General features: G+C 37.1%; 2 protein-coding genes and 1 non-coding gene across 13 annotated transcripts; 2 read left to right on the top strand and 1 right to left on the bottom strand.

The window, feature by feature from the left end:
- Nucleotides 1-976: 976 nt before the first annotated feature.
- On the top strand, nt 977-114,000 carry CFAP54 (cilia and flagella associated protein 54). The gene is given in 69 exon segments (XM_035551906.2): nt 977-1,160; nt 6,099-6,204; nt 11,100-11,246; nt 13,350-13,521; nt 15,459-15,517; nt 16,827-16,970; nt 17,416-17,529; nt 17,621-17,722; nt 21,916-22,114; nt 22,924-23,019; nt 23,946-24,058; nt 24,172-24,346; nt 24,991-25,076; nt 27,871-28,005; nt 29,090-29,240; nt 31,029-31,087; nt 31,910-32,038; nt 32,703-32,850; nt 33,679-33,756; nt 33,840-33,961; nt 38,809-38,982; nt 42,098-42,190; nt 43,074-43,259; nt 43,789-43,931; nt 46,508-46,655; nt 47,493-47,648; nt 48,592-48,714; nt 51,250-51,387; nt 52,829-52,925; nt 55,806-55,895; nt 57,267-57,393; nt 57,881-57,992; nt 58,780-58,928; nt 61,089-61,319; nt 61,887-62,029; nt 63,721-63,902; nt 64,507-64,734; nt 64,934-65,157; nt 65,268-65,403; nt 68,366-68,480; nt 69,497-69,649; nt 70,275-70,469; nt 71,173-71,260; nt 71,685-71,891; nt 73,476-73,542; nt 75,972-76,154; nt 78,138-78,224; nt 79,271-79,393; nt 80,810-80,863; nt 82,212-82,416; nt 82,776-82,870; nt 84,139-84,308; nt 88,725-88,827; nt 89,566-89,704; nt 90,640-90,794; nt 90,993-91,178; nt 92,431-92,557; nt 93,040-93,195; nt 95,414-95,522; nt 97,499-97,604; nt 98,352-98,447; nt 98,987-99,119; nt 102,034-102,231; nt 103,463-103,671; nt 107,248-107,433; nt 108,789-108,895; nt 109,579-109,768; nt 111,105-111,179; nt 113,697-114,000. Coding segments are annotated over 69 exon segments (9,522 nt in total). The 5' UTR covers nt 977-999; the 3' UTR covers nt 113,826-114,000.
- On the bottom strand, nt 106,724-106,797 carry TRNAN-GUU (transfer RNA asparagine (anticodon GUU)). The gene has a single exon. It is a non-coding gene; the product is annotated as a tRNA-Asn (tRNA).
- Nucleotides 114,001-119,133: 5,133 nt separating the features above from the next.
- NEDD1 (NEDD1 gamma-tubulin ring complex targeting factor) lies at nt 119,134-144,972 on the top strand. Of its 11 annotated transcripts, none has more exons than XM_035551633.1 (15): nt 119,134-119,336; nt 120,614-120,757; nt 122,349-122,443; nt 123,929-124,045; nt 125,083-125,223; nt 130,633-130,862; nt 131,834-132,035; nt 132,980-133,166; nt 136,015-136,146; nt 136,328-136,375; nt 136,845-137,068; nt 139,195-139,351; nt 139,644-139,800; nt 141,868-141,934; nt 142,655-144,972. In XM_035551633.1, the coding sequence occupies exons 2-15, from the start codon at nt 120,622-120,624 to the stop codon at nt 142,757-142,759; spliced, it is 1,998 nt and encodes a 665-aa protein (XP_035407526.1). In that variant the 5' UTR covers nt 119,134-119,336; nt 120,614-120,621; the 3' UTR covers nt 142,760-144,972. The 11 variants fall into 11 exon arrangements, with proteins under 11 accessions (XP_035407526.1, XP_050567396.1, XP_035407524.1 ...); XM_050711439.1 differs by having other exon boundaries at nt 119,241-119,336; nt 122,353-122,443; XM_035551631.1 differs by lacking the exon at nt 119,134-119,336 and adding an exon at nt 119,678-119,817.
- The last annotated feature ends 98,821 nt before the right edge of the window (nt 144,973-243,793 follow it).

Raw genomic sequence — 243,793 nt, 5'->3', positions numbered from 1 at the left:
GAGGCAAACTAGCTCAGCTCTTAGGGTCCTGAAACGGACAAAACCAGCAGCGCTTCCAGTGGCCCAGGCAACCTTTCACAAGAAGCCAGGGTACATTAGTCATCTGGAATCCATCACAGGAAGTTCTTTGGTTAGTGTGGCAAAGCTCAGACAAAATCTTTACATGTAGCAGTAATTGCTCTCCAAGCCAACTTCTCCTATTTCAGTTGTCTTGTAAAATTTGTCCCTGTACCCACTGATTTCTAAATCTCAGCATCAGCACCTTTGTGTCCGGTCTTTTCACGGCAGGCTTTGTTTTCTACTTCTTCCACAGAAATATGAGGAACCCTCTCCCTCTTGCATAGCCATTGCCTTATGAATTACTTCACACACACGAACAGCCTCTAGTCCCTGCTGGAAACACCTTCCCCTACTCACACGGTACCTGTTAGATGACGGATGCACACAACTCCCAGCCAGTAACAATACAAAATCAGCCTGTAGGATGAGTCAGGTGCATTAGTCACAGAGTAATTTAAAATTGTGCACATCCCCCATCGTACCTAAATGGTTCCCGCATCATTTCGCTGGCCTGGCAAGTGCAGCGTTTTCTAGTTCCTACCGCTCGGCATCTCTCTGGTCGTTCCCTTACCATCAGCCATGAATTACCGGGATGCCAGTAACTCATGGCTGATGCGCAGGTGGCAAGGCACTGCACAGGTAGCAACCGAGCCGTTTTGCTTAGCATCCCTCCCAAGCCCCTTTCCTGTGATGCCCACAGAGAACTTCGAAACACCTCGGTGCCACGGCCTCCTCCTACAGCCCTGAAGGAGGGGGTCTGCTCCTTTCTGCTGGAAGCGGGGGGGACACCCAGGGGGGCTCCTTGGGCTGCCAGAGCCCGGCCTCAGGCTATGGGGGCTCCCTCCCGCCGGGCCCCGCCGCGGCCGCCATGTCCCCGGGCAGAGCCGCTGCCCGTGCCCGTTGCTTGGCGACGCCGCCGCGCCGCGGCCGGGCCGGAGCATGGCGGAGCCCCCGCCGGCTGCTTTCTACGGGGCCGTGGCGCCGGGCAACCCGGTGGTGGACAGCTTGGAGGCCGAGCTGCGGGACGTCCTGGGCTTCCTGCGGCGGCTGAGGGGCGCGGGGGATGCCGAGCCGCAGCGCCACGACCTGCACCGCCGCGGGTAGGGGCCGCCCCTGCCGCAAGCTCCCCTTCCTCGCCCGCTCCCCGCTGCTGCCCTCCAGCCTCTTCCTCTCGGCTGCCCCTTCTTCTCCCAGGCCTTTCCTTGCCCCTTCCCTGCCCGCACCCCAGGGCCGAGACCCCCTTCCCGCTGCCCCGGGGGGGAGCCAGCTGGCTTTGCTCCCGCCTAGGTTTCTCCAGGGCACCCAACCCCTTTTATTTCTCCTTTGCTCTCCCCCTCATGTGTCAGGCAAGGTTGGACGTGGTGCTTAGGGACATGGGTTAGTGGGTGACATTGGTGATGGTTGGACCAGATGGTCTTGGAGGTCTTTCCCAACCTTAATGACTCCATGATTCTAAATGAGCGAGCCTCCCAAGCATGAACGCCTCCTTTTTCTGCACCTCCTCCAAGTGAATACCGTAGGAAGAAAGCGCAGGGTATTGCAGCTGCTGGCATTGCCGCTGTACCAGAGCTGCCTGAGCTTATCAGTCGGAAAACCCTACTGAAGGAGCAGCTGGCAGCCCACCAGGCTGTGCTGCTGGGTGTGAGGGTGGGCGCGGGTGGGCTGTGCCTGCCCCGAAAGATGTGCTCACAGTAGGGCCACGCGAGGATAGCGACACACGGCTCTTCTCGTGCATATGGCCGTGTCTACGTAGGTATATTTTTATACACATCGATGCAGGCAGAACATATGGCAAGTATAATTGTGCATATTTGTTTGCTCACATACATGCCTATCTGTGGGTATGCAGAGCTCTACATTTTCTGATGCAGTTAATATAGAGCAACTAAAATCGGTGGATGATTCACAGTTCATGCATATGTCTTATACAGACTGTGCATTTCTCATGTAGCTCTCCCTGCTGTATTTAGGTACATTATAACGTAAATGTTCAACTGCTTCTTTGAAGCTAAATTGTTGGTTTTCTCCTGTTGTTATCTGAGCAGTGTTCTAGTCTAAATCCATAGATCTTTAAAATGAAAATGAAAGTTTCCCAAGTTATTGTAATTTCATTCAAAAAGAGCACAGCAGTTAGGCTACAGGGTGCTTAGCTTATCACTTCTGTGCAGCTTCAATCCTTATGTATTTCACTTGGTACTTTCCTGGATGCAGTCTACAAATAGCCCTTCTGTAAAGGAGCTGGACATAATTTAGGTTGTACTCAGATTCTGCAGTCTATCATTTGTCTGCACTGGAGATCTCTCCTTTTCTAACTATTCTGGATTTCTAATTTATGTGCCATGTTCATCATTAGGTCTGGGCCTCGATCTATCACTCAGGTATGGGTCTCCAGGCCTTTGCCTCTAGCATTTTAAATCTTGGTGTATTGGCTTTTGGTATTGCTTCGGCAGCTGATTTCAGTGCTTTGGTATTTTTAAGCTTTTCATTTATAGCTTCAGACTGTTTTTTGCTTTAGCTGATCTGTATTCTTACTTCAAAAGTATCCCCTGTAGGCCCCTCAGAGGAAGGAATGCCACTCAGCTGCTTCACACAACACCAATTCAGCAGAAAACTGCTGATAATGAACACATTCATTGTATCTTCTGGTTGAGAGCTAGGCATGCTGAAACCGATCCGTTCGCAAATGTCACGCCAAGTAATCAGTTTCTGTGAACAGTGTCTCCAAGCATTTCTTTACCTTCCCCTCTGGAATATTTTGACCTGATGAGGCTCTATCTTTTTAGAACTGGTATTTTGTAGATGTTACACCTGTCCATGCTGGTTCAGTTGGCAAAAAAAAATTTCCCATCTAAAGAATTCTGCAGCACTCACGAAGATGAGAGCTAACACTACCTGGGTCTTGATCCCAGCAGTTGGTGACAGTAGTGAGTGACCCATGCCAGAGCTCCAGGGCATGGAGAATGTTGCATAACACTAAGCTCCCCATGGCTCTGTATCCTCTGACATTTTTTGTATGTGTAGGGACAATATGGAGGTAGAAGACTAGAATTCTGCTTATTAGCACACACACTGAGGTAGCTAGCAAAGTCACGGGTATTTGTTTGTGACTGAAATTTCCATGCTGTTTTTCCCTTGCTTCTCATTGTTTGATAACTCAAAATTTCTGGTTGCAGAACTAGCCTTAGTCTAGTTGTTTTTAAGAATTTCTGAAGGTAATGGCTATTGCAGATGGTTTCCTAAATGCTCTAGAGAATTCTTGCCTTGTCATTTGTCAAGCTACTTTTTCTGGCATGATTTTGGTTGATGATTAAAGTGCTCTTGTTATTACAGAAGCAAGAAAATGAGCTTCCACATGGTACATATGTACACTTTAGAAGACTGTCGGCTTCATTCTTCCAATGCTGTCAGCCTTTGATGTCGATAAGTCAATAGTAAGGCCGTAATTTAGGCACTTATAATGTTCTAATGTAAGTAACAAAAAATACCGATTACATGCCCTGTGCTGGAGTTATGAATCTTTTCCAGCAGTAGAAGTAGCAATCAAAAATGTTTTTCCCTCAACTAAATGATAAGTTGTTTTAACCCATTTCTCTGGGCAATGGGAACATCAAGAAATTACCACGAACTATTGATTTTATTTCATGTTGTGCGGTTTAGCCACCCTCATTCAATAAGACATCTTCTGATCAGTATCAGAAAATCCTGTATGACTTGTAGTAAAGACTTGTGACCCAGAAATATAACTCTGTAGGCCTTACCCTATGCAAAATATTAAGGATTGACCTTTCAGGAAAAGATTTTTTTTTATCCATAGAGTGGTTGGAAATGAAGAAGGTTCACCTCTGAGGTCCAGAAGCCCAGTATTTTTCTGAGAATTCACTTGCTTAGCTTGTTATTCTGGTGGCCTACAGCCTATATAAAGGAAAGACATATTAGCTGTTTGGGAAGTGTCTCACTCGCCTTTGTCTGTGTCAAAGAAACGTTCCTGTGTCATGCACTCATTTGTACTTAGTCATGGCATTGTAGCAGATATATTTCACCTGAATGTCCCCATTGAAGTTGGCAGTCTAGTCAGATTTGTCACTAGTTTATTGCTCACTTCTTAATAGAGTATTCAAAACAAAAAGTGAGGATGATCTTTGCTGGGGGTTTTCCAGCTGATCAGTCCTAAAGAAATTCGCTAGTCTTACCTCCCAGACCTCTTTCCACAGTCATTCTTACTATCAGTTACCTTACAGCCTGATAATTAGCTTTTTTCTTCTCCCTCAAGTAGTATCTATCAAACCTTTAGGGCTTGGGAAGTCTTTTCCTAAGTTTCTTCCCACGATAGTCCAAAGGGACTCCACTTGGATGCCCAACTGATTCCTTCCTTTGGAGCCTCTTTGCAGATTTACCCTTACTGGCCAGACTGGTAGTCTTCTGTCAGTGTAATAGGTCAGTTGCAACCCAGCCTATTAATTGCTTACCAATGGACCAGGAGGAACGCATTCTCCACCTAGAAGGTGCTCTTTATTAGACCGGGCCATGATTTCCTTCAAAGATGTAATGTGGGAGAAGATTGTATTCAGGTTGTTGCTTTTGGCCAGGTTTGTGCTGTTACTGCATTTTTCTTTTAAGATACACCTCTAGAATGTCCCATTTCTTTCTTTGCTCTCTACTTTCAAGAACCGAAAATTGTGCCGAGGTGATACTTTTAGGGGAAAAATAAAAAGATTATGAGTGTTGTAATTCTTTGGTGTAGAGATCATTTTGACAAGTTGCTCATACAGCCATCTGTTTCACCTTGAAATGTGAAGGTGGCTTGTAGCTTTCTGTGTGGGAAAATTGATGATTCTTATTGTGCTTTTTTACTGGAAGTCTTCTTATAAGCTACAATGAAGAACTGTCTGGGAGACTGTAAAAAAGGATTCAAAATTCCTCAATGTCAGAAAACAGCTGAAGAAAGTGTCTTGCATTCTAGTCTACCATCTTAGGAGATCTGCCATCTTTTCACTGTCTTAGGAGGTCCTGATACACCAGAAAGCACACCGTTAGTTTAGACGTGAGAAGCCAGCTAGAAGGTTATTTTCCAACATGAATTCCTTTCTCTTCAGTTATTACCCTTCCTTATAAATTGCTACCTATGAATAATGTAGATGCTGTGGTTTCACAAGGCACTCTTTGCTGAGGTTTCTGTAGAAGTGATTTGTTAAGAGAATAAATCTAAGAGATGCCTGGCACTGTTAACACTGTAAATACTGTTAGTTCTGTAAGAGGATTCTTTTCAGAAAAATCCCTGTGCATATTAGCAGTCTGCCTGATCAATTATTGTTTTCCAGCTTGAATATAGATTTTTTAAAGAAGTCTAAGGTGGCAGCTATTGCCATAAAATCCTTTATTTTATTTTTTTTTTTTCTTTTTACAAACATGCCATTTGCTTGCTCTCTCTGAGTCCCACCCTTTACAATTTAAAGTTCCCAAACATTTCATGCTAGAGGCTTTCTAATGACTTTCTTCTTTTTGTAATTCATGGTACAATTCTACAGTTTATTTCATGGCTACTAGGTCCTAAGTTTGCTGCTACCAGACAAGCATTATTATTTGGGGATCTTTTTTTCCCTACTCTTAGTGCTTGTAGTTTCAGGTCCAACAATTGGTCTGAGTTGTAATCCATTGAATTTCCTTAAAATACCAAATAGTTTCTACAGAGCCTCTCACATACAATCTGAAAAGTGGGACAGATTTGACACTTATGACCATGTTTGAACAATGCAAAGACACTTGTATTAAGACATTTTATTAAGTATTTACATACAAAACAATTCATCCTTTTTAAAAAATCTGTGTGATAAAAACTGTTGACAGAAAGGAAACACAGAAATGTCCTTGGCTGCTTGTTAAATCCAGTTTTAATGATCACTTGTTTTGAAGTATGTAGAGGTTCAAATACATTTGGAAGAAGGGGGTTTTCACAATTTGAAGTTTTCTTGATTTGTTTACTTGTTATGACGGGTCTTCTGCGAGTCTAATCTGGAACCTTTTTCTCCTGTATTTTTTAGTGCAAATACTTTGTTTAATATTTGGAACAAATATAAGCCTCGACTGCCAGACTGGTATTACAATGACAGACTTCTGAAAGTTGGTGATTCCCTTGTTCAGATCCAAGTAAGTCATATCAAAACAGAAAAATCTCAATCACAGTCTTTTTTTTTTTTCATTATGTTTCTATGCTGCTTTAATTTTTAATGATATTTTATAAGAAGCTGTTTAGAAAGTAGCAAAAACTGTTACAAAATAGTTCCACTGAGAGTTGGTGGTTTTTGTATCTTTTGTTTATTATTGTAAAATTGCCATTTGTTGGATATATTTGCTGTATCTAGATTTTCTATGCATCTGTTGCCTCTTTAAAGTTGAACACCCCAAAATCTTTATTCAGCATTTGTTTGTAATGGTGGTTTGCTCCACAGTGATGTCAACTCAGTGCTCAGTAAACTAGAAGTGAAAGTAAAGAATTGTTAGGAGGGGAACAGAGAACAAAAAAACAGACGTCAGTTATAACAGCTGCATGTATTGATGGTGCTCTTGCATCTTGAATTGTCTGTGCGCTTCTGGTCTCCTCAGAAAGGATAAATTGCAACAAGGCATGATGCTGGAGAGAGTAATGAGGGCAACAAAAAGCATGAAACAGCTTCCACACAACGAACAAAAGTAGGCTAAGACTATACGATTAGGAACAGAGATCACTGAGCAGAGTGTAATGCAGGTCTGTGAAATCATGAGCGAAAGAAGAGGCTGAATAGGGACTGATCGTGTACACTTCCACTTCTGATACAACAGCATCAAATGAAGTTGGTAGGTGGCAAGCTTGGACAAGAGCAGACTTCACAGAATGTGTACTAAAGCTGTGGAATTTCTTGCCACAGGATGGTATGAATGCTAAAAGTTTAGGTAAATTCAAAACGAAACATGACAAGTTTACACTGGGAGTTGTAGATTGTTGAAGACATTGAGAGTATTTGGGGAATGTTTTATGACATGATAACTCTTATCTAGCCATCTGTTACTGGCTGCAGTTGGAGCTGGGGTAGCTATTGCTCTGACTCAGTAGGGCTATTATTATGTTATGTTCTTACATCATGTTTGTCATTTGTGTCTGCTGAGAAAAAAACCTTCAAAGGCGTGCAGGTCATTACCTCAGTGATACTTGTGTTGAAGATCATGCCATAAAGTCTGGGGCTTCCAAGGGTAGTTACAAAGCAAGGCTGAGAAGCAGCTCAAAGTACAGTTGAAAGTTAATTGCAAGTCATTCTTTTGGGTCTGAGGAATGGTGTGTGGTTCTGAGTGATACAGTTGTGGAGCAGAAATGCTAAGGGACTACACAATCATGGGTTGATTTGTTATAATGGTTCAGTTCTTGAAAAGCTGCTTGAGAGAATATGCTTAAAAGTTTGATGAGAATTAGCATAATTTAGAGAAAGGTGCAGCTCCTAAATACATGGCATCTATTTAGTGTGATTTTGTGTTTGTAATGATCCATCACTGGATTTTCCTACTTTTTCCCAGGAACATACTGGAAGACTCTTATTTGATCAATAATACATTTCTAGGTTATAACTCCAGATATTTAGTGTGTCTGTGTTAAGAGACAATCAAGTAAATATTTTAATTATGTGCTTTCCACCTACTTCAGATACAGAATTTGGTAGTATTATTCTTTTTAAAATTTGATTGTAATAGAAAAATTGTATTTATAGCTCAAAAGTTAGTGAAAGTCTATAATTTATCTGTAAAACTCTTCCAACAAGAGCTTTGGAAAGTGTCTGTAACTTCTTCATTTTTGAATATAATGGGAATAAAAAACTAGATTAAACCAAATTGTTGTTGTTGCTATTATTATTATTTAGAATGGGATATCCAATTTTACTGAAGTGAAAGCATGATTTCATTTGCTTTGTTTTTGGTGTTAAGCTTACTATTACCGTATATCATCTTGATATATTCAAGTCTTTATATTGTTTCATTCTATAGAGATAAGCATCTGAGATTGTGTCTTGCTACAAACCTGACCTCATTGTTTAAATAAGTATGCTTTTGGGGTTCCTAAATAGTTCTATTAAACTCTTATATGTTATTTGGAACTATTATGACAATATCGAGGAAAAAATGTATTTGGATTTATATTCTGTTGAAGAAATTTCATATTCTTGTTCTGTCCCCACCAGCAAAAGAAAAACATATAACTGGCATTGTGTTTAAACTGAAAACAGTTTTTAAGAACACTCTATTGACTTTTCCATTAGGAAAGCAGTTAAATGCCTATTGTCACTTTTTTTTTTTAAATTATTATTATTATTCTCTGCAGCATATGACACTGTTAGATTCCTCCTTTTCACCTAGAAAAGTAGCAAGCATAATTGGAAATGTAGCAAGATAGTTTGAGGACCTGTCTTTTGGAGGAATACACCCAGTGAAACTGTTCTTACACTATTATACCCTTTGCTTATGGAGCCTAGCAATAATAAATGCTGTTTATGCTATTTGTGGAAAGTGTTTATATGTGGCTAGTAGTTGAGCTTTTCCACAGACCTGGAGAAAGGTATGAGGATCATGCAAATGTTGCAAAGTCTTATATATCCTTCACTGCATCTGCCCTAAAGAATTCCACAAAAGTGGCCTGCCTCCCGCATAAAGAACAGCAAGCGGAAGCTGAACTTCAGCAACACTCAACACTCACTGGTAGGCTGAAGGCATATAGAAGAGTTTGCAACTGTGATGCTATTATAACTGAAGGTACAGGTTCATGGTATAGGTTTAGGAATATTCACAGAAATTCTTAAGAAAGCTCTTGAAGAACTGACTGCATTTGTTAATAGCTCCTTCATTGCCTAGGCAATTCCATTTGGGTTTTGTTCGTATTCATATTTTCGTTAAGTTTTCACAGCTGCTGGGCCTAGCAATTGCTCTGAATATTACACGAAGCTTTTAGTGCTTGGAAATGCTGCTCTCATAGTTTACTCAGTAGGAAGTTATTTTAAATAAATCAAACCCTGCCCTCTATACATTGGCTTCCCATGGCATGACTCAAGTGTAGTAATTTGGTCCTTATATTCAAGGAGCTTCCTGACCTGGCCATATGTTGCCTAAAAATAATCTAGAAGTCTGAGAATTTACAGCTTCCACCCTCTGGTGTAATATGGTTTTCTACAGTAAAGGTAAAGTTATCGATGTTGTAGAAAAAGTTTTCTTGCTGGCTAGCCTAAAATTTTGAAGTGAGCTGTCCTTGGAACTCCCATTTTTAAGTGCATTTCTTTGACTTTACAGATTTAGTTTTCATTGTATCCATATTTTTCTCTGGAGAAAAGAGGAAAAAAATGTGATGAATGTTAGTTACAAATTTAAATGCATTACGGGAAAGATGAATGTGGTGTAACAGCAAGTTCTGTGATAGGCAGGGTGGAGCCCCTTGCATAAGTGCAACATTCTTTTGGTCCCTTTTGAATCTTAATTGGAAACTGTTGGTGATTATTTTAAATTGCAATCCCCCTTTATGTTACGTAATACTTAACGATGCGTAGTCTTTTAAAATGCATTACCAGTGACTAAGCACCAACTTAACTTTCTGTCCCCCTGCTATTTATTTTCATGCAATCTCACTTTAAATTTCTTTCTATTATACATCTGCTATATATCTTTTAGGACACGCCTCAATACATTATGTTATGTGTCTTGAAATTGGTTAACCCGTTAGTCATCATACTAATCAGTACTGACTCATTTCTTTTTCCTCCCTCTTTGCCTCTATCTGTCTCTTATCTCTGATCTTATATACCGTAAACTGTTTGGGAGAGGAATCACCTTTTGTTTATGTATTAGTAACTAGCTTAGTGGCATTCTGAATCGTGGTTTAGGATTCTAAGAGTTATCACAGGCTGACTGTATGCATTAGCTTACACAGGTGACCAACTACCCATACCTGTCCACAGAAAGTAAAAGTTTCTGGTTATGTCAGCTCCTTTCACACAGCAAAAAAGATAATAGGGTCATGTCAGTAAGATTCCTCAGATGATTAAAAGTTCGATTAAAAGTGTTACTGTGGTGGTAGGAATTTAAACTGAAAATAGTGGGTCCAAGGAAATGCTTTTGGATTTTCTGTTATTAAACATTAAAGGATCATTTTTTACAAGTAGAAATTCTTTCTTTCTTTCTTTATTTTCGCCCCAGAATTTATCATGGCTGGAGTGTGTGTGGTCTAGTGTTAGTGAAGTTGGTAGAGAAAGCTCTAAATAATCTTTGCTGCAGGAAGTGGTGGAGGTGATTCAGTAAGTAAGTGGCACTTGGGCAGCTGAGTCAGAGCTGAGCCATAGTCTCAGTCTGATGTTAGAATGGACCAACGTGCTGCTGGGGAGGTGCGTGCTGAATGACACATAAAGCTCAGCATCCTGTTTGCTAACAGTTTTAAAGACCCAGTGGCGATTTCTAGTCTAGTAACACCAACTTCTTGGCCTTATTTAATTCCAGTTGTCGCTGGTTTCATTCTTTTTTTTTTTTCTTCATCTTAGTCAAAGTGTTTGAGTTCTGATGTTAAGACACTCTTCCTTTCTGCATAAAAGAAGGGAGGGCTTTGACATCAGGGAAATGGGGAAGTGATGATGTCTGTATATTGTTTATAAAGTTCTGCTTTATAAAATACCTTTCTCAGAAGTGTAGTACCATTATCATTACTGTTGAAACCCTGCAGGACATTCCAGGAGCCCTTTGATTTTATTCCATTACCCCAGGATCGGACTTTACACTTGTTCTCTGAAATGTCATACTTGTGATTTAAGAGTTTGTTTACTTTAACCATAAGTTTTTCTTTTAAGCACTTTAACCTTCATTTGCTGAGAGATTTGACATTTGAAATAATATTGCTCAATGTTTATATGAAACTTCAGTGTTTTACTTCCAGCTGCTCTCTTACATTGATACTTTTTACATGAATACAATAACACATAACACGTCTTATAGAAATAGAAATGTAATATACAAACTGTAAAAATAACTTATTCTTCATTCTTCAGGAATATAAGCTGGCACTTCGACAGTGCTATGGAAGATACCTTCAGCAGTTCAGTTCTGTAAATCCTGATGACATCACAGATGATGTGCATAAATTCAAATCCACCTTTTTTCCAAATGGCTTCAGAGACAAAAATGTGGCATTTACGGTAGGCTTATTTTTTTTTGTTGAATACATTTGCAGTTTCAAAATAAATAGTCTTCTTTATCATCCACAAATGTGATTAAAATTGCTATATTAATTAAATATTAATATTAACTAAACTTTGATAGCTTATCTATACAGATTACATGGAGATATAACAGTCATATATATGGTATGAACATCCAGAGGGGTGTAGATTTCTAAGAGGGTTTAAGTGCTTATGCTTTTGTGGCCTAAGCCAACCCCTGTCAATGTTAAAAAGGTAGTTTTCTCAAATTGGTTATTCCATAACTGTCTGCAGCAGTTTTTACTTTGAAATAGTTGCTATTAACCTTTGTCAGCATCATGGTATGGACCAAAGTTGATAACTTTCCTGCAGTTGTGGAAATTTCTATATGGTGTGATTTAAGAACTGGATGATGTACAAGGGAATTAAAACATTGTCCTGTAGCGTTTATCATAAATGTGCAAAAATACTACATGCAAAAAAAGCTCATGACATAGTAATGAAACACATTGCATTGCTAGCATTAGGTTATTTATTCAGTATGGAAAAAAAAAGAGGGGTGAATAGTTTTAAGTGCTCTAAGCTCTGTGGGAGCTAAGTAACCTTAAAAGTATGTTGACATCCTTTTGTGTTAATTCGTTATAGAGATAGGTGTTCACAGTTTATCATTTGTTATCTAAGGAGGAAAGTGTATCAGTAGGTATAAGGGGAATGGTAAAAATACACTAGATTTTATCTTAAGCAGTGCTTTGCTGAGAAGCTCTGTTTTCAGTATGTGGTGGATATTTTGAAATAAAGTAATGCAAGTAATGGAACAGGTTGCCCAGAGAAGCTGTGGATGCCCCATCCCTGGAGGTGTTCAAGGCCAGGCTGGATGGGGCTTTGGGCAGCCTGCTCTGGTGGGAGGTGTCCCTGCTCATGGCGGGAGGGATGGAACCAGGTGATCCCTATGGTCCCTTCCAACCCAAACCATTTTGTGATTCTAAGTTATTCTGTTATCAAGAACAACAAAAGGAAACCAAAGGCATTCCTATGTATTGAGCTAATTAAATTCATATTCTTTTAGTCAGAGTTAGCTTGTACATAGGTGTAAGGAAAAAGAAGCAGTGAGCTTGCTTGAAAGCTGGAAGCAGATGTTATTAAAATTGCTACTAGAAGAGCTACTCTTTATATTATTTCTTCTGTTTTTCAAACATATTTCAGCTTCTTAGAGAGAATATGACCGAAGCTATGATAATCCATTTTATTTAGTTTTTAAAAAAACACTTTGTAATTAAATTCAAAATTCCAGAGATGGTTTCTCCTGTTTTCTGTGTCTGCCTAGACCCTGAACTGATGATAGTGCCATATCTTATTATCAGTATATACTGAAAAGCCTGTTCTATAATTTGGCTGTTGGACACTGAGATAATTTGTAAATTTTCAAATATGGAATGTAGTTTGACAGTGATCTTTAAAACTGGAACTGGTAGCGATAATGCATCTTCTAGAAATCTGAGAGATTGATAAATTCTGAATGGCCTTTTTGTACTTACCTTATTTCATCCCTTTTGTTTAGGTTTGCTTTTCCAATGATGTACTCCAGACAAGACTGAGATCACTTTAGGTTAGGTATTGCCAGGAAGAGAAGGGACTATATGTCTGCAATCCAATAGCAGAGAAAGGTGATGGGTGGGAGCAGGAAATATAGTATGGGTGATACAGATGAAGTAAAGTTAAAAGTTGCCTTAGTTTATAGAGGGGCCAAGAATTACATGCAGATCCTTTAAATATCGGTTTAATGTCTTAACCTTTCTCTCTACAACTGTTTCAACACAACTAGTGCGCTAGGTGAATTTTCGTGCTGTGATACAGTGGAAAATGACCCAGGTTAATGGTAAAACAACTGGTAAATCAAGAAGGTTAATGGTAGAGCTGTTCACTTTCTCCATATTTTAATCTCATTTAAATGTCATGCTGATTTTTTTTTTCCTGGTATGGTTGCTCTTTTCTTGTTCAATGTTTTGTTGTACTTTACTGATGGAAAAAATGGTAGGTCCATCTATTTTATATGTGTGTATATATATATAATTATTTTACATATGTTTCCATGTATTTCAGTTCCATGCTTTGCAAGAGAGGAATGTTTGTATATATCAGATGGTTTGTAGCAATGACAGAAATCTCCAGAACCAAGAATCCCTGCAGACTTGTTTCAATGTCCTGTCCTCCTTACGGCTCACCATGCAAGTGGCTCTACCTCAGGAGAATTTGTGTTGGCTTATCTACAATGGTACCTCAGGCTCTCCATTTGCATTTCTTTGCTAAGCAGACCAGTGGAGGGAAATTTTATATGTATTCTTTGAGGTCAATGTAGGGGTCATGAATAAATCTCTAGTTAGCTTTGAATCGCAGTAGTATTTTAAAAAAATGTTTCTTATTCTAAAATAACAAATTTTTAATTATAAGTTTCTACAGCATGCTTTTTTTTCAAATGGACAGTTATAAAAGTAATAGCTTTTTTCGTCATAGCTGTGGTTTGAGTGTGCTAATAAAATGAAATCTGACAGAGTAAGGGCATTTTTTATGTGAACCCAAATTAAAAAAAAAAGCTGATATGACTTTTTATCAATAAAATGTTTGTGTTAGTGAGTATTTTTCTTTTTCTTTCTTTTTTTTTTTTATTTTGAAAAGGGGATTACAGGTTTTAAAGTAGAAAATGATCATCTGTCCATGACATTAAATCTTTTTTTTTTTTTTTTTTAAATGTTCTCCTAGGCTGGAGTTAATAACCAAACTCATCTAAAAACTACCACATTACTTTTAAATAATTTGAATCTCTGTGTATGATTTTAGTGTGAATAAGTACTTGGACTGGGAAAAATTTGAGGTAAAAATGGAGCTTCTGTGAACTAAGTACAGTGAATAGTGTATCAAGGTTTTTACTTCAAGAAGAAAACCAATATATATATATATATAAAGAGAGAGAGAGAAAGACAATGCTGTTTAGTCAAATGTTTGGACTATTATTTCATTCCACTATGGTCAATTGTTGCAATAGAATAGGAAGTAGCTTGTTTTTAATTTAATTTTAAAAAATACTGGTATTTACTTTCTCTGAGCTATATTTAATTTAATTTTAAAAAATACTGGTATTTACTTTCTCTGAGCTATAAACAGTTGAAATTCTTATCCTTGCTTTCCTGGGACTGCCATTACTCTCATTCCTTTTGAGGTGTGTTTTTTGTTTGTTTGCTTTTGTAGGAAAAGAGTTGTAATTAAAATATAATCACCTACCATTCTTATGTCCAACTACCTGTGTGACAGGTCTCTGTACCAAGCCTAGTCAATAATGAAATTTTTTATCGAATTAGAAGAAGACGTTAAGTAATAAGTCATATTTTTTTCCAGTTCCCAAGCATTTTTCTTCAATTTCAGGCAACAGATTTTGTGTCTCATTACATTTAACTGATTAAAAAAAATCTTACTAATGCTTGCTAATATCTTGCGTATTGGGATAATAATACCCTTCAAACTATGACAGTTGACATTGTGATGCCTCCTGCTGCCGCAGGTGTCCCTTTCTGAACAGTCATACAGAAAGAAGAATAGATTTTATTATTATTATTATTATTTTTCCATGAGAACTGCAGTGTCTTTTATACTTCTAGGGCTGATTTTTTGAAAAGCAGTTTTGTGACATAGCCTACATTAAATAATTTTTTTGACAGGACTTTATTTGTAAGTCACTTTGATGCTTTTGAAAATTCTATTCACAATCAATTTTCTTTATTCACTTATCATACTGAATATCAAATGATAGTGTTGTCTGCCAGGACAGTGCCATGACAGACTAAAAAAATCCTGCAAGGTAAGGTCTGTGAAGAGAGGTAATATTTTTTCTTGAAAGAGGCTGGCATCTGGGGATTAAAAAAAATTCTCTATCAGTTCATTTAATAAAAATTCAATATAGTGTATTTTGATATTTAATTATTTTATGATGCTACTTTGTTTTGTAGTTACTTTTGAAGTTAATATCGCTCAAGAATTTGGTGGGTTCATCTTCTCTGATTTAAAAACAGTTACAGAAAGATTATTAGTTTATTTTTCACCCTCTGGAAATAACAGCACAGATATTGAGAAGAATTTTCAGTTGGTTAACATGACAAATTTACGTAGGAACATAAAAGTTACATTATTTTTTACTTATATTAATTTTATTTTTTACAGGTACAATTCATATTTACACCATATGCAGACATTTGATGATGATAGGTCAGTCTGCTAAGGTATGGAAAATAAAGAGAAATATTTGCAAAATGCACAGAAGATCAGAAAATGCACCTATATTTTTCATAACACTGTAGCCTGACATCTATTTCATTGTCATTGCCAGTAATAGCACCTGTCACAAATTAATAAAATTGTCTGGAGGGCAGTGGCCAATTTAAAGGCTTCATGTCTTGGTGCCTCTGCTCCTTCCTCAGCCGTGGGATGGAGCCCAGCACAATGCCTCACTAGTCTTTGAGATGAAATGTCAGACAATTTCAGAGGGCCCTGGACACTTTTTTTCTGGGCAATAGATCGGTTGCAAGTGGCCTTTTGTTTCTTGAAATCTGGAGATATACTGACACCTGGTGGCTGTTTTTAGATGCAAATACTTAAAAATGACATGGCATTCCTCCCCGCACCCCTTTTTCTTTTTAATTATCTTTGTAATTTTTGTCTTAGTTTATTTTTTTCCCTATTAAAACTTGAACAGAATCTGAATCAGCCTAGATCTAGTTTATTTTCTTATTAGTCGCTTATATCAGTTGTTCATTGAACAAGAGAGATTTTTCTACTTGAATATCTTTTACTGAAAACAGAAGTGATTTAGCACCTTGTTTAACATTCAGGCTTTTCTTATGTACTGTACAGAGGAACTAATCATAGGTATTTCAGATTCTATTAATTTACATTAAAAATCTGTAAATTGATTTAGGACTGAAGTTGTGCAATTTTAGTGCACCTTAAGAAACAAAGCAAATAGAAGGGGAAGATACTGTTCCATCAATATAATAGGGCTAATTCTATAGAGCAACTGCTGAAATGACTATCTTGGGAGAGATATAAATGCCCTAAAATTAAGAGCCAATTGTGTAGTTCCTTGGTTATAAATTGATCTAAGTGCAGGCCGTCACCAAAGGAGGCAGACTCTACTGCATCCCAAATCAGCTTGTGGATCTAGTTGAAAACTAAGAAAAAAATCACTATAGCTGACACAAAGGAGACGGAGAACTCTCATAATAACAGTAGATGAGAGGGAAGGGCAGGACTGCTTTCTGGTGACAAGTCTACAATGGGCTGGAATGGTTAAGGTATCTCAGAGGCTAAAATATAATGCTTGCCCACAGTTTCAGATGGAAAAACAATAATAAGCAGGGACAGTGCTTTGTAGTCAACAAAATATTTTAAAAATTAATATAGATTCTTCCTATTATTTTTTTATCTTGTCTTACCAGGAAAATAAGTCTTTGTATGTGTCCTTAAGTGATAGGAAGTGTATTTATGTAGTATAAAAAACATTCAGTTTGAAACTGGATTTCTTTATTACAGGTGCTGGAATACTTACTTTGGGCCAGTATATGTATGGAATTATCCATTCCGCTCTTATCTGTACATTATTTGACATGGAGAGCCACTCTATATGCTGCAGTTTCTCAGTGTTATTTTGATTGTCAAGCTGGCATTCATGGAGAGGTATCCTGATTTACCATATATAACCATAATTTCAGATGCAAATAAGTGGGAAATAAATATTTATTTAAATATTCCTGATTGTTTTCAGATCATATGCATTTAGATTTCTGCCTGTATTCCAAAATTTAACTGCAGTGTCGGGTTGTTTCAATGTGTATGTGAATAATCAATTCAAAGTTAAATACATTATTACTTTGTATTGTAATAATAGTCACAGATTTCTAGCATTAAGTAGTGGTCAATCCCCATGCAGATATACAAAAGACATTTTGCAAAGGTTTTCTTTTTCTTTTCAACTATTGTTCATGACCTGGCTTTCATTGCAGTCCTTTGCAGTTGCCTGAATTCAAGAATGATGTGACTCTGCAATTACACCCCAACAATCAGAATAGAAAAACATAGTATCAGTTTCAGTTTTGTTTTTGTTTTTTAATACTTTGGACAGGTATTTTCTCGCCGTGGTCTGATTAAAATTGATGAACTGAAGCGATTAGAAAATATCAGTTCTTCTCAGGAAAATTCAGAAACGAAAAAGATTTTTAGAGAGGCCACTCTAAAGGTATCATTTTGAAATTAATTATTAACAGTTACAGTAGCTACAATGTTTATGAGCAGAGCACATAACACAGTTATTTTTTCCTTTGTGCCAGATGTCAGTAATGATTTTTAAAAGAGCAGTATATGAATCCAGAAGAAAACCAAAAAGCTACTTTCGACCTAAGTTAAGAGTTAGCCTGAAAGAAGCACAAAATGTAAGTTTAACATTTTGTATAAACCTTCTCTTTGTTTACTATTTGCAGGTGATGATTATATGATATAATTCTGCTTAATACACATAGTGCTGCTCACAAAGAGATGGCTCTCATCTTTCAGTTCCATAATTAACATAATCTGTCATTAAAATGCAGAATAAACTTCAAAGGAGAAAAAAATGTATCAATTAATTCTATGGGGAAAACTTCATTTTTATTGCATTTTTTTTTTCCTTTAACAGTTACGTTAGCAGTAACAATAAGAGAAATTTTGTTCAAATTCATACCAAGTGTATGTGGGTTTGCTTTGCTGTGTTCAATTACTGTGAAGATAAAGGGGGTGCTTTGAAAAAAAGCAACAGTGTTTGTTTGCTTATGAAGACCACTTCTTTTTCTGCAAGATACCATGAGTTAGAGAAAGGTATCCAGAATAAAAAGTAGACCTTTAAAGAGGTAATGAATTCCCCTAAATATCACTATTCCATTGTGTTCATTTCAGCCATTGTTAAAGATGAGTGATCCACTGGTGTAAGAATTATTAAAAAAAAGAAAAAAAAAAGACTCTTGTGTGTGACTGTATTGGCCCTCTTTCTTTCTTTCTTTCTTTCTTTCTTTCTTTCTTTCTTTCTTTCTTTCTTTCTTTCTCTTTCTTTCTTTCTTTCTTTCTTTTTTTAATTTAAAGAAAATTGGCTGTATTATCAGAAGTAACTGAGATCGCTCATTTGATAATTTAATAATAAAATTATAATGAAGTTATACCAATATGTTACAGATGCAATCTGATTGCATTGAATGCTGCTTTTACATAATTTACACATCAGAGCTTTATAGAAGATTATCTGATACCTTGGTTTCAAATCATTGACTTGAGTCATAATTGATAGTGAATGGCACAAGGATTTTGTTCCAAACCTCACTTAATGGAAATTACCTGTTATCTAAATTAGGGCCCAAACCTAAACATGTTCAAGCATGTCTGGTTTGCACATAAAAAGCTGCTGGTCAGCTTTCTCAAGGTTGGTTGATTGTGGAAGACTTAAGTACTACCGGATAGTTATCATTTAAAAGGTTTGCTGAACAATTGGGATATTAGGAACTCAGCATACTTTCTAACAAATTGTTTGCTCATCAGACATCCACCGTGTTACTAGGAACCTAGGTCCATCACATAGCAGGAATCTCATGTATCCAATCTCCAGAAGCTGGAAAATTATCTTCAGTAATTGATTTTGTTCCTAACTTCCCCCATCAAAATTCCCACCAATGTAAAATGTAAATCCCCTACAATGTAAAATGTGCTATGACTGTTTTCACTACCTTATTTAAAAAGCAATAGTATTGAATTTTTGTATTTGTTTCTGCATGCCCTTTGTAGTTTTACAGGATTTTTTGAATGTTTTAAAATCTGAAAGCACTGTTTTATACTTGAGAATATTTTGTAGATTTATTGTGTCAAGTTAATGTGAAAATATAGGGCATTTATTTTTGCTTAATGTTCTGACTTTAAAAACAATTTTCTTTTTTATTATAGAATATGTATTGGGTCATATAACAGGTAGAACGATTACATTTAGAGTTCAGTCCAGCATGTTATAAAACATATTATGCTTGAACTAGCAAATCATTAAAACTCTTCCTCTTCTTCTATTATGCATGTAATTAATTTATTTTTGCTCTTAAACCACCTTGAAAATGGAAACAGAATAATCTAATCTAGTTTGCTAGCTTTCACTTTTGAGGTTCTCCTGCACCAATGCAATGTTTGTTTTCTGAATATGAAAGGACAATGCTTATGAAAAAATACTACCAGGAGTAAATTACTTCGATTCTGCTCTCTATTTTAAAAAAGGTATTTAAATGGGACCTGCAGTTTGAGATTAGTCTGTCCTGGAATATATGTGAAGTATGCTGTTTTCTGTTCGCATAGATGGGGTTGATAAATTCACAGTGTGGGGGGAAAAATATGTTGAATACAATGACACAGTGTATTAAAATAGCTTTGTATTAGCTTGCCCAGGTGGCTTTTGAAGATCTCCAAGGAAGGAGACTCCACAACCTGTGCCAGTGCTCAGTCACCTGCACAGTAAAGCATTTCCTGATGCTCAGATGAAACCTTCTGTGTTTCAGTTTGTGCCCATGGCCTCTTTTCCTGTCACTGGGCACCACTGAAAAGAGCCTGGTTCTGTTTCCTTTGCACGCTCCCTTCAGATATTTACATTGGTAAGATCCCCTCTGAAGCTGAACAGTCCCAGCTCTCTCAGTCTTTCCTCATACCATAGATACTCCAGTCCTCTAATCTTGTTTGTTGGGCTCTCCAGTGTGCCAATGTCTCTTGTGTACAGGGTAGCCCAGAACTGGACACAGTACTCCAGGTGTAGCTTCACCAGTGCTGAACAGAGGGAAAGGATCACCTCTGTTGACCTGCTGTCAGTACTTTGCCTAATACAGCCCAGGATACCATTAGCCTTCTTTGTGTCAAGGGCACATTGCTAACTTACGTTCAACTTGGTGTCTGTCAGGCCACCTAGGTCATTTACTGCCAAGCTGCTTTCCAACTGGGTGGCCTCCAACATATATTTCTGCTTCCGTGTGGGGGTGTTCCTCACGAAGTTCCTGTCAGCCCATTTCTCCAACTTGTCAAGGTCTGCCAGGATGGCAGCACAACCCTGTTACGTATCAGTCACTCCTCTCCATTTTGTGTCATCAGCAAACTTGCTGAGGGTTGCACTCTGTCCAGTCATCAAGATCATTAATTAAGATGTTAAGCAGGACTGGACCCCTGGAGTACACTGCTAGTTACTGGTCTCCAACCAGACTTTGTGCCATTGATCAACACCCTCTGGCCTGGCTGTTCAGCCACTTTTCAGTCCACCTCACTGTCTGCTCACCCAGCCCACACATCAACAGTTTGCCAATGAGGATCTTCTGGGGGACAGTATAAAAGGCTTTATTGAAGTCCAGCTAGACAATATCCACTGCTCTCCCCTTGTCTACCAGGTATCATTTTATCATGGAAGTTTATCAAGTTGGTCAAGCATGACTTCCCCTTGGTGAATCCATGCTAACTACTACTAATGATTTTCTTGTCCTTAATATGCCTGGAAATGGTTTCCAGGTTTAGCTCCATCAATAGCCAATATTAACTGTCTTTTTGTGTTTGTTTTGCTTTTTTTAAACCATCAGAAATAGTTCATTTTGTTTGGAAAAGACAGTGATAGTACTGATGAGGCTCACTTGTTTTATAATTTTATTTGGAAACAAAAACAGCCTGCCAGCTTTCATGCTATGAATAGTGTCAGATCTTGAAGAGATTAGTCTTTTTTTCCATCACGTACACATCTGAGCTTGTCTTTTGCTATTAATTTGGAAGCTAAAATAGAAGATATGAATGCAGCAAAGTGAGAAGGAAATTCCCAAAATTTTGTCTTGTTAAATGTACCTAGAAACCATTCTGAAGTGTTTTTATTTGGGAAAGTGCTAAATAAATAGAACCGAAATGTTGATGGAGTAATAAGCAATGCTTGCAAGTGCTGTGTCTCTGATTTACTTTGTGTGGTAGCAGTTTGGTTAGTGAAGTAACAATCAGGTAAACAGGACACAGAAATATAATGCTGAAATATTTTCTTATGTAGATCTCTGATTTCCTAGCTGTCAATAGTGGAAATATATAGACTAACTTTTTTTTTTTTTGGTGTGTGTGTGCATGTGTGTTGTGCATTGCATTTTATGTTATGCTATTTGAAAACGTGCAAGTCAGTAAAGGTAATGACATTTTGCTCTCACTGCAGTGCTGAGCATCCCAATCTTTCTCTGATTTTCTGCTAAGTGTGTAGTACTTAGCTCCTAATGATAAAGTTTGTATCGTTATAAGGAAAGATCTGTGTGACTTTAAACTGTGTGGCCTTACTACTCTTTTACTCATAATTTCTACTGTAATATTTCCTAAGTGAAAAGCCATACAGCAGGTGTGTGCTTGCTAAGAAATTACAAAACTTCTTAAGTACTGTACCCACTTAGCATGAGGCTTTGCTTGCCTTTGAAGCATGAAATTCATAACAATTTATGTTACGGTATATTATTTTCTGTTTTAAACATGTACTTTCTTTGTGAAGGAGAACTGTTTTGAAAGAAATCTTGCTTTGTTGTAACTGGGTTTAGATATTACAAGGCTTACATTACTTTTTCCTGCTCAGCTGTCATGGCCTCGCACTACTACTGAACGTCTGCTGACAGAAATGTTTGACTGTACTGCAGCTCAGTTCCTTGCCATCCTGGAAGCTCTGTCTGATAGCAGTAGGCATGTGCTGCGCCCAGCTCCTCCTGTTCCTGATGAAATTGAAATTCGTGATGTCATTTCAGAGCTTTTTTTTGCAGGCCTGGAAATCCTCTCAGGTAACAGCATAAAGAACCAAAAAGAATGTTGGAGAGGAGCCCAGACCTCCGTTTTTGGTATTTTTTTCTTTGCTATAAGAGAAAGAACTTGCCTGAAGGCATATATTTCATTTATAACAATAGCACCTGTCAAGGCAGACATTCTTTTTTTACCTTTATAAACTTTAAGATAAAGGGCCAAATTCTGTTGTCTGTTATATCAGCAATAATCTACTGTATTTCATACCATAAAACCAGCAATAAGAAGTCAAGGGAAAGGAAGTGGATAGGGAGACATTAGTGCTTACAGTGTTTGCTTTCCCAAGGAACTGCTACGTATACTGAAGCCCCTTTCCAAGAAGTAGCTGGACATCTGCCTACCAATGGGAAGTAGCGAAAAAAATTCCCTTTTTCACATTGCTTGCACACACAGATTGTGCTTTTTGTATTAAACTGTCTTGATCTCAGTCCACAAGCTTTTCCATCTTACTTTCTCCTGTCTTGTTGAAGAGAGGAAGTGCAAGAGTGGCTGGGTGGCCATCTGGCAGGCAGCCAAGGTCAATCCACTACAATGTTTTTTTTTTTTTTTTTTTTAATACACTAAAAGATAGATTTAAAACTCGAGAAAAACACTGGACTTGAGGTTTCCTTCCAAAACATTTTTGCTAGACTATGGGCTAAATATAGCTATAGGTAGAAAGATATTCTGTTAGTAAAAGAATCTATAGAGACTAAATACACTTCAGAATCATATTTGCATGATATGATTACTGGCTAATTGTACTATAACAGGTCAAATACACTGATGTAATGAATTGTCTGTTTTAAAGGTGGAATGAGCACTACTGGTATTCAAGGAAGCCATTGCACTGATAATTTTGGTACAATTAATGCATCATCAACCCTTCTGCAGTTGATACTAACAGGTAAACTAGCTCTCAGTTTTCAAAGGACCCAGCAGTGCAAATGCTTGGTGAGCAGAATTCATTTACATGTTAGTAGCAGTTGTATTCATAAAGAGATTGCAAAATGCTGTTCTCTTCAGGTGAGATATACGTTCAAAAATAAAAATAAATAAAAATAAAAATAAATAAAAATAAAAATAAAAATAAATAAAAGTAAGATGTAGTAACAGAATGATTGCCATAAGCTTCTTGGAGATCCTTGGACCAATCATTGTGCTGCTTCAGAAAATAAGTTATTACTAAGTCAATATATCTTTTAGCTGAGTGACCATGTGCCCAGCTGATACGACAACTGTGGAACATTCTTAGGACTGTAGAACACTGCTGAATATATTAGCTAAGACACTTGCTTAGAGATCCAAGGATCAAGAAATCCCTTTTCTTCCTTACTGTGGTTTGAATAAACTTGAAGCATGAGAAAATAGACTCCCTAGGTGTACATTACATGTTTTCTAATACAGTAATGAGAAATGCTCAGCCATCTTGCAAGAAGATGTTTATGTTTCTATTAATTATTTTTTAGGAAATTGCTGGGAAGAAGTATTGCTGTGGGAGGATACCCAGATTTAAGCTCTTTCTGCAGCAGGGAGGACTATGTCCTTGATATCCTCTACACAGGAACATTACCAAGTAGTACAGCCTCTTTAGAATGTAACAGGACACTGCAGATACATCATTACAGCAGTGCATAAGTGTAGGCATTACAACAAAATAATGAAGCTATTGTATTGTAGAGTTGTTAAGAAATCCGTCAAGATTATACTGACTACAAAACCATGGAGTTTTATTTTTGCGTTTATAATACCCAAATTATCACTTAAATTAAACTTCTGAATACACATATATGTAAAATATTAAAGACTAAATATTTTTTGTCATCATTGCAGGAGAAAAGGGGGTGCCTGGAGATGCTGCTGTGAAATTTATAAAATTAGCTTTCAGCTATGAGGAGTGGGATGTGTTTGATTCTGCTGTTGAATTTGTTACTAATTTTCTTCAGGTAATCCTGATGCTATTTAGACATTCTTTATGTAGCCTTTTCCTATGTGGGTAAGGAGTACTCAATTTATAGATTTTTAAGACAGATTTCCATTGGTTGTTTCTATCAATTAGGCTCAAGATGACCCAAGATGGAAGAAGGCAGAAATAGAACTCAAACTTCTGACACTGATGCAACCTTTACTATTTCCAAGAAAATTTAGATGTGGCTTTTCTGTTAGTGAAGCTAATACCAGAGAAGCTAGGATGCCTCGTGGTTCTGATAAGAAGCAAACATTAAGAAGTGAGTGTTGTTCAGTTATAGCTGTGTTTGCATTTCAAATATTTTTGCAGCAATAAAATTTTTGCAGTTTATTGTTTGAAAACTATACTATATGGTGCATACAGTATTCTGTGAAAAAAAGAACAGCAATTGACAAATTGCAACCTACTGATTTTTGTCCAATTTTCATTTCCCAAATCTGACTTCATACTGTTTTTCTCAAATGTGAAATAGCCTGATTAGACATGTATCTTGACACATACAAAGATGTAAAATGAATGAATGTATTCAAACAGGTTTTCAGGAGAAAAAAGTGAAACAGGTATGTTTGACTTTCTTTTGTCCATTCTTATACTTCATTTATTTAAATTTTCTTGCCATCAAAGCAAGAAAGACCTGTTGAAGTAACTGATTTAATTCTATGACATTCCAAACAAAATTCAAATATCTGGAAAAATTTCTATTTAAAAAAATAGCAATGTTCACTTTTCACAAAAAGTGAGAAAACATGGGAATATCTGTCCCCTTTGTATTTACTATTTCTTAGACCATATTATCTGCTGGCATAAATTTGTAAGTGAATTCACTGAAATGTGTTCAAACTTAGGTTTGTAACTAGAAATAATGTCTTGCTATTTCTTTTTTCCCTTTTTGATAAGCATTGAATGTAGAGGGTTCCTTAAAGTATGGAGAGCCTTCTCATGAACTGACCATTTTGGCAACAACAGTATTTTCCTGTGTCTCCACATCTAAACAGGTATAACAAAAGTAGAGACATTTCTGAATTAATTACTTAATCTGTAATGAATGTGCATAATTTAAGACCAAAGGAATCAGTTGCATTAACAAACTACAACAACTAAAAAATAAAATAGCAAAAAAGAAAAAAATATACCTCTAATATGTGATCAATTTTTGATTATATTTTTTTATTTATCTTTATAATTTATATTATTTCATTTATAATTTTATTGGAGATTTTATAATTTTATTGGAGATATGTAATCAGGCTACAAGCATTTAACAGATATTAAATCAATTTGGAAAACCATAGACTTAATTGCATGTTTCTACCAATCAGAGATTGTACTTCTTTCAGTATATTTGATTTAGGTGGGCAAAAATGCTCAGCTATATAAAACATTTCTGCAATATTTATACAAATGAGAGCCTAAGGAATGAAAATGCCTTTATAGCAGCTGTATGCCTGCAGTTAACGGTAAATTCTCACAGAAAGCAAACAAAGAAGCAGCATCAACAACAAAACCAAGAAGAGTGGGACTTTCCTGTACTGAAGTCTCTACTACAAAATAATGCTTTTCTATATCTAATGGTTTATTCCCAGAATAACCACCTGTAGTTTACTTGCTCAGTCAGATTTTCCTTAATTTGCTACCATAAGAAAAAAAAATACAGTCAGTTATAATTTGTTTTCCAAAAGACTAAAGAAAAAACATCCTTAGGAAAAAAAAAAAAAAAAACAGAAACAAAAACAAAACTGTTCTGCTAACATGTTGCTGGTCTTCTCTGCAAAATTAATTCTAGATATGGTTTGAAAATTGCCTCGGTTTGAGTATAATTAGGGCATACACGTTTTTTATTTTTAGTGTCATATTTTCAGTCAAAATATCCTGCCTGTGAGGTGGTTATACCTTCAGATAGTGTAATTTGTCAGCATTTTTTACATGACCACTGTATTATGGAGTCAGGTTTCCTGTATTTCATGGAATCATAGAATGGCTTGGGTTGGAAGGAACCTCAAAGACCATCTAGTTCCAATCCCCCTGCCATAGGCAGGGATGCCACCCACTAGATAGGTTGCTCAGGGCCTCATCTAAGCTGGCCTTGAACACCTCCAGAGATGGGGCATCCACAGCTTCTCTGGGCAACCTGTGCCAGTGCCTCACCACCCTCTGAAGAATTTCCTCCTAACCTCTAATCTAAATTTCCCCTCTTTTAGTTTAAAACCATTCCCTTTCATCCTATCATTATCTGATTGAGCAAAAAGTTGCTCCCCATCCTTTTTATAAGTCCCCTTTAAGTACTGAAATGTTGCAATGAGATCTCCTTGGAGACTTCTCTTCTGTAGGCTGAACAGCCTCAGCTCTCTCAGCCTTTATTTGTAGGAGAGGTGCTCCAGCCCTTTGATCATCTTTGTGGCCCTCCTCTGGACCCGCTCTAACAGCCCCACATCCTTCTTGTGCTGGGGGCCCCAGCCCTGGACGCAGCACTCCAAGTGGGGCCTCACAAGGGCAGAGCAGAGGGGGACAATCACCTCCCTCCACCTGCTGGCCACCCCTCTGTTGATGCGGCCCAGGCTGCAGTTGGCCTTCTGGGCTGCAAGCACACACTGCTGGTTCATCCACCAGAACCCCCAAGTCCTTCTCTGCAGGGCTGCTCTCAATGAGTTCTTCTTCCAGTCTGTACTCACGTCCGGGATTGCCCCGACCCAGGTGTAGCATCTTTAATCTCTTAGCAGATTTAATGTCTTCTGGTTCATCTACACTTTTCCGCAAATCTCCTCTGTACCTCATCTGCCCACATAAAGAAGGCAAATTATCCACTTAGTAATGGAGAATTCACTGGTGGCGAAGTTATGTGATGTAGCTGAGTCAATCTAAGAGCTTGCTGCCACCAAGCAAGTGCCAAAAGTGTCTTGATTTACTTCTTTTACAGTCTTTTTCTTCAGCACTTCCCAATATACATGAAATCTTATACTCATGTACATACAGATGCACGATAGTACAGATATAGTGGTCTTGAGTTTCATTGTACTTGGGATACTAGTCCAGCTCTGGTATAAATGACAGCAAACATGCGTACTGATCCTTAATCACTGCTTAGAAGGTGTTAGCACAGTGTAGACAGGCTCTCTTGCCTTTTAAGGTGTGTTAATTAGGAGGTTAACTGAATGGAGTTTTCAATTTGTTAATTATTCTTGTCATAAGGTGTAGATATGTTTTAAAACTTCTTTCAGTTGTTAGATATTCCACTGCAACCCTTTTTTTTTTTTAGTTAAGTTGTTCTTCACTGCTCCCTCATCTGAGATGCACCAACAACCTGTGGAAGTGCTCGATGTCAATGCAAAATAAAGCCTTCTATTTTAGATCTACTGCAAATATTTAAATAGTCAAATAAAACAATTCCCAAGGTTAATATACCTGTTAAAATACATTCTAGTTTTCCCAGAATGTGTTGACTATTATAGCATTTCACAGATAGTTAATTTCCTCGTCTCTCCCACGTAATTTTCATTTCACTGCTTTCTTTGTCTGTATGACTTTTAAAAGCTTGACAATAAAAAAGGAAACATTAATAATAATAAAAAGCTTCTAAATGCATATTGTCAGGAAAAGAAAAGCTTGGGTGGTCTACCAGAAACTACTTTAAAAAAACATGTATTTCGTAAGCTTTCAAAATGTTGTCACCCTTATAATGAAGATAAATATGATACTGATTTATTTACTTACTTTGAAAACTTTTCAGTGTTTATGTACTGTATATACTTACCTGTTTCTACAATTATTTTTTTATTTTTTTATTTTTTTCAGAATATGCAACCTGACAAAGAAATACTTTTTGATGTAATAATGTTTTTGTGGCAGAAATGTAAAACGGGACTTCAGCAAATCCAAACAAGTGGAAGTGGATACTTTAAATATATCCACAAATACAAAGCTTGCAAAGTACTCCTTTATTATAATGTGTTTCTCTTAATATGAGTTTTGTCTGTTGTAGTAAAGCCAAGATAAAATACTGGTGGTCTCCAGTCTAAGTACATTTTCATATGGTAAAATGCAGATAAATTGAATTCACTGAAAATGTGGATTGTACATGCACTCTGAACAGAATGTGCTCCCATATGCCATATCAGAGTATCTCTTACCTTTTTCCAGTAAAATAATCCACTGTCTGGCAGTGGGACATCATAGAAAGAAGCTAAAATAGTGAAAACATTTGGGCACACTGTGAGAAGCAGCGTTTTGTGTGTTGTGGTGGAAAGCATGCATATAGTTCAAGAAAATTCCCTAGATCAATTGAAAACAGTAGCAGAAACCTTACAGCTTAATAGAAGGGAGGTGGATGTCAGCAGGCTTTGGCCCACTCGATAGAGCCACAGCCTTATCTTGAACTTTTCCTGAGACTGCAAAGCTATTGGCGAAATGCTGTCATGTGAAGGATAAGTTAGTAGTTTCACAGGGCTACCAGTAAATAGTTGATGTAGACCAAACAGTTTCTGGAGGAGTGCATTTTGTGACCCTGATCTCTATAAAAAAAATGAGATTCACCAGAGTATAGCTTACAGTTAATTTCCTCTGTGTGAACAATAGGAGCATTCAGGTCTCTCTTACACTGTTTAAGTGGGAGGAGATGGGCAAAGGAGAGAGGCACATGATCATATCTACTGTAACGCTTACCACACTATGACAAGATATAAAGGTTGTGCCAGTAGGATGTTCTTAAACCTTTCTAGAATAATAAAAAAATAATTGATTTCTGAAAGTAAAGAAACAAAACAAAACAAAAATTGTGTTCTGTCTAAAGAAATAGAGTATCTTGTCCTGGTGGCATTCAAAAAAAAAAAAAAAAAAAAAGCAAAAGCGAAAAAAAAAAGCCAAGTACAAGAAAGGAGTTGTGGTAAGGTTTATAAATGTTTTTTAACAATTTTGAGTGCAAAACCATTTCTGCCTCTGTAATATACAAATATCTTCAAAAAATGTTTTAACTCTGTTTTGTTTCTTTTCATTTCTTCCCCTCCTTTTTTTTTAGTGGGTTTATGTACTCTGGATAATAAATGAAGTAATTCAGAAGAGTAACATAGCAGACATTGATGTTGTAATGGTAATAGAGGTAACCTTAAATCTAACTGCAATATTGGAAAATATAGCTGATTCTACAAGTGAATCTAAGAAAAAAGCAGGTAAAGCTTTCAACAAAAAAGTAGCATTCTTTCAAGAATAGCTTAACTTTTAAAGATTGGAATTTTTCAGAATTAAAAGCTTTGACAAATATACATATTCAAAAATGATTGTAAAGAGATTGTGTAGAGTAGTATGATAAATTTTTGTCAACACAATTTCATTCATAATCAGATGTAGCGAAACCTGATTTTCAAAGGATTTATGCCTTATTTCCTTCCATTTCCAGTTCTACTGAACTAGTCCAATTTTGAATCACATCTTTTATGACTCATCTTCCGCACAGTTTTTTTTTATATGTCTCTTAGCCCCTTCTTAGTAGCCTCAGATCATCCATAAGTTCTCTGAATATTGGCTAGGCAGAAGGCAGTATGTGCTGTGGCTCATTTGGAGTGCTCAGATGCTGGTTGACTAGGGACAGTGAAAGCAAAAGAGGCAAATACTGAGTGCATACTGAAGCTTTTGCTTTTATTAGGTCATTAATTTGCATCTCTTGTCTACACAAGTATTGATTTTTGTATAGGGATTTAATGGTCTTTGAAAATGAACTTGGCTGATGTCATTGGGATATAAAGCAGTAACATAAACATTTCCTTAAAAAACCTCACTAACGCTGTAAAATATGAATATTTAGACATAATTTTGAAAATTCTCTTTTGCAGATGTAGGATCTTGTAATATTAATGTTATTTTTCATAATTGGTTTACAATAGCTAGAGAGTAGATGTTAAAGACCCTTTTAAAGCATATCTAGGAACAGAAGAGAATGACAATATGTTTTGCTTTTTTGAAAGTAAGAAAATCTTGGTACACTACTATTCCATTATAAGGTAGGGTAGGAGTTGTTTTCTGCTAGTTATGAAAATCATACCATTTTGATGGAGATTGGGTGAATCCTCATTGCAGCATAACAATTATTCTTTTTCACTAAGTGTAAATGCTTTTTTTTGGAGGTAAAAAGCTGAACAGTTAGGAGCCATTGCTCAAAACAGGCCGTTGAAAAGCCAGTCAAACACATGCTTAGTGTGAGTTTTTTAACTGAATGAATGCTGAGTGAATACAGATTTTCTTATATATGAGAAAAATCTAGTGAACAAGCAGAAATAAATAGGCAGACAAGGTGCAGAGCTCAGGAGTGACTAAAAGGTTGTCCCTCTGAAAGGGCAAACATTTATTTTGGCAAAAAGTTGAGAGCTGTAATTGAGAGCAAAGAAGGTGCTTCCTCTTGTTTTGGAAAGAAAGACATAAGTCTGGGTAAATTCTTTATGAAAGAAAATAATTTAAACAATTGAAATGAATGTTAAAAGGGTGATAATACCCCTTCAAGGAATATTAAACTGAAATGTTATGAAACAAAAAATGTGACCTTACATATTTACAAACCACCCTATAGGTTAAATTAACATTAAAACACTAGTGAATTACAGAAAAATTGATTTTTCATTTTTAAATCAATCAAAATATATGTGAATGCTATAACAGTGTAAGGAACTATGAAATGAGTCCAATTTTTATTGGCTTCAATCTAATGTTACTATGAAATATAGGGTACATTTAAAAATACAACTTCATTGGATAATCTTATACTAAATTATTAAAATTGTACATGGGTAACTATAGTGTTTAAACCCTGAAAATCTTTTCAAGAAACAATATAATTACCTCCTGTAGTCTAGTACCAAAGAAATAAATTATTGCCAGAGTCTAAAGTTAGTGGTAGCTCTAGTCAAACAGTAATAAAATTGAACACATTTCATTTTCATTTTCTGATTTTTTTTCAGATAAAAAAGGAAAAAGAAGTGTACCTCTCTCAGAAGATGAAACCTGTGATACTCCTGAAATATTGATGGTAATGTCTAATTTGTTTTCATTAATACGGCTTTTTTGGATAGCGTAAGAACACTTATTCCTGCTTGAAGCATTTTCATACTATCTTGTATTTAGTTTTATAAAGTTGAAATGATTAATGTAGTCATTCTAGTGCAGAGGAAAAAAAAGATATTTTTTCAAATTAAATAAAATCTGAAAATCTTTGTGTAGTCTTTTATAGTCATCTGTGATATGGAAGAAATTTTATTTGAAATTGTTTTTACAGCATGATCATACTGATTTCTAGTCTTTCATGCCAATGCATAGTACAAGCTTTAAAAGGTTTAATAACACATCTTTTTAAGATAACACAAACTTTATCTTTGCTTTATTTAGGGAGATATTTTGGATTGTGCTTTTGATTGTTTGTTTTTGTAAGGGTGATGTGGAATCGATGGAACATCCTGGGAGTCCTTGCTTTGTTTGATGTGTTCATTACTCAGCACTGTGCAGTAATGTCAAATCAAATAGTTCAAAATTACTTAATAAAACACAAGAAGAAAAGACATGCATCTGTTTGAGGATTCAGGAATTTTGTCAGTAATGTCTTAATGCCTTAACACATGGCGAAGCTTCAATTCAGTGACAGTCTACTTTCAGGTGTTGGTTTCTGAGATGCCAGTGTTTTCGTAACACCTAATGGAACGTTATAAAATTACTTGTGAATAATACTGTTTGTAAACTTAATTCTCCAAGTTCATTTTAATTCTGCTATGAACTAGACTCTTTGACTTCGTAAATTGTTTTTTAAGAACTTAGGGAAAATTCATCCTAAATTATTAAAATTTCATTTTCATCTTAGAAAAGTCCTACGGAACAATTACAATTTGCTTATGAAAGTCTTGAAAAAGCAATTAATGAAATCAACAAATTTCGCTTAATAACCCTTCTACCAGATGGAACGTCGATATTTGACAACTGCTGTACAAAGGTAAATTCTACAAAAAGCTACATGGCAACAAAGTCTATAAGTAATATATTGGATTTTGACAACATGAAACTCATATTTTCTTCTTTCTTATAAATCTTTGGATTATCAAATGAACTTCATTTTTTGGTCACATGTAAGAAGAGAATAGAAAAAATAAATCTGTGTAGCAGACAACATTTTCTCATTCAGTAAGAAACTATAAACTCTTTTAGGTTTTCTTTTTGTTTAGAAGTAAATATAATTTGTAGTTTTCTTCTATATTGCAGAAACAGAAATCCTGTTCATTTGTTTGCAACTATTCATAATATATTCATAACTATTCATATAAGTAATTTTGGCAGTTGGATGGAACCCAGTTTTTCTAATGTTACCATTCTACACCAACATGATCTTTGTTTTGTGGACTGATAACAAATAAACCAAAATTTTCTACAGTTTCATATTTATTATTAATCCTGTTTCCTATTGATTGCCAGTTTTTGTCTATTCTTTGTTCATTTTCCATGCTTCTCTGTGTCTAGATGTTGTTCTTCTGTGCTTTCTTTAATGACTGCATACCGCAGCCATTAAGTTTAAATACCGCAGTTATGATAAAATTTCAGAGTGTTTATCAATTTACTGAAATAAGTTTGTGCTTGCTTAACTACCACTTTCTATTTATTAGGTGGACTCAAATGGCCAGAATTTGAATTCTGTTTTGGGTTTGGGTAACGATAAGACAGGAACAGGTAATAATTTTTTAATGGATTTACATCTGGAGCTCATTCAGGCCCAACATCGAATAGCTGTGAAACTTCTTAAACTGACACAAGGTAAGTTGCAGTAATGCTAAATGATCTTCATAGGTTGCTTACAGTCCTCTGTTAATGTATTTTGTGATACTAAGAAATAAAGGAGCATTTATTTTCTGATGAGGAGCAATTGTAGGGCACTTGGTGCTTGGTGCATATAGACAGAAATAATAACTGAATTTGTAGAATTTTGATTTACCACATGATACTTATCTCTAATCTATGCTAGATCAATAGGAGTTAAACTTTGCTAACAGCCACTGGTTTTGATTCCTAGACAATTTTTTTATGATGTTTCATTTATAATATATTTTCAGTTAAGAAGTTTCAGTCAATAAGAGAGAATTAGGGAATGCACTGTAGATTTTTTTTTTTTGTCTGTAATGCAGGAAATTTTCTCTGAAGAACGAGGCTTGAATATTATAATCAGTGTTTTTTGTAATCTCAGTTTCTACTCCTATAAAGTTGTTCTAACCTCTTCCAAGTCAGCAGAATTCCCACTCTTGCCAAATATATCCTGAAAAAGTGCTACTGTTCTTCCATTCCTTTTTTTTTTTTTTAATTAAAAGCTAGTGTTAGCTTGACATTATAGGGTTCCCATGTGAACTGCTCCCTGTGATTAAACATGTTCCTTCTTTTCCTGTGATGTTAGTGTAGCTACTAGAGATGCTAGAGCATGAGGGTGGAACATTTTTACTGGCTTTATCTATCCAAGAAATTTTCCTTTAACTAAGGAAAAGAGCATAAGGTGGAGCAGAGCTTTACTACAGAACTCTGTATCTGCCTCTCACTGAAATCTTTCCAACGACACTATCAGAATGAATGACTCAGGATTTCCTTCCCATATAGGTGTTCAAAAGGATGGCAGAAGTCTTAATTCTAGCAATTACCATGTGAAGATTATTGAAGATTCCCATTATTTAACAGGTAAGGCTTATTAATTAAGATTTTATAAGTATAATAAGTGATTCTTGCTGTTTTATAAATGTCTTGAAATATCTATTTTACAGAGGCAGATATAATAGGAAAAATAAAAAAGAATAAGCTATCCAGAGCAATCTTTTTGATGCAAAAGGCTGCACAGATATTCCCTGAAGAGTTAACTACTTCTTCCCAAAAGCAGCTACTGGAGGTAATAATAAAATCATATGATAGGAAAAATTTAACGTTATCATAGTTTTTCATGTTCTGTAAAATTAATACTTGGATTACTCCTTCTTACAAATAGAATTAAAATGGAAGGAGCTTAAAGGACAATGGGTGTTTTTAACTTCTGTTGCGAGTTTTTCCTTGAGAAGTTCCTTTATGGTGGAAAAAAATAAAGGGACTTAAAACTAGGAAAGAGGATATCCTCTAATTTTGTGTACATGTGCATATTACAGGAAACCTGAAAGGAATTAACTTTGTTTCTACACTTAATCACCTAGACTTTGCCGTTTTCTAACACATAATCACCTGTACCTCGCCAAAGTATCTTGCAGGTTTTCTTTTTTCCTATTCCAACCGTCATCATCGTACTTTTCCCCAAATCTCTAAGTTGTCGTAGATTACTTTGACTGGCGATGATGACAGAGGCTTTATTTGGTTATTATTAAATAAACATTTCAGAAGTTGGAGGTTTTGGAATTTATTCAGGTTAAAAATATATTCTTCGTGGGCTCATTTCAAAGTCATAGGAAATCAGTGGGAGTCTTTCCATTAAGTGAGATTAGAAACTTTTGTAACCAACATCTGTCCATTCAAATTGACTTATCATCAGTGGAACACAAAATTTCTTTATAGTCTATACAAGAGATATCTGAAATTCACACTATATAATATATGAAATACATATTTTAAACAAGAAATTACTAGCAAGTGTTTTTCTCTGAAGTGCTCCAAGTTTGGAAGCATGATAATTAAGACTTTTATTATTATTATTATTATTTCAGAAGAATGCAAAAACTGAACCAGAAAGGACATGCTAAAAAATCTACTATATTTGTAAAATATACAGCACATATGAATATGAGATATAACGATATCATATGAAAGTTGTAACTGTAGTCACCAATGAAGACTTACAAGCAATTCCCAAGAAATGTGTGGCTATCCCAAACAAGTGTTTGTGAAGGCCTTATGTTGACCTTCATTATATTTTCATTCTGTGCACTTTTCACAGGGAAAGAAGTAGGTAAAAGAATATATTTGCAGCCAGTTGGCAGAAGATGTCAGAATTAACTTTGCTTGGACAAACTTAGCATGGCGATTTTATATATTTGTACTATGATAAAATGTTTAATTATATGCTCAATTAGTTTTCCTCCTTGAGGTGGACAGTATTCACTTCATGAACAGAAAATTCATATTTTTATTTTCATTCTTCTGTGTAGGGGATTTTGCCTTTTTTATCATAAAACATCCAAGAGCTCTAGATAGAGTTCATAGAATCATAGAATCATAAAATATTTTGGGTTGAAAGGGACCTTAAAGATCCTCTAATTGCAACCCCCCTGCCATGGGTAGGGACACCTCCCACCAGACCAGGTTGTTTAAAGCCCCATCCAGCCTGGCCTTGAGCACTTCCAGGGATGGGGCATCCACAGCTTCTTTGGGCAGCCTGTGCCAGGGCCTCACCACCCTCTGAGGGAAGAATTTCTTCCTGATATCTAATTTAAATCTACCTTCTCTTAGATGAAAACCATTACTCCTTGTCCTATCACTACGCTCCCTGACAAAGAATCCCTCTCCTGCTTTCTTTTAGGCCCCCTTTAGGTATTGGAAGGCTGCTATAAGGTCTCCCTGGAGCCTTTTCTTATCTACGCTGAACACCCCCAGCTCTCTCAGCCTGTCTTCATAGCAGAGGTGCTCCAGCCCCTTGATCATCCTTGTGGCCCTCCTCTGGACTTGTTCTAACAGCTCCATGTCCTTCTTGTGCTGGGAGCCCCAGAGCTGAATGCAGCTCTCCAGGCAGGTTCTCACAGGAGCAGAGTAGAGGGGGACAATCACTTCCCACAACTTGCAGGTCATGCTTCTTTTGTTGCAGCCCAGGATACGGTTGGCTTTCTGGGCTGCAAGCGTACATTGACGGCTCGTGTTGAGCTTCTCATCAAGCTAGCTCCCCAAGTCCTTCTCCTCAGAGCTGCTCTCAGTCCATTCTCCACTCAGCCTATATTTGTGCTTGGGATTCCCCCTGCCCAGACACAGGACCTTGCACTTGGCCTTGTTGAACCTCATGATGTTTTCACAGGCCCACCTCTCAAGCCTGTCCAGGTCCCTCTGTCCCTCTGGATGGTTTCTGTTCCCTCCAGAGTGTCGACTGCACCACACAGCTTGGTGTCATTGGCAAATTTGCTGAGGGTGCACTTGGTCACACTGTCCGACTTGCTGACAAAGTTGTTAAGCAGTCCTGGTCCCAATACTGACCCCTGAGGAACACCACTCGTTACTGATCTCTACTTGGACATTGAGCCATTGACCACAACTCTGAGTGTGACCATCCAGCCAATTCCTTACCCATCAAGTGGTCCATCCTTTAAAGCCATGTGTCTCCATTAGAGACAAGGATATCATGGGGAACAGTATCAAATGCTTTGCACAAATCCAGGTAGAAGACGCCAGTTGCTCTTCCCCTATCCATCAATGCTGTATCCCCATCACAGAAGGCCACCAGATTTTTCAGGCGTGATCTGGTCTTAGTGAATCCATGTTGGCTGCCACCAATCACCTCCTTATTTTCCATGAGCTTTAGCATAGTTTCCAGGAGGATCTGCTCCATGATCTTGCTGGGCACAGAGGTAAAACTGACTGTCCTATACTTCCTATACTTCCCCAGGTCTTCATTTTTTTCCCCTTTTAAGGGGAATCTATTGATTTTTTTCAACTCTACTCAGCACAATATAGTATAAAACTGTTCTTATTACAATGCAAAATAGGAAAGTACTCTTTTTGTAGTTTTTATTTTTTTGGGTAAACATGCAAATAACTTTTCTCATATAGTAAACCACTGAACAGGTACAGAAGCTTCTGAGTCATATATTTATAGTCATGCTGCACATTACACTGCTTAACTATTTAAGCTATTATGTACCCTTCATTTTGTTTAATTTCTCTGTTATTTCATTCTTCCTTTCTGTCCTATATGTCTAGTTAGACATCCAAGTCTTTACAGAATTGGGTACACTGGTAGTTCTTGTTAGCCAGCTGTAAAACTCAATTAACATGATTAAGCTACTACCACAGGACAAGTCTGTGGCAGAGGCATGGATAAAATGTTGTTTATCATAGTGACATTTGGCTTCCTTAACCATAAGATTATTCTTTCTCCTCTTGCAACTCTGCCACATTTATTATCTTCCAAGTTCTACAATTAATGATGTATAGGTCATGCAGTACCACTTGCAGTCACAACACTATCTTTATCCACCCTGGGAGCAGATCCATCCTTGCACTAATAAGAAGTATGTCCTCAGGGAAGAATGAGTCTATGATTCTTTTAATTAAAAAATTTATCATAGTACATCTTGCCATTAAGTATCGTTTTTAAAGGAAGCAAGGAAGTTCCTCATTAGTGATTGCAGAAGTTGAATGGTTGTGTGAGGGAAAGAGTCACTTTATATCTTATTCTTCATCTTACATTCTTCCTTTGACATTTCCCACTAGGGTGCATACAGCCCTAATCTGAAAGAAAAGGGAATTTTTTTTTGGGGGGAGGGGGGGTGTCAGGGGCTGTGCATATGCTCATGTGATCTGATTAAGGATCTGATGGCTATGTGATTTGATTAAGACTGTATTAAAATTAGCTCCTCTTTTCACTATAAATCTTTGGCTAGTCATTTTGGTCATTTTTGGACAAAGCGAAGTTTGTCTGTGGCAGTGTGGCTGTTTTTACAGGTTTATAAATGTTTGAGGACAGAAACAAGGAAGTGTCGAGGTGCAAGATTATAGGACTATCCCTGAATAACCAATAACATGGGATTTTCTTTTTCAGTTTATCTTTCAGTCAGTTTAGCCTAAACCTTTTGTCCAGTGTATGGTGCTAAAAAGGCATAAATAAAACTCTAATTGCAGGAAGATGTTGTGTCTCTTGCAGTAGAATTGAATTGGTTCAAGGTATCCCCGATCTCCTCATCTCTGGTAGCTGACCTTTTTGACTTTGGTTTGCAGTGGACAGCTACTACAAGGAAACACATAAATGTACTAAATTCTTAATATTAAATTTCCAAGTTAAGTTTCTTTTACTCTGATGATACAAGCAAGGTGAAGAAATCTATCAATTTGCCATTCAGTCCAGTTAGAAAAGATTGTACCTCGATTTCCAAGAAAATGGCCACATAATCACTATGTGCAGGAGGCCCACAAATTTTCAGAAGAGGCTAATATTAACAGATAAAGATGGCAGTTAGGGCCATCAACCATCTTTCAGCTATCTCTGTCTAAACAAGGGAACTAGCATAATCCTACTTTTTTCATGTCTGCATTCTCCTCCCTTTTTTTATTTCTGGACTTTATTTCTTTTCTCTCTTCCTGGAGTATAGAAAAACAGTCTTAATACTTCCATAGCTTCTTCAGAAATTCCACATGTTAGGTCTTCAGCTCTCTCCTCAAGAAGAGTCAGTATCTCTTTTGTATCTTCTTGGAGGAAGATCTCACTGCTCACCTCACTGCTCACCACTGCTAATCAGCATTAGTCATAACCACTCTCTTTTTTTTCCTGTAGGTTCTCTCAAAATTGAAGATACCTCAGCCCTGCCTCTTTGATATGCAACCCTGCATTCCCTTTATTGTACAATACAAAATTAATCTGCATATATAAGGCTTACAAATAGTACCCTTTATACTAGTTTAGGTTGTATGAGGATATGAAACTCTATAACGATGTCTCTACATAGCAGTAATTTTTTTCTTATAAGATCATTTTGAAAATGATTTATTAAGACTTATATCTGTCTGATTGCTATGTTTTAATATTTTTCCCTTTTGTTTTAACTTAAATCATAGGAGGCACTAACTTTAATTGAGCAAGTTGAAGCTGAACAAAGTGCATTGTATCACAGTCTCAAAGAATTTATGAATGTCAAGAAAAAAAGCAGAACTCCTCCTCCACCTATATTACTTTGTAGATCACATTGCTCCATGACATTTAAACCAGCTCCATTCTCTTCAGATGTTCAGGTAATATTTGTCATAATTATTGTGGAAGAAATATATTAAACAATACACAAGAGAGAAAAGGTTGTTTCAGCCATGCTATACCATCACAGTTTTCTCTGTTGGTCTTGAGAAGATTATGTTAGCCTGACTTAATTAAGTATGCATTTTTTAAATCCTTTGAGTCAGTTGTGACTCACTGTTTTGATTTTCACATTTGCATGAAACTTTCTTCATCTCGTGTATCATCTTTGGTGCTTCAGCTCTATAACCTTCATTTATTCTACTTGTCAAAAGCTCATTCTCTTTCTTAGGGTGTCGACAGATGCCTAATCACTCTGAAGACATGCAAGGCTGTTGGATCTTGTGATGCAAGAAAGTACCACACTCAAAACTCTGTTAATGAAGTGCTAAAGTGCCATAGTTCAGGTAGAAAATCTACCTTTTGTTGAACATTTAGAATCACAGAATAACTTAGTTCAGAAGGGATCTTAGGAGAGGTGTCTAGGCCAATCTTCTTCTTAAAGCAGGGTCAACTGTGAAATTATATCAGGTTGCTGAGGGCTTTATCCAGTCAGTTCTGAAAACCTCCAAGGATGGAGACTGCACAAATTCTCTGGACAGTCTCCTCCAACAGGTTAACCTGTTCGTGGGGAAAACTTCTTTCCTTGTATACAGCTGAAATCTCTTGTTTCAATTTAGGTTGTTGTTGTTTTTCATCCTCTAACCGTGCACTACTGTGAAAAGCCTGTATACATCTTCTTCATAGAATCACTAAGGGTGGACAAGACCTTCAAGATCATCTGGTCCAACCATCACCCTTCATAACCTTCTTGCCAGCACTCAAAGGCTCCTGGCAGTTCCACTGAAGCCATCTCTTCTCTGGGCTGAATAAGCCCAGCTCTCCCAGCCTCTTCTTGCAGGGCTAGTTCTCCAGCTCCTGAACATCTTGCTGGCCCTCTGCTGTAATCAGCCACTCTAGTTAGTTTTTCAACATCTTTCTTGTTAGAATGATGGGGAACAGTAGGAAAACTGGCCATGGTCTCTAGATGTAGTCTAAAGAGTCATGAGTAGAAACTGATCCTTCAGTCTCCTAACTGTACTTCTGTTAATACAGGTCAACATGCCTTTAGGCTGCTTTGCTGCCATGGCACACCACTAGCTCATGTTCATCTTGGTGTCTAGCATGACCCCCAGATCCTTTTCAGGAAAGCTGCTCTTCAGCTCATCAGTCCCCTGCCTGTATTCTTCCAAGAGATTCTTCCTTCCTAGGTGCAGGACCTTGTATTTGTCCTTATTAAATTTCATGAGGTTCATATTGGCCCATTCCTCTGGGCTGTCTCGGTCTCTGTGAATGGCAACTCTGCCCTCAAGGATATCAACTGTTTCCCTCTGCTTGACATCATCTGCCAGCCTGGTGAGTGTGTGATCAGTCTTCTCAGGTCATTGCTAAAGATATTCAACAGGCCAGGTCCCCTGCAGTGCTCTGCTTGCTAGTACCCTTCAAATAGAGTATGAACCATTAACAACTGCTCTCTGAGTCTGATCTTCCAACTGTTGTGTTACCCATCTATCTCTTCATGCACCCATACTGTATCATCCTAACTTGGTTATAAGAATACTAGGAGACAGTGTTGAAAGCCTTGATAAGGACTAGGTAAATGGTATTTACTCTTCTCCTTTCCTCCACAGATCTAGTCATTTTGTCACAGAAGCCAATCATGGGGGTCTGCCATGATTTGCCCTTGGTAAATCCCTGCTGACTGTTCCAAATCATGTTACTCTCCCTCATATGCCCAGATAGGGCTCAAACAGGCTGACAATGTGTATGGAAAATCCACTAGTTGCAGTTTTTCCTGAAAGAGAAATCATCGTAGTGATTTTACAAACTACTTCAAAATAATAACATGTTTACAACATGTATAAAAACAGTAGAAACACAAATCATGAGAATAGTGCTTAGGGCATTTCTGTGAACAGCTGTTTAATTTATAACTTACATTTTTAGTGCAGCTTGATTAGTGAATTTAAAACAAATTCATTTGGGAAAAGGCTTTCATATGTATTCCTAGTGTACATAAAATTAAAAAAAAGTCCTAAAAGTCCAGGGGTTCATAATTTTTAGTAAGCGTTAATATTTGATTTTGATATAGGACAGTGAATATAACATATTGGGCCACTAGGTGGTGCAATGTGATTATTATTATAATTTGAGCTATTCTAGGAGATTTGTTTTTTTGATGTGTAGCTGTTGAGCAAACACAAAAGGTATTTTTTAAACGAAGATATTAATTGGAAATGGATACTTAGCATATAATTAGATGTATACATATATTTTATTGGAAGTCAAAATAACTGTAAAATTTCCTGATCTCAATGTTACTCATTTGCTGAAAATAATCTCCTCTATTTCAATATCGACTTCTAAAAAAAAGTCAGGATTCATTACAAGACAAATCACATGCAATACAAGAAAAATGAACATTTCAGTCTTTCAGAATTTTTGTATGTTGATAAATGACCTCATCTGCCCCACTTGAGGTCTACTGAAAATAAATTGATTTAGTACAACTTTCTAGAAGTGCAATGCAAGAGAACTTAATCAGATACATAACTTACTGAAATCCGTCTGCCCAGTTCTGCAGAGATGAATCAAAATGAGTTTTCATGTTTGATCTCACTGAGCATGACTGAGCATGGATTGAGGTATGCATGCTCACATTCTTCCTTGATTAAAGACAGTGAAAAATGTGGTTGATATGCCCAATGAGATTATTAGCAGCTCAATGACATTAGAAAAACATTGATTTCAATAGGAACTAAGAACATCTTGTTAAGAAAATATTACTAGGTTTGTATCTGCATTTCTGTTATCTGCTTTCAAGGATTTTTTCTCAAGTGATTTGCTGAATCGGAATGTTATGTCAACGTTAGAAGAATACATTGCAAAGATCAAATAAGGGGTCTTGATGAATTTAGATCTGTAGGATGACCTGTAGAGTTTATGCTTTGGGCTGAGCTTGAGCATTAGGATAGACCAAGTTAGGAGATAGGATAATGGAGAATCATCTGCTTTCATCAGCATGGCATTGTATAACTGTCTTTATATCAACTCATTATGTTTTCATTTTCTTTGAAGGTTTCGTGGTACAGTATTTTGGGCTGTGTAGCAGGCGGAAGTAACACGAAAGTAAGGTTAAATAACAATAAACTTCCAAATGCAGGAGAAGAGGTAAGATAGAGCTAAAACCCATTCTGGTCATTCTCTCATCCTTAAAACAACAAAACATAAAACTGAACATTCATGTTCAGTGTTCAATTACAGTATTTGAAGGGATTTCTGCTGTTTAGAGAGCTCCTTATGAAGTCCAGACAGTATTTGAATAAGAGCACTGTATTGATGCTACATTAAGATGATGTAATTTCTCATGTTATGCTTCAGTCACTTTGTCGATTGTGTATTGCTTCAATAAAACCTACCTTTATGTAAGATATCCTTATTATGGAGCAGAAGTTGGAAAACCCTATTAGGGTTGAGTAATGATGTAAAAAGCAGATGGACAATTACTTGAAGGAAAAAGGAAAAGGGGGGGTCTTCAAAACAGATTGTCTTTATATATGTATTCACAAACTGCTCATCTTCGATTCTGAAGTTGTATTAACGGTGTTAAGAGGATTTGAGACATCCTGCGCCCACATCTAATATATGCATGTGGCATATATGGAGGAGAGCCACATACTTTTTTCCTTGAAACACAGCTCAGAGCTAGAATGTCTCCAGCTTGATGCCTGCAAGCATGCATACTCATAGCGTGAATGTGCAAATGGACAAAAATGTCTTACAGAAACTCCAGGTCTTCATTCTTAACTTTTGTGTTAGATTATGTGCTTTGTATGCTCAATTGCATTTCAGAGCAAAATTATTTTTTTCCTTTCATTTCATTGTTTTCTCGTTGTCTTCAAGAACCCAATATTACGTGGAAACATGATGTGCCTGTTGTACTTTGATTGTATCCCAGACCATTAAATGATTTGTTTACCAATAAAAGTGTAGTGTTTTGTGTTTGGTTTTGATATATTCTGTGGATGTAACCAGAAAATATTTTTATTGATAGATACCAGCTGATGGAAAAAGCGTCTTAGAAATACAAGGCTTAGATCCCAATGAGAAGTACATATTTGCAGTTGCAGCATATTCTTCTGATGGAAAACTTATTGGTGATGCCATTGGGGAAACAACTAAGCCAATCCTTGCTTATCCACCTCTTTCTGCTACTACTGTCCGAGCTTATCTAACTCAGGTAGGATTAGATTCTTTGATAATAAGATAATGTTTTAATTTGGTTGTAATAATTTGTTTTCACTGGTAGCTCTAAAACTTCTGGCAAGAACTCAAGACTTTCTTGCCAAAAGCTTGATTAACACAAATCAGAATTTTACCGTTCTGCAGCAATACAAAGATAAAATGGACCTAGATGAAATAATCTCTCTTCAGAAACTGTAGCACAGAACATGTAAAATATTCCGTAAAAGACCCTTAGATCTTTGATTAACAGTCAAGAAACTCTTTTGCCTTCCCTGATGCTACTTCTGAAGACAAATTAGTATTAGTAGAATCAAATTGCTACTATCTATATTTAATTCAAATACATCAGAATAAAACCTTTCTTTTTCCTGCAGTTGCATTTACTTACCTGAAGACCATGGAAACTTGTTAGTTTTGTTTCAATTAGCAACTAGTATATAAAATGAAATCTATTTTTTTTTCTGTAAAAAGTTACATAAATAACCTTTATTTATTTATTTAATTAATTTAGTTATTTATTTTAGGTAGCCTATCAGACTGGCAACTATACATTAGCCAGAGAAGCATTTTCACCAACGTGGGATTATTTTGTTTCAAATTCTTCTCCACTGCCTGGCAATACAGCTGTTATTTCTGCAAGAAGTAATTTGACTATATCTGAAAACAGGTAAAAACAAAATTACTGGCAAAAACAAAATTAAAATACTAGTTAATTATAGATTTTATTTTGAAGAGTACCAGGCTGTGAATTTTTGTTCAGACTAGTGATGTGAAAAACATCCTACAAAAAAGGTGTGAAATGTGTTGTAAGGATATAGTGTGGAATAATTAGAAGAGGATTTTTCATATTTGTGGAACTGCTAGCATTTACTCAACTAATTCTTTATAATGATTGTTTTATTACTTTAGATAATTGGGAAACATTTATAAATTGTCCATTAATACCATGTGATTCATTTTTATATGCAAAATATGTGATATGCACTGGATTCTTGACTTTCAGTTCCAATTAAGGGAGCAATAATGTTCATAAATTCTGAAAATCTTGTCTGGAACACCACACAAAATGGGTAAATGATTGTTAGTTTTGTTTTGGAGTGACTATATAAACCTGACAATAATTTTTAAACATACTAAAGCACTTTAGAATATATATATATGTAATTTTCATTATGGCAAAGCCAAGCTAGAATTTTTCAGGTTGAATTCACTGTAATTCAATCAAAACATAATTAAATGAATTCCTTATTAAAAAAAAAAAAGAGATTTGTATGAAATAATAGATATGAAATATAATAAAAAAGAATCCTTTTAAATGTTGTTCTACTGCTTATGATTTAAGAATAAATTCACATCTTAAATATCTGAATACAATTCATCCTCTTCACTTGTGTCCATTTCTTTTAAGGCTAATTCTATCTTTAGGAAAGTTTTGGCAACCTTGTGAAGGAGATAAGAAATAGTTTTGCAGCCTCTGAGTTTCAGTTTGACAGGCTGACTTAGTCTTGAAACCGTAATGACAATAAACAACCTTATTGCATGTGCTTTTAATGGTTCAGTGAAACATTGTGGTAAAAAAGATCTTAGTTTGAAGCAGTAGATATTAGGGGGATTTTTTAAAATTTGGTCATAATTCCATTTCCACTTCATGGACAGAATAACCAGTAATCAGCTATTCTGAGACATACAATGCAGCTGGAGGTTTTTTTTTTTTTTTTTTGTATTATTTTGTCAAACTTGCATCAGAGCTCACAGTTTTCTCATCGTAATGCAACAGCAATTTCTCACTGAATGCAAACAGACAGTATAGTCGTGTGTGTGCTTTAAATCATGTTACAGGAGAAGGTAATGTGTGTAAGTGTACTTGTCTGGGGCTCAGCCAGACCACCGGTGTGTATCCCATCTGTCCTTCAAGTGTCACCAGTGTGCCTGATACCAGGCATGCAAGCTGACTGAGGGCCTTGACTTTACATGCCACTTGAGTTTTACAGGCAACCTATGGACTGCTTTGATTCAGGCAGATAATCACTAGGCATCCTATTTTATGACTATGTGGATGTCTTTAATCTTTCCCTGGCCTGAGAACAATGCAGGAATACAAGTCTGGCCTTTGTGATTTTTTTTCCCCTCTTGTTCTTCATTTATCTTCTTTTCTAACCTTTTTTAAAAAACAAACAAAAAAAAACCGTACATTTCTATAGGTAAAGTAGGTTCATTTGAATGAACTTACTTTCAAATAAATCAAATGAAGACAGCAAACTTTAAATAGCTGTGCAAAGCAGTTCAGGGTTTTTGCTTTTCAGAAAGTTAACTCAAAGCATTATTATTATTGTTGTTATTATTATTATTATTAATTACCATTATTAACATATTTCATACAATTAATATGGAAGATTCTCGAAGCTGTACTATGACACCTGAAATAAGACAGTTTCAGTTTTACTATTTGGTAGCTAAGAAATTAACTGGACTAGCATGACCGTACAGAGAATTTAGACAGTAGAGGGAGCTGGAAGGAAAGGAAAACTGTTTCCAGCTGGAAGCCATGTTGATATCTTGGTAATGTCAAGCATGTGAATTTGTCTGTTTGGTATTCCTTCTTGAGTTTCAGTCTGTTTTACAAAACGCAATCAAGGAGAAGTAGAAATTTACTTCTTATACTTCAAAATAATAGGATTGGTGCTGTAAGAAAAAAAAAAAAAAAAGAAAGAAAAAGCAGGACAAATGCATCCCTATTCCCAGGGAAGAAAGCACACACATGCACAAAAGGCAGAAGAAAAAAACTATTTTGAAACTTGTAACAAAAGACGTCAATGGATGAAAAGGAGTCTGTCATTAATATTTAGTGTGCTTCCCAACTGCATGCATTATTGTCAGTACAGAAAAATAGCATGTAAAAGAAGACAGTTAGAACAAACAAGATGTAGCATCCCAAGTTTTTAAAGAAAATTCAAACTAAATTTCACTGGATTAGATGAAACAATTACATAAAAGTTGTCTTAGGATATTAGAAGGTGGAGAACAGTTTGAAAAGGAGTCTTATCCCTTTAATTTTTTTTTTTTTTAAGCTAGGAATTTAAAGCAATTTTTTTTCAGTTTTATGTGTAAATCTCATTTCTAGCAGTACCTGTAGTAATCCTTCCTGTCTGTCATGTTACTATTAAAGACTGCAATTTCAGGTATGAGATGTCTTAATCATCATAAACATGTTTTTACTGCTCTTTTGCTTTTTTTCTTTTGTAGGTTACGTCTTGAGACTGTATCTCAGACTTCTCCTATCACCTTGTACCTCTTTCTGAGGAATATATTTGCTATCTGTGACATTAACGTCATGGAAGGAGGACTCTTTTGTGATTCCGTCTGTTCCAATGAGATACTTTACAAGGAACAAGTATGTGTAGCTTAAAATAATGTTGGTTAGTTTGTATCTTGGTGGAAAGATGATCTCTAACTAGTTACTTCTCATTAATATCCTAATTCAAAGCCCACTGCTTCCAGCTGGGGAAGGTTTTTCCTTAACTTCAGTGGTGTTAGACTGTGTTTAAAGTAAGAGATTTAATCATGATTGTTTTTGTCCCACTAAAAGGCAGCTGGCAGCTTTATTTGTTAACATTTCTGCTATTTAATATGTATGTTTTCATTAATATTGAACTCCTAACAAGGTTTCATGGTTTCAATATGCTAAGTTTCTTTTAGCTTATTTTAGGCTTTCTTATAGTACAATGGCATGTTAAGTTTCTTTTTCTTTGCCTTCTCTATTATTCCATTACTATTCCACTCTTTCTTTGCTGAAGTACTTGCGTCTTACAAATGTGAGTATTCAATGACACAGTGACTTTAGTGGATCTGCTCACATATGCAACAACTGTGGCAGACCGCTGAAAGGGAAAAAACAGAATTGTTACGCCCCCCTTACCCACTCTGAGAGCTTTGCATGTGAAACTTCCACTCCACACAGGTTAAATGTTGCTATCAGGCATTACAAACTAAGTGGATAAATTCAGAGGGCAAAATTAAGACAAATGGTTTCCTTTAGAATCATGAATACAGTTGCATTTGTTTATATACTTCTAATGGGCGTCACTGTAAATTCATTTTTAAACTTTTATCTTACGTGCTGCTCACACTGCTTTTTAAATGGTAGTAATGTCTGTCTTCTTTCACTCCCTGAAATGATTTTAAACAATGGTATTTATATTTGAGTCAAAATGTTTTTTTTCTTTTACAGGCTGGTAGATTAGCAGAATGTGAAAGGATGACTGTGGCAATTGATCTTGGTAATTGGTTGAGTGATGCAAGTTATACACTGCAGTCTGTTGTACAATGTTATGGTCTCCTTGTTCCAATTATTTATCACAAGATTTCTGCAGTGCCAGTCGTTCAGGTGAGAGCATTTTAAGTGAGAGCTTTCACCCAGTTCCTGTGATTATAGTGATACTAATTAAACTTGTAATTGAGTATACATATATTTGGGAAAGCCAAACATGTAGGCTTCAAGTTCTAAGGAGTTGCTGAAAGAAAAGCCTTTATTGGTTTTATGAATTTCCAGTATATATGTTCAGTGTAAGTTGCACAGATTCTGCTCTCAGATAGGCTAAGGTAAATGCAGAATATTGGTTGTTGCTGGAGGGCGATTCATTGGTATTTTAAAATTATAATGGAATCTGTGATGTAACTTCTATTGTATGCCACTTGCAAATAACAATTCTAAGGAAAGAAAAGCAGCATTTGCCCATGTGTTTCCCCCCCCCCCCCTATATTTTTTCCCCTGTTTTGATAATGCAGTCTATGGTTTTCAGGCAACTGTACCTTTCCAGAAGCAAGCAAGCACCTTTTCTTTGAGAACAGAGTACCTGAATGCTTTCCTGTCATTTCTGAAGCAGCAGATTTTTTTTTTGATTCAGCAAATATACAGGAGAAACATGCAACTTTTGTACTGTCTTTTCAAGCATACCAGAAACATTTTTCTTTCTTTTAAAATTCTGACCAGCTCAATATAGTTTTAAGCAGTGTTTTACTAGGAGTATGTCATCTCACTGAATTAAGCATTCTTTGATTTCATTTTAATTAAATCAGCAGAGATATTATGTATCTATAATTTAATATTTAAGTGTTTTTTTGTGAACTTGTCATTTATTCCAAAGGGTTGTGGATGAAATCTTGAAGCCATTACATTGAATGGAGATGTTACTACTGTTTTTTGTAGAGCTAACATTTCATCATAACTGTTGGATTTTAAAGTTTACCATCAAATGCAATACATGGAACAGAGGTACAAAGTTGTGTGTTGCAGGTTCCAAACTTTGCTTTAATCCTTGTGTTTACAGATCCTCATTAAGTGCTTGGCTGTCCTTCAAGAAATTCCAAGTGCTATTTTGCAAAGGAGACAGGCTGGATGTTATGAGAGTATTCAGCATATGATAGCTTGTACTTCATTTTATACAGCAAAGGTATGTTGTATATTATTGTGCTTACAACTTTCTTTAAGACACTGCTTTTGACAGAAGAAAAAAACAAAAAACATTTAATAAGCTGGCCTTCAGAGTGATATCTTGTTTTGGTATTAATCAATGTGTTTGCTACTGGCTGTGAGGGCAGTGTCTGGGCATAGCGAGGGCTGTGGAGCCAGGATGTGAGGGCAATGCCCATGGCCGCCAGGGCAATGCCTCGCCGGCGAGGGATGGTCCCAGCGTTCCCAGCTGAGGAACAGGGCAGACCAGAGGTGGCAGTCAGGTTCAACCAGGAGTCCAGATCATTGGGCAAGTTTGTGGTGATGAGCTGGGTCAAGCTGGGAAGTCAATCTGCAAGTCAGGATCAGGTCTGGTGAGGGTAGCCAGGGTCAGACACAGCCCAGAAGGTGGGTCCATCATGATGGGAGCACTCCTAGGACAAACTGAGGAGTCAGTTAATGTGTCAGGTGTCCAGACCAGTGGATCCACGGCCAAACACAGTCATGGCTTTGAGTGTGCCGGAGATCAGCACTCCTACAACATAGCTCAGGCAGGGACTCTAGGCTCAGGTCTGAGCTGAAAGAGAGCTCCTGGGCCCATGGAGAGAGGGCCCGCTTAAGGGTTGTCAGGGCGGTTGAGGGTTGTCAGGGCCAATAATATCTGTTAGTGCTTCTAACTTTGTAGAGACTCTGGCCCTCAGGCTAGAGCCTCTGGCTCTTACAGTTCAGCTCCTGGTAGTCGCCAACCTCAGAGCTGTCTGCTCAATTCCACAATATTGGAAGTGATGTTTGTGGCACTAGGAAATTAAACCTTTTGCTGTACTTGAATCACTACTCTTGCATCATCAATAAAGAAGCTGTTACTCATTAAATATTTCTTACAGTTCACTCACCTGTGAACTTAGTACTAAAAGGTTGTTCATCTCAAGCCGTGTCAGCAATCAGCTTACCAAATGAGGGAGGACACAATTGCAAATGTAAGCCTGGATTTACTAAGAGAGAGAAATAATAATTCCAAGGAAATGGTGTGTTTGATGTCACGTGAGGATTTTCGGGGAGTTATCCATGAGACATTCACAACAGGTGGCTGAGACCTGAGCAATCGCTTGAAGAAACACATTTTTAAAAAGAGATTTCTGAATAATCTTGCATCTCAGTTTCCAAAATAACTTTCATGTGGTAACATTCTTTATCAACATCTATTTGGAGTTAACTGATAAACTCATTATCTTCTGTTCAAGTGTGGACATGGCGTGTCCAATCTCAGTGATTCTCTTTTGCATTTTTAATCCTGTATGCGTCAAAAAATGTCAAATAGGTGAACCTCAAGTGACTCAAGTAATTTCATTATGAGCAAGGCAGTGCTGGTTCCAGGATCAAAAAAGTCTGACCCAAAAGGCATCCAATATTTCTCCGTGTTTCCTGGTACTTTCCAGGAACTTCAAAGCCTTATTGTATCTTGTCTCAGTGTACGTGTAGTCTTGCCTAGACTTTAGTTAATATATTTTAAAAAATATATTATTTAAATGTCCTTAATATCCTGATTTATTAAAGACAATGTTCCATTACTGGTAAGTGTTATACTCAGTTTAGATACTTTTGCTAAGTTTGTTTTAGTAAGATCTTTTTGCAATAAGTACAATACTTACATTCTTAAGTAGCTCCTTTCTTTAAGATGTTTTCTTGTGGCTATTTCTACATATCATTTCTCAGTCCTGAAAAGTTCTGTGTTTTTTTTTTTTTTGATTCCTCCAGTATGAAAACTTGCTCTATCTTAACCTTAGTATAGTGCTTGTTGTTGGATTCTCCAGTTAAATGACTGTTTGTATTGCAGATTTTTTTCTTTAAAGGTAGTATTGCAACAGAATAGTATACAGAGTAGCAAACAGAATGAGTGAATTGCAAAAGCTTCTAATTAATCCATGCTATAAAGTTCTCTGAGTTAATTGGGCTGTTTACTGTACAATCAAAGTAACCTGTATACTTATTTTCTATTCCAAAGGCAAACATCTCAACGTGAAACTACATTGCATATACACTTCAGTCTTCAGAGCTCTATCTAAAGAAGATAAAACCAGCTAAAATACATGAGACACTGTTAAATCATAATTTTCATATTTTTCAAAATTTCACTATTCTATTTTATTAGAGAAATTTCACTAATATGGTTGAGATTTTCAAATGTGCACTCGATACCAGAGAGGTAAATGAGGATCGTCTACTTAGCCTTATATTCGTTGATGGCAGTACTGCCAGGAAGAATGTCAAGTGCTGCAATAGATATTTCTGGTTAAGTATTTCTATTCTCTGAGGAACAGAGTCTATGGCTAAGCAGAAGCATAACACATAGACAGTATATCTGCAATTCCAAGTATTTTAAAGGTCTATAGTCCTATTGTTTTATTAAGGGAAACTTAAGTATTGAGTAATTAGCTTCTATTTATAATATTAATGCATTTTGACAACTGTAAGTAGATAATAATTAAACATTACATGTTATGCAAAACAAAAAGTATAATAGATGATTCTTTAATAGGTTCTACATTCATGGAAGGAATATGAACTAGCAGTAATTATTATTAACTATGGGAAAAATTTGTTGGATTCCTCGCAAACAGCCTCACTCTGTCGCTCAGGAGCTGCAGAAACTGAAGAAACACACACTAACAAAGAAGTAATTGTTCTTACATTCACTTTATAATTTCTCTAAATATGCTATTTTATTATTTTAAAGACCATATTTATTAACTTCTGTTTTAGAAGTGATTGTATGGAATAAGAGTTTCCTAATAGAGTAGGAATTCCCAAGAATACAGCTGAGAAGCTTCTGTTTGATTACAACCATCTTTGTTGGGACCAGTTGCAGACTGCAGTGGGTACAGGGCCTCCTCTAGTTGAACTGGAGAGGGGTTAGCAATACTACAGTTCTGAGCCATTAGGATCCTGCAGATATCATTACCAGCATCCCTAATTGATCTGTACATACAGTTTGCAGGAATGTCTTACAGAAATAAGAAAATAAATTAAAAAAAAATCAGTTAAATAATTGTATAAGAAAGGAAATTCAAAAATATCCTAGTGTAGAAACTTGGCCTCTCATTTTGTGTAGCAGCTACTTGAAACAGAGTCATAGTAGGAGAGTGGCTTGGGAATTTCGTAGACTGAAAAAAAATCTCAGTGGAGGAAGAACTTTCAACCTCAAAACCTCAATTCTTAAATTACAAAGAGATGCAGTAGGTTGTGGAGGATTTCCGACAACTTAGAATTAGAGTGAAGTGTTGATTCTGCATACTTTTCTGTCTGTTTTTCTTTAAATAATTTTGGAAGAGATTTTACTAGAGAGGAGATTTGAAAAAGATATAAGAAAATAGGAATAATGAGACAGGAAGAAAACAAGCACTGTGAGCATGAAACATAAATTGAGAGGAGCAGCAAGTCAATCAATCAGCTTACAGGGAAGGATTTCTGGAAAAAAAACAAACACCTGTAGGACACTGGTAGAATCCAGAACAAATGATTTTCTCCATTGCTTCTTGCTGAGTTTGTGATGGCTGCTCTCAAGCTCATACCAAAAAAAAAAAAAAAAAGAGAAAGTAATCTAAGGTCATAGGAACAATATAATACCTTGAGGTAAATAGCGCTGACTGAAAATTACATTTTCATTAAAATGAAAGAAAGAACTTGGCTTCCAGAGGAAGATTTTCATATCTTTAGGAAGTAACTAATCTACAAAAGAGTATGTATATATATATATATATATTTTTTTTTTTTTTCTGGAAAGCAACATATTTGGTCAAAAAATTTCTTCAAATATGCTGCTCTAGTAGCCTGTGGGACTTCCCTACATTCCTACATTTTTTTTTTTTTTCTGGGGGGGGCAATGAGAACTCACTGGCTCCCTTGGGGACCAATCAAAAATGTATCATGGCCAAGTTTTTGAAGCTATATTAACATTTTTATGAACATCAATTTTAGCTCATTTACAAAGAGGACAATATTGGTTAAATTACCAAACATGGAATAAGATTTAGGATCTAATCCAAACTTCACTGTTGATGTGCTCTTTTTAGTTAGGTAAAAGCTAAGTTTTTATAACTAAGTACCTGATATTTCAGAACATTTCTGCAAAGACATCCCATTTAGCTGCAATGGAAAAAGCAACAGAAAATCTAAATGCTCTTGAATCAAATCTCCTGAGACTGACAAAACCAGGTGGGTGTACTATTAAACATTTTTACCATATTCCATACAGTTTACTATGGTTCATCTGTAAATATTGTTTGCCTAAGAACTTTTATTTCATATATCTTTGATGATAAATCAAAATCATAATTTCTGTGAGCTTATTTATACCTTGTAGTGGTGTTTATAATGACTTTTATTAATCTTTTTCATCATTTCCACACAAACATTCATTCCTTCTTAGAAAGGAGTGGTCATTGTCCTGTTGTGCTGTTAAATATATTCTACTGATCCGTGTAAATTTTGTTCCATGTTTTTGAGGCTTGCTTTATCTTTGTAAATCAGAAAATGCAAGGGCAAAGACTATTGCCTATATATTGCATGTTTTACCACCCTACCATTGCTAGTAGTAATGGCCATTGCAGGAATTTGTAGTATATGAAAGGATTCCTGGATATGGTTAAGAGAAATTGTTCTCTTTGTGAAGGAGTTGCACGTGGAGTAGCATTTTACTACCTTGTAACTCAGCAATGATTATATCAACTTTAAAATATCTTAGAGTCTGGATTAAGCACAAGAATTTACATGCTAGTTGTTCTGCCAAATTTAGATGAAGTAGTAAATAGGACTGAAGAAGAAAATTTCATAAAAATTTAGAACACAGAGCCACCACAGATTTTTTTCCATTGTATTTACCTGGTATTTTCTACTCCTTGGAACCTGTATAGAATCATAGAATAATTTAGGTTGGAAGGCATCTCTGGAAGTAATTTATTCCAGAGATCAGGTTGCACTGGTACTTTTCCAGTCAAGTTTTAAATCTCTCTGATGAAAGAGATTTCATAATATTTATAGGCAACCTGTTCCAATATTTGACCACCTTTATGGTTAAAAGTTTTTGTTTATTTTTTTAATATCTGTTTGGAATTTTGTGTTTTCCAACTTGCAGCTATCACCTCTTGTGCTGTCGGTGTTCACCTCTGAGGACAGTCTGAGCTGTACCTTCTGTACTTCTCCTGTTACATAGGTGTAAACTCCCCTTAGCCTTCTCTTCTTAAGACTGAATACATCCAATTCTCTCAGCCTCTCCTTGCATTGTCATGCACTCTAGCTTTTTATTATCTTGGTGGCCCTTCACTGTACTATGGAGTTCAAAACCAAACACACCAGGTGTGGTCTCACAAGTGCTGAATAGAGGGCAATAGTCACTGCCTTTGACCTGCTGGCTCTGTGCAGCTCATCTTTGCTGCAACAGCACACTGCTGATTCATGTTCTAGTTGTCTTCTACTGTCTCTGTATACACATATGTATATATTTTAGAAGAGAAAGTATTTCTGTGACAAATAGGATAAAAAGCATGATGCAAAAATTCTGTTATCTATGCACTGATCCTTCAGTTTCTGCTGCTGACATTGATGCCTGCATTTCTGCAGGACAAGTTACAGGATGAATGAGTTCTGTAAGTTAATTGGAAATTACATTGATTATTTAATAAAATGATGTTCCATTCTTTCTTAATAGAAAGTTAAAGTTGATCAGTTAAAGAAGAACATGTTTTCATCAATTGACAAATACTTGACTGCTGAAGTCTGCTCTGTTGCTCCAATAGGATAATTGTATACTAGTCAATACAGGAGTCTTCTGCTGTTGCCATGCATAACAAATAACAAAGCTTACATCCATCCATACAAATATGTATAAATGATTTAGGACAATTTGCACGCTTGTAGGGCATGCTGTTGAAAAAAAGTATCGGCAAAAGCCTTTTTCATCGGAAATTCTTAAAAGTGAATCAATACTTACTATTCCATTGATGATTATCTAAGAGAAAAATGAAAAAGAGCTGAATCTGTGTCTTCTGTAGGAAACTGAGGAAAAGTTCACACATTGCAATATTAAATTTTGAAATTTCAAATGTTTTCCCATTTTAAATGTTTTGGGAAGTACTATTCTTTGTTAAAATCCTCACTTGAAGTAATATCTTGTTGAACTTCTCAAATAGGAGAGAACACCAACAGGGGATGTGACTTGACCTAAAAATAATAATAAATAATCTGCTTGTCCTGCTGTCTGTCCTATTTAATAGGATGCTGTTTGCATGACTGTTGCCAATGGAGGTTGCAGCTGTTGATCTGCAATCACAACTGGTTGTTATAGAGTCCATTTTTAACCTCACATTTTTCAGGGACCAGCTGCATTCATCTTTTTCAACCATGGAAGTCACCTCAGCATAAAGTTTGTAGGTTATATATCTTTATCAAGGCAAAATATCAAGTAGCACATGTAACATTGTTCTTGTGCTCATCAGTTGGTAACACAGTTGTCTTTAACTCTCAGAAGCTTGAATCCAAGTTATTGTTCACCTATATATTTTATATACTATTTACACATATAAAACATCATGTATAGGAATATTTATATATTATAATATGCAATTAAATTTATTTACATAAATATTTAGGTGAAGAAAAAATATATTCTTTTATCTACTTATGGTGTCTGTGTACCAAGTATGTGCATAAGCACTAGTCATTAATAGCATCATGTGTTCAGTTCATACTGTATATCTTGAAATATCTTTTTTGGACATTTCCTTACTGCACAAATCATCTCCTCCACAGATGATTTGTATGGAGATGTTATACCTCTGATGGACTCCAGACATTTTGCTCATTAGTCTAGTATCTGGAAGTTCATCAGTCATATCTGTAAGCTCTTCATTACACAGTGGCACAGTTATTCATGTTACAAGAGAGCAAGCTTTTAAATTTCTCTCTGGATGACAGTGAGAGATTTAAAAGCAACTGTACTAAAGGATTTTTCTAGTCTTTGGTTATGGTTCCATGTAGAGTTTCTATTTTACACTGTCACTACTTGTCATAATGGATTTGATTTGTTTATTGATGTAGTTCATGGATCAGAACTTACAGGACAGGAAGATCCTTTGTTCCTCTACCCTATAATTTCATGTTGGACATCAAACACTGCTTATCGTGAAGGTAGGATGATTGGCATCTATTTTAGTTGTAAAGGCTTCTTTACTTTAGAAATTTTCCAATATAAAGCAATCTCCTTATAGCTTGGAATAAGCTCTTAAAAACTTTTTCTTCACTTTGTTCTTATATATACAAAATCAACTAAAACATAGCTTAAAAAATCTTTAATATAGTCAAATTTAGAAGTATATGAAATACTTAAAACATGTTTAGATTATATATTTAATATATAAAATATTAATAGTTAAAATAATTTTGATAACATTTATTTTCTCATGAACTTGAAAATGTGGTCATTTTTACAGTTGTGCCAAGCCTTCAAAATTTTCATTTCTGTGGAATGTTCTTTTTAAATTGAGAGACACCATTTCCACATTAAATTTTGTTGCTGAAAGAGGAATTCACAATAGACTGAATACCCTTGTGTTTTTGAAGTAGGATTTAAGTTTCTGGTATGTGGCCTTTGCCAATGCTTTTTTTTTTTTTAATTTTTTTTTAGTACAGGTATTCAAAGTAACAGTGGAGCCCAGCCTGTAAAATTAATATAGCTTTCAGATAGGATAAATGCTCGTTTATTTCTTGATAAAAATTTTTCAAGACAGCTCAACAGTCAAAGCAGTTTGCAAACAATTAAAAAGCTGCCTAAATCTACAATGCAGCTCCACTGCTGCAGTGAGAACTGTGAGATGCTTGTACACTAATGTGGCTGTCACTGAGAAGAACAGCCTAAGTGAATAGGATGCAGTTACTTCGTTTATTGTTCTGTTTTTTTTTCTTTTTCTTTTCCCTGCATTTTCAGGCAAGTGTACAATTAGTCATGTTGAATATTATTATATAATAACACAAAAATAGTTCCAAAACTGTTTTCTTAGTGTGTATAATATTTGTCGCCCTAGGAGTGTATGTAAATACAGTGAAGCTGTGATTCTGGATGCCCAGTCACAAAAATTAGTATTTAGCAACTGCTGTTGTATATCATGACCTATCTGATTTTAGTATCAGTATGTCTTTTCTTTATCATAGGACCATAGAATCACACAATGGTTTGGATTGGAAGGGACCTTAAAGATCATCTAATTCCAACCCCCTGTATAGGCAGGGCCGCTTTCCACTAGACCAGGTTGCTCAAAGCCCCATCCAACCTGGCCTTGAACAGTTCCAGGGATGGGGCATCCACAACTTCTCTGGGCAAACTTACCCTCATATTAAAGAATTTCTTCCTTATATCTAATCTAAATCTACCTTCTTTTATTTTATCAGCATGCAACATAACATGAATGTATGCTTTGAGAGATACACAGTTGTAATTAAAGCTGAATTCAGAAACCTGTTACAGAATAAATAGAAAAAAAAATATTTATTGCTTTTTTGCAGTGATGAAATTCAAAAACAAATCACGTTTTCTTGAGTTCTTTATTCAAGTTTTGAACAAAATCCTGAATGAAGAGAAGGTTCAAAATGTCCTGGAATGGTCAGGAAATGTGCAAGCTTACTTGAAAAGGTAGGTTGCTGTTATAGTTGTACTGTAAAGTTAATACTTGGGTTCATCGGTGTCACAATTACAGCAGAAACTGTAAATTGTACATGGTTGTAGTCCCATCTGTAGCCATTCCCATGGCTCCTAGTCTGCAGAAGTTCCTTGAACGCAGAAAGTTTATACAGCTCAGAAACTGTTGTACTGAGACTGTGTTGTACATGGAGACTCCTCCCTTGAAGCTGAGAAGTTACTGTGTCTGTTCAAAGATCCTGTCTACCATCAGCAATTTCCAGACTTTTCCTTTTCACAGACACCACTTTATAATACTTTATAAGTGAATATAATTCACTGTATTATTATGAGGCAGTGGGATAGGAAAGAAAAACTGCCAAATTTACAACTCCTAGTGAAATACAAATTGCATGTGTTATACCTGTTCCCAAAGAAAACCCTTTAACTATGAAGGGAGTTTAACATGATCATAAGTTTATCATTATTACTTCTTTGTCAGGAGGAATGACCACCTTCTCTGTATCAATGGAACTTCAAGACCAGAAACAAGTTCTCCCACTCTGCCTGAAGGCACCAGGAAGTACACCAGAGGAGTTGGGGAGTTCCAGAAAGTGAGTTTTACTTGTAAGGAGTCATGTTTGTCTTTACTTGGCAGCATTGCCATAAGCACAAAAATATTTTTAAAAATATTTTTAAAAAAACTGTGTCATGAAAAAAAGACATACTTAATTGCTAAAATTGCTAAAATCCAGGGTACAAACTCTCACTCAGCAAACCTCTGCACTCCTAAAACCAAGAAGAAAAGTTCACATTGGATTTATGTGAAAAACCAACTGTTGTGAGGTATTTGAGATAAGTCAGAGTAATGAATTCCAAAATCAATGAGAGCTTTCATATGCTCCCTTTAGAAAAACAAATATGTATGCCTTGGGTACCATCACATTAAGAAAAGGAGATCAGTTTAGGCCTTTTTATGCAATATGTTGTACTTAGACTTTTTCATGAGTAATTGTTTCCTCTGCAGACATTCTAATTGCACAGTAAAGGCTATTTGTTTAGAATTCTTCTAAAATATATTTGTGCTTTTATTCCCACGTAAGAAAAATCTTAATGGATTTGTATTGTTTTTGAGGAAGAGTTTTCTCCCTCATAACCCTTAAGTAATGCTGTATTATTTCTAGCATCTGAGATAGATGTGGGAAAGACTTTTCATTCTGGTTTTGCATTGCAGATTTTTACTATTTATAACAATAGTGAAGAAAGTAATTGTTTTTGAGATAGAAACCAATAGTATATGAAACAATAGTTGGCTTCCTAGTGTCAGCCATTTGACATATCAAATATTTGACATAATATTTGAAGTGTATTTAAGATTGTCACAAAAGATTGTTTTTAAAGAGTGTGGAGACCTCAGCTTTAAAGAAACCAGAGGCATCAGCTTTGAAGAAACAAAGACAAGAAACGTTGAGCCCTATTAGAAAAAGACAGACTCTTAGACAGTATTTTGTGAAACATCCAGACATAATGAAATCTCCAGAAGCACAAAGGTAAATGAATGCAAGTTGTCAGATTGCTTTACAGAACCAAAGCATTTTGTCTGAAATCTAGTTTACAGTTAAGTGTATATTTTAACTTTTTTTCCTGTGAAACGGATGAATTTGTGCAAAGTTCAGTTTTCTGCTTAAGCTTGGTATAAAACTGGCTTCCAGTCTATGGAAAAAAATCTATCTCATCGCTATTTCAGAGAATAACTGTAGGAGATCTTAAGGTCTTTGTATTAATAATCAAAGACTGTATTTCAGTTGTGTTAGCTTGAGTATGTTAATTTATTATGGATGAAAAGCTGTGTTAATCTGCGTATTATAATGCTTTTCAAACTATCTTGGGGAGCTTAGTTGTTAGAAATCTAATAAAGAATATTTATTTGTTCCTGTATCAATTTTTATCATCCTTCTGCTAGTCTTTTTGGCTTATCTGTTCTGTAACTTTCAGAAAACCATTCCTTGATAGCAAGAAATGAAACCCCTTCTTTTGGCTGATAGTTATATGCATTTAGCTAATTTAGCAATAACAGTACATTCTGAACTAAAGGAATTAATAGTATTCATTAACTGGTGCTTTGGTCACTTACACTTCCAGCAGTTAGCAACTAGAAAACTAGAAAATATATGAATATAAGCAATCACATAACAGATTCTAGAAGTATTTTAAACAAAGATCTCTGAAAAAGTCTTCTGTACATGATCTTCTAAATATGTACCTGAACTGTCCATTTTTTGTCCTCCACAGAAAAAGAAAAGTTCCTTAACATGATTTTCATGTCTTTCAGTGCAAGGCAGGCGATGTCTAACCTATCCTGGGCTTTTTGCTCTTTCAGCTGCTCATTTGCATCATACATAATATTATTGCTGTATAAAATAATCAGTATCGTATACAGTATGCAATTCTGTCTACATTTTAAAGGCTGAAAACAAGAAGAAAAATATTTTGGAATGATAAAGGGATTGGTTTATCAAAATGAGATGTGATTTGATTACAATATTGTTATGTATATTCAAAAAGAGAAAATACAAGTAATACAGACGTGTTTGATCTGGCAGAGAAACAAACAAAATCTATGACTGGAAATTAAAGCCAGGAATCCGTATTTGAAATAGAATGTTTTCTTCAGATTGAGGATCTGAAGCTACCAAAACATAGCAATAAAAAGAATGATCCAAATTTACAGTAAAATAGTAGATCCTCCATTTCCTGAACAGATTGTGTGAAACTGTTGTGGTTAGCCCCAGAAGGCAGCTCAGCACCACACAGCCACTTGCTCACTCTCCCCAGGTGGGATGGGGGAGAGAATCAGCAAGGTAAAAGTGCAAGAACTCACAAGTTGAGATAAGGACAGCTTAGTGGGTAAAGCAGAAGCCGTGCACAAGCAAAGCAAACCAAGGAACCTATTCGCTGCTTCCCATCGGCAGGCAGGTGCTCAGCCACTTCCAGGAAAGCAGGGCTCGTCACACAGAGCGGTTCCTTGGGAAGACAAACGCCATCACTCCCAGCGTCCCCCCTTCCTCCTTCTTTACCCCAGCTTTATTGCTGAGCATGGCGCCACACGGTGTGGGACATCCCTCTGGTCAGCCTGGGCCAGCTGTCCTGGCTGTGTCCCCTCCCAGCTCCTGGTGCTCCCCCAGCCCCTCGCTGGCAGGGCAGCGCGAGGAGCAGGAACGGCCTTGGCTCTGTGCGAGCACTGCTCTGCAACAACTGAAACCATCTGTGTGTTATCACCACTGTTTTCATCAAAAATCAAAAACACAGTGCTCTCTGAGTCTCTGTGAAGAAAATTAACTAAATCCTGGCCAAAACCATGACAGAAACACACACCGTATTTTGAATAATAATCTGCTTGAATGATTCGGGTACAAGCAACTTCAAACATAGGGCTAAACTTCTTGTAAGTACTAAAAAAAATGTCTTATTGAAGTTTGTAAAGTATAAGAAAGGATTTAGTGTGTGTTAATTGCACTTAAGATGGAAAACAATTGTTTTTCTTGACTGAAGCAAAAATCATTTTGCTAGAAATATGACATAACCTTCCGAAGTTAATACAAGTCTGTGAATATGTAATGGGATACTTGTGTATCTTTATCATGATTTGATTTTCTAGAGCTCTGAGAAAACACAGTTTAATTTTTTGTTCTGCATATATTTTGTTTTAGGAAACACAAGGAAGAATTGCAAAAAGTAGCTCATCGCACCTTAGTGGTACTGCTGAAACCAATTGTGAGTAATTACTTAAACCGAAAGAAGTTTCATCAAATATGTCTTGAAGAGATGCCCTGGAGGTCTCAGATGAATATTTATCTGGCAATTGCACACTACCACTTATTTAAAAAGAAACTGGAAGAGCAATATAACATTGGAATTTGTGGTTCACAGCATCAGGACAGGTATATCTTACTGTATTATAAATCATAGAATCATTAAGGTTGGCAAAGATCTTCATGATCATCTGGTCCAACCATCCCCCTACCACCAATATTACCCACTAAACCATGTCCCTAAGTATCACATCCAGCCTTTTCTTAAACACCCCCAAGGACGGTGACTCCACCACCTCCCTGGGCGATCTGTTCCAATGCCTAACTACTGTTTCTGAGAAGAAATTTCTCCTAAAATGATTGCTGTTAAAGTAGATCACTATATTATTGCCATTAATGTGAAGATTTGAATTACAGTATCATCAGTCAGTTTGTCACATGACCAATTCAGTTTCCACATGCAAATGAATATACAGTGTACTACTACTGTCTTCAGTCATAGGACAGGTGACATGCACATTTTTGGTTGCTTGCTTGACTGGTCAGATTTTATATCTTTTGAAAGTTTTGAAATATAATGGAAATTTTGAAAAAAAATGAAAACTCACTTTTGAGAAACTGAATTTTATATGCTTATATCAAAATTCTCTCGTTTTTTTTTTTCCCCACTTTCTTCCCTTTTCTTTCATTCTGCAGTTACAATATTCTGGATCCTGAAATATTCTCCTTAAATAATTCTGGGACTGTAGTGGTGAGAGAATCTGTAGAGAATAACAGAAGAACACCAACTCCTTTTCTCCTTAAAAAGTCACCTTCAGGACTGACCAAAAAACAAACTTGTAAGAACTTTTAATGGGTATACAAATTGAATCAGTTTCAACGTACCTTTTTCTTTCTCTTAATTTTTGTCCTGACTTCTGTCATTATTTTTGCACATTAGCATTGGAAAATCACTCATGCCCATTTAAAGAGGTGACTGGGTTTCTAGATTTCAAAAGTGTTTCCTGTATTTTCTCTTTTTGACATACCTATTATAGCATGTCATAGTCAATAATGAGACATTTATAATAACTCTGACCATTATTTACTGTGTTGATAAATATTTTTATCAAGTGATTATTCTTCATCCTAAGTTTATAAATTCTAGTAATTTAGTGATATTGGCTTTTAGTTTGCAGAAGCCATACTTGCTAGACCTATTAATTTGGTAATATTCCATATTATTCTAAATGCAATTAGAATTTTTATCAATTTCTGTGGTTGTTAACTGTTCTGTAATTTTATTTAGATTTCCTAACTGTCCAATAATTTCCTGGGTCATTCTGTAAGTCGTTCTCAAAATTATAGATGGAAGTTTATTATTATCTATGAAATTTAAAGTAAAATAGTTTAGGTGTCTTTCTCCACTGCATGCTCCACAGTGTTTTCCCGAGGCAGAAGCTACCTCAAGGTTCTTTTTTACCTTGAACCTTTTTTCTTCAAATTTCTCTTTCATGTTTTACCATTCTATCTGTTATCCCAACAACATCCTTTGAGGTTTTGACAGGATCTGAAAGGCGGCCCCTGTTTGCAGCTAATCATGAAATATAGGACTTTGATTACTTCAGACAGTGATAATATACAAGTCAACACAAATTAGTCTGCCTAACCACTGTAAGTTCAAGATAAAATCAAAAGTTTGGACTTTTCAAAAGCACTTCAAGGAATACATTCTTGTCGGAGCTGTAGAGAGCAAAATTCTCCTATTGTTCCTTTGTTAGGAATCAACCAGACTCTGCCTTTTCCAAGGAGTTATGACAAAACTAGCTGGTGAACTCACCGGTTCTCTTTGCAACAGCCTACTTGTAGTCATACTCTTTTGTCTTTCATTATGTTTACAAGCCTTGGGAACTGCATGTTAATAACTAATATTAATCCTGCTTATTACATCCTAGCTGTTTCAGCAATTTTGAATGAAAGAATTTCACTGAAGTATGCAGTTTGCCTTGGACATCAAATATTGTTTATTGTGAAATTAGTTTCTACCATGAAACCTGTAGTTCAGATATTACTGTATCCCACCACCATGAACCTTCATGTTTCCCCTTTGAGGACAGATGGTATTGAATAAAATAATGAAGTAATTCTAAGCATACCACAGAATTTGTCACAAAACTCTTTTCCTAACTTTTCTTTTAAAGAGGCCTTGGTTTCAGAAAGGTTCTTGGGAGCTTGCCTCCTGGTGACTTCTTCCTAAAACTTGATAACTTCTAGGATGGTTGTGTTTTGGCTGTGAGGCTGGAAACTATTTGGTACATATTATTATTTTGCTTAAACTTTTTTTCTATTCCTGCTTCTTCCTCATATTAAGTAAAAGCATCTTACATTTTAAATATCATAACCTTCTAAATATGATAACCTTAACTTTGGCATTTCCTAACATTTAAGTATTTAGCTGGCACAGGAAAATCCTAGCTGACTGATAATATTTTCTATTTTATGTTTTGGAGAACTTTAACTCATTTTTAACCAGTGAATGTTTTGTCTTCAGATACAGATAGATCTTCTGAGCACACCAGTAAATTGAGTGGAACATATACTCCTCAAACTCAAATGACAAATGGTATGGAAATATCCATCTTACAGTCCCCCAGAGAATGCAGCCAGTTTCCATCAAATACCATTTTATTGGACCATTTTACAAAAATCTTTCTTCATTTAAGAAGAGCAGTGGTAATATACATTTTCTTATTAAACACTGGAAAAACCAATGATTTCTTATCTTCTGCAAAATGTTCAAGCACAATGTATCAAATGTCAGACATATTACCTATCATAATGCTTATCTCAATCAAATATATAATAATTTAACTGTGTTTTATTTTTAATTTAGTCTTTATAACTTTCCCTCCCATTTTTTGTTAAATATTTCTCAAAATACTTGCAGGTGTACTTTTCCCTTTATAGGTTTTGGTGGATGCCTTGGTAGTGTAGACAGAAAGACCAGGGACCGAAAGGAAAAGCAGTCTGACTACTCTTCCCATAAAACCACCTAAAACCAAGTAAAAATTTATTTTTAGGTGGTGTGAATGGATTTGTTTTCTTATTCTCACACCAGAAGCAACAATTTAAATCAATTATAAATTAGTGCTTCTATGAAAATTTCCAATAAAGTTTTTACAATGCCTTATATAAATTGAAATATTAAGTAATCTGTTATTAAAGATAATTTGTTGATTGTAATTTTGAAAGCTTACTTCTACCTTCTCAATAAAAGAATGAAGCTTTTCATTTCTGTATTTTCAAAGTATAACTCTATTCTGAATGATATACATAGGTTCTTGCTCACCGTGGTGGCCACTGGACATTGCTTCAAAATGCTTGCCGAGAACTTTGGAACTATACTCAAGAATCCCAGTCAATTGCTAAGCATTCCCATTCCCATATGGATGCATTTCCCATTACAAAGGAGTTTCTTAGGAACACCATCTGGTTGCCATTTTATTTGGCATCAGACATGATCATTGATATGATAACTGAACTACAAGCAAACGATTCTCTTAAGGTAAAAATACTGAGATGATATACTCTTTATTATCATGTCTTCTGTAGAGATAATTTTCTTTCTCTTCTGTTATATTCTGATTTCTCCAGGTTATTTTCTGTAACAAGTTTTTAGACAAGCACATTATTTTCTATATAATTTGATTTCTCCTAAAAACAATTTTGTCAGTAACAGGCAGAATAATCTTTCTTCACTGTAGATTGTGGATCCAGAAGGAGACTTCTGCATTCCCAGTTGTTTAGGAGGTATTACTGATGAGAACGGTGGTTCAAATCTCCATCCACAGTCTCCCCTGGATGATGTGAATGTAGTTGACTTGAAATGGATAAGTAATCTGGTTCTTAAAACAATAGAGTTGTTGTATCAAATGAAGAAATGGGAAGCACTTGTACACATAGCTGTACAATTTAACATATTTACACAGTAAGTTACAACAACTTTAACAAATACTAAAAAGCAACATTATACAGTTAAATATACTGTTATTTTGATTGATTAATAAATTAATTAATTGATACTTTGCTTTTTTTCAGTGAGAGATATACAGAACAGGTGATTCCACTGCTGGTGTATGCTCAGAGGCAGCTCCTGGAAAGAAAACAGCAATTCAGTAGCCCAGACAGCCATGAATCTCATTTCATAAAATATCTATCTGATAATGCAAATAAGGTGAACTTCAAATTTCTTTTTTGGATACTGACTCTTAATGTGAACTAAATGTAGAGAAGTATGTTCACTGATTAGATTAATGTGGTTTTCCATAATGTTCATACATTGTGAGAATAATTTAATGAAAATATTTGTTTGAAGTGCATGAAAGGGCTTATATGACATGATTCCAGCAACAGCAGAGGTCTGGACTTGATGACCCAGAGAACATTTCTTCCATACATTGTGTACTCATTCCATATTATAAGCCTAAATCTAATTTCACGGTAGTTCTTGATGCTGCTCTTTTAACCTGAAAACATTTATTTGTTGCATAATCTGTGTGATTAATTAAAATTAAATACAAAGAGATTGCTTTGTTTCTGCACTGGAACACTGTTTTTAAAGACCAAAATTAATCAAATTGAGTTAATCCAAACACTAGCAACACCAGTGAAAAACTTCAAGAACTTGATTATCACCAATGAAAAACAGCTGCTCACTGGAATTTAAGGCTTTATATCTTTAGTAAGCTGCTATTCCCACTGGATTTTTTTTTCATGGAATTAGCTATTAAAAACTAGGATTTTTTTAGCCTAATGTTTATTTCTAAAATGTTTTTCTAGTCAGTCGTATGGTTGATATTTTTGATATGTTTCTATTAGCTAACATACACAGAACTTGAAGGAGGAGGGGAAAATGGGTTTTAGAACTCCAAGAAGGCATCGTTCTGAACTTGTTTGGGGTTCAGGAACCACTGCCTTGCCTAGAGACAACATACTGCTACATAATGCTTGCAAGGCTGTGTCATGTCTCTTGGTGAGCTGTTTCCTACTGACTTCTTTCTGGCCTCACCATTCAGAACATAGTCCTTTGTATAAAAAAGGGCACCACATACCACCAACAAACCACAATGTTCTTGTGGAAGTTATTGAAAAATACTTGAAAGACAATGTAGTCAGTGGTCAGCTAACATGGGTTCATGAGGGGAAAGACCTATTTAATTAGCTAATTTCCTTTTATGACAAGGTTGCCAATGTAGTTGACCAAAGGAAGCTAGTTGATGTGATCTTACTGGGTCTCAGCAAAACTTTTGATACTGTTTCTCATGGTATCCTTCTAGGGAAAAGTACATAATATGGTGGGTGAACAACTGGCTGATGGGTTGGGCTCAAAGGGTTATAGTAAAAGGGGTTACATCAGGCTGGCAAACAGTCACTAGTGCAATTCCCCAGGGCTCCATTTGAGTGCCAGTTCTCTTTAATGTTTTCATAAATGACTAGGATGTAGGACTTGAAGGTATACTAAGTAAGTTTGCAGATGATACTAAATTGAGAGGAGCTGTTGATGCTGTCGAGGGTGGAGTGGCCTTGCAGAGAGATCTTGAAAAATTAGAGGGCTGGACAATCACCAACAATGTGAAGTTTAACAAGAGCAAGTGCTGGGTTCTGCATCTGGGAAGGGACAACCCTGGCTATATGTACAGACTGGGGGACAAAAGGCTGGAGAGCAACCCTGCAGAAAGGGATCTGGAGGTTTGGTTTGATGGCAAGTTGAATGTAAGTCACCAGTGTGTCCTGGAAGTCAAAAGAGCCAGATGTACCCTGGGGTGCATCAAGCATTGCTTGCCAGTTGGGGGAGGTGCTTGTTCTGTTCTGCTCTGCACTGGTGCAGCCTTGACTCGAATAATGTGTGTGTTTTTAGGCACCACAATATAGGAAGGAAGTAAAACTATTAGAGAGTGTCTGAAGGAGTGCTATGAAGAAGGTAGCCCTTCGCATCCAGAGGACAAGACATATGAGGAGCTGCTGAGATCACTCAGCTGGTCAGCCTAGGGAGGAGAAGACTGAGGGAAGACCTCATGGTGGCCTACAGCTTTCTCAGGATGGAGAGTGGAGGGGCAGGTGCTGATTTCTTCTCTCTGGTGACCAGCAATAGGACCTGAAGGAATGGCATGAAGCTGTGACAGGGGATGTTGAGGTTGGACATTAGGAAAAGGTTCTTCACTGAAAGGGTGGATGGGTACTGGAACAGGCTCCCCAGGGAAGCCACTGGGTCATGGCATAAAGCCTGCTGGAATTCAAGAAGTCTTTGGACAATGCTCTTAGACATATGGTCTGATTTTTGGGTGGTCCTGTGTGGAGCCGGGTGTTGGACTTGATGATCCTTGTAGGTCCCTTCCAACCTGGGATATTCTCTGATTCTACACCACTATGATCTGAGTAACGTGGAAGAGCAATATAGTTTTGAAAGACATCTTAACTTACAGAATGAAGACTAATGTCAACTAATAGCAAATAAAGATTGTTCAGAAAAGACAGCATCAAGTTAGAAATTAGGAAGGTGTGACTATGTTTCACAATGCAATGCCATTCAGAGAGACTTGAACTTTCTGTGAATTGTTTCTTTGCTCATGAAGTGATGTGTCTGCATCAGCACAACTAGATGATAAGTACTGTCTGGAAGTTTTCCTTTCTGACAGGGTTAGACTGCTTCTGTTATTTCCTTAAAACTATTTTGGATATCCTTATTCTGCATGACATTGTGCTTTACAGGCAGTGTGCTCTTTAGGCATACTTACACACTTACATGTAGAGGTTCTTTGCAAGCATTTGTCCAGACAAAGAAAGGAGTATTTGCTGAACATCAGTGAGCTGCTCATGATTACAGGAAACACCATAATAGATACAAGTTTAATTCATTAATATAAATTACTTACATTTTCCAACTTCGATCGCAAATTGAGATATATAATTTCACATCTGAACATTTATATGATATATCCAATATTTAGGTGTTGTGAATATTTCACATTTATTGACCTGGTATCGATACTAGTAACGGGACATCAGTGTCTTTGTAAATATGTCCTCTTTTATTTTGTCATGTGACTGTGTGTTTAGATACTTAACTATAAACATGAAATATTTTACTTATTTGCTGAATATTGTTCAATGATCATGAAACAAAACTTGCTTTTTAGATGAGTTGCAGAGACTACATAGGGTGGAATCTACAGCTGCCTGTTGCCCATGCTGCTAGTGTACTGGTCTTTCCTGGATGCATTGCCTACCCTGAGATGAAAAATGATTATACAGGTCAGAGCTCATTTCAGTATCATGAGTTCTCTTTTTTCCCCAAACCTTTTTATTTTTTCCTACAGGATTTTGTGGTTTTGGTTTTCCGTCTTACTGTAGGTCTTCCACCGTTCCTACTGGTTTATTTAAATATAAGGTCAGTTTTGTTTTCAAATTATTATTGTTGATATTTTGGATAGATAATAATGTTGTGAAGATCTCTCCAAATATATTCAAACTGTATCTGAAAGCAGAGAAGAGCAGTTGTCATCCAGACCTACAGTATGTTGAGTGAGCTTGGTGGGCCCAGTTTTCTGTGTGTATTGTTGGATACCCACCAACACACACAGAAGTTAATGTGAACCTGCACTATTAATAATAGAATCAATACAAAAGCTGAAAGGAAGTATAAGGTGATAGAACACTTTTTTTTACCCATAGATGTTGTTCTTTCCAATTGGGATTAAAGCGTTTTAGTCATTAATGGAAGCATAGTTCCTCCTATCACAGAGATGTCAAGGCATTGTGCACAAGATTTTGTGTGGAATTCAACTGAGGAAAGTCATTAAATGGTAAATAATTCTGTATGTAAGAGTAGATAATATTATGCATTCCAGTAGAGAGAGCATGATGGCTTGGTATGTAGAAACTACAGGAATTGTAGTAAATAGGACCAGCAGATATAGTAAAAGGTTTGTTCCCAGACTTAAGACACCAGAATCAAAGTAGTAAGCTGAGCTGATGCATAGTCAGGGCAGATGGAATTCAGAGAAAATAGGTGTCATATAACAACCAAAATGTAACACTGAAAAAGATAAAACTGCTCAGAAGTGTTGTTCCTGATTGTTAATGATTTTTCTTTAATTCATGTTTTTCTTTAATTCCTGTTTGAACAGGGAAACAAAAGTGACAATTCCATTAATATATTTTAGTTTTTAGGTTATGGAATTGTTCAAATACATGTTTTACATTTTTTTAAACTAAAAATGTGTTTATATAATGCAAATTTGTTCTCCATAATTGTTAATTTCTTTCAGGTGGCAGTCAAGCAAAACGTCTAGTTTATGTACCTCTTGATGTGAATGATACGCTGAAATGTTTTAGGGAAACTCTAAAAAAGTCTAAATTTCACAGCAGAGCACTGAGACACAGCAGAAAACTACTTTCGTTATTTCTTGCACACACACAAGGTGAGTACTTCATTGAAGTGTTTCTCACAACAATGAATCATAGAATCATAGAATGGTTTGTGTTGGAAGGGACCTTAAAGATTATCTAGTTCCAACCCCCCTGCCATGGGCAGGGACACCTCCCAATGAATCATGTTGCTCAAAATGAAGCATGTATGAAGCGTATATACAGCTAAAATAGTAAATAGTAAAAGACTTTTCTTTTTTTTTTAATCAGGTTTTAGTTGTTACTGAGAATTAGAAAAAACACAGAATATAAAATTATGTATGAAACTCTTTAAGTGCAAACTCTAAGCCTGATTTCTGTCTCTTGGTTGGATGATATTTTTTTTTCCATGTAACTGTGTCACTTTTCTTTCTTCAGCCAAACCTTCATTAGTGGACTGACTGGCAGCTCTTACCCACTTATTTTCTCTAACTGGTTACGTATTTTTATTTGATTGTGCTCACTAATGAGTTTGATTAGGAGACATACAAACAGAATAAGAACATAGGAAACTAGATTAAAATAGCACACACAAGAATCATATATTCGTTTGAATAATAAGGTGTGGAAATATTTGTGGTGCTGGTAATAGTAGAATACTTTTCTGACCTGGTCATATAAATTGTTTTTCTGATCTAGAAAATGTTGGAAGAGCAATCAGTCAAATCTCTCCAAATAGAAGGCTGGAATTTAATGTGGGAGCTGAACTGATATTTCTACCAATACCACATGATCTTTCTCAAGAAAAATTTAATTTCTCCAGTATGGTTGAGAGTAAACCAATACCACAGTCACAGCTTTCAGTAATCGTCTCTTCCTATGAACAAACAATTGGTAATTGTTTTTTATAAATTTCTGTTTACAGTTAATGTGTAACATCACTCTACCTATCTGTGCTCACTGTTTGTTCCAGTGTTATTGCCCTCTGTCAATTATAACTGTCTGAAAAGTGGTCTCCAGAAATGCACAACCTTCTCTCTTAATTCTGAAAATCTGCATTAGATCCTAAACAAGATACTAGTTGGTTCATCACATCTACAGTTCTCTCTTCTTATGAACAAGCATTACTTCAGTTGTGTTATGCTGATTAATTCCAAATTAAAAATCTGTAATGCTTAAGGGAATCATTTTAATTCCATGACATTTTTTTTTTCTAGGAAATAGGCCATTCATGTTCTGTGCATTTGAGTATGAGAACCCAATTACTTGGTGTCCGTCTTACCTTTCTAGTATGGCTTTACTCATATATTTAAAGCTCAGCCTGAGAATGTTTTCTCAGTCTGAGAAAACAATAATACAAAAATTTAGGTAAACAGATTCGTAAATACATAATGCTCTTGTCTTTAGAGTTAGTAGGAATAAGCAATTGTACATTTGAAGGCAAAACATGCAAGCCTAGTAAATCTTTCTATGATATTCATGCACTGAATAACATGCCAATGCATGTCTACTTCTCATGCAAAATTTGTTCAAGATTCAGTAACTAACTTAATGATGTGACAATATTCTCTCTCATTGATTAAATAATAAATAACAGGAATCCTTGAAAAAAACAACCAGAATGACCTCAAAGTTCAGGCTCTACATGAACTTGGAAATCTTCACTTTTATGCTGGAAACAAAAGGTACACTGTTACTGGAATTTAAAAGAGCAGGGTTTCATTATTTAATTCTTACACACTTGAACAGTTTTATAAATTCATGTGCTGTTTTCAGGTCCATATAACTTTTTTTTCTCTCACTCTTAGCTATATTTTGAGAGATTTTTCGCTAGAAATAGTTCATCTTTCTTGGCTAGCTAATTATAAGATTAAGCATCTCTATGTTTTTAGGAAGTAATATTTATCTCCTGACAATTTAATCTTAGTAAAAGTCTGAATGAATGTGTTGACCACCAATGGTATCTTTGCGTGCTTAGAAACTATATTTCAGTTTCTGACCTAATCAGAATTATTTATATATCAGGCAATGAAGGTAAAATGAAGCCAGTCTTATCTTTCACTTTGGAAAATGTCAGCAATATGATGAGTATGTTTTTTTATGTTACAGAGCTGCTTTTAAATATTGGTGTCAAGCCCTTGATGAAACACTCAACATTGCTGATGCTCTTAACAACTGGCAAGAGTTAGGTTTTCCAAAAAATGCTAAAGACTGCTTTGCAATTGGAAGATCTACTGATATTAGTCAGAAATTTATTTCTCAGGCGGGAATTTGGGGATGTTTACTTGCAGCAGTTTTAGTGGCTAAGATAGCTCAGTAAGTACTTTTAAAAAAATATTTTATATATATATATATATATTTATATACGTATTTCTTTCAAAAGAACTGCTTATCCAGAACATTAGGCAACTTGAAATTAATTTAAAACACTAAAGAGTTGCTATAGAAAAGGCTCAGCCATATAAGAGGAATTTTTCCTTTCAGGAAGAAAGTTGCTTTTTTGGAGAACAGTGTTTGTTCCCTTTTCTGGAGTGCTCATCTTTGACTGTAATTGCAGCTGTATTTCATATGGAGAAATCATTGAAATAAAACAAAATGATAAAAAGTCATAAGCACAAGGATTTTACAGTCTTATTGATTTTCAATTGAAATATCACATCTCCCAAGTCATTGCACATATTAAATATTAATGTATCCTAAGGACAGATTTACTGCCTAAAGTACTCATTTTCTGGTGAATTACAACTAAATGAAATTTGAATTACTGTATGAAAGTCTACCATCAATAAATATTTCAGTACAGTACTGCTTGACTGCTGGTAAAGCACTAAGGATGTAATTCTAAGCTGTTTCTCAATATATCGTACACTATATAAAATGTATGAAATATAAAACTTAGAAATATCCATGCCAGCTCTAAATGACCTTAGAAGCATTATATCATGAAAAGGCAGAGCTTCATCTGAGTAAACTAGATTAGCTGGCAAACAGGGCCTATTAATAACACTGTAAAATATCTGTAAACTGAAGTACCTTTGAAAGCATTAACATGGGTATTACAGCATGAAATGGCATTATGCAGCTCAGTATTAGCCCTCAAGAGGAAAAGGAGTGAGTTCAAGTTGATTCTAAACCACATTTGTGCTCTTCTCATTCTGAGCTATGGTGCAACCTAAGGTTCAGTTAGGCAGGACCCAATCCTTAGCTACTTTTAAAGGTGCTTCTGGCACATATTTGCTGCACTGTGCCTTTATTACTGTTATGTCCATTCCAACTCCTGGTAGGGATCTGGAGGAAGCAATCCTCTCAGCTCCTCCCTCAAGCAGATCTTTTTTACTCAGACCTAACTTGGGCTGTTAGACAACCTTCCCTTGAGTTGTTGTTTCTAGAGCAACTTATTCTCAGACTGTAAGATGCAGATTAAAGGACTGAAGTTGTATTAAAGATTTTGAATATTATAGATCAGAGGAATATCCTAATATCATGATGGTAGTAGCTCTGGTGAGGTAGTTTGTCAGATTCGTTTAATCTAGGTAGACAGCTACCATGTGAAAGTCCATGTGCTGGATACATTAGGCTTTATGGAAAGAAACACATTTTGAGTTGCTAGACCTGCTTTATCTTTCTAGTTTTGGGTGAGATTATTTTTGGTCTTAAATTGCCTGTTTGTCTCCCTTAACTTCAGAGGGAATCTAGACAACTCCCTTTGTCTAGGTACGCCTTAGGTCAAATGATTCTTTGAATGACGTGGCAGAACACCTGTCTACAAAACAGGCAGCTGGTTTCCAATGTGGAAAACATCTAGACTGTGTTAGTATCATTATTATATGAGATAAAAAAGTTTGAATAATTTATATTGATGGACACGTTCATATTTTTTTACAATTTGTTGTACTTTAGGTATATAACAACATCGAATATGAGATTAAGAACTAAACACTGCTATTTTTCTGCTATACTCTTTAAGGTAAGTACAATTTCAGTTAGAATTCACAAATGACAAATTGCTTCTAATATTTAAATCTCAGTAACCCTCTATTAAAATATTTCTTTTCTCACTTTGATTGACTGACGGAAACCTGGAGATCAGAGGTAGTTGACAATTTATGCACATTAGATTAGATGTATTTATTCTGTTTTTTAACATTATTCCTGTACTAAAGCCTAAAAATTATCACTTCAATGAGAAGTGAGTCTCTGAGAAATAATGAAATACCGAAAAGTGAAGATGACTAAAACATTTGGCAGCCAAATATATTTTTCTTCTCTTGAAGTGTTCTGCTCAGGAAGAGGTGGATGGCATCAACAATAGAAGGATGCTGTCATTGATCTGTACAAAGTCTTCACAGATTGTCAGAAATTTTCAATCAGGAGAACAGACTCTTTAGAAAAAGATTTTTTTGGTATTTTGTTTAGCATTGAAAGTATTATATTACTAAAATATCAATTGCATAGGAAGTTTGCTCTAAAAATAGAGGGTAGTCAAAATTATTTATTTTAATTTACAATGAAAATAAGCTTATTAAAATTAAATCTGAAAACTTTCAGAAACAAACTGGAGGAAAAAGAAGAGTTTCAGTTACCTTAAAACTTTCTTTTAGAAGTAATCAGTACCAAATGTGATAATGGAAAAAGAACCACAAGTGTTCTGTCAGTTAGACTCCACTGGGGTCAATGCTAACTCATCCCAATGCAGCAGTAGGAGGCTAGTTGACTTCCAAAACAAACCAATGCCACTTTCTAATATCTTGTGCCAGCCATGATTGTGACTGTTTGACCTGTTTGGCTGCATTTAAAACCTTGTTAATTTCAGCAAAGGGAGAACAAGTTGAAGAAACAGAGGTAAAGGAGAATTTTGATTAACTTCTAGCTCTCTAATTGCAGGTGGTACAAACCTGAACAGTTTTGATTCCTCCTTTTGACAGAAATAGTAGTAACAGTTTGTTGCAGCTGTATAATGGTAGAAATAATTGTGACTTGACTGAAGAGGGCCTGATATTAATTGGGATAGGAGCACCTTGCAGGGTGAGAGTCTTGAAAAATGTAATCAATTACTGTCACTGAACCTTGCCAAGTTCAAGCCCATAATTTGTTCCTTGATTTGGAAAGCTCTTTTATAACCTTATTTAAATTCCACCTCTCTTGTTGACTTTAGGCTTGTTAACATCTCAGATCTGAGTATGTCTAGCATATCATTGCTAATTATGACATGATAAACACAATTGGGAAGGAATATCCTTCATATAGACAATAGGAAGACAATAGACAATGTTAGTTTTCCTCCCTTTATAAGGGAGGAATATTTAAGTTCCTTCCTTAAAGTTCACATCAATTTTAAGTTATATCACTGAAGATGCACTAGCTGACCTAGTTAAAGGCTGAACTAGCCTTTGTTAGTATGTTATGGTCAGATTACATGGCAGAGAAGTAGTGGCAAGGTGTAGCTTGCTGCCTACAATTTTTACATTATACAGGGTATTTATTTATTCAGGAGGATAACAGTACATGCTTCACTTAGGTTAGGCATTTTAGATGAAATTTCCTTGTATGTACAGTTTGAAATACACTGTACTCAGAATGACTTTGAATGCAATCTGTTAAAGGCTGAACTAGCCTCTAATTGGCTTTAAAGAGGCCAGAAGTCTCTCCCAGAAGTGATGATTGAGGTGATTACTCAGCAAGTATTTAAGGATTAGTAAAATCAAACTAGTGCTCTTAGCTTATGGAAAAAAATAAAATAAAAAATAATAATAATAAAAGATTTTTCATCTGATGGAAAACATTTCCCATGAAATATCTTTACCCATCCTTGGACTGGTAAAGAGATGTTTGAATATTTCCCCAAAGCCATCTCGATGCATTTTTCGTCTGCATTTTCCTTGACTATGGAGATAATTAATTAAACTATTAAATTCCTTCTGTGTGCTGATCAGAGGCTTTTCCTAAGAATTATCTAAGAAGTCTTTGTAAGAACCCCTAGCGATTTATTAGTTTTTTTTTCCAGTGCTTCCAGAGATTTATTTGGAATGCTTTGACTTGGAATCTGAGAGAAATGCCATTGGCCTCTTAGGAAGATTTCTCATTACCTGGGGAGTACTGGTTGATTTGTGATTATTTTTCTGCACCTAGATCAGTTTCTCGTTTTTGCAGTCCCATGAAATGCTGTCCGTAGACTAGTTACAACCCTTTTTTTTTTTTCACCATAAAGTTCACACATAAAGCAGCAATCATTTTAGTAAAAGTATTTTTCATGTGTTGTCCTGAAACAGCTGGATACTTTGGCATTGGCTGAGTTTCATTTATAAGTCATTTATAAGTCTAAAGAGTCAGAGGTCTTTAGTGTTTCTTAAATGCCTATACTTCTTTCTACATGTAATTCATTGTTATTATTTTCAGACCCTGTTTAGAGCTTCTCTTCCACACCCTACATCTGATTGTGACTTTGCACAATATGAAATGAATATGCTCATTCCTGGAATAGATTTGTTCTCTGATCGCTACAGAGCTGATGTCTCTACTGTAGTTGCAAGTCTGAATTTCCTTATGTTCGAACTACACTGTGCAAAACACAATTTAATAGTAAGTATTAGTTTATGATATTGTAATTATTACATTATTGTATTGGATATATTTATGACAAACCATGGAAGCTCTAGTAAAATACCTGTATGGTTAGGTTCTGTGGCAACTTGCTCACATTCTCTTATTACTCAGTATGGACTGTTTTCACAGTTGCCCTCTTACATTGATCATGTGGCCATTGCTTCCATTTAATGACTGGCCACTTCCAGTTTAATCCAACTTCTTTCAAAGATGCATACATTGGAATAAATAGATTGAAATACTTACTAGTACTGAAAAGGTGCAATTCTACATCTGTTCCTGTTTGCACCTGTATGCTCCAACTAATTTTCTTACATCATATCAGGTAATTATTTGATACCTCTATAAATCAACTCCTGGCTTGACACAAAATTTCCCAGCAGAAGAGGTAGTTTTCTGCTGCTTTAATGAGAAGAAATCACTTAGGCAAAGGTCCTGCAAGTGGCAGAGACAGTGCAAGGGAGGGGAGAAGATCATGTGGCTGGCAGCAAAAGAGTAAGATTAGGGGGTGAAGATAGGAGAGAGGTTAGAGAGGAGGATGCAGCAAGTTGTTACTCCTTTTCTTTTCTTTTTTTTTTTTTTTTTTTGGTCAGTAAGCCATTCACCTGATTGATTTCTTCTGGAACTTCAGGCTAAATGTCTGTTTTATCTCTGGTTGTTGCTTCTTTCCATCCTGCTTTACCGGAGTTCACTTTGTTATTAAGTTCTGGCTAACTGCCCTCACTATGGGAGATCAAGTGAGATCAAGGAGCAGACAGCTACCTGGAGGCAGGGACATTTAATTTGACTGCTTGCTTCACATGGCATGCACATTTTTGATTCCTTTTGCACTTGCAGTAGCAGAATATAGATCTGGGCCATAGATCATGGTCAAAGCAACAACAGTTTCAGCAGAATGAGAGTTTCATTTCCACTGAATGTTTAATGTGTATGAACGTTTTGGATGGTGGGCACTAAGAAGATTCAACACAAATCAAAATACGTCAGGATTAAAGTTTTATTATAAAAAAAAAAAAAGATTTCAGAGACTCATTTTGTAGAAGCACTTCAAATTGCATTTGGAACTGTTTGGGTACAATTAAAATATTTGCCTGAAGCTTTTGTAATCCAAATTCTGAAGTTACTTTATGAAGAACTGAAAGTGCATTTGACAAAGAAAGTAACAGTGCTGTTAGCGTTTTCCAAGCTCAGGGACATTATAAAGTGAAGAAAAATGTAAAAGCTGAACAATAATTAAAATTTGGAAGCTCTTTCAGTTTGAATAAGCAAATATATCTGTTAGGAAATAATCTGCTATTTCTGAAGTCTTCGATAATAATAAATACAGTGTGTGTTTGATAGAAAGTTTGATTTATTTATTTTTAACATTCATGTTGTTGTCCCTACAAAAGTATTCAATTTGAAATGAAAGTAAATGAATTTGTCAATAAGTCTCATCAACATCGAGTTTATTTTACAACTGGTATCATTTCACTTAGACAATTACTATACTTCATTGTGTTTGTTTTCTAAAGCTCACAACATTCTATTGTTTTGTTACTTATACAGAAAAAGTTATGGCATCAAAATGCAGGCAGTTTTAGAAACCTCTGTTATCAATATCTTTACACTCTTACTTACCAACAGTACAGTAAAAAAAAAACAGCCAAACAACCAAACCAAAAAAACACACAAACTTGAACCAAGAGAATAATTTTGGAGAAACTTTGCATTCTACTTTTTGTATCTCATATAAGATAGTACTAAAGAATTAGGGGTTAGCTTTAGTCAGCTGAAGAACTTCATAAAAGGTTCATCCATCATAGAGCGTAAGAGAAATAGTGGTGTTAATTCTGACGTGGCAGTGAAAGCAGTATTCCTTTATTACCAATGTATTTGTGATCTATAATTGCAAAGTACATTTCTATAATTGTAAGCTTTATGCCATTTATAAGTAGATGACCTAACATTTTCCTACAGATTTTACCATTGTTCACATTACACCAATACTTTGTTTCTGAGATTTGTAAGGACCCAGCTAAATGTATTGAAGGAAGAATCTTCAAGGTAATCAAAGACCCTTTCTTTTTATCACTGCACATTGTATTTGAAATAAATGTTTCACTTCTTTGTTAAATGCAGTTGATTTAGTATTTCTTCATATATCACTACTGTGAAAAGCATTGCTTTAAAGTTCAGCTGATCCTTAGTGTTTCTTAGCAAAATAGATTGTAGAATAGGACAACTTTCTAACTGCAAATATTTATATTCTTAATTTTTGTAGGATGTAGAATTATTTCGATAGTTTTATTGCTGGTGTTTTACAGTGACTGTTAAATACTTCCATCATTTTTTTCTACTTTCCGTTTAACAGATATTAACATTAAAGATATGATCATTAAAGATTTTTCCACCTTAGATCCATACTCATTACTTGATATTTTTTATCTTCTTCCACTGTTCTTTTAAATGTTTACCTAAGTGCAAAACATAAATAATTTATTCGTTCATAATGCTCACTTCCAGACCTGTTGTCAGTATCCTGGTGAAACCATGTTGTCAGACTTCTGGAACAGACTTTTATCATTGCACTAGTGTTTTCACTTTTTTTTTCTTATTTTTTATAATCCCTTTTTGTTTTCTTTTCCAAAAGAATCTAACTTGTAGTAAGAGTTGAAGTGTTACTGGTTTTAGGTATTTTCAGGAAATGCTGATATGGATTAGGAAGAACAGCTGAGTGCTATGAGACTAAGACGAGCAACATCTGTGAAACTGATTTTGATAAGGGGCTGATCTTGGACTGTCACTCAAAGTTCTAACCAGATGAATTAAGATCTTTTCTTCTGTCAGGAGCATGTTTCTGAAGAATGTGGTGGGTTGTTCTTTTACCCTCCTCATTTGTTTAGAGACCCATCTTTGAGATTTCACTTACTCAGTAAAAGATGTAAAAATTTCTTTCCACTGAAAAACATTCTCCATCCATGTACTTTTCCAGTAGCCAAATCTACTTGAAAATTACCTTTAAATATACTGTATTTTGGGCAAAAAGAATAACTGTTTTTGTTCTTGTTGTTTGTTTGTTTTAAACCAAAGCCTCTGTTATTTTTTCACAGATCAAAGTACTTACAGATATAGGATTTTTTACGGAGGCCTTTCATGAACTGTCTTTGCTTAACTGTGGAGAAAGAATTCCATGGAAAATACCGTCAGGGTACAGAAAAACTGAACAAATGAAGGTAAACACCAATAAAGTATAATTTGACTGAACCATAACACTCAGTTCTCTTCATGAAACTGCAAATACTCCAAATCTGCAAGTCATTACACATTCTTAAAAAAAATCCTAAATGTTACAAAAGTAAAATATTAAAATGTAAAATATTAAAAAATATATTAAAAATGAATATATTAAAAAGTACAATGAAAATATTTAGCAAACAGTCTGATGTTTTTAACTCACCAGTGTCACTTTCTTACTTACTTCAGGGGAAGATAAAAACCTGAAGTCTAATGCTTTTCCTTATAGTACAAGCTTCATTACGTTTTCACAAAGTTGAGCCTTAATGAGTTAGCATCCTCACTGTGATTCTACAATCTCTCTCTTCATGGCTACAGTAAGGAATACATTTAATCCTTACTGATGCTAGTGAGGTTAAAATACATCTTTAAGTCTTTTTCTTAATTTGAGTATTGTGTGAAGAGCTCATAGAGTTAGGGTGAGGTCTGGTCAATTTTGTCACCTGACTTAATGAACCCCACCTAATGGGGTTCACAGATGAGTGTTTAGGTAAACAGCAGACAAGGTTCACCATTTGGACTTTGGCTATGGTGTGACACAAATAGAAGATAAGTGCTTGCTGGACTTTTGTACAGCTCTCAGAATGAGAAGGACCCACTTTCCAGGGAATGACAGGGATGGTATAGGGTTACATCTGTCATTGGAGTTAATAAAAGAATTAATAAAAAAATAGAACACCACTGACAGTTATGTGTAGAGCTCTCAGTTAGGATGAAGGCTGGAAATGATCTTTAACTCTGCCTTTTCTTTCCCCTCAGTAGACAGGTTTGTCTCCTGGTGAAAAGGTAAAGGGTTTTTGAGCAGGGATTGGAATTAGGGTTAGGGTTCAGAAAATTGAAGCACATATAACCCAAAGAATATCTGTTGTTTTTATAGTCCTCGAGGGAACATTGAAGTGTCAAGTTCATTTTGACCTGTAGTTCTTTCTTTCATTCCATTCACAGTTCTGTGTGCTGCTGAATAGCAGTGGAGGCACATGCTAAGTCTGGCGTTAGGTTTGGGACTCAGAAATGTAAAGAACATGAAACACAACTGGTGGTTGGTGGCTGTAGAGTTCCTAGAATTTGGAAGAGGATTTTTTTTGGTTAACTCCTCTGCCTTTTTCTTAGCTTGATTCACATTAAAGAGTCCTGGTGAATGGCATAGGAGTTGCAGGGATAGATCTGGGTCTCAGGTTATTGTTCAGAAATGTAAAGCCCATAGATGCCAAGTAATTGTTGGTATTTTCAGAGCCCTCAAAGTATTGTTGGAAATGCACTATGCTTTTCTACTGCTCTGCTAACTTGCTTATTTTATACTCATATTAAGCACATCTTTTTTTTTTTTTTTTTATATATTTTGTCCATTTTTACAGGCCTTACAGAGATTTGACTCCTCAAAATCTCTCTTGACTGTTACAAATTTACAGGTAAAAAAATAATCTGAATATACTAAAATTTGTATGCTATACATAAAGGTTTATTTCACTGGCATCAGTTAGAGATTATTTGGTTCAGAAAATAAATCTTATTAGCAAAAAGCAGTAAATAGAAAACATTATCCTCAACAGTTTACCATTTCATAAATTTTAATTTTTATGACTGACCTCTTAAGGGAGAGGCAACTTTCATTATCGCCATTTTTCAGACGGGAATGGTATTTGTACAAATCTGTGCCTTGTCTTTGCAAAGCATACTGGTAGAATTACTGATGTTTCATCATGATATGTAGGTTCTGTTTTTCACCCTGCTAAAATACCAAGAGCATCAGTCATCTGGCCTTTTAATTTCTATCAGAGCTGTCTTTGTAGGTTTGTTCTAATTCTCTTTTTTGAAAAAAAAAAAAGGAAAGAAAAAAAAAAGAAAGGAGGTGAATCTGTAAACCAGTTAATCAATAGTCATTTCTCTTTGTAATTAAAATTACATGTTCATCCAGATTTTGTTTTTGTTTTTCATTTTAATTGTTTTCTTTCACTTGTTTGTCACAGATCCATTGAGCCCGTAGAGGTAAATGTTAGCAGAATGAGGAAAAGAAGCTGTACCATAAAGACAAACTGCTGAAGTAGAAAAAAAATCAAAACACTTTTCCCTTCCACTTTCATCCCTTTTATTTACAGTATGGTTGTATCTCCTACAACAGTTGATATTAGAAGACAGAAATGAGATGTCTATTTTGACAGCTTTTGATTTCACTTGTTTCAGATTTATTTTGTGAAGTTGTGCTTTATTTCGAACTTTTGATTTGAACACTTCACATTCTGTATGGAGTTCTTATTTGTCCCCTCACGATTTTGCAAAGCTGTATAGACTTTCAGCTTCTAAATTTATTAATCTAAAGTGAGAATGGTAAACTCAAGATAAAGGAAGGATGTTGTAATGAATAACATTTTTTTTTCCTTGCCTCATCTTTCTACTTAGGGTCAACTGTAGCAACAGAGTTTGCTTTGAGTTACAATTTATGAACTGCACATTTACCTCCGTATTTTTTGCTTTACCCTAGCTAAAAGAGCCCTATGAACAATGTAGAAAACAAGAACTCACATAGAGGAATAGATGCACCTTCTATGGGAAAATGGATCATTGAAGCTGTAGCAAGTGCTGCTAGGGGGTGAATTAAGTTTGGGAAGGAAAACATCAACTAATCTATAATGACTAAGATCATATTACTAATATTACTCATGTTAACTGTTGATAAACATAGAAGCAGAATGTGCCCTGAACAAAGAAAAGTGTAAGATATGTCATTTCAAATAGTCCCAATTATTAACTTTCTTGTAGGTACTGGAAGACATATTTAATTGGAGTCTGTCTTTAACAATGCTGCCACTGTGCAACCAACAAATTATGAATAAATTAACCTTAGCCAAAATGCATTTCATCATTTGCCTATCTGCCACAATAAATACTATACCTGAAAAAGTGGAAAAACACATCTATTCTGCCGATAACGAGCCAAGTGGGGTTACAGCCTCAAATGTAAAAGGTAATTATAAGGGTGGTGGAAAAGTGGATGTATTCTGCAACCTTTCAAGCATAGTTTTTTTTCACTTTTAATAGCTGCATATGCATTAAACTGTCATATTTTTAAAAATATTAGATTATTAGATTATTAGATTAATTATTAGATGTTGCTGAACGTATCAGTCTTTTTTTGAAATATTAAACATTAAGATTTTTCCAGGCATTTTAGCCAATATAGCTAATATTACTACATCTGCGTTCCAGTTTTGCTGACTTATTTTGATATTGAAATAGAGAAAAAAGGGCATATTCTTCAAATTTCTGAAAATGCTTTGATTCTGCTTCTGTTATCTGAAATTTCATTTGAAATGCATTTGACAGTTAATGCTGATAAGAATTCAAGACAACAGGAACAAAGAAGCACAATGGTGCAGCTCGTCGACTGTAAAGATAAATTAAATATGGCCATGCTGAAGGTAATTTTGTTTTTTTTAGGAAAAAAAGCTTTAAAAACTTCAGATTGTTCCAAAAACTTTGCTAATGTTTTCAATGTAACAGAAATTATGACGGTAAAATGACATGAATAAGGGGACTAGAATTTTCTGTTTCTAATTTGATTCTAATCTTATTACCACACATGAAGTCTTTGTGGTTCAGTGTACTTTTTCAAATACGTGTAGTGGTTACAGGCTAGTTTATTCTGTATAAATGTCCATATTGTCACAATCAGATTTTAGTATGACTGTTTCAGCAACAAGAATAGAGACTGAATGGGATTTCAAGGATAAAATCATCTTTCAGAGGTGGCTGTTGTAGAACATCAGACACTTTGATGGGACAGTATGCTCTACAAACGAATGGAAATGAATTCTCTACCATATGTGAAATGTCTCAAATTTTTCATCCTGCTCTCTCTTTTAATTTATTTTGGAGAAAAATACCACAGGTTCTTAGTTAGTCAGTTTGTTTGTTCATAAATTGTAAACTTCATGCTTGTCAGTTTCACATAATGAAAAGCCAAAAACTGAGGGCTGACATATTCTTCTGTCAGAGAGGCCTTCCACTTCAGAAGTATTTACTTTTGGCCATTGTAACAAACTGAATACTGTATGAAATACATCTGGTGAAATGGTGAATGGTTTTGAATGGCAATTGCTACATACCATGGACTAGAAACCTTAAAAGTTTTGATGTAGCTTGAAAATAGCATCTTCAGAATAACTACAATAGAAATGTTAAATTAATTTGAATCACGCTTATCTAAGGGGCATAATATATTTCTTACACTTTTGATTTTTGTTCAACTATTCCATTTATTTGTTTTTATTTTTATTATTTTTTTTTTACAATAGAACTCAGAACTCACTGAGCAAACTGGCAAAAGAAAGATATTGGATGATACAAACTTTTGAATTCTTTCTGAATTCTGCTGAAATTTCCATAACTGAGCTTTTACATAAAGTTAACTTTGTTTTAGACTTGGCTTTCACAGTTTCTTACAGATTTGTTTGTCAGAACGAGTGTAAATTACAGTTGAAATTTCAGGATATATACTACTCTCAAAGATCTGTCAGAGTACAGACAGAAAAGAATGTAATACTTCTTGCAACCTCTTTAATATTGTATTTCAATATTGTATTTTATTGTATAAAATTCTAAAAGTACAGTATAAAATTATCAAGTATAGCTGTAAGATAATGATAGGAATGAAAAATTCAATTTTCAATGCTGTATTTTTCTCTAGGGAGTTTTACTGACGGAAGCTGAAGAAAGTCTTAACCATCTTGTGCAGAACATAAAAGACAAATATGATGAGGAGATATCCCAGTGTTCTGTTGAAGATATAGAGGCTCTTATTGAGGCCAAACTTCAGCTTGCCGCTATTTCTCAACAACGGCATCAAGCAGCATTCAGGTAAGTAAAATTATGAACAATCTTATGTTGTACAGCCTTGACTATGGTAAATTAAAAAATAAATCTAGCAATATCTTTGAATCCTTTATGTCTACAAAGTTACATAAATATTCTAAATCTTAGCAACAAAACATAATAAGCGCATTAAAGTATCCACAAATGTTAAGTTATCCTGGTGTTTCATTTTTTATTATTGCTTTATCTTACTTTTTAAAAGGTCATGAGTTATTGGCCTGTGATTTCACTGTGCAGTGTTTTTGTGATACAGTTTTATAAAAAATCAAATAAAAATTTGCAGTGTTTACTGTTTTTGTTAAAGTCTGGATCTGTTAGGTCATGCATTTTTTATAATTTTAAAGTGTTTAGCAGGCCACTGAGCTTGATATCTCTTAATTACTGAATTCTACTTCCTTCTGAAAAGCTCTACATTACTGTCCTAAAAGAACATTTCCTCTTTATATAGTTATTGCTGTCAGATTAAAATATTAAAATGTTAACATTATACTTTATAATAAATTGATTAAAAATCATTGATGTAACCTTCAGGTATTAATTGTATTGGTAGGTATTTACATGGTCTGCCAGATATTTTCTCCAAATTACCATTTTGAAATTCTGTGATTTTTTTGAGGTTCTCATTTATTTTGGAGAACTCCAAGAAACTACAGTTGTGCTGTTCTTTGAATACATGGGGCACACAGAAATATATTAACAATTTACAGATGTTGAAAAAAATGTTTTCTGCTACATCAAAGGCAAACTGTTTTCCTTCTCCCAACTATCCTAGGCAAATAAACAAAGCTCCAAATCAGATAGCCTTTAAATAGCACAGTCCCTTTTTTGCTGCTATGCTACCGCAATTAAAAAAAAGAATTAATAAGGACAGGAACATCACAATGCTGGATAGAATACTGAAAGGAAAACAATGAAAGAGTACTGCACCATGATCCTTCACCATGTTTTTCCTTATATTATTTTAAAATCTAGAAGTTTCCCAAAAGTTCATGTATCTGGACTATAATAATTCATATCAAGGCTAGTAAGGTTATCCGTGAAGATGGGAAGTAAGAACTATTAGGCTATTCATAGACATTTCTTATCATGAAATATTTATCTGTTCAGTGCTTTTCAAATTAGATTAGTTTGCCACAAATTTGAGAAAATTGAAAAAGAGAAAACAACAAATCCCTGGACAGTGGTCTCATCGTGTTTTAAGAACCGTGTGGATTTTATACAATTTTCGTATTATCAACTAAGGACTAGTACACAGAATTTTATGCAACATCATGTGAATAAGCCCGTGTTAGCTTGATACTAGGGTTGGTAAAATCTGTGTTAGTAGAGTGTCAACCCAAACTCATTCACCCTGCTAAACTCATTCCAGCATGCAAACCATTTTCAGTGCAAGACCCTTCATTTTGACATGTAGTTGTATTCTAGAATGTAGTTTCTCTCTAGGTTTATAACTTGTCTCAAATTGAAGAACCTTTTCTACATTATCAAGAGTTCCAATGGATTTGAATAATTTTGAGTATCATTTTTTGGGACTCACAAATTTTGATGGGTGTTTAATGGGCCATATATATTGATAGTGGTCAGAATACAGAATACAGAAAAAACAAACAAACAAACAAAAAAAACAGCCCACAGACAAAACAAATCCCCCCCCCCCCCCATTTCACAATTTTATTGCACTGCCTTCCATGGAAACTGCTGATCTATCTACCTCAGATACAAATGAAACATTCCTTCGGACAGCTGAATGTTTCCTGCCTGCCAGCCTAGAAATCAAACTTTGCATGATATTACAGAAATTCATCATTTTTTTTCCTTTGGCAAAGTGACTTAGTGGTGAAATTGTTATAGTCAGCTGCACTTTCCTATTTTGATCGTCTTGCCACTTTCTGATTCGGCTGATAAAACGATGTGTATTTTGTCAAGGGAAATATATAGACACATCACTCTTGTTGACAGCAAAAGAGGGCCACAAAAATTTCATCAAGGGAAACTTCTACATTATAGCCTCTGTCTTGTAAAAAAAAATTAATACCTCAGAATAACTTTATTTATAGGAATAATTACACTGATTTCAAGGAGAATATCTGCACAGTGTCTCCCCTAAGTATATGAGGTTTCTAATTACCTAAATATGTACTCATCTGCTTATGTGTGTAAATGACTGCTTGAAACAATACATATATGAACTCTTGGGCTTGTGGTCTACCTTTTAATGGTGAAATTTATAGATAAGCATGTAGATAAAAATGGCCTAATTTTCAGAATTGATAAATGTTGACGACACAGTTAACTGGAGGTTGCAGTGCCCAGAAAGTTAGGTTAGTATTTCTTAGAAACCTGTATATACTCTTGGGTGCTGCACTTTCTTCATTTTATTTGAGAAACGTTAGCCACAGCATCTCAAACAGCATTTTGAAAAATGTCAGATTTTGCTGTAATTTTAACTTTGATGCCTAGTTTCAGGGGAAAACTCTTCTTAATAAAAAGAAAGAAAAGCATTTGGGATATTTCATTGCAATATCCTTAGTGTCTTTTTTGCTTTTATAAGCAAATTTTGTTTCATCTTTTCCTTTGTTAGAGAGAAGGTTGTCATCAAATTCAACATTGATTTATTTTAGTTTCACTTTGTTGAATAAAACTGAGGTAAACGGATGATGAAGGAGATTCATAAGTATTGAATTCTGAGAGCTGAAAGGCAAGATATTAACAATTTTGGTTCTCACTGTTACTTTGGGGTCTATTTGTACTGAATTGATGTAATCCATCCAGTTCTGCATCACAAAAACAACAAGCAGGATAGAATCAGAAATGGCAGAAGGACTTTAACTACCCTTTTATCTCTGGAGGTTATTCATCAGATGTCAGATGTAAGTTGCCAGAATAATGTGAATAATTTCAGAGTAGTGAAACTCTTGTTCTTACTTCTTTGTGAATGAATCAAGAACTTGGCCTTTAAAACAATTAATCTAGCACTTCTCAAAAGTGGTATATTCAAACAGAGCCTGAATCCATCTTGCATTAAAAGCTCTTTACACTAGTCTGGCAGTGTAAGAAGGCCTTAAGGCATTCATAAATTATTATTTCATTTGCTTCATAGCAGCCAGTCTCTCTGTAAAGAGAATCTCTGTATGTAAAACCTCTCTATTTAAAAAGACTTCAAGATAATTTGAATTTTGGTTATACGATTAACTTGCTGAAAAATCTCTGAGGTGAGCTAGGGATACTCTCAAGTACTTTTGCATCATTAGGAGAATATGTTTCAGTGGGTAAAGAAAAAGTAGTACTTCAAAGTGAACAAACTAAAAATGTTTTAGAGAAGAGCTGGGAAAGTAGATATTTACGAATGTAGGGGAAAATGTACAATTAGAGATGGAAAACTAATACCGTGAGACACTTATTTTATTTTATTTTTTTCCACTTCTCAGAATATTTGGACCAGCATGTTCTTTGGGCAACAAATCCTGTTGTTAAAAAAATCTTCTCAGAATTTTTTTGGTTTTGCAACTGTCTGAAAATACTTTTGTTCACCAAGTCTACTGTTATAGCCATCCATTTTTGTAGATGTCATGGAAATTGAACAGTGTTTCTGAAAACTTTAAAAAGAAAGCATGAAAAAGAAAAAGGAAAAAAAAAAGCATAGTAATTAATATTTTAAGAAATCTGACAATATTTTGGAATCCCAAGTCACAATTTTTGGAAACGTGGTGTTCAGCTGATTGCTCCACCAGTTCTAATAGTGTCTGTATCATTCTAGATGCTGTTTGGAGTGAAGTCCAGAAAAGGATTTGTGATGGGGCTGGGGCGGGGGAGGAGACTCAATATCATGTGATCATGAATATCATTGCTTACTGGCAAGGTTATGCCAGGATGGCACCTGGTTCAAGTTTTGATTGATGGTGTTTACTGAAATCCTGTGATTATTTGGTCATGGGGATTTAACAGAATGAATAACATGTAGTCTGGAAAGGATTTAAGGAGGAAAGTGTTTTTGTAGCTCTCCATACATACTGAACTCTCCCAATGTATTTTGTCATTTTCAGTATTTTTACATCTTTTAATTTCTAAAAGCCCATTCCTGAAGAAAGACATATGTAACTGAAACTTAGAGTGGAGTTCTGCTTTGATTGCTTCAACAGAAGATTGTATTTCTTGGCTTACCCATTAGTATCACATTATGTCTGGCAAAACCATTTCTCTTACTGCTGTTTTCTCACTTTTGTACTGCAATGCCTACAAATTCAGAATATGCTCTTAATGCAAGTTATTATAATGAAGCAAAAATTGATAGCTGCTTATAGACATCTCTGATATAGTCAGATGTGACGTATCTGTTATAATGGAAGCATATAATAGTGAGTATAATTATCACTGTTTTAATAATACTGTTCTGTATCACAGTGTTGCTTTGGCTTTCACTGCAATTCGACTTCTTCAAGATGCAGACATTTTTAGGATGAAACCAACGCAATTTCAAGAAAAAAAGAATGTAAGGAAGTGTTTTGTATGTGTGGAAATACGAATTACATGACTTTTTTAGTATATGAAGTCTTGTACTGTTAAGAGACTTTGAGAAAGTTAGAACATAGTAGTCATCTGTATTACATGGTTGCCATTAAACTGGGGAGAAAATGATGTATGACATGCTTCACGTCATATATCAGTACTCCCAGTACTATATTACATCACTATTTGTTTCTAATTACTAGAAAAACCAGGAACAAGAGAACAAAACCTAGAAATTTGTTTCTAATCTCTGTTGAGGTTAACAGAACTTGATATTGACCCTGATCTACAACCACAGTGGACCATTCTGTTCGTTAGAGTTTTGAGCAATGTTCCTGTTTGAGATGAAGTCCAAACTCTTAGAATTATTCTCCATGAGCTGTTCATCATATGGTGCTTCAGCTTATCTTGTGTTTTTCATGTACATATAATATATAGATATATTAATGGACTCTCCCATTAAAGCTGGTTTAATTTGATCATGTTTCAAATTTTCTATAGATTTTAAGTTAAATAATAAATGGGCCTCTCTTATAAAAACAAACAAGCAAACAAACAAAAAGAACCCACAACATATCTACCATTCAAATAAGTATGTTGTTATGATTATCTTATTATTTGTAATATATTTGTACTAACTTCATTTATTTTAGACTGAATACTATCCTGTTGCTTTGTATGTATTGAAGTAGTTGACTCCCAAAGTAACATTTCTCTTGCTTTTGGAAATTATTAGGATTTTTGTGCTGAAGATGGTCAACTGCCTCACAGTACAATTGCACAAGATCATATGAATATGCATCTGTGGCTAAGGTGTCGTAAAATGTTAGTGACTGCACTAGTAACACAGATACACGGCATTGGTTATATGGAAGGTATTACCCTTTTTTGGTTTAGGCTTTTGGAGTATAACGGGCAGAGTAAATTCTTATTCATAAATAAAAAAGTTAACATTGATTACTGTGCAATTATTTGCATTAGATTCATTCAATGCAGTAAGGAAGATGTATTTCTGAGTATAATCTCTCCCTAGAGCATATAAAAACAAAACATTACATTAATGTTTAATGGTCATAATCTTTTGACAATCATTTGTGCAGTAAAAAGTTTCAAATGTAATCAGTGTAATTAAATTAAATAGGTATGCTTGTTTAAAAAAAAAAAAAACAAAACAAAGCAAAACAAAACACACTTGCAACATACCACTAGTTTTAAAAATGTAAAAGTTTTCTTTTTTCACTTTTTATATCACCTATAAATGAAAACATTATGTTCCAGATTATTTTACTTCTAAGGATTTAAGTGAGATACTACAAAGTACATTTATTGAAGTTTGATGATAGAAAAAAAATGTTCTTCCTACTTAGTTCTATAAACAACATAAACTCTGAAACTCACTCAAGTATCAAAATCACAGTCTAGGTCAGTAGCCAAACTTTTCTATGAATCTCTTCTGGATAATTCCTGTAAAGGCTGTTGCTATTTTGCAATGCTAAGATCAGATTTTTGAATGTGACATTTGCTCTGCAAAATCTAATTAATTATGCTGGTGGCTAACATACAAATAATGCATTTGGATGAATTTAAAGAACGTACAACTTAAACATTCTTTAGTTTTTCTTTCTTCTGAGAGCACATTTGGCACAGAATTGGTGAAATGATAATGTGGAATCTGTATTGTCAGATTTCCTGTAACTTTCTAGTGGTTTTCTAATATAAGAGTAAGAAGAATAATTTTCTAAGAATGGAATAAGATACTGTAAAGTCTTTTCTATTGTAGTTTTACTAATCATGTATTTCCTTCTTTTAGAAAATTATGTGGCTGAACGCAGAAGTGTGATAAAAGAAGTAATAATAGAGGCGGAAGCATTTGGTGATATTGAGACTCAGGCTGAAATGATGGTGCAAGCTGCTGTTCTTGACCTGCAAGAAAAATGTCCCATGGCAGGCATTAAACTTTTGCAGGTTTGAGCACAAAGGAGAAACTGTTGGCTTTTCTTTGATGCATTTTTTTTTGTGGAGTCAGAACAGCTGATGCCAGCATTAAATAAGCTTGAAATAATGCCTCTACAATAGAGTTTTTTTCACTTTTTGTGATTTGTCCTCATAAACAGATGGCAAACATAGTAACAACATTGTTTTATGTTATCTATGTCCAAACAGGATATCATCAGTTTACTCCAAGAGGATACATTTATTTTCTCTCCAGCTTCTTTGACTCTTGTGAAAAGTATGCTTCTGCTGGCAGACATACTAGCATTGCAAACAGTAGGGGATGCAGAATATTGTTCTTCTGCAGTGGAACCATTAAACTTACTAATTTTGGCACATGAAATTACCATTAAAGCAGTGAGTATATGATTTACATAGCATTTTCAAATCCTTACAACAATTTTAACTCATCTATTCTGGAAGCTCTTTTAACAATTTATTAAAAAGGCTATTCCTATTAATTGATAAGTCTAATTTTCCCTAGATTACATAGTATAGAGAAGTAATTCATTTTACCAACTTTTTTTTTTTGTGTAGTCATAATGGATATTCATAGTTCTAAGTAGTTTGATATTTTCATACAGTTTAAAAAATATTAAATACTTGCAAATGTATGTCTGGATGTGAAAAAACAGAAATAGGGAGTTTAATTTTTCAGAGATCTGGAACACTCACTTTTCCCACACATTGGTGTTCAGCACCTCAGGGAAGATGTATATCTCATAAAATTCCTAACTTTTGAGCATCCAAGTTTAAGAATTTAGCTTTGTACCTTGACTTAGAATCATTTGAATTTAGAAAATTTATATAAAGTGGCATATTATTTAGATTGACAGATTGTTACAGTCACTATGAAGAAATCATTTCCATGTAAAAAAATACATAATTAAAAATGTATCTAAAGACATGATATATGTGAGAGGAATGTGTAGTAATTAATAATTTACCTGTTTGGTGATCTAAAAGTAGATATGCACATCTCCACCCGTTCTTTATATAGATTGTGAAGAAAAGCTGTTAGATCAAATTTTTAACCTCATATTTCCTAATATAGAAGTCTAATCATTTGAACGTTTGTTCCCCCCAAGTAATGAATAATCATATGAATCACATTAGACTCAGACTTCTGCTTGTGAAACTTTCTGACCTTCAAGAGACTTAACAGTTTACAGCATGCATCCCATCACTTTATTTCCATGAATGAGAAGTTTGGTCCATATGTGCAATGTTATTTTTCTTTTCTGGCCTCTGGCTTTTGTTGGATGTCAGATTTCTTTCAAGACATGACAGTTTCTTTCTAATGATCAGGTTACTTGGGAGTTCTATTTCTTAAAGACTGCCTTTTCTGAGGAAGTTTGCTTTTAGAAACCAAAGCCTGACACTAATAAATCTGATCAAGAGTTCATTGAAATTCTTTGTTTGCTACCAAACTTCTCTGCAAAGAAGACAATCACAAACTGAAATAAAGGAATTCAAGAGTATCAGGCCCTTTTCTAGTACTTATTTTTATAAGAAACAATTGAGTTCCACGTCTTACAAGTACCTCACTTACTTCTTCAAACTATTTATTGTCTGTAACTTGATTTTACAAAACGTACTCTCTTTATAGATTTTTTTGTGTGGAGAATCCATTGAACAGCAGATAGAGGACAGTACATTGACTTGCTTAGTCCTACCTGCAAAAAATATCTACTTGCCCCATATCAACCTTCTAGCCCAAGTCAAAATGAGAATTGGTAAGAAAAATGCAATACATTATTATTTTCATTTTTCATTCTTTTTCATTCATAATTTATGCACTAGCAGATAAACTGATGCATCAGAAGTGAAGGTAGTAGAACTGGTTAATAGAAAACGAATTTGGGAATTTGGTAAGGCTCAGAGAGGTGTAGGTTCTGCCTATAACTGTCAGGTGAAACAAAGGTAGGAAGTGGCTTAGTGCCAATCCTTCAGATCATTTGTCAAAGGATTGATTTGTTTAGTCTGAGCTTCTTTTGAATGGCCTAAGTAAATCTCATTAGCATTGTGAAGTAATGAAACATCACTATAGTTCCATATTTATGGAATATTAATCCATATCAATGGATTATATTAATGAGAATTGGATTGTAGCGGTAAATATGTAACAGCATTTGTTCTGAGGAACTTACTTGGTTTTGCATAACTTGGTGTTGTATTAAATCCTTTAGTAAAAGATGTCTATTTTTTTCTTCCTTAGGACGCACATTAGCTGAAAAAGTAGCTTGTACACCTGAAAGAGCAGATCCACTGCAATGGTTACGTGCTCTCAAACATTTAGAATCAGCATTGGAGCTTTGCAGAGAATCTGCAAAGAAAGAATTAGATATCGAAGCTGAGCTTCTTTTTCAGATAGGTAAATATAACCCCATTTGTTCACCATAATTTCCTTCCTATGGTGATCTTATGCTTGTAGCCTCTCTTAAAATGGAGACATTTTCTTAGAAAAATAGAAGCGATGTGGATATTTGTCATATACCCTAACTGCAGATCTCTCTCCTGCATTTCATATCATACCAGCATAGCTCAAGGTGCATTAGGCAACAAATAATTTCGAAACTGCAGTAGAACTTTTCCCATCTCTGTGTTATCAGGGATCAAAGGGCATAGCTGATGAGGTTAAGGACACTGTAGAAAGCTGATTAGCTCCTTTGCATCAGTCTGATGTAAAGAAGATGAGAGCTTCATAACATTTTTCTAAATAATTTAACAAAGCTAATGAATTACACAATGTCTGCTTGCGTTCGGACTTCAGTGGCATTATGTTTTGCACCAGGAGGTGCTGGATTGTAAGGATCCCAGCCAAAATTGCAATCATACTCTGTACATTGTCACTTAAAATGTCATTTACAAGATTAGCACTATAAAGGAGAAGATAGTGTAAACAATCTTACAACCCTTCAGATTCTGACAAACCCAAGTTGCACATTATTGAATGGGCCTCTAGTCAGGGTGTAGCATACCATGCAGCTCCCATCAGTGAAAATGTGGTCTCATTTTGTCTTTTGAGCTCTTGAAAGAAAATAGTTCTATTCATTGTTTCTACTGTCAAACAAAAAGCATGTTCACCTAACTTCTTGCTACACTTTACAGAAAGGCAAGGATCTGCAGGTGGCATAATCAGTGGTACTGAGAAGCTGATGCCAACAGGCTCTCCTGTTAACAGTTAGGGGGCTAAGTTTATCCTGTGGCCAGGGGACATACACAGCATGACAGTGGCCCACAAGCCATACTGCATGTACAGCACAGACCTGTGCCTACACAGTGAATGTTATGTGGATCCCTTCAATGTACAATGGTCTTCCAGTTGGATCACTAACACATTAAGAGTCATTATGATTCCACAGTTTATTTTAGCGAGTCTATGATATGACCTGTTATACAGGCATTGTGCATAACATCAAAAAGGAAAAAAAAAAAAAAAGGAAAAGATTTTCCTTATTGGTGTGGTGGTTTTACTCAGCAGGGCAGCTGAACTCCATGAAAACCGCCCTCTCAATCCCCATCCTCAAAAGAAAAGGGGGAGAAAATACAACAAAAAGGGCTCAAGGGTTGAGATCACTCAACAATTATTGTCACGGGCAAAATGGACTCAGCATAGGAAGATTAATAAAATTTATTGCCTGTTACTAACAAGCTAGAGCAGTGAGAAACTAAAAACACCTTCCCCCTATCCACCCTCTTCTCCCCAAGCAACGCAGGGGAATTGGGAATGGAGGCTGTGGTCAGTCCCTGATGCTTTGTCTCTGCTGCTCCTTCACGGTCACTCTCTGCCCCTGCTGCACGTAGGGTCCCTCCCATGGGATGCCGTCCTTCCTGAACTGATCCTGCTGGGGCTCCTCTCCATCCCCCAGGAGCAAACTGTTCCAGCACGGGTCCCTCATGGGCGGCAGCTCCCCCCAGACCCCTGCTCCTGCGTGGGCTCCTCTCCACGGGCTGCAGCTCCGGCCCGGGGCCTGCTCCTGCAGGGGCTCTCCATGGGCCGCAGCCTCCTCCAGGCCACATCCACCTGCTCCACCGGGGACTCCTCCACGGGCTGCAGTGTGGAGATCTGCTCCATGTGGGACCCATGGGCTGCAGGGGGACAGCCTGCTCCACCAGGGCCTCTCCACAGGCCGCAGGGGAACTGCTGCTCCATGCCTGGAGCACCTCCTGCCCTCCTGCTGCACTGACCTCAGTGGCGGCAGGGCTGGTTCTCACTCCTCGTTCTCCCAGTTGCTGTTGCTCAGCAGCTTTTTTCCCTTTCTTAAATATGCTCACATAGATGTGCAAACAACATCAGTTATTGGCTCAGCTTTGGCCATTGGCAGGTCCCTTTGGAGCTGTCTGAAAGTTGCCCTTATTTAACACGGGGCAGCTTCTGGATTCTTCTCACAGAGGCCACCCCTGCAGCCCCCTGCTACAAAAACCTTGCCAGGTAAACCCAATATAGTTGGGAAGAAAACAGATAATGCAGTCCATTGTTCAACTTTCCTCGGGCGGGGTTGGGGGGGCAGGTGGAACAGGCTGGGTCAGGGTCTTACGGAAAAAAATGGTGAAATCTTGCAAATCTGCTTTCTATATTTCTTTCTTAGGTAAGGTGGAATGCCAGATAACCAAAGCAGGCAATAACAAGGCATATCTAGCTGTTGAAACACTACTGGAAGCTATAAAACTGAGCCAGCAACATGATCAAAACTTTGAGTAAGAAACTAGCTATATAACTTTCAAAATGATTTTAATCACACGTGAATATATTTTTGACCTTTTCCTGAGATTTGGTGTGAGACTTCTTTTATGGTTTTATACAGTTTTCTTCTATTGTAGTATAGAAGAACTAATGTATATTTATTCTCTTATTTAAAACTAACGCTAAGAAGTTTTAAAAACATTTTTTGAGTATACTAAGTTACGGCTTTTAGTTTTATTTCCAAATTTTTACCCTCTGTCAAACCAGCAACAAAGCTATCTGTTAAACAGGGGTTTTATTCATATTTCAGAAGATGAGCTGTGGCTTGCCCCTTTCCAGATAATAGAAATCCAGCTTGAAAAGGTTAGCAGCCAGAAAAAGGCAGAAGAACAGAGGCAGAAGGAGCACAGGAAATGTGTTTGTAACAGATATCAGGACAGTGACTTTGGCATTAGTTATCTGCATAGAAGATGCCTAAAGAGCTGAGCTAAGCCAGCCAATAAATTCTGTCAAGCAACTCTGATATATTGGACATTATTTTTTTTAGATTCTTGACCAGTCTTAATGAATAATGTGCCATGTATGGTTACAGACAGTGTAAAGGCAGCAATTTACCTTGATTGTGTGGGTATTCTGGTACTTAAGTTAATGAACCAGAACTCTGAACACTGAAGCAGTAGCATAGTAATAAACCTCTACAAGCAAGTCAGCATGATGGAAGATAGTACAGAAATCGACTGTGGTGATGTTCTGCAAGTTTAATTTGCTACACTCTTATTTAATTTGCTACAGTCTTTCTAAACTCTGTACGGCAACATCAATGGACCTCTGCTTTCTTATTTTTGGAAAACTAAACATCCAGATCACCTTTATATGAGCCCTCAGATACCTATGGAATTGTTTAATTAAAGTTGTTTCTTGATGTCTGAAATCCTGTTTTATTAGCAAGATTAGAAAGTTAACTAAATTGTGGCCAACCAAGTGCAGAACTTCTCATCTTCAGACTTAGTTTGTCCTCTCCTGAACTGAACAGCATTGTGTGACTTTCATATTTTGCTTCACACAAATCATACTAAAGCTGGAATTTATGGTACTATCTAAGCAGCCAGCTCTGTGCAATACGACTCTGTCCAAAAGAGTAACTGCATGAGCAGGAGTTTGTTGCTAAGATTAAGGAAGCTAATTCTTCGGGGAAATCTGGAGAGTTCAGCAGAGATGGGAGGAATCTGTGTAAAAAGACTTAGAAACCTAAAGGGAATAGAAATGTTGGAGAAGTTCTGCAGATACACTAACTTTGGCCTTGTTTATAATACTACTGAAAAAATGACTGAAGGAAAAAAGTATAGGAGAACAGGAGCTGGTGAGGACAGTCTGTCTGAAGAAGTAGAGTGTTCTGGTACAGAACTCATAACTAAGAAGGTTCTTCAGCTGAACCCAGTGAGGAAATGAAAGATCATTTTGGTCACCTTTGGTGTTTTTCCTAGTTCCTGGAAGAGAGAAGGACTTTTCTACGCTTGACTGAATACTCGTATGCAAATTCAGCCATCCATATTTGAAGGAAACTGGGACAATAGATATACGCCTGAACTTGAGGAAGAGATTCTGTACAGATTCTGTACAGAAAGATCACTTTCCTTGTAGAATTACAGTTTTCTTACTAAACATTTCCCATTTATTTATTGAATAAAGTAAATATTTACTGAATATTCATTGAGTATTTGTTGCATGTGGCACAAATTATATTTGACATACTCTTAAATCTCAGTGTTACTTGTTAAGCAAACCATAGGGATGTTTTAGACCCACTGAAACTTGAAAACAGGATTACATGGCTTTCTGAAAGAAGATATATTTTAAGGAGATGATGCGGGTTGGATGAATGATTTATTTGGTGGGGCTGTCTGTCTAGTCTTATGTAGGAGTCAGACTGTATCATCATAATGCTTACTTTGGTATTAACTCTGATTGGTCTGTGTTTTGTTTCTCACAGGTTAATAAGAAGATCATACCTTGAAATAGCACTATTGTATATGCATTTTGTTGCACACAGTGAGAATGTGTCACAGACAGATAAGATGGTGCCTTCCAAATCAAGGGTATGTTTTCTATCTTTTGGGCAGTGGCCTCTTCAAAGCAGGAAATGTATTTCTGTTAGAACACTGTTCATCTTGCCAAGCTATTACTTACTGTGACCTATAAATCATACTGGTATTGAAAATCCTACTAGAAAAATCACACACAGAAATCACATAGTACAGCAGTAGAATTATATCTTGTTTGATGTGATTCTTCATGTTTATTGTGTGGAATGATAACATTTAAAACATTTTTCTATTATAAAATAGGAAGAAACAGAACCAAATGTTTTCATTAATTTGTTCTTTGCAAAGAAAACATAACATTCTAACATGATTTTTATGTGGTAATATTTATACTTTACCATATTTCAATTTTTCAGTACAGTTATGAGTGAGGCATGAGAAACGTAAAAGGTGTCAAGCACATTAAAGAGGGTACAAAATGTTTTCTGAGTGTAAAGTCTAACATAAGAGGAAAGAGTAATTGAGATTCTAGAAAATGCAAAATTACACCTGAACTCTATGGAATAGTGAGGGTCATATAAGCTGCACTGAGAAAATTTTAGAGGAGCAGACAATTAGTATGCTCTGGGTAATCTCAGTAAAGCTTTTACCAATTAAATTATGGATTTATAAAACCAATGTTGTCTTTTACTTTTAAATGAAACAATAATTATCTAAGTCTGAGGATTTTTTGCTATCATCAAAGTATATTTTACCATAATGCATTTAGAATCCTAATTATGAGTGGGTGTATAATTTTAGACCTCTTCTAGAGAACTCTCTTCTTTTCCTGAGTAGGCTCTGAAATCAGAAGGCTACAAAGTACAAGCCTGGATTGCAGTAAGAGCAGCCAGACAGGTTGGTGCAATATTCTGAAGAGGTAATTTTTTTGTCTTTGGTTTTATCTCATGCAATTTACCTAACAAAACAAAACAAGACAAGACAACACAAAACAAGCCAAGAATTAAGGTTCCCTGAAATTTCTGGCATGGGCCTTAATTTGAGGAAATTAAAGTGGACGCTGTCTGAGTGGTGCATTTAATCTCTCATGGACAGATCTGACTCTGTTTGCCTTTACTTTGGTTCAGTGCAAATATAACAGCACACTGCCTGATATGTGCATATGTATTTGACATGTGGGTAGACATCAGTGGCATCCAGGTGAGGATATCTGATTTGAAATCACTTGTGTAGTAATTAAGCTGTCAGCAGTAATGATTTATTTAAATATGATATGTACTGTATGTCAGAAAGGAGTAGAATATTTTCCTGACTTTTAAAGTAGTATAGTATATTGAGTAATTAATTTTTCATTATTAGCTTGCTAGTCTCAGATTTTAAAATCTATGTAAATAGTGCAGTGAACAAGCCCTGAATAAAATAAATATTATTTTTAGGTTAGTGAAGCAGTGGTTGCTTCTCGGCTATTAATTGGAATGAAGAGTGTTAAAGAGAAGGATGAAGTACAGCAGAAAATTCCAGAATTTGCTTCCATGGATCTTCTTGCTTCATACAGAGACTTCTTGTCTGGTATTCCTTTATACTTAGTAATATTAGAACATTAAATAAAAATGAACTATATATGCCATATAATCTAGTAATACATTTGGTATCCAATTTTCATTTATGAAAAACTGTAAGTCAAATTTGGAAAGCAAAAGCCAAACCTTCTTGTCTTGCATGGCAGTACAAAATGTGAGCAGTTCAGGTAACCTGGCAAATGGGTCTATAATCAGCCTGTGCTTAATAGGTTAAGAAAAATTGTGGAGTTTGCATACTGTGGTTTGGAGAGAGTGATGGGAATAGTGCACATACTGCCATCTTTGAGAGAAACAGACGTGCCTTTGTCACAAGGCTTCCCCAGACTTCCAGAATAGCTCTTGGCCCCCAGATAAGGCATCCCTGCTTTTTTTCCAAACACTCATTTAGAACATAATTTTTCCTTAGTTATACCAGCTTTTCTTTGGAGATTTTCACTTTTTCTTCTGATTTCACAATCAATTGTTGATGTTGAATAGCTCCCCAACAATAAAACCACCACCTACACACAAAAAAATAAACAACCAACCCCCCCCCCCCCAAAAAAAAACCAAAAACCAACAACCAACCAACCAAAAACCAAAACCAAACCAAAAACAAAGTAACCAAACAAAAAAATCACTTGCAAAGTTATCTGCCTAGGTAACATATTCTAAAAGTCAATGTCAGTATAATAAAAAATTTCACTGTCTTTCCAGTCCAATGTATTGTCTTTTAGAAATGCTTCCCGTAGCTTTTCAGTAGAACTTTGCCTCATTTAATTCCAACTTCTGCATTTATTTTACAACTACTGGAGCTGATCAAATGGAAGTTTTTAATAAAAACTAAATTCAGTGAAATTAGGAGTTGTGGGATAATGGTTTCAAAATGTTATATAAGCACTAAGGCAAAATATCTGTGTTTATTTTTAAACTGGAAAACATTTTGTGATAAAATTTTGTTTCCATGGCTTAATTTCAGTCATCTCAAGTGACTGACAATGATTGAATTACTCAACAGTTGCTGGCAAAGCTGAGCAATGTCCGCTTACTGTACAGTGTTTAAACACGTGTTTTGATTGGTTTATGAAAACAAGTGTTGTATGCTAAGACCTTCCATCAATCTGATTGTCTTGTACTAGCACCATTTGCTTATAATTAGAGATCTTTTTTTTTTTCCTTTTATCAAATGCAGCAGGTGTTTCTCCTGATAGTTCTGTTAGGCAGCACAAAAAATAAAAAAAATAAAAAAATAGGAAATGTAGAAAAGCAATAGTAGGCCAAAATATATAAAGGTAAACTGAAATGGAAATGATCAGCACAGCTTGCTAAATATTTTCTTTAAAGCCATCAGTGAAACACATTGTTTAAGTTTCATTTATAAACAATGTGGACATTTTAAACTAAATTCTTTTTTTACAATTTCCTGTGATATATCAGGAATAATAGAGGCATTCAGCTTTTGTAGAAGTATGCTGGAAGTTTACTATTAGGAATTACTATAATATAATGTTTATTTTATTTGGAATGAGACAGAAACCAGAAGAACTGTGAAGGTTTTTGAGAGAGTAATGTACTAAAACAGTGAAAACATGTATAGAACATAATTTGTGATATAGTGATAATTGAACTGTGTTTTTTTTTTTCCCCACTCTTTTTACATAAGTATAATTTTTAGGCAGCCCTAAAAAAAGATATTTTCTTTGTCCAGAATCAAGAAGACATTTTATTGATAATACACTTAATATCTAAAAGGGATTGGACTTAAGCTGATAATAAACATTCTGAGTTCAGGTCAGCGTAACAAAGTTCAACTGCAGTAGCTAGGATTGATGACATCTGCAAGGATACCTATTACTCGCTCAGTGCTGATTATGTATTCGCTGCTCTAGTTCACTTGTTGTTACAAGTATAACATAAGATGTTCCTTTTGAGTGGAGTGGAGTTACCTTTGCTTGGATTCCTAGTTATACACTAGTGAGCTTTCCTTAACTCCTTCAAGACCTTTATCATCTGCATAACAACAGAAAATCTTCCCACTTATTCTGATCATTTTGATTTGTTCCTCAGCGAGTAAGAATGATATCTGCTAAACTTTACTGTCAGTTGGTTTCTAATGTGTTTGGAGGGGAAAAGAGAGCAAAGATAAACTAAAATATCATGCCCCTTAGGAACCTTATCTTGGTTGAGGCTTGAAACAAGCAATGAGGAATCAGGTCTTTGCAACTTTATGCTGGCAAAACTTCACAGATGTTTGTTTAGGTTTCTGTCTGAAGAACACCTGCAGAGTCAGGCTCCAGTTGTACAGGGAAGCACAGAGACCTTCCACAGACAGTGGAATTAATTTGGCCTTTCATGATCCACTAAAAGAGAGAAGTAAAATTGCATTTTGCTGTGGATTTTGAGGATTCAGGGCAAGTGTTAGATAGCAGAGACTACATATAGAGCTCAGTTTAAATTAAATGGTTTATTTTGTAAAAGTTTTGTAAATAGAACTAAACGTGATGTATAGCTGTATTGCAAAGGAGTCAGAAAGTGGTGATGCAGATGGATGATTGTGTCCCACACACACTGAGGACAAAGCACTGAGACTCATTTCTGCATTTGCTTAGCTTTTATGTGGAGAGAGAGAGAGAGAGAGAGAGAGAGAGAGAGAGAGAGAGAGAGAGAAACCCTTTCTCTCTACCCCTCTTACCTTCTTACAAGGACCACTCAGATTCTTGGCTGTGATCTGAGAAATATTTTCTTCACAGTGTTCAGCTAGTACTGAAGCAGAATATGAAGAATTTTGCTCTTATGAAAAACATAACCAGGTTCACAGGTCACATTTTAGTTAGAGATAGTCATTTCCAATACAGCTTAGAAACAGCTTTTGAATTGCAACCATTGACTTAATGTCTATATTTGTATTGTTACTGGATTTGCAGATGGATACAATGCCGTCTATGAAAGTCCCACAGCATCTTCCACTGAAAACAAACAAATCATACAAAATGAGCAGAACCAAAAAGAAAGAATGGAATGTCTTGCCACCAAGGCCAGCCGGAAGAAAGAGATGATAACATGGGTTCACTTAATTCACTATCACAGTTATTTACAAAGACTTTATAACACAAACCTTCTATCTGGTATGATTTTTTTATTCCTTCTCGAAAACTGCTGTAGGTGACATACTGTTCTTGTAGGCCAAAAGTGTCAGTTTTTAAGTCCATAATCTGAGATCTCCTCATTTTCAGTTCCTTTAAATTATGTAAAGGTGAGAAATCTTTACTGAAGTAATAATTTATGTCAGTTTACATGTGTTGTAAGTGAAGATACTACCTTTTTTTCATTGTTTTTTTTTATAGGCCTTAATAATACCAACAGAATGCATCCCAGAAAACAGAATTTCTATTACTATTTCTGGAGCACTTTTTAAATTCATAAACTACATATTTTTTAAATTCTATGTACATCAGACTTCAATGTCATCTGAAACAAATCTGTTCAGTTTGGGGGGCCTGTTTTTGAAAATTCTATGATTATATGAAAATAGGAGTTGACTGTAGTTTAAATGCGAAGGCTGAGCACTGTTGAGCATTTGGATTAAATGCTCAGATGTTATGTACATACTTGGTTTATTTCACTGCAAACTTAGAACCTTTTAAACAGAGTAGGAATCTATTAATTTCTGGGCATCTGCATGTGATGGCAAACTGCTGGATAGACAAGTGACACTGATAGTCAAGAATCAAACTAGATTGTAGACTTTCTCTAGAGAGAAACTAAGCAACTCTGAAACTAATTTCAGAGGAGGTTGGTATTTTTTCCTTGTGACATCATACGAAAGGAAAGTATTCTACCTCACTGCAGAACTCTAAGGACAGTAAAGTATTTATGTGTAGGTGTCAAAATGTGCATATACCACTGCAGTTACTGTTGATGGAGCCTAAGGAGTGACTCTGATCATCAGCCACTAGCTGTCTAAATTAGCGTGAGCAAAGTTGCACTTAGAACTTCTTTTGACTGTATTGACTAAATATGCCTTTATTCTAGCTGGTGCTGAGAAGTCTAGTGAACATACTGATGCATACACATCTAAATTTAAGTCCCTAAACCTCAAATCTGCACCTCTCACTTTACACTACTAGACAGAGCCTTGTTCAGTATCAGGTTTCCAGTGAAAAACTGCAGTCCAAAAAACATACCCTATTAACATTCAAGGACAATCAGTATAATTGTTGGAAATGCATTTATTTCCTACAGAACTGATTTAGATATTGCACTATATTTTTAAATGTATGAATATCGAGTAGCAGTATAAAACTTTACTTTTAAATGCAAATGATAATGAATAAAATTAATCTCTTTCCAAACCTGCCCCTAAATCAGGACCTGAATCATTTTCTGGAAGAGATGGACGCCTTAAATCTGTTTTTGACTCATGGATTGTTCTACGCATTGCAAAAATGCATTTCTTTCTTAAAAAACATTTGTTCGAATATTCCGTGTGTTGTCCTGAGAACTTCCCAGAAGAGCTATATGATGTAGAACTACCACATGGTAGTCTAGCTGATTCTTCAAAGGTACTTATTGTTCATATGGATTTTTCAAAAATATATATATTATAGTTGCATTTTGTAAATGTTCAGATTCTTGCTAATTCCAATGGTGATATTTCTGGGAGCACTATTGAAGAAAGAAATTAATTATCCAGAGGATCACTGCAAAACCAAAATCCTGCGCAAGCAGTGAAGGACTTCATTAACAAATGCAAACATCTTTGTGTTATTCATTCCTGCAGAAATGATCACTATCTTGTGCCCACTCTGTTTAGGCTTTAGGAAGTTAAGCAAAATGATATTTAAGAAAAGTTCATTTTTAGTTTAGAAGGTGGATGTGTTATTAGGCAAGGCTGAAGCTTTTAATCTTTGAGAGCTCCATGTTTCACACCAAAAATGTCCTAAGGTTTGATTTGCAATTTGTTTGTAAAAGCAATAACAATATTGTTAATTTGGTCTGTAGTAAAAGACTGATTTTCACATAAATGTAATTATACATTTATGTGAACATATATATATATACATATATATACATATGTATTTTCTCAAAATCTGTTGAAACCCCGTGTTTCAAATTCAATTAATGTCTGAAGATTGCCAAAATTTTTCACTATCAGCTGGCTAGAAAATTAGTATTTTCTCTGGCTTGCAAACAGACTATTTGAGCTTTCAAATATAAGCAGCTCAGACTATACTACTCAGAGAAATCTCAAATTGGAATTCTGGAGTCTATGCTGACCATGGCATATGTATTGAATATTGTATGGCAAAAGTCTTTGAAGATTCAATGTAAAAATAATTTTCTTCCAAGTTTCCCCATCACACTTCTCACATTAATAATTATCCTAATACTAAAAAATTAAAATGATGGGTTACTCTCCATGGTTTATTTTTTACTTACTATGTTCGGGGTTAGATGGAGACAGGGGAGCCTTGAGGAGTGAAGGCTTTTTATCTTATCAAAATGAATTAAAATACTTCTGTGAAAGTAGCTCTTCTAGAGTTGGTGAACTTTCTGCAGTGTTGGACAGCATATCATTACTCATTTCCCAACAAAGAGCTGACTGTGCCACTGAATAAATTGTAAATATATGGTATGTGACATTTATAACAGCCATCATATATCAAAAATTATTTTACTCTGTCTGCTCTTCTTTCGACATAATTAGTATTACACTGTCCTAGAATAATAAGCTTCAGAGCTCACTGTCATGTTCGTGACAGGTGCAAGCTCATAATCATGTGTTAGCTTCACTGTTGTAGACAGCTAACAAGCATAAAGCTCTTACTTGTTTAAATTCTAAGCTTCATTGATTTTTGTTACAACATTTTTAGAAGCTTTAACTATTCAGAAGGCTGTAGAAGTTATTTTTTTAAATGTTACTGTAATTTGATACTTTTTTTAACAATAAAAATAGATATTTCTGAAAGAAAGATTTTTATGTACAGGATTGTTTCACTTATATATGTCTTTCTGTTTTTGACTTATGAATTTTTTTCAGCTCTACAGAACAAAGAATCCAAGTTATATTAAGAAGGTTAAAATTAAAATTGTGTGGCCTGTTGCATTTTTCATGCTTTTTTTTTTTTTTTTTTTTATTCCACTGCATGGTAGTATGTAGGGCTAGAAACACTTAAAATAAAACAGTTTGTTGTTCTCAGGCTTTCATCAAAGTTGAATAGATGCAATTCAGCAGCCCTCCAGTTTGACAAGAGCAGTTGTAATATCCATCCTCAAAAATATTCAATATGATGTAAATAACAAAAGAAGCAGCTCAGTGAAAAAGAAAATATACCGCGCGTTTTAGAAAGAAATGCATATCATAAAATAGACTTTTGAGAGGTTTAACTGAGGGGCTTAGCATAAAATAGGTCGTTCCCATCTCCATATGTGCATTTTCTTATAATTTTGTTCACTTTCCATTTTAGCAGGATTGTGGGTGATTCATTGCCAAAAGTAAAGTCTAAGATCTTGAATGTAGAATATTCTTGTACTAGGTGGGTTAGCCATGCAAAACCTCATAGCATGCTAAGAGGTATGGCCACTTTTATCACTTCTTATTCAGAACCTATGTGTCATGGACCATCCCCAGTTCATTGTACCATGCCATACTGAAGGTAATCCATGTACTAAAATGCATAACTATAGCATGCATGACTCCATGTTTATCTTCACTTCTGTATTTTGATGTGGGTTGGGAGCTGGCTTTATGAAGTAAGATTGGATCAATGTGAAAAATCTGTCTTCCGTTCACTCGTATTTATTGCCTTTTGAGCTGCATTGTCTAAAATTAAGTGGGTAAAATTCTCCAGGCTTTTTCAGCAATGAACATTCAATATTAAAACAGAACTAACTCTCCAGGTAGTTATTTCCAGTGTCCATAATCTGGAATCAATGATGGAGACACTATAGCTCTAACCAGCATCCATATTCCACCAAAATGTCACTGTTTAGCCTCCTCCATTTTTTACAAACTGCAAAACACTTTAAAATAAAAACTAGAAATGGTGTGGCACTGTTCAGCCTTTAAATCAAATCTTTTACAATTTTTAAAGGCTTTTATTCATGAATGAATGTTGGTTGACCGTACTGCTCCAGTTGCTTCCCTGGTAAATGATAAGTAAACAGTAGCTATTTGATGAATAGTCTGCTAATGTTCCATATATAGTAGATATGACATGTGACAAAACCTCACAAATTAAATGACTGGATTTTCAGTAGATATCACTGTATGTTAGTTGTACAGCTAATCACAGAATCATTAAGGTTGGAAAAGACCCCCAAGACCATCTGGCCCAACCATCCCGCTACCACCAGTGTCACCCACTAAGCCATGTCCCTAAGCACCACGTCCAACCTTTCCTAAAACACCCCCAGGGACGGTGACTCCACCATCTCCCTGGGCAACCCGTCCCAATGCCTGACTGCTCTTTCTGAGAGGAAATTCCTTCTAATTTACAACCTGAACCTCCCCTGGCACAACTTGAGGGCATTCCCTTTTGTCCTATTGCTAGTTATCTGCAAGAAGAGGCCAATCCCCAGCTCCCCACAACTTCCTTTCAAAATGTGACACCCCGTCCCTGGGTGGGCTCGAACCACCAACCTTTCAGTTAACAGCCGAACGCGCTCACCAATTGCGCCACAGAGACACGCTGAAAGTGAAAAAATGAATATTTAAACATAAATAAAACATTAGTCTGGCATTCAGATTTCTATTTTAGTTATCAGTACGTATAGCAGCCAAATGACTTTTTCATCAATAATTTTTGTATGGTCAGCATGTTGAATAACGTCTTCTAGCAAAAAAGATAATGCCATGAGGAATACAAGTCAAATATAATAATCACTGTTATTGTAGATGTCTCTAAGTCAGCCCAGAGGTTCTTTGTATTACCTTTAGAAACATCTCTTCATGTGAATTTTGAAAAGCCTTGACTTGGTAAGATGGACACCTTTAAATAATTACCCATTTATCTAAATAAGCATATATTTGTGCAGGACTGAAAGTTACACTGATATTAATAGACATAAGGTTATTATAAACAAATACATGTTACACTAGTAAAATACAATTTAATTTCTGTGTGTGTGTGTTTCAGATGTCTCTTGAAACTTCTGGAATTTTACCAAAGATGCCAAGAGTGAGAATAGCTTCTCCGGTTTCTGTCACCACAGAAGCAGGCCATCAGACAGAGAGTAGGGCAGCAAATGCTTCAAATAAGGAAATTAACATCCAGTGGTACATTCCTTCTCTGGCAAAGCCATCAAACAATACAGAGACTAAGGTATAGCTACACCAAAGCAGTTCATTAAGTATTTGAACAAATGAAGTCTCATTTCTAATGAATATTTGGTCATGACAGAACAACTTTTTAACTGAATTATACCAGCTGGCAAGCTGGACAGCCCGGAGCTATGCATTTATTACAACACAAAACTGCTACACAGGACAAACATAATGCCCTGACAGTCATCTGGTAGCAGGTTAAAGAAAGACTTTGGAGATCATGTAGAGCCTCCAGGCCATAATGTTTTCTTGTCTTTTGCAAGACCCTGAAGTCTTTAAGACCTCTACTCTTAAATTTGGTTGAAGGTTACAGATATTCAAACAGCACCATTTGGTGGGAGGCTGTCAGAAAGGAGAGGCACTCATATACAAAGAAAATGGGATTTCTTGAACCTCATTTCCCCAAGAAATCAGATTAAAAATGAAAGGTGAGATGGACTGGAGGGTTGTGCGGAAGTGAGAGACTGGGTGATGGAAGTTGTGTTGTTTTTAAACAAGGGAACTGAATGTAGATACAATTTCTGATACTGCAATAGAAACCCATGGTCTCCAAACATTTTGGCTTAGCAGATCAAAGTTTCTGCTAGATCCTTCTCATCTCTATTAGCAAGCTAATAGAAGCAACATGAAGTTAGTGCAAAGAATGCACTTCTCAATATAGTTTTAAAAGTTACAGACCAGTAGAGATCTGGAGACAACTCTGGAAAACAACTGACATATGTATGCCATATTCTTGGCATTCTCCATATAATCAAAATAATCAGCTACTACTGGGAAGCATATTTTCAGTCATACAAGAAAATTAATACAGTAAAAGATGAGAACTTCTAGTTCATCGTCTTGTGCTCAGATATTGATACCACTCCGTTAGAATGGTGAGTTATGTGCAGTTCGTGGATTTAAATATAGTATGATGACAGCCATGCACAAGATCATATTGGAAATGTAAATAATTGCCTTTTGGAAATTCAGTAAAAGGTTCAGCCTACTTGAAGTAGGAACTTTCAACTTGAACCTAAGTGGGATTGATTGAATGGGATCAGAGCTAGATTGGGATTTTGATGGTGACTCTATAGGGTACAACTCATTTTCAAACCCATATAAATGATATCACTGAAATAATTCATATACTTTGAAAAAAAAAACTTAAATAATTGTTTTAACAGCTATAAAAACTGAGTATAGTAAAACTTCGTAAGAGACCACACTCTACTTTTTTTTTCTGAAAGTTAATTATCTTAGTCTTTACCAGTACACTGAATTTGATAGTAATTATAATCCAGTATCACTGAAATACCTTAGGCCTTCTGTACCCTTTCACATTATAGTTTATCTATTCCATCTCTTTTACAGGTTTTGCTGCTTTATGCTTATAACACAAAGCCTATCAAGATTAGCAACATCAAGATTTTCAGTTCAATGTCTGTGTTTTCAGGTCACTTATGGGTTCCATTGGCTAGGCAAGTAATCACTGACTTTGTCCTGTTATTTCATGCCATATGAAAGTCTTTAAATGCATTCTTTTTAGCTTTTCAGACACTTTTCACTATAAAATCTGTAAGACGTTGCACACGGTATTAAACTCATCCAAAATTATGTCTTTTCAGTACACCAGTCTTTTAGTTTGGTTTCTTAAAGAAATGAATAACATATGCTAATTACATGACTCTGGCACAGCAACACAAGAAAATGCTAGCACTCTTACTTATTCTCATTCTCTCACTGGATTAGGTACTCCTTCCTTCCCATATAACTCTGAGCCTGCAAGAATTTTTCTCAATTGTAGCTCCAGACTCAGCCCTTCTTTTTACATCTGATGGCATTTTTCATGACCTCTTCCTTGTCATTCATCCAGACCAAAATTTTTTGAATGGCTGAGCAGGTGGAGGGGAAGGACTAAAGGTCAAGAATAACTGCAGCCTCTGCCACCCAACTTGTCAGCCCACCTTGTGCTGGTTGGATGAGTTTTTTTTCTTAGCGAGGCTTACTTAAAATGTTGCTTCTTATTATTTAATGCAAAAAGCTTAAACATTCCATATTTCCACTTTTTTAATGGATTTTTTTTGGTAAAATTATGAGATAAATCTTGAAATGAAAGAAAATCTAGAACCTAATCAATATGTAATAAAATCTTGTCTTTCAGAGTTACTTCTTTAAGGGAGAAATTATCTAATCTGAAAGATCAAGTTGAAATGTTGATGCAAAGTTCAGAAAGCTTATATTCAGCTTCAGAACCTACAAGTTTTCTTGAACAAAATGAAACCCTGAAAATAATTCCTTCAGAGAAAGCTGAAATTAATATTGCAAAAGTGCATCTTGATGAAAAAACAGAAGTAAGTGAGAACAATTTTGCTCTTAAATATGTCTGACAGTTTTATTTAAGATGCCTATTTTGGGGAAATAAATGACAGGTAACTTGGAAGGCAGACATAGAAGATTAAACTTGCCTAACCCCTTTCAAGAAACGTTGAGATATTTTCACTTTTCATTTAATATTTAACTTTTCCTTATATATTGCTTGATGGTTTACAAAAAATACCAGGCATGTTCAACCTCCCCCTTGAAAATAAAGGCCACATCTTCAGGTACATAAATCTGAAATTTGATGCCTGATTTATAGCAATCTACAGCTGAAAATGCTTGGCACAGTGTTAAATTAGCAGAGAGATCAACCCAAAAGTGCTTTTTAAAAATCAGTTACACATCTTCAATGCAAAATGGGCAGTGATGGTTTCTGAAATAAAAACCTTCTAATAACACTATTGAGAGCTGAGTAAAACTGGCAGTGAATTTATTTTCATTTTCTCTGTGCCACCTTCGTCTTTTTTTTTTTTTTTGTTATTAGCAAGGCTGAATATGGTCCACAACCAAATAACTCCCCCGACATACATACACAAAAGAGGTAATTTCAGAATTTTCCATGTGGTTTCTTTGAGATAATGTCAATGGAATAGAATGTTGCCACAGCATAACTGCTACTTGATAAATGCCAAGGCAAAATAGACGTTTATTTTCAAAGTGGGAGACATTTATCATGTGACAGGATTCTCTTTATATCTATTATATGAAATGATTAATGATGTAGAGGCTGTCATTTGGTCTGATGGATGCTGTGAAACAGTGACAATTGTGCACTGTGCCATTTTTACAAAGCTGTATTTTGACCAGCTTGGAGAACAAATGATGTTTTGGCCAATCACGGCATATAGTGTTTTCAGGAGGCTAGACAGAGCTGTCCTTTACTGGGCATTTCTGATTACCTGAAGGTTTTTGCTCAAACTTTCATTACTGTATGTCAGTAATTGGAAAACCAATGTTTAGAATAGTAACAAGATTAACATGCCATGCATTAGATATGTATAAATACCATCTTGTCAGAGTGTTTGTTTATAACATCTTCAGTAAACATGTAGCAAAAGTATGCTCATTGGATTTAATACCTGAGCCAGGGGCAATTTTTCCTCAGTAAAAACTGCAAGGTTTGGGCACTTGTATTGTACAGCAAACACAACTATTTTTGTTGCAGAAAAAATGTATTTTCCTCTGAATTTAACTAGAATAAGTTAAAACCTGGTGGTTCTGAACAATTTTGTAAACCTAAACCATCTGTTAGCTTATCAGATGAGACTGATAGTACAGCATTGGTTTTCTCTTGTTTTATATCATTAGGAAATGGCTAAAAGGTGTTTATCTGAAGTCAAAGCTCTGCTCTCTGTTCCAGACCTGTCCTCGCCATTGACTGAGGTATGCTATTCTCATCAATAGTAAAAATGTGTTTTCTAAAATAAAACAATTGTTCAGTTAGGCTGAAACATGGGTTTTACTACTAAGTATCTTGTACCTTTCAATTTTTTTCTCCTACATTTCTGGGCTTTTTTTTTTTTTTTTTTTAAATACAAATGTTCATGATTACCAGCTGTGGATATCTTCATTGTTAGAATCACCTTTTTATACAAATAAATATGTATTAAAAATAAATCTCACTCACAATGGATTTATCTGGTTTATCCACCATTCTCTGGTCATTGTTTAGATGGAATTTATTGTTCCATTGTATTTCCATGATGCAGTTGCCAAATGCAATTTTCTTCCATGCCCTTTATTTTTGCAGTTATTCAGGCTTACCTTCTATTTTCTTTAGCTTTCTCTGCCTCAAAGATAGTATGCCATTTTTTTGTCCATGCTGTTGTATTCCTATTGGTATTTATTTGTAGTCAGTATCCCAGAGGAGACTATGGGAACTGGCCCATAGCAGGCAGCAATACTGCTCAGTGTTCTCAGGCATCCTAGGAGAATCAGGAGCAGAGCTGCCAGGGCTTAAGGAACTCCAAGGAAGATTTTTGAATCCATAACATATGGCTCCTTCACAACTATCTTGCCTATAATTGTTCACAATAAAATGATAATGGCCAAAGAATCAGCTGTACTCTTTTTTAGTCAGGTAGCTCTTTAACAAAAGAGAATCCCTAGTTTTATCCGGTAACAGTTTGGCTAATGGCCTGTTATTGAAGAGAGAATCTGTAATGCCGTTCTGTGCATCCTGCAGGCTGTTACCTACAAATTTTCTGTTTCCCTTTTATATACATTGCACCATTCTTGCCACTCCTTTTATCCATCCTGAAGGTCTCTCCCAAGTGACTCCCAGACCTTCCTATCACCCAGTCCAGCTCTATCAATGCATACATACATATTTATTCTGCAAAGCTATACTTTCCATGGTTCCACTGGAATATCTTCCACGGTAGAGTAGTGACAAATACCTAGGGAAAGGTATGGCCGAGCTTCCTTAGAATCCCATGGGCCTCCTGGACCTGTTTTAAATTCTCATGAATCCCTCTTCACTTGGTCTGCTTCTTTTTGTGGGTCTACAATGAAAGTGAGAGAGCAAGATTTAACAGTGTCTTTCCAGTAAGAATATGATGTTATCTGCTCTGTTTGATTCTGCCATACTGCCACAAGAAACTTAAATGTTTCAACAGGTGAACCAATGGGCTTTTCACCACAAAGTTTCAGGCAGAGGCTTCAAACTGCATCCTATTAGGTATGGCAGAGTTGTCTGAGTGAGTGAAGCCTAATCCTTCAAGATGATGAGAATCTTCATTCTTCTCTAAAGCCATCTTAGCATTTTATTGTTTACAGAATATTTCTATGTAGTATTTCCAAACTTTCAAATAAGTTGCATGTGTGCATTACCCAGTCTTCTCTGGGAGAGCTGGAAACCTCAGCATGGGATTATGTGTTGTGGAGAACAGTACATTCCCTTTGTTTTCAAACACACAGGAAAAGAAGGCAAATACATTGCTTATATGTAGTTTCACATAATTTTTTCCCCCACCATACACTTCTCTGTTGCTGGTCTTCTTGTGAATTAATTGGGCAAAGTCAGTTCTAATTTGTGGTATTTGTTTTCTCATTCTCTCAGCTGTCACACTTTAACTCCTGTCATGTTTCCAGTTTCTCTTCTTTGATTCTCTTTTTTCTGTTCATGTGTCTTCTGGCGCTTTTGCTTCAGCATGGAGTTATATTTCTAAGGTGAAAATGTGCCTTTTCATTGAATTATTCATCTAAAATTATTTGACTCTTCATGTTTTAAGAATAAAAATTGTTTCACCAGCTTATTTTTAAAGCTATTTCATGAACAGCTCTGTTCTTGAGAGAGATAATAAAGTGTTACGCTTGGGAGTTCCAATTTTAAATGTTAAAAGCAAATTTCTCAATAAAATAATTGCATTAAAAATTATCCTCCCTAGATAGCCTCTTCCAGTGCTTCTCTTCCTACAGTTGGTTTTTCTTAATATCTAAAGCATATTAGTTGCAAAATCAGCTAAATAGCTCTCCTCCGTGTCCAATGGACATACAAAACAATTTATCCCACTATTTAGCCCACTATTTCACCTTCTACGACTAGCTCAAGTCTTTCAACTTCTCATCCTAGGAAAAACTTTCCAAATTACTAATCATTCTTGCTGCTCTTTTCTAATATCTTCATTTTATCTACAGATGATTAGGAGGAACTTTGTGAGCAAGACTGTTCACAGAAATTTCTTCCCCTTAGTCTCATTCTTCTAGTTTCAAGGAATAGATGTCATTAACCACAAATTTATATTGAGGCAATTACCATTTCTAATTTACACTTTCGTTGTTGGTCAGAAATCTGGCTTCAATATGAGATATTTGAATATTGTATATATGCAGTTTTGGGAACTTATACACTTAACAAAGTTTTTTTTTTTTTTTTTTTTCCTTCCCCTTACTTGTCAGATCCCATTTGACGTTACTTTGCAATCAATATCAACTTTGGAAGATATGTTTGATCCTGCCAGTGCTGCCAATGGATGTACAATAACTGAAGAAAGCCTTTTCCGTTGGATCATTTCTCTTTTTCACTAAATTCCAATTTTGCAATAACTTAATCACTTGCTGAGTATTATAGATTTAGACTTCAGTTCTGCTGTTACTGAAAAAAATTCATTAATCACAGCATGAGTTGGCTTCTAATGTGTTTTATCATTTTAATTTTTAGGTAATTTTCAATTATTTTAAAATTAAAAAATGTTTTTAGGAATTAATTGTATTAAAAGTGCTTTCTTATTGAGAAGATATCTGTAAAATCATCACTGGATTTGTTCTTTTACACTTCTGTTTGGAAACTAGCATTTCACACTTCTCTATCTTTTGCCAAACACATTACAGATTGTTGAGAGTGAAAATGGTCATTCAGATGTCTCCAGAATTTCAAAGCATTGGTTCAAAAAAAGCCAGTTTAAAAAATCAGAATAATGGTACTATACAGAACAATTTTTGGACATTATTCTAAAATGTTAACACAACCTCTATTTATGTTGTCAGTGATGTAAATACTATTTTAAAGTGCTGAAGAAACCCTAGGGTTATCAACAGCTACCTGAGGAAATATGCTTGTCCCATAAAGGGAATTTGATACAAAAAAGTAGTTTAGTTGAACAAGGCTGAACAAGAAAGTGTTCAAGATGCATGGCCTTTTGGTTCTGCTCACATCGCAAGGCAAGGCTCTTCTTCACTAGTTAGAAGAATTTTGTAATAGCCATAATTCTTGTGTTTGCAACAAACAGTAAAAGTAAGGGATGTTTGGGCAGGTGCACTGAGAGACTTGTCTTGTCACCATCTATGTTAACAGTGAAAAATCAGGACTAACAGTTAGGATTCCTGAGTTCAGTTTCTGCATAAAATAAACAATTGGGTTGAAAACACAGCACCTTTCATGTCAGTCAGGCTGTCTCTGTTGTAGTACCATGATAAAAAGAGAAAATATTTCAAGCTGTTTGGAAATTACGGATTCTCCTTCACTTGCGCTTTTCAGAGAAATGTGGTTACCTGTTCTACCAGTGAAGTTTCTTGTGGGGTGGTGGTAAAAGATTCAGCACAATGGGTATCTTAAATAGGATCAGTAACAAGAAAAAAATGGAGTTATGTTTTCTACTGTTTTTCTTTTTTCTTATAAAAGAGAGAAGAGTGGATATATTTGTGCTGTGTGCCTTTTAAAAAGTTGTGCTATTTTTTATTTTGTCCAGCCTCTTCTGTAATGCTGTAGATAGTAGAAAAATTAGAAGGACTATGATACCACGATAAAAAGAAAGTAGAAACTGAGTAATTGATAGGGAAGGCATTTTTGTGAAACAATTTTAAAACTGAGCTACAATGGTTATTTAACTCAGCTGCCTAACAGCCAATTTGGAGGAGATATTCCGTAGCATTAGGCTTTCAATTAAAAGAATTTATAGTTCTGGAGGTCTTCAAAAAACAGGAAAGATAAAAATTGACATTACTCATTTTTCTTTCTCAAGAAAGAAGTAGAAATTTGCAGCTCTTACAGAAAAGCTATTCAGTCTCTTCTTGTGCTGTGTAAAAAGCATGAAACCTTTCTTTTTCTTTTGGAATCACCTTGAGGATTATCACAGGACTTTTGTGCAGCTTCATGAATATTCGTAAGACATTCTTAAAGCATCAAGTGAAATGGAAGCAAAGTTCTAGTACAGGCAAGGTGTATATTCAGTGCTGCCAGTCCGGACCTTGTTATAATTCTTATGTTAATATTGATGAAATGCTTTACGTACGCATTTAAAATACATTACACTTTCTAAGATATTTTTGTTGGAAAAAAAAAAAGTTTTCCTGCCATCTGCTTTAACACTGCACAGTAAAATAATAGGGCTGAAAAGTTGACCTCACTGTATCCATAGCAGCAGAGTCTACTCTCAGAAACACAGGATTAAGCATTCAGTGCAGGTTTCAAAATGAAATATCGGACAAAACATTTTTATTTTAGCAGAAAATTAAACTCTTTAGTTAAAATCTGCTTGTAAGGAAGAAAGTTCATATTTAAACATGTCTCCAGTAATTACACAGAAGTATAAAGCTCATTGCAAAGTAAAATGCTTTGGTTTTTATGTATCATAGTAGTTTGGGTTGGTTTTTCATTACCATTGAATGCAGACTGAATTTTTTGATATGTAAGACTAGGATAAATTTATGTCACCATCACGCTCAATTAAATTTCTACAGAATACTCCTCTGCTTCACTGTCTCCAAAAGTATAAAGGAGGAGGGGAAAGGCACTCTGTTTTCACAGCCTGAAGTGCCAGGGAGGGCCCTCTGGAGGTCTGCTCCATGATCTGCCCCATGCAGCACAGCTGAAGGGCCACCGACCGCCTTGACAGCTTTGAACGGCTGGCCTGTTCATGAGTTCTTTTCACGTTGTAATTGAAATATTTCTCCATTCCACTCTGTAGAAGGAATTGATAGTATTTCCCTATCTGGTAAGTTGTGGGGCAAGGGAAGGGGAGAGGGAAAGTACTATGGAAACAAGTTGAAAGGATTCCAAAATGAAAGGTATTTTATCTTCAGCGCATCCCCTGACGATCGATGTACAAGAAGGATCCTGCAAAGAAATACAGAAAAGTAAAAGGAGCAGTTTTTTTTTTTTTTTTTCCCCATTCTTTTGGTATTTTCTGTTCTGTGAAGTGAATGAAGTAAGCAACCAGAGAACAAAAACAGCTTCTGCAGTTATTAACTGCATCACCAAGACTGTGTTGGGCCTCAAATTGAAACTGAACAGTGAGCCTAACACTGACAATTCTGAAAATTGCTGAAAATTGTTGTTTTTTTTTTAAAGACCTTTTTTCAGACCATCTCGTTTTTCAAATACTGTTTCGATATAGTTTTAAGTTATATTACTGTCTGTATATTCGAGGCATTCATGGGATTTATTTCACATCTACAAATATTTAGCAACTTGGAATTATTTCTGGTTAAATTAATTTTATGGTGTGGAAATTAATAATTTCACACAGATTTATTCAATTGTGTGTGGCTGATTTTTAAATTCCGCTACAGCTCCAACTCGCTCTCATTTTTTTGTTTGGCGTTAAGTATTTATCCAATTTTTGGAAGACATCAATCTAACAAAATAATCCTAGTAATTAGCCTCACTATGCCTCAGTTTCTTTATAAGAAAATAACAGTAATCCCCTCATCAGTGTGTATTTTGAAGTTTTTTAGCATTGACATCTCGAAAATATTTTCAGATCCTTGAATGAAAGAGGCAGTGAATTTAAGGAATTATTAAATTGAGACACAATGTAAAAGGGATAATCATTTGTTTCCAAATCCATTTTCAGTTAAATCCAAGAAGAAAGATTTTATAAAAGAATAATGATGGAACCAGAATTAATTGTTGGAATTACAGGCTAATAAGCTGAACTAATTAAGCCAGCAAAGGCTTCCATTTATGTTTGCCAAAGATTCTCATTGTGTTAAATATACTGAGTATATCATCAAATGAGAGAAATAAAAATATGAAGCATGGGTTAATCTTTAAAATAGAGGGGGCGAAAGGGTCCAGAGGCAAGCGCTGAAGTGAAATATTTACCAGTGCAATTTAATTTTCCACTTTGAAACACCAGAGATAATTAGAATTATTCTCATTTGTCTCCCATGCCAGCATGATTTAGGATTCTACTTACTGTGCAAAGAAAAAAAAAGTATATGTTGAAGTGAATTACAGCAAAAATCTCACTGTCACATAGTGGAAAACAGAATATGCTACATAAGAAATCATCATCAGATGATGAATCGGGTTCTACAGTCTGACTGGGCTGTTCTCAGTACAGCTGTGCGGAAGGCGAAGCTCTAAAAGTCAGTGAACTGTCAGGGCTGGTTTAGCTCCTGGACAGACTTCCAGAACTGAATAGGGCATTTCAGCAGCCACTAAAAAAATCAAAATTTCATAGACGAAACTCTCTGCTTCTTGGCAGTCATGTGTTCACCTCACAGAGGCCCAGAGGGAGTCAGCACAGGAGCTTTTACTGTGGGTTTTCCAAATGGGAGAACTGCAAGCGCCTGGCAGCTCTAAAAGCTGCTCTCCAGCACTGGAGCAGAATGAGGTCTGTGCTTTGTATATGGCGCCTTGCTTTCATGCTCCCTGGTGACTGGCATCTTACAGCTAGACTGTGGCTCAGGTACAGAGTCGAAAATCAAGATCACAGAATCACAGAATTGTAGGGGTTGGAAGGGACCTCAGGAGATCATTGGGTCCAAGCCCCCTGCCAAAGCAGGTTCCCTAGAGCAGGTTGCTCAGGTAGGTGTCCAGACGGGCCTTGAGTATCTCCAGAGAAGGAGACTCCACAACCTCCCCGAGCAGCCTGTTCCAGTGCTCCGTCACCCTCACCGTGAAGAAGTTCTTTCGCATGTTGGTGCGGAACTTCCTGTGATCCATTTTGTGGCCATTGCCCCTTGTCCTGTCCCCACAAGCCACTGAAAAGAGGTTGGCCAAATCCCTCTGTCTCCCACACCTCAGGTATTTATACACATTGATGAGATCCCCTCTCAGTCTTCTCTTCTCCATGCTGAACAGACCCAGGTCTCTCAGCCTTTCTTCATAGGGAAAATGCTCCAGGCCCCGTATCATCTTTGTGGCCCTCCGCTGGACTCTTTCCAGGAGATCCCTGTCTTTTTTGTACCGGGGAGCCCAGAACTGGACGCAGTACTCCAGGTGAGGCCTGACCAGGGCAGAGTAGAGGGGGAGGATCACCTCCCTTGACCTGCTGGCCACGCTCCTTTTAATGCACGCCAGGATCCCATTGGCCTTCTTGGCCACCAGGGCACACTGCTGGCTCATGGCCAACCTGTCGTCCACCAGGACCCCCAGGTCCTTCTCCACAGAGCTCCTCTCCAGCAGGTCATCCCCCAGCCTGTACTGATACATGCAGTTGTTCCTTCCCAGGTGTAGGACTCTGCACTTGCTCTTGTTAAACCTCAAAGTTTCTGTTTATCCTGTGGAATTAATGTATACATTTTATTATCATACAACGTACACTATCCTAACATCCTTTAATTCCACTACCAAGTGGAACAATACCAACTATTTCAAAACTGCTTTAAAGAACGATATCCGTGAAGAAATCCAGGTTGTTTTTTCCCCAGCTTTGCAGCAGCTGGTCTTATCCCCCTCTCTGCAGCTCACCACTTCCAAGTACTGGAGATACACAGAAGAGAATAACGAGTAATGCCTTTAGAACTGAAACATGGTTGGCTTAAAACCAAGTTAAGACAATAAAGGATGGTGGGGGTAGAAGCCACACAGGAATGCTATAGATCCCTAACATTCAGATATTTGAGCAGAGGACAGATGATATAAACTATGATTCACTATTGGTTAATGAGGACAAATAGATGCAGTAACGATATAATTGTTGTAGAGAAGTAATAGGGGTATTTTGTTTAACAGTGACATGTTTTCTCCACTGATCCCGAGTTCATTTACGCAGATTGGAAGTGAGGAGAGCTTGGTGAATCACAGCTCTGTCACCAAAGGAAAATGAACGGGCTGTTTCTGCTCTACCAATCCCGAGCACCACGTACAAGGTAAGGATCCATCTGAAACCCCGTCTCCACAGAACCACTCAGTCCTGCCAGCTTTCATTACTAACGGTCCTTTAACGGCAACCTTTTGCTAACTCATTCTCTACTTTACTCAAAGCTTATACTTCTTATAGTACACAGTTTGTAGTACAGTATATATATACTATAGTATATCGTTTATTCAAAGCTTATACTTATAGTATAGTTTACTCTATAGTATAGTATATATATACTATACTATAGAGTTTACTCAAAGCTTATACTTCTTCTCCAACCCCCCGCCCGCAGCCCCAGCGGCGGCGGCACCAGGACGCGCCCGCCCCGCCCCTCAGCCCCTTGCTCCATCCGGGCCACCGTAGGCGCCGCGGGGGCCGTTGGGACGGGCCGCGAAGTTGGCCGCGGCGCGGAAAGTCGGGGCCCCGCCGGGGAGATCGCGCGGCGCGGCGGGGCGCCGCTCATTGGCCGGCAGCGAGCGCCGGACCCTGTAGGGAACTGGCAGCAGGAGCGCCTCCGCCAATCGCGGGGCGGGCCGGGCCCGATCCCCGGGCAGGCGCTGGGCGGGGAGGGCCCGGGGCGAGGTGCGCGGGGCCGGGGCTCTGCGGGGCCGGGAGCGGGACCCGTGAGGGGAGCGGCTGCGGGGCGGCGGCTTCCCGGCGGCTCCCCCCGGCTGCGCGCCCCGGGAAGGCTCGGGGTAACGGCTGGGCAGGCGCGGGGCGCGCGGAGGGGCCGCTTCACAGGCTGGACTCGGCAGCGGCGGCGCTGAGGAGGGGCTGGCCCTGGCCGCTGCCCCGCTGCCCGGGCTCTGGGTTAAAGCGCTCTCGGCCGTCTCCCGTGGGAGGGCGAGGGGAGCGCTGCCCGGCCCCTCGCGGGCCGATTCCAGCTGATCTACCCCCATCTGCTGGCGGGACGCGGGGTCGCCAGGTGCTCGCGGTGGGCGTCTTCGTCTCTAGCGGAGGCTCAGGTTGCAGGCTAGCGGGCTCTCTGCTAATCTGCATGGATTCTGACTGTATTCGTAGCCCTGAGATGCTGGCGTTTCCTTTGTGAAAAGGAAAACGTGTTCCCTGCAGCAATTTCAGTAACAAAACGTGGGGCGTCTGCTGCTTCCATCAGTATAATCAGTTGAATGGTGTTAACAGTGTAACTCTCCAAATAAATGTCCTTGTTACCAAGAAAGCAGCACTAAATGATATATACGAGATTCTTCTTGACTTGTAAAGTGACCTGTTTTATGTATTTACTTATACATGTTTTCATTAACCGACTTATTTTTCCGAAAATAGGTGCAGCCATGCAAGAAGGCGTACGTTTTGCTTCAGCCGGAGACGATGTTAAAATATGGGATTCCTCGTCTCTAACCGTGGTGGAGCAGTTCAACCCACATATAGCCCCGCATCTAGTCAGCTCACTCTGTTGGGCCAGCAATAGTATCCTTTACTGTTTCAGCCATAGCTAAGTGGGTGTTCTGCAAAATTACACTGCATTTTTTTTTTTTTTGTTAAAGTATCTGTAAATGACAGCCCTGATGTGAACTCTTGTCTAAAAAGATTGGTATATCCTGTGAAGAAAATTTTGTGGTTCTCTGTGTTGAAGTGATTTACAAAATAAACTCATGCTGGTAAATGCTTCTGAAGAAGTTTTTCTTCCTTTAGGGGGTTAACACATTTTTAATGATTATGATACGCTCAAATTGCCTACCAACTGTAAAACTTACTGTTTCTTTAGCAGTTGATTACAATTTTCACTTTCAAGGCAGTGCTTAATTTACTGACAGGGATGAAAAACCCCACCCAATTGCTGATTTAATGAAATTCTATGCATAGTGTAGAGAGGAAGAATGTAATGTTGTAATTGTAGTAGATTGAGAGGGCTTTTGTTTGTTTGGCTTTGTTTTTTTCTTCTTTTTGAGCAGCTTCCCATTGATTCTAATAGTAGAAGTAGTCATTGCTAAAGTATTCTTACCTCTTGCTCTGTAGGCAGTGGTTTTCTGCATGCTGTTTGTAGCATTTATAGAGGAAACATGAATGTGTTGGATCGTTATGGTTTTCACATGAAAATCTAACTGTCCCATGTAGACCTTACGCCTGTCTTGGAGGCCTAGAATAGGATGATGATATGAAGAGCCAGCTGGGATGTGAGTGTGGGAGAAATTTATTGAAAGTAGTGCATTATTGAGCAAACAGCTGTATGCCTGTCACAGGAAAGGGCAGCAATGTCTCATCTTGATGTGAAAGAAGGACAGTATGTTGGCACATAAACATGATGTCCTGAAAGTTCTGAATTCATCTGTCCTTTAAGTGAATATGTGGATATGTCAGGAAAAACCAATAAAACAATCAGAGGACAAATTAATGTTTTTTTAGCTATGTTTTTTTTTACTTGCAAAGAAACTGAAGCATAGCAAGGAAGAGAATGACAGGGTCTTTTTTTTTTTTTAATGTATACGTGTGTGTATATACACACGTATGTGTATATATCTAATGTGTATATATACATGACATATATAAATATATACACACATCTGTTATTAGTAAACTTGAGCTATAGACAGCCTGCATTGTCATGCTTTGTTCTTCAGAGTCCCCTCATTACTTCAGCCCTCCAAACTAAAACAACAAAGTATCTTACTTTATATACTTCGGAGTGCCTAACCCAGTTTTAGGTGTGAAGTATTGAGTTTGGCTCTGCCTAAGCTAAAATGTCTTGAAATGATGAAAGAAATGGCAAATACTAACTTGCGTAGTCCGTTTCCTCCCTTTTCCTCCCTCCATAAACTGGAGATACTTCTCCTCGGAAAGAAATTGCACTGCCTTGTACTGGAAAGTAAGGGCTGTATTTGCTGCAAGAGCTTCTTAAGGAAAGCTTGTAAAATAGCTTATGTTTCTATTTCTAGGTCCCTTCAAGGTACAGTACGGTGGACTGTTTAACCAACATGTTTTCTGTTCATTGAGGGAAACTTACTGTTGCTTGTATTAATCACAAGTACAATACAGTTATGGTCCATAACTTGTGACTAAGATAGCTTCCTGGTCACTGCTTCTGCTGTTGGTGATAAAATAGTTGTTTCAAGCTGTAAAAGTAAACCTGTTCCACTTTTTGAAATAGCTGAAGGAGTAAGTATGACTAATTGTGTTTTTTTTTCTTATATTTTTTGCCAGACTCCATCTTGTGTACTATTTGTATCTTATCTCTTCTGCATGTTGGGTATCAGTTTTATTTCTGTATAGTTAAAGGTTCTGACATATGAAAACCATGTCCTTGTATATATTTATAATGCACGTAAGGAGTGGGGGAAGACAGTGCTTCTAAAATAGTTGTACCAGTGAAAAAATACTAATGAATACAGTATGTATACATCAGCATCTGATACTGATGGCTTTCTGCTAAGGGAATTTGCCTGCTGAACCCCCGTGTGACAGCACCAGGCAGTCAGGGGTTCAACCTTGATCCAATAAAAGTGGTCAGCAGTACAGAGCCGAAAGTTTGATCTTCATTTTCAAACTTGATTTGTCAGCATTATGCGTGTCTGTGAATTGTACATTGAAAAACATGAGTATATATAAAGGTTGTTCTTAGAGTAGATGTGCCCTAGGTTCTGGAAATAGTTCTGTGAAATAGGCGAACTTCAGTTCTAGGCATTTTTTTTCCTGTTGAACGGAAATGTGGCACTATAAACTATTGAGAAAGCTGGACATAGTTTTAGAAGAGTTTCTTGACATGGCTATTTGAATGACTTGTTCGTGTTCGAAACAGTTCTAATTATTCTCCCTGGATAGCTATTTTAATGCTAATTTTGTCTGGAAATGTTCTGAAAAGGTGTTCAAACTGGGCTTTGAGGTTTGCAGAAGTAAACACTTCCAGAGGTGGAGAGTTTGTCACAGAGATTCTACCAAATCTGATGTAAACCTAATGCAATTGTTCCCAATTTTACCATGTCAATAATTAGATGGACTTGTTTTTTCTCTTACTTCAAATCTCAGGAACTTAAAAGTGAATTTTCAACGTGATGGAACTGAATAATTTGTCCTCGATGTAGGTCTATCATTAAGATTGACATTTTTTTTCAAAAGCTGGTACTTCAGTGATTATTTTAAAAAGAAGCACTCTGTGGAATTATGAGGTTTGCTGCTTTAATATTCTTTGTAATGTTTAGGGAATGTGAAGTACGTGACTTAGACAACTTTTTAGTATTCTTCTAAGGATTTTTTTCCTAAACGTGGCGTTTTCTTTTTTACAAGTCTGTTCCCAAATAGAAGTCAATGATTGCACTTGAGAGAGCTAAAATTTAAAGGGAAAATGCGTACTGAGGAAAAGGATGCTCAAAGAATGTAAAATTGGGATAGGAGGATGTGAGCATTTGAGCGTTTATTAATTAGTATATTTAAACATTAAAGTATATTAAATGTATGTCCAGACTGAACTGGATATTAAATGTGTCTTCGTGAGAAATGACTAGTGTACCAATAGATTCATCAGTCTGTGAGACTATTTGTACTAATGAAGGTGAAAACACTATCAGTGTGCTTTTAGGTAGACTTGAATGAATCTCTTAATTGTCTTTAACATACCTTCTGATTTTTATTTTTCTTTCTTATCAGGCAAAACAGACGTGTGTGAGCTTAAATTCCAGTTCTCTGTATATTGCAAGTGGAGGCCTCGATAACACTGTTAATATCTGGGATCTCAAATCCAGAAGGGTTCACCGTAGCCTTAAGGTAAGCATGGCTGGGAAAGAAGTGTACCCTTCTTGACTTCCAGATTTTGTTGCCAATTGTAATAATAACACGCTTTCTCTAAGTCAGATATCTATAGGATCAAGTTCACAGGTAAGAGCTGGCACACGTGTGTGTCTCACTTAACTTTGTGTTCTTCATGGACTGTGAATAGCAAATTGAATTTAATAATCATGCTAAACTTGATGACTCCAGGGCTACAAGTCTGTAATAATGAATGTTTTAATTTTCAGAACAGGTTTTGTATTTTGAGAATTTGTTTTGATATTCTCTGGCGTTTTTCCAAGGCTGTATTTCAGATAATTGCAGTTTCTGATATTTCTACCAAGAAGATGCTTTTTTAGTAGAACTAATGTTATGTGTGAGTTCTTAAATAAGAATTTTATCCTTATTTAGGATATCTCTTGAAGAAAGATGCTACAGATAGGTCTGATTCTTCAAGTTGTGGTTTCAAACAAAATTACTGAGTAGCTAATATAATACTTTATATATCTTTTTATACTTTTTGGGCTAGAAATGCTTTTTTTGTCTTCCCCTGCATTTTCAGTAAACACAGTATCCTCATTGCAAAAGACTATAATGAAAAGCTATCAGGTTAAGTTCGTGTGTTAATACTACATGTAACAGAAGGGGAAGTTGGCACTAGTACCTCAGATTAACAGAAGGTCTCTTAAAATCATCTCTGGTTTCTGAAAGACCTTACTTTTAAAATAACATTGACGCCTGTGGTAGTTCTCTGGTTGTCTCATTGAAATACTGTATGTAATTACAATATTATCTTTGCTAATTTATTAAAGCAGTCTTCTGAAAACTTCCAAACAGTGGTTAAGATATCATGGTTGATCTTCAGTACGTTCTGCTACTGTTTTCTGGGATATTCCGCAGTAACTCTTAAATATACATATTTTTTTAATGTTACAGGTGGTCAGGAAAAAAGCCATCAATTCCAAAAGCATGAATAGGATGGATATGGTTTTCCTGTATGTCTTTAACCCTTTCTGTCCAACCCTCCTCCACAGGATCATAAAGATGAAGTTACATGTGTTACATATAATTGGAATGACTGTTACGTTGCTTCTGGGTCTTTGAGTGGTGAAATTATTCTACACAGTGTTACCACCAATTTATCAAGTACTCCCTTTGGTTATGGCAGCCGTCAGGTAGGCTCTGTATTAACTTACTTTTGAGTAGGAAGCTTTAATTCACATTTAGTGTTTAGAAATTGAAAGTATGTATCAGGAGCCTTCTGCTTTTGAAGTAATTTGCCAGAATGTGTGTGGTTTTTTTCAACTTCAGTTATCTGTTTCCTTTTAGCTTTTTTTAAGAGTGCCCTAAAGTGTCTAAAGAGCAGACATCTGTGTGTATTCTAGTCTTAAATAATAGATAACATGGAAATACAATTGTATGATGTACCTTTACGTCTATACAGTTTACAGCAAACTTTATTTTGTAGGCTCTGCTGCCTCAAGAACAAACTTCTGTGCATCTGAGCCCTGAACGAAAAATAGTCAGCTTTACAAACCAAAGCAGGATTTCAGTGCGTTAGTTCATTGTTGCAAACAGCAAAGACTACATAGCCTGGGTCTGATTTATCCAGGTTAATCAGATTTACAACTGAGCAGAGCTATCTGTACAGTAGGGGAGAATCTCAGCCTATGTTTAGAAATAATAAATTTATTTAATGTAGAGATTAAAATTGTACAGCTGCTCAAAGAGTAAAAGCAATGAGACTTTTATATAACCTACTTAGGTATTTAGGTAAGAGTTTTGGATAACTAGTGTGAAGGAAAATGCTCAAAAGAGAAACACAAACAGGTGTACTACTTAAGGGCTTTGGTAGGGGTTTCAAATCCAAGTCCTTTTTGCAGACTCAAAAAATATTGCAGAATTAGTAGGTATCGTTAGGGGAATTCCCTTGATATAAGGGCTTCTGCAGTAGTAAAGGAGATGTATTGTCCCACTGGAAGCCCCAGAGTGAGTTCTTAGCGTGAATGTTGTCTTAGGAAAAGTAGAGTTTGTGCTTTGGGCACTTTTTTTAATTTTTTGAGTCATTTGCATAGAAGTAGGAGCTGCCTAAGGGATGGAGAATCATTGCCTTGGTACTAAAGCTGACCTTTAGCATTGCAGGGAATGCTGAAGTTAAGCCATAGTTTTCTGTTGCTGCAACAGTCTTGTCAGTCCTAGATTGACGATGGAGTGGGAAGTTAAATTTTTCTGCTGTATAGCATGACCAATATAGCTTGATGAAGAATGTCTTATGACTTTATAGCATCACAGGGATTGTGGTGTTTCTGTTGGAGAAAATCCATTAAATTCAAACTGTCTCTGCTTTCAGGTGCTGCAGCATCTTTGATCCATCACCATAGTCTCATACTTATATTGAAGGAAAATTGTACTTCGTGCTTGGTTTGATCTTAAAAATGTGTCTATATAGTCAGTCCATTTTTCTGATTTGATTGTTATGATGTTGTGAAAAACATGGATGTGAGATGAGCTACAGGAATATCCATGGATGGATTAAAAGGTTGGGGTGAATATCCAGAGGGGGGACTCTTCTGCTAGTTAGTTGAAAAATTAAAAAGAAAATTCTTGTGAAGACGATTTCCATCAACCTGTTTGACATATTCAACTCTTTCCACCAAAAAGTGATTAGGAATAAGTGATGCAGTGAATAGCTGTTTTGGCAGATGAAATCAAGAGGCCTACTGCAAAGCTGAGTGACCTTTAAGATGGCTAAAGATCTTTGAAGTGTTAAATCAAAGTAATTGCAAGTGCAGAGCTACTATTCACTTTCTAAAGGGGCCTCTAACACTTTCTAAAGGGGTGCAGTTATTTGATTGCAGTCTTAATTTACAAAATTAGAACTCAATTCCATTTTAACGTGATGACTACTTGGATGCCCCAGTTTATTAGCCTAGCGTATGTTCTAAGAATGATCTTTGTTCTTTTGTGCAAAAATAGCTTTATTTTTGTTGGGGGGGGGGTTAATTGGTACTTGTAGAGAATTGCTGGATTAATTGTGCAGTGAAGCAAATATATGAAGACTTGTGTAATTCTGTTAAAGAGATTGAACAAGCCTTTACTTGATTTATAGTTCAGGGGCCCAGTTTTCTAAGAGTAAGCGTGAATAGATACATGGTGTATTGTTCTGCTTGATCTTGGCACTGGCTGTCTGGCTCAGTGAGCGTCACCACTCCTTAGTAACTTTTCTACAATCGGGGAATGTGAGGTCAAGCTAACCTTATAAAATCTAGCTTGTCTCTGTTTGATTCCACGTGATGGAATGTAGTTTCCTTGCCAGTCAATTTCTGTAATTGTATAGACTCTACAAGTAGTCGAATAGCCCAAGGTTGCAGTGCTTTCTGTGACTTTAAACAATTTTCTTTTCATACGAGTATTGGCCTACATTCTATTAATTGATTTTGATTTAGAAACATCTTTGTGCTTTATTAGAGTCGAGTCCTTGCAGGGAGCTGTTTGCCGATCCCATAATTTGTCTTTGCTGTTGGTATTCATTAAGACTACCAGATTCTTATCTGCTTGCTGTTGTGAGGTTGAATTGAAGTTTGTTTTGAAACATAATGATTGTTCAAGTCTTCACTGCCTGGTGCTGTTCTCCTAGCAACAGGATTTATTTTAGTTGTTTGAACAGCTGGCTGATTTGTAAAGATGTGTGATGAGTTCTGGTCACCCCATATAGAGAAATAGTCTTCAGCTTTTAAAGCTATCAGTTGGGTTTACGTCTGCTTTCTCTCTTAGAAGGCTCACTATGGTAAAGGAGATAAAGAATCTATATTATCTTTAAATGAGACAGTTGGTAACACTAGACTACTTCTGGTTTAGTTTTGGGCTATTCATTTGTTTTCCAACAGGGGAAAGCCCTGAGTGCAATCAGTCCTTCTCAGCAATGGGCTAACCATTTTCTGAAGTGCATTGTTCCTAGTTTGGCTGCTTTACTATGAAGCTTAAAGATCAAATGTACTTTTTATTTTCTACAGAAATCTACTTCGGTCACAGCTAAGGCACAAAGACGCATGTGGTTTGTTTTGCTACATTGACCAGTAAAATGTTTTGAAGAGGGTGTCATGTTTTCTTTGCCAGTTCAGTACCTTGTGCTAAAAATGTTTTCGCAAGTTTTGTGTGTGCAGAATTCCCAGAAATCACCAGGAGTTGCACTTACAGAGATGTGGGGAAACTTTCTTCATATTTGCTCCTTTTCTTGTAGTTTTCACAGATAAGTTTCAAAACATGGCTCTTCACAAATAATTGCTGCATTCTAAATAAGCTTGAAATTATTTTTGTTCCTGATTTAGAAAATGGATACCCATTTCTATTTGGAGATGTACTGAAGCGTATTTGAGTTTCAGCTACGCTGACTTAAAATAAAGCAAATATCTTAAATATCCTTGTTACATAAAAATGTGCACAAATTTAATCCTCTCAGTTCCTCAAGTCTGATCTAGCAATCGCATTGTTGCAAGAGAAGTTTGCTCATCTGATTCAGTGGCAGTGAGGAGTGAATCGGAGCTCTCCCCACACCTCACACGTCCTTCATCAACAAACTAAAGTTAAACTGAAGCTGCTCTGAGGGAATGCTGTGACTTCAGTGAGAAGTGTGGAGCAGAGCTCGTTTGGGGAAGGCCTGTGTATGAAAGAAAAGAGAATTCTCCTTGGGCCTATGAGATGAGAAGGAAAAATGAGAAAAGAAGATGGGAGACTTGAAAGGGTAACGAGGCAGATTTGAGGAGGGCTGAGAGTAATACTGGTGGGTGGGAGGGCAGGAGAAGGAGAAAATGGAATGTGAGCAGATGCTAGGGCAGTAAGGAAGGGTGAATAAATTGGAGAGCTGTGAGGGATGGGAATGTTTTCCACATAGATCATGTATGTAATTGAAGTTGTTATTCCTGAATCTGTTCATATTTCAGTTTATCTCCACAGAGTAAAAGAAATATGCCAATAAAAATGTCACCACCATGCCAGGTGGTGGTCCATATTAACTATATATAGACATCTTCTGTTTTATTTGAATATGCAGTTGAGGGTACCACTTCTCTGTGGAGCAGCTGGGCTTCCAGTGAGACGTGCAATACAAGTGCTAGAAACTACGTTTGAGGCAAATGAGCCAAGAAATAACTCCAGTAAAATGAAGTTAAAGAGGATAAAGTCTAGTACTGTACGTTGTGGCATGGATTATGCCAGAACAGTATACTAGGGGTTTTATAGAACATTTTCAGAAAAAATATGTGTCTGGGCTTGAGTGAAGCGCTTGAGTCAATGCCTTGTGAGAAAATATTAGAGAGGATGGAGGCTAAAAGAAGAATTAAGGATGGGTCAGAAACTTTCTGTCGGGGAAAAAAACAGTAATATTGAAAGAACAACGTTTGATTTGGTTATCAGTAGCTAACCTTGTTAAGTGCTTTCAGTAATGGTTATAATATGAGATGTAGAACTGTGATGAGACAAAATTGGAAGGTATTGCCTGTAAGAGAGAGGATTGCAACAAACTCCAAAAAGGATTCAATAACAGACATGAGAACAATACGCCAGTGCAGAAATCAAGGTACCAGACTTAGGTCACAACACAGGCTTTTGGCATTACACCATGATCTGAAAGTTCCCAAAGGAAGGAAGGGCTTGGGCTTCTTCATCATAAAATGGCAATGAGCAACCAAAACAGATTGTATCACAAAAAAGAAAATGCCATCTAGGATATATCACGAAGAGTATTTACAGTACAGAGGGAAAGTTTTACCACATTTTTAAAGGCAGTAGCAAAATATTTTGACAATCATACAAGACTTTGATTGTCCATGTTCAAGAGAGATTGAAATAGGCCTCCTTCCAAGGAGGCTGTGATGGTGACTGGGGAGTTAAGGAAACAATTTGAAGTGTAAGGGTATTACTGTTACAGGAGTGAATTAGTGCAAATAGGCCATAAATAAAACTAATCTGGAGATTGAGTATTGTAATTTAGTATTAGAGCAATGAGGTTCTGAGGCATCCTCTGAAGGAATATCGTGGAAAACAAAATATTTTCCTGCTTCTGAAATGCAGTTTCAGTTCCTATATTATGTAGTCCTGTGGTAGCAAGGCTGCATGTGATTAAGTCAGGTGTGTTACCCTGTTCCGTGGTCCTAGCTCACAGGGTAAAGTCTCTTCTTCTGTAGGACCTTCATACCTGAGTAGCCGTAGTCTGTGTTTTACCAAATTGGCTTGTACCCAAGGACTTGAAAAAATCAGTGGAGGGTAATTAAGCTTATTACTCCTGGTCTCAGATGAATAAGTGAAATAATGTAGCTTTTTGCTTCTTTGATTTTTAGATGCAGCGTGTGAGTGTTGTGTTGTGTTTTTTTTTGTTGTTGTTGTTGTTGTTGATCAGGGCACATACTGCCCCCAGACAGTAAAAATTGCATTGAAATGTGAAGTGAACTTTGTGCGTATGTGTAGAGTGGCCAGCCTTTGTAAAATAGTTTAACTTAACATCTGTGTTCCTAGTGTGTGTATAAAATACTTCAACGATGTCTAATAGTGGTGTTAAAATTTGAGTCTGTCTATTTGTTTATTTACAGCCTATTCGACACTTGAAGTACTCATCCTTTAAGAAATCCTTGTTGGGCAGTGTTTCTGACAGTGGAAATGTAACTCTGTGGGATGTAAATAGTCAGAACCCGTATCATAATTTTGAAAATACTCATAAAGCACCAGCTTCAGAAATCTGCTTTTCTCCAGTCAATGAGTTGCTGCTTGTAACTGTAGGTTTGGATAAAAGAATTATTCTCTATGATACTTCGAGTAAAAAGTGAGTATGTTAAAGACCTTTTGATTTTATAGGGGCTTCACTTGGCTTTACGAGCCGAAAAAGCACATCCAACTATGACATTAAATATTTAATTCAGACCATGTTCAGAGAGGTTGAAGTAGTTGGCATATTGCTGCTGGAGAACTTGTTCCAAAGTCCTCTTTGCTTTTTTAAACTTAAAATGGAAACTAATTCAGGTACTGCACAAGTGATTGCTCGCAAGTGCTTACTTACTGGCTTTCTTGTTGATGGTATAGCTTCTGTGATGGCCAGTATGGCCTGTGAGGACCTGCAGCAGTCTGAGCTTAGCTTGCCTGCTTTTCTAGTTCAAGATATAAGCCATAGCTGTGGTAAAGTGCACAAAATTGATGAGATGGTTAGCCTTAAATATAGACAGGGTACGGGATGAAAAAGCAGGTGATGGGCTGTGTAGTAAGAGGGTGGGATGGCAAGTGTTTTCATGGGACCTTGGTTTTAGCGTGAAGTGCTTTAGTGTGCTTTTACTCTAGCTGAATAAAGCAGGAGTCTTACTCTAGTTTGGAGGGTTTAGTAGAAGGATGCAAACTGGGACCTGAATTCTTTCTAGATCTGTGGGAAGGCTAGAAGTGATAGGCTTGGGAAACTAGAGGATATAAGCCATATATTCACTGCAATTATCATTTCCAGCAACAACTAATCTAGGTGTCAGAACAGCTGTTTATGAAGGCAATTTGATCCTGTCCTGATGAAATCTTCTGGAGCGGATGCAATTTTAATTTATTAAACATCAATACTTAGTATGTCTAATCCACTGTTCCTTAAGGTATTTTACTGGAATTTACTTGGCACTGGAGAAGCGGAACTACTGACCTGTAGCTGAAATAATAAAGCTATTTCTACAATTATTTTGTTTTGATAAGTCTAACCATAAAAATTAATATCTTGATGAGCTTCTAAAAGTTTCTTTCTCCTATTCTTTCTCCTGTTTGAAGATTACTGACAACTATAGTAGCAGATTTTCCTCTGACAACAGTGGACTTCATGCCTGATGGTACTACTTTGGCTATAGGATGCTCCCGGGGAAAAATCTGCCAGTATGACTTGAGAAAATTGACATCACCAGTGAAAACAGTTGCTGCTCACAAAGGCTGTGTGAAATGCATACGTCTTCAGTTCAGTAGCACTTTTTCCAAGGTAAAACAAAACATACAAAACCTTTCCATTTTATTGCTCAACATTTAGATTAATAAAAGCAAATGTAAGTTTAAGATCTGAGGAAAAATTAATAAATTTCCAAGCATTATAGATGCCAGCAAAGCTGACTCATATGAACACAGAGATATAAACTTCATTAACTGCTCAGTCTCAAGTGAGCGAGGGGGTGTTTATGTGAAGTTTTCCTTTTTTTTTTTTTTTTTTTTCTTCCTCCGTAGCTTCAATGTAGAAATGAGTGAAACTTTAATCCTAAACTTCCTGGTGTGAATGTTGCCACAGGAGACCAGTTTGTGGCATCTTAAATTCATTTCCAGGCAGCAGCAGAAAGATTTGTAGTGGCCCTTTCACTTATGGGGAAGATGCACAGCAGCCCATCTTGAGGTATTTTATCTGTGGAGGATTTGATTAAACAGTATAGAAGGCTTACAAGGATCTTCGAAGACCTAATTAGGCTCTACTTGGTCCAAAAAACCCACATACCAATACCTAGTGGAGATGGGAGAAAACCTTTTGAAGTGGATTCTTTACTGCTCCAAGACTTTGTTGTTCTTCCAGCACAGTTGCTGCTGGTGGTTGGCTATTCTGTTAAAACTTGTACTCCCTAATAATGTAATCTCTTATTTTTCCTCTGTGTAAGCCTAGGTTCAAAATTGGCTAGTGTCAGTTCATTCTGTCGTTACCTTCAGTTCTATTCTCTTGCAGGGTCATACAATATTCATATAATAATACAGAATTTTCCCATGTTCTTTGAAATTACATTGATATAGTTCTGTTTTTTTTTTTTTAAGATTTGTAAAGGCATATCTTCTAGGCAGACTTTGCAATTTGAACTTATTTTAGTGTTTCAAAACAAAGAGAATTGAACTTATTCTTTCAATTGAAAGTAAAAATATAATAATTTCTCATTTTTTTTTTTTCTTTAGTCTAACCTTAAGGGTTCTTCAAATAAGCCTGTATCCAAAAGAATAGAAGTCAAAGCTGGTAGTAATCTTGGAGCAAATCAAAATATTGGCATCAAAAATCTAGCTTCTCAGACATCAGCAACAGTTTCATCCCCTCTGACAGCACCAAATGAGAATAAGGGAGGAGAGTTTCTTCAGGAGAAAACAGGTAGTGCCTTCTTCCTACTCCTATAAATTACTGTTTGGCATAATTTTGAAGATGTAAGGAAAATTTAATGACTTGACCATTACAACATAAAAACTACTCTGAGGGAAAGGCATTTGTTTCAAAGAAGTATGCGCATACATGCACATCTGCACCTTCTTTTGCCTCCCCCACAACATGAGACAGACTGTGAAATTGTGGGAAGTGAATTTGGTCAGACTACAAGCTTTAGAAACTCTTGCTTCAAGTCCATAGTTTTAGACTTTGTATACATATTTAAATGTTAAAGAAAAAGCTTCATGGTAACGTTGTGGGGCTCTCTGTCTTTAATTTCTTGTATATTATCCTTATGTGTGTAATGTACTTCCTGAAGTAATGTCTGTATGGAATCAGAGCTAATGGTTTGGAATTCTATCAATAAACAGGAGTAACAGACCTGACAACTACCTAGGCACATGAACAGGAAAAGACAAAACAAACGAAACCAAAAACCTGAGAGCTGCATTGTATTTTTTTTTTTTTTGTATGAGGCATTATGTCACATGGTAGGAAAGATGTTAAATATAGTTGCAAGTGTGATTAGTTGTATAACTGTACTTTGTATTTATGCTTCTGAAATTAACAATTTTTTGTAAGAATTCTAAGCATGGTTCTGAAATTCTGACACTGCATGAAATGTGCTGTAAAAATTTTTGTTAATTCAAGAATTCTGAAAATACAGTCAAATCAGTAACTGTTAGTCTGATTCTTGAACTCCCCAAGTCATTTTAAAGCAACAGCACTTTTCCCTCCCTTTTTAAATAAAGAGAAATACATGTAGCAACACTAATTAGGCAATAAGCCGCTGCAGTCCGTAGGGACACGAATTAATGACCTCCCTTGGGTATGCAATGAAGTGTGAGGTGAAGTAGATGCTTCCTATGTGCTCCAAGTGTTACTAATCAACATTACTGCATAGTGTGGAAATTGTATTTAAGTTAAAAAAGCCGTATGACTTACTATATTTATTTGAAAATGTAATGGTTGTTAACCCTTAAGTAGGACCATTCATAATAAGTAAACGTTTTAAGAAAATAAAGGTTTATGAAATAAATATTTTTTGTGAAGCGGAATGTTCAGTTTGGAAGTAAAGGGTCCAGTATACCAAAGAAGATACAGTCTTTAAACTTAAAAAATGGGAGTAGATGAGAGACCACAAACTGCATTTTTTCTGTGGAAAATTTTCTAAGCCCTGAAGATTGGTTTTAGCCTTGGAGAAATAAGGAGTGTTGAGTAAAGTCATCTAATAGCATATTTAAGTCAAAAAAGCACCTGTTCATACATCTTGTAAATGGACTGGAGATTTTTGTCACAGATATTTTAGAGTCCAAAACTATAAATAAATTCAAAATGTGATGAGACGTTTGTATGTACTTCCAACTGGCTTCCCATAAACTTCTATTTAATAGTCATCCTGTGGTTTAGATAACTCCTGCATTTAGATTACAGTAAATTGGTTAAAAAAAAAAAAGGCAAAAGATGTTTTGTCCTGTTTTTATATTGTGCTTTTTATGTGTAGGCCTTCTGAAGGTTCTGGCACAGGTTGATACTGCATTTTTAGTCTGACTCAGAACTGACTAATTTACTTAACTAGCAAGCACAATCCTATGCATGCCTCACAACTGGCACATACAGAGTGGAAAACATGGTATAATAATATATTAAAGTGATATTTTAAGCCTGACTCAAGTCCCAGTTTATGTAAATACTTGGACATGATTAAGTGTAGTCATCTACAAAGTTATATTTAGATCTCTTTTACTTGAACCCATATAGATCAGTGGTTATAGGTTTTAAGTTTTTTTTTTTTTTTTAATAAAGTAGGTACACATACAAAAGCTTTATTTAGTAGGTGATTTATTTCTAGAAAGCTTATTTCTGTATTGAGGAGTGGCACTGATGCTTTTCACATACATTTCAACTTACATGAGCAAAATTTGGGTGTTTCTAGAGGAAGGAGTTCAGCGAGGGCAGAGTAGCACCTTGCTTATATTCCTGATCCAGTTTTCAAAGCATAATAAACTTTGGAAGTTATTTAGGTGGTTGTTAACAGTTCAGTTCACTTCTCCATGTATTCCCAATCTAAAAACTGTAGTTTGAATAATCACTCTGTGTGTGTGTTTGAAGATATGCTTCTGTTTGGCAGACAACTGTGCATGCTACCATGCATCTGAAAGATGACTGTTTTTTTTTCCTTCTGGACTGGGACACGGATAAGTCTTGGGCATGGAGTACGGAAGATGTAGGGACAAATTCTTTTGTCTGCAACTGCAATTCTGCTGATTTCGTAATATTAGAAATAAGCAGAGAATATCCTGACATTAGGTAAACTTCAAAATAGGGGTTTCTTAGAATTTCTCTTTGAATGCTTAATGGCTGGACTGAAGCAGATTTATTTTCTTCCAGAATCAGTTTAAATGTTTTTAATCTGAATGTGGTCAGCTTCTTAGCAAATGGTGTATTTGCTAGTTATATCATCTGTTACTTTGTAAATCTACGTGATTAATGCAGCAAATTTATCTAAAAATGAGTGCACGAGTTTCACAACTTCTCCTTCCTTTTCAAAAAGAGGAAGAAAAAAATCCAGCTGTATTTTTGTTAATAAATATCTTAACTTTTAGTTACGTTCACCTGTGATGACAGCTCATCAAGTTCAAGTTGACCCTCTAATTAGAATCTGTTGGTAGATGAGATAGTTCTAAAGTACTTGCTAGACTTACCAGGCATCAGGCTTGCTATGAGTTTATTTAGAAATAACATACATTATTTTTGGAAAGTGTAAATGGTTAACAATGTTATTGTCCTTTTAAAGGCTTTCCCCGTAGCTGCAGCTTGGATGTGATTCCATCTAAAGAAACAGATCATGGGAAAAGTGCAGACTTAAATAATTTTGATGACTTGGGTCGAAATAGTTTAGGAGATGTGTTTTCTCCTGTCAGAGATGGTAAGTTGCTAATACTGAAATTTGTAAAGCATAATTCATCTGCATAGCATTACATTTTGTCGTTTGTTTGTGCCTACTTGGTTTTTCAATTTGTCTTTAATTATTAACTGGATGCAACGATATCAAAACTACATCAATATTCATTTAATAAACAATTTGTCTATATTCTGCTATTTTGTAGATATTATCGCGTGTAAAGCAAATGAAGATCCTTCAGGAAAAGGAGATGGTAAACATACTTTTAGTATATTTTTCTTTGTCAGTAGGCACTGGAAGTCTACGCTAGTTCTTCCATGCTAATTTTGTCATACTGTTGAAGGCAAAGAAATGATGCAAGCAGATGCTGGAACAAATGAACTTCATGAACTTATCTGGAAATTGTCTAACTTGCTGAGGAGCTAAGACAATATGTGGTAACAGGAAATCCAAGAGTATGGTCTTAAAGTGATTTTGTTTTCCCTTCAGGAAACTTAGAGTGATGTATATAGGCTTTTCATGTTTTATTACTTTCATAAGGAGAGTGACAGCATAAGTTGGATTTGGGGATTCAGTTTTTTTGCGATGTGTTTTTGGGTGACTATTTTATTTGTTTTGTGTGGATGTGTGTTTTTTTGTTATTTTTTGTGTGATTGTGGCTTATTTGGTCTTTTTTTTTTTTTTTTTAACCTACGTGTTTTATCCTTTCCTTTTAATTTTAGGTCTGGATTTTCAGTCCTACCTTTCAGGTTTGGATTTTCTCCCACAGCTCACCACTGCCTTTCCAGTCAAAAGAAACCCTGTAGGCAGTAATGCACAAGGGATACGGTCTAGCCCACTACATGCACTTGTGGGATCTCCAATTAAGGAAGAAGAAGAACATCCAGAGACTGACCCCAAGAAAACAAATCTTGGAAAACAAGAATCTAAAGAATCCTTAAAACAGGTATACTTTATTAATTAATACTTCTTATGAGTACTCTTTTAGAATCTGACAATGGAACTACCTGAAGGAAAAAATTTTTAATAGTGTCCCAGCTAAACTTATTTTGCAGCTCTCTTCATACTGTTGGCACAATCTGTAAAATGTTCAGTCTGTAGTGTGTTGGTCTACAGCAGTGTAAAACTGGTACATATTTCTTGACGCTGTTCCCTGTGATATCCTTGTCTCTAAATTGGAGAGACATGGATTTGATGAATGGACCACTTGATGGGTAAGGAATTGGCTGGATGGTCGCACTCAGAGTTGTGGTCAGTGGCTCAGTGTCCAAGTAGAGATCAGTAATGAGTGGTGTTCCTCAGGGGTCATGGGATTGGCACTGCTTAACATGTTTGTTGACAACACGCACAGTGGGATTGAGTGCTCCCTCAGCAGATTTGCCGATGACCCAAAGCTGTGTGGTGCAGTCGACACTCTGGAGGGAAGGGATGCCATCCAGAGGGACAGAGGGACCTGGACAGGCTTGAGAGGTGGGCCTGTGCGAACATCATGAGGTTCAACAAGGCCAAGTGCATCTGCGTCTGGGCAGGGGCAATCCCAAGCACAAATACAGGCTGGGTGGAGAACGGGTTGAAAACAGCTCTGGGAAGGACCAGGGGGTGTTGGTTGATGAGGAGCTCAACATGAGCTGGCAGTGTGGTCTTGCAGCCCCCGAAGCCAACCGTATCCTGGGCCGCATCAAAATAAGCGTGGCCAGCAGGGCAAGGGAGGTGATTGTCCCCCTCTATTCTGCTCTTGTGAGGCCCCACTTGAAGTGCTGCGTTCAGCTCTGCGGCTCCCAGCACAAGAAGGACATGGATTTATTAGAACGAGTCCAGAACAAGTCTGATGATCACAAAGATGATCAAGGAGCTGGAACACCTCTCATGCTGGGACAGGCGGAGGGAGTTGGGGTTGTTCAGCCTGGAGAAGAGCAGGCTCTGGGGAGAGCTCATTGCAGCCTTTCAGTACCTAAAGGGGGCCTACAGGAAAGCTGGGGAGGGACTCTTGGTCAGGGAGTGTAGTGATAGGACCAGAATTAATGGCTTTCAACTAAAAGGTTAGGTATAAGGTAGAAATTCTTCACTCAGAGGGTGGTGAGGCCTTGGCACAGCTTGCCCAGAGAAGCTGTGGATGCCGTATCCCTGGAAGTGTTCAAGGCCAGGCTGGATGGGGCTTTGGGCAGCCTGGTCTGGTGGGAGGTGTCCCTGCCCATGGCAGAGGGATTGGAATTAGATGGTCTTTAAAGTCTCTTCCAACCCAAACCATTATATGATTCTATGATTAAATAAGCTCATACTACAAAAGTTCATGTGAAACAAAACTGGGCTAGCTTGAGGAATATGTTGATTGTTCTAGAAAATCAAGAATGATCATTAGTTGGCTTCAAAGAATCATAGAATCATTCAGGCTGGAAAAGACCTCTGAGATCATCTAGTCCAACCTTTAACCTAGTACTAAGTCCACCACTAAGTTCTACATCTACACGTTTTTGAAGACCTCCAGAGATAGTGACTCAAACACTTCCCTGGGCAGCCTATTCCAATGCCGCACAACCCTTTCAGTGAAGAAACTTCTCCAAATATCTGAAGTAAACCTCACCTGATGAAACTTGAGGCCATTTCCCCTCATCACTTGGTGCTCGTAAGAAGAGCCTGGTTGCACCAGTATGATTCTTTGTCATTTATTAGGTCAATTCTAGCTGCTTCTTTCCCTATTTATTCCACGTCTAAATTCTTGCTTTTTGAGGTACTTTTGATATGCTTCTGTTGAGACCCTGGTTCCTTCTGTATGGCCTTTGAGAAGTCTGAGTTTGCTAGGAATGATATTTATAAATTTATCACAAGATGTTTGATGTGAAAATTAAGAGGCCTAGTCTTTTTTTGCACTCCTTCCTATGTATGTGCACTTGAGGCAATTTTGGGGTATTTAAGCCATCAATTTTTAAGAAGTCTTGCTAGAGGAGGAAAGCATATATTTATCAGTAGGTTCCTAAAACCAAAAGTATTTGAAAGAAATACTGAAAACCTAGTTTTTGAGTGCAATTAGATAATTATAGTAAGTAAGGTTGTGGTTTTGATTTTGATTGTCAGCTTTCCAAGCTGAACTCAGCAAGTGCAGAATCTGGAACTTTAAGTCCTCCGCCTCCATCCACTGCTTCCAAGACTGCTGAAACAAATGAGCGACTCGTGAAGAATACTCAGGCCCATCTTGCCTATGATCTACCCTTAAATGGTACTACCTCAACAAGTAAGTTGATCATTTTGGCCCAGTTTTAGATGTGGTTGACTGTGAACTGATGCAAAACCTGGTAAAATGGACCACATGTTAAAACAGAATATACCAGGCTGGATTTGCTTGTAAATTCAGTTAGCTCTTGTGAGAACATTTCTGTTTGCCCACAAAGACTTGTACTAAACTTTCCCCCTCCCCCCGCCCCATGGTAGTATTAGAGACAAAGCATCAACAAGCCTCAAGATGAAACATTCTTGTACTCCACTGTAATGACTTTTTTAAATTTTATTTATTGTTAATTTTAAAGGTCCAAAGATAACATCACCTGTCACTGCTGGAGTTGCTAGCTCATTGTCAGAAAAAATAGTAGAAACAATTGGGAGTAGCAGACTAAATGCACCTCTGACATCAATCCAAATAAACTTCATTCAGAATATGATACAAGAAACAATGGATGACTTCAGGTACTGATATTTATGCAGAACATTTTGTTTTCAATGACATGTTTTCTTAGTAAGATGTTTTAACATCTGCTTTAGCTTATTTCCTACTCGCATTAGGAAATGACACCATTAACAACCTTAATCTTGGAAATCTAGGTATGAGACTTTTTGAACAGCTCTAGTGGCTAATTAGATTGATGTCTCTGAGGGTTTTTTATGTGCATGACTTCGCTAACATATTTCCAGAGTGAGCGTTTGAATACTTTTCAGACAGTAAATTTGTGTGCATAATGAGGTCCTTACTGCTTTCATGCAACCTCGTGCTGATTTCTTTCCCTCCCCCCTTATCCCAGAGAAACTTCTTCTCTTAAAGTTACCACTGTGGCAAGTTTGATCTGGACAATTGACTTGTGTTGGCTTTGACTGTTGTTTGCTTTGCATGTATAAAGCAAAATGCTTTATATTTCTGTTGGCAAAGCTTTGCATAAAATAACATTCGTGCTGTCAGTGATGCTTGGTGTCAGATAACTGTTATTTGTGGATACTTAGTTAACTAAAGTTCCATTCACTTCATAAAGAGAAGTCAAATTAGCAGAAGTTACAGATCTAGTATGGTGTAGTGTTACTTTAAAGTCTTTTGCTGATTCCCCTGAGTACAAAAAATCTAGGACTTTGTCAAAAGGGTAAACCTGTTATTTTCTCACTGCCTGCTTGTGAAAATGTTTCCTTGTATTTGCAGTTCTAAGCATGCCCGGAGATCAGACTTCACTCTGATGTTCTGGGAATTCCATGTTTTGTCAGTCTCCCCTCAGTTTTTGAATCTACTAGCCAAATTCAACCGAATCTGACAGGAGCAAAAGTTTTATAATTTTTGAGGTCTGTGTTTTCCTTGAAACTGAGGACTAGACAGAGCAGAAAGATTTGAATTAGTCTCTGAGGGATAAGGCAGCAGAACTCAAAATTCAGTCTAGTAGAAGCCTGGCTGATGGATAATCACGTAGCTCAGAGTTAGTGCAATAGGCTGCCTTCTTGCCTAGGAGAGTATCATAGGGAATGTAATGCAGATTAGTCTGCAAAGGGCACAGATCCCTAGAACATGAGGCTTCGTTAATTCCTTTGTCAAAAACCAGCTTCTTGTGTTTCTGGTAACAGTCAGATTGGTCTCTTGGACTAGGTGGATTTGCGCCAGCTTTTTATAAAGAGGGCTGTTAACAAACCACTGCCTGTTGGCTGCCATCTGTTATAAATCTGGGCTGACTTGTCTAGTATTCCTACTTCTCTGTTTATTTTCATTCATTTTGAGTTGTGTGTGTGTGTGTGTGGTTGTTTGTGAATACTTCAGGGTTCCAGGGGTGGTGGAATGTGAAGATCTAGACTTTGTCTTTTCTCAAAGCTGTTACAAATTTGCAGTTATGGTAGAATGTTAATTGTGAACAGGTGAGTGATACAGCTCTTAGTACTGCCTTTTTCGGGGGGAAATGACAGCCCAGCCATAATAAACAGAATAAGTAATTCATGGTAGCATGGCTGATCCAGGTCAGCATATGATATAAATCTTTCTTTCTCCTGCACTATAAGTGTTTTTCTCTTCTATCACACTATTTTTGTAATAGCTTTCTAATTCTCATTACTCAAAACATTTTTGTTATTTTACAGTAGTTTCCTTGTGATATACAAAATTGCTGCATCCTGTTAACAAAGAATACTTGTTATAGCACTCAGCACTTGTAAAGCTGTAGCTGGCAGAAGACCTAGATGAGAAACTCTACGTTTTATGAAGTAAATAACATAGGTTTTCATGGTATTTCAGAGAGAGAAACAGGAAATGGATACTTGGGCTCAAAAAGGGATGTTTCTAAATAGAAAAAAACCTAAATTGTTTTGTATGTAGAAAAAAACATTTAAAACTTATTTTCTGTAAGACTTTTGTTAGGACTTTAACTGGTGTTTCATGGCTTAACAGTTTTTAGTGTGATATTTCATGATGTCATGAGGGTGAAGAAGTATAGAGTTTTGGGTACTCAGGACGAGATAATTTCTGCTTGCTAAGTAAAGCTAAGCATTGTCCTTTTGCAATTCTTCCCCCAGAGAAGCATGCCACCGAGATATTGTGAATTTGCAAGTGGAGATGATCAAACAGTTCCATGTGCAGTTGGTATGTATAAAGAGTATATGAACAGTTGACATTTTTAATAATGTCAAAGCATGTAAACTATTCTGTCAAAACTGGAAATCAATTTTGCTTATTAAGAACAAGAAAGGGAGGATGGGATGTGAAGGAGTGGGAAAATGTGAATTGGAATCTGTTTATTTTGTGCTTAAGAAGTAAACGTACATGTTGGGTAGGTATCATGAATTTCATATTTCAGGGGTTATAAAATGACAAAAGGGAAACAAATTTAGTTGTCCTTTAGAAAGAACCAAGAGATGGGGTAAGGATGGAATAGAGGAAGTTAAGACAGCTTCACTTAAGGGTATCACATACATGCTGCACTGTGTTCTGTGTTCTTTGACTTCACCATTTTATGAAACTGTTCTTTTGATCTGCATTAAAAAAAAGACCTTGTCTTGGTACTGAACATTTTAATGGAACCTGCATTAGTAGATATTTCATCCTGAAGAAGTGCAAAATATCCTTTGATTAAATATTCACTAATGTATTAATGATCAAAATACTGTGTATGTCAAAAAAATACTACTTTTCTTACCAGAAATTTAAAAACAATATTATCTCGGTTGTTTAATTTTCAAAAGAGATATGAAAATGGATAGGATAAAGCTGGAGGGAAAAACAAAACAAAAAACAAACAACAACAACAACGAAAAACCCCACAACTTTATAGCTGCTTATTGGGTCTTTTTTTCTTTTCTCTAGAATGAAATGCATGCCTTACTTGAACGATATTCTGTAAATGAAAGCTTAGTAGCTGAAATTGAGAGACTACGAGAGGAAAACAAAAGACTGAGGACTCACTTCTGAAAGATTCACACCGCTAATTTTGTTAGCGTGAACTCACTACATGTGGTGTGTTGCTTATGACAGATCATCCATCATCACTGAAGTCTTGTATGAAGACCTGCTATTATCTTGAACATGAATCTTTTCTAAATAAAAGGTGTAAGATACTATAAGTAATTATAACTTGTAACAGATAAACACCATATAAAGAATGTTTGCATAGTCATGCTAACCATCTTGAAATACATCCTTCTAACAGAAAAGCTGAAAGGATAACTACATTATCAGAGTTCTAGCAATATGCGAAGTGCCTTTTTATAATCAAAACCAAAACAGGACAGATGCATTTTGTATAAGATTTTTTGATAATACCTACTTTTCTATTTCCTTCTTTATTTTACTACTGTCAAAAACAATCACTTTAGCTTGCCTTTCAGATACTTTTCTTGGAGAGAAGGGGAGAGAAAGCTCATCTTCTGCATGACATGGAGCCTACAGTATTTAGTTAATCTTATTCAACTGGCAACTCTTCTACCCTGAGTAAAAACTAAGTTTGAAAATATTTCCAAATTCACTGTCCATTACATTGTTTATTACATTTATAACTCTGAAATCTGTGCTTGTCTGCCATGAACTTGTTGCAAACACTACTTCAACTGCATAATGACACTTTTTGTTACAACTTCAGCTATGAAGATAGAATTCTGTTTTACTTACACATTTGAATATTGTCATAGCTTGTCCAGTTTGAGTGCAACTTTAGATTTCAAAAAGTACATACACAGCCATTAACAACATAGCATTGAGTAAATGCAGCCTTTCAGACTATGGTTAAAGCACCATCCTACTCTTCCCCCTCCCACTTCTGTTCTATTAATTGCGGCCCAAACTTAATATTGAGCAATTGTGTTGCTGTTTGGCCTGATACTTTTTTTTTTTTTAGCATTATTGCAGCCTTTTTGAGATAAGCTGCATACCAAATGAAACTAGCGTCTTAGCTGTACGATTAACATAACAAATAGTATTGAAGAGAAATCATTACCTCAGTAGTATAATGCTATCATACTTGTGTGTAAATGTTTTGAAATGAAGCTCAGTATGAAGTCTTGACTGCTGAAGTTCATGGGAGATTTGTCTTGCTCTTTATTTATGCCGAGAGATTAAATTCAATTAAAACTTCAACTTAATTTCATTTTAAAATGAAATTTTTCAATTTTAATTTAAATTATAAATTTCTCTGAAAGATCTCTTCTACAAATGCTTCTTGATATTAAAATTGTTCTGGAGGCATCTTAATCTTCTCACTGATATTTGGTGGTTTCCTTTTCTGCAATCATTAAAACTCAAACAAGGAAAGTCTGAGTATGTGGTGAGTTAACTAGTTAAAACATCAAGTGCTTAAACTTGAGATGGCACTCTTCCTTGAAATAAGAAAGCCATAATATATAGTGTAACTTATTTTTAAATGTTGTAAAACTGAGAAACTATCTATACCCTTTCACTGTCTTTACCTTTTATTTTAAGTTACGTTTTAATGTTATTGACAAATATAATCTTGTATCAAAATGAGGCTGTTCAAGTAGTCTTCAATATTGTGGACAGGACTTTAAATGTCTGCAGTTTTAAAAGCTTACGAAAAGCAGTAGCAGTATTTCTATATCATAACTTCATGGTGAAAGGAAGCAGAGTAAGTTTTATTTTGTAATTTAACACAATGTAGAGAATTAATAAAATTATAGGACATAATTTTAACTGACATTAACCACAGTTCATGAAGATAATAGTAGTTAAAATTATCAAAAATCTTCCAGCTCTTCAACATGTTTTGCAGTGTTAACAAACTAACCTTGCGCAGTTGAATCTCTTCATTTGTTCCCCAAGTGCACTTGCTTGTTCGTATACCTGGATGACAGCAGGGAATTAGGAAAGTATCTTGAGTGTTTGGCTTGTAGATAACTTGTTTTCTTGATTCAGAACTGCATTATGTTTTTCTTAGCTCTCAAACAGAGTCAATTATAGCAACAGTGGCTGAAAAGATACATTTTGGCCTTTAAAAATATTTTAGGGCTTTTTCCTTTTTTTTTTTTTTTTTTCCCCCTTCATATCTCAGGATTACTGGATGCACATGCTGTGATGAAATGCAGTATACTACCACTGTAGGGGAATGTTTTGCCTTGTAAACGAATCAGATTTGTATGTTAAAATAAAGCTTGTTTTAACCTTTTTGAACAAAATAGTGTGGCAATCTACTTTTTAAGGATAATAAACTTATGCTGTAATAATGCTACTTCATAGCAGGCAAAAACCTGCCCCAAAGAACGTGTAAAGATCTACCTAAAATTCTTCTGTAACCTCTGCTGCCTCTGGCTTCAGCTAGACCATCAAATCCTTTCACAAAAGTGTTCAAATTACCTCATGGAGTAAAGAACAGATGTACTATTCCTCCCTCCAACTTGGAAACTACTACAGTCATGACAGGGATCATGTTCACAGCTAAAACTAATGTTCAAGCAGATGTTTAGGGTAGAGGAATAATCTCATCACCTAAACTACTGGTGAGTTGCTGATCTTAGATCCTGCATCATCATAATGTTTAACGTATGGATCTTTTTTTTTTTTAAATTTCCTTCTCTCTCATGTGCTTATCAGTGGTTTTTTTTGTTGTTGTTTTGTTTTGTTGCAAATTGTATTTGTAGTTTCAAGGTATTTAGGCTCTGAAAACCCACTGTGACAAGTTTTATGAGAATGAATCAAAATGCCAGAGTATCACTTAATTCCTGGCAACTGCCCCACACTGCCTGATGCACAAACTGAGCTCTTCACAACCACCGCCACATTAACGATTGTGCAAGTTGCTCAATACCCCTTCTACACGAGGACCAAGACGTATGAAGAGGAAGAAAAGGCTTTACAGGCTGTATCCCCAAACCGATACCATGGATACTAAAACTTAAGAGGAAAAGCTGTAAAGGATGATTTGGTTATAAAGACAACAGCTTTCACACTGTGGGGTGTTTAAGACTGCCGGGTGCGGTACTGTTTGCTTGCTCTGCCCCTGTACTCCTGCCTGTGTGATCATTACAGGTGAGCGTTGAGCTGCTGCACCTCTGGTCTGACTCAGTATGGCTGTTCTCATATTGCCTGTTGCAGTGCATCTGGGATATGCTGATTAATAAGTTACCTGAGATTCTTTTCACAGTTTGTTCTTACGCTCTTCCTTAAGCATCCTGTGCTAAGCATTGGCAAAGATACCAGGCTGGAGTGACAAGAAGTAAGATTCGGAGCTATTTAAGATAAACTGTAAAATTAGCTATCAGTCTGAATGTCTCTCTGTAGACAAGAAAGTACAGATAGCAACTGTACTCTGACACTTCATGTTAGCACAGTTACAAAGAAATGTGACAGTGGAACTGTACTCAGTGAAGATTTCAGAAGTCATTGTAAACACATCGTGTTTAGTTTGTTTTGGCAGGCCAAACAGCTGTGGGACTAAGACCCATGAGAATCAATCAGGATGGAGACAGTGATCAGTTATAGTATTGTGCCTGTATCAGTTGCCAATAACGCTTCCTGTGAAGTCGTCACTTTTACTGAAGTTACAGGCTCGTATGAGATGTTTTCATTTCTTCTTGTGGAAACCAAGCCTATGATTAGGATTTGTACCTAGCATTTTCAAAATAAACTCAGGAGCTTTTCTGGGGCAACGCATATAACAAAGTGGGCTGAAGGAAGCGCTGATTTTCAAGAGCATTTTGTATGAGATGAAGGGGAGGGAACAGCAATACAATTTTTTTTTTTTGATCCAGAAGGCACTTCAGATGTCAGAGTAAGCTTAGAAACTTCCACTCAACCTGCGGAGATTTCCAGGTTATTCTCTCTTCACCTGAATTTTGTCAACTGCTGACTAAATCAAAGGGAAGAGAAGTATAGACTGATGCTACTTGTTAGCCTTGTTGGTACTTTAAATACTCGCATTTAAATTAAGTAGGATGTGTCATCCCTTCATGTGGACAAATTATATCAGCAGAATATTGTTCTTTGCTCTCTCTTAGTTCTAATAGGTTGGAATTGCAGCACAAATGGTTGGGCTTTGGGCTCTGCATCTCTGTTGAATTCATTCATCATTTGTCCTCTCATTCTACATCGTTTGTTCTCCCATTCTTAAAAATACTGAGGCTGGTTTAATGGAAAGTTACGATGCTTCCCACCCCTTTTCTTATACTACAATATTTTCTGTATAGAAATTACTGGGAGACTTTTTTTTTTTAAGAAAGCCTATTATTTTGCAAGAATGATAATTCTGATTTTTTTTCATCCCTACTTCTCCTTTGAGTAATGGATGAGGAAAGAAATTACTCAGAGAAAAGGACATGTTAGAAAAGAACACAATTTCCTATACAAGTTATTTACATATGAGTGCCTTTACAGGTAATAAAAATGTATATTAGCTAATACAGGGCAGAAATGTTTCAGAATTCATTTTTAAAAATTAGCACTATAAATAAATGTGTTCTGTGTAGACGACAGCTGCATTACCATGGCACTTCTTAGCAGAATGACTTTCCAGCTGGAGAGATTTTTTTGTATTTTTTGTAACTATGAAGACAGAGGGTGAGCTGTGTTTTCTGAGAAGTTCTTCATGTTTTCATAAGGTCTGAGACTGGCCAGTCAAAAATAAGGCCAGCAAAAACCATCATTCTTTGAAAAATTTGGGCTAAGTACATTAACTTACTACTGATGTTTTGCATGGATCCTATCTGTCCTACTATTGTTTTACTGGAGCAAAACCATAGAAGCAGAAAGAAACCAAGCCCCAAAATACGCTGAATTGTCCCCCTAATTTCATAGCTTCTATACTCAGTAGCAGTTTTGGGTTTATGCTTTTCCAGTCCTCATCCCTGAACCTTATTAGTCAAAGTGCAGGCAGAATTTTTATGCAAGTCCACCTGAATGTTTGACCTATGTGTCAGAGTACGTGTCAGTTTTGTCTGCTACTTACTGACACCCACTCAAGTTTTAAATTCCCAATATTGCACAAGTCTGCAGGGTTTGTCCTATAGTAATTTTATTACTGAAGACTATCCTCTTGACAAGAAAATCAGTGAGCCTTAAAAATTAGGGCAAATATAAATAAAATAGACCCTGCAACCTCATACCAAAACATACAAATTATTCCCATGCCATGTTGGCCTTAATGGAGTCATGTGGTGCTGGAGCTCATGCTCCCCCTCTTCCCCACAGAACGGGGAAGGAACATCACTGGGCCAAGCCCAAAGTGTTTGTCCCTAGTCTAAGGTCTTATCAGTGTCTCAGGCTGCAGGAAAGCAGTTGGCCCTGTGCCTCCCAGCCATGACAAACAACCGCAGGCCTCCTTCTCCTCAAAGCCACTTGGCCCCACTCCTGGACCCACGCTCCGGGATGGTGCGTGGCAAAACCTCCAGCCGCCTGTCCCCGCTGGCTGCCTGCCTCCTGTGGCAGATGCTCCTCGGGTGGATGCAGCTCACACCAGCAATCGAAGCTCACTTCACAGGGCACACAAGGGTGGGGTTCGCACAGAAGCAACTCTGCTTGTTTCCATAGTAACTTTGATGCTTCGGAAGGGAAAAGACAAAAAAGACAAGAACAACAGGAGATGATACAGGGAGCTATCAGCACTTCAGTGACATGTATTTGAATTGCCCTGTGTTATTCTGAAGTGACAGAGAATCCGAATGTGATAGACAAGTGTTCTCCTACAGTGATACTACAACTACTGCGATTTTTGTAATTGCCAATGCCATTTTTATTTTGCTATTTATTTCGCTCAGTTTTGGTCTTTTTAAAGGTTCCTTTCTAGCTGTGTTATTAGGCAAACAGCTTTGATGGCATTGGTGTGGCTGTCAGGTATCTCCACCTGTAAGCGTAATGCAGGGGGCAGTGGTACTGATGCTTTGAAAGCTACGGCACGCGTTTCAGAAATACTGGAATTTAAGTATAAAAAACACAAGAGAGTACCAGCAGGACCAAGCAAGATAAGCATTGTTCTACCTTTTCTTTTCATCCTTATCTTTGTGAAGTTGAAATGTACTTACATTTCATGTAGTTAACTAAAAGTACAGAACCGATGCTGATCTCTTGGGTGGTTTATGCCAAGTTCACACATGTAGTGTATGCATTATTTCACCGCTTAAGGCAGTTGACTTGTGTTCCTGCCTTATTTAAGAAAGTGTCAGTTGTGTGGCAAATTTCGTGGGAATAGTTGCCTCACACTGAGCAAGGGAATTGGTAGCTCCTCGTTATTTCACTCCCAACGATGACCAAGGCTTTTATCCTTGCAGAAATGACAAAAATCTCTTCACCACCTAATAATCATCTTTGTCAAAAGCTCGCGCTCAGTGCAAGATAAAGAAAACAAAATATTTTGAGTATAGTCCTTAGACTGCACCGATGATTTTCTCTGCTGATGACTTTTGTCTGTTCCCATTGGTTTAGTCTCTCCATTCACAGTACCAGAATTACTAGGCAGAGTATTGAATGGGACCATGGAAGTTTGCCTTCCTGAACGCCTAAGTGCTGATATGATGTTGACAGCTGGTTTATCAGCATCCTCTCTGGATGGAAAGCTATACTACAGGTGAGAGCCCACCTTCCAGATTACTGCCTTGTGCTTCCTCACCCTCCTTTCCCAGGAGCCAAAGCCAGCCTCCAGAAACCTGACTGTCCTTGCTGGCCATAGGTAGTGTCCTCAGCAAGGGAAGGGAAGGAGGGAGAGACCTGGCGATGACTGAACAATTCACCTGTTTCATCTGCTAATCTGCTTTGAAGATGAGGACCTCGAAGTTGATCTGCAATTGAGCAGAAAACCCTAACTACTAGTGCAACAGCTTTTTTCAACCAACATGCTTAAAAATAAATTCATCTAATGTCTCTGTTACACAGCAGATCAGCTGTTTCAGATTTTTCTACATTGAAGCTGCTTTTCTGACCTCCTCTCTTCCTAGTAAATCGCTGGGTAGCAACCTATCCTAGGGAACACAAGGCTTGGCTAATAGTAGCTCGCTCCAGCTGCAGAAGAAAAGACGGAGACGTTTCTTGCCACTGTTGCTGTGTGTTAAGTGCATCTAGGAACAAAAACAACTCTTAAAGGATTTACAGCGCTTGCCACACACTGCGTCACAGCACCGAGGCATCGGTAACAGGAGCCCTCCAGGTCCTTGAAATGCTTCTTTCAATGAGCATCCACTCCATCACACCAAGGCTAAGCATCAACAAACTTTTCTGTCCATACACTTATCTCAGCCACCTACTGGGTTTCCCTGATAACGCCACGGTAAGCTACGGAGGAGCAGGCAGTACAGCCAGCTTCTCCTGCTACTATTTCAGCATCAGGGATCAAATTAATTCCCCGAGGGCGCGATACTTTATGTCATCAAACTTCAGAGGGCTGCTCTAAGGGCTTTGAGAATAAGTAAACGAATATCTGTGGGACTGCACGGTGAACACGAACGGGGTCTCAGACCTTGAACAGGTCAGGGGGGATGAGTCCGGGCGGGCCCGGCCTCGCCCCTTCCGCCATGCGGGGCCGGGGCCCGCTGGGGGCGACGCGAAATGGCGGCTCCCGGCGGCCGCCTCCGGCTGCGACCCCGCCCGCAGGGGCTTTACGGCCCCTTGGCGGCCCTATAAGGGACTCCCCCCCCCCCACCCCCCAGAAGGGGACGGTGCGTGCGGCGAGCCCAGGCGACCCCCTGGGTACCCAGCGCCACGCTTTTGCGCGCTGTCGCACCCCCACGCGGGTAAAAGCCCCCCGTGTCCCCGCCCGCCTCAGGCCCGCGGCGGGCGATCCCCGCTGGCGGCAGCAGGGGGCAGGGCTGCCCCGCGTGGACCCCGCCGTGCGCTCCCGCAGTGTCCACGCGGGGTGCGGGCCGGCTGCGCGAAGCCTTTCTTCGTTCCAGCGCTTAACGCTCAAGAGATGTGCAATAATTCATCCTGAAGATACGTGGAAGCATTCTCGTGGCATTAAATGTGTTTCCAATCGTGTTTCCAAGTGCTTTATTAACGTTTTTTTTTTTGTTGTTACTGATAATTGATGTGTATTTTTGATAATTAACGTGACATATTCACAAGGATGTATGTTATTTTCTAGGGGTGGAAAACAGAAGTGAAAGAATAAGTAAGATGTTACCGGGTGATCTCTTTTGCCTTGTCTCCTTTCTTTCCTAAGTGAAAATAGTAAGCTTTCTAAAGCTGACCAGAGGAGCAGTGAAGAGCTGAAGTAACTTAAACTGTTCAGTGAGAATTTTTAATGTCTGGGACAGAGAACCCGCCCTTCTGCCCTAAGAAGCAGTCACAGGGTGGGAGAGCCGTTCCCTGTAGCTGCCTGTGTGAGTGCCGTGGCTGTGTGAATTGACTGGGGGGCGTGCTGGACGTGCCTCTGGGCGGCATCGGCGCATGTAGGAGCCCGCTCTCTTGGGGAAGAAGGTCTCTGGGTGGTTAGTCCTTTCGCTTACAGGCCTGGAAGGTCCCGGAGGAGTTTCATCTCCTTGTTCCCTATGATTTGGGTTTCGATGGGGTTTGGAAACAGCATTTCCCACCGCCAGGAGAGGTCTGGCTCACAGTGCCCGTGCTCTCTCAGTTGCCACCCTTGTAGGGCAAACACGCACGCTGCTCACTGCTGGACCTGGTCCTGTGCTTGAGCACGGACACAGGGGGTCTATTTTGTGCCTCCCAGAGCTTGGGCAGAAGGCAGACATATTGCTGGTCTGTGCCGACAGGATTTCTGTAGTTCTTCATGCACCTTGCAGCAGAGATCTGGAGCCCTTTGGGTGCTTATGGGGCTGGTGGGGTGGCAGCTTCAGCAGTTAGGTGCTGTGGGGCATTTGAGTGAGTACCTCACGGGCTTGGAGCTTTAGCATAGATTCTTACAGTTGCTTTCACTTATTGATATACTTATCACAATAACAAAATTTCCTATTTGCCTGTGGTCACTAGCAGAGGAAACAGAAGTGAAGGGAGCAGTGGATTTTTAAATCTTCTCTCTTGCTGTTTTCAAATCTGTTAGGCTTCAGTGCTTATTAGAGCACAGCTGAGCACATTCACAGAGCTGCCTCACCTTTTTCTTGTTTTGTAACAGTTTCAGCTCGGCAAGAGTTTTCTTCTGAGGCTGTGTTTATACGTGAGATAGTTTTAGCACAGGAAAGGTGAGGAGGTTGGTGTTGGGTTCTGCAGGCAGTGGATGCTGTGGTCATTCGTAGCGCTAGCAGAAGTGCGTTGCATGGCTTTGTGGGTGCTGCAAGAGGACTGATTTTCCCCCAAGCAGTCTCTTAGTTTTGGTAGTGTTCAAATCTGATGGGAGCTGTGGTCATAGAGGGAAAAATAACTAAGTTGGCAGTGTGGATACCTAAATGTTGTGCTCAGTGAAGAGCCAAGATGTGGAGGAGGGAGCAGCCTACCTGGGTAACACGTTCAAGATGATCTTCACAGATGAGCCTTGGGTTGTTGTCCTATAACAGCTGTTTGGGCAGGAGATGTTTTGAGAAGTTGTGACTGTGGTTGCATCATAGGTGTGAGATGAGGAAAAGTGTAAGGATTGGTACTTGTAATATGCTGTGGAAGAGTCCAGAAGAAACATGTGGGTGTATGTCCTCCATGTGCGTACACAAGGGTTTGCTGGTCAGAGATATGGTGATGCACATTTTCTAACATGCCCTGGCCAAGGGAGGATCACAGACACTGACAAATGAGTGTAGCATTTGAGGCTTTATTTGGCTACCTTCCTGGAGCAGCTAGCTTGAGCAGTGTCCTTGATGCTTGGGGAAGTGGAGACTTGTATCATCCAGCACTAGATACTGCTCTTGCCTTGCTAGCCTTGCTGGGCCCCCTCTCTAGCCAGTGAAGAGCCATCGCTTCTGCGGGGACATATGGGACCGTAATGCCCTGGGGGAATGTTTCTTTCCACCGGGAGCATTGCTGGAAGTTCAGGTAGATAATTCAGGTGCTCGAAGTCGGGTAGTATGTATTCATCCTCTCCTTGCAGTCATGTTGTGGTTGGTTGCAGGTTTGCAGCCTGTCCCTGGCACTGCTGTTTAACAATATGCTTAAAGGGGTGAGGACAAGGAAGGAGCAGGGTGCCTGTGAAGTCATGAGGGAGTCACTGTCACATGGCTGAAGGACCCTTGTTCTCCCTTTTTAGGATTCTCCCCTACATGGTATGGAATGTTTTAATCTTTCATTTGTTTATTAGTGGTGATGGCCATTGCCACTTAAAACAGAAAGAAGAAACGCTCACATTTGATATGATATGAAGCAAAAGCAATGTTTCAGTGTTCATATATTTCTAATATTGTTGTTTAAAGCAATAAATGCAGATATTTGTTTATAAGCTGTTGTGAATATTTTTAAAACCATTTTTCTTCATCCTAGCTACTTTGTGATGGCTTTTATTTATTCTTCATCTATCACTGCGCTGATGTTGAGCTTCCACGTTTATTCATAGAAAATCTAGTAGAGTGCTCTTCTGTTTACTTGGAGGAAAGCAGTACATTTCTGACTAATAGGCTGAAATAAAGCAGTAAAGAACCAGTATCACAAATGTTCATAAAAGCAGGGTTTTTCAGCTGGGGAAAGAGGTACTGCTGCTTTACTCAGTGTTTCCGAATTGTTAGGGTTGACGCCTGGCTTCAGCACTGTGGTTTGGATTAATACGCAGTTTCTGATGTTAGCTAGATGCTGGTGCCTCAGGAAGGCATGAGACATGCTGTTGTGAGTAATTACTGGATAACCAGCCCCAAAGGAAGGTTTTCCTTGTCCCTGTTAGACAAATATGTGCTTTTTATATATTTTTTAAATATATCTTCTACTTAACAACACTGTAATGGGGAGTGTTTCACATTCAATGTAAATGAGTTTGTTTTTACTCAACAGTGATCTGTAGGAATACAGTGTTTTGTGACAGTGAATTTGGAGTTCAGTGATTTTATTTTTTAAACAAAACAGCATCTTCTCAGTTTATGGTAGTTTCACTGACTATCCATTTTTGTTAAAACAGAATAAAGAATGCCATCTTCTTTAATTTCTGTGCAGCTTTTATTAACATATTTCTGGTGGGTGCCCTTTTACTTGTTTACTCTCATTTTGGCCTTTTGTTGTCATGCAATGGGGGAACAAGCTTAAAATGGTTTCAAGAGACCATTTCTTAATGCTAAGGCTCTCCAGGGCTGTCAGAAATAACTTACAATTAATGCAGGTACCATTTTAATGCTTCTTTGGAGTTGTGAGTCACTCTGATGCTTGTAGCATGAATTTGTAATACAAGAAAATAAGCAGCATGTGCTTGGTGCTATAAAGCTTCAGGTCTGAAGAACCATAAGGGAGATCTGAAGTGGGTGAAACCCAGGAGGAGGTAGTAAATAAAACAAGAGTGAATGCTAATGGGTGTTTGGTATGAGGGAATTAAGCTGAGTAATCTGAGGAGGTGTTGAAGTAGAGGAAAACAAAAACAAAGTCAAATGTATGCTTAAGACCATATGTGAAGGTTGATGGTTATTTGGTTTGATATGTATTATGAAAGCAAGCAGAGATGAATCTGTGGTTACAACTGAAAATAAATGTTGCTGAGGCAGGGCAGAATAACGAACCTGCAGCTTCCTTTAGCTGCACAAAATAAGCAACTTGTAAATAAATTAGAAAAATTTAAAGCTGCATTATGTGAAGAGCTGGTTACCCTGAAATTAGGGGAGAGATGTAACTAACCGGTACAAAGCTTAAGAGTTTTATACTCTGGGAATGAGTGTGATAATGAAAATATTCAGGACACTGCTTTGACTTCTAGACAGTGCTTTTACAAAGAAGTAAAGACTCGCGTGCTGCAACAACAATGGAAACAATGAAAACTACCAAGGCTGCGAGATCACCTGTAGTAGATGGAGCTATACCAGTGCAGGATTTGTTCTCTAGATTTCCTGTTCTGTATGCATTAGAACAATAGGGAAACTTACATCCATCATAGAGCGTGCTGGTGGTTTTGGGAGTTCATTCTTAAACAGTGTGCTAATTGGTACTGAAATAGCATGGTGCATGTGGTGCCCCTTGTGATTTGGAGTTATGGATGACTGTATTTATTAGACGCTTCAGAAATTAAACCTCTCATGTATGGTTTGTCTGTGCTTCTGTAAGGGCTGAGTGAATAAACACATCACACTTCGGAGCACGGAGTTGAGATTTTACTCTGCAGTAAGGTTGCTGGACATCTTAGACTTGCAGTAGAGCTTTCCTTGCAGACTCTCACAGTAAGGTTTTTGGAGCACTAAGAGTGGGTTGCGAAGATGCAGTAGAAGGTACGAGATATATCCTGGTCTCATTTTGCAACAAACTAGAAGCCATGTAGCAGCTTCTAATTGAAAGACAAGATATATAATTAGCGGAGTGCAGGATGTAAACAGATGCCTGAAACTTATTTTATGAACTGCGTTACATTTCATATAGTCTTTCTGCATATCCTGTATCCAAGATGCTTTGCTTTTATATTGACACTGCTTAACGACGTAGCTGAATTTTGTACGAGGAGCTGGAAAGAATCTGGACTTTTTATAGCTTAGTAAAGGACAGTCAGCACTTCAGCAGGTTGGAATTTAAATTGAAAATTTAAACTGGATGTTCCTAAGAACATCATCAGGGACACAAAATTGATTAAGACCTCCCTGCCTCCTTGTTTAGGTCTCTGAATCAACTTGATTAGATGAACTGCTCAGTTCTTCACTTTTCAGATTTGTTCAGACTGTCTCCAGAGTAAGGAGGATGATATTGCACTGGATTTCATTTGGTTCGTATCAGTGATTTCTCAACTGTGAGACCAGGAAGTGTGTTCTGTTTTCAAATTAGAGCTTATGTTTTGGTGCGGTTGTGCACTCCAGGAGCAATTTCTCTAGCAATTTCTACAGTGAACAAAAACCTAGTGCACGATTGCATGTGCTCTGAAACCTGCCAGGATCAGTTGTTGCATTCCTGCTGCTCAAAGTCTCCTGCGTCAGGACTCAAGTCATCACTGGGCTGACTCTATCGTGAGAGGCATCAGGAGTGTAAAACTGGTGGGTAATTAGATGTTTTACTGATGAATATTGATTCAATTATATAACTTAGCTATAATGTCTGCAAATGGGAGTGGAGTGCAGAGGGAAAGAGCCGTTGTAGGCCCGTATCTGTGAAACATGAATTAATTCTAACAATGTAGAGAACATGGGAGCCTTCTGTAGCATTTTTCTGAGTGTTATATGTGCCTCATATTAATTGCTTGATGCTGTTCTTCCAAACCGCATGAAATTAAATAAAAGGAAACTATTACAATGGAACAAACATGAAATGAAATAATAAGTAGGGTAAGATGCCTCTAGAGAGAATAGCAAGGGATTTACAGTAATGTTGGAGAAGTTATTGGATGTGAGAGTCCCACCTGTGTGCTCTAGAAGCTTTGTTTTTCTCACAGCCATATAAAACTGTATCCTGGAGAGGAGCGAAGGTGGGAAAGGCTGTGTGCATGAGCAGCAGGGGCTGTAAGCGGAGGATTTCAGAGTGGGATGTGATGTTGTGTTATGTCTCTTCCTTCCCTCTTTCTGTGCCCCTCACCCCAGTGACTTAGGATTCTATGGGGCATAACCACAATAAACAAAAACAAAAACCACATAAATTGTGAATACCCGAGCCAACAAAGCCTGGTTTCATATAGTATTGCTCTCTCTTTAGCTGTCAAATTGATTTGATATCCATCATCCCCCACTGCCCACCTGTCTGCATCCTTGTGCCTCAGTACCTCCCATTTTCCTCAAGTTCCTCAGCACTATTTGCAGTTTCCCCACACAGCTTTGAGGCCTCTCCACAGTATGCCTGGCTCTTCCCCCACGTGTGCTTTGAGCCCGGTGCCATGGATGGTTGAAACTCTTGCCAGGCTAAGAACTTGTTAAAGAAGCACAAACTGCCTGGCTGTGCGGCTTGGTTACAGTCACGTTAGTACAGGGGGATGCCAGTTTTTTGGCTAACTTGGTAGGTCGTGGGTAGGCTCTTCATGCTGTGCAGGCACCATCAGCACAACAGGCTACCTGGACTCCCTCTTCTGTGAGCTGCAGACGTCGCTATCATCGTTAGGGCTCCTTAAGATGTTCCCTCTAGTGCTGCCTTGCTCTCAAAAATGGAAGCACCAGCATAGGCTGGCTTGCCATCACTTTTACTGTTACACTGCCTGGCCATGGTCAAATGCGAGAAATATGTCTCCTCATAAACTGAATTTCAGTAGAAGCAGGAATCATCTTGCCTTTGTCCATCCAATATGTGCTGGCTTTGCAGTGCCACGGTTTGGTTAGGGCGGTACGTTCAGCCTGTTCCTGTGGTCTGCAGCACACAGAGAGAACCAAGCCTGGCACATACTGTGAGTTTTCTGAACACAATTTTATGTTAAGCTGTACGTTTACATCTTAGTCTATGCCTTTTTCTTTTTTCTTTTTAATACAAAAGATCTAGCGGTTCTGCTGACTGCAGGTCCCATTGGAGCTGATTGAGCTAGCATTTCTGTTCTGTAAGCCTCCTGTTTCTGGTTTCTGTAAAGTTGCAAGTAGTTTTTGGTGCCGATTGTGGTTTTTTTTTTCTAGCCTAAAATTTCATCCCAACTTAATCTGTACCAGACAACCCTTCTAGAGTTTACCTAGTTGTTTCCAAAACTAAAAAGAAAGCCCTATTTGGGAAGTTTTCTGAATTCTAAATGCTCTCTGATATTTCTGCTACAGTAAATAGTTTTTTGCTCTACTTTTTGAAGTGAGTGTTCAATATGGAACTCAAAGCATCGAAAACAGTTGGCTTACTGAACTGTAAGATGAGAATGCTTGTTTTCTATCAGGCCTGTAAGCTCCTTCCTGTTAAACTCCAGTAAACCTGTAAGCATTGGGATTGAATTTTTTCATGCCAGCTGCCTTTTTTTGTTTGTTGTCTCATCAAAATGCTTAGGGTTCTTTTTAAGAAAAAAAATGGTGGAAAAAATATATTGTTTTGTCACTTGCATAAACCCCTTCAACTACAGCATCATGGGCTTTGCAGAGCAGATTTGGCAGGAGTCCACATTTTTAAAGGATTTTTTTTTTTCTGCGTCTATTTAATTCTTGCCAAGTTTGGAAGTCTTTGAAAAGTATGTGCCAGTAATGAAATTCTGAAAGCTTACCTGTCATCTCTGTGCAATTAGACAGCTGATGTCCCAACCTTGCTGAACAAGCAAGAAAGTTGCATCCCAGGGCTATTGAGACCTCAGACAGACTTTCCTGAGCAGTTCCCTGCCTGCTGCAGGCTGCTTTTGAGTTGCACCTTGAAACGCAAACAGGAGCTTCTCCTTCCGAAGCACCAAGTGACCACTGCTGCTCCTGTAGTGTGGCGGAAGGAGCGTTGCCTAAATGCTGGTGAAATGCAGCCAGGCTGCCTCAGGAGTTGGGGAGAGAGAGGGACAAGGTGGCTGGGACTGGGGTAGTGTTGTGTGGGTGCTTGTCTCCCTCTCTCATCATTTCCCCTGGCGAGAGGCCAGAGCCAAGACCCCTGAGCAGATGCAGGCACCTTTCTGTTCTCACTGTCTAAGGTTCGAGGTTGAGAGCCCCTGCTTCTTAGCATTTGCTTTGGCCATGGGAGGTTTCTGAATCTCCTTTTTTTAGATCCACAACCCTCATCCCTCTCTGGTTTCCACAAGGAGCTACACAATGTGACAGAGGGATCCCTGGGAGACCCTAAATTCTGCCTCCGGAGCAGGGGCTGAGTACCAGGTTTTGCACTTCGATTTCTACTTGTCTGCGTAACAGGAGCGCTGCTACTGCATTTGCACTTCTGAGTTCCTTCACGCAGAGATAAGTGTCTGTTGGCACTGAAGTGGAGAGAGTGTTTATACTTTTTGTCTGGTAAAATGTTCATGTGTACCTTATTTGAGCTCTGATTATATGTATTTTCTTGCTCTCTTCTTGCAGTTTTGGGAAAACATGTTATTATTAGCCGACGTACACCTGAGACACAATTTAATTGGGATCAAAGTTATCCAAAACAAGAATGTTTAAGTTACAGATTAGTCTTGAGTTTTTTTTTTTTTAATTTCTTCAAAGGGTTTTGATTAAAATTTTATTTTATGGATTTTATAGTGTGGGTTTCCCTTCTTCCATATAGAAGGCAACAAATACAAATTGCGTGATGCAAAAGCTCAGCCAGCTGAAATTTCAGTTGAGCTACCGCATAAAACAACAGTTTCACTGATCTCGTGTGTGAATCCTGCTGACCTCTTAACCTCCACTGCTTTATCCACTGCAGCATCATTTCAAACTAACTTTGGTAAAGCCTCAAGGTTTTGTCGGGGCTTTTGTTAGGAACCATAGGTACACCTAAAAATTCATGGTCCGGAAGGGTTTGCCATCTGAACTGAAATAGGCACAGCAAGTGACTTAACACAGGTGAGTGAGGGAGAAAAGAAGAGAACAGGGTGTCACAGTTTTGTCTTGAATTTTTTGGGCAGGGCTGCCCTGTTCAGTCTTCTGCTAACACCAACGGGTGTGCCACATATTCCTCTGCAGGTGAAGCTTCTTGCAAAAACAACCTAGCTTCACCCCAGCATCAGTCAGATGACTTGCTCTGGTAACTTTCATTGAAAAGTTGCTCAAAAACCAAACTCGTTAGCAGTTAAACCCTTGTAATTTTGAGTTTACATGTATTCATGCCCATATTAGTGACAGGACAAGGGTCAATGGTTTTAAATGGAAGGAAGGTGGATTGAAATTATATATGAGGAAGAAATTCTTCACTCAGAGGGTGGTGAGGCACTGGCACAGGCTGCCTAGAGAAGCTGTGAATGCCCCATCCCTGGAAGTGTTCAAGGCCAGGCTGGATGGGGCTTTGGGCAACCTGGTCTGGTGGGAGGTGTCCCTGCCATGGCAGGGGGGTTGGAACTGGGTGATCTTTAAGGTCCCTTCCAACCCAAACCACTCAGTGATTCTATGATTAACAAATGCTCAAGTATTCCTCTTTGTTCTCCAGTTTAAAGGACTCTTTTTTTCCCCTCATTTTGGCTTAGACAGCTCCTGGTGTTTTTACATGAACAAACAAAGCATTTACCTCTTGAGCGCGTTTTACAGTGGAGTTGTTGCAAAAGTGCCTCTGTAGACATACCTGACATACCTTTGAGCTTGCTAGCTTGCAGGATTTTAGCAGCACAGTAACCACAGTGTAAAGGTCAGTGCAAGGCAACCAGTGTAATGCCCAAGTAGTTTTTTGGGTGGGATTTGCTGTTTGTGCTGTGCTTGCCTAGCTGCGCTGCCAGCTGTACCCAGGGTGTAGACGAGGCTGAAGAATCCCTATTTTAGCTTTTTCCTTCCGAACAGCCCCCACGGTCATGTGAGTACCTTAATGTTTCCCTGCACTTGTCTGAGTGGGCTGACCATCGTGATTCACACTGTCCAAATTAAAGCACTCCATGTGCCTGGATGATGTTGCTGATGCCATCCTGTTGCTGCCTGTGATGTACAGTGTTTGGTTTTCACCTGCTTGCCTCCATCAAATGGCTTTGAGAAGCTGGGCCAGGGATCCCAGCCTGCTGAAGACAGGGGGCAGGCTGTGCCTGCTGAAGACAGGGGGAGCTGTGGCTGTGGCCAGGCAGAGAAGCTGCTCTGTGAGCGGGCAGTCAGGAGCTGAAGAAGGAGGAGACCCTGGTGGAGGCATGGAGACTGTCCCTGAAAAGGACTCTAGGATTTGTTGCAGTCCAGAAGAAGAGACGTGCCCTTGGAGTGAGTGGTTCAGTGGGCAAGGGGGGCCTAGGGTACGGGCCTTTTCGATTGTTTTCCCTACTCCGACTCTTCTAGTTTTTTTGTTTGTTTATTTGTTTGTTTTCTGATAGAACCTAGACTTCTTGACCTTGAAGACTGTCTTCTAAAGAAAACTTGTGGCTCTTTAGATGGCTCGTTTTCACATGACCCAGCTCAAAGCTTTGGCCAACCTCAGGCCCTTCTCCAAAACAGTTCTGAAAACATCATCATTGCATTTGCTTATTCTCATGACTGCACTTTCCTTGTCTTGTGACCATACCATGCTGATAGTTTGGAAACACCCAGCACTGTAACAGCTGTTACAGGAACTGCATCTCCTGCTGTTAAACCTTGTCTCATGTACATTGTTATGCTCTTTGTCCTCTGTGATGCTCAACTCCATGTTCTTGAAGCCCAGTCTGAAGGAACATCTTCAGTAGGTAGCTTTCTGCCTGTTAATTTCCACTTACTCTTGTTTCCCCTTTAGCTAGTTTGTCTGATTTATACTTTTTATACTTTTGCTGACTTTTTCCACTTTTTCCAGAGTAGCATATGTAGTGCTTTGGCAAATGGTTTATTAAAATCGAGATGGATTATACTTACAGAGTTTTTCATGGGAATAAAATAGATAAGAAAGATTTTGGACTCTTGTGACATGATCTGTCTTCTGTAATTCATTTGATCTCCTTTTGTTTTTCAGTTTACTTCAAGATTTGTGTGAAAGTTTTGTGTGTTATCTGTAGATGACTGATGGGTCAATACTACCAAAATGAGTTTCTTCCCTCCGTCTTTCTTCTCAAGCATAGGCACCATATTTGGTTTTCTTCAGTCATGTGGTACTCCCTCATTTGATGGATTTATTTAATATCCATGCTATCAGACTTGCAATTTCATGTACCAGTTCTTTCGGTGTTCTGTGATTAAGATTATTCTGCTACCTAGACTTGACAGCAATAAGCTTTTTGGATTTTACTTCCATCTCAGTAATTTCTGTCTCTGAGAACTCATTAACTGTCATGTCTGGTCCACTGTTCAGTATCAGTTTCCTTATTTTTTTAATTAATGTAAATACTAAGTTATCCTGGGAGCTGTAGCTACATTTCATATGAATTCTACCCTACTGTGGTTAAAAACTTCATGATTCTTTTTTTTATTCTTTTTTTATTTTTTTTTATAACAGGGCTAAAGGACTGTCTCATGCTCTATATTCTTTCTTCAGTCTTTCTGGTTCATTTTCAGCAATACTACCTTCATCTCTATGTCTCTTGAACTCTGAGGACATAGGTACTTGTGAGGTTTCATCTTGACGTCAGAATGAAATCAGCAGTTACCTTTTTCCGTGGATAAGTTCTCTTCTGGAGCCTTCTCTTCTAAGACTTCTTCCTTTATATTCAGCAGCTTTAGCACTGCTTCTTTCAAGAAGTTCAACTTGACTTCACATACTTCATGGATTATCTCCACTTTTTTAATGAAATTGTGGCAGTAAAGGAAGTGATTGTGGGACAACAGACTGATGATGTGGATTGTCTTGCAAATAAAAAAGATGATGAGAGAAAGTGCATGCACCTCTATAAAAGTACTGTGGACCATGGACAGAGTTTTTCATTATCCTGAAGCTATGTACTTCTGTTAGCATTGGCCCTTTTGTGACCTATGGAGGTAGAGGCCCAAAGTTTCAGAAATATTCCAGAGTGGCTCGTCATGGAGCAGATCACAAAGTAAAACCAGAATTTTAGAGTGTTTCTGTGGAAGAATGTGAATGCATTGATCTACTTTTCCGGACTATTTTTTTGGAAGACCAGCAATTAGAGGCTTTGCAGACTTTTAATGTCAGCTTTTTCTTTCTGAGGAAACTTCATATGTAAAGAATGATCTGATCTTGGAGTGGGTGCAGAAGAAGCATGCCTTTTCAAAAATGTTAGCCAGCTCTAATTGCTCTGTGCCAAGGCCCTAGCCGTACAGCGAGAGCTGAATTACTCTTAACTGCAACCATCTAATTCTTTGTGGACAACTCACGGACCTTTTGTTACCTTCCGCAAGCAGATTAAAGCCACAAAGCAGCAGGGAGATGTTTTTAGTTTCCATGTGGTGTTTTTGTGGAAACACAGAAATTAAGAAAGGGTACCTTGCTTAAAAGGACACGGAAACAATTGCAAGTGGGATGCTGCATTTGTTAGCTTTACTGTAGGTCTGTGTCTGCTGCTGTCTGTAGGATGCATTCACTGTGAGCCATCCATACAACAAACTTGTGCCTCGAGGAAGAGGATGAGGGCTTTATGGTACCTGCCTGGTCATGGGTCATCTCTCTGGCCTGGTTTGGTGTTGCTAGCATCCTGCAGGGTCTGCCAGCTGGCCTTTCTTATGGAGGGGAGCAGCTACTGCTTGTTGCGAGAGGAGGTTGGGAGAATAGGAGGCAGTGCTGAGCCACGGAGGAAGGTGACTGTGTCTCATGTCCTGGCACTGGAATACAACTTCGGTTTCAGCTATCGGTGTGTGATCTGTCCAGACTACAAAGCAGGATGGGAGGGCTGGCTTTGTGAACTGCTCTGTTCTGGTGGGGTTTGGTAGCTCCACGGCTCTGTGCTTCAGACTCAGCTGTGCTGTTCCCAACTCACCTCAGCAGTGCTGCTGTTTCCAGACGTGGCCTGACCTCGTGAGCCCCGGAGGTGCCAAGTTGGGTCTATGAAGTGATGGTTGACTTTGTGGGGAGCTTCTCAGGTTGGAGCACCTGAAACAAATCCAGATTTTCATGCTCTGCTAATGCTGAGCTAACCACTCTTCCTGGAGTGGGGTGCTGGAGAATTCAATGCAGATCCACCCGTGTCTTTGCAAGTGTCAGTACAGGTCTGATAACACCAAATCAGGGCAGGAGGCTAGTCCCTGTGAACTGAGCTGCAAATGTATTACAATTTTGCACAAGTTACACCATTTTCCATAATACCTTATGAAGGTTCATGTATCTTAACCTCAATTTTATTGCAGAAAATGGAGTTTAGTTCCAAAAGTAACTGGCTGGGAAAAGCAGTGTTCCCAGACCAAACAACACATGCTGTAACATAAAGGCAAGTTGAATTAGCTGGAGCTGCTTCTGTAGTAGATGGCTGTTTTGTCTTACAAAGATTCAGTGTATGTGAGATTTTTTTTTTTTTTTTTTTGAGATGACATTCAGTATATTTATGGAAGAAGTTTCTGACAGGTAGAGGTGAGCCTATAGCAAGAGCTTAAAGATGCATGTTTTTAGCTGTCTGTTTTCTTAGGATTCAGGAAAGGAATAGTTTGATTATGTGTGTCTGTACCATGATCATGTTATACAAATGCAAGGTAATCTTCAAGCATTCCGCTTCATACTTATGGGGAGTCAACAGAACTTAATGGAATTTCTCCTTTTTTCACTGTAAGATGGAATCTACTTTCTTCTTATTTTCAGGATTGTCTGAGAAAGCAAATCTAGCCAGCTCCCTGCTGTTGCAGGTACCCCATACCCATTGACAGTACCCTTGATCTCTGACTCTTCCTGTTTCACACTAGATTTATGTCTTACATTGTTCTGCTCTACATCTGAAGATTGTTGTGGGATGGCAGGAAGGTTTGCATCTATGGTAAATGTGAGCATGAAAAATGGGTGATTTGTGATTGCAAAAAGAATACAGCTACTTGTTTTCTATTTGATCATTAAAACATGATCTCAGCATGTAGTACACACTTGAGGCATACCCCTCAAAACATGAGTTGAAGTCATTGCTAAATTTTTGTATTTTTTTTTCTTTTATTCTATCAATATTTACTCAGCTTCATGTGGACTGAATCTCAGCCACCCAGCTTAGCAATTAGCTGTTCCCCTGGATTATTCAGTCAGACGTGTAAGGGAGAACATGATGAGAAATTGCCACCAAGAGTGTTGTAGCACACATCTTCATGTATGCATTGACAGAAATAGATGTCCAGGAAGGAATCTCCCTGTAGGAGCTCTCAGCTGAAAATGTTTCTTTTACAGGTGCCTGTAACTTGCTGTGAATAAAGGGGTATGAGGCATCTGCAATGCTGTCAATTCTAGAGACTTAAAATGTGGAAATGGATGACAACTACTTGATTTTGAAGTCTGTATAGGTGCCTTTTTTTTCTTTTTTTTTTTTCTCCCCTTTTTGGTTGGGGGAAATGGTGGAGCAGTTCTGTGAACACTACTAAGGCTCAGTTTCTGGAGTGGCACTGGATTTGATAAAACCCTTGTGAAATCCCACAGTTATCTGCAGGATTCAATAGTACTGAGAAGCTGATTATGTAAAAGATATTTAACAGGCTGGAAAGGATGGGCAGCAATGTTTATTCTCTTTCATTAAAAAAGAATCAACAGCAGGATGCAGAACTTAGTGTTTTGCAATTTAGAAGTTTTAGGCTATGTTAACAAATTAGAAGATTAAATTACAGGAGTAGTTTGATTAAAACAAAACAAAACAAAAAACAAACACCACAAACCAACTAAGAAAAGATGGTAATGTAGGATATTATAATGTTGTTTGTCTGAAAATATCACTTTGATATATAAATGGTATAATTTATGAATGAAAAGTTGCTGAGTTGTATTTATGTTAGTGTGAGAATTTCATTTTGCTTCCAGTTATGTTTACTGGAGGCCATCACAGTTTGTACAAGCAGTTCCATGTGTGTGGGATAGTGACTAATAGGGTGACCGTTATTGGTATATGTGTATGGAATCTCTTAGTTTGAATGATTTAAGTTTATTATTAAAAATGTAGAATTACACTTTTGCTTAAATAGATAAACATAACCTCAAGGAAATAACATTTTTTACAATGTGGTAGTATCTTTTGTATGCTTAGACTGAAACTTGCAAACTTTTTTTTTTTTTTTAAATCTGATTTGCTCTTAGTTAAGTCTCTGCTCTGTAATGTTTAGGTTGCCAGAGACCATGGGGAATATCTTTTTCTGTTGTAATTAAAATTGGATAGGGTCATGTATATGTTACGTCTTTGAAAGCCTGTCTTTGAAAGCATGCAAGAGAGCCCCCTTCAGCAAGGGATATGCTGTAGGCAGATATAGCATATAATGATACAAGAACATGTTTTTTAATGAAGAAAACTTATGGACCAAAGTTTGACAACAGCAGAGAGAACTGAAATTACAATTTCTAGGCAAATGCACTAACCTAAAATCTGTGTAATTGTTAATGACATGAGCACAATAAAATAAAGGTAAAGAATTGCAAAATCTCATCAACCAAATTTTCTGAAATGGTTGGAGGGAAAAGGGATATTGTGTGGAGCAGAGTGGATCATTATTCAGACATTTGTGATCTCTCCAGCACAAACTTTGGTCTGTGCTGCCACTGAGGTTAACATTGCGTAGCCTTTTACAGTCTCAGTGCTGCAAACACTTGAGAAATTTATGGTTACATTGCAAAGCTGACCAGGTTATAAGTTCATCAAGTGCAAGTTCACCCCCTGCCCATCCCTAAGAGCTAAAACCAAGGGTTTTATTTCTGGCACTAATTTAAGAGAGCCGATTCTGTTCTGCTGCTCCTTAACATGCCCAAAGGTCTGTGTTGCTGTTGTTTGAGCCATTTTTCTTTCTTTTCCTGCTCTAATTCCTCATGGGTGATGCCCACACCATTTAACTTCTGCCCAAGATTTGGGCTGGATACTTTTCAGCCTGTTTTTCTTTTCTTTTCTTTTTTTTTTTTTTTTTTTCAAAAGTCTGTGTTTTTGCACTTCAGTGCTGCTCAGCATTGCAATGAGTGTCCACAGCAAGGGTTTGGTTGTGGGGGGGGGCTGCAGTGGTGGCCTTTGAGAAGAGGCTGGGTCTTGTTGGGCACAGCTGGATCCAGCCAGCTCCGGTGGTCCCACTGCAGGGCACGGCTGGGCCCTCAGCTACAGGTGTACTGCTTCTGTAAAAGCGTATTTAAAAAGAACAGAAAATGCCAGACAGATTGAGGGAAGGAGAAAGAGTGAGAAACAGCAGAGAAAACCGAGGTTGGTGAAGGAGGAGGAGGAGCTGCTTAATGGTGCCTAGCTGACACTCCCTGCAGCTGATGGAGGAGCCCATGCTGGAGCCAAAATGATTCCTGAAGGACTGCAGCCTATGGGTAGAGCCCATGACAGAGCAGAGAAGGTGCGAGAGGGAAGGAGCCACAGGGAGAACTGCACTGTACTGCCTGCAGTACCCTGCTGCTCCCTCTGCACTGCTCTGGCCTGGTGGGGCAGAGGAGCCCGCAGTGAAGCGGGGACTGGGGAAGGAGGCAGGGAAGGTGTTACTTCAATGTTTGCTTCTCTTGGCAATAAATTGAATGAATTTTTCCCTGAGTCGAGCCTGTCTTGCTTGTAAGTGGTAGATTTTGTTGGTTTGTGCCAGAGGACCTCTAGTAGTTAAAAATGTCTTTTCTAACATTGCACTGCCTTCAGTGAGCTTATGGATGGCATTAAATGTACAAGTGTCTGTTTGCATGATTTGGACTTTGAATTTAAGTGCTGTTTCTCATAGTTTCAGTATAAAACAGGATGAGACATTAGGGATGTTTGCAACACGAAACAGATGGCTGTTGCTTTGGAGGAAGCTAGTCAGAGAACTGCAACTCAGTCTAATTAAGCAGTTGACAGGTTGAGTCTCTCATCTTTTCTGAGCAGTCTGCAGCAAAATTTAAAACCTTAATCCTGGAAATAGTTAATTATAAGCATCATTTTGGCCGTGCAGGTTGCTTCATTGAACCAAATGGGATTTCTCCAGTAAGCATTCACTTGTGCTGAAGTGTTTCCAGATTTTGCATCTGTAATCTGTAAAGATCTTGTGTAAGGTATTTGAAGCTCAGGCATGTCAAAACTAGTCCTTGGAGAGATATAGATGCTTTCTTAACTGCTCCCCCCTCCAAGGTTTGTCAGCCCAAGCCCACTTTGATGATAGTATCTATCTAGACTGCACCACAGACGGTGGTCAGTAGGCAGCTCCTGTGGTTCTGTCCTGACTGCATGTACAGGTTTTTCAAAAGTATTTCTGCTTCTAGCAGGACTTCAGAGGCACCAGGACACGTCAGTTATTTAACCACCAGCTGTTTGAAAAGAGGATAGGCATTTCAATTACTAAAAATGCTCATAATATCCACAAGGTGCCTCTGCATCTTGTGAGTTCAGCTGAAAGTTTGAAATGAGAAAAAAGCCTAGGTAACTTTCAGCATTTTAGGATGTCTGACAAAGATTTTGAAACAACCCTGAAAATGTTTGTTGAGTCAGATGCGTTGCTTCAGTTTTGGGCAGGAGAAGGTGTTTTGTTCATAGAAGGAAGCAGTTACGGTACAGAAGAAGAATGAAACAACATGAACTTGTGTTTTCTGTTCTCCTTTGCCTTTGAAAAGTGTAGGTGTAGCTATTAAAATACCTCAGGTTTTATCTTCCTCGTTTTGAAACCTATGAATTTAAAGTAGTGGCACTTAAACCTTTTGCTCCTAGTTTCAGTTCTAGAAATACTTGTTTGAAGGACCACGTACTTGTACCTCTTTCTCCTTCATGTTTCTGAGAAGGACAGAATGACAGTAACACTTAACATTTTCCATCTATATGAGGAAACCAGCATTTCTGTCCCTCGTATTATGGATGATCGTAATGAATGAAGTGGAGGTTGAAGTTTGCTGAATTATAAAACAGAGCTTGCATGAGTTTGTTGGTCTGATTTGTAGTGGATCAAAAAAGGGCCGTTTTTCATTGTTGTTTGCTTTTGTAGAAAAGGTATTGTGATATAGTTTGTGTGCCATTGCTCTGAAAAGTATGAGGAAAACCATGGGTTTTCTTTCCTCTTGCAGTATGTGTTAAATAAAAACAAACCATTAAAATTAGCCTGCGGTGGTATATATTCTAATTGATGTAAAGGTTTTGTTTTGAATAGGTGCAGTTCAAATCATCTCTAAGAATAGAAAAGCTTTTAATATGCGGTTTCTATTCACCTGTGTTGATTTTTATTAACAGGTTGTTGCTTAACACCATAATTCATACTTCATTTATACAACACTGTCAAATGTTCTGCAGTGCTTTGCACAGTTTAACAGAAGAAAAGATATTGCTAAAGGACCGGTATCTGACTCTAGAGCAAGTAGGTGAGAATTGCTGCATAGATGTATCTCTTCCAAATACCCAGCCTTCTTACTGAAGTGAGGATATATTTGATAAAATTATACATTTCTTCACCTTACTTTTGTTTTTATAAATGTCTGTTCCTTGCTGGTTAGGTTTTCTAAATGTAAGACGTAGGAAATTGAACAGATGTTTGGAGAACTACTTACCTATCTCAGGGAAGAAATGCATAAAGTGGTATTTTCATTGTTATAATGAAACTATCATTACATTTGCTTGTGAGGTTTGAATTGGGTTCTTAACAGAAGCATGTTCAACAGGCAAAAAATATTAAATGGCATAAAACATCATGTGATGTTCAGATAATGAAAAATGTATCACTTAACAGTGTTTGCATTATTCAGAGTTGTACACATACAAGTGTCTGCTCTAATCCCTCGCCAGCATGTTGTCTTGGTAACCAGTTACCTGCACACCTGCTCAGCTTCTGCAAGTAAGAGAAAATGGATGGTTATTGGCCACAAATATATTGAAATGGAATATAAAAATCTAGTGCAGTATTAATATTTAATAAGGCTGTGCCTTCTAACTTTAGTGTTTAGTCTCTAGCAGCAAGTTTTATATTTGAACAAAAAGAGTTTTGACATCATTCGTGTTACTTCTTTCTGCAAAGCAGGGAGAAGTCAAATTCAAATTCCCATCTGAAGATCCTATAACACAAAGAAAGAATAGCAGTAGTGTGCTATGCTAGTGGCAGGCTGCTGAGTGAATATGTTGGATCAATTAATAACTGTTGTGGAATTGGTCCCTTTTCAAAGCAATTCCTGTTTGTTGCTGAACTAAGTTATAGGTCAGTTCCATAAAGGTATTGACCTGAGGATTGGAAATGGGAGGACTGGGTTTGGGGGAAGAAGGAAAAACTCTGGTAGGTCTGGCCCAGGAAATGCCTTCTGCTTTGGCTGAACTTCACTGACAGATCTTTCCCTTAACTTGAAATAATTTCTCCTGGTGCAAATACTACACTCACCTAAATCCCAAGAACACTGGGACTTCAGGAGGTGGTAAAGGAGGTGGCTTGTTCTTTAAATCTAAACTTTAGGAATAATTACTAGAAAAATGTGACTTTTGACTGACCAGTATTTCATAATTAGATCTAGAAAAATCTAAAGAAAGCAAAAAGGTGAGTAGAATACCTAAACAGGTGAGAATAGATATTCAAGCAGTCTTTCAGCACAGAAGGACCTGGTGCATAATAGCAGCCAGAAGTAAGCCAGAGAAGCTATGAGATTGTGGTATGTATGATGCTGTCTGCAAGCTGACTATACCATTATAGGAAATTTCTTCCTAATAGACAGACAGAGCGAACTTGCACTTACTGACTGCTGTGGCTGTAAACCTATTTATGTACATGTCTGTAGCTACAGATGACAAATTAAACATTATCAAAATGCTTAAAAGGGCAACCACTTGAAGTTAATGAGAATGCTTATTTAGATTATGTACCATCAACTGGCTATGGCAATGCATGACACTCCAGTATTTCCTAAGCTGAGGATACTCTAGACATCCATTGCTATGGTATTTGTTATATATAGTTCTGGAGCTATAGAGGACACCTGGGAAAGATTTTGATGCACAGCACCGCATTACTTTAGAACGATTTTGCCTAATGGTACAAAAATGGGATGCATTCATGCCTGTGTTTATTGTTTCAATTTTGGTCTAAAATATTAATCATTATGAAATGAAAAATTACATGCAGTTAGAAGACCAGCTTTTTTAAAAGGCAGACTAAACTTGTATTTATGTTAAGGCGCAGGTCTGCAGGTGGCTTGAAAAAATGCCCTTTACGTCATTTGCTTTTGTAATGCAGAGTCTTGCGTAAGTTTCTGGTACAAAGAATTGAACTGTGTGATCTGTAAAATGGAATTCAGCTTCCAAAAAAAAGGCAGGATATTTATTTTCTAAATTATGTGCAAACATCTTGCATTCAAAGCTGGTTTTGGTATTATTGTTTCTGTTCATATTTCAGTAGCCTTGACAGCATGCTAGATACTGCCCACGCAGAGGAAGACAGTTCCATTGCACTAATGTATAGATCCCATTGTTTTTTGCCATGTATCTTGTGCAAATGAATCACCAAAAAAGAGTTTCAAACTTTATATTTACTCCTGTGCCTGCTCAGAAGTTTTTACAGGATCTGTGATCTAAGATGAGCTGGATCTTTTTTTTTAGGATTGTAATTTATAAACAAATACAAAAGCTGAGTCCTGTAGATTTGACATTACAAAGACTCGCTATTAACGCAAGTCTCAAAGGGTGAATCTAATGCTAAAATGGCAGGTCTGAAGGCTGGGGGTTATAACAGTTGTATGTGAATTGTGATTTTCTTTCCTTTTGTAATTCTCTGACACTGTAGAAATGTACTTGTTAAGATACACTGCTTTTGGCATTAGTCTGATAGGTTCAGACAATTGAAAGGACAGTTTTGATTGTGTTGTGCTTTATGGGTTTTGTGGTAACAAGCACAAGGATTCTGTTAAATATCAGGTTTTATACCTCAGGATAATCGGATTGAAGTGCTTCTTGCTTTCACAGGAATGTGAACTTAATAAAATGACAATATTTTGACGTATAAACTCAAACCCTGTAGTTCATAAGTATGAGAAAGCATTGCTCTTGCTTTTAGACTGGCTATACCATCTCAGTCATGTGGGGAAGGTACGTGCGACAGTGAATCTAGTTAATGCGACGTGCTTACTCATTGTGCTCTGTCACCTTACCTCTCTTATTCTGTTGGGAATGCTGGAATAATGGAGTTAGTGTGTCAAATGCTAAATAAAATATCTATGAGTCTTGAGAAATTTAATTCTGTTTCTTATGACTTTAAAATTATTAAAGCTGTGGATTCTAAAATAAGAAGAATTATTTTGGATTGTTTAAGGCATAAACCAGGAGGAGCAGCCAATGGGAGCACTGCCAAGGTGAGAGCAGGGCCTGGAGGCAGGTTCCCCTCTGCTCAGCCCTGCTGAGGTGCAGCTGCAGTGCTGGGGCTCCCCAGTGCACCAGAGGCATGGAGATACAGGACTGAGTCCTGGGAAGGGCTACAAAGATGGTGAAGGGCTTTGCAACATCTGACATGCATGGAAAGGCTGGGAGTGTTATAAACTGCTGATGCCAAAAGTCAGATGAAAAGATAAAGTGAAATAAAGGAAGTATTTAAGAGCTGTATTTTCAGAACCAACCTCTGTGTTCCATCTTGAACCTGTAATCATCAGCAGCTGTGAGGAAGAGGGGATATGAACATTATTATTTTAGTGTACAAACTTAGTTCTGAATAAACACTTTCTTGCAGATGTGTTTCTGGGCACAAGCAGAAAATCTCATTGTGAAGTGTTAGCACCAGTTTATTGTGAAGGATTATTGTTGACAGTGCACTATGAAAAGGAGCAATTTTCTTGTGTAACGGTAGAATAAAGTGCCTTCAAGTTAAAAAAAAAAAAAAAAAAGCAAACGCAAAAAAAGAAAAAACAAAAATCAACAGCAAAACCCAAGTCTTAAGAAAAGTCAGAATTACATTGTCTAGAATGCTGCTTATGACAAAGATTAAGTAATTGTGTGGTGAGATGGAAGTCAGATGTCCAACTTTAAGAGGAAATGTTACGTTCACTACAGTAGTTTTTGAAGTACCAGGTTAAACGTAGAGATGACTGACAGCTCCAAGTGGTCACTTTTGGCAAATCAAGATTAACTTGTTTCACACAGCTCATTGCATTGCTGAGGATGACCTTCTGTGTGGTTTTGCTTGGATTTTAGAGCATGTTGTGATTATTTGAGCATTTTACTTGATCCGTTTCTGGACTTCTGATCTAGAAGTAACTTCAGATGCATGTTGGCCCAGAAGAGAACTTCTGAAGTGATGTATAATGAGGGCAAATGTATCAGCATTACTTCTGCTTCTGATTACATCTTTGTTCTGTGGTTGTATCTGAGTTAGTAGTGTGTTGGATGTGTTGGAAATTTCTGGTAGGTTTCATGTATCTTTGTACTGAAAGCTTTACATGTAAAGAAATTTCTAATCATGCTCTAACATAAAGACTTCCTGAATCAGTTAAGTAAGGCTAAACTAGTGCCTTAAATTTATCTTAATCCATGTGATAATATTTCTATTAAAACTCTGAAGATGAAATTTGATGGTTGTGCATGGAAAACTGAGATACAGGAAGGGGAGGCACAGTCTGTATGTAATAATTTTGGTCAGTGGATGCAAACAGTGATGCAGCTTTGAAGGCAAATTTGAGAGAACTGCCTCCATGCCTTTTTTACATTGGAGTAATTCATGTGAAGTAAGTATTCTCAACAATGTATTTAATCACATATTTAGGTTTCTTTCCATTACCAATACACTGGAAAGGTTGGTGGTAACTAGGAAATCAAAACAGCTTCTCTGTGGTGGCTGCACATCAATTGATTCCTGGACTGGGTTTGGGTGCTGGAACAACATGTTCCCTAGGTGTGCAGCTGTGGTCTTCTCCCTTGTGACTGAATGCTCTTCTGGCCTTGGAACTCCCACCCCAAATCCAGGTAAGTGAGGGTGAAGGTGGTTTGGATCACAAAGTCACAGAACCACAGAATGGCTGCAGTTGGAAAGGACCTCTGGCAGTCATCTGATTCAACCCGTCCACCTCAAGCAGGGTACCCTAGAGCAGGTTGCCAAGGACCACGTCCAGGTGGCTTTTGAAGATCTTCAAGGAGGGAGACTCAACAGCCCCTCTGGACAACCTTTTTCAGTGCTCCAAGACCAGCACAGTAAAGAAGGTTTTCCTGATGTTCAGACAGAACCTCTTGTATTCCAGTTTGTGCCCATTGCCTCTTGTCCTGGCACTGGGCGCCACTGACAAGAGCCTGGCTCCATCTTCTTTTCACCCTCCCTTCAGGTATTTATAGACATTGATGAGATCTCCCTGAGCCTCCTCTGAGGCTGAACAGCCCCATCTATCAGCCTCTCCTCACAGGAGAGGTGCTCCAGTCCCTTGGTGGTCCTCTCTTGGACTCTCTCCAGTACGTTCATGACTCTTTTGTAATGGCGGGTCTAGAACTGGACACAGTGCTCCAGGTACAGCCTCAACAATGCTGGGTAGAGGGGAAGGAAGAATCACTTCTCTTGACCTGCTGATGATGTTAGTAATGTCCTGGTTAAAGGATTGTCAGTGTCTATGTATAAGGCTAATGACTTAAATTTGACATTGCTGCCTGAAGAATGCTTATTTTCTTTGAGAAGTGCTTTTGAAAACATCTTTGAAAAATAAAACTATGAGATCGTAACTGGTAGAACAAAATACACTGCAGTTATTTTTCCAATGATTATACTGATAAGCTATCTGTTCTTTGGTCATCACTGTGGTAAATTTATTAGGATTAAAAATGAAATAGGCTGTTAAAAGCATAAAGACAATGATAGGTTGGTGTGAATCTTTGAGCAAAACGTGAGTAAAATGAAGGTGAATCAGACTTCATGGTTAATTCTAGAAGATCTTCAGGTTGATTTTAAGACCGAGCTAGACTTAGATTTTAGATTAAAAAAAAATCATCTTGAAAATAGACACCACAGATAAAGTCTTTCTGTGTTTGTCTGCTTATTTTACTGTAGTTATGTTTTTCTCTATGTCTATTTCTCCCTTCTCTATGTCCATTTGGAAAACAGTTGGTATAAGGTCATATGAAGGAAACAGGAATAGCATTTTCAAATTAAATTTAAGTGTTTCAAAATGTTCATAGTTTGTTGAAGCCCTGCATTTAACAGTACAAGGATATACTCAATTATAAATGTTAGTTATATTGATATAATTTAGTATTTTATGGGATATGCAGTCTTTATTAGCAGACTTTGAAAAAGCATGAAAAAAAATAACCCACTTTCAGATTAGCATATAGTTAAAATCTAATTAAGGCAGTACCCATTATACAGGGTTATAATTTACAATTTAAAACAATTGCCTTGTAAATCAACTAAATATGCATTAAAACAAACAAAAAAAACTTAGCAATTCTTGACCTTTTAAAATCGGAGTAATCAATCCAGGCTTGTTCTCTGCTTTAATGCACACTGGCACCTAAAGTTTAAATGCCAAATGGTGTTTCTTTTCTCTCATGTGGGTCTGAGGACATCTGTTGTAGAAGTTAAGCAGAATGACAGCTCGCTTTGTCTGATGGGTAGAGTTCTTGACTGCGATTTTTGCTTTCTTCCATAGGAAGTCATTAATAGAAATTCACTGGCCTGCAGGGCAGAGTTAATTTGTCACAAATATTAGGTCGATGTAACAGGAATAGAATGCAGAAGAACCATAGGGAGGGATTTTTTTTGGACGTAGGCTCTGTTTGACTTGGTGACGCCAAACATTTACCAATAAAGAAGTTCTGTCTAAACACAGTGAAAATTCCTTGCCTTTAAGTAATTGTGCTTTGCATACTTTTTGTATGCTCACTGCTGTATATTTGAACGAAGAAGAAATTTGGAGATATTGTCCTTAGGTTTTTGTATCAGATATTCAAATATTTCAAAGCTGTTGAATTTTTAACTTTAAAATGTATTTATTTATTTATTTTGCATATGAATCAGTGTTTCATAAGAGTTCGTATTAAAAAAGTATGTATTCTGAAAGGAAATAGCTTTATTTTTTCTTGTTTCACAGTCAGAAAATGTTATATTCTTTTTCAGGATTTAAATTACCCAGGTTTCAGTCTCAAGGTGCTTTTTTTCTCATTTGAAATAGTCTAATGCTATCATTTTCAAAACCAGAAAAAGCTCATAACAGGGATCATTTTGAATAAAAGTAAGGGATGTAAATACCATAATACAAAAATTGCTAAGCAAGACTAGGACCTATGGTAGTTTCTAAAGAAAGCTTATATAGGTCTTACATGCAACAAGTAAGTTTCCAGCCTTTCTCCCCTGACTTGCTAGCTAGTTTTTTAAATCTTGCAGTGTTTCTTAATTGGCTAAGTGAAGGAACCCTAATTATTTCCTGGGTTGCTACAGTAATGTAAGCTGTCAGAGCATGCACTGTTGAAATACTGATTATATATATTGAAATTCCATATAGGACTTTGCCATTTTGTAAAGAATGAAATCCTTGCTTCTGTCATGCTGAAGCATTTTTTTAACCTAATCCTGTTAGAAAGAAAAATATTTGTTGTTGTTTTCTGGGGAGTTGTCATCTTTCATCTCATGCTTCTGTCATTTAAACACTTAAGATGTTGTTTGAAAAACTTTTTATATACCTTAGTACGAAGGTTTTATTTGTCAGCAAGCTAGACTGTCTCGTCTAAAATGTCAGAGAACATTCTTAGTGCTCAGACTTCCTCACACATGAAGCCAGACTTTAAGTGGTTATCAAGGAAATGGCTGCATGTTTTCTGCCACCTTTGTTCCAACCTGTATTCCTTGATAGGAAGTAGGAATGTGGTTTTAGTTTCTAGGACTCTGTGTGAGGTAGAAACATCTGAAGTGTGGCATAAGTTCCTTGGATAGAGGCATAGACGGGTTATTGTGAAATTGATCTCAAATTTATTGCCTGTACTTAGTATTTAAGAGACTTTCCAGTCTCCCTGAAATGAAGATGAAATGGAAAAGGAGATCTGGCCGGAAATCCTAGGAACTGCTCAAGTTGATCAAATGGTGGTGAAAGTTTGTTGTAAGATAGTATTTTGTGTTGCTTATAATATCAAAGAAAGAAGCAAGCTTGGTCTTTCAAACATAAATTACAGTTTCCGTAAAGCAGAATTGCCTGTTTTCAGGGAGGTAAATCGTGAACAAAAAATGGTGCCTTCTTCTGAATACCACCATTTGAGGACATGGTACATACAAAGCTTCTGCTTAAATTAACAAAATGGCCTTGTGAATATTTTCAGTTGGTGCCCTCTTATACCTCCTGGCATCTTGGCTTAAGGTTGGAACAAAAAGACAAGTGGACAGTAAATTTTACTTCAGAACACTATTAATAGAAAGCAAATCACATGGCTTGATACTGCTTGCACGTTTATAAAATTGTGCTGCATTGTACAGTTCAATTAGAAGAGAGAAAAAGAAAATATTTATTTTCAAGAAGGTATACCTCGATGGTAGAAGTGTTTAGAAAATATTCCTAGCATCACAGTGACCATTACAGGTTTTGATAGCTCTTGAAATATTCCCCTAACTATGCTTTTATTAGTTGCTTATAATAATCTGTGTTTTTGATGGTAATTCTTTAAGACAGAACCAGACGATGACCTGCCTTCCTACTGCTTGACATAAATCCCAGCTGATACAAAATGAGTTAAGCTGCAGTGAACTTAAATGCTAATGCTAAAGACATCAGGCAACCTGCTGTTTAGTAGCAGAAAGTTTTAACTTTGGCTTACTCCCACATCTTCCTTGTTCCAATATAAATTAAATTGGCACCTCACCATCAGTAACGGCAAAAAGCTGTTCCAATTTGCAAACAAGTTGTATGCTCAAAAAAAGAGTCATTAATAACCAGCATTGCACCAAATCAGTGTATGCGATCATGCAGGCTTCAGTCAGCGTATTGTTTTTATGTGGTAAGGGCTCGGTAGCAGGGGCCTAGGTAGCAGCCCCCATTCCCCTGCAATGCTGCGGGGGGGGGGGGATTAAAAGAGGGGGCTAGGGTGGGTGGAGGGGAAGGTGGTTTTAATTTGCTTTTAGTTTCTCACTGTTATAGTCTGCTAGTCATAGGCAAAAAATATATGTTAACCTCCCTATGCTGTGTCTGTTTTGCCCATGATGTTAGCTGTTGAGTGATCTCCCTGTGCTTATCTCAACCCTTGAGCCCTTTCCATTATATTTTCTCCCCCTTTCCTTTCAGGAGGGGGAGTGAGAGCATGGTTATGGGGGAATTCAGCTGCCCAGCAGGGTAACGCTACCACATTCAGCTAACAAATAATCCCAGTCCTGGTTAAAGAAATAATGAAAAAATAAATTATCAAATACTTTTGGCTGTATGGAGGTGACATTCTGTCTCTAAGAGAATCGGTCAGAATTTTTCCTGGTTTCGGTACCTGTATAATGTCAGAATATATTCTATATATAATATTGAATATTTTGTTAAGTAATTACTCTCTACGATATGTATTAATCTTTTCATGAATTACTTTTCCCTCTGAAAATAATGACCTTTCATTGATTGAGAAGGTATCTATGCTTCCTTCCTTTCTCCATTCCATGAACTTTTATGTAATGAACTGAAGTAAATGATAATTAGTCTTTCATTTAAACCTTTCAGTCTTAAATGGCCTAGGTTGTTCTCCTAGTTTCACCCAATCAACTGAAGAAAATTTTGATGTCTTACTTTTCTGCTAGGAGTCTGATCCCATTGAATTATTCTGTGGCTAAGTAAAACATGAGATGTACTTCCAAGGTGGTGCAGGTGCAGCTCACTCATAACAGGCTGCCTTAAGTCTCTTCCACCTGTGGTATGAGGGGCTCTGATTTGCATCTGTCTCCACAGTAACTGAAAGAAAATTCTGAAATAAGGCACTGAATAGGGTGGGGGAAATTCAAGTCTCCTAATGGAGAAGATAAGCAAGAGCAAAGGAAACATGAATTTGTGTTTTATGTCCAATGGGGGTATTCTGCAGCTCTTGATTTGAAGCTGTTATCTTGTTTTTTAACTTACACAAAACAGGTATACTTAGACCCTGGAAAGCATTGCCTGTCTGTTCACCCTCAGTACTCTTACTTTATCCTTTTTTTTTTTGTTGAGATACTAACTTGGTAACAAGACTGAAGTCATCATATTTTAAGTCCTCCATCCCCTCTTTCCCACAGTCTGTTTTTCTGTCAATTGCTCCTAAATCCGCTTGTTTAGAGTTTATGGACATATGTGAAGCTACATGTTGGGCAGAGCCCATCAAACGATGAACATAACGTATGGTTCAAACTCTGAGCAGGACAAAGAAGGTTCATCTCTTCTAAGGAGATTCTTTAATTGCATTGATGGGTCTGTGGTATGCTTCTCAGTTCATTTGAAAGAGCTAATTATAGTCCTTTGGTTAAAATGGTTGAATGTTTCTTTTACTTGTCTATTTAATATTAAAATTATGTTCTTTGTTTATGTTGGCATTTACTTTCAAGAGAGAGTGAGAAATGAAAATTCTTGGAAGTGTAGTGAGAATCTCCTAGTCTGTCCCCTTCTTTCCTGCTTTTTCTTGGGATTTACATTGCAGAGTTATATTGACTGATTTTTTTTTTTTTTAATATTATTTTGGTGGTGCTGACAGACTATTGTTTTCTGAAGATGATCCTACATAATGCATAACTATAATTTTAACTAAGGTTTTGTGACATGTTGGTAGTTGTGTTTTAGCAAAAGTCGCATCTTGAGAAGAGAACCTTTACCATTTGCATTAGTTATGATTTTAATAGCTGATATTCTGAAGTATTATGGAAAGGGTAAAAGAAAGACTTTCTCAGTCAAAATTGCAGTAAAGCACCTTGTTTTGTGAATTACTTTTTTTTTTTTCTTCCAAAGGAAGAATGGAAACTGTTTGTGTATATTTTCAAATTCTGTGCATTGATGTAGCACTGTAACTTTTTTGAATAAAGATAATTTTATTGTTGAAATTCTAGATGTTGTGTTACACATATTGATGGTGTCTTGGGCTGTTGTCATTGTAGTTCAAACAGGTTACTGCAGTTACCGTGGTTTGCAAAATTAATCTGAGCAAACTGATTTGTTTGGCCTTTTTGGATCTGCTTTCAGCCTGTGGGATAATGCAGTTCAGCTTTATTCTTTGTTGTTGCAAGAACTGGAAATACTTTCAAGAAACTGTGAGAACATGATAAAGAACAGCAAAAATATAATATACAGAAAAAGATCTGTACAGTTTTCTAAATGCAGATGTAAGAGTTTTGTTAATCTGTCTGCAGAGGCTAATAGATTGAATGGTTGGAAAGGAATTGTCTAGTTTCATTTCTACTTTGATATTATCTGCAAAATGGGAAGTACAGCAGAATTCTTGTTGATAAGGAATATTTTTATGTCCTTCCTCTGCCAAAGTTCACTGTCAGTTGTTAATGTGATAATAGTTTTTAGTATGTTGGAATGGATTGATATGTGACGCATATTAATATTCAAACTGTGGTATTTTCCTTCTATTTATAACCTTTCTTTGGTCACTGAATCCTTGATTTGAATATATTATTTATTTTTGAGATGTTTGTAAAGAACATCTTCAGAGACTGTTAACATTTGTCAGCTCTTGGAATGACAGCTCCAGTCACTATGGAAGACAAGTAATTTTTCTCTTGAAGAAAAGGGATGCTAATCTCCACCTACGGTAACATGTTTTGAGAAACATAATGCACTAAGAAAATGTACCAATTACTTGGCTGAAAATTGCTTCCCTTCTGCAAGATAGACAATCATAACATTTTGGAACATTATTTATTTATTTTTTTTACTAGTTTCCTAACATCACTCTGCGTTTTGCAAAGTAAAACTCCATGGCTCAAAGAAGAGAGGAACATTCTATCAACTACTTGAGCAATGTTGTACTGTTGTGTGGTATTGAAGCTTTCAGTCCAGGTTATGACCCTTGTCCAGGCTCTGTAGCTAGAAAACAAATATGCTCTGCCTTAAGGGAGTGAACAGGTAACGAACCAGTATGGCGCTCTTATGTGCCCTTATGTTGTACTTAACACAGCTGTAAGGGTAGTTGTTAGCTATTGCCCATGATGGGCAGCTTTTATTGGTGGGAAGCTGGTTTTTACCTCTAGTTTCTTAGTTGGCTTTCAGAAGCCATTTACTAATTTCTACCTACAAGCAATGTAGGGATAGTAAGTGGAAAGTCTATGTATGTGCATGCATGCTTGTATATCTCAATGTAATTATTTGCATATGCTAAATATACTAAGCCAGAAGAGTGAGGAAAATTGCAATTATATTAATGAAGTTGTTTAATTGTGTATAATGAAATTTTTAATTTACTGCAACCTACTGAAACTATCATTGACCTAATAAAGATTATACCCTTTTACTTGTATTGTTTCCTGTTTAAATCAGCAGGAGCATATTAAAACAAACTACTTAATTGTTGAGAAATTAGATAATTTGAGATGTAGAAGGAAAACAAAAACATTGTAATATAAAAATTGACTCTGTTTAATAAGCAGTTAGACAAAACTATCTTTTTTAAAATGTTCTGTGCCACAGGCTTATGACATTAGCAAATGAGTCATATCAAGTCACTTTGCTTGGAAACATTTCTAACATTTCAGCTGGAAGCGATTTGCAGTCATGTCTGCTAAAAATAAAGAGCTCTGCTAGTTTCACCTGCGGCCTCGTGGGCCTCTTAAGGGGCAGGAAGATGCACAGCAAATGGTCTTTAAGGGTAAAGGGAAGAAAAGACTTAATTGCAGTTAATTCCTAAGACCTGTTCTGTAACTGACAGGCCATTAACCTATACTGATGAATAATTCCTTCCCAGAGCATTATATATATAATATTATATATTATATGATATAATACATATTATATTTTATATATTATATATTACACATATAAAATATAATATATAATATATATTATATATAAAAATATATTTATATATATATATATATATTTGTTGGCTAGGTGTATAAGCAGGGTAAATGGAGTTCTATCAGGTCCCTTCTACAATGTGTTTCTTCCTATCCCACCACTTTGTGCTCTGGTGCTCAGACCCTCCAGAGCAACCCATTCCTCCTTCCCCTGCGGCCGTGGCCTCTGTAGCCTTGCCTCCTCGTCTTCTTGTGAGACCCTGCTGCCTCCAGCGATGTGCCTTCATTAACAGTGTAGCTGTTAGAGGGCAACAGAAGTAGGGAATTGACAAAAGGAACTACCGAGGTGGAAGGGGCTAAGAAAAGTTTAGGCTGAAGTTTGGCTAAAGGTTGAGTCCTGTGCAGAGTTGCAGGAACAACAGGCTCCTGGTAGGACATAATTGAGGCAATTAGGAAAAAAAAGTCATGCCAACATAAAGGCTGGAACATCTGTTTAATGGTTTAGAAGTTTAACGTTCGACTTCACTAATGGCACTGAAACTTTTTATCATTAATGTTCACTAAAGAATGACTCACTCTCTGATGTCTAACGACTTTTTAAGAAGTTATCCTCCAGCTGGAGCTCTGCAACTGTTGCATTTGAAGTCATAACACTCCCGGAGAATTCCAGCAGGACAAAACCTATTTTGGGGCAGTTTGTTATGCATATTTTTGGCTTCTGACTAATCCAGTTCAATTTCTTATTACTGGTGTGTGTCTGTGTTAGTGCTGTGCGCTAGTGCATAGCTCCAGCGTGAGAACAGAAACATATTGAATGCTAAAGAAAAGTTATACTTAAATGCTCGTGAACTTGGTTTAAATAGGGGGAAATACACAGCTGACATAAAGACTTTCTCTGTAAGGATTGTTTTATTAACTGTAACCCTGGCAATCCAATTAACTATTCAACAGTTTGAATATATATATTTTTTTCTTCCCAGAAATACTCTTAATACCACCCCCCCCCCAACCCCCCTTCCCCCAGCAATTTTCATCATCCCTCTGTTACTTTTAAGCTAGCTGTATCTTTGGAAAAGTAATAAAAGCTTATTTCTTTTATAACTTGGTTTGTATCTCCTGACTGTCACATTAACCCAGTACTACTATTAGATTTTAATAAAAGTCTACACAGCAAGAAGGAAGAGGCTTGCTGAAAGTAGAGAATATTTTGTATAATTTAGCTTTTTATTTGTATTTTTTTTTTTATATTGGACTTTGCCAAATATCTTTTATAAAAAAATAAACAGACCTCTCTCCAATCAACCCAGCATAATAACTATGCTGAGGTAGTACTAAGGCTGTGACAAAAGAAAAAAAAAAAAAAATGAAAGAAATCCAGAACAAGGTCACCTTTTACCTTGCTGTGGGATTTCGGGAATGGAAAAGTGTATCAACAATGAAGTTACGCAGCTTGCTGTGAATTGCACCTTATTTTCCATTTTTAGTTCTCATGGTGTTTTGTGTATTTGGTGGAGTTAACATAAAACAGTAGTTTTTGTGGATAATTCTAGAACATAAATATGTTTTTTTTTCCTATTAGAAATGGCTGTTGTCACTGTGTATACATTGGTTTTAGATCTTAGAAGAATTGGCTGCTACTAGTGCTAGTAGTTTATTCTGCAAATATAGTTTGCAAAGTAGTGTAGGGAAATAATGCCAAGTCATAATTAACTACAGCTATAATAAGGTCTACATGTCTCTAGAAGTCAGTAGTAAAGTCTAGAGCTGGCAAATTTATATATATTTTTTCAGTCAGATTTAAAGCAATTTGAGCAAGGTTCCTTGGAATCTAACTCTTTGAAGTATCAAGGTTAAAAACCCAAAGCTCTACTTTTCTTTCCTTGTATCTCTTCTAACAGCAAGAATAGAAGACAGATGTTTTAGGTTTTCCAAGATAATATAATATTGTAGGACTTATATATAATATAATCAAATCAAATCTATTTTTTCTTTCTTGATTTGAGAGTGATTTACTTTAGAATTTTATTTGGAGTTTCGGAGATCTCTGAATGCTTTGCAAAATGACTATTGGCAATATATACTTTAAGGGAAAAATATTTCTGTCCATTTATGTTTGAGAGAGTGCACCAAATGTAGTTTGTTTGACTGGGAGCCTTAAAGGAAAACAGGGGTTCTTCTGTGTGGGTGAGCTGAAGCCGAATAAAAGTGTCACTAGCTATGGTGTGCCTGTGACCTTTCTGGGAGATAACCTCCTGTAGTTATCAGAGGTAGGTCATACTGTAGATGGACTCTTCTTTTAATAGCTAGGTTCATACTTGAATTGTCCAGCTGCCTTTTGTTTCTGGGGTTGCTGTCATTAAAATTTAGTTTGATAGGTGAGCAAGAATGACACTGATTATGGATTGCCTTGAATTAGTGGTTGTTAGGTTGTAAATTTATCTTTTATCTCATCTGGAAAACTTGATCTGAGAGGCAATGAAGTGTTGTAAAAAAGGCATAATGATGTTAGAGAAGTATATATCATTGGTAACCTCAGGATATCGTGGAGGTGTAGTTCATGATTGATAGGCTTGTGGGAGAGAGAGAAGGAAAAAGCAGCAGTCTGCAGCTCATCTTAAAGTTCCAAAGTACTATAAAAGATGTGCAAGAAATAAAGAGGAAGAACTGAATTCCTTAATAGGTAGTCAAAATTGTATGCTATAACAAATGTGGTGAGGTGATTCAGAGGCTTGAATATTTTTATTGCCTTATTGATAGGAATGACACTGGTTTATCAAAGTTGTACAAGCTTGCTCTGAGGTCTAGATTGCAGTAGAAGACAAGTATGGAACCCCATGAGTAATGATTAAAAGGAGGAAAAAATGGATTTAATGGTTATCTTCCTTCAAATGGTGCACTTTGTGAGCACAATTACTGTAAATAACAGGTAGAAAGAGGAAAAGAATGAATGTTGCTGTATTGGCTGATACTGATGAATGCCACCCTTAAGCATATAGGGAAATGGGTGAAACATTCGTTTTTGAGAAAACATTGAGGGAGGGTAAATTTTCAGGAAGATGGAAAAAGATAAAAGTATGGACGTGAAAGAGGAGAATTGGTGAATTATAGACAACTTAAAGAAAAGTGCTGGATCTGGCAATCTTTCACAAGTAATTCCATAAAAAAAAAAAAGTGAGAAATAACATCTAGGGCATCTGAGCATCTTGTTTGAGAGAAACTCTTCTCAAAGCTTTCTAATTTAAATTTTTTTGTTGAAAGTTGAAGGCCTTGTAGATGGCAGAGAAGCTGTAGATGATGTTGCATTAATTAACAAGCGAAAGAAATACATGGCAGATGAAACAGCTGCAAGGTGAATCAACTGGTAGTTAGGAAACTTTGAACGGTAATTGTGTGAAGCATCTGCAGTTGAATAAGGGTATTTCTGGAGGGTTTAGTTTGGATCTGCTGAGAGTACTTGCTTCCTTTGCAGGTGATAACAAGGCATTATCAGCAAAAGGTGTTTGGAGGAAAGGATTAGGATGAACATGCTGGAGAAATAGTCTATAAAAAGTTGGATTAAATTTAGTAAGAACTATTGCAGTGTGCTACACTTTGGAATAATTAACTGCACAAATACAAGATGGAGGAACACCTGCTTAGACAGAACTGAAGAAAAGCTTGATAGCTGTATTGGATAACACACTAAATGTGAATCTATGCTACTCTGCTGTAAAAAATAAAATATGAAAGAATTGTATCAACAGCATTACATTACGTGTAAAAGGATGTTGGCTGGATTGATGTATCAAGCTTGGGGCACTGGAATTCAAGAAAGATGGTATAAACAGCAGAATCAGGAAGTTAAGAATATTAGTGCTAGAAAACATGACATAATGGAAGAGATTCAAATAGGAGACAGCTCTTGGTTTTGTTTTTGTGTTTTTCAGCTAAGATAAAAAGGGAAATGACAGGGAACCTGCTAAATCTGTAAGAAGGTATTGCAGAGGCAAAATGTAATTGGCATTAAAATTGCTCCATCTAGAAGACTGGGAGAAGTAGTGGGTTTAACTGCAGTAAGAGGGATTGAGGTCAGATGTTTTGAAAGGACTCCTGTGATAGTGAGCAAGTGAAATAACATCATCCAAAACCTGAGACGTCTCTAGGACCTCTGCTGCAGGAAATCTTAGTAGCAGAAGTTACACTGTGTGCAGCCGGAGAGATGGATCCTACCTTTGGACAGGGGTGGATTAAATGACCTTTTGAGATCACCTTGATGTGCTTGTTTTATAGAATCTTTTATGTTGTTATTGTTGTTTTAAAAGGCAAAATAAAAATGAGTCACCAAAAATGTTATAGAGCAGTATTCCTTAGTAATACCCAGTGTTGCCTTTTAATGAGAGATTGTTGCTGGGATTTCTCACTCATCTTTTTACCAAGTTTGATCAGTATCTTGATGTCTTTCCCCCCCTCACCAGGGAAAAACACAACAGAAAAAACACCCTAACTCAAGAAGACTTCTTAATGGCAAAGAAATGTCAAAAATGTCATTCATTTGGGAAATTTAATTGCTGAGTCCTTTTCTTGGTCTTTCCCTGCAGTATGTCATATAGCATTTCACTCTAGTATTGCAGAAAACATTATAAAATAACGAAGTGTATACAATGTTAGTTTTTTTTTTTTTTTTTTTTAAGGAATCAGTATTTTAGTTCAGGTACATGATGGGAACTTTTTTTTTTTTTAAGGTCTCACTGGTCACTTTATTTCTGTTATCTAGTTAAATATATATATGTAAAAATAGCATCATACTCTTGGGGTGTGTATCAGTATGCTTAAAAAAGCTTTTTTTTTATTACGTTCTTCCTTTGTCTGTGTTTTTTCAAAAGGAAGTGCATTAGGGGAAGTAGGTGGTAAATTTTACAATGTTAGATGGCACACAGCAGTGACAGGAGCATTTTTTTCTGCAAAATGCATCCTTTTATCTAATTTTTTGTCTGCCTGCTTAAGGAAATGAGGCATATGCAATTACTTCATCTCTATCTGGACTCTAATAGCTTATGGATCTGTTGGCCAATTCCAAGCAAGATCTTTAAGTTATTGAGATCTTAGATGTACGCAAACTGATGGCATGGAGTAGAGACCCATGTTAATGCTCCCACTGCGAAGAAGGGAGGGAGAGCTCAGCTCTTATTACCTTTGGTTTTGTATGTATTGTTAGAAGTAGCTATTTATCATTGTTGGGGAGAAAAGGGAGTGAGATAAGAGTACTGTGGTGGCAAGTCTAGGAAGAACCTTGGATAAATAGTGGTATGGCTCTAGAGATGTTGAGATGATATATGCAACTGTTAGGAATATGAAGAGAAACTGAAGATTGCAAGGCACATGCAGCAGCAGGCTTATCAGTTCAGCTGCTAAAAGGACTGAGAGTTTAATAACTTTACTTTTTTTTTTCTTTTTTTTTCTGAATTTGTTCCTTCTTTTGACAAATGACCATGATTCAGTCATGGATGACCAGACGTCAACTAGAAGTCAATCCAGAAAAGCCTAAGATAATATTTATGAGCCTCTGATTATGCTTTCATTGTACTAAGGAGATTTCCATAATACAGTATGGATAATTTTGAGCCCTACATTCCACTTCACTTCTGAAATTATTCTAGGATGCTATGGCACTTCCGCAGTTGCAATTCTCGTTTCTTCTGTGAAACGCTAATAATCACTCATTCAGTCTTCCATAAAAAACATTGAAGAATACCTGGGGAAAAAAAAAAAGACATATGTTTGCAGTCACATCACTCATAATTACAAACCCACAGAAAAAATTAAGGCTAGAAATAAGACATAACACATTATTATCTATATCCAGTACGTGGTATTAGGCAGATTGCATATCTGATCTCACTGGCTAGCAATCCTTATATTATGTGAATTTATATTCCTAAGAATATTCTAGGTGAAATTAACTATTTTTACAAAAATTACTTGGAGGAGGGAAGAGGTCTTGGGTGAAAGAGGAGATCTAAGATATGCCTCATTTGTATGTGGTTTCCATTCTATGTCTTAAATATTATCTGAGATATCCTAAAAGTAGTAACAAGTGATCCACATTTGAATGAGAACCCAAATTATTTTATACATTTGTAGGTGAAGTGTCTAAACTTCATTTCATATATAACTTAACAGTTACCATAGTAAAGTTTCCTCACTTTTCTCCAAAATCAGTATGGTTCTACCCATTTACCAGATGGAGGAACAGATATGGAAATACCAACTGCTATAGCCATGATTATGATTTGTTACATGCTCTGCAACTCATCTGAATCTTAAGGGGTTTTTGTTTGTTTTGTTGTGTAGTTGTTAATATCCTCAGATTTTTAGTATTCTGGTATCACCTTGATGCAAGGAGTAGAAATATTATTAAATATTTACTGTGATACCATATTGAGAAATAGGCATAATTGCATGTAGCTCATGGAGACTGGTGCAGACAGATAATGCAAATTTCAGGCAAGAGATAATGCAAAAAGCTTTGGTAGAAGAGAGGTTCACGTTTAGTTGCTCCAACAGATCTATGATGAATGCTGTGGTGGTGGTTGCAATTTCAATCAAAACCTGGTATTAATTAAAATCATGAGTGGTCCTTAATGAACTATTTGACTAGTTGAAGGCCTGTGTTAAACTAGAAGAACTTCTCAGAGACTCTCTGATTTAAAAACAAGCAAACAGAAAGCTCTTACATGGAAGGGGAACTTAAAGTCAACAACTAAATAAATCATCGGAAAGAGCATCCTTGGCTTCATCAATATGCTGTACTTGGAGTTTATTATGTGAGCAATAACAATTTCATATATAGTCCCTGAGGAACCATGATTGTTAAGGAGACCTCAGCTTCATTTCCAGCTGTATGAAAAACTAGCAAGCAAAAGCATTTTGGACAGACAACATGAAGTGCAAAGTAAAATGATACTCAAAAGGAACTGGACCTATGATAGCCATGTAAAACTGCAGAAAAAGTTACAGAATAGGTCTGCCCTATCAGTAGGGAAATATAGGTGAATCTGAAAGAATAGATTGTGTCAAACTGATACCAGAGCCATGAGCACAACCCTGTCTTATGGTATCTAGCCTAGAGAGCACCTTGAATAGATCATGATGTCTCACTTTGATTAAACTTATAGCAAGTCTGAGGGCTATCTGTGTTTTGTGAAAATCTAAAAGCAGGCAATGCTGAAGAGCACTTACTACACTTCAGGATATTGGCCTAACCTTTAGGGCTCGGTTGACCTGTCGTTCAGCATTTGAAATACTTGAATACTCGACTCAGCTTTATATGGGGTGATCATTTTGATCCCAGATACAAGCACAAAACTGTTTTAATTAAAATGTTGTGGTGTATTTTAAAGATAGGTTGGTAGTGTTCTCCAGCTTTCCTGATTGTTTCAGACTGCAGAAGCAGTCTTGAAAGTTAATGCTTTTTTCCCTTTTTTTACCCAGATCGCTGTTGACAAGCGCTGCAAAAGGTTTATGCTTTCAAGTGTGTGAAATCAAGGTCCTTTTGAACATACCTTAGGAGAATGGGCCTGGAAAAATATCTTACTTAATGTCCAATTAAAGTCTTACTTTTTTTTTTTTTTTTAAAAAAAAAAACCTCTACCTTTCACTTTGGTGAAAAACTTCCAAATTTTCAGAATTCTGAAGTTTGCAAACAGAAGTCAAGCAGTTGTTGAAGAGCTGCTGCCTGTGGGCAAACCAAGCAGGATCAGTTTGGGAAGGATGGCATTCCATGGGAGGGACCCCACGTGGAGCAGGGGCAGAGTGACTGTGAAGGAGCGGTGGAGATGAAGCGAAGTGTTAGGGACTGACCATAGCCCCCACTCCCCTGTGCTGCTCAGGGGGAGGAGGTGGAAGAGGGTGGATGGGGAAGAAGGTGTTTTTAGTTTGCTTTTAGTTTCTCACTGCTCTAGTCCATTAGTAATAAGCAATAAATTATTTTAATTTCCCTGTGCTGAGCCTCTTTTGCCCATGTTGGTACTTGGTGAGTGATCTCCCTGTCCTTATCTCAACCCTTGAGTCCTTTTCATTTTATTTTCTCTCCCTTTCCTTTTGAAGATGGGAATTGAGAGGGTGGTTGTGGTGGAGTTCAGCTGCCCAGCTGCTGAACCACCCCAACTGGGCAGCGCACACTTCCAGACTTAGGCCGGACTGGTCTATTATGTGGCTTCAGTGTGCTTCTTCATGCATTCCAGTAGCACTGTCGTTAAGTATGGGGCTGGTTGTTATCGCTCTTTCCTGTTCTGCCACAGTAGCTACCTGCTCAAACATTGTTAAGTGAAACTAGTGTTACCACTCCACTTACTAAGGGTGAAGCTCTGAGTCAGAGATGTTCTACCTAGCTCAGGTAGAGTTTTGTTTGCTGCAGACCAGTGGTTTTGTTCAGGCTGCAGAAGCTGTGCATACCTGGGGCATTCCTGTTAGCTGTGCCTTTTGAGATTTGCAACTCCTGTACACCAGATGTGCAACAATAACCAGAGGGTCTCCTCAGTAACATCTCGTATTGGAGACTGGATAGCACAAAAATTATTTGAAGAAATTAAATTCAAATGGGAGCAAAGTAGACATCTCTTTAATACTGTCTAACCTAAGGAGCAGGCTTAGTGAACGTCAGTGGGACTTTACCTTGGGAAAATGGTTCAAAACTTCCATCTTCAAATGTAGTATGTAATACTTAGACTCTAGGAGAGACCCATCACCTGCATGGTTGATTGGTCGATAGCTTAAATTATCCTGGACAGATTTTCCTTCTGAAGAAGGGGGTTACTCACAACATCAAAATTGTTGCTGGGTTTGGTTTGACTGTTGTATTTTTTTCTTTTTCTCTTTTTTTTTTTTTAAAGAAAAACAAAAACTTTAATACTAGCTTTCAGCTTGCTTTTCATAGGGGTACAACAGTCTGCAATCTATAGCTCAGTGGTTATTTATTTGAATCTTGTTGTGCTTGTCAGTTACCGTGCAAAACAGAATGTAAGGAGCTGAGCATGAGGGAAGACCTTTTCATTAACTGTCCATTGAACCTCCCCAGATAATCCTTCTCCATCCTGGTTTTGTGAGGAAGAAAAAGAAAATAAGTGTTCTTTCAGCAGTCAGTAGAAATAAATAAGAGTTTAGATGAAGAGCAATTGAAATTCATTCTGGCATAATTCTGTGCTAATTTCTTCCAGAAATTTGGTTTTCTGCTTTGTCTTCTGTACCAAAACAAATCTTTAAGTCCTATATCCCCTACCCCCTTTTCCCCAACACCTTGATGAACCCCCCTGTCTCTGCCTCTGGGTGTTTTTTCAGTAATGCGTGTTTTAGTTTTGCTTTTGAAATGTGATCACAGGTTTGGCAAAACTGACTGAGCACATAATTAAAAAGCCTACAGTGGCTAGGCTTTGTGGTTAACATCATCCATACAGTCTACAAAGATCACCAGCTAGCTAAAGTAGCTGTGAAGTATTCCTCAAAGAGATTAAAAGTTTACTTAAAAATGCTTGTATGATTGAGAATTTCAAATCAGTGCAGCCTCTTAGTCACAAATGATAATAGAAACAGGAGTCAGAACTGATCAGTGGATTTCCATGGTACCTCAGCTATGTGTATTTCTAGCCTAACATATTTAAAGACTAATTTAAAGTTATGGTATCAAGATACATCTTTTTCACTGAGTAAGTTTTGGAGAGGTCATGGCACAAAGAGATAAGCTATGAACTGGACTTGGCAATTTTTCCAGAGTTTATACTTTTTTTTTTTTTTTTTTGACTTTGAATGCTTTCAAGGCACTCTTTTAAAGTATTTATTAGCTGATTATGATTATCCTTCCTCTGCAAACAATTTGGTAGATAAGTCTTTATAATATTATTCATCTTGTTCATAACTGCATATATAAAAATGTATATTCAGACAAAATGTACTTGAATTTTAATTAAAGTCAAAGATTTCTGTCTTTCCTCTAATTGTACTTCTTGTTAATGAGATAGATGAGTCTGCTTGGAGTCACAAATCTGTTTAGGAGCAGTGGGAAGTTTCAGACATAAAAGTAGCTCATTCTCAATACTCAGCAGGTTACTGTACTTGTTTTTAATGACAGTTTTTCCTGAAAATTCTGCTTCATTTGGTTATGAAGAGTCAGGCAAAAAACCATTGCTAGAACATATGAAGAAAGTGTCATGTACGACCTTATCTCATTTTGTAGTCAAATCACCTGGTTTCAACAATTCATTGTAAAAGCAGCCATTAATTTTGTACACCTTTTAGCTGTTTTTTTTTTTTAATTTTCAATAGTTCAGTAGTATAATTATAAAACTAATCTCCTAATGTGAGCATCATCCTCAGAGAAGAGTTCTTTATATACAGTCTTAACTTTGAACAGCTGTTTGAAAAGCTTTGATTAAGCTGTAGGGGTGTCAGTATCTTTTAGAATTGTCCTTTCAGGTCATTTGCTGAAATGAAAGACCCACATTTTCCAGGGTACCCTTTATGACTGTAAGAGTGAGGGGAAGTGAGCACTGCCTGTCTTGAGGGTTGTTGCTCTCTAGCAGATTACAACTATTTTTCCTAATATAGGGAAGAAAGGCTTTAACCTTGGTTCACCAGGAAATGGAGACCAAAGCCCAAAGAGAAGTAGAGGGACAAGGGGCAGAGTGATAATACTTGACTGGCAGCTTTTTAAGTGAGCGTTTCAACTGTGTCCCTGCAGGCCTATCTCAACTGCCTGTACAGAAACAAACAGTGGGAAGCCAAAAGGGGAATAAGTCCATGTACAGTCACGTTTCTGTTACCTTGTTGGTGTTATGGAGATGTGGTGGGATGGTTCACCCAGCTGGTGTGCTGCTGTGGATGAATACAGGCTTTTTCTGAAGTAAGACGAAAGAAAGACTTATACTCCACACCAAATAGTGACTTGAATTCAAAAAACCAAATTTGCTTTGGAAGGAGTAACAAACTGGTCAAGATCAAAGGAGAGGCCAATATGAATGCATCTCAGTGAGCATCTACCGCAGACGGCTTGATCAAGAGAAGGAATTATACGAAGCCCTCTTCACACAACTGAAAGAAGCTTCATGACTGAAAACACAGTTTCTTGTGAGTTACTTTCACCTACTAGTATCTTCTTGAAGATTAATGTGATATGGCACAAGCAATCAAGATGATCTTGGAATGTTTTGAGGATTTTTTTTTTTTTTTTGATTTGCCTACTGGCCCTGCAAATCAAAGGATGTGGTCTGCTGGATCTCCTGCTCATGAGTAGGGAGGACCTGGTGAAGAATATGATGGTCTGTGGTAGCCCTGGCTACACAACCATGAGATGATAGAGTTTAAGATCATGAGGGAGGTGAGGAAAGTGAATAGCAAAATTAGAACCCTGGACATTGGGAGAGGAGACATGGCATTCCCTAATAACCTGGTAGCTAAACTGGTGAGATAATATTTGGTTAGGTAGACTGTAAGATAGGTGGAAAACTGGCTTGACCACTGGACTCAGAGGCTTGGGGTCAGTGGTTTGTAGTCCATCTGTTCGCCAGTTACTGGTAGCTCCTTAGTGCTCCATACTAGATGCTTAACATCTTCATAATATGCTGTATGATGAGATGGTGTGCAATATCAGTAATTTTGCCCAATGTTACTCATTTGGAGGGAAATCATTGATTTTTCTGAAGCACAGGTTTTCCATTCGGAGTGCTCTCAACAGGCTGTAAACATTGGCTCAGTAGAACTTTCTGAAATTCAGGATAGGCAAATGTAAGTTCCTGCATTTAGGCTGGAATAGCCCTGTGCAAAAACTACACACAGGATTTCCTAGACAGAGAGCAGCTTTGCAAAACAAGACCTGTGGGGAGTCCTGTGCTGAATACAAGTCAGCAGTGTACTCTTCTGGAATGAAAGCTAACTATATACAGAATTGCATTAGCAAGGACATTCCCTTAATAGTTTGAGGAAAATGATTATTCCCCTCTTATTGGCACTTGAGACCATACCTGGAGTAGTGTGTCAAGTTTTGAATTCCCAGTTTCAAGAAAGATACTGAGAAACTGGACTAAGTCCTGTGGAAGTCCAACAAGCTGAAAAGAGAGTGGAAGCACAAGAAGCTGAGACCTGTATTTTGCTCAGTCTAAAGAAGAGAAGACTGAAGGGGAAATCTGAGGGACAACTCTAGTTGCTGCCTTCAGCTGTCTAACGGATGGCTATAGAGAAGGTGAAGCAAGACTCTTCTTGGAAGCACTCCTTAAAAGATGAGGCCGCAAGCTGCCACAAGGGAATTTTGATCACGGAAAAAAAAATGGTGATCAATACTGGAAGAGGCTGTTAGGTTATGGTACCTCCACTCTGGAGATGCTAAAAAGATACCAAGGCTATCATCAAATTGATCTAGTATCAGTGTTGGCTCTGTATTGAATGAAGAGTTATAACTTCTTGAAGTCCCTTTCAACCCAAATATTAGAATTGTATAATTCTGATGTTATTTTCAGCTCTTTTACTTGGTCTTCTCTAAGAACGAGTTATTTGGGATTTTGTCTTGGGGCTGGTTTTGTTTTGTTTTGATTCTCCCTGCTTCTTTTGGGAAATTGTTTTATGTAGACAGACTACATTAGGTCAAACCGGAGTTCTTTTAAGCTCAGTATTATCGGTGGCCTATTGTAGGTGTCTGGAGCAGAGTGACTAGACGTATGCCCTGTATTTGTATTTCCCCAGGTCAGTCTCTTAGCCTTCTGTAATTTGTGGCTTAGGGTTCTTATGAGAATGGGTATGAGGAGAATGAGCCTTTGTAATACAGCTTCACAGAAATGCTCTATGCAGACTTTTTCTTGTTGTTCTTAGTACTTTGTCAACACCTATAAATTTAGCATATCCAAAGAAAGGCAAAAACAAGTTGTGACAGCAAACGCATGGATAAAAATTTAGGACTGACATTTTTGCAGACACACAGTTCATTTTAAAAACTGAAATCTGTTATAGAAATTGAGAACATCATATTTGTTAATCAGCATTGTGTTGTCACTCTCCATATTTATTATGAAACACTTTTTTATAACCATGAAATAAATGAGTAAATGAATAAATGAAAGAGAACTTGGCTGTGGATGAGTAATCAAAGCAATTCAACCAGCTGATCCATACCAGATGTCATCAGATTTTTATTTTAAACCACGAATAAGTCTTTTTGAAATTTATCTTTACTTTTCAGATATTCTGGGTGAATATGTCTGCTCTTACTGCTTCTTTTGCCAAGGATCTGAATCAAGGTTGTAAAACTGGAAAAGGAACAGAGGATTTCCATTTCTCTTGTGCTGGCATACTGACGTATTGAAAGTGGGCACTGTCAGGGCTAGTGTAGAATCAGAGTTAGAGGACAGCATTGTCTATCAGTTTCTTGCTCATTCCTGTATTGCTTAAAGACTTCTGTTTTTCTGACATTGGATAAAAGGCATCTAAAAGCACTGATGACATCCTCTTCCAGAAAACTTTCTGCTTCAGAAGAAGGGTTCACAGGCAGACTTCATTTTGAAGGTATTTTTGCTGCTGGATTGTATACCTGTATGTCCAAAGACAATCATTAAATAAGCAGCACACTGCAAGAGGGGTTCTGCAGAGAAACCCACTTGTCTTTTTGTTCTCTTCTTTTAGTCTAAATAATATTGGTAGTATGAGTAAAATAATTCTGCACTCCTCAAAACTGTTCATGTGCTGTTATCTTGTTCCTTTTTGTGTTTCTTGGGTTAGTTTTAAAAGAATAAAGATAGAGCTTTTACTTTCACTATACCTGTGCTAAGACTTATTGAATGAGTTGTGCTTTTACATAGATTTTTGTAAATCCCATTAGTTGATACAGTGGGGACAATAACACAGGCTCAGTATTTTTCCTAGGGGTGTAGTGATCCCTGCTCCATCTCAAAGCACTTCAGGCATACATTGTGCTCAAAGGCAAAAATGACAGGTCTCATGCCAAAACATGCAACTCAGTGAGCATGCTTTGTGTGTTTTAACTCCTGTGATCACAGATGCACATCCGTAAAGGGGGGAGACTGCTGACTATGAGCTACAGCGTTAACATTCCTGAGGGCTTCAGGGTCTTTGTGCTTGGCTGGGAATGCAGGTGACTGGTTCAGATGAGGGTGAGAACCGATGAGACCTGTACAAGTCCAGTGGCATTTAGGTGATGCTGAGTTTATGTAATTTTTATGTACACCAAATAGTGAATTTTTTTTAACCATTGTTCTGTGCACTTGGCCATCACTCTCCCACATTAGTTGGTGTCTTTGACAGTGCTGGAAAATTGATTCAATATATTTTTGAAAGGGTGTACCAGAGGTTTTTCCAGCCCACTTCATCCTTCTCTTGTGGTGCTGCAGGGGTTTGGGCTGCCAGGCTGATCACAGGATGAGTGCTTTCAGGCAGATGAAGCCAACTGTTGAGGGATGATAGACAAAAAGTGAGGCAGAAGTTACAGAACAGAGTTAAATCTAGAACAAATAGCATTCAGCAACTACTTGAGTGCTTGTTGAGAGCTGCATGACAGCTTATTTAATACTGTAGACCTCAATGTTGAATAAAATTGTGAATTAAAATAAGAAATATCAAGGTGTTTCAGTCATTGCTAAACACTACAACTTGCAGTAGATCTTTATGGAAGATGTTTGAAATGCAATGAAAGTGAGATTGATAGGCACTGTGGCAAAATTTGAGAACACAGTTGATGTAAATGAAGGCAGTGAAGTCTTTTAAGTTCAGTCTCAAAGATTTCAGGCTTCCCACTCTTTTTGCATCTCACTATTTTTGTTTAAAAAGACATTAGTGCCAAACAGGGCTCCACTCAGACAATCTACCTGCTTTCCTTCTTACCAAAAAAATCACTTCCCAAATTGTTAGCTGAAGACCAGATATAAGCTTGATTTTTTCACAAAGATGTTGGCTCATGTTCCTTTGATGCAGACCACTAAGGCATTGCTCTGCCTTAATGCCCAAGTGATCAGTTGTGGCAGCTAATGGTGGATAACATTTTGCAGGTGTTGTCCTATGTCTCTCTTCTGGTTTATTAAACATGTTCACTTCTTAAATACAAATACTTTAGAGGACAGCAGTAAAAAATAAAGTTTTTTTTGTACATGCTGGTGCCTATAACTGTAGTGGGAACTACTCAAGTGCCATGGTCTGCTCAAGTAGTATTCCTTTTTGTAAGTGCTTGTATATATGTACTTCCTACCTTGAAATCCTTTTGGCCCGTGACTGGAATACTGAATGTTTGAAAATGAAAAATTTACCTACAAGTTGGAGGTACCAGAGTTGTAGTTTGGAGTGTTTCTTAGTTGGTTACAAGTATTATGTGCGTTTTTGGCATTACATAAATAATAATTAGCATAACCGTATCCTGGTCTGGAACATCCCAGAGAAGCTGTGGATGCCCCATCCCTGGAGGTGTTCAAGGCCAGGCTGGATGGGGCTTTGGGCAACCTGCTCTACTGGGAGGTGTCCCTGCCCATGGCAGAGGGGGTTGGAACCAGATGATCCTAAAGGTCCCTTCCAATTCAAACTTTTCCATGATTCTTTGATCCCTATTGAGATGGTCTCCCCACTTCTGTTTGAAGAGTTTGAGTTGATTAAATTAACTTCCGTTTTATTAGTAGTTCTAACTATAGTGCTAATTATATTTTGCTTTAAGATTTCTATTTCAAGAGCAGATATATAGCAAAAATAGGCACAGAAATGCTTGGCATTATAAGGGAGACTTTTCTTACTGGAATTTATTTACAATTCTGTTTAGCTGTTCAGGATCTTGCTAACTTCTACGTCCTTAGCATATGTCATTGCTGATTCCAAAACGTTTCAGTGATTTTTTTTTTGGTCATTCTACATGTTTCTGAACAGACACTGCATTAGCGATTGAGGGTGAGCTGGCTACTGCATGAATGTAAGGTAATTAGTTGAGCAGGGACTGCAGTTCTTTGTTTTTATTCAGAAAACATTGTTTTTTGACAAAGAGAAAAGAAAACGTTTTAAAGCAACAGCCAAGGTGTGGATAGACTTTCTGTCATGTATATATTTATGCACTGCAGTATACAGGCTACCTGCGGCTTTTCTCACTCAAAAATGTAATGTCATTTTGCATTAGACATGAAACCAAATATCCTCTTCTGAAGTCTTTGGTACGGAACTATATTGAGTCGTAAAACTTATTTTTGTGGTGTCTTGCAGAACTAATCTTGTCAACATAAATTAGCTAAACATTGGTTTTTCAATAGTTTTTATACTAAGAGCTTTTTTCAGATGACTGGTTTGTTACATTTTGTAGCAGTTCTGAAATAAAATATCCACTGCATTTTCTTAATTAGTTATGGAAATTGAGTACAATGTGATGTAATGCTTGAAAGAAAACAAATCTGAGAGCAACAGCTAACCCCAAGCAACGGTCTGATGTAAACCAAACATTTTGAAAACAACTTAATGTTATGGGAAGAGAAATTATGCTCAGCACAGTTCCTTTTGCCATGTTGACTGGCATCTGCTCTGTGGGGAGCAATTTGCCTGTCCTGCCAAGGAGAAAAAAGTATGGTAACGCACTGGCAGCTGTTAACAGCAGTGACTCAGCTTGCGAAGAAATATGGAAAGAAAACACATCTATTCTACTTTCAGAATTAAATAAAAGCTCTGTTCCTTTTACTTAGAGATCTTATTCTCTCTTGTGTTGAAGTGCTCAGAATCAGAAGACACAGATAGGGATATTTTGCTGTTGTTTTGCTAGTGTCTCCCGTTTCTGAATCTAAGTAGGTATTGCAAGCACAGACGAAGAGCAAGCTAGCTGACATTTAAGCAGAGCATATATTGACCACTGGTTTTCCTTCTTTATCGCTGCTCCACTGAAATATTGCTCTGCTACATTGTCTGAGGGAAAAGATTTAAATATCAGTTCATACCAGTCATGTCTTTGACTGCAGGTTTTTGAAGTCAATTGAATTGATAGTTATCTCTTGCTAACTTTTATCTCTCTGACTTGTGTTTGAACACTGTGTGGTCATAATGAGGAGAAGGTGATAAGGCCATTGCCAGGCAGACACCATCTCAGCAAATTTTAACAGAGATAAAATTTGCTGCTGCTGCTGGTATTATTGAGTGATTTTTTTTTAATTATTATTATTATTATTTTTTGCCTTCCTCTTTTCCTCATTGTTCATCTGTGGCCTGACATGACTCAGGTGCTGTTAACACTCAGGATTTATGAGCCAGCTTGCTTAGTGGGTAGAATGTTCTTGGCAAGAATTAGATGTACAAAGGGTCCTGGATTATCACTCAGTGCTGGTGTGGTCATGAAAAGCATGTGGTTGCATTTGTAGGGACTGATTATTTCTAAAAAAAGTCCATTCACTGGGAAGGAAATACTGAGGAAATACTAGAAAAAAAGAAAAATACTAACAATGGTGATTTTTCAGACAAACTTCAGAGAATGACAGTATTATTGTATGACCCACCCACATCCAAAAAGTACCCTAAAAATAAACCCAATGTAACAATAGAAAAAATTTTATTGCCTCTGAACATTTGAGTTCAAATTCTTGCTCATTTATGCCTGGCTAATCCTGGGGATCACTTGAGCGATGTTCAAGGGAACTTGACAGAATACAGCATTTGTGTATAGTTCTTATAGTAATGTTTTTATCAGGTGTTCTAGCCTATATTTGACTCTTTTGAATAATTCCATGTTGTATTGAAAGCTAGAATATTCTTCTGGTAACTTATCTATGTGTTTTTTATGTTGTTGTGACACAATAAAATAGGCCATTTTCTGAGCATGTTGTACAATGGCAGTGCAGAATGTTACAAGTCTGTCTGCTTGGCAAAATGTCTTGCTGAGATATAAATAGATTTCTAATGACTGTCAGGCTCTGTGCCTAAGAAATTTCCTTGTAGATATCTCATTACAGAACTAACATCATTAATAAAATAGCTGAAATATTTTGCAAATGCAGGAATATTTTTTACATCAGTAACTGCAAAGAAAATACCCACCATATGCATAATTTGAGGCTGATTTAAAAACTGTAATTTATCATAATTATCTACATATTATAATGGCAAAACACACTTAATTGCTTTTGACTGGACTGGTATTATGATGGGAAGGAAAGTTAACAGCAGATGGCCCTACTGTCAAAACTGTAGTCTCTTAACCCAAAATGAAGTAGCAGACTGAACATAACGTGTTTCTGGCTCCTTTTTCTGCTTTTCAGCAGTAAGTGTGAGCTAGCATTTGGTGGGGTTATGAATGTTTACAGAGCAATAGAAATATTCTTACACGGGGACAAAAATAGCAAAAAAAAAAAAAAAAAAAAACAAAATTCACTAGTTAGGTTTCCTCATCACATTATGGCTTAGTCTTGCTAAGGAATACCAAGTTGTTTAAAATACTGAACTAGACTAAAAAAGCAAATTATTTCCTAAAACTTAGAGTCTATTATAACATTGTTTTCTGCCCTTTTACCACCACATGTGCATCTTCTACTTCCATAAAGCAATGGGGAAAAAAGTGCTTAATCTTGTATACCTGTCTGGCTGTGAACAAATAAATTAGCCAGCAGCTGAAAAACAGATAATTTTGCTGTGCTTCAGATAAGTTCAGCTTTACTGCATCCGTTGCAATATGCCTGAAGGATTTGTGTTATATTAATCACAATGTGCATACACACGTGGTGCTGTAAAAATCCCAGCATTTCCACTCACAGAATGCCTAAGAAAACTTAGGAATTTAAGATTACATTTGTACAAAGTTAAATCACAGTATGAGTGAGAAAAAAGGTTTTCTTTTTTAAATATTATTTTTAATGTATAGCCAGAGAGAGTAACAATAAGCAGGTGGTACATTACACTCCTGGATGGTCAATGAAAGTAAATTAGTTGCTTCAGTTGACAGAAACGAAATGCTGGTCCAATCAGCTTAAACAAAGGTGACATGCTACTTGTGAAATAATGTGAATACCAAAATGTGTTTTAACACCAAAGTTTGTTTGTATATATGCATGCACACTCTGTGTGTGCTTTGTATTACAGATTTTATAGCATTTAATCTACTAGACTAAAATAATGGGTGAATTTATTAGAAAGCAGAACTCATTATAGGAAGAGATTTATTATTTGCGTCATGTTAGAATAGGTCTTGTTCAGATGTGCCCATTGATGGAACAATGTAATTGCTCATGGTGGTAACAGTAAGTGAAAGGAAAACAGTGGGACAAAGGTATTTTGTGCTTGAATATTTGCCACTTCCATAATGCAAGCATAATTGAAAGATTTTAGAAGATATCCTATTGTTTTTAAGGGCAAACTGAAATAAATCAGTAGATCAGTTAAAAATGGGCTTGTAGCAAACAGTTTTAGAATATTTGTTAACCCTGAGATGATGTATATTTGGAGTAGGTCTATTTGGACCAATTTTCTATATGTTAATGTTTTATTTTTTATTTTTTTCAATACATCATCACTTGGTATTGTTGTTTCAGAAAACTGACAGCCAGTTGCCAGTTGCAATTCATCTTTTGCCTGTTTCAGGAGACAGTTAGTTTTTTGATGTATACATTTGTCCCTTAGGCTGTATAATCTAAACGTTTGCTTCAGCCTACACAGCGTAACAATATCATTTACAATGTTATGGAGGTATACAGTGGTGAGTTTCTCAGTCTTTCTATGATCTTATAAAATCTAAAAATGTTACAGGATATACTTTGAATAATTCATTACACATACTAATAAACTGTATGTAATAAGTATATAATTCTTGTCTAGCCTACTATATCATGGCCGATACAAAAATATGTACTCCTGGATACTCTTCAAATCAGTTGCAGAAAAGCTTGTCATAAACTTTCAGTTCTTTATTTTTCCTTGGAGTCATCCTTGTCTTTGTAGGAGGCGCTCAAGATATATTTTCTTTGAACTTCTAGTAATCTGATATTTTTCTTCTACCCCATGCTGCTGTTCTGAGCATCCTCTAAGAAGGTTTCTGTGATCCAAAGTGAAGTTCTGAGTTCAAATTAATTAAAATATCTCATTATTTAAATCTACTTCATGTACTGTAGAGGTTGTTTGGGAGTCTTTAATGAATAAAGATGGAATTGAAAAGAAAAAAAATCTTAATGGTTCATTTATCTCCTGGTAATATTTCCCTCCGTTCCCTTACAAAATATTAAGCATAGTACACAAAGGTCTTGGAAATAGGTTGAAGAGCATAATTTAACTAGAGTTTTTAAATGTTTACCTGTTAAAAATAAAAGTTTTAAATATTTCTGAAGAGATACTTTATGCAATTTTGGCAACATTCTGACTGCTCATAGAGAACGTTTTCTCATTCTTTTGTCCAGTTTTGTTGCACTCTGTAGCACTTTCCAAAACCTAAGCAGAAGTCAAAATTCATTTGCAAAAAAAAGAATTTTGATGGCTTAAAATTTTGCCTACCATATTTGTATTTTTCTGTGCCTTTATCTTCAGTGTTACTTTTTTTTTAACCTCCATTGAACTTTTTATTTAATTTTATTTATTGTTGTTCATAATTTTGTGCTTTGTCATTCATGAATACTATTTTCATTATATGTTTATGAGATAAAGGGTAGAATTGTGGAATGTAGTAACTCTTAGGCTTCTGAAAACCCTTCTGTAGAAAGCAGTTTTTTTCATAGCAGATTGACAATTGAATGCTTGATGAGTGAAAGCAAAGCAGAAAACTGGGGAAGGAATTAGAAACTAGGTGTAAAAACGTACAGGCATTTTGAATATGACAATGAAGTAATGAATAATATCATTATTGTAAAATTAAAATAGTAAAGAAGTTGCTTGAAAACTATACCTTGACACTTTTAATGCAGTGAAATATTCTGGCAGGGGTTAAACAGTTTGATTTTGCAATAACTGCAAAGGTCTAAAGCAAAGGATTAATAATGCCCATCAGTCTGCATTTATAGGAAAGTCTTCATGCAACTAGTTAGAATTAAATATCCCCATGTTTAGCTTCTTAAAATACGTACAGGCACATTTACTTGTTGAGCCCTAAAGGAAGTCAGCTCTCTGTCTCTGTAGAATTGCTGTTCTTGCTTCAAATATGAAATCATGTTGTAATTGTGAAAGAATGAACTGGCTGGTTTTTACTGTTGCAGGAGGATTAATTTTTTTTCTGTTGCTTATACCTGAAAACAAGTGTAAGGGGAAAAATGAAAATAATATTTATTCAAAATGACTCCTAAGTTCTGGAAAGTTTGGAGCTTGGTACTGTGGTGATGTCCATGGCAGCAAACCAGCAGATTTTAGCAATAAAGACAAAACATGGTGCCTCTAATATTTTTTTGTCTTTCTCCTGCTGGAACAGTAAGGTTCCAAAGGCCTGTGCTGACAGGTAATGAGACCTAATAAGTGCGGGGGGAAGGGGTGGGTGGGAATAAAAGAATAAGGGAATATCCATATTCATTATTTAATCAAATAAAATTCTCTTGGAGGATTCTGGGAATTCTCAATCCTTGCTTCAAAAGCTTCTCTGTGATAGCTGTAAACAAATTACCTTTCGAATAACTTCTTAATCAGGGAAGAGTAGAGCTGTTCTCTACTTGATCTCTCCCTTTGGGTGGTCCCAGTCAGGGAGCAGCAGCCTGCCTCCTGATGGCTTGGCTTCAGAAAAGCTATACAGCATTATGCTGACAGCTGTAGACCTCTTTTTGTTGGGGATAAAAAACATCCTGTGCTGAGGACAGCATCAAGCCCAGCTTGCAGTATGCCCAATTAGAGAAGCTAAAATCTCATTTGTTTCACCATGGGAGTCTCTGAAAGCACACCGTTTTGGCCTCATTACAGTATTTTTAACTTTACAAAAACAATTTCATTATGGAAATTAAAGAAGCTCATTTAGTCTTAGCATTTATGCTGAACTTAATAAATTCTACAAGTATATCAGCTGCCCTAGTGTGCAGGCTTTTTCTTAATCTCGGTAAAAATTTGTTTTGAAAAGTATTCACAGAGACTGTTTCATGAAGAAATACGCCACTTGATTTGCTGGTTATTTATTATTAATATAACTACATTTCTGTGCTTCATGGTAGGTCACTTTCCTTCATTGGACAACAAAGCATTGACTACTGTTTGCTGTTCTGATGCCCCTGTAAATCCAATGGGTACTTGAGAAATGTGTTTGTTTGTGATATGCTAAAATATAATTTCTTTCATATGAATGTTAAAATCTTTCATGGTTCAATACAAATGACAAAAAGTGGAGTAATACTTTCCTAGGAATGTATTCGTGAGGTAAGGATCTTGGTTCAAGGATGTGTAAGAAAATCTTACCAAGAATTTTAAAACAGGTATGGATGTATCTTCTGTGTGTATCTCAAGAGACTGTTTCTGCTTCTCTGAAATGTGAAGAGAGGAAGAGGACAGTTTAAAAAAAAAAACAAAAAACAACATAAAACAAAACAAAAACTGTCCTTAATTTATCTTTTGTTTTGAGACAGTGGTGCAGATTCAAGATTAGTATTTTATGATGTTGCTTTATAAATTTATTTGGTAAGCCAAATTTTACTACTTTCCCATAATGTGTTGTATAAAGAAAAGTGAAATAGAAATGCTGAGAACATCTAGATTGTCTACAAATATTTACTGATGAGGAAGTAGAGACTATATTTTTGTCAGTCCACGTTCAAAAATAACTGCCAACACACCATAAAATGAATAATCAAAAAGGGAAATTGTGCAAATTTGCTACAGAGTGTTATGTAAATAATTTGGCATGTCATAATGTAGGAAATATAGGAGAAAAGTTAGGTGAAAGGCTGGGTTCTTGATTTCTCATATTTTTTTTTAACTACTGTTTTTGAGTCTTCCCCATGGGAAGAAAAGAACTAAATCTGCAATTATAATATTCTTTGTAATGCTTTACTGGACGCAATCAACATTAAAAAAAAGTCAACAAATCTGAGATCAGATACTCTAACTAGAATTGCTTTATTGTAGTTTTTCACAAATTGGGACATGCCTTACATAAAACAAACAGAGGTGTGAGGCAAGAGTGGTGAGGATAGGAGGAGTTATGTGATTTTGAGCAGGATGAGTGTGTGAACAAAATTTTTAGCTTTTGTGAAAACTGTGGGAAGGGTAGTTAGTTGGGAGAGGAAGATATATGCATGCATGTATCACGAGGATACAAATATTCTCAGCATATTTGTGTAGAGCTGGTCAAGCGATATTGCCAAACACCCCAGCAGGGAGGTGTGGAGGGAGGCTAATGTGAAAGCTTATTGCATGCGTGAGCTGTGCCATATTGTCTAAGCACATTTTGATCAAAGTAATGTGAGCCTTCATGAAAATCATGATAAATATATCTTAATTAAATAGTCTTAATTAGGTATCCAACTTGGAAGGAATGCAGGCTTACATGTAGAGAGGCTCCATCACCTATTTCCTTTTTTTTCCAAATCAGGCTCTCAAACTTGTGTATTCACATTATCATTATTTTTTTCCCAGACTCAGTGTGGTAATGAAATGTACCCTTTGGAATATAGAGGTATCTGGAAGAGTTTTTAGTCCATACAGGACCCTCCGTTGTACGCTTCCACATACATAAGTCAATGAAGAGCTGTCAGATGGTAATTTCTCTTAGTCCCTATTAATGTAGGCTAGGGATTAGATGTCTTGAAGTACAGGTGAAAAGGCTGTTTAGCCCATTAAGTATATGTGAAACATTTTAGTCCCTGTGAAACATTTCTTAAAGGTGAAATAAATCAATAAAAGGAGGTTGCCGTAACTGTGCAGTTACTGTATAGTTCTGAAAGCAAACTACACTGATTGTAAGCATCTGCTTTTATATATTTTTCTCCCTTGGAATATGCCCCAGTGGCTTGTTCTTTGTTAGAACGATCCCGTTTGCTTAATAACCTATAAATATGTTGAGCTCAAGTCAACAAAGGTGTTTTCGACATACGCAGCATTATAAATAAACCAACTCTTTTCTTATGTCTCTTAGGGGCAGCAGTAGGAGAAAGGTAATCAGTATCAGTGTGGCATCTGAGACTTTTCTGGTCTCGGGTGCCAAATTCTTCTTTCTTGCTGCCAGTGCTGGCACTGTCGCTACTGTTCCATATTTTATTTTTTTTTTGCCTTTGTAGGCAGGGACTGGAAGAAAATAAGAGTAAATGAGACAGAGACAACCTCATTCCACTGGTACTTCATCTTTCCTCTGCTGTCACTGGAATGATCCCATCAGCTTCCTCAAATTCCCTGTCTTAAGATTTATTTAGACTGGTGAAATGTGTCTGCATACAGCTTAACTAGCTGAGTCATTTTTCAGAGAAGTTGTATCTGTCTAGCTAGCTTCAAAAGTGGTGTTTAGCAGCCATAATCATTTGTTTCTTCTGTAGCTTGCTTTTTCAGTAAAGCTGTGGCATTTTCCATAGTCAGAACACATGCTATCTTTAACTTCATCTTAGTTAAACAAACAAACAAAAAATTAAGTGATGCAAAAGGCTGTGAGGATGCTCTATTTCCTTAAAAACTGTATTTCATTTCCTCAAAGGTGGTCTTTTCCCTGAAGCCCGAAATCCATAGACTATTGAGAGCTGAGGTGGTGATTTCATCATTTTCCTCTATTTTTGGCTCTTTTGTAATGTGATATGAAGTGGAAGCTAGTCCTTCCACTGACTCTAAATAAGTGAGCATAAATAAAAATATTAAAATTGAGGATTGGTGCAAATGGTTAGTCTGCAGTTAGCACACACCAAGTATTCCTTTAAATTACAATTTTCCAGATGCACAGTCTGAATCTCTCTTTGGTGTTTCTTTGGAGATATTCAAAACATGGCCCTGAGTGACCTGATGCAGCATTGAAGTTGGCGTGACGTTGAGCAAGGACTTGTTACCTCCACAGGCCCCTTCCAATCCTAATTGTGCTATGTTTCAAAGCCTTAGCAGAGAAGGGCTAGCAGATGCTGGGCATCCAGTTCCAGTGGTGAGTATAACAGACACGGAGTATAATTCTTTGCTAAAACTTGCATCAGGCAGATTGGAGAAGCAGGACCACAAATAAGCAGTGGCCTGAAATTGCAGATTCCTCATGGTCCTGAACTGGCACTGCCACCTAAAGCACATCAGTATGCTATTCCTTCTCCTCTTCTCTCTCTCTTTCCCTTTTCTTCTGCTTTTCTCTGCAGACTTTCCATATCCTTTTCAGGTTAAGGCACCAGTTATTCTGTAGCCTCACTGTGAACAGATCAGGAGATTTATCCAGCTGAAAAATGTATTTTTAATGGGCTGAGTTTTAGTTGGATTGCTTTTTTTTTTTTTTTTTCTGAACTTCTGAGACAAAACTTATCTGAACTGCAAAATATATGAGGGCATGTATGTCTTGGGAACAAACTGAATTGGGAAATTTGTAATATTTTGATTTTACAGTAAAACAAGTAATACGAGGAGATAGTAGAATGGGAGATTTCTATTTATTCATACAAATCTAAAGAATAAAATGGCTTTCCTGTTGAGCCTGAATAATGGCAGTTTTCAGTCATTCAGTGTCCTCTGAGACTTACTTTTGTTCACTATGTCAAATGTCATTTTATGTGTTAGAAAACATCAAGACTCCATCTTGGATAAACTATATAAAAAATGCAGTTTCTTTAGGTTTCTTTAGAAGCCAATTAAAGTGTAAAGCTGAAATAATACAATGTGGTTAAATTATAGATCAAGCAGTTGTGCAGTTGTATCCTTGAACTGTGCTCAGTCCGTTTTATGCTATTATAAACTACTGAAACACTGTGTTTACTTCCTTTATAAATCAAGCAAATCTTGTTTTTATTGCAGAGAGTGGGAGGTGAGGTAATAGTGGAGTGGGAGGATAATTTAGAATAGAGGTACCTGCAACATGCAGATACAATGCTCCTGAGTATTAGGATATGTTATGTTCCTTTTGAAAAGTTGTTTGTAATGATGGTTAATAGCATCCCACAAGAGGAAGCAGACAGTAAGCATGCTGAAATCCAATGAAAGGCAAGATATAAAGTTCAGGATCATTTATATCAGATGAGAATCTTAATAGGAGGGACAATCAACAATTTTGTCAGGAGCGCAGTCCATAATCCTTCAATTTCTTGAAAGATAGTGGTGTGATCTGGCTATTTTCTAGAAGAACTCTATATTTGGTAGTTATCAGAAACTGAAAGAGAGGTAATATAGAAAAAGAGCTGGAGAAAAGATAATAATTCTAACTGGTAATGAAGCAATGTGTTCCAGCCAGAATTTCTTTTCCGCATGGCATATAACAAAATGAAGAAAAATGCAGAGTAAACATTTAAGCTCCATCTTCCTTTTCCTCCTAATTAGGAAATCCTCTTGTGGTATAATACAGTTGTCATCCTTTAACCCAACTCTATCTACACAGTAAATGAGGTTTCATCAGTGCCACTGTTTCGCCTGTATCAGTTAATTCATCTTCAAGAAAGAAAACCATCTATTCAGGACAGATTCCTTACTATGCATATGTGCATCTGATATGGTAGATAACTACTCTTCACAAAATCATAGAATGTTTTTTCTAGAGCTACACAAGTTGCTGTTTGAGGTCAAAGAGTTACCAACCAAAGGAAGCTTTGAAAATTTGAAGGATAGATTTTAGTAAAAGAAAGTAAATGAGAATAACAGAGCCCTGTCCTCTGAAAAATCTCTTTGCAAAAAGTTTTTATAGGAATCTGAAAACCTTTTGGTAGGTTATCAAAACAAATGCTGCCTTTTGAGAAATGGCTTCAAGACATACCTCTCTTATTTTAACAGTTTATTTTAACATTTTTTTTTGCGTGTATGTATATATACTGACATCTGATGGCAACATCAAAAAATACTGAAATATATCAAGTTAAATCAATTTTACTATAGTAGACTTTGATTAGAACACCCTAATGTTTACAAATTTCTTATTTGAGGTCTCAGCAGATCCAATTTCCTATCAGTGAAAGGACACTGACCGGCAAATGTAACCATCTTTCATACAAGACATTGAAGTCTCCTGTAAATGGAAGTAAACAAGTTCAGCAGAAGCTTTGACCCAAACGGATCATTAGTTGCAGCCTACAGATTCTTTTTCAAATCATTAACTGTGTCTCACAGTGTCTTGATAAGAAAGAAGTGGAGGCTACTGCTTAATGAGTCTTTCTTTAAAATAGATCAGACAGCCTAGCTTCTTACAATTGACCAATTTAGGAGTTAGAAATGGTTTAATTTAATTCAACCTCTAGAGCTTTGTAAATGTATACATATGTATACATGAGCTACATGCAACAGAAAAATTGTCAGATGTATTACACACTCCATTTACTGTAAAATCACAGCTATCCTACCTGTATGTTGCTCATTAATCTGTTTTGGACTTTAACACTTCAAACGTGTATTTCCAAACAACCTAAACAACTAACATTTTATCTATCAAAGCAATCTTTTCATTGAAATATATATATTTTTTAATATATATATCCAGTGATGATTTTCTGTTACTTTTTGGCTTTTATAGTGCTGTTGAGTATGGACAGCTACACAAACATGAATACACTTTTACTCCCACCTGTTGTCAAATCCAGGCTAGTATTTTGTTCTGAGCTTATGATGGATTTCTGGTCTGTATCTCTTGGTCTACCAAGTTTAAAAATGAAAAATTTGTGCTATTCCTATATTTAGAAATACAGGGAAGTGGGAGTATACTATAAATCAATGCCTGGTTTTTATATTGATGTTGATAGATTTGCCTCATTAATTAAACAGACAGCATTAAAACACTGCTATGACAATTGCTATTATTTTTCTCCCAAATACGTGCAGATACAAATTTGTAATCTTACATGTTTTCCTGACTTTCTCAGGATTTATTTTTAACTAATATCCATGAAAAATCTATTATTATTATTTTTTAACAGAGCCATAGTTAAATTAATATATAATCAAAGGAGAAATTAGGAAAAAAAACTGACTTTCATTATTACTTAGTGCATAGACTTTCAGGGGAGCAGGACACGCTTTGTTTTGGGAAGCCTAGAAGGACAGGGTGACCCATCCTAGCATGTCCCGTGGTGCTGATGAAGGTTAAATTTATTATTCATGTCAATGTCAGGGTCTCAGTGAAGGAGGAGGAAGATGGAGGGGGAGTCATGTCAAAGTTGTACCCGCCATGCATGGGGAGTCAGCATGGTGTGGAGCTCTGCACAACCTCAGGGGTGTTGCAGGTGCACAAGTTGCTATAGGACAATGTGTTGACCAAGGTCTCACACCTCCATGCAGCGAGTGTCTTTTTTTTGGTAAGTTGAGTTGTGACCAGAGAGGAAGACAGCCCTGACAGTGCAGGTGGCAGCTTCTGCTAGGAGCTTCTGAATGCGGCCTCATGCTGGCTGTGATCTCTGCAGCAAAAGAGCTACAAATAAGCTTTCTTTCTGTGCCCTGTTCTACTGCTTATTTGTTAACTTGGCCTTCTTTTCTTTCTTTCTTTCTTTCTTTCTTTCTTTCTTTTTCTTTCTTTCTTTCTTTCTTTCTTTCTTTCTTTCTTTCTTTCTTTCTTTTTTAAATAGAAATTTATCAGAGAAAGTAAATTCTCCACTTGAATATGACATCTCCGTCTCCAGGAGAGGCCAAAGTAGATGTTTAGATAGAAGAAATTAGCAAAACAAATTTACAGTGATTTCAGATAGGTGGATACCTTCGTAATTGTGCTGCCATAAAAAGAAAAGGAAGAGAGAGATTGAGGTATTTTAGTTATGTAGCTCCCTTAAATGCTGCCCTGATGCTCGAGTCTTCTGACAGTCTTTTATGTCATTGGTTCTTTGAGGCAGAGTTTTTCACATGTTAAGCTCATTTGTAGTTTGATCAATCTACTACTAATAATAAAGGAGACAATAAGAAACTTTGAATGCATATGTTGCATTGGTTAAATTTCCCATTCCATTATTTTTTCCCCTTTCATTTTTTTTGCACTGCTTGATTAGATTTAAATAAGACGTTATTACTGATTGTTCAGTTGTGTAATTTTAACTCACATTTATTTGATGTCTTTTGTATGATACTATCAATTTTCACATGCAATTATTAAACATGTAATTTAAAATTATGGAGAATTATAGAACAACGATAGAAGGAGTGTGGAAGTCTTGCATTTTATCATTATTTTACATTTCAGCTTGAATTAACAGCAATGTAAACCTGGAAATATGTATATATATATATATATATTATTTTTTTTTCCTTTGGCTGATTGAAAAGGTATTTTACTTAGAATGGCATTTTTGTCTGAGTCTCTGGTATGGTAACTCTGGAAGCACTGGTCAATCTGAAATATTTAAGGACCGTTTCAGGCATTTCTGGGTAGAATTTTGTTCATTTTGGCGATGACTGAAGGAGCAGTTGCACCATCAGCTTCACTCTCTGTTTACATCTGTAGAACCTAAACTGGTCAGTGGTTACCTTGAAAGAATGGTTACCTTTTGGATTAAAAGCATTACCATCTCCTTTCCATTTTTAAAATGTTAACTCATGTAAAGATTTGCTTCTCAGTCTGCAAGTAAAGAATGATTTGGCACTGTGAGGAGATGATTCAGGTGTACATTCCTCCTCATAGAGGATGAAAAAGGGAGCCAGGCTTCTGGTGGGTAATGACAGTCTGGACAATGTGGAGGAGTAAATGGAGGCAGGGATTTGGGGGCCTTCCCAGTACAGTGAAGTAAAAGCAGCGGTATGTGTGGCTCGGAGGAAGAAGGTTTCTGAGTAGTCCTCAGGTAGCAAGGAGAACATATATTCTGCAGAGCACAAGGAAGCAGAGAAATCCTTGGTCACATGAACTGTCATCAACTAGTTTTATTTTGAGCAAGGAGTAGGACATAATGACAAAATGTGGGGAAAACTTCCCACATTATCTCCCTCCTCCCACCCCCCAAGATTTGGCAAGAAGGTTGGAAGATTATCCAGAAGACTTTTATCTAACTAGAACCTCACTTGGCTTATTGCGACTCTTCTCCATTCCCTTAGGATTTGATGACATTGCTCAACTTCAAAATATTTTTTAGCCCTTTTAGAGGCTGGGCTATTTTACCTGTTTCTGCTCTTACAGAAGTCTTGTAGGTCTGACTGATATTTGGGGCCTGTGATGTTTGTGAGCACAGGGTTTGTCTGACAGCAAACAGATATTTCTACTTTTAATTGTACGTTAGAGCTTTGTAGTTGTATTTTATTATGAAGCATAGGACTATACTTCAGTGTCTTAGGGTTTGCATTTTCTGCCATCTGAAAACTGTCTGAAGCCCTTACTTTTTATTGATTCCCTACATCTTTTACAACATCAAGTGGGTCTCTAATTTTTATTTTTTTTAACAGTTTGGAAAGTGCTTGAGCCTGTAGAGGATATAGTAACTTTATGGAAAATTTCATGTGTGAAGTCAGAGTTTACGAGGAAATGGACACAAATATTTCTTGATACTTTTTGGATTAACATTGTGCTAGTGTCATTTTGAAGGATCAGCCAACTTTAAAGAAATGTGTGCAGGCTCTTCCAAATCAGTATAATGTAATCTAAAATTTATCTGTAGAATGTCTTTGTTCTATAAATTAAAAGGGGTAATTGAAGCTTGCAGAAAGGAATCAGGAAAACACTAACTGTAGGTGCTGCTGGTGGCTGTGTGTATGGGATCATTTTTAATGATCTATAGCTTGCAAGAAGTTGGAAAATTTTCTCTTTTACTTCACTGAAAAGAACAGCTTGAAGCAATTGTAAAATGTTTGTATTGCTGCAAGTGCACATTTACACAGGCAGAATGGGAAGGCTGATAGTTTTACTGTTAGCAAAGCTGGCCTCTGGAGGATTTTATTAGAGGAATGATATCTTTTTTCTTTCTTTCTTTCTTTCTTTTTTTTTTTTTAGAGCTGAGCTGAAAAAAAAAATCTCTCATGAGACAGAGCCAACTCATTGTGCTGTTAACCACTTTTCTGCAAAACTTCAGGAACTTCTACAAGAAACCACCGTCATTTAGGTTTCTGTGCAATGTTATTTGAGAGTACTGAATACTGTTGCCTTTGTACTGAATGCAGTGTGAATTATGACAACTTTTTCTCTTTTGGTTTATGGATACAGTTTTCTTTCTTACATGGTGCTACTTAGGACATGTCTGGTAAAGTGTACAGTTTGTTGTGTCTTTACAGGTTGGGAAACCAATGTCATGACCTGGCACAAGGAAAGAGGCACCTTTCGGGAGTAGAGAACTTTTTTTAAGGAAAAATATGCTTTGCTTTTCCACATTTTGTATAAAATCTTTTTTTTTTTTTTTTAAATTTCCCCCCAAAATATCCTAAAGTATTTTAAAGTACAGGAATTTGTACAGTATGGTACTTTTGCCAAGCTTTTTTGTCAGTGTATATTTCTGTAACAGGATACAGGAATAGCATTAGGATAGGAATAAGGTTCTTATCTTTAAAACAAAGAAACAACACCCCAACGCTAAAATCTAAAACAGTTTTAAAAAGGTAAGTAAATCCTCATTTCAACATTATATTTGGCTTTTTGTACGGTTGACAAACAGAGTGTGTTATGCAGCAATCAGTAGTTATAAATACTCAAGACAGTTTTCTTTTAAACTGAAAAATACAAATACTAAAAGTTACTGGAAAGACACACACTATGAGTGGAAAGGAATAAGAAGTGCTTTTTGGAGTAGAATCAAAAGAAGCTTTCAATAAAATATGAACATTAGTTTTAGTTAAGTTATCTTTTAAATTATTGAAACCTCCTTTTTAGTTTCTGAAAAGACTGAAACTCTCTAAAAGAGTACTTTGTAGGTACCTCATACAGCACATTTTACCTTACTTAGGAAGCCCTCAAGTACCCTCACCGAAGTTCAGTGCCACTTCTCTTTGGTAGAAAAGGGTGAACAGAGTTCTTCTGTCTCCTATGCAGAAGATTAAGTTTCAGGTATAATATGAAATTGGAAAAAACCTACTATGAATTCTGTGTTTTTTGAAGTGTTTCTAGGTCATACTCTTTAAAAATATTTGTGTATAAATATATATGCTCTTTCCTGGAAATTCAGAAGTAGTATCTAAACTGAAGTATGTGGAGGAGGGTCTTGCCTGCGTGTTGTCTGTACTTCATACAATTCTAATGCAGGTAGGTAGGTAAGCTATAGTGCATAAACAGCAGCTTTTATTTCCAGATCCACTTATTCCCAATGCTTTGCTCCACCCCCGAAGTGTATAAATACCGGATTGGGTGGAGTAAAGAAGTAAAGCCAGGATCTTCTCAGTTGTTCTCAGTGACAGGACAGGAAGTAATAGGTACAAAATCAAATACAGGAAATTCCAGTTAAACATAAGAAGAAAGGTTATGACCTTGAGAACGATCAAAGATTAAACCAGGCTGCCCAGGTACCTTATAGCTTCTCCATCCTTGGAGACATTTAAAGCCCAGCTGGACATGCCCTGAGCATGCTGTAGCTGGCTTTGCTTTGAGCAGGGGGGTCGGACTTGGTGACCTTCAGGCATCCCTTCCAATGTCAGCTATTCTTTGTGTAATTCTCCTGTTATTTTACTTTGAAAAAGATGTTAGCTGTGTTTCTTCTCTGACTCACATATTTCAACACTGTCTTTTCAGACAGACTCAACAGAAATCTCTGAGAAGCTGCACTGTTAAGAGAACTAGCATTGCTGCTTTGATATAGAATAGTTAAAAGTTGTTATTCATTGAGAAATATAGTATAGCAGCATTGGGAATTAACTATAATTTTTGGAAGCTTGGGAGTCATAACTAACCATTTAGCTGTCCATTTCATATTTTATGCTACAAGCATGGTTAAACTTTCCTGTTAATATTTTGTGCAGATCAAATTTTTTTTCTCTTTTAAGGGTTTGCTGGATTGTTTTTGATCTATGAGCCAGCAGAAGAATTTTAGAAAGTCAGTTCTATTCATTCAGCTGAAGAATAGATTCATGTTGACAGTCTACACTTCTTTCTAGATAGCCTCTATTTTAGCCATCCTTAAGGAAAGTGCAACTTTGCTGTTTAATCCATTATCAAAAAAGGAAGGCAATGCGTGTTTGAATGTCTGTCTAATTTTTAACATGGGGAATGAGAGGCTCATTACTGCTAGAATAATATGCTGTAACAAATGGATGCAATTGATGTTAAATATTGTGCAGATAGAAAGAGCTATTTAAACAGTAGGATCCATTTGTATCTATTGCAAAGGCTTGGTGTATTCCCCTGGACAATGCTGTGTCATCTGGAAAGATTTGAAATAGAATGTATTATGATCTTAGTGAAGCCTCAAGAAGTTGGGAAGACTTTAAAATGATAATAGCTTGCTAGGTAAAATACATCACAGAACTTAACTAACAATTGTATTATCTGTTATTTGAGGGAGAGAAATAAAATTTACTGAATATACATGAGCACCACAGGTGCTGCCTGCACCCTGTGTTTGCACTCTTTCTGTTTTGTATTTCTTTTGCAGTACATATATATAAAAGAGAGAGAGGCACTTTGAAGGGAGGTTTGGATGAGGCCTGTGAAGTTTCTGTCTTTAGCCTAATCAACACATCCATTTCATTTTTACAGCTGGAAAATGGTATGGCTGTTGTTGCATCCCCAAAGTCCCATCCTGATAACTTGTTCCATGTCATATACGTATTTTGCTTTGGGTCTTTCACACTTTCTTTGTATGTTAGGTAAAAGTCTGTGTTTAGTTCTTTTATGAGTCTAAAATCTGAAATGCTGAATACTTTCTGTGCATTTCTCTCAAACAACAGAACAAAATATTGTCTCATGACAAAAGCTGATAAATCTTGTTCTGTTGGCAGTTCAGTTTTGCTTTGAAATGGAATGCCTTGCTGCAGCATTGTAACAAGAAGATTGGATAAACTTGGATTGGATTTAATATGTTTTTTTAGGGGACAGGGATAGAGAGGTGGAAGGAAAGACTCCATCTGCTGAGGTAGAACATCCATCCATCTTGCCATGACAGGGCCCTCAACCTTCATACAGTAGTTTATCTTGCAGTAAGTAGATAGCCTCTTTCAGGGTTCTGGCATAGGTGAAGCAATCGGAGAGGCTGTGGTGGTTTTACTATTCCTGACAGTTACCTCATGCAATAGTACAGGCTGTGTACTGAAATGTACAGAAAACAGTTCTGCAGAAAGGGCCTGAGTGTTGTCTTTGACAAGCTGAACACAAGTCGGTAGTAGACCTTTGTGGCATGAAGACCAGCCACTGGGGATGCTCAAAATCTGACTCAGCATTGCTGCTCCGTAAGCAATGTGATCTAACTTTGAGGTTGAATTCAGCAATAGGTTTGAAGAAGACTTTGGGGTAAATGACTTCTAGAAACTACCTTCCAACCTAAATTATTCTGCTATTCTATCAGTGGTGTGGCCAACAAAAGCAGGGCATGCTCTTTTGGAATTACCCAGCAAACATCGCCCTATCCCAGATGGGGCAATTTTTTTTTTTTTTTTTGTGGTATCAACAGATGGGTTGCCAAACAATCACCTGTTTTTCTGGTTATTCTTTACAGTACCTGTTCTTCCAAGATGCATAACACAGTGGCATGCAAAGATATATTCTAGTGGAAGTTTGAGTCAGAGTACATGAAGAGGACTTCTAGAGTAAGAAAGAGCAGAGCCTATGATATTTTGTGGAGCAAATCAAAATTTGGGAATGGAATGGAGGAAAAAGCATTCTGCTGCAACCTCCTGCTATTACCAAAACTACCCTCATCCAAACAGTTTATAGTTTTCTGTGCTCATGCAGCTATGTGTCCTTTTTCTCTTCATAGGCACAAAATAGTTTGAGTTTCTGTTCCTGCACATTCTTACTACATGAATGACCAAAGAAGACAATTCTTGTCATGATTCAATGGTCTTTCTCCCTTATTAAATGTATACAATTTTCAGACTTATTCATATTTAATGGTTTTATGATATTTAATCATAGGCAGATAAATTTGTCAATGGAATAATTTCCATACAATTTTATTTATAGAATGTCGTATGCTAAGTGCTGTTCAATTTTCAATGACATAGGAGTGAACAGAGCTTCTTTCTCACCATGTGAAACCCTTGTTTTTGCTCATCAAGAATAAATCATGCTCTTACTTTTTGTGTTTCTTTTTGTCTTCTTTCAAAATATGACAAGAGAAGGGTATATGGATATGCACAGAAAACATTTGTTGGTTGGTTGGTTGATAGTTACTTCCTAGCTTAGTTCAGACTCCTTTTCTTTGTCAGGACACTACTTTATCCTACTTTTCTGGACTGCGTCTGTCACATGCTTTCAGATCAATTGCAGGTGGGAATGAAGAATCAATTACCATCATAATTTATGCAGGAATAAATGTTAATCAATTCTTTTAGTATCCCAAAGCTAATCAGAGAAACAAGCCCTCACTAAAATCCAGCATAGCAAAGTATGTTTGAACTTTCTAGGCTAAATCAATTTAGGATGACTTTTTAAAAATAAACAAAGTTCCTGATGTGGTATTTCTCCTTCCCTTCCCCAGCTCCTGTCCTTTCAGAGGAGGGTATGGGGGGAAAAAAAAAGTATATATCATACCGTCTTGGTTATTTTTCCTTGTTCAGCATTTTTTTTTCTCTGGAAAAGCTGAGAGCAATGATTGAGAATATCTATAGATTGATACAGAATTTGCAAAACTGGTATAATGGAAGGAAACAACCTATGCTTATCAGGAAAGACCTAATGCATCTCATCAGTTAATGCATGCAGAACTCTTCACAGTTCTAGGGAAAATTAAGAATCCAAAATGTGGCATCTGACATTTGCTGTCTTCATGTAAGTCCTCACTTTTTTTCTGCCTTATCCGTGCTCTTTACAGAGAATCATGAGGAGTTTGAAATATTGGCTATAAATATGAAGAATTTGTTTTTGAAGAGCTTGAATTCTGCATTCCATATTCATTTAGGGATTTTAGACTGTTTTTATCTCTGTCCCAATGTGTGTGGCTTTTGATACACTAAAAATATTTTTCTTTATGCCTTTGAGGAGCAGAACTGATGAAGCCTTGTTCTTTACAGACTTAGTGTTGTGCATAATGTTGAACTCCAGCTGCTTTTTCTCAGCAAAGGAGCATCTGATTGTCTCCACCATTCAGAAACTTTGGTATCTTAGGATCTGTAACTTCTTTCAGTTTTGCTGGAAATTGATGAGTGGGCACCCAAGCTGTAGTGTGGAGAAGTGGGAATATACTTGGACAATCACCTAAGCCCTTTTTCCTGACAGTATTGGGTGAAAGAGAAAGGAGAAGAAGGAGTTAATGCTTGTCCTAGAGAAGAGTGAAGGTAGTCTGTGGGTGTGATTTTTGTTCCCCTAATGTTGGTGCTCTTAAAGGCAGAGATCTTTGTGTTGGTGGGATAAAAGAGAATTAGCCTGAACTGAAGCCCCAACCTGTGAAGCATCTAGTATAAGTGGTTGGTTCCTCCAACAAGTCAGGTGTGAGTCCTGTGGCATGAATGCACCCAGCAAATGGACCCTGTTAAAATGGACCCTGTTAGGGATGTGCCAGAGTTTGCGTGGAAGTGACTCGTGAAGCTATTCCCTTCATATCGGGTGAGATTCATAAATGATTAAATGAACAGTATTTCTGTGAAGCAAAGCTGCCTGGTTCCCTTGCCTGCCATGACTAACAGGAGTTAGGCTGTTACCTATGCCATTCCCTTGGTGGCAGTGCAAAGGTCTGTGATGTTTGAACTAATGGCTGTTGAGAAAACTGAGCATGAGGGAGAGGGGTCGGCTGGTGCTGAGCTGGGGCCTGGTGGGGTCAGGGTTTCTGTGATGGAAAGATTAATGGCTTCTGGAGTTTGAAATTGCCTGTAAAAGTGGGAGTGTACCTGGAAAGAGGAGGAGGTAGAATTTTCCTTTGTAAACTCACCAGAGACAGAGGATGTAGCTGAGCTGTCAATTGACTTTTAAAAGCTGAAAAAGCCTAATTTATCAAGCTGTTGCAATATTGACAGCTGCTTCTACTTTGCTTGTGCTGTTAGCCCTTCAGTACTCTCTTTCTCCTCTTCATGTCTTTTACATTTTCTCTCACTGTCTAATTTGTGAGGAAGCCTCTTCTAACTCCTGTGATATCCTCTCTCCCCCTCCTCTGCATCCCTCTGCCGGTCATCTCTGACATGACGCCTGTGAAGACCTGCCAGTTGGGCCACATGAAGCCAGGAGACAAAATGACAAAATGTGACTTGGAAAGCTGTTCAGTGAACAGGGTTTAATTTTATAAACTATTACTTTCCTTTGCACAACTCTGTTTCTTTCACCTGTTCCTTTTGGCCCCAGAAAAAGGCTGCAAGGTCTTAAAACAAACTCTGTGTTTCTGTTTTATGTCTGCCCAAGAGAGATATGGCTTGGGCTGCCAAGTGCTCTCCTTATGCTGGTGGTGAATCAGGAGCAGCACATCAAAGAGGTCTGGGGCAGGCTGTTCTCCACCCCTACTACACAGGGCTCATTATCAAGCATAGAGCATTTTCTGGATGCATACATTACCATCAGCCAGTCTCACAAAAAGCCAAGTGAGGCTCTTGCAGGATGGCTGCTCCCAAACAAGCAGCCACCCAGGAGGCATTTGGGTAATTCTGAGACTTACTGAGGAGCCACATGGAGAGTGAGAGGCACCTGCACGAGGTGCGTAGCTGTGGTGTCTTCTGCTGCACCTGCAGGCCTCCTCAGGCAGATGGTAGGAGACAGAAGGAGAGGAATATGCAGGCTGAAAACAAAAAGAAACAAAACAAAACAAAATAGCAACATGTAATGGAATTTGTTACATCTTTAATATAGTTGACATGAATAATAATCATTAAAAAAAAAAAAGAATTGAAATGGAGCCGCTAAGGTCAGTGTTTACTGCAGGCTTAGAAAGTGTATGCAATTTCTGTAGAATCTTCTAAAATGGCTGTATTGTAAATACGCAGCAAAATTTAGCAATATAGTCAAAACAAAAAACTGCATCCTAAGCTAAACAACTGAAATCTGTGCATAGGCAGATGCAATGGAAATTTTGTCTATTATGTGAACATAAAGCCTTTGTTCCGGTACCCCACCAACTGCCTTTGACATGCTTGTCTGCTTCTGTTTCTGTTAAAATTGTCAGGGAGCAGCAAGGGCTGGCTGGTCCCTAGGGGACAGGGAGCTGGTGGTGACCCCAGCACAGTCTGTGCCCTCACCCAAGGGACAATCCTATGTGGTCTGCACTTGGTGGGCAAAGCAGGCTCCATCCACAGCTCCAGACAAGGTGATTGATGACCAAGGTCTGGGGTACATCCAAAGGACCCAGCGTGGAGCAAAAGGAGCCAGGACCAGGGACATGAACGGAGACAGGAACAGACTGAGGTGGCCTATTCGGGAGATAGGTCCAAGGGCCATCCAGGAGGCAGAACCAGAGGCAGGGCTGGAGGCTGGTGCTTCTGTGGTGTCACGGGGGACCAATGGCCCTGAAAAAGGGTCCTGGGCCATCGGCAGTGCGAAGGGCAGTCTGGTCAGGGATGGCAAGAACTGTTTAGTAGTGCTCACAGTGCCTGAAAAAAATAAGCAAAAATTCTTAGTCCCGGTGTTTGCTTTCTAAAGCTTGTTAGCGTCAGTGTTTTCAACAGTCAGTTCGTATTCATGTGCTGTAGGGGTACTTCAGATGAACATGCCGATGCTGCTTTTTCCCTTTTTGGCCGCTGTGCCTAGCTTTTTTCTCTACTGAAGTTTGTCAGCCACTGGTCCCGCTAGGCCTTTTAAAAAAATTGTTTTGCCTACTTACCGTTTCCATATTTTTTCCCAAACATTTGTCATGTAAATATTTCTCCTCCCAGAACTCTGATTAGTTACATGAACAGAAGTGACTTTGGTATTAATGATGCTATTATATACTACACTGAGTCCATTAATAAATTAATAATGCTGTGTCTTGTTTGTTTATAAATGAGGCTCACCAAGGGCTGTTTCAAATGAAAAATACCACTGATTGCTTGTAATTTAATCTAGTGAGTTTTTATGCATGTGAGGCAAAGGCAATTAGCCCTAACTCAGAGAGTTCTAATTCCCAACTAGATTTCAAGTTTAATACAAATAATTTAGTTAAAAATAGCAACCTGTAAATGTTGACCAAAAAAAAAATATATACATATTGGAGTTCTTCTGGTTTGGACAGCCATTTTTAATAGCTGTTACTGTTTTGAAATGTGACTGTCTTTATTCCTTCTTCCTGCGTGACTGAAGAGAATACTATTTTTTGTGTGTATTCCGAAATTTGAAATTTATTTGTATTTTGTTGACTTGTCCTAGCACCAAAATCTGGAATTCTCCTGTAATGAAAGATAAAATGTTGTTAGGCAGCACAATTTATTCACAAAAGCATGTAAACTGCAAAGTTGTGCAAGCCTTTATTTCTCCTTTCTTTCCTTGTCAGCTTTTTGCATTGTTGATTGATTTACTGTAGTGCTGCTGTCAGTATTTTACCAATAGTCTGGTAGGATCTCATGACTGGTGTTTTGCCTTTTTAAAAACCATCCCATTGCTACAGTGAAGAATTTGAATCTCTAAATCAGCCATCATAGCTGTTAGCCTCCTTTTATTATTATTAATGTGCTCTTGGGAAAGGAATATTGAACAGTAATTAGGAGCAAATAAAGCACTGGAATAAGCTTGAACAGGTCAGTTTCGTGGCAAAGAGGCCTTTAATAGGTTATCTTTATTTTTATATTATAAATAATTATTAATATAGTAATGTGCATTAATTTATGTTGTCAAATGGAGTTTAAAATGCTTCTACAGATCACATTGTTAAAAAATGAGTAATTATTTGGAAACCACAGCAGCACTGTTGATGCTCAGTTTAGTAATGAACTGCTTTATTTTAATGTTACATGTTTTTGCTAAAAGTGGCAAAAATTTTCTGAATATTTTTTCTGAATATTATTTCATATAATTGTAGAAAAATGTGATCATATTCTGTACATATTGTATTAAAATGTAGATTAAATGCATTTTTATTTTATGCACAGGAAATGCTTTTGGAAGCAAAAACTTTTAAGCACTGGATGATACTGTGGGACATCAGATCGTTTTACAGTATTTTTATACTTTCTGCAGGTAGGTGTATTGTTATGATCAAAGAGCAGGAAAGCTGATACAAAGTTGTAGGTTTATCAAGTGATCATGTAAAATTTCTCTCTTTTTAGTTCTGAGTGATATCAGAGTAATGAAACAGCTTTGATATAAAAGCATTTGGTGGCTCATTGCTTTATTTATCTAATAGGAATTATCTGATGTGTTCTTCTACAGACAACTTGTATGTTAGAGGATCAGGCAATATAAAGTACCTTCAATTTTTTCACTATGGAATCTTGATAGAAGATTTTTCCTTCTAGTAGCAATCTGTGTATGCATTCATTATACATATCTTTGTAAGATACTCTGTTTTTTTTCTTCTCTCTCCTGAGTTTGCGCAATCCCCCTGCATTCAACCCTGGAGGTCACCACTGATCTCTTTGTATATGTGGAGTAATTATGTATAGGAAATGTATCAGTTTTATAATTTTGAAGTCTAATTATTCCAAAAAGGAATTTTTATTTACCTTTTTTTTGTAAAATTATAAAAAGGGAAAAATGTTCCAGACAGAAAGGTCTATGAGCTGAGAAGGCAGTGGTGAGAAATCATTCTTCAACTGAGTGTTTTTTGTCAAAACTCGTAGTTTTTTCTTTGTCACTGTGAAATATGTTCTCTGGGCTGTTCCTTAATAGATTTTTAACAAATGTGAAGTAGAAGGCAAAGAACAGAATTTATTTATGGTTCGTTTATTTATTTTATTTTATTATTATTATTTTTTTTGAAAAAGCATTCCTTTCCTTTTCTGTCTCCATATCTGTAAGTTGCATGTGTGTATTTACACTGTCCAGGTGACAGTTGGTAGCACTTTTTGTTAGCAAATAGCAGCAATTATTGTTTATTATTACTGCTTAGCCTTGAATAAATGCTTTCTCTGAGAGCTGCTACGTTAAAGAATAATACTTTTCTTAATCTTCAACAACTTAATAGTTAATGTAAATGCAAACATGTCGAGTATTATTTAGAGGCAGCGTATGTTCTACATCTAATTTATAAATCATAAGTAAGTGTTATGAGACTTCAGAAGAGACATTCTTTATTATTAAACTCTTACGTATCATTTTGCTAAGAAGCCTGAGAAATCTCAACTACTAAAATTTTTAATTCAGCACAGCTTTTCTTTTCCAGCATCTAGCAGCATTACCTTGGGGAAGCTGAGATGACTGTGTAAATTGAAACAGTAAGTCTACAGGAGGTCATTTCTCTTTAGGAGTATAACCAAGGGAGGTGCAGAAAAAATTCTTCAACAGGTAACATTTTGGGAGATCACTTTATAGTGACCTCTTGATTTTTCTCTCTTCAGAAATTGGTATGTAGTAAAAATATTTCTTCCCAAACAGCCCATTTCTCTTGGCTACGTTGCTCTTTGTTGTTTTGTTTTGCTTTGTTTTGTTTTGATTTGTTTTCTTTCCCATGGGTGAGATGGAGAGAACAAACTGTGGAGGAGAAAATTAACAACAATACTTATTTTCATATGCTGTAATTCATGGATGGCAATGAAAAGTGGTGGATAAGCCCAGTTTTCACTGTTGTAGGGTATGTACATTCTACTCCTGTTATCACCATAGACGTACATGAAAAAATATGTTTGACACCTAGTTGAGTCAGGCACTCAGTAGCTTGCTGCTCCTTTATCAAATAAACCATGTAAGCTTTTCTTTAATGGGCATCCGTATCTGTGGAAAAACAGGACATATCCATAAAAGCAACAAAAGAAGAATGCTTAGGATTATTTCAGAATAAAACTCCTTCACCAATTTGTTGGGATTATTCTTAACTGCCCATGTGTGATTTGCATTTAGAGATAGTACTTATGTGTATTTGAAGTTTTGCACTGAGCAATAGTGCTTGCTTTGTACTTTTATGTTAACGTTTTCAGGCAGGTGTCTTTGCAGGAAACTTACTGCTCAAGTTTTTTTGCTTTAATACAATTTCTGGCCATAATTATTTTAAAAACTAGGGACCATATTTTGCCTTTATTGAGATCAGATCTAGTGTGATCAGACCTTAAATAATTGAATCTCAAATAATGTATATGACACGGAATATGCAAGTTTATTTGTGATTTGAAAATTTTCTATTGTCGTGAATTTAGGGGAATTGCATTGCTTAAAGGTGCTGTGTGGGAATTATCAATGTTATTCCAAATGATGCAATGGGATCTTTTATGTATGTTAGTTACTTTTGTAATGAATTTAAATGGCTCATAAGAAGTGCAATAGTTTGGCCTTTTAAAAATTCAGCTGGGAAATTAAAATCTCTCTTTTTTTTTTTTTTTAATTGATATAAAGATAACATCTGCAGCCAGAGTTCAGAAGACACGAGAGTTAGTAGCTGGGACATGCATGTTTAGAAAAGCTGAGAATAGCAAAATTTTTTTATTGCAGCACTATTGCACATTGCCTGCACTGGATTGACTGGACCTGCCGTTTGTCCCACTGAGGCTATTTCTGTCTGGGATATTTGCAGATCAGAACCTTCTGTGAATACAAATAAGACCATAGAAGTTGAATCCATGAGTAGGAAATGCAAAGATACACACTTAAATCCTTAGGAAGACTGACTCACTACCTTTCAGGAGCACACAGGATAATGCCTTAGTGATAAAAAATAAAATAGAATGAAAATAATACCCAAGCTTTTCCAACTCCAAAGGGCTGGAAAGCACAATCCCACTTCCTCTCTGACAGTAGTGTTCACCACTAGTATGGAAAAATAAATAAATTGTAAGGCTGGCTGCAGATGCAAAGATGGAACTGTAGCAGCAGTTCCCATTTTCAGACTTCCTTAACTAACGGCTAAGCTTAGCTGGCATTCAGACATCACAGCCTGAGAGGGGTACTTTCACTGTGTGCTAGTGATGACCTTTTTTTTTTTTTTTTTAAATGGTTTGATTCTTGATGGAAATTCCGTGTCAGGTGAGAACCTCAAATTTTGTGAGGCTCCTTACTTTGTCTTACAGGTTGTATTTAGCTTGAGTGCAACTACATGAAGCACTGCTGTGTTGTTTTCCACATTTCAGTCTTGCTTGAATGGAGTTAGAAATGAAGCTTCTCCACAAAGGGAGAAACAAGTCTGTTTAATAAATAGGAATGTATGTGTTGAACACATTGTGTATGCATTATTTGTGTCTCCTGCACTCCAGCAATGGAATATTTTGCGTTTTGGAAAATGTTTGAATTCTGAAAATAGCTTTTAAATTTAAAGATATTTTTGAATGTCTAAGTGCTTCTGTTTTCTGTACCTTGGCATCCTAATTTGTCCTGCACCCCCCATCATGCATTCCTCCTTCTTTCACCAGAAAAGGATTTCATGGTGCCTCTAGTCGAATGCCAGGAGAGGTTGCATTTCACAGTGAAAATGTGAGGGGAGATCTTTTACTGAAGGTCTATTGAAAAATAGCTGGAGGAGCTGCAGGGGAGAAAAAGCAGTTTTGTCTCATTCTCACTGCTTTTTTTTTTTTGACTCACAGAAATCTGATCTGGATCTTCAGGGATTTTGGAGAAATTCTGTCAAGAAACAGAAATGGCATACAAGCTGTGAGAAGTACTTGTACCCCCTTCACCAAAATATGCTCCTAATGCTAAAAGAATTTGAACTTGTGAGCAGGTTGGGTCAACCCACAGATCAGGTCATCAGGCAAACTTGTGGTTATAGCGACAGGCTGAGTCACCTTCCACTTTTCTCTTTGTTCTTGCCTGAAATGTCAGTTCTTAAGAGCCCTGTCTTCCCCAGCTTGGCTCTGCATTGGCACTGCAATAGGTAAGTAGCTCTGAAAACTGCTTCTCTGTTGGCTCAGGTGCTTGACTGTGTTTTTAAATACCTGATCTTAAACATCTACCTTTAAAATGCTGCATTTAAAATAAATTCAGGTGAGAGCCATGAGTGATGTTTGGGAGAGAACCACAGTAATCCTTTCCTAGTTAATTCTGGAAGACATGAAGTGTGCATGCCTGGAGCAGGTTATGAGGGTAGAAAACTCAGACAGGGCATTGCAGGCTGCTCTTAGAACAATCCCTTCCCCCCACCCCTTTTCTAGACATTTATAAAAATAGAAGAAAAGCTATCTCTAATAAAAGGATGAGCCAATCATTCTTAATAATTGGCTTTCAGTTAAATTTACAGTACATTAAAAAAAAAAAAAGGCCGTTCTGAAGCTCAATAGTACCTTCATTTTCCTCATGGTTGCTTCATTTTGAGCATGTCTCAGTACAATGTAGGTAAAAAGAAATACTTTCTTTTTTGAAGCTTGTGGGAATATCTCATTTTCCTTTTTCTCTACCAGTTCCAGCAGAGTGAACCTGATATATATTCCCAAGGAATTAAATTCACTGAGAACTGTGGAGTTTACTCTGGAAGAACTTCAGAACATTTTCCCCCCCCTTTTCTTTCTCTAATGAAAAAATACTTGCCTTTTTTTTTTTTTTTTAAGGAACTAAAGATCTAAGGCAGTCTTTTGTTAAAATGGGAGGTTGTTCTGACGTTTTTAACCAAATTTTTCTTTTCGCTTGCTACTTACCGTGTCGTTGGCTGACTGCACCTTCCTTAACTATGTCCCTCTAGCTACAAAATGTCTGTTTTATACTTTTGCTCTAATATGTTTATAGTCTTTAGAGTATTTTAGCCTCTTCCAAGACAAAAAAAAAATCTTAAAAATATAACATTCATTATTATTTTGCATTCCCTATATTATTACCAGATAAATCTAATATGCTTTTGTCCTTTATGCATTTAGTTTTTATTATATCATAGGTTAGAATTGTATTATCCTTTTTATATTCCTGGGATTAGGCCTGGAGTCAGAGACTGCCCAGTGATTGCCCAGCAAGTCCACAGTGAGTCGGGGCAGCTCTGAAGCCAAGCCAGGGGGTCTGGGCCCAGGTGAAAATTACGGGGGTGGGAGAGAGCCCATCAGTAGTGTGGCAGAGAGGGGAGCCAGCAGAGCAGCCACAGCTGGAAACCTGGGCTAGCCCCTCCTTTCTCACTTTCTTCACAGCGCTTAACAGCAACAACTGGATGTGGGCTCAGACAGCTAAACCAAATTTAGCCAGATTAAACTCCACCAGGGAGATGTGATCAGAGGCCTGATCTCATGTGTTTAATTCCTTCTCAATAGTGAGAATTCCTAGTTATCAAATCACAGTGTCTCAGAATGGTTGATATTGGAGGAGACCTCTGGAGATCGTCTATTCCTGACCCCTGCTTGAGCAAGGTCATCAAGAGCAGGCTGCCCAGGACTGTCCAGATGGCTTCTGAATATCTCCAAGGAGGGAGATGAGATAAAATTAAAAGTTGGATTGGATCCTGAAGCTTTGGCACCCAAGAGCTAATTAGCCACTTGCAGATTACTGATTGTTATCTACATTCAGTATAGGCCAATAGCCCCAGCCTCTCCTAGACACAGCTGGAAATGCTGAGAAAAAAAGAAAAGCAGTGGACAACATTATTTTCTTTCTCTCTTGGCCTAATTCTTTATTTGTTTTCCTTGCTCACTCTTAGCATTGAGGTTCAAGCAGGTATTATCTGAGTGACTTCCATCTCCCATCCTCTCTTACGCAACACTAATGTATAGTTACGTGCAATGATGAGGTGGTATTTGAGCTTCTCATTTCTTCTTAGCTGAGCTAGAAGACCATGTGATCAAGAAAAATATCAAAAGTCAACTTCATAGTATGCCACTAACCTTGTGTGTTGAATAAGAGTTTTCTTACTTCTTAGGAGACTAGTGTTATCACATATTCAGCTGCATGTTTCTGGTGTTTTCAGTTTTGTTCTCTGGAAGCTGAAAAGAAATATTTCATTACTTGTCTGCTAGAAAAGATCCTGTTTGATCTTCATCATGTTTGTCTGACTGTGTGCATATGTTTTTGGAAGCAATTTTTAAATATACTTAGCTTTTCTTTGCATCTTGTTATTTTTTAATCAGGAAGTCTGTAAATCACCAAAAGAAATCCACAACAAACAAACTTGAAAGAAGTGCTAGAAAATCAGTTTGGTTCAGAATTTTCCATGTCAAAATATAAATGATTTTCCTGAACTTTGTGGAGGAGAAGCATTAATAGTTTTGTGCTGTAAGATTGTAAGGGTGATGGGGTATTGGGCTGGGAATTTAGTCGTCATGGAATTTAAGTGGCTTTCCTCATCCTGTACTGCAGTGACAAGTAATATATGTACCAGTTCTACGTTACAAATATTCTAGTTAAGTCCAGATCCTCTACATCTGTGAAAAGGTATTTTAATTTTTACCATTTTAGCGGTCTCAGTTTTCAGTAAAAATATGAATTATATCTTTTATAAAGCTAACCTAAGGTGGATGAGTAGTGATATTTTGTTTGGTTTCACTAGCGGTTGATGTTCAGATGAAGCCTGGTATAATTTTTTTTTCCCCTTCAAGACAGGGAATAGTGACATGACAAGATAGCAGAAGCCTAGGAACTGTGAGAAGGAAGGATTAGTGTACCTTGCTTTACTTTAATTTTACTAGCATCTATTTAAGTCCAGTGCCTGAACAAATTAGGAAAAGACTGTGCTTTAAAAGCTCAAACCCACTCGTTGCTTTCATTAATGTATGACTTAGATTCTGAAAACCTTGAAACTGAGAAATGACATTGTTATTTCAAATGTTTAAAAAATCCCTCAAAACTCAAGAAAGACTTTAATGATTTCTTTCTCAAAGAAATCGTGTTGAGCAAAGTTCTGATTAAATAAAGCAAGCCAGAAAGCTACGATTTTTATTTAGAAAATGTTTGCTAGATGATGAATTGATATTCATTTAAGCAAAACCATGATTTCTTTGGAGGCAAGTTTGCTTTGGCAAACTGTTTTTCTGTTATGACGGTGAATTTCTTAAAAACAAAATGTTTCTCAAATGGTATTCTTAAAATATCTCGCAATGACTTATTAAGTTATTTTCATGGTAGTTGTTAGCTAACCAAAAACTAATACTTCTGTAGCAGTGAAAGAAAAAAATTTGCATTGATGGTCATTAATGCTCGTATAAATTTAAAATAAAAGAATGCTTGAATGGTATTACTCCACACTGTGAAATGAAATCCTGATATCTTGTCTGTTTGTTTGTTTAATTATACTTAGATTAAATTCAAAACAGCCAGCTGATCTTAGCAGCTGGTAAATATTTACTGTTCATTTGCCAAACTCCTCAGAGCACAAATTTTTGCTTTTTTTCCTGTGTGCTAATATTTAATGGAGAACTGATGTCTCAAAAATCCCACTTTAGGAAGTAGAGGGGATGGGGGAAGCAAAGACATTTTATGTACTCATTTTGCATATGAAAAATATGCAGAAATGTTGGGAATGTTCAAGAGCTAGGAGCTGTGTATGTTGATCATTAAACACGTCTGCCTTGAAAATGCACCAAGACTTGAGCTAACAGGCTGCTATTATTGGTGTTCTTGATGGAGTATACCTGTGCCCCTGTTTCTTATAGCTTTGTTTAGCACGGATTCATCAAAATGGCTTTGTGTTTAAGAATGAATAGGAATATTAGAAGCGATGTGCAAGTTGGATTTGTGTACTGAAGCAGTAGGCTTCAGACTACAGTAAGCCACCTGACATTTGCTTTAGGAAGTGCAGAGGAAAGACATTTACTTTCTGAATCATACATCAATTGTTGGGTATGTGGATGTATCTGTTCTAGTGAATGATGGAGCATTATCAACCCATAAAATGTATTAGCTCCTCAGAAAGTGACAAGGAATATGCTTTGGACTGTTGTGCAAAACAAATCCAGATACGCATGTCCCATGAAGAATAAGTTTTTCTGAGAGGTATGTGGCCTAGACTGAACAATTTTAGAATCACAGAATCATAGACTCATTAAGGTTGGAAAAGACCTCCAAGACCATCTCGTTCAACCATCTCCCTACCACCAATATCACCCACTAAACCATGTCCCTAATCGCCAGGCCCAACCTTTCCTTGAACACTCCCAGGGACTGTGATGCCACCACCTCCCTGGCAACCTGTTCCAATGCCTGACAGCTCTTTCTGAGAAGAAATGTCTCCTCATTTCCAACCTAAACCTCCCGTGGCACAACTTGAGGCCATTCCCTCTAGTCCTGTCACTAGTTATCTGTGAGAAGAGGCCTACCCCCAGCTCCCCACACCTTCCTTTCGAGTAGTTGTAGAGAGCAATAAGGTCTCCCGTGAGCCTCCTCTTCTCCAGACTAAACAACCCCAGTTCCCTCAGCTGCTCCCCACAGGACTTGTGTTCCAGGGCCTTCACCAGGTCCCTTCTCTGGATGTGTTCCAAGGCCTCAGTGTCCTTCTTATACTGAGGGGCCCAAAGCTGAACACAGTACTGGAGGTGTGGCCTCACCAGAGCAGAGTACAGGGGAACGATTACCTCTCTGGTCCTGCTGGCTGCACTATTCATGATACAAGCCAGGATGCCGTTGGTCTTCTTGGCCACCCAGGCACACTGCTGGCTCATGTGCTCATGTTCAGGTGTGTTGACCAACATCCCCAGATCCTTTTCCTCTGCACAGCTGTCCAGCCACTCTCCCCCAGGCCTGTAACGTTGTGTGGGGTTGTTGTGACCAAAATGCAGGACCCAGCACTTGGTTATGTTGAACCTCATCCCACTGGCCTCTGCCCATCGACCCAGCCTGTCCAGGTCCCTCTGCAGGACATTCCTACCCTTCGCAACACTTCCCCTCAGCTTGGTGTCATCTGCAAACTTACTGAGGGTGCACTCAATTCCTTCATCCAAGTCATCAATAAAGGTATTAAAGAGGATGGGCCCCAACAGTGACCCCTGGGGAACACCACTGGTGACCGGTCTTCAGCTGGATTTCACTCCATTCACCACCACTCTCCAGGCCTGGCCGTCCAGCCAATTTTTAACACAGCAAAGATTGTACCTGCCCAAGCCATGGGCTGCTAGCTTCTCCAGGAGAATACTGTGGGAGACCGTGTCAAAGGCTTTGCTGAAGTCTAGTTAGATTATGTCTACAGCCTTTCCTTCATCCACCAGGCATGTCACCTGCTCATAGAAGAGAACGTAATTGATTTTTAAAGACCAGTATACCGTAAAACTGTTCAATATATCCTTTTTGCATCTGGTAAGAGACCAGTGCTGACTACTCGAGCAGTTCAGAAGTCATTACCCAGAACTGAGCAGCCATGAAACTTAGTCCTGTACTGAGTGCTGCACTTTTGCTAGCTTGCTTTGTCTTGTGGACCTCCGGGCTGGCTCTCTATCAGGGTGGCAGGTACAGTGCTACTGATTGCATAGCAGACCATTTTATTCATTTAAATTGAAGGGCATTTTGCTGGAAGACCCAGTTGAGTTCTGTTTCTTTATATGCTTGCAAAATCCTGCCTGATGGTGTAGAGGCTGTAAGCTGTCAAGACTTCTAGTTAAAAAAGGCCACATGACTAGCTCTAGAGATGCCTCTGTCTACTCCTTAGGCAATGAATTAGGCATGCCTCTATGTGCGTGATATCTGGTGGGAATTACGTAACAGTTCTCTCTCTCCCTCTCTCTTTTTTTTTTTTCTTTTCTACCCACAGGCTAAAATTAATATATTTAAGCCAATAAACCTACATTTCTTAAAGTAGTATGTAGTCAGTTGTGATCTGCTTGGCTCCTGAATAGAAGAAATGTTTCATGAATTTGAAATCTGTAAACTTAAAGGCAAAAACAAACAAAGAAGAAAACCAAACCCAGGACCTGACAACAATTTCAAAGTAGTTGTTATTACTGCATCTATTTTTAGCAACCCTTTTAATGTTTATTTCATTTTTCTATTTTTTTTCCTAATTATTTTGAATAATTGAAAGTTCTGAGCTTTGGAATATGAAGGTGTTTTTTTTTTTTTTTTTTTTTTCTCATTAAGGAATCAACTTATTTGTAGTCAAATTAAGAATTATATGAAGTACAGAAACTGAAAAGTCTAGATACTCATCTGAAAAGTCTTAGCAGTGCTCCTCCTCTCACCTTTGGTAATATTAGATGCTGCTTTTAATACTGTTGGTTGGCAATGTAGAAAGTCTAGCCTCCTAAACAAAGGAATTTTGAACTTGACAGCATTTCTTGAAATTCTATAGTGTGTATTTAAGTGGAATAGATCATGTGGTGTCTTGAAGTTGTGCATTTAAAGAGAAAGGTAAACAGTTTCCAGACATAAGAGTATGATAACTAATGAACAGAGGAGGACAACTGATCTCTCTCTTCTGTGGTATTTTCCTCAGTAAGGCAAGCACAGGATATTTTGAATTATTCATGAACTCTTACATGTTAGTGGCTGAGCCCAACCCCCAGTCTTGCTAAATTTTTTGGTTTCTGTTACCACATTATTTTCCTTTGATAATGAGATTATTTAGTTTTGCTACAGCTTGCTTTTAATTCTGGATGGAACTAGCTATTTACAAACTGAGGGGAATGGTCATGGGAAATTGAAGGGTTACTGCCTTGGCTTAATATTTCATAGAAGAGTGAATTGCATTATGCCTCTGAGAACATGAAGTTTCAGATCATGCCTCTCAAAACATTTCTATAAAGAATCCTTCACCGAAGTATTCATTCAGTGTTTTTCCTTTTCCCTTTTGCTGTTTCTTTCATAATCATATGTTAATGTTGGTCCTGCTCTCCTGACTGGCACTTCAGCGCCTCAAGGCATTTGGATATGGGTTGTAACACTAGCAAATTGCCACATATATGGAAATTGCCCATTTGCCACCAATACTATATCAGAGAGGCAGCAGGAGGTCCTCGCTGCCTTTCATATGTGCTCTAAAGTTAATGCTTTTATTAGCAAGGAACTGTGAAGAGGAATAGCAGTTTGTATTTCCAGGCTACCTTACTGTAAGCTTTGTTGTCAACTTTTGCAGTGTTTTTTCTATTTTTTTTTTTGCACAGAATCTCAGCATTCGGTGATAGCCAATTAATTAACCTCTGTTTAAAAACTAGTTTTGGAGTCAAGGTCTCATGGCCTGTCTAAATTAATGTTGCTTGTAAACATCGTGTTTTCATAAATATATAAGCAATGTGTCAGCATGAAAAACAGATGGGTTGATTTGTCTGAAATACTTTTTGCTTAAGTATTAAGTTGGTGTTATGCATTGAATTTGGAATGTAGTAACTAATCAATACATGAGTTTGTTTTTATAACTGTTTGGATGTGTTGCTGGAAAAAAGTTCTTTGAAATTATCATTTGCAATGATATACTTAAAAATGTGTACAAAAAAAATCAAAAAACCAAAAACAAAATCCCAGGACCTAGATGAGTAATTAAAATTGCCTCAAGGTTTTGCACAACTTGTGTGATTTTACTGCCTCAGACAAGAACTAGGGAATCAGAGGTCAACTTAAAGCATTTCATCTATATAAAAATTACAAATAAGCAGGGGCTAGCAATTTATAATATAAATTATTTTCTTTTATGAAACTTGTCTTTACTAGACAGGAAATATGTGATTATGTTGTTGTAATTAGTGTCCAAGTGACAGAATATGGTGCTAAGGAGAGAAAGATCAGTTAGTGTATACTGTCTTTACTGCCTCCTTATGATGTAATTTCCACATGCAGTTTGGATTTTAAAATGGTAACACAATTGTTTAGTATTTATTATTTACACCATTCATAAACAACAGATGAATTACAGAATTCACCAAGAGTACCTAGCTAATGGAGGGAAAAAGGACTCGCACTTGTAAAATCCTTTTCTTAAAGGGTATTGCAGGTCAGGAAATCAAAGAGATCAAAGGAGAAAATGTGATCAGAAATTATGGCATTATACTTACTGCAGATAAAAAGCATATTAAAATAGAAACTAGATCCAGCTTGAAAAAGGGAGAACTAATATCAGATAGAATGGAAGGGAAGAAAATCAGGTAGAAGAAAAGGAGAAAATGGAAGAATCTGGAAAGTCTCTTGTTAATCCAGGGCAAGGTGGAAACATACAGTAACAAATTTTTTACCTAGCTCTTAGAATCTTTTACATAATTATTAATTAAAGATTAAGACATTTGAAATCAAATAGTATACAATAAATTGGAGCATCATCACTCTTAAACGCTTTGCGGATGTGTTTGTCTTCTTAGTAGAAGTTTTCTGAGTATGTATGAAAGGGTACTTCTGCCAAATAATAATAGAGTTAACTCTATTTCTGGAAATATAAGAAATTATTGTTAACATGGTATGTGAAGGTCTCTGGATATTACTAATGTTGAAAGAAAAGTGTATATAAGACAGCAGGCTTTGTTTAATATCAAGGAAGGTGAGAGCATAGAGATTATGAAAATCCTTGCTTAAGTCTCAAAATGTTAGATGATCTGTAATCTGAAAGAACTCACATGCAATAAGAAGGAACATGTATAAAGATAGAAACATCTCTTTACCTATTGGAATTATTGGGAAAGTAATAAATAGGGATTTAGTGTGCGGAGTAGCTCTCACAGACCTCAGGCACTGTGCAGAATGGTAGGTGCTCTATTGTTCATGCAGAAAAGAAAAAGGAAAATAGCACTTGTGCTTGAATGTTGGAGTACAAGTTTATATGTCAAGGCAGGGCCCCCTGTAATGTGTGGGAAAACACTACCACTTTAATCAACAAAAATATCAAAGCAGGTAAACACTACATTTCCCCAGTAAGTTGGTATTGCCAACTTTCTGCAGCTCACATTGCGTCCCTTCCTTTCTGGTCTGCCAAAGCATGCATAATGTTTGGGTGTTGTTATTTTTTGTCTTTGGCAAACAGTAGGCTTTGATGTGCAATTGATGGCTTCAGAGAGATGCAGAAGGCCATTTGGCAGCCAATATTATTTCATTCGCATAAGCAGTATCTTTGGGATAGCTGTAGAATAAATTACAGATCTCTTCACCTGACGAATTAACAGTGACCTGTGCTATATGCCTCTGCTGACATGAGTCAAGGCAGGCTTTTCACGCATCTCCATGAATGGGAATCTTTCTTATGAGATGCTGTTGTTTCTGGGCAATGATATGATTCCAGCACACTAGCTGTTGTCTTGCACCAGGCTTGCAAGTTTTTGGAAACAAAGAGCCTCGAGTGACTGAATCATGCAGTAGGTGCTTGCTTTGCCTTGTCAACATTTGTAATGTTACTACTGCTAGTGTCAGAGAATCATAATCTGCCTGGATTAAATGCTGTGAGACATCTCTGCTGCCTTCCATCAGCATCCTCCCCAGCTGCAGTAACTCAAACAGGGGGTTATTTATCCACTGGAGTCTTAATATGGGACCAGCACAAACAGAAATAAGAAATATATGTAGCCAGAAATGCGCACTTGAAACATGTTTGTGAGCTAAAAACACTTCTGCTCAAATAGGACAAACAAGTCCTCTTTGAAAACATTGTAAATCAAATCGTTGGCTTGAATTAGTGAGGAGCTAATTCAGAGAGCGATCCCTAGGAATCCTAGCAACAACCCAGTTACCTGAGATATCGGTTTGATGCAATTACACAGATGTGGGTTGAGTGCAGCTCTGCAATATATCTATTCATAGGTGAGCATGCTAATTCTAGATGTTTATTCTCAGTTAAGTACATGTTCCTGTTTGGGTATAACATCTGTGCATGATTTCCCTACCTGTAATTTAGAGACTTTAATTCCTGTTCCAAGATTTGTGGCAAATTGTTCTTGTGGTGCTTTCTTCTCAGTTTCTCAGAACTGTGGCAGGAGAGACTTGGTTTAAATTTAATTTCTTGGTTTTATTTTATTTATTTATTTATTTATTTTTAAAGAGAGGATGCTATTAATGTTTGGATAAAGTCCTTTTGGCCCTTTATATTTAAGCTTCGATGAATATTGATAGATCAAAGGTTTTGTTTTCAGAAAAGTTGTGTTTCTCTTAATTTCTGGTCATTTAGTATAGTGAGAATGACCACAATAAAACTGTGAACTATAATACTTCAAATTTATATTGGAGGCACACACACAGGTGAAATGATTTGAGGGTGTAGGTCTATCATAGGAATGATGATGAACAAAAAGTAACCTCTTCTCTTCCTCTTCTCCCTCAAAACAAGGAAATGTTTAATTCCTGAAGATTCTTACAGCTAGTATGTTTAACAGAAGCTCATCTTGTAACACAACTGTTTATTATTAGGCTACAGAAGCAAGATCTGTGCTTCATTTTAATGACAAACCAAAATAAAACATAACTTCATAAATGTAAGCAGAAATGTTAATGAACCATTAAGTCTAAAATATTAGCACATTCCACAGCACTGAAATAATTTCCAAATTGCTTTTCAATATATTTCATTTCTATACAGAGCAAATATGAGCTTTATCGTTAGTAGGAGATCTCTAGATCGTAAAACAACAACAACAAAACTAAAAGCAAACAAACAAAAAACCCCAACCCAACCCAAAACACACCCACCCGCAGCCACAAAAGTAGCAACTGAGTTTCTGAATTTTACTTTCTGTGAGGCAAATGTGAAGGCCTCCTCCTCACCCCCCTTTATTTTTGCTGAACTTATATGGGAAATAAATGGGTTCTATAGAAATGTTAAGAAATATTTTGGATATTCTAGAAACATTAAAATTAAAAGTGAGATAGAGTAGAGCATGTTTTGTAGCTGAAACTTACTTAAATTTATTATGTTTATTATAGCAGTTATTAAGAAGCAGCAAAAGAATAGATTCATACTGAGAGGATGAACATATTGAATTAATTTATGAATCTTAAGAGATTAGTTGATATTATACAATTGGTTGCAATATTTTATTTCCTAGTGGTCTTTAACAGCAAAGATTTGCTTGAAACTATTTTTTACTATTTTTATAATAGCAGAAAATTACCATTTCGCTTTTATTATTATTCCTATTTTTGTTTTGTACCCAAATTTCTAAAAAAGACCTACAAAGAAAGAATTGGCACTACTTCATTATTAACACTGGGGGGTAAAAATAACTTCTGTTTTTAACATTTGTAACGCAAGTAAGTTTTCAGTGAGACTGTTGTCTGTTTTCTTATTGACCAGAAAGATGAAATGATCTTTTCCTTTAGTGTTTTTTGAAATGAATGTGTATTCAAACCAGGAATGGTTTTCAAAGAAGTGTAAGGCTTGTGCAATAATGTTCTTTTCTACATGGCTTTCAGTCTCAAATCTGAGAAGAAAACATTCTTTGTCCTTAAAGGATACTAGGTTTTTGTTTTCCCATCTATTAATGTCAGTATAAAGTGAATGCTGAATCTCTCATGAAGATTTTATATCCAACTGTAGTGCTGATGACAATTTTGGCTATGTATGTGTCTTCTGTTTTCCACTGTCTGTGCGTGTGCATGGAGCAGACTAGATGGGAGGAGCAGGCTTGGTTACAGGTGAGGAGGTGAGCCCTGGGTGACTGGAAGATGGGTACTGGGTTTCATTCTCTGCCCCCTGAGCTCCAGGCTGGCGATGTGCTTCTCGTCAAAGCCTGCACTGCACTGGCAGTTCTGTCAGCAGCTTTTAGGTTCCAGAGTGTTTTCCTCTTAGTTATTGATACTTCTGAAGACAGGCTTTAAACTATTTTGGGTAGTATCAAAATGTTTGTACTGTTCTTCAGATACTCATTTACCAGAAATGCATTATCAAAAGCCTCTTTAGGATCCTGGGTTCTTTCATGTTCACTGCCTGCTCAGCCCAATGCAGATACAAAGTGCAGGAGAGTTTTGGTATTAAATGGGCTACAGTGTGAGAGTACGAATCTTCACATCGTGTTTGTTACCCAAGTGGAAACTCATCGCCCACTGCAGGCAACACTCATGGAATTATTTGGGTTCTTAGTGAATATTTAAATCCCAAAGCTCACAGCTGTGAAGGAAGCAAACAGTGACTGCTTGTTGCAAGAGTCTGTCAAAAAGTCAATCGCTTAATGACTGTACGTGATAACGTTAAAGAAGCCTGAGGATCAACTTGCTTTCAAAGCTTGGAAGAGATTTTGTTGTGAGCGGCCCCTGGCTGGGGGAGAAAGCAACGAAGGGGAAGTCTGTTGGCCACTTTAAATGTAATTACTTCATCCTCTTCCTGTGGAGGCTGTAAGGTTGGCCAGATTTCAAGTGTGACCTCCTGTATACTGATATTAACTTCTTGGATGACTGTTTAAAAAGCAGAGCTACTGACTTCAGCACCTTTGAGGGGCCAACGTTTCCAGAACTGTCAGCCACTGAGAGCTCCAGGTGAGTGTTGGTGGGCTTGGGCACGGTGAGGATGTAGCAGGGCAACGGTCAGGTTTAGCGTGGGAAGAGTGGTTAGCGTTGAAGATGAGACATAGCTCATTTTAATTTCATTTGTGACAAACTCATCAGGAATACGGGTAGGGCTTAGTCCAGTGGCTTTCATTTCATTACATATAAATCGATGCTGTTTCAGAGTCTGTCAGAAGAGTATTTTGACAAAGATTTCTTGCATACAGAGACCTACTCAACTGTTAATATCAAATAACATGTTAACTTCAATAAGGAAGATGCTTTACTACTAATTGTTTCCCCATTCGTGACTGTTTCATTGACAGCTCTTCAGCTGTCAAGGAAAATTCTCAGGCTTTTCAAATATGTTTTCATGACACTGCTAAGTTGATTCAACAGCTACCTCATCTACTGCTGAGGCAGGATGCTAGTCCTGTTCCTATCCTGTTGTCTGGTCTCACAATCCAGGTGAACATTTTTCCTTGTCATTTACAGTTAGATGTTTGATGGAGCTAATCTTCTGAGAGATTGCAGTGATGATAGTAGTGTTAGTTTTTTAGAATTTTTTTTTTTAACCTTCTTAATTCATCATACCATGAATAGATGGATGTCAGTGCTTAATGCAGTTAGCAATGGCAGCATGCAGTCATTAGACCAGCTTAGCTCAATAGTCAGACTTCGTGCATAGCTACTTTTTTGCCAGAGAAGGCAGTTAGGTATGTGGTTGACTTTTCCCTTTCCCTTTCCCTTTCCCTTTCCCTTTCCCTTTCCCTTTCCCTTTCCCTTTCCCTTTCCCTTTCCCTTTCCCTTTCCCTTTCCCTTTCCCTTTCCCTTTCCCTTTCCCTTTCCCTTTCCCTTTCCCTTTCCCTTTCCCTTTCCCTTTCCCTTTCCCTTTCCCTCTTCCTTGTTTCTTTTTCCTTGTTTCTTTTTCCTTTTTCTTAAAAGCAACATTCATCTGTAATGATTATTATACGTGGTGCAATCATCTTAGAGCAAAGGATTATGTGTGTGTGACACTATGAACTTGCGAAAGTACAAAACTATAAAAGAATGAAGAAAGTTTGGAACGTTAAATCATTTAGAGGCAGAAATTTAGAGGCAGAAAATATGTTGCAGGTATTTTCTTTTTAGTTCACCTTGTTTTTCTCTACCTTTTGTTGTCAAATTTCCATTTTTTTAATAGTTTTCTTTTTCATCATCCAACATTACGATCTTTCTATCCTTATGTTTTTCTTAGCGGTTTATAATTATCACTCTGTTGCTGCACTACTTGGCTTCCGATCTTTAGGATACTAATTGTCTTTTTATGATCAGTTCCTATATTGCTGCTTCTACTTTCACTTCTGCTTACTTTCATATCCAATAGTGTCTTAATCTGTGTTTCAGTCTCCACTACCCTGCTTTTACTGACACTCTTCTCCTATTTTACAACCAGAATTCATAACTGGTCATTTCATTCTTTTTGAATCTCTGGCTGAAGTGTACTATGCAATTTTTTCTTTTTTACTCCACTCAGGACTGCAACAGATTTCTGATTGACAAAACACCAATTTTGTCTTGGCACTGCATTTTTATCCCTCCCCTCTCTCCCCACCTCAACCCCCCCCCACCCAAAAAAAAAAAAAAAAAAAGGCTTTATTAACTTTCCAGAGGACAGAAAGATGTCTTACTTTTCCATGTATGTTGGTATGTCATGCAGGGCTTCTGGTGGTAAATATCCAAGGACTGCTTCCAGTTCACTTAAATCAGAGAGGGGTTAATCACTTGAGTTATTTGTTTGGTTATGGCTTTTAGGAATTCAACTCAAGCCAGATTTGGAAAAAAAAAAAAAAAAAAAAAGGCAATAAAATGAATGCTTTATATTGCACTATCAAAGAAATTGGAGGTTGAGTCAGATTTTGTTGTATGAGAGTATTATCCTCCTTATTCAGAGTCAGTTACCTAATGGGCATTTATGGCAAGTTCTAGTAATCCAGTCCCTGAAAGTGATGGTTTCTGTCAGTAACCATCTCTTGGGGGACAGCTTTAGGGCAGTGAAGGGCATGGGTGTTGCCTGACAAATAACTTTGTACAGGGATTCAGTAGAAGTCTTTCAGGCAAAACAAGTAAAAAAGATCTGTAACACTTATTTTTGTCACTTCACCAAATTAAGTTGTATTTTATTTCAATAGATAGTCAGCGATCAATGAAATCTCCATCACTGGAGGTTTGAGCCTCCTAGATTAGTGAGCAACACTGGCTGATGATTTGTTGTTTTCAACCCTTCCTGTGTGTGGTTTTGCTCTCTCCCAACACATAAGGGGAGCAATAAACTGCTTGTTGTGAAATGGGTCCCTGGGGAAGGCAGCGCTTGGGGATCTGACCAGCCTGTGCCTGCAGGGCTGGGTGGGCATGGGGCAATGGGGGGCTGCCTGGTATCTCTGTGGGGCACACATTGATCCTGGGTTAGCATCCTGCAGCGTGTGATCACAAGACAAGCATAGTACAGTTCTTGCAAGTGACTGTTGCAATGTCTTAGTTTTCAGCTGAGTAATTCTGAATTTTTGCCCAGTCCCTGAGAATGTCTTTCTAAAAATGATCCCTCTTTCAGTTTGATCTACTGATTTTACTGCTGGGGCCTAGTGAGACATTCATAGTTCTCACTGTAAATAATAATTAAAAAATCACATTTTCTTCATAGTTGAAGAACATAATTTTCAAATATTCTTTGTGCTGCAGTCAGCAAGTTCAGCAGTGGGCTTTAACTCCTACCTTTTCAGTGATGAATAATTGTTTTTTTTTCCAGTGGTATGTAGCTTTCCTTTCTATTACATAGTGGCTTTGGTATATTAAATCTGGCTACTACTTGTCCAGCATCTCAGGCCAAAGATTTTGTAGAGATTAGGCAATACAAATAAATCTGTCTTTGTCAGGCTTTAGGGCAGGAGAATCTTCACTGTAAGCCCTCAAAACAATGAAGTAGAAAATGAAGTTATGGATGAGGCAGTTAAGGATGCACCATCTTTACCACTGTGTATATGCATCAGTGAAAAATACTATTATGCAGAATAAAACTTTAAAGTGTTAGACATAAGTCTGTAAAGGTTTTCATGGTAAATGTTACTTCTAAATTTCTCCCTTGTGGAATGTGTTTTAAAACTGATTTCTTCTTCGAATGGGAGCAGACTCTTGGTTTAAAAATAAATAAATAATTCTGTAAGGAGGCAGTGTTCTGTATATTAGGGAAAATATATTGTGTGCTGAGTAAAACCGAAAGAAAGAATAATTTGTTATTTTAGCAGTAGTATTCATTCAATAAAGTGATGCTTTGGGTAAGGCACAGGATATTGTACTGTGCTGCAGCTCTGTAATATAGTGCAGGAAAAGGCTGATAATCTTTCAGAGACTTTATTTTTGTTTGTTTTGGATTGCACAGTGTTCAGTTGGAGCTTCCATTAGCCCTTCACCATTTTTATGAACACTACGATCAAAATAACAACAACATTTGCAAGATGAATGCTTCACTTAAAATATTCAAAGAAGCAGTGTTTTTACATGTCAGCAGTCTACATAAGCACCCTACCTGAATGAATGAATAGCTAAGCAAAATGCAATTGTAGGAGCATTGTCACAGCGATCATTCTGTAATATTATCAAGCTGTTGTACTCCTGTTACCTTTCAGACAGTTGTCATTACTCAGCAGGAGCAAACTGTGGGGACTGTGTGAGAGTTGCAATAATCTGATAAATTGCATTTTAATGTTTGCCAGATTATTTTGTTAACTCTGAAACTCTAATTCAAGTTTTCTTTCATTATAATGTTATAACTATGCCTTTATTCACTAATAATTTTTTTTCTGAAAATGAGAAAATGATCGGTATGGAGAGGCCTCTTACAAGGATGTTAGTAAGAAACTCAAAATCCTCTGGAGGTACTTCTAGGCTTGGTGATATTTTTAAAGCTTAACATTTTGTCAGCTGTCAAGAACTGATCTGATCTAAGAAATTGCACTTGATAAAATTTAATGGTTTGGGAGTCACTTGAGTAGTAATTAATCCCTCTTGCTTAAGCATTTTCAGAAACTCTATAAACCCATTTGGCTGCTTTAACAGCAGAGACATTATGAGTTTATTGGGGAAGTTCTGCTAAATGTCCCTGTTTTGATGGGTACTTTGAAGAACTTATCTTTAGAGATAGAATTTTTAAAATGGTAGAAGAAAGTAGGATTTCCTGTCATGAAAAAAAGCTATTTTATATTGTTTCTTCTCTCTGCATTTCCTTTTTACATTCACAGAAATGGTTTGTAGGTAAATGCTGAGGGCAAGACTAGTCCACTTACAGTTTATGTAAGTAAAATTGTGCAAACTGCTCTATAAAATAAATTGTAGAAAAGCAATTTAATAGAATTATTTATATAAATTCAGAAAGTGTTATGTTCAATAAAATTTGTAAGAGTTCCCTGTAGAAGTCAACAGGAAAGCAATTCTCCTGCACTCCAGTAAATTTGTTCATAGGGAACTTACCTTCTGAGTAAGCAAGTAAATCTTATCACTTCCATTTAGAGAGAGGAAAAAAACCACCAATTTTTGTAGGAATCTGGAGTTCCGAAACTAACACCACATATATCATCTTCAATCAGTGAGGGGTCTGACAAGCTGGGTCACTAAGTCTTGTGTCCCTTATCCAGACTGAAATAGAAAAGATGGAATGAATAGACAGTTTTCAAAATGTTCAGACTAACTGCTGGCAGTCTCTTAAATTTGCAGAGCCTCTTGAATAAGAGGACATATTTGAATTGACTCTGACCCATATGAATCTTTATTCTTAAAATAAATCTTTATTCTAAATGAGGTTGTTCGTGCATTCTTTGATGAACAAGAAATGCCTACTCCAGAGCAAGACCCAACATATTCTTCTATTTTGCATGATGCACATCACTAGACATATGACCTGTATACTGAACGGTTATTTTAATTCATTTTCTTCTACACTTTAGGTTGTGTCAGCATTTATGAACTAGTTTTTTTTTCGCTTTTTGTTTGATATCAAATAAATGTTACATTACGAAATCTTGGAAGAATAATACAGGCTTATAGATACAACTATATGTTTTCTAACTATTCACAGCATGGTTACAAATATCATCTATCTGTATAATATCTATTCAATTTGTTACCAAATTCTTCCCTGTCATCAGTTCACTTGTACCTTCACTCTCCATTTTTTCAGCACACTAAACTGAACATGTTGCCATTGTAAGATGGTGTGGTATATTATGTCATAATGTGTGTTATAGTTACAATAAATTTGGTGAAAAATGAACTGAAATGGAAACTTCTTGACTGGATTAGACCAGTAGTCTTCATTCCATGTCTTGCTTTTTACCTTCAGAGGGAAGTATAAGGTTTCCATAATGGAAGAGTAGCTAATGATACTTCCATAGAGGACCATATCCTTCTATTTGCTTCTGTTGCAATTTACTGAGGGTCTGTACGCCCTGTAAATGTTTATACAGCCTAACAGCATTGAAAATATTCTCATTTGTATTAGTTTATTTGTATCACATTGCTTTTCCACTTATAACCTGAAAAGTATATTTTTTTTAATTTTCTTCGAATTTGATTTTCTTTGGACTTTTAAAGTTTTTAATATTTATTAACAATTACACTTCTCAGAAGAAGCTGAAATGAGGACCCATACAGAACATGTACTGTGGTGTGAATATAGTCTAAATGATATACCTTAATTTTATAACATATTCATAATGAAGCTGGGCAGTATTTTTATTGAATATTGCTGTCAAACCCATTTTTCACTCATACTAACATTTTTTTCCTTTAACAATGTTGCAGCTTAAGAGCCCATCAACATGTAGCAATGATTGAAATGTTCTTTTCTGCAGCTGTTGTCAACTAGCATTTTTTTCTGAAATGCCTTGCAGAGCTTCTCAGCTCTTCTACTTCTGCATCTTCTACTTTTGCTAACATAGATAACTATCAAGAGATTTTGTCACGTTGTTACTACTTACTTCTACACTCCTGTGTATTGCATTCAATTATTTTGAAAATTTCCCACTTACTTTGATGAGGGAAGGGGAAAAATTTCAAGAGACAAAAAAAACGGATGCTGGATATTTACCCTCAGATGTGAAGACGTCATATACTTTAAATTCAGTAAGGAAGTTTCTCTCTTCTTCCAAAGACTCTAAAGGCAGTGAGGAAAAAGAAAACTGCCTGATTATCAGATGTGGTTTTATGGAAGTTAAAACTTATGCACCTTATAGCAGTGGAAGATAAATAATGCAGATTGTCTTGACCTTTAACCAAGGCTTTGAAAAGGAAGTTTCTTTTCACAGAGGCTGTGTGGTTAGAATTATCCTAGAG

Source organism: Cygnus atratus, chromosome 1 (genome assembly GCF_013377495.2).
Source record: "Cygnus atratus isolate AKBS03 ecotype Queensland, Australia chromosome 1, CAtr_DNAZoo_HiC_assembly, whole genome shotgun sequence".
NCBI lineage: Eukaryota > Metazoa > Chordata > Aves > Anseriformes > Anatidae > Cygnus > Cygnus atratus.
Note: the sequence above shows the minus strand (reverse complement) of the source record. Positions and strands in the feature narration are given on the sequence as shown.

Coding starts and splice junctions, on each gene's coding strand:
- NEDD1 (XM_035551633.1), top strand. CDS start 120,622: ATGCAAGAAGGCGTACGTTTTGCTTCAGCCGGAGACGATGTTAAAATA. Junction 122,444..123,928: donor TTTTTGAAATAGCTGAAGGA/GTAAGTATGACT, acceptor CTTTCTTATCAG/GCAAAACAGACGTGTGTGAG. Junction 125,224..130,632: donor TTGGTTATGGCAGCCGTCAG/GTAGGCTCTGTA, acceptor GTTTATTTACAG/CCTATTCGACACTTGAAGTA.